The 254,917-nt window shown below is 43.6% G+C and overlaps 8 protein-coding genes, 2 long non-coding RNA genes, 2 other non-coding genes and 1 pseudogene across 24 annotated transcripts; 10 read left to right on the forward strand and 3 right to left on the reverse strand.

Moving 5' to 3' along the window:
• Window positions 1–1,997: 1,997 nt before the first annotated feature.
• si:dkeyp-13a3.10 (uncharacterized) lies at window positions 1,998–14,269 on the reverse strand. Of its 2 annotated transcripts, none has more exons than XM_014139621.2 (6): window positions 13,863–14,269; window positions 13,524–13,721; window positions 6,967–7,242; window positions 6,626–6,718; window positions 4,525–4,551; window positions 1,998–3,348 (listed from the first exon to the last, which is right to left on the reverse strand). In XM_014139621.2, the coding sequence occupies exons 1-6, from the start codon at window positions 13,918–13,920 to the stop codon at window positions 3,260–3,262; spliced, it is 741 nt and encodes a 246-aa protein (XP_013995096.1). In that variant the 5' UTR covers window positions 13,921–14,269; the 3' UTR covers window positions 1,998–3,259. The 2 variants fall into 2 exon arrangements, with proteins under 2 accessions (XP_013995096.1, XP_013995094.1); XM_014139619.2 differs by having other exon boundaries at window positions 6,626–6,721; window positions 13,863–14,264.
• Window positions 14,270–19,087: 4,818 nt separating this feature from the next.
• On the reverse strand, window positions 19,088–40,071 carry LOC106568868 (CMRF35-like molecule 1). Its single transcript, XR_006758755.1, has 6 exons — window positions 39,344–40,071; window positions 38,879–39,201; window positions 37,434–37,758; window positions 36,046–36,120; window positions 20,031–20,083; window positions 19,088–19,850 (listed from the first exon to the last, which is right to left on the reverse strand). It is a non-coding gene; the product is annotated as a CMRF35-like molecule 1 (long non-coding RNA).
• A 184-nt stretch (window positions 40,072–40,255) lies between these two features.
• Window positions 40,256–54,271, forward strand: ppp1r7 (protein phosphatase 1, regulatory (inhibitor) subunit 7). The gene is made up of 10 exons (XM_014139618.2): window positions 40,256–40,426; window positions 41,264–41,359; window positions 44,171–44,226; window positions 44,319–44,384; window positions 44,552–44,682; window positions 46,281–46,443; window positions 49,427–49,543; window positions 49,741–49,845; window positions 51,988–52,074; window positions 52,217–54,271. Exons 1-10 carry the CDS (start codon window positions 40,387–40,389, stop codon window positions 52,391–52,393), a joined length of 1,038 nt encoding a protein of 345 aa, XP_013995093.1. The 5' UTR covers window positions 40,256–40,386; the 3' UTR covers window positions 52,394–54,271.
• Window positions 54,272–54,544: 273 nt separating this feature from the next.
• LOC106568865 (UBX domain-containing protein 7) lies at window positions 54,545–63,974 on the forward strand. Its single transcript, XM_014139617.2, is given in 13 exon segments — window positions 54,545–54,687; window positions 55,704–55,860; window positions 56,054–56,121; window positions 56,251–56,316; window positions 56,448–56,560; window positions 56,764–56,910; window positions 58,428–58,518; window positions 58,618–58,751; window positions 58,929–59,078; window positions 59,080–59,125; window positions 59,127–59,468; window positions 59,778–59,857; window positions 61,828–63,974. Coding segments are annotated over 13 exon segments (1,626 nt in total). The 5' UTR covers window positions 54,545–54,617; the 3' UTR covers window positions 61,990–63,974.
• A 3,610-nt stretch (window positions 63,975–67,584) lies between these two features.
• On the forward strand, window positions 67,585–76,630 carry LOC106568995 (serotransferrin-1-like; annotated as a pseudogene).
• Window positions 76,631–80,369: 3,739 nt separating this feature from the next.
• On the forward strand, window positions 80,370–111,586 carry LOC106568864 (eukaryotic translation initiation factor 4 gamma 1-like). Of its 10 annotated transcripts, none has more exons than XM_014139611.2 (32): window positions 80,370–80,394; window positions 87,308–87,426; window positions 87,669–87,755; window positions 87,948–87,980; window positions 88,673–88,693; window positions 89,434–89,613; window positions 89,870–89,969; window positions 96,980–97,134; window positions 97,999–98,088; window positions 98,681–98,759; window positions 99,126–100,169; window positions 100,314–100,402; window positions 100,829–101,009; window positions 101,269–101,402; window positions 101,614–101,766; window positions 102,540–102,932; window positions 103,978–104,124; window positions 104,430–104,663; window positions 104,826–104,930; window positions 105,243–105,626; window positions 105,933–106,062; window positions 106,314–106,416; window positions 106,582–106,841; window positions 106,943–107,067; window positions 107,229–107,401; window positions 107,616–107,741; window positions 107,972–108,053; window positions 108,148–108,246; window positions 108,581–108,718; window positions 108,872–108,953; window positions 109,381–109,521; window positions 110,032–111,586. In XM_014139611.2, exons 2-32 carry the CDS (start codon window positions 87,352–87,354, stop codon window positions 110,211–110,213), a joined length of 5,325 nt encoding a protein of 1,774 aa, XP_013995086.2. In that variant the 5' UTR covers window positions 80,370–80,394; window positions 87,308–87,351; the 3' UTR covers window positions 110,214–111,586. The 10 variants fall into 10 exon arrangements, with proteins under 10 accessions (XP_013995086.2, XP_013995085.2, XP_013995084.2 ...); XM_014139610.2 differs by lacking the exon at window positions 80,370–80,394 and adding an exon at window positions 84,513–85,028; XM_014139609.2 differs by lacking the exon at window positions 80,370–80,394 and adding an exon at window positions 84,513–84,945.
• Window positions 109,016–109,153, forward strand: LOC123726936 (small nucleolar RNA SNORA57). The gene has a single exon (XR_006759044.1). It is a non-coding gene; the product is annotated as a small nucleolar RNA SNORA57 (small nucleolar RNA).
• LOC123726947 (small nucleolar RNA SNORA3/SNORA45 family) lies at window positions 109,585–109,715 on the forward strand. The gene has a single exon (XR_006759054.1). It is a non-coding gene; the product is annotated as a small nucleolar RNA SNORA3/SNORA45 family (small nucleolar RNA).
• A 10,944-nt stretch (window positions 111,587–122,530) lies between the features above and the next one.
• On the forward strand, window positions 122,531–132,738 carry fam131aa (family with sequence similarity 131 member Aa). 2 transcript variants are annotated; one of them, XM_014139605.2, is made up of 5 exons: window positions 122,531–122,775; window positions 129,862–129,970; window positions 130,292–130,477; window positions 131,237–131,368; window positions 131,765–132,738. In XM_014139605.2, the coding sequence occupies exons 2-5, from the start codon at window positions 129,883–129,885 to the stop codon at window positions 132,262–132,264; spliced, it is 906 nt and encodes a 301-aa protein (XP_013995080.1). In that variant the 5' UTR covers window positions 122,531–122,775; window positions 129,862–129,882; the 3' UTR covers window positions 132,265–132,738. The 2 variants fall into 2 exon arrangements, with proteins under 2 accessions (XP_013995080.1, XP_013995079.1); XM_014139604.2 differs by lacking the exon at window positions 122,531–122,775 and adding an exon at window positions 125,073–125,381.
• Window positions 132,739–132,892: 154 nt separating this feature from the next.
• Window positions 132,893–207,170, reverse strand: clcn2a (chloride channel, voltage-sensitive 2a). The gene is made up of 23 exons (XM_045694005.1): window positions 206,442–207,170; window positions 175,648–175,801; window positions 156,586–156,717; window positions 155,706–155,834; window positions 155,136–155,269; window positions 154,739–154,819; window positions 154,200–154,223; window positions 153,806–153,884; window positions 153,590–153,715; window positions 153,359–153,443; window positions 153,136–153,237; window positions 142,606–142,708; window positions 142,156–142,311; window positions 141,828–141,897; window positions 141,628–141,738; window positions 140,448–140,661; window positions 140,122–140,255; window positions 139,446–139,705; window positions 138,817–139,029; window positions 137,038–137,076; window positions 136,808–136,912; window positions 135,867–135,953; window positions 132,893–135,345 (listed from the first exon to the last, which is right to left on the reverse strand). Exons 1-23 carry the CDS (start codon window positions 206,565–206,567, stop codon window positions 134,797–134,799), a joined length of 3,213 nt encoding a protein of 1,070 aa, XP_045549961.1. The 5' UTR covers window positions 206,568–207,170; the 3' UTR covers window positions 132,893–134,796.
• On the forward strand, window positions 177,026–180,296 carry LOC106568862 (zona pellucida sperm-binding protein 4). The gene is made up of 8 exons (XM_014139603.2): window positions 177,026–177,450; window positions 177,595–177,782; window positions 178,048–178,145; window positions 178,407–178,564; window positions 178,747–178,939; window positions 179,126–179,273; window positions 179,769–179,844; window positions 180,099–180,296. The coding sequence occupies exons 1-8, from the start codon at window positions 177,072–177,074 to the stop codon at window positions 180,200–180,202; spliced, it is 1,344 nt and encodes a 447-aa protein (XP_013995078.1). The 5' UTR covers window positions 177,026–177,071; the 3' UTR covers window positions 180,203–180,296.
• Window positions 207,171–208,995: 1,825 nt separating the features above from the next.
• On the forward strand, window positions 208,996–220,147 carry thpo (thrombopoietin). Of its 2 annotated transcripts, none has more exons than XM_045694006.1 (5): window positions 208,996–209,270; window positions 214,954–215,078; window positions 215,400–215,486; window positions 215,680–215,844; window positions 218,920–220,147. In XM_045694006.1, the coding sequence occupies exons 1-5, from the start codon at window positions 209,204–209,206 to the stop codon at window positions 219,061–219,063; spliced, it is 588 nt and encodes a 195-aa protein (XP_045549962.1). In that variant the 5' UTR covers window positions 208,996–209,203; the 3' UTR covers window positions 219,064–220,147. The 2 variants fall into 2 exon arrangements, with proteins under 2 accessions (XP_045549962.1, XP_045549963.1); XM_045694007.1 differs by lacking the exon at window positions 208,996–209,270 and adding an exon at window positions 212,933–213,126.
• Window positions 220,148–231,870: 11,723 nt separating this feature from the next.
• On the forward strand, window positions 231,871–236,872 carry LOC123726660 (uncharacterized). Its single transcript, XR_006758756.1, has 3 exons — window positions 231,871–232,227; window positions 234,760–234,856; window positions 235,766–236,872. It is a non-coding gene; the product is annotated as an uncharacterized lncRNA (long non-coding RNA).
• Window positions 236,873–254,917: the final 18,045 nt, after the last annotated feature.

Genomic DNA, 254,917 nt, shown 5'->3' on the forward strand with positions numbered 1-254,917 from the left:
TTGTATGTGTCGAACTGCTTTGCTTTATCTTGGCCAGGTCGCAATTGTAAATGAGAACTTGTTCTCAACTTGCCTACCTGGTTAAATAAAGTTGAAAAATAAAAAACATAAAAAACATACTTAAATGCATATAATTTTGTCCCATAAACATTTAATTGAAACACTGTAGAATTCCATTCATTCCTATGGAACACTTCTTCTAGGGAGTGTGAATATGACTGAGTGGTTGCTTCAAAGCCTCTCATTGACCAATACATAACATTAGCAATCCAGGGTTTATATACATTATTGGATAGTGCTCTCTCTGAATATTAATAGCTTAGATATTCGACATACTTCTTCCGCACTCTACTCATTTTACACCGTTTAAGCTAGAAACGCCGTTCAAAGGTCAAAACGTGCAGAATGGTCTCGCTCGAGTATACAACTTTTTGATATCTGTTATACTTTTTACGTTATTAAACTTTTCGTCATTTGTTTTTGCCCAAATACGCTAACGTGTTATTTCTCATGATTCTAAGGCTCCCCATTGTATCATCATCAGTTCCAACTAACATTTCCTGAGGTATGAAATCTTCCTCTACTTCTCCGCTTGTCAAATCCGCAATCGGATTCGGAGTCGTGCGTGCCAATGTGAAACTAGAGCCGTTTTAGTAACCCATCGCCTGTCTCTTTCTAGTTGCTGTTAATCATGTCAGAAGCTAGCAGATGTATTATTTTCCAGACAACTACTGTTTTGACCACTAACCCAACAATTAGACAAAAATATTTTGGAATGAAATCTTCCTCTACTTCTCTGCTTGTCAAATCCTAAAAACGGTTTAGAAATCGTGTGTACCAATCTCTTTGCAGAGCAAATTTAGTAACTCATCGCCTGCTCTTTTCTAACAGCTCTCTGTGTTGTTATTGAGATTCCAAAACAGAACCGTTGCTAGGACACACTGACACTGAGGGCCAAAATTATGAGAGAGAAGTGACCACAACCTCACATCTAGTATCCACAACCATACAATTACATACCACACAACTGCTTACCATGTCTAGTGACCACAACCACATTCCACAACCACACAACTTCTGATCACACATTTAACTATTGACCATATCTGCACAACTTCTGACCACATCTAGGGATCGCAACCACACAACTCCTGACCTCAACCACATAACTTCTAACCGCAACCACACAACTGCTTACCACATCTAGTGACCACAACCACACAACTTCTGACAACCACAGAACTATTGACCACAAGCACTGACAACTACACAACTTTGGACCACAACCACACAACTTCTGACCATATCTAGGGACCACAACCACACAACTACTGACAACAACCACACTTCTGACATCTAGGGATCACAACCTTTGACCATATCCACACAACTATTGAACCACATAACTACTGATCACATAACTGACCACAACTTCTGACCACAACTTCTGACCAAATCTACTGACTGTCGATGGGAATTTAAAATCATTTCACAATTTGAATAATCAAAAAGTTAAACTTTTTAATTTTCTTTCATTACAACAACAAAAAACTTTTAAAGAGCTTTAGCGAGCCCCACAACTTTACTTGTAAAGTGACCATCTAGTTCACCCTTCCCTATCTCACCCATTAAAGTTGCACCATTTTCACAAAGCAAGCCAACCTACAAAGCTTGGTGCCATGACTGAGGAACAATGCAAACAATAAGGCCCTGGCTATCGCTTCCACTGTTTAAAAAAATAAATAAATGATGCTTTAAAATCCATTATATTTCAGAAAAGGTATTAATGGGATGCTATGTAGAATGCCTCTAGCCAAGTAATAATGATACTTCAGCATTTCAAGTAGGCTTACCCTACTACCTAGTCTCCTGAGCTTGTCGCAATTCTTGTTCTTTTGAGTTGATCGGGGTTTACTACCCATCTATTTGGCATCCAGGTCAATTTTGCATTTAAAGATACTGTAGCTTTAGCTGTGTACTCCAATACAAAAGTTGCAAACATTTAAATATCTTTAATAAAGTGACAAACATCTGTACATTAAGTTATACAAAGTAAAGTGATAAACATGAAAATAAACAAGTGATAAAAATCATTCATACATCTATGGTTCAATTTTAAGTTCTGTCCCCTCAATCATAATACAGTAGCTTTATATACACAAAAGGCACAAAGTGAACACATTTCCTGACTGTACACAACATTTTATTACCGTATTGCACCCAAAATGTGTAACTGGATCAAAACAACATTTATTCAAAACAGATGGACCAAATTTAAAACTTGTCATATCAGATTTTTTGGACAAGGAAAGGTATTGATAGCTGTTGACTAAATGCAACTGACAGCTCTACACAAATCTAGTTACAGTAGTTTTGAGCTATCGAGCGTGAACACAGAGTGTTACTCTGTCTGTATAGACATAAGCTCTAAAGCAAAGGCTGAAGAGCATAGGCACCGGTAGATAAGTGAGGAAATACAAAGGTGAGCAAAGGTGAGGAAACAATTATAAAGTGCATAAAACTGTCTTCATATCCTTTTCCTGTGGTTACCTATGAACTACTTCAAGAGTTCAAATCACACACAACAGAGTGAGTTATACAAATTGGAATGTCACAGTTCCTGTCATATTCTAAATATTTGGTAGGCTACAATCCTCCTGGGTCTATAGGAATGGGGCCTTGTTGGAAGAAGGACCAGGGAGCAATGGGGACTAGAGAGTTGGACGGACCAGGGTACATACACTACCGTTCAAAAGTTTGGGGTCACTTAAGAAATATCCTTGTTTTTGATAAATCTGCTTTTTCTTTTGTCCATTAAAATAACATCAAATTGATCAGAAAGGCAGTGTAGACATTGTTAATGTTGTAAATGACTATTGTAGCTGGAAATGGCTGATTTTGAATGGTATATCTACATAGACATACAGAGGCCCATTATCAGCAACCATCACTCCTGTGTTCCAATGACACGTTGTGTTAGCTAATCCAAGATTTTCATTTTAAAAGGCTAATTTATCATTAGAAAACCCTTTTGCAATTATGTTAGCACAGCCGAAAACTGTTGTGCTAATTAAAGAAGCAATATAACGGCATTCTTTAGACTAGTTGAGTATCTGGAGCATCAGCATTTTTGGGTTGGATTACAGGCTCAAAATGGCCAGAAACAAAGAACTCCCTTCCCAGAACAGCGCAAACTGTCTAACTAGAATAGAAAGGAACAGGGGTCATCAGAGGTGGATGAGGGGAGGAGGGTTGAGTTTTAGAGGACCTGGTAGTCTTTTCCTGATTGAGGGGCCTGAGGTGTTTCTGTGACATTCTGAGGGTAGTGGACAATGGAGCCAAGTACACCTGCAGGGAGGAAAAAGAAAACAATTTAGGAGGATGTAAAACACACCTGAGACACACACACAGCTAACTCCTGATGTTTACCTCAGCAGACACTACGCCAAACACCGTAAACACTTGAGAGATGAGACAACAGTAACACAAGAACAAACACCAGCATTGTGGTAGGAGACATGCCGATGAGTTTTAACCACACAGCAATACAGTAGAGTGGGGTTCAAGAGTCTTTCATTTTCTCCCTGGTGGTAGTGTCGATTATTCTGCATTACGGTTCTTCTAAAGCAGACTATTTGGCCATTCCCATGAGGTCACTGCTTTTGGCAACAATTGCAAGTCTGTTGTAGCCTGGCTGACGCCACTCATGTGGTACACATCGAGGGAGAGCTATGACCTACTGGTCTGGGCAGGAGTCCATTTTCTGGGGCAATTTTCACCCAGTAATTGATCGAGCTTTGATTGGCTCTCTCAAACATTTTTTTTCCCCCTGGGGGGATTAAGACCTCTCTGTGGCGGCCGGGGGTTGTACATGGGGGTATTTGAGTGAGAAAGACAGAGGCGAGCCAACCAGGTAAAAGCACAGCCCACTTCATTATCGGTGCATTGTCCCGAAAACATCAAACAGCCTTTCAAGTCAGGAGGACATCGAGTTTGGTGTCAACCAGACTAAGTCTGTTGTGCAATGTACATAGAGTACTTGCAAATATACATCACTCGTGTTAAAAGGCACAAGTGACAGACCTACAACTGGGACACAATCAGTATTTACCAAAACAGCTGTTCACAATGTTGCTCAACATGTTTGAACGGCAGCTTTCTAAATGTAGGAATGTCCAGGAAGCATGGAATCTACATAAATCACTGTCAACATAAGCATTGACACCAAACCCTGTGATCATGAATACTACCCTCGGCCCTAGGAGTCACACATTTGACAAAAAGTGAACTACCTGTGTTCGACAAACATACACACCAATGAGAGAAGCACACAGAAAGTCAGTAGCATCAGAAGATAAGGACAATGTTGCCCAGTCATGTTTACAAGGTGTGGTTTAGGAGACAGCAGTTCCCAGTCAACATACTAAACCATCTGTTAATATTGAAATTTCTATTAATTGTTCCATACTCCTGTTAACCAAGAAACCGATGGGTGTCAATGAGATGGATGTGAAAATATTTTACCTCCAGGGTGTCCTGAAACTCTGGGATCTGAAGAAAGAGAAACAAGACACATTTTCTATTGGCTCTGTTGTAGACTAGCTACATATCGTCATGGGAAACATAACTTTCAGAACTGTACAATAACGCTACGAATCGAGATGCAAAAGGAAAATATAGAATTGTATATAGAGCTTCTAAAAATGGCATTGCATGCAGTAAACTTTCTACATAGCTGACACACTGATCTAAATCTGTCATTTAAATAGAGATCATGAAAGCTATTCAGTAAATATCCCAGACTGGGCAGCAAGAGAACAACCAGTATGATATAAACTCAGCAAAAAAAGAAACGTCCCCTCACTGTCAACTGCGTTGATTTTCAGCAAACTTATGTTCATACAAAAATTTACTGAGGCGTAAACTGAACAAGTTCCACAGACATGTGACTAACATAAATGGAATAGTGTGTCCCTGAACAAAGGGGAGGGTCAAAATCAAAAGTGACAGTCAGTATCTGGTGTGGCCACCAGCTGCATTAAGTACTGCAGTGCATCTCCTCCTCATGGACGGCACCAGATTTGCCAGTTCTTGCTGTGAGATGTTACCCCACTCTTCCACCAAGGCACCTGCAAGTTCCCAGACATTTCTGGGGGGGAAATGGCCCTAGTGTAAATGTAGGTTCCGTCCCTCTCTTCGCCCCAACCTGGGCTCAAACCAGGGACCCTTGCACACATCAACAACTGACACCCCACGAAGCATCGTTACCCATCGCTCCACAAAAGCCGCGGCCCTTGCAACATAAGGGGAAACCCTACTTCAAGTCTCAGAGCAAGTGACGTCACCGATTGAAATGCTATTAGCGCGCACCACCGCTAACTAACCAGCCATTTCACATCGGTTACACTAGCCCTCACCCTCCAATCCAATAGGTCCCAGACGTGCTCAATGGGATTGAGATCCGGGCTCTTCGCTGGCCATGGCAGAACACTGACATTCCTTTCTTTGCAGGAAATCATGCACAGAACGAGCAGTATGGCTGGTAGCATCATCATGCTGGAGGGTCCTGACAGGGTGAGCCTGCATGAAGGGTACCACATGAGGGAGGAGGATGTCTTCCCTGTAACGCACAGCATTGAGATTGCCTGCAATGACAACAAACTCAGTCCGATGATGCTGTTACACACCGCTCCAGACCATGACGGACCCTCCACCTCAATCCCGCTTCAGAGTACAGGCCTCAGTGTAATGCTCATTCCTTCGACGATAAATGCGAATCCGACCATCCCCCCCTGCTGAGACAAAACAGCGACTCGTCAGTGAAGAGCACTTTTTGCTAGTCCTGTCTGGTCCAGCGACGGTGGGTTTGTGCTCATGGGCAACGTTGTTGCCGGTGATGTCTGGTGAGGACCTGCCTTACAACAGGCCTACAAGCCCTCAGTCCAGCCTCTCTCAGCCTACTGCAGACAGTCTGAGCACTGATGGAGGGATTGTGCGTTCCTGGTGTAACTCGGGCAGTTGTTGCTGCCATCCTGTACCTGTCCCGCAGGTGTGATGTTCGGATGTACCGATCCTGTGCAGATGTTGTTACACATGGTCTGCCACTGCAAGGATGATCAGCTGTCCGTGCTGTCTCCCAATAGCGCTGTCTTAGACGTCTCACAGTACGGACATTGCAATTTATTGCCCTGGTCACATCTGCAGTCCTCATGCCTCCTTGCAGCGTGCCTAAGGCACGTTCACGCAGATGAGCAGGGACCCTGGGTATCTTTCTTTTGGTGTTTTTCAGAGTCCGTAGAAAGGCCTCTTTAGTGTCCTAAGTTTTCATAACTGTGACCTTAATTGCCTACTGTCTGTAAGCTGTGTCTTAACGACCTTTCCACAGGTGCATGTTCATTAATTGTTTATGGTTCATTGAACAAGCATGGGAAACAGTGTTTAAACCCTTTACAATGAAGATCTGTGAAGTTATTTGGATTTTTACTAATTATCTTGGGTCCTGAAAAAGGGACGTTTCTTTTTTTGCTGAGTTTAGAATAGAATGAACTTTAATATCCCGGAGGGGGAAATTGTCTTCGACATACAGTACTGCTGCATACAAAATATGCTTTATAATGTCACTCACCTTGTCGATTAGCGATGAGGAAGCTTGCAATAACCACGGCAACAAAGGCCAGGCTTGCAAGCAGTGGAGCCAGGACAGTCAGCAGGGACATCCCTGCTGAAACATACAACAGGAATTCACCTGCATGACCTACTGTACTTCATAACTAGTTAAACAAGTGACTAAAGAAAGGGAACATTCTGTTGCTCGTGGCGTGTAGGCTGACGGTGTTGTTACACCTTTTATTAAACCTGACAAGCTTGACACACACACACGCTGTACATAAAACAGATGCACGCATGCATACACACTTGCCTTCTAATCTATACAATGCTCTTTCAGTGTACACTAAGCAGTGGTACCTCTATTGGTGGTGGGCTCGGAATGTGTGAGCTCCTTCATCAGTTCGGTACAGCTCTCATGGAGTTGCATCCTCTCCCTCCTCGTGCGCTCAGTGTCCCAGTCCCAAAGCTGTTTGAGTGCGAGGGCCTGTGGTACCTCAGCTGTCCAGGTGACTGTGGATTGGTCGAGAGTCAGGAAGTCACTCCCGTTGACAAGGAGCTGGTCGGTCAAATGCACCACTCGAAATCCATTCAGTTTGCATTCACGCACACGCAGGTACTGGTAAGTAGGATTTTCTGGACAGTGAAGGAAAAAGGGAAAGGAATGGTAAAGGATGAATGTATGCTTTATACAATATACACACATACATGCAAACATACATATATGATTGTATTCCTTGTCAGTCAAGGAGGTAGATTTGTCCTGCCCTATCTCAGGTAACTGCTATTGTGCCCTTGAGCAAGGCACCTGTACAGAGGGAAATGTAGTTTTATACTGGATATTCAGTGAATATTCAGTAACCTCGTCAATAGCTATTGAAGCAAGCAAGCCATGACTATGAAGATGGTATTTTGTTAATCAGGGGTGGATGGAGAACAATCCACACTTAAAAATAGATTTAGGATTTCAAAAAAAAAAAAAAAATTATATATAATATATATTAAAAAAAATTGCTCTTACATGACATAGAATTTTGTTATCAATGTTCATAAACTTCAATTAATCTACTCAGTCTGCAACCCAGAGTTTGTAAAGTTCTGGTTTAAATGAAACAGACAGAATTCCCAGCTTACAATAGTCAAATCAATGTTTATTCACGAGGGCACTCTGAAGTCCATTATACAAAGACATCCATTTTATAGTTCACTCCTTACTTACGCACATACATCCACACAAACACTAAGGAGAGTTATCTTCTTCCCCAGAACTCTCACCACTGTATATCACTACCCAGCCGACAGTTCCATTCCTCTGAGATTAGGGAAACCTTGAGGGGTACTCCCTCTCAAATCATAAACTCTCAGAGTTCTAGCTAGATCGGCTCAAACGCAGTTTAATGGTTCTCGGTGTTTTCTTAAACACACACACCTCTCTTTCCCAGTCCAACCTAGTTAGACTTAAGTTTAACATTTTAATTATTCATTATACATGCTACATAAACTATATCACTAATAGTTAGGTTTCAGGGTAGAATTATTTAATCATTATCTTTAAAACATAAATTATTTTATCACTATAACAATTATATATTCTGAGTCAGGGGAGGCGGACAAAAATCCACTGTTGATGTATTTATTTTTAATTTAGATATTTCTTCCTTTCAATAGCTCTTACACCCCCCCCCAAAAAAAAAAAATCTGGATTTTGTCCATCCTTCCCTGATTCAAAGTATATAATTGTTATAGTCATGGCACGCTCGTGTAAGAGCTATTGAAGACCGAAACCCCCTCCCCCCAAAAAACACTACATTTCGACAACAAAAAAGCTGTGCATTTGTCCATCCTCCCTCGATTCAGAATATATCATTTTCATAGTTATGGCACGCTTTGTGTATGAGCAAATGAAGATAGAAATCCGAAATCAAATATATTTTTTCCCCATCCACCACTGATTCAGAATATACCATGTTCATAGTCATGGCATGCTTTGGCTCAATATTGATGCGAGAATATCAGAATGTTTTGTAATTGATCAAACCACTTGAATTATATTTGACGATTTCCAATGAACAAGCTAGCTATCGAAAAGTTTCAGCGTGTGTAGTTGAGTTAGCTTGCTAACGTCTTCATAGCTAGCAGCATGGAATCAGGACAAAACCAAACTGTTGCTGAGATAATGGATGTTGAAACTTCCAAGGAGAAAAGAGGCATTGTTGAAACACACTCATATGCTTGCAGTGTAAAAAAAAAAAGGGAGGGGGGTGAATGTGATTCATACCCGAATACCCCAACCAAGGAGCAACTTCCAAAGAAGCTGAGAAGTGAACCATCAATGAGCCAGCTACAGGACAACATCGTCCGCATCCTCACGGCTAAAATCAAAGAGAGCGCAGATCACATCATGAATTTGGTGAAAATCAACACTATCAGTATCGTTAACCTGAAAAAAATCAATTGATTTCAATGCTGAGGAAGTAAAAACTCTGAAGCAGCAGAACGCAACATTGAACATTCAGGTTGCAAAGCAGGAGAAGAAACTCCCTGAAATGGAGTCAAAGGTAAACGAGAATGACCGGTATAGTCGGGAGATGGAATCTTAGAATTTATGGAATAGAATAATCTGACGAGAACATCAAAAGCAAGAATGAAGGACATTTGCAGGGCCAATAGTCCCAGAGGAGTGAAATGTTGTTGCAGGTTCTCTGGATGTAGTGCACCGCCTGGGTAGGCTGAGAGATGGGGAAAACAACCAGCCAACACGACTAGTGATCATAAGATTCATCTCCAGGACAGCGAGGGATATGACATGGAAAAGTGCAAAGGAAAATGACTATTTAATGTAGAACAACCTGCATATTTATCTAAAAGGCAACTTTAAGGGTCATATATTGAGTCATGAAGCAGACAATACAGGGATATGGATTATACTATTAGTAGATGTCAACCACCTTCAACTCAATGTTGTAAATACTTCTGCTTCCAATAACAAGTCAAGTAACTGTATTCTATTTAGTAAAATGATGTCTACATTTCCATTGGGATGGAGATTTTAATACAGTATTACATGATAATCTAGATAGATGGCCTCCTAAGGATATCAATTCTGTTTGTGAGATAAGGAATATATGCCTAAGGTTAGGTGTTCTAGATATTTGGAGACATAAGAAACCCAGATAAGATTATGTTTACATGAAGTACCGAAGATTTATCTATACAATCCTGTATTGATTTCTGCCTGATATCTGAAGATATGGCTGTAAAGGTTGATAAAAATCGATGGTTCAATAGAGACTAACAGACCACAAAGGGATCTCAATAAAGATAAATATGCATGGTTTGTCAACAACAAAAAAGTTAGCAAAGGTTACTGGAAAATGAACAAGACTTTACTTGAGAATTAAGTATTTAAGAAGGAAGTAGTAGGAACTATTGATAAATACTGGAATTGTGCCTGTGTTATGAATAAGTTTGGAAGTTACTGGGAGCTAATGAAATTTGATTTAAGGCTTTTGATTTAAGGCTTTTGGCTATTTCAATGGGGAAAGAAATTGCTTGTGCCTAGAGAGAAAATATTTTGACATCATAAAGGGAATAATGGATTATACTAAAAAAAAACTGAACTAACTAATCAGGAATTACTGGAGCTATCATCATTGCAAATGCAGTTAGACTCTATCTACGAGGAAAAGGCCCGGGGAGCGTTTGTAAGATAAAGACGAAAATGGATGGGAGAGAAATACAAAATATTTATTTAATTTAGAAAAAAGGGCAGGCGAAAAGATTTCCATATGTAAATTAATGATTAATAATACTCCCAATGAAAATCCAAAAGAAATCTCTCAGCATGTTGCCCAGTTTTATCAGAATCTGTATACATCAGCCCAGCCAACTTCCAATATAGATCTTTTCTTAGACAATGTAGCAAACATTGCTAAGAAGATAGATAATGATTTCAGGGATTTTTGTGATGAGTTATCTGAAATTGAGATAAGGCTTTTAATACAAATACAGTCTTAAGGACAATAGGTCCCCTGGAAATGATGGTTTAATAAGCGAGTTTTATAAAGCATTCAATGATAAATTGATTCCTTTCATTCTTGCTATGTTCCAAGAATCAATAGAAAAAGGGGAGATACCGGCTTCGTTAAAGCAAGGTGTAATTACTTTGATTCCCAGACCTAATAAGGATACTCTTTATATAGACAACTGGAGACCCATTAGCCTGTTGAATAATGGGAAATTATTTGCCCTTGTATTTGCTAAGAGGTTGAAACAAGGCTTGCATCATATAATTGATGAAGAACAATCTGGTTTTATGCACGGTCGACACATTAGTAATAACATCAGGTTGATCTTAGATATGATTGACTATAATGACCTCATCATTGATGATAGTTCTTATGTTTGTTGATTTTTATTAAGCTTTTGACACTGTAGAACATGAGTTTATGTTCAAAGCAATGTTTTTTGGGGGTTTGGTGACTTTTTTTTTTAAAGCAGTCCAAACTTTATATAGTGGTTGTACTAGCTCTGTAAAATTAGCTCGCGGGACATCCCAAATATTTGATATTGGCCGTGGCATTAGGCAGAGCTGCCCAATTAGTCCATTTTTATTGGTTACTCAAATGATGGCTCTTCATATCAAGAAAGGCCATTTTCGAGTTGTTTCAGCACTTGGTAATGAATTTAATCTATGTCATCTGGCTGATGATACCACCATATTTTTAAGAGACAGGAATGAGGTTTCTAAAGCAGTTTCCTGCATTGAAGACTTTTCCTTAGTTTCGTGTTTGAAAATGAATATCAATAAGTCAGTCTTATTTCCACTCAAGGATTGTGTTTTACAGGAAGTATATGGTATCTTATCTTGGAATTTTTATATGCAAAGATGAAAAACAAAGGAGTGAATTAATCTTTAACCGCATTATTGAGAAAAACAAAGAAGAAATTGAACCTCTGGTTGCTGAGAGATATTTCGTTATACCGTCGGGTTTTATTGTCCAAAGCTGAAGGGTTATCCAGATCGGTTTATGTCTTATCACTTGAATTATCCCCTAAAATTGTAAAGGACTTAGATAAGAATCTTTAGAATTTTATTTGAAGGAACAAGCCTCACTATCTACGGAAAGATACGCTCACTAATACCCAAGAGCAAGGAGGTCTTGATGTTTTAGATTTCAATACTCCAAATAATACTTTTAAAATACAATTGGATTCTGAAGTATATTAAGAACCAGAACAGTATTTGGAATGTCTTCCCTAAGTATTTATTTGACTCCGTTGGTGGTTTAGAATTTTTGCTTCGATGTAATTTTGATATTGGTAAAATCCCAGTAAAATTGGCCAAATTCCATAAGCGTCACATCCTGACCAGTATAGAGAATATTTTGTTATTGTAGTTTGGTCAGGACGTGGCAGAGGGTAGTTGATTTATGTATTACGGGGTTTTTTGGTCACTGGTCTATGTGTATATTCTAAGGTAGTTTTTCAATGTGTAGGTTGGGTGCTGGACTCTCAGTTGGAGGCAGGCGTTTCTAGTTGCCTCTGATTGGGAGTCCTATAAATAGGTGTGTGTTTTGTTTGTCACTTGTGGGTAGTTGTTTGAGAGCACTGCTTTTGTTGAGCCTGCTACTCTGTTCCTGTCGTTTGTTTATTGTTTTTCCGTGGTGTTCTCATTGTTATAATAAATATGTTGAGCACGCAACCCGCTGCGCCTTGGTCCCATTCTCTCTTCCACGACAGCTGTGACAATAAGCAGGCAATTGTAGCTTGGATGTTTGTGTATAAACACATTTTTACCCCGTCACAGATACTTTATATGGAACAACAAAGATATATGATATTAAAATAAGTCTATTTTTTTCCATAACTGATTTGAGAATAAAATGATTTTGGTTGGTCAGTTACTGAATGAGGATGGATATCTATTCTCATATGGGGAATTTGAGAAGTTTAAAATTTAAATAACCCCGAAAGAATATGCTATTGTTTTTGATGTGACTCCAAGGGGGGGGGGTTGTATCTCTTTTAAAATTGCTCTATGGTTGATGTAAGTAACATAGATTTACATGAAAATATATTCATTGGCAATATTAACATCAAAGATAAATGTAGTAATAAACAGAGTAGGAATATTGTTTGTGGTACTACAATTCCCTCAGCAAGATTCTTTTTGTCAAATATCTATGGTGATATACAATGGGGGAAAGCATGGAAAATTGCTAAAAAATATTGCATCAGTAACAAGGTAAAGGATGTTTAATTTAAAATGTTACATAGAATTTATCTTGTGAAACATGTTTTGGAAAGATTCAAGCTGAATATTGACTATAAATGTGATTTCTGTGGAATGGAGAAGGAGACCATTTTGCATTTGTTTTTTTACCTGTATTTATAGCAGAATGTTTTGGATTGACATACAGAATTTTGTTACAAAACAATAGGATCGTTTGTACTATTTAATGGTTTTGATATGATTTATTTCAGAAATTCTGACGTAGATAAAGATGTAGTATATTTAATATAACTGCTAATAATACTAGGTAAATTTCATATTCAAATGGTCTAATTCAAAACCAAAAATGTTTCACTTTATAAATGAATTTAACAATATGACACTACTTTAACTAACATTAAACACAAAAAGGCAATTAAAACTTGTTGTATTATTAATGAATATGATTTGTTTGTTTAGGATTCCTGCCAATGTAAATAGTTTGTATGTATGCTTGTTTGCATGTGACAATTCCTCTTTTGTTTGTTGATATTTGTTAATAAATTAAAATAAATAAAGAATATCCACCGAATATCCAATATACAACACATTTTACGGTGGCAACTGTGCTCTCGAAATGTTTGCTGTGTGTTTGTGTACTTATTAGTGTGTTGCAGTAGGTTCAGGCATGCATTAGGCCTACTTGTTATGGTGTTGGTGACATTTTCTTCCATCTCGAACGCCTGTTGAAAAGACTCGCTGTCGTTGCCCAGCAGTACAGCACGGAGAATGCCACTGACGTATTTCCCGCAGCTGGAGAGAGGTGCTCCGTTGACCAAGACCTGCTCGACGGTGTCCATCTCGCCGACCACTCCCGACCGCTGGAACAGAATGACCGTGTCTGCAACAAAACACATCAACAAATCTAAATTAGTTTGTTCTTAATAGCCTAATATTCATAACACAATGGTGTAGAATGTTGTGCGTAAAATGAACAAATTGTACATGGGAATGAAAAAAGTAAGCAATGTTTATCACTTACCAATTGGAAGACCCCAATTTAACTTGAAAAACAGAATGAATGTAAGTGGAAGTCGCATCTTTGCACTATGTGAGAACTGGCTTTGGAAATGATGTACTGTAGTCTAAAATAACCTCCAAGACGTAAACCAATTGTAATAGATTATATATCAATAGAAAGAACTCGTTCGTGTTCTCCTCTCCAATATCAAACAGGTAGAATGATAAATAGATGAAGGGCAGAGCGGTTATCAATCAAACGTCCATAGCTTAGTGCGTAGTCTCTAAATTTGTTGCTATAAGTAGTCCGTCCTTATGTTGTCTTTTAAATGCGTAGCTAGCCTACTAAGATTTTCAGTAGTGTTGATGTGATTGGCTGGTGGTAGGCGGTTCCGTTAGGGGAGGAGCTTGCAACTGCAACAACCTGTACTGCCCTGCCAAGCAAAAGAGCAGTAACTGTGCATCTGGTCAAAAAAAAATGTTATTTACTTTTTTTCATACATTAAATACATGCTTTATCATGTGGACAAACATCCCGCCTCCATTGTGTTGTGGTATGGAGAAAATGGGGGGGGGGGGGGGGGGTCATGTTTTTAGGAACTGCAAAAAGTTAAGGTGAAACCAAGGAAAAAGGCAGTAACTGTCATCACACATCAGTAACTGCCTTTTACCTTGGTTTCACTGAGCTTTGTGCTGCAGGGTCTACGGTTGACCTTGGTATTATTTATTGTTCTTCGCTGATACAAATATGAAACTATATGACACTGACAGCCGCATACAAAAACATATTAACACAAGTTTGTGTTAAAAACAATCGTCATGGAAACGTATTCCAGTGGGTGTACCAAGCAAGAAGGCAGTAACTGCCCGTCTAGGGACAAAGGTCATGTCAGAGGTCAGGGTCAATATGAATAAAAAATAACTTCATAGTAAGACAACAGATAACCATATCTCCAATGATCTGCCTACAATTCATTTGGCTGGACAATAAAAACACTTTGAAGTCATTTTTCTCAGTTTCACTTTATGAGCAGTTACTGCTCTTTTGCTTGGCAAGGCAGTGCTGGCTACATAACACAATCCTATTCAGATTAAAAGGACAGCTACCTCATAGGAGTGAGGCCTTAGGGACAATCAGATAGACAAACAGACATATACATATTCCAATTACAGTTATAAATGACCCTGAAATGTTTTCCTCTTGTAACTTGTTTTTAGTTAGTTTTGAGATAATCTAGATACTGTAGGTTATAGAAAGTACATTTTGACATCCAGTTGGTGTCTAAAAGTGGAACATTTTCTAACAAATGTCTCTAATTTGAATGATGAGAAATGTGCATATTTATTAAGTAACCATAGCTCCTCTTAGGCTACTAACAGTACAGAATAGTTTGTTTCTGGATGTTCTTGTCATTGTTACCAGATATTAGACATACGACAGCAAAGGACTATGAATGCTATGTCCATATATATATCTTTCTCTGTTACAGAGGTGGATGTTTTCAAACATCCGGACTCTATGAGTACAAACAACATTAGAGAAGAGAGGAGATGTGTAGAGTTCAGTCTATCTGTGTCTGACTCAGATGAACACAACAAGGAAGATAGTGTCTGTGACTTCCTCTATCAAACCACCACAGTGGCTACAGTTTGTTGTGTGTGTGTGTGTGTGTGTGTGTGTGTGTGTGTGTGTGTGTGTGTGTGTGTATGTTCTTGTGGTTGTTACCAGATATTAGTCAGATATTGTTACCAGATAGGCATTTGGCAGGACAGGAGTATGAATGCTAAGTCCATATACATTATGTATCTTTCTCTGTTCCAGAAGTGGATGTTTTCAAACAGCATGACTCTATGGATACAAACAGAACTAGAGCACAAGTGAGATGTGTAGAGTCCAGTCTGCCTGTGTCTGACTAATTGGGTCAACAAGAATGAAAAAGGAGGACACACATTTTTTATATACAGTGGGGGAAAAAAGTATTTGATCCCCTGCTGATTTTGTACCTTTGCCCACTTACAAAGAAATGATCAGTCTATAAATTTAATAGTAGGTTTATTTGAACAGTGAGAGACAGAATAACAACAAAAAAATCCAGAAAAACAGATGTAAAATTTTTTATAAAATGATTTGCATTTTAATGAGGGAAATAAGTAATTGACCCCTCTGCAAAACATGACTTAGTACTTGGTGGCAAAACCCTTGTTGGCAATCACAGAGGTCAGATGTTTCTTGTAGTTGGCCACCAGGTTTGCACACATCTCAGGAGGGATTTTGTCCCACTCCTCTTTGCAGATCTTCTCCAAGACATTAAGGTTTCGAGGCTGACATTTGGCAACTCAAACCTTCAGCTCCCTCCACAGATTTTCTATGGGATTAAGGTCTGGAGACTGGCTAGGCCACTCCAGGACCTTAATGTGCTTCTTCTTGAGCCACTCCTTTGTTGCCTTGGCTGTGTGTTTTGGGTCATTGTCATGCTGGAATACCCATCCACGGCCCATTTTCAATGCCCTAGCTGAGGGAAGGAGGTTCTCACCCAAGATTTGACGGTACATGGCCCCGTCCATCGTCCCTTTGATGCGGTGAAGTTGTCCTGTCCCCTTAGCAGAAAAACACCCCCAAGGCATAATGTTTCCACCTCCATGTTTGACGGTGGAGATGGTGTTCTTGGGGTCATAGGCAGCATTCCTCCTCCTCCAAACACGGCGAGTTGAGTTGATGTCAAAGAGTTACATTTTGGTCTCATCTGACCACAACACTTTCACCAGTTGTCCTCTGAGTCATTCAGATGTTCATTGGCAAACTTCAGACGGGCCTGTATATGTATTCTTGAGCAGGGGGACCTTGTGGGCGCTACAGGATTTCAGTCCTTCACGACGTAGTGTGTTACCAATTGTTTTCTTGGTGACAATGGTCCCATCTGCCTTGAGATAATTGACAAGATCCTCCCGTGTAGTTCTGGGCTGATTCCTCACCGTTCTCATGATCATTGCAACTCCACGAGGTGAGATCTTGCATGGAGCCCCAGGCCGAGGGATATTGACAGTTCTTTTATGTTTCTTCCATTTGCGTATAATTGCACCAAATGTTGTCACCTTCTCACCAAGCTGCTTGGCGATGGTCTTGTAGCCCATTCCAGCCTTGTGTAGGTCTACAATCTTGTCCCTGACATCCTTGGAGAGCTCTTTGGTCTTGGCCATGGTGGAGAGTTTGGAATCTGATTGATTGATTGTTTCTTTGGACAGGTGTCTTTTTTACAGGTAACAAGCTGCGGTTAGGAGCACTCCCTTTAACCTCTATGGGCTAGGTGGGATGTGACCGTCCCATTCTATTCAACAGCCAGTGGAACAGCGTGGCGCGAAATACAAAAACCTCAAAAATGCAATAATTTCAATTTTTCAAACATACGACTATTTTACACAATTTTAAAGATAAGACTCTCGTTAATCTAACCACATTGTCCGATTTCAAAACGGCTTTACAGCGAAAGCAAAACATTAGATTATGTTAGGAGAGTACATAGCCAAAAATAATCACACAGCCATTTTCCAAGCAAGCATATATGTCACAAAACCCCAAAACACAGCTAAATGAAGCACTAACCTTTGATGATCTTCATCAGATGACACTCCTAGGACATTATGTTATACAATACATGCATGTTTTGTTCAATCAAGTTCATATTTATATCAAAAAACAGCTTTTTACATTGGCGTGTGATGTTCAGAAAATGTTCAGAAAATGAAAACTTCCGGTGAATTTACTAAATTACTCATCATAAATGTTGACAAAATACATAACAATTATTTTAAGAATTATAGATACAGAACTCCTTTATGCAATCGCTATGTCAGATTTTAAAATAGCTTTTCGGCGAAAGCACATTTTGCAATATTCTGAGTACATAGCTCAGCCATCACGGTGAGCTATTCAGACACCCGCCAAGTTCGAGCAACACTAAACTCAGAATTAGTATTAGAAAAATTGTATTACCTTTGCTGATCTTCATCAGAATGCACTCCCAGGACTGCTACTTCCACAATACATTTTGTTTTTGTTCCAAATAATCCATAGTTATGTCCAAATACCTCCGTTTTGTTCGTGCGTTCAGGTTACTATCCAAAGGGTAACGCGCGAGCGCATTTCGAGACAAAAAAAATCAAAATGTTCCATTACCGTACTTAGAAGCATGTCAAACGCTGTTTAAAATCAATTTTTATGGTCTTTTTCTCGTAAAATAGAGATAATATTCCAACAGGACAATAGTGTATTCATTCAAAGAGGAAAAGAAAAAACAGCGTGGTCTCGTGAACGAGCATATCCAATCTCTTTGTCACCAGGCAGACCACTGAGAAATTGAGCTACTATACTCTGCCCAGAGACAGGAGACGCCTCAATCCGCTTTCTGAAGGCTTTAGAGAGCCAATGGAAGCCTTAGAAAGTGCTACGTAACCCCACAGATACTGTAGTTTCGATAGAGAATCAAAAGAAGAACTACAAATTCTCAGACAGGCCACTTCCTGCTTGGATTTTTCTCAGGTTTTTGCCTGCCATATGAGTTCTGTTATACTCACAGACAACATTCAAACAGTTTTAGAAACTTCAGAGTATTCTCTATCCAAATCTACTAATAATATGCATATTCTCATTTTTGGGCAAGAGTAGTAACCAGTTTAAATCGGGTACGTTTTTCATCCGGCCGTGAAAATACTGCCCCCTAGCCCAGACAGGTTAAGAGTGTGCTCCTAATCTCAGCTCGCTACCTGTATAAAAGACACCTTGGAGACAGAAATCTTTCTGATTGAGAGGGGGTCAAATACTTATTTTCCTCATTAAAATGCAAATCAATTTATAACATTTTTGACATGCGGTTTTCTGGATATTTTTGTTGTTATTCTGTCTCTCACTGTTCAAATAAACCTACCATTAAAATTATAGACTGATCCTTTCTTTGTCAGTGGGCAAACGTACAAAACCAGCAGGGGATCAAATACTTTTTCCCCCACTGTATATGTTTTAAATGTAACCTTTATTTAACTAGGCAAATCAGTTTAGAACAAATTCTTATTTACAATAACGGCCTACCCCGGCCAAACCCGGTTGACACTGGGCCAATTGCGCGCCGCCCTATGGGACTCCCAATCACAGCCGGAATTGATGCAGCCTGGATTCAAACCAGGTACTGCAGTGACGCCTCTTGCACTGAGATCTAGTGTCTTAGACCACTGCGCAACTCGGGAGCCAGATGAGACAGTTACTGAGTTTACTGATAAAAACTTAAAATGCAAATTAAGTGTCCCAAACATAAAGGGGTGAAAAGACATGGAAGAGAAGTCAGCAACACATCTGACTGTAAGGACATGAAGCAGATGATGCAGCTGTAGGGCTTCCCTACATGACTGCCTTTGCATAGTGCCCTAGTCTTTACCCCTCTGATGCACAGAATGTCTCATGTCCTGTCTCCAGTGAAGGAAAGCTACTTAGAGAAGTGTAAACGCACGTTGTAACCCTTGAGGGGATAGTGTCCTTTTCTACCTTTTCTACCACTCGATGTCTTTCAAATAAGAGGACATTTTGTAATTTTGTAATTATTTTGTAATTATTTACAAAATGTCCTCTTATTTGAAAGACATCGAGTGGCACAGAGTTTAAAACACGCCCCTTGTGATTGGTTGCCAGTGTGTGTAGGCCTATATCCGTTGTGATTGGTCGCCAGTGACTCATGTGTCTCAGGGTTTGTTGACTGTGAAGTACAGCCTCCGAAGCCCTGTTTGGATGATTGACCATAGATTAGGCGGGGCTTTGACCAAAGTTCACAGTGGCGTAGTCAGCAAAAGGAGTGTCCTCTTTAGCGATGGCGGCGGTGGCTTCGGTGGGGCAGACGGGGTTCTTCTGGAAGTTGACACTGGCGTAGTGAAGAGAGTCAGAGGCGTAGATGGTGGTCGCCGGAACTGAGTCTGGCTGAAGGGAGCGCTCTTTTATACCTTCAGAGTCACCAATACCATGACCACCCTGGAGAGGAGGAAGAGGAGGAGAGACTAGGATGAAGAGGAGGAGGGAGAAGAGAGGGAGGACGAAGACAGAGGGAGTGGGAGGAACAAATTGTTTGACACACACTTACGTAAACCACACACACACACACACACACACACACACACACACACACACACACACACACACACACACACTGACCTTTCCATTATTCCCTGCATCTGTGCTCAGCCTGTGTGTTGAGGAGGCAGCTCCTGTGGTACACAAAGCACACATCACACATAGGGAGAGTTACACTGGAAGCAGACCAGAGGAGCTGATTGGATGTGGTCTGCTCTGTGTGTGTCTTTGTGTGTGGAGTGAATGGAATGGTATCAAACATATCAAAACCATGTGTTTGATCAATTCTATTGAATATTCGGACTATTCTGGCCATTATTATGAGCCGTCCTCCCCTCAGCAGCTTCCACTGGAGTGTGTGTGTGTGTGTGTGTTTAAAAAAAAACAACCTTTCTGTTTGTTGCGTTTACAACTGTAGACAATGACCAGGAAGACAGCAAACACCAACAGATACAATGGTGACCACAGCGGTACCTTGAAGACACACACACCCACACATAAACACGCACACACAGAGAGAGTAGACCACAAGCAATTAGCTCTTCTTTTCTGCTTACATAGACCACAAGCAATTAGCTCTTCTTTTCTGCTTACATACAGTCCTTCCAGTGTAACTTAAGCCTCAATCAGACCGACAGCGTCATTGCTTTGCAGAGGAAATTGCAGTGCGTTTTGTGTGGTGCATACGTTGGATGTATCCTACATAATGGGAAAAGTTAGTGTAAAAAAGGCTGTCCTGCTCCTCTCCTCTCCTCTCCTCTCTACCTAACTTCCCCTCACAGTCCCTTCAGTTTCCCTTCAGTCCTGTTTGTTCGGCTGCTCAGCCTACCTAAGTTATGCCTCACCCATCAAAGCCCTGCCATGCCCAACCAATCAGAGTGCGCATCTGGCTACTGCACCCGCCCACTCAGGTCAGGTCAGAGTGTTATTGTTGTCAAAAGGGAGAAGACACATGTTTCTGAGGACTTTTTGTTGTCGACAGGAACACGAATGTCTGAGTGTTGTGCATGTATTGAAATAACCACAACAATAAGATTCCAACTCATTCGGATCACCAAAATCACAGTGGTGGAAAAAGTACCCAATTGTCATACTTAAGTAAAAGTAAAGAAACGTTAACAGGAAATTACTCAAGTAAAAGTGAAAGTCACCCAGTAAAATACTACTTGAGTAAAAGTCTAAAAGTATTTGGTTTTAAATATACTTAAGTATCAAAAGTAAATGTAATTGCTAAAATATAAAATGGAAAGTAAAAGCATTTCAAAGTGCTTATATTAAGCAAACCAGACCATTTTCTCGGTTAATTATTTTTTTACAGATAGCAAGGGGCACACTCCAACACTCCAACATAATTTACAAAAAAAGCATTTGTGTTTAGTAAGTCTGCCAGGTTAGAGGCAATAGTGATGACCAGGGATGTTCTCTTGATAAGTGCATGAATTTGACAAATGTCCTGTCCTGCTAGCCACTCAAAATGGAATGTGTACTTTTGGTTGTCAGGGAAAATGTATGGAGTAAAAAGTACATTATTTTCTTTAGGAATGAAGTGAAGAAAAGGTCAAAGTTGTCAAAAATATATATCGTAAAGTAAAGTACAGATACCCCAAAAAACTACTTAAGTAGTACTTTAAAGTATTTTTACTTAAGTACTTTACACCACTGCAAAATCATATAAACATCTTCAAAGGAAACAGCTGTGTGTGTGTGTGGTGGTGACTATCTAGAGTACCGTGATGGGACACAACATCATGTTATAACCGGACAGCACTATAGAGGACAGAACCAAACCAAACAGTTATACAGCGCATTCGGAAACTATTCAGACCCCTTGACCTTTTCCACATTTTGTTATGTCACAGCCTTATTCTAAAATTGATTAAATAGTTTTACCCCCTCATCAAACTACACAAAATACCCCATAATAGCAAAGCAAAAACAGGATTTTAGAATTTTTTGCAAATGTATTAAACATAAAAAACTGAAATATCACGTTGACATAAGTATTCAGACCCTTTACTCAATAATTTGTTGAAGCACCTTTGGCAGTGATTACTGCCTTGAGTCTTCTTGGGTATGACGCTACAAGCTTGGCACAACTGTATCTAGGGAGTTTCTCTAATTTTTCTCTACAGATCCTCAAGCTCTGTCAGGTTGGATAGGGAGCATTGCTGCACATCTATTTACAAGGACATTCAAGGACTGTGGGCTCTCCTTCTCCGTGGCCGACGTGAGTAAAACATTTAAACGTGTTAACCCTTGCAAGGCTGCCGGCCCAGACGGCATCCCTAGCCGCGTCCTCAGAGCATGCGCAGACCAGCTGGCTGGTGTGTTTACGGGCATATTCAAATTCTCTCCCTATTCCAGTCTGCTGTCCCCACATGCTTCAAGATGGCAATCATTGCCTTCTTGGGTACAGGAACAAAGGTAACTGAACTTAATGACCATCGCCCCGTAGCACTCACCTCTGTCATCATGAAGTGCTTTGAGAGACTACATTTACATTTACATTTAAGTCATTTAGCAGACGCTCTTATCCAGAGCGACTTACAAAATGGTGCATTCACCTTATGATATCCAGTGGAACAACCACTTTACAATAGTGCATCTAAATATTTTAAGGGGGGGGGTTAGAAGGATTACTTTATCCTATCCTAGGTATTCCTTAAAGAGGTGGGGTTTCAGGTGTCTCCGGAAGGTGGTGATTGACTCCGCTGTCCTGGCGTCGTAAGGGAGCTTGTTCCACCATTGGGGTGCCAGAGCAGCGAACAGTTTTGACTGGGCTGAGCGGGAACTGTGCTTCCTCAGAGGTAGGGGGGCCAGCAGGCCAGTGGTGGATGAACGCAGTGCCCTTGTTTGGGTGTAGGGCCTGATCAGAGCCTGAAGGTATGGAGGTGCCGTTCCCTTCACAGCTCCGTAGGCAATCACCATGGTCTTGTAGCGGATGCGAGCTTCAACTGGAAGCCAGTGGAGAGAGCGGAGGAGCGGGGTGACGTGAGAGAACTTGGGAAGGTTGAACACCAGACGGGCTGCGGCGTTCTGGATGAGTTGTAGGGGTTTAATGGCACAGGCAGGGAGCCCAGCCAACAGCGAGTTGCAGTAATCCAGACGGGAGATGACAAGTGCCTGGATTAGGACCTGCGCCGCTTCCTGTGTGAGGCAGGGTCGTACTCTGCAAATGTTGTAGAGCATGAACCTACAGGATCGGGTCACCGCCTTGATGTTAGTGGAGAACAACAGGGTGTTGTCCAGGATCACGCCAAGGTTCTTAGCACTCTGGGAGGAGGACACAAGGGAGTTGTCAACCGTGATGGCGAGATCATGGAACGGGCAGTCCTTCCCCGGGAGGAAGAGCAGCTCCGTCTTGCCGAGGTTCAGCTTGAGCTGGTGATCTGTCATCCACACTGATATGTCTGACAGACATGCAGAGATGCGATTCGCCGCCTGGTTATCAGAAGGGGGAAAGGAGAAGATTAATTGTGTGTCGTCTGCATAGCAATGATAGGAGAGACCATGTGAGGATATGACAGAGCCAAGTGACTTGGTGTATAGCGAGAATAGGAGAGGGCCTAGAACAGAGCCCTGGGGGACACCAGTGGTGAGAGCGCATGGTGCGGAGACAGATTCTCGCCACGCCACCTGGTAGGAGCGACCTGTCAGGTAGGACGCAATCCAAGCGTGGGCCGCGCCGGAGATGCCCAACTCGGAGAGGGTGGAGAGGAGGATCTGATGGTTCACAGTATCAAAGGAGGCAGATAGCTCTAGAAGTATGAGAGCAGAGGAGAGAGAGTTAGCTTTAGCAGTGCGGAGAGCCTCCGTGACACAGAGAAGAGCAGTCTCAGTTGAATGCCCAGTCTTGAAACCTGACTGATTAGGATCAAGAAGGTCATTCTGAGAGAGATAGCAGGAGAGCTGGCCAAGGACAGCACGTTCAAGAGTTTTGGAGAGAAAAGAAAGAAGGGATACTGGTCTGTAGTTGTTGACATCGGAGGGATCGAGTGTAGGTTTTTTCAGAAGGGGTGCAACACTCGCTCTCTTGAAGACGGAAGGGACGTAGCCAGCGGTCAAGGATGAGTTGATGAGCGAGGTGAGGAAGGGGAGAAGGTCTCCGGAAATGGTCTGGAGAAGAGAGGAGGGGATAGGGTCAAGTGGGCAGGTTGTTGGGCGGCCGGCCGTCACAAGACGCGAGATTTCATCTGGAGAGAGAGGGGAGAAAGAGGTCAAAGCACAGGGTAGGGCAGTGTGAGCAGGACCAGCGGTGTCGTTTGACTTAGCAAACGAGGATCGGATATCGTCAACCTTCTTTTCAAAATGGTTGACGAAGTCATCCGCAGAGAGGGAGGAGGGGGTGGGGAGGGGGAGGAGGATTCAGGAGGGAGGAGAAGGTAGCAAAGAGCTTCCTAGGGTTAGAGGCAGATGCTTGGAATTTAGAGTGGTAGAAAGTGGCTTTAGCAGCAGAGACAGAACAGGAGAATGTAGAGAGGAGTGAGTGAAAGGATGCCAGGTCCGCAGGGAGGCGAGTTTTCCTCCATTTCCGCTCGGCTGCCCGGAGCCCTGTTCTGTGAGCTCGTAGTGAGTCGTCGAGCCACGGAGCAGGAGGGGAGGACCGAGCCGGCCTGGAGGATAGGGGACAGAGAAAATCAAAGGATGCAGAAAGGGAGGAGAGGAGGGTTGAGGAGGCAGAATCAGGAGATAGGTTGGAGAAGGTTTGAGCAGAGGGAAGAGATGATAGGATGGAAGAGGAGAGAGTAGCGGGAGAGAGAGAGCGAAGGTTGGGACGGCGCAATACCATCCGAGTAGGGGCAGAGTGAGAAGTGTTGGATGAGAGCAAGAGGGAAAAGGATACAAGGTAGTGGTCGGAGATTTGGAGGGGAGTTGCAATGAGATTAGTGGAAGAACAGCATCTAGTAAAGATGAGGTCAAGCGTATTGCCTGCCTTGTGAGTAGGGGGGGAAGGTGAGAGGGTGAGGTCAAAAGAGGAGAGGAGTGGAAAGAAGGAGGCAGAGAGGAATGAGTCAAAGGTAGACGTGGGGAGGTTAAAGTCACCCAGAACTGTGAGAGGTGAGCCATCCTCAGGAAAGGAACTTATCAAGGCGTCAAGCTCATTGATGAACTCTCCAAGGGAACCTGGAGGGCGATAAATGATAAGGATGTTAAGCTTGAAAGGGCTGGTAACTGTGACAGCATGGAATTCAAATGAGGAGATAGACAGATGGGTCAGGGGAGAAAGAGAGAATGTCCACTTGGGAGAGATGAGGATTCCAGTGCCACCACCCCGCTGGCTCGATGCTCTAGGGGTATGCGAGAACACGTGGGCAGACGAAGAGAGAGCAGTAGGAGTAGCAGTGTTATCTGTGGTAATCCATGTTTCCGTCAGCGCCAGGAAGTCTAGGGACTGGAGGGTAGCATAGGCTGAGATGAACTCAGCCTTGTTGGCTGCAGACCGGCAGTTCCAGAGGCTGCCGGAGACCTGGAACTCCACGTGGGTCGTGCGCGCTGGGACCACCAGGTTGGAGTGGCAGCGGCCACGCGGTGTGAAGCGTTTGTATGGCCTGTGCAGAGAGGAGAGAACAGGGATAGACAGACACATAGTTGACAAGCTACAGAAGTGTTGTTTCTTGTATTATTGTCTCCTGTGTCTTTAGAGAACTGTTTCACTTTGATATCCTTTTTCTTCTGTCCTGATTTTCTCTTTCTTTTCTTCTGTTAACTAGATATTCTTTGTTAGACTAGTCAAGGGTCATATCACCTCTACCTTACCTGCCACCCTAGACCCACTTCAATTTGCTTACCGCCCCAATAGATCCACAAACGACGCAATCGCCATCACTCTGCACACTGCCCTATCCCATCTGGACAATAGGAATATTTATGTAACAATGCTGTTTATTGACTATAGCACAGCATTCAACACCATAGTACCCTCGAAGCTCATTATTAAGCATGAGGTCCTGGGTCTGAACCCTGCCCTGTACAACTGGGTCCTGGACTTCCTGACGGGCCGCCCCCAGGTGGTGAAGGTAGGAAAGATCCCCTCCACTCCGCTGATCCTCAACACTGGGGCCCCACAAGGGTAGGTGCTCAGCCCCCTCCTGTACACCCTGCTCACCCATGACTGCGTGGCCAAGCACGCCTCCAACTCAATCAAGTTTGCAGACGACAACAGTAGTAGGCTTGATTACCAACGATGACGAGACAGCCTACAGTGAGGAGGTGAGGGCTCTGGGATTGTGGTGCCTGGAAAACAACCTCTCACTCAACGTCAACAAAATAAAGGAGATGATTGTGGACTTCAGGAAACAGCAGAGGGTGCACCCCCTATCCACATCGACAGGACCGCAATGGCGAAGGTGGAAAGCTTCAAGTTACATGACGTACACATCACTGACAAACTGAAATGGACCACCCACACAGACTGTGGTGAAGAAGGTGTAACAGAGCCTCTTCAACCTCAGGACGCTAAAGAAATTTGGCTTGTCCCCTAACAAACTTTTACAGATGCACAATTGAAAGCATCCTGTTGGGCTGTATCACAGCCTGGTACGGCAACTGCACCGCCCGCAACCGCAAGGCTCTCCAGAAGGTGGTGCGGTCTGCCCAACGCATTATCTGGGGCAAACAACCCACCCTCCAGGACACCTACAGCACCCGATGTCACAGGAAGGCCAAAAAGATCATCAAGGACATCAACTATCTGAGCCACTGCCTGTTCACCCCGCTATCATCCAGAAGGCGAGGTCAGTACAGGTACATCAAAGCTGGGACCGAGAGACTGAAAAACAGCTTCTATCTCAAGGCCATCAGACTGTTAAACAACCATCACTAGCACATTAGAGGCATAGGCATAGGCATAGACTAGAAATCTCTGGCCACTTTAAGGAATGGAACACTAGTCACTTTAATAATGCTTACATATCTGGCATTACTCATCTCATATGTATATACTGTTTTCTATACTATTCTACTGTATCTTAGTCCGTTCCGCTCTGACATCGTTCGTCCATATGTATATAGTCTTAATTCATTCCTACTTAGATTTGTGTGTATATGTTGTGTAATTTGTTAGATATTACTGCACTGTCGGAGCTAGAAGCACAAGCATTTTGCGACACCCGCAATAACATATTGTAGCAGGCTCAAGGGTGTGGGGTTTCCATGTCACCAAGTTCAATAACAAAACAGGCACCAGTAGCACAATCAGAATGCAAATGGCAAGTTTATTAGGGATTTTGGTACATGGGGGAATTCACCAATAACCTCACAGTCCACAAGCCGTTCTCTTTGTCCGTTCCGTTTTCCAGGAGTAATCCTCACACTCGGGTCCTCAGCCAATCCAGTCCGGTACACAAGGGGGGTAGTCCGACAGTCCAGGTCACAACGGGTAATCACACAGATATTGTTCTCGCTTCTCTCACTCGCGCTCCCTGGCTTAACGAGCCACAGCCTTTCCTCGTTGGGGCAGTATGTCCATATAAGGCCCGGAGGTGGAGCCAACAGGCTGCCAGATATCTCCTCACAATGACCACTCCACTCACCTCTCCCTGCCATCTCCTACACACCGCCCCCCTCAGCTCCGACTGGGAGGGAGGGGAGATCCAGCTCCCTAGAGCATACCTCCTGGAGAGGGCATAAGCATTTCCATGGGCGGCACCTGATCTGTGGACGATAGAGAAAGCAAAGGGCTGTAGGGATAGGAACCAGTGGGTGACCCGGGCATTACTGTCCTTATTCCGTGACATCCAAACCAGTGATGCATGGTCCATTATGAGGGTGAAGCGCCATCCCAATAAGTAATACTTCAGCGTTTCTAGTGTCCACTTGATCACTAGACATTCTTTCTCCACCGTGGGATATCTTTGTTGCTGCGGCAACAGCTTCCGGCTAATGTACATGACTGGGTGTTCCTCACCTTCTTGGAGCTGTGATAGGACAACACCCACCCCTGTTTCGGACGCATCGATCTTAACCACCACTGGTTTGGAGAAGTCCGGTGTCACCAGCACGGGTGTAGAACACAGTGCTCCCTTTAGGTCCTGGAAGGCTTTCTTTGTCTCCTTGGTCCACTTCACCTGGGCGGACAGACGCTCCTGGTCAGATCTGTCAGGGGGCTGGCTAGGGAGGCAAAGTGGGGAATAAGTCTCCGGTAGTAACTAGTCAACCCCACAAATGTGCATACCTGCTTCTTGGTGAGGGGGCGGGGCCAGTTCCGAATCGCCTCCACTTTCTTCACTTGGGGTTTGACACATCCCCTCCCGATCGTGTACCTCAGGTACTCACCCAAGCCAACATTTCTTTGGGTTTGCTGTGAGCCCCGCCTTCCATAAGGCCTACACTACCACGCTCACCTGGTTTAGATGTGTCTCCAACTCACTTCCATGGATCACAATATCATTGATGTATGCCACTGCGTACTTCCGATGGGGTCGGAAAACCTAGTCCATCAACCTCTGAAAGGTGGCCCGGGGCCCCGTGCAGTCCAAAGTGCAGCTTCTTGTAATGGAACAGACCATCCGGGGTGGCAAAAGCAGTTTTCTCCCGTGCCTCAGGAGCTAAGGGCACCTGCCAATAACCCTTCGTCAGGTCGAGCGTGCTGATAAATCAGGCAGTCCCTAGCCATTCAATTAATTCATTAATTCGGGGCATGGGGTAGGCGTCGAACTTTGAGATTGAATTTACCTTCCTAAAATCATTACAGAATTGGATGGTGCCGTCTGGTTTCGGCACCAAAACTATGGGGCTGCACCCCTCACTAATCAACTCTTCGATTATATCAGCTTCCAACATCGTTTTTACCTTGGGCCTGACAGCCTCTCTCCTTGCTTCTGGTATGCTGTAGGGTCTCAACTTCACCTTTTTCCCGGGTTTGGTGATGACGCAGTGCTGTACCAGTACGGTGTGTCCTGGTTCACTGGAGAACACATCCTGGTTTCGGCCGACCAACTCCCTCAGCTACTGCTTCCGGGCTTGGCTCAGCTGCTCCCCCATTGGCACCTCCGCCGGCTCGGCCTCTATGGTAGCCTTCTTCGGGCAAATAGAGTAGAGTACATCACGTGCATTCCAGTTCTTTAGCAGATTCACATGGTAAATCTGGATCAGATGCCTACGTCCCGGCTGTCTGACCTTATAGTTAACTTCACCCACCTTCTCAATGACTCCGTATGGCCCGTTCCATCGGGCCAAAAAGTAACATTCTGAGGTGGGGACCAAAACCAACACTTTGTCTCCGGGCTGAAAGTCCCTTCGTTGTGCCCCTCTGTTGTACACCCTCACTTGGGCCTCCTGGGCCTCCAGCATGTGTTCACGTACCAGGGGCCACAGGGTTGCCATCCTATTTTTCATGTCTCCCACGTGTTCCACCAAGGTTCGGTGGGGCGACGGTTGCTGTTCCCAGGCTTCTTTCGCCACGTCCAGCAGTCCTCGGGGTCGTCTCCCGTACAGGAGTTCGGAGGGAGAGAATCCTGTTGAAGCTTGGGGCACTTCTCAGATCGAGAACATCAGGTAGGGTAGCAGCTGGTCCCAATTATTTCCGTCAGCCTCCATCACCTTCTTTAACATCTGCTTCAGGGTTTGATTACATCTTTCCACCAATTCATCGGTCTGAGATGCGCAACTGGGTTATTCTCATTAGCTTGCATAGATCCTTCATGATTCGTGACATGAACGGGGTGCCATGGTCGGTCAATATCTCATCGGGAATGCCTACTCAGGAGAACAGCATAACCAACTCACGTGCAATTCCCTTGGTGGCCATGGTGTGCAGGGGAATGGCTTCCGGGTACCTGGTGGCATAATCCAAAATCACCAGTATGTATTGGTGCCCTCGGTTGCTCTTGGGTAGAGGTCCCACCAGATCCATTGGGATCCTGCTGAAATGAACTGAAATAATGGGTAGGGGAATTAAGGGAGTGAATAAATGGGTTTTGGAGCTACCTGCTGGCAGTATTCTTCCACTGCTTTCTTCACCCCTGACCAGTAAAATCGTGCCTTTATTCTGTCTAAGATCTTTTCCACCCCTAGGTGAGCCCCAAGAAGGTGGGAGCACGCCAACAGAAGGTATAAAGGGACGGGGCACCAACAACAACTCCAGACATTCGTCATTCTTCTTCACGACCTGATACAGCAACTTCTTTTTCATAGAGAAATTAGGGTAGGTTATTCGACTTACCCCCTCCACGGGCTTTCCGTCCATTATGGTCACCTGCTGGAGAGGGCTGGCCAAGGTGGGATCCTCCAGTTGGGCCGTGCTGAACCGGCCCGCTAGAGAGGCGGGCTCTGGTGCCACCTCATGGTCCATTGGGAACATGTCTTTCATACTCGCCACCTCTCCCTCCAGTCTGGCTTCAGAGTCCCCCTCCGAGAGGGAATAGGTTGATGCCTGGGGGTCCACTTCCTGGAATCCACACAGCTGGGCATCCTTCCTTCTGGTGTCCCTCCGACCTTTCCGACTTCCTCCTCCCTTCTGGTTCCCTCGGTTCCCCACATCTTCGGACATACTGGTCCACAGTTGGTGGAACATCTGGAAATCCCATCCGATAAGGACTGGCACAGGCAGGTTTGGGACAACTCCCACTGGTCCCATGTGTTGTCCCTTTGTGGTCTGTAGGTGGAGGAGTGTGGTAGGTCCTTGGTCTCACCATGTATGCACGTGATGGCCACGGTGTCAGTCAGGTTCGGGGACTGGGCGAAGTCAGGTCGTCGGATCAGGGTCACCATACTCCCGGAGTCCAAAAGTGCTGTGGTGTCCTTTCCGTTGGCTCCTACCGGGGAGACAGGGGAAGAACCACTCTCCTCAGCCCAGCATGCCCTCAGTAAGCCGCAGGGATGCCCGGTGACTACCTCATTGACTGATGAAGGCATTGGGACAATGTGGGCTGGACAGTTCCAGGCGATGTGTCCCAGCTCACCACACCCATAGCACTTCCTGCTGTCCAGGTTCAGGAAGGGGCGTAATCTCGGGGAATTGGCTGTTGGTGTCCCCTCATCCTTGGTTGGGGTCCCAGTGTGGTCCTCCTTCCTTTTCCGCTTCTTCGGGCGAGTGGACGGTTCAGCCTTCCGTGGTTGTCCGCTGCACAGGACCTCCAAAGCCACCTGTTGTCCTTCAACCAGTTCCACCAGCTGATCTGCACTCTGCGGGTTAGCTTTGCTGGCTAACTTTTTAGCTGTGAATGGGAGAGAGCGTATATATGTATCTATGACCACTTTCTCGATGGTCATGAGCATCAGGGGTTCAGCAGTTGGCCAGCCTAATTAGATCATGCATTTGTGATCGGGGGATGCTGTAAGATCATACGCCCAATCATGGAATCTTTGTGCCCTGCTAGTCAAATCAAATTTATTTATATAGCCCTTCTTACATCAGCTGATATCACAAAGTGCTGTACAGAAACCCAGCCTAAAACCCAAAACAGCAAGCAATGCAGGTGTAGAAGCACGGATCAGGGTGTAACCATGCCGGTGCAGGATTTCCTTTTTCAGCACCTCGTAATGTGTCGCCTGGTCAACCGTCAGATCCTGATATGTCTTCTGTGCCGCGCCTGACAGGAAGGGTTACTAGCAGGCTCGCCCATTGCTCATGGGGCCATTTCTCCCTAGCCGCCGTCTTTTCGAAGGCTTGTAGGTTAGCCTCGACGTCGTCAGCCTCTGTCAGCTTCAATATAAACCTACTAGGTTTGGGATGAGAGATTGTTGTGCCTGCCATTATGCTGGCCTAGGTGGCTGTCAGCTGGCTGAGTTCAGCTCGCATACGAGCGGTCTGCTGACGCTGTTCCTCCAGCAACTCCTGATGCATAGCCTGCTGTGCTATGTTCGCCTCCAGCAGCTGCCTCACCAATGCTTCCATTGTGCTCTGTGTTTGTTTAGTTATTGAGCTTGGTTTTGTTTGCCCGCATTCTCCACCATATGTAGCAGGTTCAAGGTTGTGGGGTTTCCACATCACCAAGTTCAATAACAAATCAGGCACCAGTAACACAATCAGAATGCAAATGGGAAGTTTATTAGGGATTTTGGTACACGAGGAAAGAAGGGGGAATTTACCAATCACCTCACAGTCCACAAGCCATTCTCTTTGTCTGTTCCGTTTTCCAGGAGTAATCCTCACACTCGGGTCCTCAGCCAATCTAGTCCGGTACACAAGGGGGGTAGTCCGACAATCCAGGTCACAACGGCTAATCACACAGATATTGTTCTTGCTTCTCTCACTCTTCGTACCGCTCTTGGTTCTCTCCTACTCTGCCCCTTTGTGCAGGCTGCTTCCTCCTTTATCCTCAAGCACTCCCTGGCTTAACGAACGACAGCCTTTCCTCGTTGGGGCAGGAAGTCCATATAAGGCCCAGGAGTGGAGCCAACAGGCAGCCAGATATTCCCCCCCCCCCCCCCCAATTTGGAGTCCATGTCACATTTTAGGGAAGACCCAGATGCAGACAGTGTTGAAGAAACAAATGTTTATCACTAGAACAGGGGGGCAGGCAAAACGACAGGTCAAGGGCAGGCAGAGGTCAGTAATCCAGATCAGAGTCCAAAAGGTACAGAACAGTAGGCAGTCTCAGGGTCAGGGCAGGCAGAGGTCAGTAATCCAGTGTGCTGGGGGAAGGTACAGGACGGCAGGCAGGCTCAGGGTCAGGGCAGGCGGAATGGTCAAAACCAGGAAAACTAGAAAACAGGAACTATAGGAAAAGACAGGTGCAAGGGGAAAAAACGCTGGTAGGCTTGACGAACAAAACGAACTGGGCACAGACAAACAGAGAACACAGGTATACAGTTGAAGTCGGAAGTTTACATACACTTAGGTTGGAGTCATTAAAACTCGTTTTTCAACCAATCCCCAAATGTCTTGTTAACAAACTATAGATTTGGCAAGTCAGTTAGGACATCTACTTTGTGCATGACACAAGTAATTGTTCCAACAATTGTTTACAGACAGATTATGTCACGTCCTGACCAGTATAAGGGGTTATTTGTTATTGCAGTTTGGTCAGGACGTGGCAGGGGGTGTTTGTTTTATGTGGTTCGGGGTTTGTTGGGCTATGTTCCTATGTAAGAGGGGTGTTTGTTTAGAGTGTTTCGGGGTTTGTTGGGCTATGTTCTTGTTAGTTTATTTCTATGTTAGTTCTAGTCTTTCTATTTCTATGTTTAGTTAATGGGGTTGACCTTCAATTGGAAGCAGCTGCTCCTAGTTGCTTCTAATTGAAGGTATTATTTAAGAGGGGAGTTTTCTCTATGGGATTTATGGGTAGTTTTCTCCTGTTTTGTGTCTGTGCACCTGACAGGACTGTTTAGTGTCGTTCATTGTTTTGTATACGTGTATCTTTTTGTTTTTCCTTCTTTTCAATAAATAAAGAAGATGAGTATACACGTTCCCGCTGCACCTTGGTCCAATCCTTACGACACCGTAACAGATTATTTCACCTATAATTCACTGTATCACAACTCCAGTGGGTCAGAAGTTTACATACACTAAGTTTACTGTGCCTTTAAACAGCTTGTGAAATTCCAGAAAACGTCATGGCTATAGACACTTCTGATAGGCTAATTGACATCATTTGAGTCAATTGGAGGTGTACCTGTGGACGTATTTCAAAGCCTATCTTCAAACTCAGTGCCTCTTGCTTGACATCATGGGAAAATCAAAATAAATCAGCCAAGAACTGTAATTTGTAGACCTCCACAAGTCTGGTTCATCCTTGGGAGCAATTTCCAAATGCCTGAAGGTACCATGTTCATCTGTACAAACAATAGTTCGCAAGTATAAACACCATGGGACCTCGCAGCTGTCATACTGCTCAGGAAGGAGACGCTTTCTGTCTCCTAGAAATGAACATACTTTGGTGCGAAAAGTGCAAATCAATCCCAGAACAACAGCAAAGGACCTTGTGAAGATGCTGGAGGAAACCGGTACAAAGGTATCTATATCCACAGTAAAACAAGTCCTATATCGACATAACCCAAAAAGGTTAACCTGAAAAAGCCATACTACGGTTTGCAACTGCACATGGGGACAAAGACCGTACTTTTTGGTGAAATGTCCTCTGGTCTGATGCAACAAAAATATAACTGTTTGGCCATAATGCCCATCGTTATGTTTGGAGGAAAAAGGGGGAGGCTTGCAAGCCAAAGAACACCATCCCAACCGTGAAGCACGGGGGTGGCAGCAGCATGTTGTGGGGGTGCTTTGCTGCAGGAGGGACTGGTGCACTTCACAAAATAGATGGCATCATGAGGTAGGAAAATTATGTGGATATATTGAAGCAACATCTCCAGACATCAGTCAGGAAGTTAAAGCTTGGTCGCAAATGGGTCTTCCAAATAGACATTGACCCCAAGCATACTTCCAAAGTTGTGGCAAAATGGCTTAAGGACAACAAAGTCAAGCTATTGGAGTGGCCATCACAAAGCCCTGACCTCAATCCCATAGAAGATTTGAGGGCAGAACTGAAAAAGCATGTGCCAGCAAGGAGGCCTACAAACCTGACTCAGTTACACCAGCTCTGTCAGGAGGAATGAGCCAAAATTCACCCAACTTATTGTGGGAAGCCTGTGGAAGGCTACCCGAAACGTTTGACCCAAGTTAAACAATTTAAACGCAATGCTACCAAATACTAATTGAGTGCATGAACAATTCTGACCCACTGGGAATGTGATGAAAGAAATAAAAGCTGAAATAAATCATTCTCTCTACTATTATTCTGACATTTCACATTCTTAAAATTAAGTGGTGATCCTAACTGACCTAAGACAGGGAATTTCCACTATGATTAAAAATCAGGAATTGTGAAAAACTGAGTTTAAATGTATTTGGCTAAGGTGTATGTAAACTTCCGACTTCAACTGTAAGTATACAGGGGATAATGAGGGGAGATGGGAGACCTGGTGAGTGGTGGAGACAAGCACAAAGACAGGTGTAACAGATTAGGGTGTGACACTCCAGACCAAAGGACACATTTCCACTGGTCTAATGTCCATTGCTCTTGTGTCTTGGCCCAAGCAAGTCTCTTCTTCTTATTCGTGTCTTTAGTAGTGGTTTCTTTGCAGCAATTCGACCATGAAGATCTGATTCACACAGTCTCCTCTGAACAGTGGATGTTGAGATGTGTCTGTTGCTTGAACTCATTGAAGCATTTATTTGAGCTGCAATTTCTGAGGCTGGTAATGAACTTATCCTCTGCAGCAGAGGTAACTCTGAGTCTTCCATTCCTGTGGTGGTCTTCATGAGAGCCAGTTTCATCATAGCGCTTTATGGTTTTTGCGACTGCACTTGAAGAAACGTTCAAAGTTCTTGAAATTTTCTGTATTGACTGACCTTCATGTCTTAAAGTAATGATGGGCTGTTGTTTATCTTTGCTTATTTGAGCTGTTCTTGCCATAATATGGACTTGGTATTTTACCAAATAGGGCTATCTTCTGTATACCCCCCTATCTTGTCACAACACAACTGATTGACTCAAACGCATTAAGAAGGAAAGAAATTCCAAAAATGAACTTTTAAGAAGGCACACCTGTTAAATGAAATGCATTCCAGGTGACTAGATCATGAAGCTGGTTGAGAGAATGCTAAGAGTGTGCAAAGCTGTCATTAAGGCAAAGGGTGGCTATTTGAAGAATCTCAAATATAAAATATATTTAGATTTGTTTAACACTTTTTTGGTTACTGCATGATTCCATATGTGCTATTTCACTCTTTTGATGTCTTCACTATTATTCTACAGTGTAGAAAATAGTAAAATAAAGAAAAACTGAATGAGTAGGTGTTCTAAACCTTTTGAATGGTAGTGTATGTAAATGTGATATTTACTTTTAATACATTTGCAAAAATATTAAAAACCTGTTTTTGCTTTGTCATCATGGGGTGTAGATTGATAAATGAAAAAACGATTGAATCAATTTTAGAGTAAGGCTGTAATGTAACAAAATGTGGGAAAAGTCAAGGGGTCTGATTACTTTCCGAATGCACTGTACAAATATATATATGGGGGATTGGAAATTATGCAGACAATTACATCGATAGACACCACAATCTAGCTGCAATATTACATCTGATCTATCCCCTAAAAAAATATACAAAAAACAAACAAACAAAAAATGTACATATCAAGGTTTGATTTACTATTTAGTGGTGATGGTGGTGACCTGGATGAAGATGCAGGAGACATGGTTGTCACCGTGGTGGTCTTGGGTGGCGCTAATCGTTAGAGACACAAAAAGGGGAAATGATTTAACTGCTTGCCACAATTACAGCCTCACAAATATTTAGTTTATAAGGATCCCCATTCCTCTACTCTTCCTGGGGTCCACACAAAACATAGAAAAATAAATGACAGACTACAGAACAGTTATAGACAAGAACCACCTAAGATAATAGTACATTTAATTAAAAATAAGATAAGAGAGTCATATATTATCAAGAGACAACACCAAAAAACACAAATCCATTGTATACACTATTCATATAGACATATGCATATTCACATATACAGTCAAATTCACAATTAAATTAGATGTTGTTTTTTTAGCTAAACTTGCTGTTTGCCTGAGTAACCTAACAGTGGGCCCACATACAATAGAGGAATATTATAGGTGCAATACATAACATCTTCATATGCAAATAGTACTTCATTTCTTTTTCATATTTGTAGTGCGCACTAACTTGACAGTGAACATTATTTGTTCACAATGTCTCCTATGAGAACAAACTATACACAGTGGAGTAATAGGCCCACAGTTCCCTTCACTCTTAGAAAAAAATGTGCTATGTGGAACCAATAAAGGTTCTTCGGTTGTCCCCATAGGAGAACCCTTTGAAGAACTATTTTTGGTTCCAGGTAGAACCCTTCTGGGTTCCACATAGAACCGTTTCCATAGAGGGTTCTACATGGAACCCAAAAGAGTTCTACCAGCACCCAGAAAGGGTTCTACCTGGAACCAAAAAGAGTTCTTCAAAGGGTTCTCCTATGGGGACAACCGAAGAACCTTTATTGGTTCTACATAGCACATTTTTTTCTACCTAGAACCAAAAAAGGGTTATCCTATGGGGACAGCCAAAGAACCCTTTTGCAACCCTTTTTTCTAAGAGTGTACTATTGTAAGACAGTTCATTAGTTGAAATGACCAATAGGCTAAGTAGCTGGAAGAGTGTGCTTTGATAGTAAGTCGTTGGCATCATAGAGCAAAGATTACAAGCTAATTGTAAAGTGGACTGTCAAAATCCCCAAATCCTTCACAGACCACTATCTCATGACTAAGCATACCCAAGCATGCCCAGATTTCACAGCTAGCTCACCACATAGAAACACAACACAGGAAGTGACAAAAGGAAGTGCTCTTTCACAATTTGTCTTTCCTTGATTCCTTGCATTCTCTGTGAACAAGATACTAGTAGGCCTTGCTACATAAGCTGGATGGTTTTACTATTTCTCTTTTGTCTAAAAACAAAATAAATTGGGGGAAAAAACTGTGCTTGGAGTAGATGATATGAATAACAATGCTTACACTCACCGTTAACTGCGAGTTCTACTTCAGTGATCAGGGTGGTGTAGACATGAGTTTTCCCACCACACCAGTATACCCCTGTATCCTCCACAGTCAGGTTGGTGAAAGTCACAGTGAAGACTCTCCCTTCTGTTATCAGACACAAATAATCGACCATGTTTGTTTGATATTTTTTCAGATTCTAAAGTGATATTGTCTTTGCAGATGAAGCGATCGTCTTGTTTGCAGAAATACTTGGTGCGATTCTCATGGTCCTCTGGATACTTGCAGGTGATGGTAGCGTTTCTCCCCAGATAGGCTGTCTCTTTGACTGATTTCTTAAAGCAGTCATCTGTCAAGGGAAAAACAACCTCAGCCTTTATTACCTCAGTCTCTCCTTTCACCCTCACTTGATGACCACCATGACTAGCCAAATTTAACTGGATTAAAGGGCAATTCCACTACTTTCAACTTCATTTTCATTATCTCCAGCACAATACCAGTGTCTACATATGTGAAAAAGGAACTTTTTAAAAAGTTGACATCATCCCGATGACGTCATCAAAAGTTGTAACATTTTATAAACAGGTATTTTCTGTGAGATTAACAGTGACGTGGGGAGCAAGAAAATAGCCTCCCTCTGGCTAGAAACTCGTTGCAGGTCTTAAAAAGTCTGGGGCTGCAGATCCAACTTCTCTGTGACCTTTTTTTCCTGGACTAAAGGTCTCGAAGCTTCTGCAAATGTGCGGCTCAAGTTCTGTGCATGAGTCTTTTTACCTCTACTTTGCACGCGTTTAGATCTTCTTGAGTTATGCAGTGTTGTTTGAAGTACCCTACAGTGTTGTTTTGAATGATGTAGAGTGCGCATATTTTAGAGCAGATGGTGTTAACAAACTGTAGCATAGCCTACCTGTGTGTTTTGCGTGTTTTGCGCTGTTGAGTTTTGGCCATATGTAGGAGAAAAATGCTGTGGTGTTTTTGTCTTACAGTAACTATTATATGCAGTTCTGTTATGTAGAATGCTATCATTACGTAATCTTGCAGACACGGATTCAGCTTTGATCTGACTTTATTCTAACACCATTTGCCAGAGTAACCTGTTCTTTACGAGTAGAGCAGAGAATATAATATATAGATAGATGTTAAGTAGAGCATAAACATGCGGAGAACGTGATCTGCACACGCAGAAGCTTCGAAATCTTTAATTCAGGAAAAAAAGGCCTGGGAAAAGTTGGATCCACAGCCACTCCGTTTAAATAAAAGTTTTGATCCTACCCTGTGTTGTCACAGAGAAGCATTTTTTTAAAGACCTTTCTTCTTATCTTTCTAACCACAGATCATAGAAATGTGGCGTTTTCACATATGTAGACACTGGTATGGTGCTGAAGATAATGACTATGAGGTTGAAAAGTAGCGGAATTGCCCTTTAAGTTCTATTCATCTTTTGCTAAATTAAAATAAAAGTCTTTCACCTTCCTTTACTTTCAGCTCCACGATAGTAACATGGCCACTTGATGGATCTGATGTGGCCACTTCACATTTGTAGTTCCCTTCATCTTTTTTTTCTCCAGTTTTCTGATTATCACTGTAAAGAGTTCCCTATTAGTGTCACACAGAGAGAATCTATCCTTGTTCTCCCAGGTGTTCTTCATCCCACTTTTTATTTTCTCCTCACAACTTTGAGTTGATTCCTTGCAGAAATATTTATCGTTGTTTTGATAGTTGTCTGGGTATTTACAGGTGAAGATGACAGTTCCTCCTGAGCATCCTTCCACTTCAAGGCAGCTCACACAACCTGAGATGACATTAGAAAACAGTGGTGGCATCATCATATTATCCATACACACTGGTATTCCAGACTCTAGAGTAGAAGTATTTTAAAGAATACTTACTGGGTGTTATTACATTGCTATAGAGTGTTATAACAAGTGTATTACCTGTCATGAAGGACAGGATGATTAATATCAGTAGATTCCTCATCTTGTGGGTTCTGAGGCTCTCGGCTCTCAGCTCTCAGTCAGAGTGTTGGACTCAGTACCGTCTGGTTGGTCCAGCTGTCTCGAGATGTAGTTCCTGATATAATGCTTTATGTCGAAGTCTTGATCCTGTGCTCTCTCTACTACTCCAAACTGAATGTACTTTCCCCCTCTCTGGCCTCCCCTAATTCCCTCTCACTCTTTGCACTCGAACATTCAAGCAAACTATTTACTTCCCTTTTTCTCCATCTCCCTTTCTCCATTTCGCTGCATGTTGCGTTTATATTTGTGTTCAGTGTCGCAACCTTTCAACTACTTAGCATGTTAACTAACACTTCCCCTAACCCTAACCTTAATGCCTAACCCTATCTCCAAACACTAACTTCAAACTTAACCCTAACCTTAACCCCTACCCTAACTAACGTGAGCCACAGCCACCTTGCTAACGTTAGCCACAACAAATTGGAATTTGTAACATATACGATGCAATATATAGATAAATAACATTCATCAGATTAATGAAAGGAGTCATGACACCTACTAGGGAAGTAGATTAAGTACATCAATTCATTGTTTTGAAAATATACACCATCCACCTATAGTATTTTTCTGGTTATGGATGACCGTCCCTTGAACACTATTCTTATTATATTTATCTGCCCTTGTTGGTCTATGTATGTCCTCTTGTGCAGGTGTGATTGTGGCGTGCTGTTGTGCAGGAATATGTGTGATTGGCACCATCCTGTGGTCAAAAAGTGCAATTAAATTGCTCTTTGTGATAGTGTCGCAGTTCTTATATTTTCCATGTTAAACATTCATGTTTTGTCTTTCTTTATATTTTCGGAATACAAATGTGATCTTGAATATCGCTAACAAATGGATAAATGGTCTATTGTGGTCAGTGACGCACCCCTTTTGAAGGCAGAGCCCGCACCAAACATGCAGCCTCCTGATTGGCTGAGGAGATTGTCAATGAAAAAAGGGAGAGTTATCAGGAAACAAATATGGCTACCCTGTCTGTTGGAGAGCCTCAAGAGATGGAAGGTGAGTGACAATTTAAAATATTGCATCACAAATAGTTTTTCATGAGGGTGGTTAAATATATATTTACCTATTTATTATTGAACCCCCCCACAACTGCACGCTGCAGGGGATGTTATTTTGTGTTACTTTGCCCTTCCCTCCGTGGACATGCTATCTAGCTAATGTTGTTAGCTAGCTTGCTTGTTAGCTAGCTACTGCCACTGGTGGCTATGTCATTCAATAATAAGTTGTTTACGTTCGCTAGCATTTATCTAGCTACTAGTACTAGCTAACATGTTTTTTTCTGTACCTAGGTAAATGTCATCCTCCTATGTTTTTTGTAGTTAGCTAACATTAGCTATATAACATAATGACCGACTCATCCACTTAAAGCAAGTTAGCCTAGCAACTGAGTGTAGTTGAAGTGGGAACATCTCATGGTGATTGGTCTATCAAGCTACTCTAGCTAGCTGGTTGGTCGGCCCTTGCTGGCCAGTCAGCTAGCGTGGAAATGTTGCTTTCAATATTGTCGGATTCTTTCAACATCTAACATCAAACTGTCAGACAGACACATACGAAAATAACCTTACTAGGTACTGTATATAGCTAACTTAAAAACAAGGTTTAGCAAAGTATAAATATGTTTCTACTTATGACCATGCTACTGATCAGCTAGCAGTAGTTTGCAGACAGACAGCCATCCATAGAAAATTAAGAGGCGTCAAAGCACGTCAGATGATGTGAGCCTGCTACATGGGCTCTTTAGTTTTAATGACTCATCCATGGCTACAACTGTGATAATGTCCAAACTACATTGAAGTGACCCAGGCTGTTCCTTCCCATCTGTTCTGTGTGCAGTGGACCGGAAGGGAGAGTCGGAGGAGTCAGGAGATGATGAGACCAGGAGGAAGAGCATCAACGGGGAGGTAGACCCGAACCAGCCTCCTGCCACAGGTGGGGCCTACCTGTACATGTCAAGGAGGCAGCTTCAATTTCCTAATTTAAAACTGAAAACCTACCTATTCAAGCTAGCTATTAATGTTTGATCAATTTGCATAAAGTGTCTTTTGCATTAGTAGGTAATGTATAGATGTATTGTGACTTTTTTTTCTTCTACTTGTTTATGTATCAATGCTGTTTTATGTGAATTGAATGTGGGAAATGCACTCTGCAAATTAAATATTTTTATGTTATGCAAGTATACAGGGTAAGGTTATACACAAGTATAGTGTCAAGTCATGCTCAGTTGGCACAAACTGGAAAAAGTATTTTTATTTGAATCTGACTGAAAGCAGGAAGCACCAGTGACTAGATCAATAAAAAGTGGTCAGATGAAGCAGATGCTAAGCTACAGGACTGTTTTGCTAGCACAGACTGGAATATGTTCTGGGATTCCTCTGATGGCATTGAGGAGTACACCATTTCAGTCATTGGCTTCATCATTAAGTGCAACGACAACATCGTCCCCACAGTGACCATACGTACATACCCCAACCAGAAGCCATGGATTACAGGCAGCATCAGCACAGAGCTAAAGGCTAGAGCTGCTGCTTTCAAGGAGCGTGACTCTAACCCATTGTGTTATTGACTGTACGTTTGTTTATTCCATGTGTAACTCTGTTGTTTGTCGCTTTGCTTTATCTTGGTCAGGTCACAGTTGTAAATGAGAACCTGTTCTCAACTGGCCTACCTGGTGAAATAAAAAAATTACCCGGAAGTTAATAGGAAATCCCGCTATGCCCTCAGACAAATCATCAAACAGGCAAAGCGGCAATACAGGACTAAGATCGAATCGTACTACACCGGCTCTGACGCTTGTCGGATGTGGCAGGGCTTGCAAACCATTAGACTACAAAGGGAAGCACAGCCGAGAACTGCCCAGTGACACGAGCCTACCAGACGAGCTAAACAATTTTTTTATTTAACAAGGTAGGCCGGTTGAGAACAACTGCGACCTGCCCAAGATTAACTTCTATGCTCGCTTTGAGGTAAATAACACTGAAACATGCATAAGAGCACCATCTGTTCTGGGCGACTGTGCGATCACACTCTCCGCAGCCTATGTGACTAAGACCTTTAAACAGGTCAACATTCATAAAACCGCAGGGCCAGACGGATTACCAGGACGTGTACTCCGAGCATGCGCTGACCAACTGGCAAGTGTCTTCACTGACATTTTCAACTTCTCCCTGTCTGAGTCTGTAATACCAACATGTTTCAAGCAGACCACCATAGTGCCTGTGCCCAAGAACACTAAGGTAACCTGCCTAAATGACTACTGACCCGTAGCACACACATCTGTAGCCATGAAGTGCTTTGAAAGGCTGGTCATGGCTCACATCAACACCATTATCCCAGAAACCCTAGACCCACTCCAATTTGCATACCACCCCAACAGATGATGCAATCTCTATTGCACTCCACACTGCCCTTTCCCACCTGGACAAAAGGAGCACCTATGTGAGAATGCTATTCGTTGACTACAGCTCAGTGTTCAACATTATAGTGCCCTCAAAGCTCATCAATAAGCTAAGGATCCTGGGACTAAATACCTCCCTCTGCAACTGGATCCTGGACTTCCTGACGGGCGGCCCCCAGGTGGTAAGGGTAGGCAACAACCATATCCTGCCACGCTGATCCTCAACACAGGGGCCCCTCAGGTGTGTGTGTTTTGTCCCCTCCTGTACTCCCTGTTCACTCATGACTGCACGACTCCAACACCATTCAATTTGCCGATGACACAACATGGGAGGCCCGAACAACGACGAGACACCCTATAGGGAGGAGGACAGAGACCTGGCCATGTGGTGCTAGGACAACAACCTCTCCCTCAATATGATCAAGACAAAGGAGATGATTGTGTACTAAAGGAAAAGGAGCGACCGAGCATGACCCCATTCTCTCTCATCGAGGGGGCTGTAGTGGAGCAGGTTGAGAACTTCAAGTTCCTTGGTGTCTACATCACCAACAAACTAGAATGGTCCAAACACACCAAGACAGTCGTGAGGAGTGCACGACAACACCTCTTTCCCCTCAGGAGACTGAAAAGATTTGGCATGGGTCCCCAGATCCTCAAAATGTTCTACAGCTGCACCTTCGAAAGCATCCTGACTGATTGCATAACTGCCTGGTACGGCAACTGCTCAGCGTCCGACCGCAAGGCACTACAGAGGGTAGTGTGTACGGCCCAGTATGTCACTGGGGCCAAGCTTCCTGCCATCCAGGACCTCTATACCAGGCGGTGTCAGAGGAAGGCCCTGAAAATTGTCCAAGACTCCAGCCACCCTAGTCGTCATAGACTGTTCTCTCTGCTACCGCATGGCAAGCGGTACCGGAGCTCAAAGTCTAGGTCCAAGAGGCTTCTAAACAGCTTCTACCCCCAAGCCATAAGTCTGCTGAAAACCTAATCAAATGGCTACTCAGACTTTTTCATTGCCCCCCCCCCACTTCAATAACTCTACCTACATGTACATACTACCTCAACTAACCGGTGCCCCGCACATTGACTCTGTACTGGTACCGCCCTGTCTATTGTTTTACTGCTGCACTTTAATTACTTGTTACTTTCGTCTTTCAATCTTATCTGTGTATTTTTAAAAAAAACTACAATGTTGGTTGGGGGCACCTGTTGTATTAGCCGCATGTGACGAATACAAGTTGATTTGAGAACATTTTGTACTGTTGTAGCTAGTACATGCAACTCTAGTTAGGCCTAGATGCTGTGTTACAAATCACTTCTTGAAATGTCTTTCTCTTTGTACACAGTTAAAGAGGAGTCTCCTGTTGATATGGATACCATAACCTTGGACCCAGAGGAAGAGGTGATTGAGGGATGGGAATTAGTGTTGCCATAACAATTATGAATGTTGTTCCAATTTAGTTCTCTACCTAACACACCTACCTCTCTTCACAGGATGTTGATCTTGTCCACTGTAGGATTGGGAAGATTGAGGGATTGGAGGTGTTGAGGAAGGCAAAGGTCAGTAGGTTGACTACTGTCAGTCCTTCACCCATACAGTATGATAAAAAAATTATCATATAGCTATTTATAGAAAACATAGATGACAATCACCCTGGAGTAAAGGAGACTGTCTGCACAAACAGAATGACTAGATGAACTAATGCTAAATGTTTGCGTGTCTCCAGACGCTCTCTCTAAGGCAGAACCTGATCAAAAACATTGAGAACCTGGAGACGTTAGTGACTCTGAAGGAGCTGGATCTCTACGACAACCAAATCCGCAAACTTGAGAACCTGCAGACCCTCACAGAACTGGAGTGAGTCTGACCCATACAGTACCAGTCAAAAGTGTGGACACACCTACTCATTCCAGGGTTTTTCTTTATTTTTACTAATTTCTACGTTGTAGAATAATACTGAAGAAATCAAAATGGCCACCCTTTGCCTTGATGACAGCTTTGCACACTCTTGGCATTCTCTCAATCAGCGTAATGAGGTAGTCACCTGGAATACATTTTAATTAACAGTTGTGCCTTGTTAATTTGTGGAATTTCTTTCCTTAATGCGTTTGAGCCAATCAATTATGTTGTGACAAGGTAGGGGTGGTATACAGAAGATAGCTCTATTTGGTAAAATACCAAGTCCATATTATGCCAAGAACAGCTCAAATAAGCAAAGAAAAACGACGGTCGATCATTACTTTAAGACATGAAGGTCAGTCAATACGGAAAATTTCAAGAACTTTGAAAGTTTCTTTAAGTGCAGTCGCAAAAACCATCAAGCGCTATGATGAAGGACCGCCACAGGAAAGGAAGACCCAGAGTTACCTCTGCTGCAGAGGATAAGTTCCTCAGAAATTGCAGCCCAAATAAATGCTTCAGAGTTCAAGTAACAGACATCTCAACATCAACTGGTCAGAGAGGACTGTGTGAATCAGGCCTTCATAGTCCAATTGCTGCAAAGAAACCACTACTAATGGACACCAAGAAGAAGAGACTTGCTTGGGTCAAGAAACATGAGCAATGGACATTAGACCAGTGGAAATCTGTCCTTTAGTCTGAGTCCAAATTTGCGATTTTTGGTTCCAACCCCTGTGTGAACGGATGATCTCATGTGTAGTTCTCACTGTGAAACATCGAGGAGGTGTGATGGTGTGGGGTGCTTTTGTGGTGACACTGTCTGGGATTTATTTAGAATTCAAGGCACACTTAACCAGCATGGCTAATACAGCATTCTGCAGTGATACGCCATCCCATTTGGTTTGCGCTTAGTGAAACAGTGACCCAAAATACACCTCCAGGGTGTGTAAGGACTATTTGACCAAAAAGGAGAGTGATGGAGTGCTGCATCAGATGACCTGGCCTCCACAATCACCTGACCTTAACCCAATTGAGATGGTTTGGGATGAGTTGGACTGCAGAGTGAAGGAAAATCAGCCAACAAGTGCTCAGCATACGTGGGAACTCCTTCAAGACAGTTGGAAAAGCATTCCTCATGAAGCTGGTTGAGAGAATGCCAAGAGGGTTTTAAAGCTGTCATCAAGGCAAAGGGTGGCAACTTTGAAGAATCTGAAATATATTCTGGTTTGTTTAACTCTTGTTAGGTTACTACATGATTCAATGTGTTATTTCATAGTTTTGATGTCTTCACTATTATTCTACAATGTAGGTTTGTCCAAATTTTTTGACTGGTACTGTACATAAATGCATGCATACACACCAGTGTTTCCCTTCCTATCAGCTGACCTTGTGGTTGCCTCGATGACCAGCTTTTACTAACCATTAAGTGCATTCCTCTCCTCAGTTACACTGACAGAACTGAATGAACTTTGTTACTCCATGTGCTATTTTGCACAAAATGTTTCCCCTCAGTAAAGTTGAATTAAACCTGAATGTATTTTGACTCTGATCTCCAGCCAGCTGGACGTGTCCTTCAATCTGCTGAGGAAGGTGGAGGGTCTGGAGCGTCTGACGGGGCTGAAGAAGCTATTCCTGCTGCACAATAAGATCAGCCACATCGCCAACTTGGACCATCTCACCAGCCTGGAGATGCTGGAGCTGGGCTCTAACCGCATCCGGGTGAGACAGAGGCCAAGGGTCAGGGGTTACAGGGCATGTGCGACCAATTACATATGGTTAGAATTTGTATGCAGAGATACAAACTCATTGCTTTTTGGCGATATTCGCCATTTTGAAAATAAAATACTGTAGGTTTCTTTGTCATATCAAAATGATTGACTAAGCACAGAATGCATCTCTATGCGTTCTACAAATAGAATATCAAACACAGTGTGATATCATATCACAATGAGTGCCTCATCCAATAATCATGTGACAGCTGTGATCTTCCCACCGCATCCCCTACCAGCCATTACTCACCTGCTTCTTTCTGTCCGTTCTTTCTGCAAATCTCCATCAGCTTTTAAAATGTACAGTGCCTTCAGACCGTATTCACACCCCTTGACTTATTCCACGTGTTCTGTTACAAAGTGGTATTTAATTGTTGGTTTTTTTGGTCAACGATCTACACGATTGTAACAATTGTAAAGAAATTATGAAAAATCGAACACTAATATCTTGATTAGATAAGTTGTCAATACATGTTTTGAAACATCTTTGGCAAAACTGTAACTAGGCCACTCAGGAACATTCAGTGTGGTCTTGGTAAGCAACTATATATTTGGCCTTGTATTTTAGGTTGTCCTGCTGAAAGGTGAACTCATCTCCCAGTGTCTGTTGGAAAGCAGACTGAACCAGATTTTACTCTAGGAGTTTGCCTGTGCTTAGCTCTATTCCGTTTATTTTATCATGAACTCCCTAGTCCTTGCCAATGACAAGCATACCCGTAACATAATGCAGCCACCACCATGCTTCAAAATGTATTTATTTATTTAACCTTTTTTTATTTAACTAGGCAAGTCAGTTAAGAACAAATTCTTATTTACAATGACGGCCTACCGGGGAACAGTGGGTTAACTGCCTTGTTCAGGGGCAGAACGACAGATTTTTACCTTGTCAGCTCGGGGATTCGATCTAGCAAACTTTTGGTTACTGGTCCAACACTCTAACCACTAGGCTACCTGCCGCCCCAAAACAATTTACGGCGGTGGGATTGAATATGAAGCGTGGTACTCGGTGATGTGTTGTGGATTTGCCCCAAACATAAAGCTTTGTATTCAGGACATAAAGTTAATTTCTTTGCCACATTTTTTGCAGTTTTACTTTAGTGCCTTATTGCAGTAAGGCACTAAACTGCAAGAAATATGTCAAAGAAATTAACTTTATGTCCTGAATACAAAGCGTCATGTTTGGGGCAAATCCCTTAGCACCACTCTTCATATTTTCAATCGTGGTGGCTGCATCATGTTATGGGTATGCATGTCATCGGCAAGGACTGGGGAGTGTTTTATGATAAAAGCAATGGAATAGAGCTAAGCACTGGCAAACTCCTAGAGGAAAACCTTGGTTCAGTCTGCTTTCCAACAGACACTGGGCGATTTAATTGACCTTTTCAGCAGGACAATAGCCTAAAACACATGGCCAAATATACACTGTGGCCTGTTTTTATTCGGTACACCACCCCGTTCACGAAAATTGATTGCTCCTGTAGTCACATGGCCATGGCTTGCAATCGAACATTAGAATGGGCAAAACGAGTGACCTAAGCGACTCTGAACATGGTATGATCATCAGTGCCAGGCCCGCCGTATTCAGTATCTCAAACGGCCGCCCTCCTGGGCTTTTCATGCACGACAATGTCGAGGGTTTGCCGAGAATAGTGCAACAAACATCCAGTCAGCGGCGGTCGTGTGGGCAAACACAGCTCAACAGTGGTGTGTAGAACGGCATCTCGGCTTGCACAACTTGTTGAACGTTCTCACGGATGGGCCATTTCCACCACACCGGGATCAACTCCTATCAGCTAAAAACGAGAAGAAGCTGATGCGAGAGTCAAGATTTGGCATAAGCAGCATGAGACCCATCCTGCCTGTTGTCAACGGTACAGGCTTGTGGCTCTGGTGAATTGGTGTGTGGAATGTTTTCCTGGCACAAGTTAAGTCCTTTGATACCAATTGAGCAATGATTTGAACGCCATGGCCCGACGTATTCTGGGCTGATCTGGCGGCAAAGGGTCCGACACGGTACTAAATGGGTGTACCTAATAAATTGGAGTTGCTTCCCAAACCAACATTGAATGTTCCTGAGTGGCCTAGTTAAAATGTTGACTTAAACCGGCTTAAATCTATGGCAAGACTTCAACAACCAACTTGACAGACCTTAAAAAATTGTAAAAATAATAATGTGCAAATATTGTACAATCCAGATGTGCAAAGCTTTAAGACTTACCCAGAAAGACTCACAGCTGTAACCGCTGCCCGAGGTGATTCTATGTATTGACTCGGGGTTGAATTCTAATCTAATCAAAATATTCGTATTTTTCATTGCACTTTAAATTGACAGAGTATATTGTAGATCATTCAATCTCACTTAAGTTAAAATGTGGGAAAAAGTCTCCAGTGGTGTCACTTGTTAAATCCACTTCAATCAGTGTAGACGAAGGGGAGATGGGTTAAAGAAGGATTTTTAAGCTTTGTGACATGAATTGTTTGTGTACAATTCAGAGGGTGAATGAGCAAGACCACAAGAGTTAGGTGCCTTTGAATGCGGTATGGTAGTAGGTGCCCCGCGCACCAGTTTGTGTCAAGATCTGCAATGCTGTTGGGTTTTTCACGCTGAACAGTTTGTCGTGTGTATCAAGAATGGTCCACCACCCAAAGGACATTCAGCAAACTTGACACAATTGTGGGAAGCATTGGAGTCAACATGTGCCAGCATCCCTGTGGGATGCTTTCAACACCTTGTAGAGTCCATACCCAGATGAATTGAGGCTATTCTGAGGTGGTGTGCAGCTCAATATTAGGAAGGTGTTCTTAATGTTTTTTTTTACACTTGTGTAGATTTGGAGTAAGCAGATCATGTCTCAATTGGCTACCACTTGGAACAGAAAGAGTCATTGTCGCAAAGACTTGATTGGTGTGTGTGGCTCTTTGTGTGTTTCCAGGTAATTGAGAATTTGGACTCGCTGTCCTCCTTGACGAGTCTGTTTCTGGGCACCAACAAGATCACGCAGTTTCAGCATCTGGAGGGCCTACACAATCTGACAGTCCTTAGCATCCAGGTACACACACACTGTGGCTTAATAGTCTCTGACTTCCTCAGTCTTCAGTTTTGTGTTCAGTGGGACAACGAGTCATAGACTGCAGCATTTCTAACACGCAAATGCTTGTGTTTAGTGACCCTACTCAGTAGCAGTACATCTACTCATGGAGACAGTACAATATTTAAGTGGATGTTGTCTTGTCGTCTTTCCTCCAGAGTAACCGCATCACCAAGATGGAGGGTCTGCAGGGTCTGGTCAACCTGAAGGAGCTCTACCTGAGTCACAACGGCATCGAGGTCATCGAGGGCCTGGAGAACAACGTGAGTCAACTGCAACCTGCACAACTGTAGGGCCATGCACGTTGCCATGGCAACCAATACAATTAGAGCAGGGATGCAATATTTATGGATCCCTAATGAAGTATATGTGGTTTGAGTCTGCTAGATGACTTGATGTAAATGTTTTGCGGCTTCACTGCAGGTACAATGTGTTTTTCTTTTTTTTATCTAAAAAAGAATCCTGTGCGATTTACATGGGGGTGAGGGGTGTCTAAGGCACTGCATCTCAGTGCTAGAGGCCCCATTATAGACACCCTGGTTCGAATCCAGGCTGTATTGCAAACGGCCGTGATTGTGCGCCGCCCTATGGGACTCCCAATTGGCCCAGCGTCGTCTGTGTTTGGCCGTTGTAGGCGTCATTGTAAATAACAATTTGTTCTTTACTGACTTGCCTAGTTAAAGAGAAATAAATTAACATGTTGAAGTTTACATACACTTAGGTTGGAGTCATTAACTCGTTTTAACCACTCCACGCGTTTCTTGTTAACAAACTGTAGTTTTGGCAAGTCAGTTAGGACATCTACTTTGTGCATGCCACAAGTCATTTTTCCAACAATTGTCTACAGACAGATTATTTCACAATTCCAGTGGGTCAGAGGTTTATATACACTAAGTTGACTGTGTCTTTAAAGAGCTTGGAAAATTCCAGAAAAGGATGTCATGACTTTAGAAGCTTCTGATAGGCTAATTGACATCATTTGAGTCAATTGGAAGTGTACCTGTGGATGTATTTCAAGACCTACCTTCAGACTCAGTGCCTCTTTGCTTGACATCGTTGGAAAATCAAAAGAAATCAGCCAAGACCTCAGAAAAAGAATTGTAGACCTCCACAACTCTAGTTTATCCTTGGGAGCAATTTCCAAATGCCTGAAGGTACCACGTTCATCTGTACAAACAATAGTACGCAAGTATAAACACCATGGGACCATGCAGCCGTCATACCGCTCAGGAAGGAGACACATTCTGTCTCCTAGAGATGAACATACTTTGGTGCGAAAAGTGCAAATCAATCCCAGAAAAACAGCAAAGGACCATGTGAAGATGCTGGAGGAAACAGGTACAAAAGTATCTATATCCACAGTAAAACGAGTCCTATATCGACATAACCTGAAAGGCCGCTCAGCAAGGAAGAAGCTAGTGCTCCAAAACGCCATTAAAAAAAGCTAGACTACGGTTTGCAACTGCACATGGGAACAAAGATCATAGTTTTTAGAGAAATGTCCTCTGGTCTGATGAAACAAAAATAGAACTGTTGGCCATAATGACCATCGTTTGGAGGAAAAAGTGGGAGGCTTACAAGCCGAAGAGCACCATCCCAACCGTGAAGCACGATGGTGTCAGCATCATGTTGTGGGGGTGCTTTGCTGCAGGAGGGACTGGTGCACTTCACAAAATAGATGGCAACATGAGGGAGGAAAATTATGTGGATATATTGAAGCAACATCTCAAGGCATCAGTCAGGAAGGTAAAGCTTGGTCGCAAATGGGTCTTCCAAATGGACAATGACCCCAAGCATACTTTCAAAGTTGTGGCAAACTGGCTTAAGGACAACAAAGTCAAGGTATTGGAGTGGCCATCACAAAGCCCTGACCTCAATCCTATAGAAAAGTTGTGGGAAGAACTGAAAAAGCGTGTGCGAGCAAAGAGGCCTTCAATCCTGACTCAGTTACACCAGCTCTGTCAGGAGGAATGGGCCAAAATTCACCCAACTTATTGTGGGAAGCTTGTGGAAGGCTTCCTGAAACGTTTGACCCAAGTTAAACAATTTAAAGGCAATGCTACCAAATACTAATTGAGTGTATGTAAACTTCTGACCCACTGGGAATGCTATGAAAGAAATAGAAGCTGAAATAAATCATTCTCTATACTATTATTCTGACATTTCACATTCTTAAAATAAAGTGGTGATCCTAACTGTCCTAAGACAGGGAATTTCTACTTGGATTAAATGTCAGGAATTGTGAAAAGCTGAGTTTACATACACCTTAGCCCAATTTTAAACTTCTGACTTCAACTGTAGTTATTGTAAAATTATGACTTAACATGTCTGCACACTAGTTTAATTGCAAGTATTTGAAAATATTTAAAGTGGTGACTCAATTTATGCTGTTTGTCCACATATAGAAAAAGCTGACAACTCTGGACATCGCAGCCAACCGGGTGAAGAAAATTGAAAACATCAGCCATTTAACAGACCTACAGGAATTCTGGGTAAGAGGGGAGGAGGGATGTAGCATGGATGAGTCATTTTTAAAGTAGATCACTGTCAGTTGTTTGAGAAATAGATATGTCCAAGGCTGCAGATAAGGAAGTTCTGTCATATATGAAATCTTTACCCCCCCCCTCCCCCCAGATGAATGATAATCAGATAGAGAACTGGTCAGATCTGGATGAGCTGAAGAGTTCCAAGGCCCTGGAGACGGTGTACCTAGAGAGGAACCCCTTACAGAAGGACCCCCAATACCGCAGGAAGATCATGCTGGCGCTGCCCACCGTACGCCAGATCGATGCCACCTTCATCCGCTTTTAACCGGCCCGCGGTGCCACCACACATCTCGTACCCCCACCTCAGTGTTCCCCCACCTCCCACTCACCGTCCTTCCCCTGCAACTGCAAAATGGACCTCCGCTCACTGCACTAATTCACCACACACATACTGATGCACACAGACAAGGGTTCCCTTTGTATAACACGTATACTTACACACACATTCTGACCATCACTTTTCTCCTTAACCTCTCTCATACACGTGCACGCACGTACACACTCACTCACACTCACCACCTGACCTATGCTATTGTGTGAACGCTTATTAATTTATTCCCAGAATTGGACTGGAAATGGGCTGGGAGGAGTGGGGGCTGCAGGGATGTCAAAGACCCCATCTTTCCCCACTGTCCTCCCTCCCTCTTTTCTCCTTCTCTCCTCCCCTTTTCTTTTGCATGTGGAGTAGGGAAATATTGCCCTGCCTGATTGGCCTTTGTATGATAAAAAAAAAAAGAAGGCAGGCTGTTTTCTCTGTTTATTGAAATTGCAGTGCACCTGGCGGAGAAGGGGATGAGTGGGCATGGGAGTGTTTGTCATGTTTTTTTTTAGGAAGGTCTACTACACTCAACAGATATCAAAGTCTTATTTTTTTTTATATTAAAGATTTAAAATGATCAAATGTTTAAAAAAATAAATAATGATGTTGGCGTATGATACTTAGTGTTTGCCATAGGGATATTTAGAGCATCATAACACTGGACTGCTTGCATATTGCAGCTGCATTACGGACACTGTCTCGTGCACGTGGTATCTTGTTCAAAGTGAAGGATTGAACTTAATTCACGCCGTCACATCAAAGAAGCGCTCTTTGTGCTCGATCTGAAACTGGTCTGTCTCAGGCCAATAAGGCAAATGTTCTGAACACATTGTCACCCGAAGGAACAGACCAGGGTTTTTTTCATTGATTTCTATTAATTCTCTTATAAAACATTTGCTTTGAATGGTAATCCTTTGGTAAACATCCCCAGGAGATTGTCTGCTTTTGATTTGTAAATAATCAACATTTCTTCGACTGACTCAACATCCTAACTCATATGAATCTGCAGTCTGAGCTGTTAATCCTTATGTCAATCTTGCTGCTGTGAAATGCAACAAACATTCAGTGATGGTGGTATTCAGCACTTCTTTCTTTTCAGGCCATGACCCTCAAATGTTTTGAGATAATGTAAAGAAAAATATGACAATCTGTTATATTTCTAAGTCAATAGCCCATGCATATACATTTATGGAGTCACCTACAGTTGTACACTTACAGGGAAAGTTTAATTGAAGTGAACCGTGTTTGTGAACAGAAATGGGCTCCTATTGACCTGGATCAGTGGAGTGTGTCTGAGTGAAGGTCTCTGTGTGGTATGTGGAAGGGAAGGAGTGTGTTTGTGGTGTAAATCACTTATAATCACATTGCTCAGGACCTTACTATTGCCAATCAATGGACCAACAGGCTCAGAATTTGCCCCTAACCGCAGATCTAGGATCAGTTAACCATTCTGTACCCCCAATCAGATTTGAACTTTTAATAGTGTATCAGTGGTTAGGGGAAAATATATATTCCCACCTGCAGAGCGAAAGGTGACCCATACAACTGGGGCTTATTCAAGAGGGTGCAACATTTCGGAATGTTACAGATAAAAATGCAATGTATCGAATTTCAACTATTGACTCCTCCCTTTGCCAGACAAGTTGGCAGTTCTATACATGACTTTTGTATCTGCCCCACTAGTCCCAGTCCCTCAGATGGGTTCATAAAACAATGCCACACAACTCACTTGTATTTTTTTTGCCTTGTTTTTAGTGAAGCTTGGTAGACTGTTCTTGAACTGAATGTATTATAAAAGACTAAATAATAAAGTTACTTAAATTACATGTCTCCCCCCACAAGTGCTTACACCACTAAACTGACATTAGTAAATAGATTGAAAGCTACTATTGCATGCACTGTATAAATTAGATTACATGTATTGACTAAAACTACTGTACTATTGTGAATACTGTGAAGAGAAGAAAAGATACCCTTGTATGGGCCATTGAGCAATGGTAGGGGCGGCCTGCTACTCAGCCAACGTAGTCAAACCAGAGATAGGGCAATGAAATACATTACCCACAATCCAACACAAGTGTCTGTGTGACGCAGCCTTCCAGGCAAAGCTCGCGAGTACAGAACGGCAGTACGCACGCGCATGATTTGTGTTGTTGTTGGTGGCGGTAAGATGGCGGCGCTCGGGGACGCATCAACTCCGGGGGTGAATGGGTTAATACAACAGTTCACATCTATTACAGGTAAAATGTGTTACCTTTTATTGTTACAATGTACATTTTTCATGAGTTATCTTCCGAAAACAATCATGTCGCCACAGCATCACAGAAAGCTGCGCAGGAAAATCAGACCGGGCATCAGTGCTTACTTACTGCCCCCTCTTGTCACACAAGGGGAAAAATAACTGGAGATAGCTACGACCGTCAAGTGTGTGGTCACCAGAATGGAACATATAACTTTTAAACATAAAATTACCCCCAGGAAAGACTACTTAGAATTGTCTTGGGATGATGTCTGACACAAAATGGCTTTCTAGAGTTTCCCCAAAAGTCATTTTGAGTATCTAGAGGTGCAATAACTCGCCTTATTTTCTCTCATTTCTGTGGAATGGACGTTGGGTGCAACATTTTCCTCTTGTCGAGCTAACCTAGCCTAGGCTCCACCTTACAATGGCTGAAACATCTCCCGCCTGTCATGTTCAAGCGATCGGAACGGAAGCACCACACCAGCCTCCCTCTGCTAACGTTACTGTTACACAAAGTTTGCATTAAAATTGTAATTTAATGATGCTATGTTTAATGTTATATATATGTAGATGGCAATTTGGCCGATCATCCCATTTTTTGTGTGATCGTATCATGTTCTGTCGAGAAGACATGAAAAGTGAAACAGACATGCGCAGTAAACATGACAAACTCTAACCATCTATACATGCAGACATTTTTGCATGTACGTTTAGATTGCATGTAAATTGCACATGTCACACAGTTCTTGATTACCATGCATGGAGATATAACGTATACAAAGTGAAAGTGCCATTATCCTTCTGCCAGTGCGTTTAGCTCAAACAAGAACCGCGCATGCGCATTCGTTAAAAAAATATTTTTTTATCCTAGTTGGTGTACAGATCTCGTGAAACATTTAATAACATGGCTTATGTCAACCAATTAAGAAATGATTCAATGCAACAAAATATATTTCAGATGTAATATATCTGGTCGTGTGTGTGTCATCCATGCCATTTGTTATATTTCCCCAGGTGCCACAGAGAGTGTGGGGAAGCATATGCTAGAAGCATGCAACAACAATCTAGAAATGGCAGTGACCATGTTCCTGGACGGAGGGGGGATCGCAGAGGAGCCCAGCACCAGTTCCAGTTCAGCAGGGGCATCCAGCAGCAAAGCTCCCCCCGCAGAGTAAGTCAATGGCCTGTTCCACCACACCAACAACTGCAGGGTCATAAGAGATGGGGTCTGTGATGAAACAAACCCAAACTTCGAGAGATCGCCAATCCTGGTCTTGATGTTTTCCATTTAAAGCACATTCATGAGAAAAAGAAAGATCTGCACTCCTGGAATTGAAGTTGAATATTGTCTGTCTGTTTTGCAGTGACGAAGTGCGGGCACCCATCCCTCAGAAGCAGGACATACTGGTGGAACCAGAGCCTATGTTTGGAGGTACAGTACTGCAGAGCAACCCCATCATTTAGTCTACCTCACTACAACTTGAAGCTCCCTCTTTCTCCCCCTCTCTGTCTCAGTCCATCTAACAGTCTCTCACTCTCTCTCCATCTATCACTCTCGCAGCGCCAAAGCGACGAAGACCTGCCCGCTCCATATTTGACGGTTTTAGGGACTTCCAAACAGAAACCAGTAAGTAGCCTACATGTGTATGTGTTTGCATAGAAAATAGTGCCACCCAGCCTTCAGGCAAAGCTCTACTTGTGTTGTGATCATAGTCAGGTTGTGGTATATACGCTAAAGGCTTCTCTGCCCTCTTTAAGTCCGCCAGGAACAGGAGCTGAGGAACGGCAGTGCGGCGGACAAAAAACTCAGCACACTGGCGGATCTGTTCCGGCCCCCCGTCGAGCTCATGCACAAAGGCAGCTTTGAGACGGTGAGGATCCCCCTCCCCCCCTGGACACCCAAGCTCCCTTGACCCGGAGGACTGTCAGTCGACCCTCATCCAAACCACCCTTAGCCAAAAGGATTGAATAGGCCTCTAAGCAGTACGGTAACAATTCCACCTAGCCTGCCAGAGGGCAAGGTGGAGCTATCACCATATTGCTTAATACGTATCTGGCTCCTTTCTCTCTCTAGGCGAAGGACTGTGGTCAGCTGGAGAACAAGTGGCTGATGATCAACATCCAGAATGTGCAGGACTTTGCCTGCCAGTGTCTCAACAGAGACGTGTGGAGCAACGACGCGGTCCGGACCATCATCAGGGAGCACTTCATATTCTGGCAGGTACGAATGTGCACTCACGCATGAAATGTCACCTTCCCATTCAGAAATAAATACTTTGTGTTTCAGGAGCTAGGTTTCCATCCGCTTTGCAGCAGATATTCATGCAAATATTATCAAATCTGCATTTAAAAAAAAAATCCCACCAGAGATGTGTTTTATATCAGACTTTTTGCGGAAAAAAGGTTGTGCGTGATGATGTAGTTCACATAAAAAACACTTAAGCTGTTAAATTCCCATGTACCGAATAAAAACATTCAAGTTAAATGGGTTTCAGCTCATTTTCAACTCTACTGATGGTTTTGTCACAAAAACTGTTTGATAGTAAATGTGTCCATTCTGGTCTTGGTACATGCGCTCTAGCCAACAGCTCACAGATACTGTGTGGGTAGTCTACCTACATTATGAGATTATTATGGACGAGCAATATTATTTGTTGTTGTAAAATGGCAGCCAAGCATCGATCATCACCAGACTAAGACCCTCTATATTTCTTGGAAATGAGCGTCAAGCTTTTTACCGTCCACTTTCACCACCTTGAAGTTCATAACTTATTTCATCTGTAGCCTAACAAACTGCATGTTTATTAGGACCACACAACATATCTTAGCATGACTCCCAAGTTTACTTCGATATGAAGGCTATTATATAAATATCTGCGCATGAAGTAGTTTCCACCTCCATTTATCTCATAATTAGTTTTACAGACACAAAAAAGATTCCACCGTGTCGAACGAACATTTTGTCTGTCGGGCATTTGTAAAATTGTACTGGCGTTTCATGTTTCCATCAGCCCAGTTGTGACTTTGTTTTTCATGTGTCAGGTAATTCATCTGCATGAAATGGTCGGATGGAAACGTGGTTACTGTCACTAAGTTTTTCTCCTTCTTGTCATAAAATCAAAGTTTATTTGTCATGTGCGCCGAATACAACAGGTGTAGACCTTACAGTGAAATGCTTACTTACCGGCTCTAACCAATATTGCAAAAAAGGTATTAGGTGAACAATAGGTAAGTAAAGAAATAAAACAACAGTAAAAAGACAGCCTATATACAGTAGCGAGGCTATAAAAGTAGCGAGGCTACATATAGACACCGGTTAGTCAGGCTGATTGAGGTAGTATGTAGATATGGTTAAAGTGATTATGCATTTATGATGAACAGAGAGTAGCGGTAGCATAAAAGAGATTGGCGGGTGGTGGGTGGCGGGACACAATGCAGATAGCCCGGTTAGCCAATGTGCGGGAGCACTGGTTGGTCGGCCCAATTGAGGTAGTATGTACATGAATTTATGGTGGTCTGCTTGAAACATGTTGGTATTACAGACTCAATCAGGGACACGTTGAAAATGTCAGTGAAGACAGCTGCCAGTTGGTCTGTCATGCATACACAGTACATATGCTGTCACTTCCACACACGCCGTAGAGGCATGTTGGCGTGTTGAACTCCCCTCAACACGCGTAGAGGCGTGTTGAGGGGAGCTGACCTGCTGTGTGTGTGTGTGTGTGTCTGCGTTGACAGGTTTACCACGACAGTGAAGAGGGACAGAGGTATATCCAGTTCTACAAGCTCAACAAGTTTCCCTATATCTCCATTTTGGATCCCCGGACAGGTGAGGCCTGCTCTGGGTTTCTGAGTGCTTGATCAGTTACTAATACTAAAAAGGTTTTGAAAGTCTTACTGACGATGCTCGTGTTTGACCGTTCTGCAGGTCAGAAGATGGTGGAGTGGAACCAGTTGGACGTGGCTTCGTTTCTTGAACAGGTGACGGGCTTCCTGACGGAACATGGCCAGCTAGACGGCCCGGCATCCAGCCACCCGCCCCCCGCCAAACGCGCCCGCTCCGTGAGTCACCGCCTACTCTCTTTTTCAGCTTTCTCTGTGTTTTCTTAAACAAGGTCCATAATGCTAATTCCAGTCACATTGTAACTTTATTCTCTCAATCTGTTCTATTTCTCTCTTCATCACTTCTATCTCTCTTTCACACCTCTGTTTGATTTATTCTCCCCATCTCTCTCTCAGGAGAGTCTGATAGACGCCAGTGAGGACAGCCAGTTGGAGGCAGCCATCCGAGCTTCTCTCCAGGAGACCCACTATGAGTCGTCCTCTGCCCCCGACCTCCCTGACTCCCCCCACTCTGCAGATGCAGACTCGGACGGAGACTCCGAAAGCGGAGCCCTTCTCTGACAGCGAGGGCCTAATCTCTGTTGACGGCTCGGACAACGAGACAACAGAACCCCGGGAAGGCAGCTCCTACTCCATGGGCGGACACACCCCTCCAGGACCAGCCCCTCCCACTTCTGCAGCCGCAGCACCCCAGCCCCCGCCACGTCCAGACAGTCCCCCCGCCCGTCACAGGAAGTCCCCCCACAAAGAGAACAGCCACAGAAAAGAGGAGAGCAAAAAAGAACCACCTGGAGCCTCCGGCGGCCGCCCAGGCCCGCTCCCAAGCCGACCCAGACTCAGAGCATTGTTCTGGGGAGAACCATCGCACCTCAGCTGGCCAAAGCTCCAGATCTGTTAAGACGGAAACCTCCGACCTCGACTGCCTTGATGACAATGGTATTAAAACTACTCTGTTATTGCGCATCATGTTTAAGTGTGTGGCTATGACTGTTACTCTGAGATTGTAGCCTAGCAGGTAGCCTAGCAGTTAAGAGCATTGGGCCAGTAACCAAAAGGTCGCTGGTTCGACCAGGTGAAAAATCTGTCAATGTGCCCTTGAGCAAGGCACCTAACCCTAATTGCTCCTGTAAATTGCTCTGGATAAGAGCATTTGCTAAATGACCAAATGTAAATTGTGTGTGTATCTACGACTACGTCTTCATCCATCTCTACCCTGACTGCATTCTTCCTGTATTGTATCGTCAGGTCCCAAGGCGAGACTGATGCTGCGCTATCCAGATGGCCAGAGAGAGCAGATCGCCCTGTCGTTCAAGGCTAAGCTTATGGTGAGAATGGACTCTTGTGTTAGGTCTTCGGTTCAATTCATAAGCTGAATTAAGTCCACGTAGAAAGTCCTGGTCAGTTTTCAGTTCAAGAATTGATTTTCAATTAATCCTGAGTTGAAATGCAACTGACCCAAACTCCCTGGGACATTAACATATAGGACATTATAAAGGCTCTTCCATGCCTATAATTACAGTGGCAACAAAAAGTATGTGAACCCTTTAGAATTACCTGGATTTCTGCATAAATTGGTCATACAATTTGATCTGATCTTCATCTAAGTCACAACAGTAGACATACACAGTTTGCTTGAACTAATAACACAAATGTATTGTATTCAATATAGACCAAAAAAAATACATAATTTAAACATTCACAGTGTAGGTTGGAAAAAGTATGTGAACCCCTGGGCTAATGACTTCTCCAAAAGCTATTTGGAGTCAAGAGTTGGCTAACCTGGAGTACAATCAATAAGATGAGATTGGAGATGTTGGTTAGAGCTGCCCTGCCCTATAAAAAACACTCACAAAATTTGAGTATCCTATTCACAAGAAGCATTGCCTAATGTGAAACATGCCTCAAACAAAAGAGATCTCAGAAGACAAAGATTAATAATTGTTGTCTTGCATAAAGCTGGAAAGGGTTAAAAAAGTATCTCTAAAAGCCTTGATGTTCATCAGTACACGGTAAGACAAATTGTCTATAAATGGAGAACTTTCAGCACAGTTGCTACTCTCTCTAGGAGTGGCCGTCCTGCAAAGATGACTGCTTGAGCACAGCGCAGAACGCTCAATGAGGTTAAGCAGAATCCTAGAGTGTCAGCTAAAGACTTAAGAAATCTCTGGAACATGCTAACATCTCTGTTGACGAGTCTACGATACGTAAAACAATAAACAAGAATGGTGTTCATGGGAGGACAACACGGAAGAAGCCACTGCTGTCCCCAAATAATATTGCTACACGTTTGAAGTTCACAAAAGAGCAGCTGGATGTTCCACAGCGCTACTGGCAAAATATTCTGTGGACAGATTAAACTAAAGTTGAGTTGTTTGGAAGGGAACACACAACATTATGTGTGGAGAAAAAAAGGCACAGCACACCAACATCAAAACCTCATCCCAACTGTAAAGTATGGTGGAGGGAGCGTCATGGTTTGGAGCTGCCTCAGGGCCTGGACAGCTTGCTATCATGGACAGAAAAATTAATTCCCAAGTTTATCAAGACATTTTGCAGAAGAATGGAAGGCTTTCTGTCCGCAAATTGAAGCTCAACAGAAGTTGGGTGATGCAACAAGACAACGACCCAACAACCGAATGGCTTCAACAGATGAAAATACGCCTTCTGGAGTGGCCAAGTCAGAGTCCTGACCTCAACCCGATTGAGATGCTGTGGCATGACCTCAAGAGAGCGGTTCACACCAGACATCCCAAGAATATTGCTGAACTGAAACAGTTTTGTAAAGAGGAATGGTCCAAAATTCCTCCTGACCATTGTACAGGTCTGATCCGCAACTACAGAAAACGTTTGGTTGAGGTTATTGCTGCGAAAGGAGGGTCAACCTGTTATGAAATCCAAGGGTTCACATACTTTTCCACCCTGCACTGTGAATGTTTACACGGTGTGTTCAATAAAGACATGGAAACGTATAATTGTTTGTGTGTTATTAGTTTAAGCAGACTGTTTTTGTCTATTGTTGTGACTTCGATGAAGATCAGATCAAATTGTATGACCAATTTATGCAGAAATCCAGGTAATTCTAAAGGGTTCACATACTTTTTCTTGCCACTGTAGTTATCAAGCCGTTATTTAGTAAGCTGTGCTGGCCCCCCACGGGGGGCCAGCACAGGAAAATAAGTATATGAAATGTATGCATTCACTACTGTAAGTCGCTCTGGATAAGAGCGTCTGCTAAATGACTAAAATGTAAATGTTGTTACTTACCTTCTTCCTCTGTGTCCTCCACCCCATCCAGGCTCTGGTGAGACACGTCCAGTCGAAGGGTTACCCCAACGAACGCTTCGAGCTCGTCACAAACTTCCCCCGGCGGAAGCTGGCCCACTTGGACTATGACATCACACTGCAGGAGGCGGGGCTATGTCCACAGGAGACTGTATTTGTGCAGGAGAGGAACTAAGCCCCTGTCTTTTCTATCTCTTCAGGCCACACCCATATCACCAATTACCCAGGAGAACGTAACAGGCTGCAACCTTTTGTTCTTTTGGAACAGTGGATGGACTCCATTATCCATCATTCGACTGGGACGAAGTTGCTGCCCGTGTACTTTGTTAGAGGGCATTTTGTTCATCGTCAATTACCGAAGGCATTCTATTCTGATTTTAGTTTTATTCTGAGGTAATAAACCGATCGGAGTACAATACATTAGAGATACAGTGAGAAATAAGCTGAGGGCCCGAATAATGATCAGAGCTGGCATCAGAGTTAGCAGACAAAATACTTTTATCCCCTGAGTTGTTAATACTTATTTTTTTTGAGTCATGGACACCTACAGCCAGGTAAAGGAGGGGCTTGAACTCTGACCCTGAGCTCCGATGGGTCCCAAATTTGCTTTTCTCCGTGTTGATTGGGCGAGGAGCTTTTGCAGTAGTGACCGTGAGAAAGGGGGTGACTTTGAATATGGGAATCAATGGAGAGGGGGGGTTGAGGGATTTTTGGGGAGTGGGGTGAGGTGTCCTTAACTGTCAACCTGCACTGTACAGGAGTGGTGTAGCGATTGACATTTAGTCTAGTTTTTTTCTTATTTCATTCATTTTTTTATATGCTGCCCCATTTCCAAGAAAAGATGCTGATGCTTAAATATAATCATCAAAACAAAGGGAACTTCGGCTTGTTTGTTCTATTCAATTTCTACCATGTTGTGTATCTGCAATCTGTCTAAATTGTGACCACGAGCTCAGAAGTATAGTTTTGGTGATGATGCATTGAAAATGGCCACAAAGAAACCCAAATTGGCCCCTTGAATCTACAATATCACTCAGGTATTTCTTGGTACCCCCGCCCCAATGACCTGAAGGATCTCGGTCAGTGTAAACAATGGGTTGTGGTATTATCACTCTTTCTAGCCCAGGACGGTTAAATGTTGGTCCTGGAGGGCCAAAACACTTCTGCTTTTCATCCTCTCCTAACCAGGGACTAATTCAGACCTGGGACACCAGAGTGGTATACTTAAGCAATACGGCACCATGGGGGTTTGTGGTATATGGCAATATACCACGGCTAAGGGTTGTTCTCTGCCCGACACAACGCCGTGTGCCTGGACACAGCCCTTAGCCGTGTTATATTGGCCATATACCACAAATCCCGGAGGTGCCTTATTGGTATTATAAACTGGTTACCAACGTGATTAGAGCAGAAAAAATACATGTTTTGTCTTACCCCTTGTATATATCTGATATACCACTGCTGTCAGCCAGTCAGCATTCAGGGCTCGAACCACCCAGTTTATAGTACAAAGCAAGCTAGATCTACTCAGGCTTTTTAAAAGTTAACCAGCTTCAGTTCGCTTCACATTCAAGGTCAGGCTTTATCCGTACTACGAAGGTGGATATTTCTCATCAGCCTCCCACGTGGCCAGTCGAATGCTGAACTCTTCATTGAGACAATGTTGAAACATCAATCCATCGGCGAGTCAGTGCCACGTTTACATTTTGTGGCGAAATGAAAAAGTTATTTTGTAAATTCAGCAGGCTATGGTGTGTAATAGGCTTTTAGAAGTGACGTCTTTGGTGTGCTTATCAATGCACGAACACCTTTTCCCCACTCCAATCGCTCCTTCTATCTGTGGAACAGCTTGTTGCATTGTGGCCATAGACATATAATCCATAGAAGGGTTTTTGAACCTCTAACCCTGCCAGTTTGACTGTTAAACTCATGGGTACACTAGCAATGGCTGCCAGTCTTGACTTGAATGGGTACTGCCATACTATGGATTATATGTCTATGGTTAGTTGTGGCTTTGGCAAATTTTTAAATCCAATCGGGCAGAAAAACGCAGTTTGGAAAGCAAATGCTGTCATTACTAAATGTGTAATGTGATAGGTATTTTAATATTACAATTTTTTTTTAACACAAAACATTTGATTAATAAAATATTTAATCAGTTGTCTTTCTCAAATGAAAGGGATGATAACACAATATTTGTGCGAGGGAGGGTATCTAATTTCATTGGTACTCAAGTTATGGCTCAGACACTTGATTCAGGATCAATTGAGTTAGCCTGCCCCAGAACAGGTTGCCGTTGAAATTTACCTGGCTAAAAGGTGAGCCACTTTCCTGGTATCGGTTATCCTGAGTTGAACTTGGCCAGATAACTTTGGTCAATTCTAACTTCTCTAACCTGATTCATAGTATAGGACTCAGTTGCACTCACCTACCTACCAGGTAGTATGATCTAGCCAAGCGGATGGTTAGCGAGGGGGAACTGTTACAACATAACTAATATCTATTTAGTCTTGTCAGATATTAGAGGGAGAGGTAACAAGTAGTTTGGGATTGGGACCATGTACAATATCGCTAATCTAACTTTGACCCTAACTCATAGTTTGGATTTGTCTGTCACAGGGTTCATCAACTTTGCAGTAAGCTAAGAATCTTAACAGTGGGAGAGCCATCAATCTGTTGAGTTCTGATCTGAGTCAGTAGTTCAACATGGGGTCTTGTTGCATACAACTGTCTTGAATAAATGTTGGCGTATTTGTATGGTGATTTCTAGATTTCCAGAACCAATGAATCCATTTAATTTCATCCAAATCGTCTGGAGCTTCATGAAAGGGGTTTCCATGGCAGAGCAGCCGCCGACAAACATAAGATCACTATGCATATTGCCAAGCGTCGGCTGGAGTGGTGTAAAGCTTGCCGCCGTTGGACTCGAGCAGCGAAAACGCATTCTCTGGAGTGATGCACCACACTTCACCATCTGGCAGTCTGACAGACTAATCTGGGTTTGGCGGATGCTAGGAGAACGCTACCTGCCCCAATGCATAGTGACAACTGTAAAGTTTGGTGGAGGAGGAATAATGGACTGGGGCTGTTTATCATGGCTCGAGCTAGGCCCCTTAGTTCCAGTGAAGGGAAATCTCGACAGCATACAATGACATTCTAGATGATTCTGTGCTTCCAACTTTGTGACAACAGTTTGGGGAAGGCCCTTTCCTGTTTCAGCATGACAATGTCCCCGTGCACAAAGCGTGGTCCAAACAGAAATGGTTTGTCGAGATCGGCGTGGAAGAACTTGACTGGCCTTCACAGAGCTCCGACCTCGACCCCATCCAACACCTTTGGGATGAATTGGAACGCTGACTGCAAGCCAGGCCTAATCGCCTAACATCAGTGCTTGACCTCACTAATGCTCTTGTGGCTGAATGGAAGCAAGTCCCCACAGCAATGTTCCAACATCTAGTGGAAAACCTTCCCAGAAGAGTGGAGGCTGTTATAGCAGCAAAGGGGGGGACCAACTCCATATTAATGCCCATGATGTTCGAGGAGCAAGTGTCTACATACTTTTGGTCATGTAGTGTATATATATACAGTGGGCTCTAAAGTTACTGGCACCCCTGACTGGCAATGCACAAACAATACTTAAAAAAAATATAAACAATATAATTATAGAGAAACTCAGAATACCAACGTGAGAAATACTGTACTTTTGTTTCAATGGAACCCACCAAAATAATGAATTGATTTAATTAAAAATCAGTGTCCTCCAAATCAAGGTTTCACAATTAATGGCACCCTTAAAGATTGTAAATAACACATACCAAAATTAAACCAGGAATTAAATTCCACTTATTTAAGTTTATCTAAGTCTTAAGGAACTATATTGAGCCATTACATCACTTCCTGTTTCACTAGGGTATAAAATTGAGGTAACACACATGCAATATCCCTTTGTCATCCAACACCATGAAGAAAACAAAAGAACTGGCAGTTCAAAAGAGACAGATGGTCGTAGACCTTCATAAATCTGGTAATGGCTACAAGAAGATCCACAAACGATTGAATATACCACTGAGCACTGTCAGGGCAATTATTAAAAAATTCTAAAGATATGGAACAGCTGAAAACTTCACGGGCAGAGAAAGCAAATGCATTTTGCACCCCAGGATAGGGAGGAGGATGGTGAGAGAAGCAACCACATCCCCAAGAATCACTGTGAAGGAATTGCAGGCCAACACCACAGGCTCTTTGGAAGGGTTGCCAGAAGAAAGCCCTTTCAGATCCCAAGACACAGACGCAAGCGCTTGGAGTTTGCCAAATGTCATTTCAATTATGACTGGTAGAAGGTCCTCTAGTCAGATGAGACACAAATTGAACGTTTTGGTCAGATACAGCATCAAAACAGAGATGCATACAAGGAGAGGCAGAGATGGTTGCACTAAGTACTAAATGAGGAGTGCCAATAATTATGAAACCTTGATTTTGGTGAAATGTATTTTGTATTAAATCATTTTATGATTTTGGTTGGTTCCATCCTAACCTTAACCGTTAGGGGGATGAAAGTAGTCCGTATTTGCGGCAAGGGGGCAATTTAGTTATACGTTCAGTGTAGGGCAATCAGAGTGATTTGCATGAAGTAGGTAGAGGTTGCAATCTCTGGTTTCAGTGTTGACAACCCATGCACTACACTCAAGCAAAAGGCTAGCTTTTGGCTCGCACCTTCGGGAATCTCGTCTTTTGCTCCAGTTCTTTGCTGGTGGGACATGCAGGTGTCTCTCCACTTTCATCTGCAAACAGTCCCACATTTTTCTGAGAGAGAAATGGATAGGTGAACACTGTTAGGGTAAAAGGTCAATTAAGTGCATCACATGTAGCATGCTTTCCACAAACTCGTGGCTGTATGGTGTCTATGTTATTGATATCTATTTGCCAAGAATAGCAGAAGGATATACTACAAAGCAGCATCAAGGAGACTAGCTAACTTGCCTAAATATTCTCATATAACTTTTTTTTAAATTGAAAAACAAGCTGGAAATGGCCACGGCCTATTTGATTAAACAAACATGAACTCATATTTAATTTGAGCTTTAACCAGAACATCCGTAGTTATTTCTGGTTGCTTATCAAAGTTAGCTGGCTAACTCATGATCTTGCTCTGTAGTAGACCCCTCTGGTGCCAGCAGGTAGGCCTTGCTGAATACACAGTATGGCTTACATTTGCCATATCATAATATGCATACAGCACTCCCGACTTCGATCATAATATATCCTTGCTGATAAGAATATATGGTTCTGCACAGTCAGAAAGGCCTAGTTGACCACTACTGTTAGACCCTCCTCTCCCACTCTGCCTTATAGTTAACCAGTGGGATGATGCAGAAATTACCCTTCATTATTTGCACATGGACATGAGCCAAAAGTTGGTGTAGATGAAGAATAAGAAGGAAATCTGAATCCTTCAGTGAAACTCGAGTTCTATATATGGTAAGGCTGTTCTCCATGTTGACCCAGAGCACCAATTAATGCTGTGAACTTCTGCAACTTGGCCCAGTAACTAACATAAGTCTTTATTGCTGGATGTGTACCAGGAGCTGTCACTGCACTCTGACACTGCTGACTCATGGGTCACAGGGTCAGCGTTCACATGATACTGTGTGTGTGTGTTCAAATCAATGGTCATGTCCTTGTCAGAATGTTTATAGTTTCAGAGTGTTTCTTTCTCAGAGCGCTCAGAGTGCACTGCAGACAATGTCATCCCAACCCCTGAGACACACCCATGGAGAGGTCGGAGCACAAGGTCAGTCGCAGTGCAGCGCGTATAGTGCAGTTTTCCACAATGGCCCTATGCATTTAGGATTTAAATTGACAAACCTCAGATTGCTGGCTCTAAATTTTAGGCTAACTACCTTGGACTAAAGAGCCCTGGATGTCTCTAATGTCATGGTATACATAGGGCATGGGTAAATAAATACAGTATCTGGCCACTTTTGATTATTGAGAAGCCAGAATGGAAAGCCCTGTCCCATTTCAGGGCCCATAGGTTGCTGATCTAGGATCAGGTCCCCCCCTCTGTCCATGTAATCCTAAAATGCTAAACTGATCTTATATCAGCACTCCTACTCGGAGACTATGAGTACAGGGCCATAAGGTGTTTTGGTGTGGTTGAGGGGGTTGTTTGTTTTGTTGGATTTTTAGGCAGCAGACTTGGAGATTCCAAAATGTCACCACTTGCTGCTCATCCATCCCCTCCCAATACACTCCCATACTTTCTTATGATAAAGATCTAGGAAATAACGGCACTTCCAGTCAGGGGAGGCTACAATAAAACTGAGCCGTTGTGAAATAATGCTTGATTTTAATAAGTAATAAGTGATTTGACGGGTGCAGGCCGTCAAATCAAAGGCACTCCTTCCATATAGTCATTTTTTGATGAAAATGAAAACGTGTCAGTTTGTTACTTTCATGAGGTTGGAGTAATAACATGTTCAACTACTTAAGACATTGGCTCGAATCCAGGTTGTGCCTTTAGGTTTCGAGAAAATTAACAGCAAAGGAAGAATTTTTCACTTCTCTCATTGACTTCTCAAACCCGACCTGGTCTGTTTCGCAAGCTCTTCCGGAAGTCACACAATGATGCGCCTCTGGGTTTAGAAACTCAATGGTAAGAGTCGGGGTTGTTAGGGTATGTAGGGCCCATGTATTCCGGATAGGCTGACCATTTCTTCTGTCCTCAGCTACAGCGTAGGCTGCCCTAGCTGAAGGAAAGTTGAAATGGTGTTGAAAATTCGGACCAAGAGCTGAAGACATGCAATGACTTTTGCAATAGCGTGCGTGTTTCATTCATGCATTTCATAGTTGACATTCTTTTGAGGGATAGTTTCTTGGAGTTCAGCAAAAGGTTCCAATTAGCCACAGGAAGAATTATTTTCCAGCACCAGTTGAGATGCTTGCTTAAAGTAAACGACAATGTGAGGCGCACATCTAGCGTTCTTTCTCATTCACCAACGTCTCTCTCTTTGTCTCTGACAGGCAGGTGAGGCTGATGCCATCACTCGGGATGGAGGAGACGTCTACACAGTGACAGCCGGCCTCAACACTTACTACCTGCAATCATTGCAGAGGACTACTGCGAGGGTATGTATCTCAAGTCCAAGTTCAAGAATGGAAGAGACTGGGTATACAATGGCCCTTAGCACTTCAGTTGCACAGATAGGCCAACAGAAAGTTGATGATTCTGTACTTTGAATCGGATCAAATGGATTCTGGCAAAATCTGGTTTCTGACTGTTGCATTGATGTCTCCTCTCCTGCCCATCAGACTCTGACATCTGCTATGATGCTTTGGCCGAGGCCAAGAACGACACTGGCTTCGGGTTCAACAACCTCCGGGGCAAGAATCAAATCAAATTTATATAGCCCTTCTTACATCAGCTGATATCTCAAAGTGCTGTACAGAAACCCAGCCTAAAACCCCAAACAGCAAGCAATGCAGGTGTAGAAGCACGGTGGCTAGGAAAAACTCCCTAGAAAGGCCAAAACCTACGAAGAAACCTAGAGAGGAACCAGGCTATGAGGGGTGGCCAGTCCTCTTCTGGCTGTGCCGGGTGGAGATTATATCAGAACATGGCCAAGATGTTCAAATATTCATAAATGACCAGCATGGTCAAATAATAATAATCACATTTGTCGAGGGTGCAACAAGTCAGCACCTCAAGAGTAAATGTCAGTTGGCTTTTCATAGCCGATCATTGAGAGTATCTCTACCGCTCCTGCTGTCTCTAGAGAGTTGAAAACAACAGGTCTGGGACAGGTAGCACGTCTGGTGAACAGGTCAGGGTTCCATAGCCGCAGGCAGAACAGTTGAAATTGGAGCAGCAGCACGGCCAGGTGGACTGGGGACAGCAAGGAGTCATCATGTCAGGTAGTCCTGAGGCATGGTCCTAGGGCTCAGGTCCTCCGAGAGAGAGAGAGAAAGAAAGAAAGAAAGAAAGAAAGAAAGAAAGAAAGAAAGAAAGAAAGAAAGAAAGAAAGAAAGAAAGAAAGAAAGAAAGAAAGAAAGAAAGAAAGAAAGAAAGAAAGAAAGAAAGAAAGAGAGAATTAGAGAGAGCATACTTAAATTCACACAGGACACCGGATAAGACAGGAGAAATACTCCAGATATAATAGACTGACCCTAGCCCCCCAACACATAAACTACGGCAGGACCAAATCGGAAAGATAGGTAGGAGCAAGCCCATGTAATGCTTTGTAGGTTAGCAGTAAAACCTTGAAATCAGCCCTTGCCTTAACAGGAAGCCAATGTAGGGAGGCTAGCACTGGAGTAATATGATCAAATTTTGGGGTTCTAGTCAGGATTCTAGCAGCCGTATTTAGCACTAACTGAAGTTTATTTAGTGCTTTATCCGGGTAGCCGGAAAGTAGAGCATTGCAGTAGTCCAACCTAGAATTAACAAAAGCATGGATACATTTTTCTGGATCATTTGTGGACAGAAAGTTTCTGATTTTTGCAATGTTACGTAGATGGAAAAAAGCTGCCCTTGAAACAGTCTTGATATGTTCTTCAAAAGAGAGATCAGGGTCCAGAGTAACGCCGAGGTCCTTCACAGTTTTATTTGAGACGACTGTGCAACCATCAAGATTAATTGTCAGATTTAACAGAAGATCTCTTTGTTTCTTGGGACCTAGAACAAGCATCTCTGTTTTGTCCAAGTTTAAAAGTATAAAGTTTGCAGCCATCCACTTCCTTGTGTCTGAAACACAGGCTTCTAGCGAGGGCAATTTTGGGGCTTCACCATGTTTCATTGAAATGTACAGCTGTGTGTCATCCACATAGCAGTGAAATTTAACATTATGTTTTCGAATGACATCCCCAAGAGGTAAAATATATAGTGAAAACAATAGTGGTCCTAAAACAGAACCTTGAACACTGAAATTTACAGTTGATTTGTCAGAGGACAAACCATTCACAGAGACAAACGGATATCTTTCCGACAGATAAGATCTAAACCAGGCCAGAACTTGTCCGTGTAGACCAATTTGGGTTTCAAATCTCTCCAAAAGAATGTGGTGATCGATGGTATCAAAAGCAGCACTAAGATCTAGGAGCACGAGGACAGATACAGAGCCTCGGTCTGACATCATTGAAAGGTCATTTACCACCTTCACAAGTGCAGTCTCAGTGCTATGATGGGGTCTAAAACCAGACTGAAGCGTTTCGTATACATTGTTTGTCTTCAGGAAGGCAGTAAGTTGCTGCGCAACAGCTTTTTCCAAAAAATTTGAGAGGAATGGAAGATTCGATATAGGCCGATAGCTTTTTATATTTTCTGGGTCAAGGTTTGGCTTTTTCAAGAGAGGCTTTCTTACTGCCACTTTTAGTGAGTTTGGTACACATCGGGTGGATAGAGAGCCGTTTATTATGTTCAACAAAGAAGGGCCAAGCACAGGAAGCAGCTCTTTCAGTAGTTTAGTTGGAATAGGGTCCAGTATGCAGCTTGAAGGTTTAGAGGCCATTATTATTTTCATCATTGTGTCAAGAGATATAGTACTAAAACACTTTAGTGTCTCCCTTGATCCTAGGTCCTGGCAGAGTTGTGCAGACTCAGGACAACGGAGGTTTGGAGGAATACGCAGATTTAAAGAGGAGTCCGTAATTTGCTTTCTAACGATCATGATCTTTTCCTCAAAGAAGTTCATGAATTTATTACTGCTGAAGTGAAAGCTTTTTAGTTAGCTTTGCGACAGTATCAAAAATAAATTTCGGATTGTTCTTATTTTCCTCAATTAAGTTGGAAAAATAGGATGATCGAGCAGCAGTGAGGGCTCTTCGATACTGCACGGTACTGTCTTTCCAAGCTAGTCGGAAGACTTCCAGTTTGGTGTGGCGACATTTCCGTTCCAATTTTCTGGAAGCTTGCTTCAGAGCTCGTGTATTTTCTGTATACCAGGGAGCTAGTTTCTTATGACAAATGTTTTTAGTTTTTAGGGGTGCAACTGCATCTAGGGTATTGCGCAAAGTTAAATTGAGTTCCTCAGTTAGGTGGTTAACTGATTTTTGTCCTCTGATGTCCTTGGGTAGGCAGAGGGAGTCTGGAAGGGCATCAAGGAATCTTTGGGTTGTCTGAGAATTTATAGCACGACTTTTGATGCTCCTTGGTTGGGGTCTGAGCAGATTATTTGTTGCGATTGCAAACGTAATAAAATGGTGGTCCGATAGTCCAGGATTATGAGGAAAAACATTAAGATCCACAACATTTATTCCATGGGACAAAACTAGGTCCAGAGTATGACTGTGGCAGTGAATAGGTCCAGAGACATGTTGGACAAAACCCACTGAGTCGATGATGGCTCCGAAAGCCTTTTGGAGTGGGTCTGTGGACTTTTCCATGTGAATATTAAAGTCACCAAAAATTTGAATATTACCTGCTGTGACTACAATGTCCGATAGGAATTCAGGAAACTCAGTGAGGAACACTGTATATGGCCCAGGAGGCCTGTAAACAGTAGCTATAAAAAGTGATTGAGTAGGCTGCATAGATTTCATGACTAGAAGCTCAAAAGACGAAAACGTCGTTGTTTTTTTTGTAAATTGAAAGTTGCTATCGTAAATGTTAGCAACACCTCCGCCTTTGCGGGATGCACGGGGGATATGGTCACTAGTGTAACCAGGAGGTGAGGCCTCATTTAACACAGTAAATTCATCAGGCTTAAGCCATGTTTCAGTCAGGCCAATCACATCAAGATTATGATCAGTGATTAGTTCATTGACTATAACTGCCTTTGAAGTGAGGGATCTAACATTAAGTAGCCCTATTTTGAGATGTGAGGTATCACAATCTCTTTCAATAATGGCAGGAATGGAGGAGGTCTTTATTCTAGTGAGATTGCTAAGGCGAACACCGCCATGTTTAGTTTTGCCCAACCTAGGTCGAGGCACAGACACGGTCTCAATGGGGATAGCTGAGCTGACTACATTGACTGTGCTAGTGGCAGACTCCACTAAGCTGGCAGGCTGGCTAACAGCCTGCTGCCTGGCCTGCACCCTATTTCATTGTGGAGCTAGAGGAGTTAGAGCCCTGTCTATGTTCGTAGATAAGATGAGAGCACCCCTCCAGCTAGGATGGAGTCCGTCACTCCTCAACAGGCCAGGCTTGGTCCTGTTTGTGGGTGAGTCCCAGAAAGAGGGCCAATTATCTACAAATTCTATATTTTGGGAGGGGCAGAAAACAGTTTTCAACCAGCGATTGAGTTGTGAGACTCTGCTGTAGAGCTCATCACTCCCCCTAACTGGGAGGGGGCCAGAGACAATTACTCGATGCCGACACATCTTTCTAGCTGATTTACACGCTGAAGCTATGTTGCGCTTGGTGACCTCTGACTGTTTCATCCTAACATCGTTGGTGCCGACGTGGATAACAATATCTCTATACTCTCTACACTCGCCAGTTTTAGCTTTAGCCAGCACCATCTTCAGATTAGCCTTAATGTCGGTAGCCCTGCCCCCTGGTAAACAGTGTATGATCGCTGGATGATTCGTTTTAAGTCTAATACTGTGGGTAATGGAGTCGCCAAGGACTAGGGTTTTCAATCTGTCAGAGCTAATGGTGGGAGGCTTCGGCGTCTCAGACCCCATAACGGGAGGAGTAGAGACCAGAGAAGGCTCGGCCTCCGACTCCGACTCGCTGCTTAATGGGGAGAACCGGTTGAAAGTTTCTGTCGGCTGAATGAGCGACACTGGTTGAGCATTCCTACAGCATTTCCCTCCAGAAGCCATGAGAAAGTTGTCCGGCTGCGGGGACCGTGCGAGGGGATTTATACTAACGTTACTATCTGTACTTACTGGTGGCACAGACGCTGTTTCATCCTTTCCTACACTGAAATTACCCTTGCCTAACGATTGCGTCTGAAGCTGGGGTTGCAGCACAGCTATCCTCGCCGTAAGGCGATCGTTCTCCTGTATATTATGAGTACAGCGACTGCAATTAGAAGGCATCATGTTAATGTTACTTAGCTTCGGCTGTTGGAGGTCCTGATGAACCATGTCCAGATAAAACATCCGGAGTGAAAAAGTTGAATGAAAAAAAGTTGAGTGAGGGAAAAACTAAAAATATAAACGGTAATTAAAAAGTAAAAACCGTAAAGTAGTCAGGTAGCAAAGTAAGGTTGGCAACAAAATCGCACAGCAGCACGTAAACAAGTCTGCAAGTTGTGACCGGAAATGACGTAGTCAAGGTGCTGCCTAGTAAAGAAGTCCTGCCAAATGGAGCTCTGCAAATCTGCAGGCTGGAACATTCCCATGGGCACCCTTGTGACCATGGGCCAGATCAAATGGGCCAGCATTGAGGACAAACCTGTGGAGGAAGGTGAGTTTGAATGAGTGAAACTTGGTTGTGTTTCATGGTCTGTAGTTGACTCCCTAAGAGTGAGGAATGTGTGTCAGATGTACTTAATACTGTATCTCTATCATTGCATGGTGTGTTTTTTCCCTCTCTGTGTGTGTGGGTCAGATTATTTGTATACATATTGGGCTTTATATATTGTCTCTATTTATATACATTATGTTTGTTCGGTTGCTGTAGTTTTCATGGCCTGCCAGATATGGATAAATCTGATTTTTGTATGCAGCAAATTAATTGATATGCTTAGTCAGTCAGTTTCTCATGTGTTTATTTGTTTTGCAGCGGTGAGCGACTGCTTCATGGCCAGCTTCGCTCCATGAGCCACTAAGGGTTCTAAGTGTTCATGTTTCAGCTTTGCAGGGGCATAGCCAGGCTCACCCATGCCTACACCGTTGCAGCTGTGGAAGGGAGACTGCTCCAGGTCTCACAAGGAACCCTACTATGACTATGCCGGGGCCTTCCAGTGAGTAGCATTCTGAAAATCTAGAACCTCCAAGCCCTACTGAACTCAGCAAAAAAAGAAACGTCCTTTCAACTGCGTTTATTTTCAGCAAACTTAACATGTGTAAATATTTGTATGAACATAACAAGATTCAACAACTGAGACATAAACTGAACAAGTTCCAAAGACATGTGACTAACAGAAATGGAATAATGTGTCCCTGAACAAAGGGAGGGGGGTCAAAATCAAAAGTAACAGTCAGTATCTGCTGTGGCCACCAGCTGCATTAAGTACTGCAGTGCATCTCCTCATGGACGGCACCAGATTTGCCAGTTCTTGCTGTGAGATGTTACCCCACTCTTCCACCAAGGCACCTGCAAGTTCCCGGACATTTCTGTGGGGAATGGCCCTAGCCCTCACCCTCTGATCCAACAGGTCCCAGGCGTGCTCAATGGGATTGAGATCCGGGCTCTTTGCTGGCCATGGCAGAACACTGACATTCCTGTCTTGCAGGAAATCACGCACAGAACAAGCAGTATGGCTGGTGGCATTGTCATGCTGGAGGGTCATGTCAGGATGAGCCTGCAGGAAGGGTACCACATGAGGGAGGAGGATGTCTTCCCTGTAACGCACAGCATTGAGATTGCCTACAATGACAACAAACTCAGTCCGATGATGCTGTGACACACCACCCCAGACCATGACAGACCCTGCACCTTCAAATCGATCCCGCTCCAGAGTACAGGCCTCGGTGCAACGCTCATTCCTTCGACAATAAACGAGAATCTGACCATCACCCCCGGTGAGACAAAACCGCGACTCGTCCGTGAAGAGCACTTTTTGCTAGTCCTGTCTGGTCCAGCGACGGTGGGTTTGTGCCCATATGCGACGTTGTTGCCGGTGATGTCTGGTGCGGACCTGCCTTACAACAGGCCTACAAGCCCTCAGTCCAGCCTCTCTCAGCCTATTGCAGACAGTCTGAGCACTGATGGAGGGATTGTGCGTTCCTGGTGTAACTCGGAAAGTTGTTGCTGCCATCCTGTACCTGTCCCGCAGGTGTGATGTTCGGATGTACCGATCCTGTGCAGGTGTTGTTACACGTGGTCTGCCACTGCGAGGACGATCAGCTGTCCGTCCTGTCTCCCTGTAGTGCTGTCTTAGGCATCTCACAGTATGGACATTGCAATTTATTGCCCTGGCCACATCTGCAGTCCTCATGCCTCCTTGCAGCATGCCTAAGGCACGTTCACACAGATGAGCAGGGATCTTTTTGGGCATCTTTCTCTTGGTGTTTTTCAGAGTCAGTAGAAAGGCCTCTTTAGTGTCCTAAGTTTTCATAACTGTGACCTTAATTGCCTACCGTCTGTAAGCTGTTAGTGTCTTAACGACCGTTCCACAGGTGCATGTTCATTAATTGTTCATTGAACAAGCATGGGAAACAGTGTTTAAACCCTTTACAATGAAGATCTGTAAAGTTATTTGGATTTTTACAAATTATCTTTGAAAGAGAGGTTCCTGAAAAAGGGACGTTTCTTTTTTTGCTGAGTTTATGTACAACCATAACCCATCAATCCCTTCCTACCCCGTAGGTCTCACATACAGTACATGTCCATTTTTAACCTCCAACTTTTTCAGTTTATTCTTGTTTTGCTCAGTCCTTCCTCATTCTCAGTACTCTCTGCCTTTCTCTACTCACCCCCGATCAGTCACTGATGAGGTACCTTTGCGTGGTCATTGATGACTTAACTGTGTCGCTCTTCCCACACCAAGCACCTGACATTGACAAAATCATACAAAAATGTTTGAAATCAGCATGTGACCTGGATAGAGTGCTCACTCATTTTGTCCCCAACAGGGCTTCAACCTGTCTCATCAGATGGCTACGCAGCCAAGAACCTGATGTTCAAAGACTCCACTCAGAAACTGGTGCAGCTGCCCATGAACACCGACTCCGACTCCTTCCTCTGGGAGCTGAGTACTTGAGCGCCATCCGGTTCCATTTTAATGCGCATGCGTGCTTACACACACACAAATTCTCTCTTGACCGTTAGCTCATTGCTACCTCCCCAACCGTTGCTTCTCAGAGCAGACAACAGGCGCCACCTCCAGGGCCATCAAGTGGTGTGCCGTGGGCCATGCCGAGACAGCTAAGTGTGGCACCTGGAGCATCAACAGCATAGGAGAGAGAGGAGCCGTGATTGAGTGTCAGAGGGCACCCACATTAGAGGAATGCATCAAGAAGATCATGTGTATTTGTATATGTTATGGATCCCCCTTAGCTGTTGCCAAGGCAGCAGCTACTCTTCCTGGGGTCCCGCAAAATTAAGGCAGTTTATAAAATGTTTAAAATATTACAATACATTCACAGATTGTACAACACATTGTGCCCTCAGGCCCCTACTCCACCATATATCTACAGTTCAAAATCCATGTTTATGTATGTGTATAGTGCGTATGTTATCGCGTGTGTGTGTATGCATGTGTCTATGTTTGTGTTGCTTCACAGTCCCCGCTGTTCCATAAGGTGTTTTTTAAAAACTTTTTGAAAATCTAATTTTACTGCTTGCATCAGTTACTTGATGTGGAATAGAGTTCCATGTAGTCATGGCTCTATGTGGTACTGTGCGCTTCCCATAGTCTCTTCTGGACTTGGACTGTGAAGAGACCTCTTGTGACATGTCTTGTGGGGTATGCATGGGTGTCTGAGCTGTGTGCCAGTAGTTTAGACAGACAGCTTGGTGCATTCAACTTGTCAATACCTCTCATTAATAAAAGTAGTGATGAAGTCAATCTCTCCTCCACTTTCAGCCAGGAGCGATTGACATGCATATTATTAATATTAGCTCTCTGTCTACATCCAAGGGTCAGTCGTGCTGCCCTGTTCTGAGCCATGGTAAGCCTCTATGGGAGAATAGAGGGTGGGACAGGAGAAAGAGGTGTAAAAATCAGGCATGTGTACTTTATAGTTTACTTTCGATAATTTCCTTACTCTCATTTTGTGTGACCCATCCAAAGGAGTAGGAGTCAATGGGAGGCGGGAGCACCCCTTATTACCGGTGCAGATGAAGGGACGGGGGCTAGTACGCATGGGGGGGAGAAAGAGAACAATGAAGACAACAATGGGAGGAACGAATGGACAAAGAAATGGACTAATATAGAACGAAAAAAACAGAAGAGGACATTGAGAGACACACAAGAACGGAGTAAAAGATGAAGAACGTGCGTGAGTGACTCCCGAAGCTGCGAGCCAAAACCCAGCTTAGCCACAAAAGAGACTATTCAATTTGTTGACTGTCGAAAGGATATTTGGTTTGTAAGTGAAATGCTCTGAACCTAGTTAGGATTTTGTTTCCCCTTTCTTGAACCGGCCAAGTGCCATTCTTTGAACATTAAATGTTTAATTTTTGCAACTTAAAAAGCCAACTCTTACTCTTCCACCCCATGCTACCACATAGATGTGAACCCCTCTGAACCGATCACATATGTTTGTTTGTTTCTTCCCTTCCTTCCTTCCTTCCTTCGTCTATTTATATGTTGTTTCAGTCCTCCCCACAACGTAAGAGGCAGCTGCGATGGATAGTGGGGAGATGTTCACTGCTGGAAAATGTGGTCTGGTCCCTGCCAAGGTGGAACAGTATGACGCAGGTATCACACACACAAACAATACTTTCCTAGATTTTCTTCCCTTTCTATCCCTCTGCTCTGCCTCCACTGTTTACATGCAGCATTCCTCTTTGTCTCCTCACAGGTCTGTGCAGCTTCCCTGGTGTTAAGTATACTTGTTTAAATCTACTCCCGCACAAAACATCCACCATGCTACATTATTGCTAAGGTAACATAGTATAAAGTATTAATATACAATTTTAGTACTGCTGTCTTAAACCTCTTCCCTTTGTGTCTGTGTCCCCCCTCAGAGGCATCATTTCAAATCAGCTTAACATGTCCTTTCCACACTCACATTCCCATTCACTTAGTACTATTCCCAAACGCACTCAGTAATCTCCCTTATTACTATCTCTGTGCATCTTCAACGATTCTCGTCGTTACTTGCTATACATATAAAATAACATCACGTGCTCAATAACACCTTGTGTTATTTGTAGTGGCTGCAGACACTTCAATAAAGGCCTACAGACAGCTGTAAGCGGGGCTTTCCATGGTACCGTTACTCACCCTCGCTCAAGTCTTCTCACAATAAGACTAGTGGATTGCCTTCTCATAAGACTATGGGTACCTTTTCATTGTTCAGTTTAGTTGGTTTTATGATATACAGTACCAGTCAAAAGTTTGGACACCTACTCCTTCAAGGGTTTTTCTTTATCTTTACTATTTTCTACATTGTAGCACAATAGCATAATAATATTTGAGATTAGATTCTTCAAAGCAGCCACAATATTCAAAATAAATAAAAACCCTGGAGTAAGTGTCAACTTTTGACTGGTACTGTATATTTATCAAGTAATAGATTTTATTTGTTGGTCAGATACAGTACCCAGCTATGGTTTCTCAATATTGTTCATCTAGTCTATTGCCATGATTCATTTAATTTTATACACGTGTGACCAAATAAACTCATAACAAAATGCACATTTAAAAATACCCTAACTAGGGATGCTTCTACATTAATATCGTAATAATGTTTTACCTTGGTTTCATCTGGCTGTGAACATATTGGACAATATTGCATAGAGTCATTGTGCCTTGGATGTTTTTCCAACTACTGCCAAACTCACTTGGATTTACTCTTTTGGAATCTCCCGCGACCCATTGTAACACTTGTCACCCACCCAACTTTCCACTGGCCTGTACTGGAAACTACATCCCCTCCAAGGTGCTTCTCTCCTGCCTATCATACTGGTTATACAGCCTCCGCTGCGTTGCTGTTTTGATGGGCCCCTGCACATTTCATCACATTAAGTCACCGCCCTCTCCTTGCTGTTGTTATGCTGGTGAGTTTTGTGCCTTGGTTGAGTTTATTGTATGTCCTAGTGCTGGCTGGATTCTAGTCTGTGGTTTTGTTCTGCCTTGTTGCCTTTAACTGTGGTGAGCCTACAAACTGTGATTCAATCTAACTATCACACTTTGTGGCTTGATTGACTTTTGTCTGATTCCTCGCCAACTTTTTTTATTTGCGTGGATTTTAACAGAAAAAGAAAACGCCGTCTACCAATTTCCACCATAATGTCACGTTGTATAATGATCGAGACAGGCGCAGGAATGCCATTTTTTTATTTTATTACTCCACCCAAAAATACAACATGTCATGGAAAAGGCATGGGGATGAAGCCCAAAACACATATATAATACACAGGAATGTAACCCAAAAAAAGAGCGAGGTTTAAACCTCTAATAATTACACTGGACAAGACCCGTAATAACGAGTTCACAATACACGCAGCACGAAAGCCGAAACAAAGCACAGGTACTCACAAGACCAACGGACGTGGGAGCAATATCCGACAATGGGGAACAGAGGGTACATATATAACATACTAATCAGGGGGGAATGGGAATCAGGTGTGCGTAATGAGACAAGACAGCCCGGGGGTGGTGGTATTGAATCCAGCTCAGTGACGCCTAGAAAGCCGGTGAAGTAGATCTCCGGAGTACGGGGGATCCGTGACACACAAGGGTAAACTGTCTTTTTCCAGATTGGCAGCAACCACCTTGATGATGTTGGTCCTCAAGGAGGCTCAGAAAAGGCCCGACGTCCACAGCAACTCACCTTCCAACAGCCATCACCATTGGTAGGTCTATGGTGAGGCACATCTTGGTCCCTGGAGCAAATACCTGTGCAACCCGGGGGGCTACGGTTAAGTATATCACAGTGCTTTTAGTTCAAGTTTCAAGTTTTAATGTCATATGCACAAGTACAGTGAAATGCCTTTCTTGCAAGCTCAAAACCCAACAATTCCATAATCAATAACAATGTAATACTTGGAATACTTGATGCACTGGTACCGCTTACCGTGCAGAAGCAGAGAGAATAGTCTATGGCTTGGGTGGTTGGAGTCGTTAACGATTTTTTTCGGGCCTTCCTACCACACCGCCTGATATAAATGTCCTGGATGGCAGGGAGCTCGGCCCCAGTGATGTACGTGGCCTGTCCACACCACCATCTGTAGCGCCATGCGATCGAGAGCGGTGCTTTTGCCATACCAGGCAGTGATGCAGCCAATCAAAATGCTCTCAGTGGTATAGCTGTAGAACCTTTTGAGGATTTGAGGGCCAATGTCAAACATTTTCAACCTTCTGAGGGGGAAGAGGCACTGTTGTGCCTTCTTCACGACTGTGCGCCTGTGTTTGGACCAATTTTTAAGTCTTTTTTTGATTTGGACACCGAGGAACTTGAAGCTTTGATCTGTCGATGTGGATGGGTGCGTGCTCTCCCCCTGTGTCCTGTAGTCCACGATCAGCTCCTTGCTCTTGCTAATGTTGAGAGAGAGGTTGTGAATTCCAAAAACCCCTCGGTTTTCAAATCACGTAGATGGATTGGGCTGTTGCACGATAGCAACCAAAGCCCATGCAAGTAAATGTATAGCATTCCATCATTGGTTACTCTGAGAGTTCCTCATATTGACATTGGCTGCGGCCTCAGGCCCTATGGTGCTAACCTTGGAAAAGTCATTCAATTTTCTTCTCCTTCCTTTATTACTAATAGAGATAGACCAAATGGTGCAGTTCTATGCAATCTTATAGTCATACCAACTATATCAATATCAACCATCAGACAGGGCCTGCAACCGCCTATTGAAACGAACGTAACCCGTTTTGAGTTGGAGTTTCCATGTGACTTTAAAAATCCTAAAGATCTTGGGTTGATGCATCTGCACGTTAGGAGCTTACTTCCTAAACTGGATTACATCAAGATCTGGGCTATGCAGATGAATCCGGATATTCTGGTGACTGAAACTTGGATCACTGGGGACGTTCTGGACTCTGATATTAATATTGAGGGCTATCATGTGTTCTGAGCTGACAGACAGGGTAGAGGTGGTGGAGTGACTATTTTAATTTAAAATAATTTCTCCTCTCTGCCACAACAAATTCATTCAGACACTGGCCTCATTACGGGGAAAAAAATGGCATCATTGATGCATTTAATCACCATTTTATTTCTGCAGGCTATCTCTTTGAAATAACTTCTAAGCCTATTCACAATGATATTGGGCTGGATGCTGATACGGGAAACTTGATGAATGATCAGAGAAATTATAGTCAAAGCTTTTCTTTAAGGCTATTTACAGAAAACTAAGTCCTGGATGCTTGGCTAGCAATAGACAACAAGGGGCCAACAAATTGGATCCTGGTCTGCTTAAGTGTTCCGTGCCCATCATCGATGCCTCAATAACCCACTTTTTTTTATTTAACATTGTTATCAGGAAATATTCCAAAAGTATGGAAATCAGACCTTGTGCTGCTACTCCTTAAGGACGGGGATAGTAGAGATCTTAATAACTATAGTCCCATTTCAAGGCTTCATTGTTTAGCTAGGATTCTCGAATCCTTGGTAAATGTACAAATTTGCTCTTATTTTTTTGTTGATGAATCAATCAGGGTTTAGGCCTGGGCATACCACTATTTCATCAACCACTTTAGTTGTTAATGATCTTGTCAGTGCTTTAGACATTAAAATGAAATGTGCTGCTCTGTTTGTGGACCTGTCAAAAGCTTTTGATACTGTTGATGATGCTATTTTATTGAATAAGTTGTGCTCGATAGACCTGAGCTCTGACGCCTGTTCATGGTTTCATGATTATCTTAGTGACAGAACTCAGGCCATCATGATGGATGGGGTTAAGTCTGAATTTCTTGAAGTACATGAAGGTGTACCACAGGGGTCGATTTTGGGAACTGCTCTCTTCACTATTTATATAAACACCATTGGTCAATCTGTTAAATAAAAAATAAAATGTAATCTATATTTGGATGATACTATTATGTATGCTATTGCCCCGACTGTTGATCTGGCTGTGTCAAAACTACAGTCAGATTTTAGAGCTATGCAGGAATCCCTTTCTGATTTAAAACTTGTGCTTAATACAGGCTAAACGAAAGACGTTGTTTTTAAACTCTTGTAAGAATGTTTCCGATGAATTACATGTTCACTCATTAGATGGTTCTCCAATCTAACATGTTCCCGCATATCAATACTTCAGCATTTGGATTGATATGGATTTGACGTTTAAAAAATATATTGATGAGCTGGTTAAGAAGCTAAGATTTAAAGTTGGCTTTTTCTACAGAAACAGATTGTGCCTTTTTCTAAGCAGTAGGAAGTAGATTATTCAGTCAACCTTTTTATCTGTTCTTGATTATGGTGATATTATTCATCAAAGTGCAGCTGCTACTACTCTTAAACCTTTGGTTGCCCTCTACCATAGTGCCCTTGGTTTTGTTACAGGTTACAGTTTTGATAGTCATCACTGTATCCTGTATCAACAGCTAAGCTGGACTACACTAAAGACCCATAGATCTCTACATTACTCCCTTTTTTTTCACGGCCCTACTTCATAACCTTCCGTCTTATCTAACTTTGCTGTGGAAGTGTAGACATCGGACATTCCTAACCCGTTCACAGGATTGGTTAACTCTTGAGGTTCCTAGGGTCTCCACTGAGCTAGGTAACTCTGCTTTTAGTTTTAATGCATGGTACTGCTGGAACACAATTCTAAATACATTTCTTCTTGGTGTTCTGGTGCCGTTTGGGCAATTTAAAGTATTGATTGGGGATTTATTTGTGGATGAATGTAACTGTTTTTCTGGGTAATTTGTGATGTTTTATTTGTGCTTACCATGACTGTGTTTTTGTATTCTAATGTGTATATATTTGTAATTATTTATTGTATTTAATGTGTATTTTATATTGTATTATACAGGACGCATTTGGAAAAGAGACCTAGATCTCAATATGTCTTCCCTGTTAAAATAAATAATACCAATCTGACTCATAATCTCTAAACGTTGAACAAGTTCCTCTGAAGATGATGAAAGTGTTTGTGACTGAAGAACCAAACCTGTATGGGTGTCTCAAGAACTGTTGTGTGTGCTTTGGGGCCATATGTATCAAGCCTGTCAACGAAGGAATGCCTTTTAGATTCATCCACAATTAATAAGATTACATGGACAGGGGACACCTGATCCTAGATCAATGCTCCTATTCTGAGACACTTTGATACATACAGCTTCTGGTGTTTCTCATGTGTTTGACGCACCATGCTCCAATCCACTGAGCCATTCGAGTGCACAGTTGGAGCACAGTATGAGAGGAAATAATTTTAGAATCTTCAGGTCCAAAGCAACTAGGCAAGTGCCACTTATTTTGTTCTCCAGAGGCTAAGTGCGTACAGTCAAGTTAAATTACCTTTATTATATCAATACTGCAGTTGGAAATCCATTTGGCTTCACAGTTGAAGTTTGAAGAGGGGAATGAATCCACAATCATGTGGGGTTTGTGTGACCCCTGAGAAAGATTGAAGGATATACATCAACCACCACTGATTGACTCATTCTTATCACTATTTACTTCTGCATTGTGCCACCTCTTCATTGAAAAACTACTGTATTATATCAATTAATAACTTATTGACTAAATTACATATTTCTTATATGTGTAGGCCTACCACAGACATGTCAAGTTATTGGCCTTGTCTTCTCTTAAGAATGTCATTTCCTTGTTTACTCACAATAATCTAGGGGGTGTAAGTGACAAATGAATACAAAATTATGCAGTAAAAGCTCTTAAAAATAATGTATACAACACGCATATGAAGTTTGGGTACAGAAGTGCAAAACGCTAATGTTCGTGTCCACTGTCACATGACGGAGGATGCGTCATCAAAAAAAATGATTTTCCCGGAAGTACCCATGCGACTTACCAGGCGCACCGTCCGGCCGGCTCCAGCGGAGGAGAATGCATCGCGACATGGCCTCGCTGTAAACTGAACGAAACCACAGTAGATTGTGTATTTTACCGGCAATCCGTCACCATCGGCGCCTTGATCATGGACCTCCGGTCCAGAGGCTTTTTCCGGAGGCATTGGAGTTGTCAATAATAATCGTCAAGTGCTATATTAATACATTTTATGCCCTACTCACTTTTGCACGCTCCATGGATTTTAAAGAACAAGTGACAGCAATAGCACTCACCCCAATAAGGGCACCACTTTCCATTTGAAGGAGAGGACAAGAAACTACACTACAATTTTAAAGTAACGGACGATCGGGTGTAATATATATATTTTCCACTGTTGATAACAGTCTTCGTTCATATCCCTCACAGACACAATTCATAACCGGTAAGAATCCAGTGTTCGCTACCTGCTATCGATCTTTGAAAGACAATTGGATGAAGGCCCTGCTCTGTCAGTCCATTTACAAGGTTAGCTAACCTAGCTAGCTAGTTTAGAAGAGTAGCTCATGTTAGCTAACTACATGTAAAACCGCTACCTAGCAAAAATGTAATATTGGCTTTCGCTGTCTGTGCTCGTCAAAACGAGTTTGATAGCTAACCTTCTGAGTTTAAACTAATGCCAGTTCATGTCGGTGTTTGAAGTGGGTGAACGTATTGGTAAATTAGTTAGCGAGCTAACGTTAGCATTAACATTCCAGGCTCTCTTTCTAGCTTTCTAATCTTCCATCTTTTGAACGTTCAATATGACAGTTCCTATCGAAACAAATTGACTAACTATCTTCACCATTTCGTTAGCCTGTGTTTTACTTCAATGCCGGTCTGGCAATTTACTCATGAGTTAATTAAATCACAGTGTTTTAAAATATGTAACGTTTGTTAATCCGACCTGTCAACATGGCTAAATCTAGGTAAGGCAATTGTCATGCTGGTTTTCTATGTGTGCGGCTTGGTTGGGCCTACAATGAATTCATTCTGATCGCAAGACTAGCATACCAATTAACATATTAAAGTGTATCAACTATTTCAATTGGATACCAAGAAAGTAATATCTTTAATATTGCGATGCACAAATGATGTGTCGACATGTCACTGCAGAATTTATCAGTCACTCGACATTACTATGAGAGACACGTAAACTACCACACAGGCTAGCTAGCTAGCGCGCGTTAGCTAGTGGTGTGTGTGTCTTTGACATCCACCATCATTGGACCCCGGCGGTATTGGCATGCTAGAAGGCCTTCCTTGCAATTTGACCCATCAGTAATGTTAGTTGTACCGAATCAAACCACAAACCGATCGTGTTGTCATAGGGTTATTTAATGGTCTTTATTTTTATTTAGTGCCTAAAATGTGTTTTACCAAAGAATGGGCTAGCCACAGATGGGATAACATGGCTAACACCAGCTACTTGCTAGCTAGTAGTTAGCTAGCCATATGACACGTCTTCCTAATGTGGGATCGCCTCTTTAGACCATGTGATAACAGTTTGACACTACTTCTTTTCATGCTTGAATTAATGGCAACACTGTAGCAATAAGTAATGGGAACTTACGAAACCTCTTAAATGTCTCAGTAGTCCCATGCTTGTCTACAACCCACACCACTCAAATGTGGAATATATTGCTTAACAGTAAAAGTATACAGAAAATATAGACAATCTCAAAAATTGTAACCACATATATTAAAAAATGGGAAAAATCTGTTACAATCAAATAGAAGCTACTGGCAAGTGAACGTTGACCTGAAACAATACATTCTCTGATACTAACTAACCAGTTAGTTCAATTGAGCATGAGTGAATGTCCCAGCTCAGGCCAGCGTGAGCCTAATCCCCAAGAACAGATGCAGAGAAGTGAATATATATTTTTGATTTTTATTTAACCTTTATTTAACAAGGCAAGTTAAGAGCAAATTCATATTTCACAATGACGGCCTACCCCGGCTAAACCCTCCCCGAACGACACTGGGCTAATTGTGTACCGCCCAATGGGACTCCCGATCACATCCTCTAGCACTGAGATGCAGTGCCTTAGACTGCTGCGCCACTCGGACCCCATGACTCCAGTAACTGGTTTTTCGCCATTTCTAATCCGCATCCATGTGTCATGTCAAATTCATCTCCCCCATCAATATGTGAGTTGACGATAGTCATGGTGCGACGTGCTTTTTTTTATTGCTATCATCTGCCAGGAGGATCAATAGATGGTTCAACTGCCCCTATAGTGGAGATGTGGTAATTACCCGTAACCAAATTCAACCTCAGGAGGGATGTGGTCTCTCTTGTTTCAGGCCTAAATAGAAGTTAAGAGGCAAGTTTCCCCAGCTGATATAGGCTAAACCTAGAAGACTAAGTGGAAAGTGAAGGAGGGATATAGGGAGGTGAAAATAAGTGTGTATTGGCACAAGGGTACAGGGAGGAGGCATTACTGTTATCAGGGCAGGGTCAGTAAACACCACCCTTGCTGCTTGGCGGGACAACCTTTCTATAGCACAGACAAACCCATTTCCAATTTTGGAACTCGGCTCAACAACAATGCTGTCACAACTTCTGACAACCCTGTTAGTGGAAGCCCGTTAACTTGAGGCTCATCGCTCACTGGGCATGGTGTCCAGGTTCTTATTGTATATCTAGTCTACTCACCTAAGCCTAGTCCGACCTACATTTTGAAACTGGGTAGATTGTAGTCTTCTGTGTTTTTTTTGTTGATTTGGAATTTTTTGTTGTTTTGGTAACTCTTCCTCCTCAGATTGGCTGGCAAGTCAGCGCCACCCTAATGCAGAACCAAGTGAAATGAACAAACCACCGCAGCCTATAACGGGACCCACCTCTGTCCCACACCCCTCCCCCTCCCCTGGACTGACACAGGTGAGAGCCAATGACAAGACCCAGCGTGTGCTGACTGGTCAGGGTAGTGTTCATTAGGAAAGAACACGTGAGAACGTTTTGAAACTGGGACATGCTACCTGAACTTGTCCAATAAGGATGCACATTTTTGTTTTCCATTTTGAAATGTTTTTCTACATTGTACCCTATTGAACAAAACCCATCTTTGGCAGGAAGTTATCTAACTAACGTAGTTGTTTTTCTGTCCCTCCCTGCTCTCCCAGGCTGCCTATGCCCCAGGACAGCCCCCTTCTCTCGTCTTCGCCACCCCACCACCTCAACAAATGAACTCTTCACCGCAACCGCGACAGGTATTGCCCTCTCCATCTCTCTCATTGTATTTCCTGCTCTTTTGCTCACGCTCTCTAAATGTCCAAGCTTCTGTTACGCTGTTAACTCCAGCTCTTGCTCAACTGTAACGCTTTAGTCCAACCTGTTTGTGTTTAAGTGTCTCTGGCTACCAACCTTGATCTCTTGCTCTCTTTTGCTGTCCTCCCTCCCAGTTCGCCGCAGGGCCTCGTGCTTTACACCAACAGGTACTAACTCCCCTCACCTTCCCCAAAATGTCTGTCATCTCCACCTGAAAGTAGACCGCTGTGCGTGAATGCAATTCAACTTCAGAGAAAGATGAGGCTAAACAGCCAATTTAGTTCTGATCAGACCCAGCTGTAACTAGATGCAAAAGCACCTTGAAATATTTCAAAAAGTATCAATTCAGGCCATGAGTAGAGCGCCGGGCTATAATCCTCAGCCCTTTTGTGGCTCTCCAGGACCATAGATTCCAGTAGCGATGTGTTCAGGCTGCTAATTACATAGGTTGCCCTTGGTTACACCTGATTCCACCCACTGTAGGACGATACAGTAAAGTTCCTAGGCACCAGGGTCCATTGGTTTTTACATTTCACCTGTCCATGTATAAATTAGTTTCCCTAATCAGGCAAAGTGCCAGCCAACCCATCAGCCAGGCCTACGATCAAGAGGCTTGAATGAAACTGGGACACGCATACGGTAGTTCCTTGTCGATTTAACTCTCTAGCGTTATTTTTACTTGATGGCTTCATATTTTCTGGTAGTCGGCAGCGAACTGTTAGTGGCTGAGTGATATACTGCTTCTTCTCATTCTCTCGTTCCTTCTGCTCTCTTTTCTCTTGTCCTCCTCCTCTCACTCCCCCTCTCTCTCTCTCTCTCTCTCTCTCTCGCTCTCTGCCCGTGTGTTGTGCGGCTGAAGGGCGGATACAGGGCACTGCAGGTAACGGCTTCTTTTCCTTCTCACCCTCCTCTCGGTCCATCTGACCTAGCCGTAGTTTAGTCTGAGTCTATAGAACTAACATCCAAAAGTTTATTCTCGAACCTTGCTCAAGGGCCGACAATAATCAGTGATCATTGGCAAAATACTTTTGTTGGGTAGATGCTAGCTATGATCATTGCTGAAACTTGTAGCTGATTCTGCTTCAGTTTAATCCTGCTCCGTCCTATTATAGCCTAGTTCCCAGTCTCCTTTGAAATACTAACCAGAGCCTGAATCCAAAAAGTGTCTTTTGACTAGGAGTCCTGATCTAGGATTTGTCCATATAATCATATTCAATATTATCGAAAAAGGCCAAACGGATCCTAGATCAGCACTCCTACTCTGAGACGCTTTGTAAATACTGGGCCAGGATGGATATAGCCACTCCCTGTGAGTCATGGGGGATTCTCATACTCGCTACTCTATGAACAGGCACCCATGATGTGTCCAGTTGTTCACAACACAGGCTTGTAAATCCCAAACTAAAACCCCCTGGCAGTCATCGTGTGTGTGCAGTGTGTTCAGCTCTCTGGAGTCTGGACCAACCTCAACCATCTGACAGTTTCAACATGTGACATTTTAACACCGCAGTACACACACACACACACACACACACACACACACACACACACAGCTCACCATTTCGCTCATACACACACTCAAATATACTGACAGTTTCTCTCTCCCCTCCATCTCTCTAGCCCTACTATGCCAACAGGGCCACCATGCCCACCAGTGCCCCCCGGGTCCAGACCAGCAGCGGGCCTCGTCCGGTGGGTCCCACCCACGTCTACCAGCCCGGCTCCCAGATGATGATGATCCCTGGGCAGCAGCTGTCCTTTGCTGGCTCCCCTCAGGGCTACTTCATCCCCCCTGGACAGGTGCCACAACCGGTCATGATGACTTTATGTTAATGGTCAACTTCACTTGACTATAGGGTTGCAAGATTCTGTCAAATTCACAGCTTTCCGGAATTTGGTGGAAGTTTTGGGAATTTTGCACTCCTAATTGTATAATACCTCACAAGAAGCTTGACCCCTTTAGGACAGGTAACTCAGTGTCCTAATCCTTTAAACAGTTCTAAGTGTCCTCTCGCTCTCTCTCTCTCTCTCTCTCTCTCTCTCTCGCTCTCTGTAGTACCGGGCTCCCTACATGCCACCCAGTCCACAATACCCGGTGACCAGCGGCACGGCAGGCTTCTACCCAGGAACCAGCCCGGCTGAATACTCCACCTATGGTAAGGGGCTCCACTCTGGGCTGTGGCCCAACAGCCAAGCACAACCATGACCACAATCTGGATTAGAACCACAGGTACGATTAGAACAGCAGCTGGAACTCGAACCAAAACCTAGTGTCGAACTGCTAGAACCACAACCATGGCTAGTTAGCTAGCTGTGTTTATCTTACAGTTGGTCAGTCAGTTACTCTTAGTCAGGCCATAAATGTAACTTTTTGGTCCACCAGCCACTGTGGCAGGCATGATATAAACAATACATTTTATCAGCCAAAATATTTTTGGCCTGCTAAAATTACACCAACAAAACACCAAAAAACGAATAAGCATGCTTTGTAATGTTTCTAGAACAATATATGTATTACTAGTAGGGATCCATTGGACAGTGGGCCCACAGTTTCGGTATCTTTATATTTAAGAAACAAAACACAGCACCCTTTAAACAATGAACTCTTTATTTTGCCTATAGACAAATAGAACATTCCATTCAGAAAAATGGCAGCATGACTGACTAGGCCTGGTTTCTGTCTCTACTGTATGAAATCAAGGGGAGAAAAACATTCAAATTAAAAGTGCTTCTTAGCTTTGACAACCAGTAGGTTCTATGCCTTCTCTATTTTAAATAAACAGGGTATATACTTGTATAGGCAATATTTAAAATAACAAAGTGCAACATCAAGTTGGTACCCTATATGAGATATCTATTCCTTTATGTTGAGGTTCTTTTTAGGTTCTTCTGTGAAAAGATAAGCATGTCAACATTCTCTGACGCAAGACGAGAACGGCTTGCACTGACAATGTCCCCTGCTGTGGAGAAAACTCTCACTTGTAACAGAGGTTCCCGGGACACTGAGGCACTGTTGTGCAAGTTTTGTAACATGGGGGAACTTTGACTGGTTTGTTTTCCACCACACAAAACGATCAGCATCCACATGAAGGCAATCTGCTGCCTTGTATGAGGGGACCTCCTCAATAGTTTTGGAAAAGACTTTGGAAAAGAGTTTGAAAAGCTCCCCAAATAACTCTGCCATGGCGATCTTCTTTTGAGGAGGGGATAATGATGGATTTCCTTCCTCTGTGGATGGCTCTGCTTGCACTGCTCGAAACTGCAAGAAAAATGGCTAATAATAATAAATAATAATACAATTATTAAGTGACACATATCTCATCGCATTTTAACGCACACGATAAAAGCAATATCATGAAAAATAATTTAAAAATAGATCAAATACCTGATGTTCATGCTCCACAATTTCTTGGAGGTCCTTGTAGACTCTGTCGCAGCAGGCTGGCAGGGATTTAAACCTTGGATCAAGGGCTGTAGCTCTGTGAAGGTCGTCTAGAAGATCCCGGTCTGTGTATCTTCTCTCCCAAGTCCTGAGTGATGGCTGCCTTGGCCTCCCTGATGGTTGCACTGTCCTCGGGACCTGGTGCCATGGATTTCAGAATCCATTGTCTTTAGAGGGATCATTGAGGTTTCACTGCTCATGGGAGTTGTTATTGTTTTCAGGGGGTTGAGTAGCCAAAATGAGTTCTTCTGCCAGCTTCAGTTCACTGTCAGTCAGCATGGCCATGTCTTTGACCGACTTCTTCACCGCCTTGTCCAATACAGCAGAGTAGATGGCCGGTTGCTGTTCCACATAACGTTCCAACATGTCCTGTATGGTATTCCAATGGGTTGTGATGGATTGGATGTCATGGATTCAGTTGTGCTTTGGTATATCTAGCATCTCTTGCTTGACTGTCAACTTGGTGATCGGTGGTGTTTTTGTGGGGGGGGGAAGTCAACACTTTTCTGACCTTCCCCAGGAGGCGGGACACTGCCTTGAGAGAGAGAGACTGCCCTCGTGGCTGCAAGGTTCAAGATGTGTGCAAAACATCCAATGTGGGGGCCCAAACCCATCAGCTTCATGGGTGGCATTCACTATGTTTTGTGCGTTATCTGTAGTGGCTGGGATTGTGCTATTTGGTCTCTCTTGCTTCCACTCCGTCACAGCGTTCATTAGTTCAAGGGCTACCCCTTCATCAACCCAATCCAGTACATAGTGAACCGTCACAGTGAGGTAGCCTTGAGTTGCTCTGGAGGTCCAACTATCAGTGGAGAGAGCTAGATAGGGTGTCTTTCAATTCGTATCCAATTTCTCTCTGTGATGTTTCATGGAGTTTGGGAATTACTTTGCTGCTGAAAAATGTCTGGGAGGGGACATTGTAATGCGGTTAAACATTTTTCATCAGGTGATGAAATCCCAAGTCAGTAACCACCGAATAGGGCTGCAAATCTTTGGCTATGAGTACTTCCACTGCTGTCGTTATTTCTTTGTTTTTCAGAATTTGTCGCGAATGGACCTTCCCTGCTCCAGCTCCACCTGCAAGGGATACGGTCGAGTGATGGCGACTTAAATTACACATGTTAGAAGTGTTTCCACTCGAGTAGCCGACAGCGGACTGTACTTTGTTTGTTTACGGTCTTCTTACCCTCATCGTATTGAACGCCAAAATCTTCCCACGCAGCGGATTCGAAAGACAGCTGTGCCTCTTCAAATTTGCTTCTCTCTGTCTCGCTAGCTCTCGCCATTGTCACGTTGGAGCTGAGAGAATATTTGTTTTTAGTTTCCCCTCTCTACATGGGCCCCCTTTAGGGAGGTTTCCTACTGAGATGTCATTTCAAATCGTCCATTGGTTGTTTTAAGGGGGAGGGGGTTGCGGTCACTACGGTTGCCACATATTGAGGTATTGCTGTGAGGTAAAGTTTGTCATCCCTCAGGAGCCCCTTAACGGCCTGGGGCCCCAAGCAGTTGCCTGCCAAGCCTGTTCTCAAGTTGTGCGTCTGGTTCTGTGGATCTGAATGTACAACGTGCATGTAGTCTGTAGCGCAATAATTACGTTTTGGAAATTATAGGAAAATGACAGGCATATCGTAATTCCGTGGTTCACGTGTGCGTATTGAACCGTAGGTGGCGTACTGAACGGTCTGCATCCCTAAATACTAGTAAGAAGTAACTAATGTGGTATATTAAATAATATTTTTTTGTCACCTGAGCCTTCATTTTTCCCCCGGAACATGACCCGTCAAACTGCACTTATTAACACCCGCTCTCATAACTCGGAAGCCTGCTGCACCAATGTGTCGGAGGGAACACCTTTCAACTGGTGACCGAAGTCAGCTTGCAGGCGCCCGGCCTGCCACAAGGAGTCGCTAGAGCGCTATGAGCCAAGTAAAGCGCCCCCCCGGCCAAACACTCCCCTAACCCGGACGATTGTGCGCTGCCCTATGGGACTTCAGGTCACAGCTGGTAATGACACAGCCTGGGATCAAACCCCAGGCTGTAGTGATGCCGCAACACTGCAATGCGGTGCCTTAGACCGCTGTGCCACTCGGGAGCCTGTGACCTGAGTCTTTTAACCAAAATACTGTATCACAGATGAGACAAAAACGCTCACCTGCCTCTTTAAGGGCGGGACGTTACCGTGGTAGTGCAACTCGTAATTTTTGTGCCTGTGAGATTGAGTCTGACTAGTAGAAGCGTTCTCTTCCCTAGCAGTTGAAACTGAAAGATATAAAAACAACCTAGCTTGTGAGGAAAAACAACCTAGCTTGTGAACTTAACAATGTAAATAGTGAAGAAACACAAGGACAGTCTCACTTCGGTGGACTTTAGTTTCAAGTAAATTAGACAAACTTTTATGCCTGTGGGTAGACTTCTAAAAATGAATCTTTGACTCGGATCTTCACATGCGCAGAGGCCACAGCAAGGCTGTGTTGCAGCGCAAGTGGAATGAGCTACAGTTGAAGTCGGAAGTTTACGTACACCTTAGCCAAATACATTTAAACTCAGTTTTTTACAATTCCTGACATTTAATTCTTGTAAAAATTCCCTGTCTTAGGTCAGTTAGGATCACCACTTTATTTTAAGAATGTGAAATGTCAGAATAATAGTAGAGAGAATTATTTATTTCAGCTTTTATTTCTTTCATCACATTCCCAGTGGGTCAGAAGTTTACATTCACTCAATTAGTATTTGGTAGCATTGCCTTTAAATTGTTTAACTTGGGTCAAACATTTCAGGTAGCCTTCCACAAGCTTCCCACAATAAGTTGGGTGAGTTTTGGCCCATTCCTCCTGACAGAGCTGGTGTAACTGAGTCAGGTTTGTAGGCCTCCTTGCTCGAACACGATTTTTCAGTTCTGCCCACAAATTTTCTATAGGATTGAGGTCAGGGCTTTGAGATGGCCACTCCAATACCTTGACTTTGTTGTCCTTAGGTCATTTTGCCACAACTTTGGAAGTATGTTTGGGGTCATTGTCCATTTGGAAGACCCATTTGCGACCAAGCTTTAACTTCCTTACTGATGTCTTGAGATGTTGCTTCAATATATCCACATCATTTTCCTGCCTCATGATGCCATCTATTTTGTGAAGTGCACCAGTCCCTCCTGCAGCAAAGCACCCCCACAACATGCTGCTGCTACCCCCGTGCTTCACGGTTGGGATGGTGTTCTTTGGCTTGCAAGCCTCCCCCTTTTTCCTCCAAACATAATGATGGTCATTATGGCCAAACAGTTCTATTTTTGTTTCATCAGACCAGAGAACATTTCTCCAAAAAGTACCATCTTTGTCCCCATGTGCAGTTGCAAACCGTAGTCTGGCTTTTTTTATGGTGGTTTTGGAGCAGTGGCTTCTTCCTTGCTGAGTGGCCTTTCAGGTTATATCGACATAGGACTCGTTTTACTGTGGATATATACTTTTGTACCGGTTTCCTCCAGCATCTTCACAAGGTCATTTGCTGTTGTTCTTGGATTGATTTGCACTTTTCGCACCAAAATACGTTCATCTCTAGAGACAGAACGCGTCTCCTTCCTGAGCGGGATGACGGCTGCATGGTCCCATAGTATGCAAGTATAAACACCATCGTTTGTACAGATGAACGTGGTACCTTCAGGCATTTGGAAATTGCTCCCAAGGATGAACCAGACTTGTGGAGGTCTACAATTTTCTTTCTGAGATCTGGCTGATCTGTCAAGCAGAGGCACTGAGTTTGAAGGTAGGCCTTGAAATACATTCACAGGTACACCTCCAATTGACTCAAATGAGGTCAATTAGCCTGTCAGAAGCTTTTAAAGCCGTGACATCATTTTCTGGAATTTTCCAAGCTGTTTAATGGCAGTCAACTTAGTTTATGTAAACTTCTGACCCACTGGAATTGTGATACAGTCTGTGAACAATGACTTGTCATGCACAAAGTAGATGTCCTAACCGACTTGCCAAAACTGTAGTTTGTTAACAAGAAATTTGTGGAGTGTTTGAAAAACGAGTTTTAATGACTCCAACCGAAGTGCGTGTAAACTTCAACTCTATATAGGCTTCGTAGTTCTTTGACTTTGTGCGATTTTCATTTTCCAGCTATGAAACAATGGCTGAAATACTTTGAAAACAGCTACAGCAGAATACATTTTACAATAAAAGTTTTCACACTTGATTATATTTATTCACAAATGTGAGTGAAATGCTTGCGCTGTGGGGCCCTGACCACCCGCCAACATGGCTGGTGAAGTCTTACCTGCCAATGGCGAAATCTACCCGCATTTGGCAGGTGGTGGGTGTTAATTTTAGGGCCTGATCTTTGTTGATCTTACAGTTGGTCAGTCAGTTGATCTTAGGTTCGTTACCGTATGGCTTTGCTGGTTGCTTGTGGTGGTTTTGCCTGGCAGGTGTTTGTGTGTATGGCGGTCTTTGTTTCTCTAAGGATCCAAGGCTGTGTGAGTGTGTGTGTTTGTGTTTTCTGGCTTTGGTTTGGCTCTATCAGTGTGTTCTGTCTTCTCACCTGCTGCCTCTTACTGCCTTAACACCCTGCTTACCTCTGGTTCCCTTCCCATCCACTCTGCATCTGTCTCTTCCTGTCCTCCCCTATCTCTTTCTCTCTTCCCTTCCCTCGCTTCCTTCCTCTCCTCCCCCTGTCGTGTTCAGAGCCCTCTCTGGCTGCGAGGGAAAGGCGGGGGGGTGGGGGGAGAGGGGGCGGGCGAGAGAACGGGCGTCTCTCTCTCCACGGCGCTCCTCTCACCTCCCAGCGCTACCCCGGTGAGTAAGTGTGTGTGTTTGTGCGTTGCACGGTGTGTGTGGGGCTGCATCTTTATCTGCCTGTTTGATTTGTAGCTCTGTTTCTGTGTATACATAGTTTTATTTTGCTCCGGGTGCATGTGGGTCAGGGCTTGAAACAAACCTTTTGGTCCCCCAGCCACTTAAACCCCCCCCCCCCCCCAAAAAAAAAAACCCCGGAGGAGCATGCTTTGTAATGTAATAAGTGATGTGGTAATATTGCTCAATGTTATGTCATTATTTGTGACATCGGCTACATCTTAAAATATCTCAGGTCTTCGCTAGCAGTTGAAGCAGACACGTTGGAAACAACCCAGCTTGTGAACAAGACATTGTAATAGCCAAAAAACACAGTCTCACTGTAGTAGACTTCAGAGTGAATTAGACCAACATTTATGCCTGTGCTCAGCGCTTCTAAAATCAGTCTGTCTTCAGCACTTCAATCCCAGTGTGCACAGCTCCCCAGCCAGGCAGTGTGCGTGCTGGCGGATTATAGCGTTGGTAGTTGTTTGTGTGATTAGCTACCAGCTATTTATTTTGCTGTAAATGTGCTCGTTCTTCACTTCTAACTCTATTCTTATTCGCAAATGCGAGTGAAATGCTTGCACTGCCAACGTGGCTGGTAAAATAGCCGTATTACCCGCCAATGCCAATCTACCCGCATTTGGCGGGTGTTTTTATTTTAGGCCCCGTTGTGGTTATTTTAACATGTTCCTATTTCAGTGTGTGGTTATTTTAACATGTTCCTATTTCAGTGTGTGGTTATTTTAACATGTTCCTATTTCAGTGTGTGGTTATTTCAATGCTTGTTTAGTCTTTATGGTATGTTTGTGGTCATTTTAGTGTGTGATTGTGTGTTGCTTTCCGTGCTGTGTTTGACTTGCCTCTCTCCTCCCCCCCCCCTCCCTCTCCCCTACAGCAGGTGCCTACTACCCGGCCCAGCCCCAGTACAGCCACACACCCACTGTCCAAACGGCGCCTGTCATGATAAGCCCCGCCCAGCCCCAGCAGCAGGCCCTGCCCCCTCAGCCGCCGCCAAGCCAACCACCGGCACCCAAGAGGGAGCGCATAGCGGTACTGTACCACAAACTAATCTTGCTTTTTCCACTGTAAGACTATACCCTGGTGTTTGGCCTGAAGACGCAGACTTTTCTGGGTGCGTGAACATGACAAAGGTTAACTGTTAGCAAATCAATTGGGCCTTTTCCTTATAAAAAAGCAACTGTTCAGGGGATTTAGAAGTTGTCGATGCTGCTTTTAACAAGTCGTTAGTGTCAGCCTACACTGTTGAGAACACTATTTCCCTAGTATCATACCAGGGTATATATTAGGAGTGAGAAAAGCCCTATAAAGGTCAGAGGGCAGCTGGTATACTATGACCTCGCTGCTGAGGTCAATGCAGTGCAGGAGTAGTACATCTTGCCCCTTACCGCTTATACGGGGTCAGACACGGATATGTTCTCCACCCCTCCCCCCTTAGGGTTAAAGATAGAACCTGGGGATGGTAATCTGTTCCTATATCAGAATTGGCCTCCGAGTAATGTGATCCTAGATATGTGATTTAATGGCAACTAACCTCGTGACACAGATGGAGGCGATTGAACAGCGGGAAAGAAGTATAGATTAGTTTAGATGGTAGGAGGGATGACGGGAGAATAGAAAAGGGGACTATCATTTATTTAGGCCTATTTAACCAGGGTTGTATTCATCAGTATATACCGTAGCAAAATGTTTTGCAATGGGAAACGGAAACAGATAGCCAGTCCCTTCCGGTTTCTGTGCGTTTTTCATCTGTTGCCGTCTAGTGAATACTGCCCAGGCTAGTCGTTTTTAAAAAGAATAAGTTGTTATTTACATTGACGGCCTGCCCAGTGATGGTTAATATGCTAATGTGAAGTGGTCTGACTGTTGGCTGTTCAACTTCGTCCTTCTCTTCAGATCAGAATACGAGACCCCAACCAGGGGGGCCGCGATATCACAGAGGAGATCATGTCCGGGGGAAGGGCCACCTCCACCCCCCCATCACAGGTATGCCTCGCAACCCACTAGGGCCTGCCTGTTCAGGACAATGTAACCTCACAGACCATTCAGAAACATTGTTGTCCAATGATTAAAACTCGATTGCTGTTCACATCCTGAAACTTTGTGATTGGTATTTATCATATGAGGACATCAAATAAACTATGGGGGGGGGGGGAAGCAGAAATGTATCATGTAGAACAGATACGAATGTCTCAGAGCTCTATACATTGTAGTTCTATACATTCAACGCTAAGTGTTTCACATCCCTCAATACATCCCCTGATTTCGCCACCTCCTTGGGATGGTTCCCAGTGATGAGCTCACAACGCAAGTTTGGAATCTTGTGTCTTTGAGATGATTCCACAGAGATGATGTCATAAAGGAGACCAGGAAGTTTGGAATGGAAGCCAACTGTCCCAGAACGGTTCCATTCAGTTAGTGTTTACTTTTAGGTTGTTGTGTCTTGTCTCCAACTCGACTGGTTTTGATCAAGGCAATAGGATAGCGTTAGAAAACACTGTACAACATATTTGTGTTTATTATTTTTAAAATCTAGTATACGCTAGTTCTGACGGTGCACCTCGTTTTCTGCCACTAGTCCTCCACTACAGAGGGAGAAGGTCCTTCCCAGACCAACGGAGAAGTTACAAAGCCCGTCACCATGATGACGAGAACAGGTGAGCGTCCTCCCAGGTCTTTACATGCTGAGATTTGCCACATTATTTATTTTAATTTTTTAAAAATCTTTATTTAACTAGGCAAGTCAGTTAAGAACAAATTCTTATTTTCAATGACGGCCTAGGAACAGTGGGTTAACGGCCTTGTTCAGGGGCAGAACGACAGATCTGTACCTTGTCAGGTCAGGGATTCGAACTTGCAACCCTTCGGCTACTAGCCCAACGCTCTAACCACTAGGCTACCCTGCCGCCCCAGGCTACATTACATAGAGAGTAGAACAGCGTAACATAAACGATGAACTTGATCTTCAATGATTGATTGATATTACGTAATAGTTCTGAACTGATTATTATGTATTTTCTCAGATGACATCATGGAACCTGCGGTTTCCAAAGCGATGGCCGCCGTGACCCCGCCTCCTGCGTTGGTGACCCCAGAGCCTGCCACCGCCACCGTCCCAGCTGAGGCCAAACAGGAAACAGATAGCCAGGCAGCCCCACCTACCGAGCAGGTCGTCAGCCAATCGGCTGTCCTCACGGCTGAGGGGAAGGCCGAGGAGGCCATTCCACCAGAGGAAGACCAGGCCCCTCCCACCTCCCCCTCCCCCCCAGCAGCTCCTACCTCCCCTCCCCCTGCAGAGGTGCAGACACCACCCCCCATCACCACCATCGCTCAGGTCAGCGACACGGTGGATGCCGGTGTGACCCTGGCGGGAAAGGCAGTGACTCCTGAAGCTCCTCCCATTGAGGAAGAGCCTTCGGCCGCCCCAGCAGCCGTCGAGAAACCTCCCGCCCTGGTAGCGGAGAAAGAGGAGGCAGAGAATAAAAAGGAAGAAGTGGTGGTGGAGGAGGAGAAGGTAGAGAAGGTAAAGGAGGAGCCTGTGCTTACCACCAAGCCAGAGGTAGTGGCGCCTGTTACGGTGGCGGTCGCTGAAGAACACACTAAACCCGCTCCACGACCTTTGACCCCCGTCGCAAAGGCAACGATCAAACACTCCGCCCCGGCCGTGAAGCCGGTGGTGTCTATGGAAGCTCCCACTAAAACTGAGAGCGTGGTTGAGCCGACAGCGACGAAACAGGAAACTGCTGCTGCGGTGCCCGCGTCTGCCCCCGTTCCTGCCGTCACTCCCTCTGTCCCGGAGGCGGAGCCCGCCATGGCCCAGAAGAGCGAGGCGCAGACGCCCCTGTCCAACGGCCTCCCCCAGGAATACCCCGACGAGGTAGACGCCCCCGTGCCCGCACAAGAGCGGACTGCAATGCCCAACACAGAGCCTGCCGCTCCCACACCTCAGGAAACTGCTACCCCTGCAGCTGCTGCCGTGGCAGAGGAGGGGGAGAAGGAGGAGAAAGAGGAGGATGCAGCCACAGTGCCCTTGGCCAGTAGCCCTTCAGAGGACACGTCTATGCAAGGTGAGAGGGGAGGGTTTTTACTGGTCGGGGTCACTTGGTCCGGAAGTTCTGTGTGCACCAAGAGTTTGGCTGGCGCAGACGGGTCCTGGATGGTGTGGCTTCAGGTTTTGACGTAACAACTTTTTTGATGTAACCCTCTCCTAGCTGCTGTGTCTGTGCCAAAGAAGAAGAGGAACATGAAGGAGCTGAACAAGAAGGAAGCCATTGGAGACATGTTGGATGCCTTCAAAGAGGTGCGTTTGTATCTAGTCGTGTGTCTGCTTGCGTAGAACAGAGCGGCTTTCTAAAGTCCTGAGCTGTTCTGAACAGTTGTCCATGACCAATTAAAAACGTGTAAGATTGTTGCTCACAGCACTGCAGTCCAGCTGCTACTCCGGTTGGACTGTTCATTAGTCAGTGCAAGAGCAACTTGACATATGGCACCGTCGGTCTCCTCTTTGTGCCTGGAGTCCTGGTATATCTGTCGAGACAAACATTTCACCTCCCAGCACGTTTTCGTCAAACTACCGATATGCAAATGTGAAACTTTTTTTTTGTTTTTAATGAAAGAAAGATTGTCACCCCAAATCCTGACAGCATGTAGGGTTCTCAACTTCATTCTACTCCGTCTTACCCCTCCAATTGTCCTGTCCCTTCTCCCAACTCTCTCATCCATACAGGAGAAGGAGGCGGCGGCTGCCCCCGAGCCCTTGTCCACTCCGGCGGAGCCCAGCCCTGTGGCCCCTCCCCCTTTGGCGACCGCAGACGCGCCAGACGAGACGTGGGAGGAGAAGGAGGACAAGCAGAACGCCGACACGCCCCCGCTCAAACCAGGCGACCTCAAGTACCAGTACAAAGGAGGTGGGTGGCCCCCTAGAAATAAATGTATCCGTCGGTGACCCAATTCATTTATCTTCGTTGACGCCGACTATTTCCTGTTATGTGAAATGTCTCATCGTGAATGCATGTGTGTGGCTTGCGTTGTCCCTCCCAAAAATGCATGTCTCTTCAAGAGTAGTCTGATAGATTTGATTGGATGTGTTCCAACAATGGTTAAGCAGTATAAAGAGTCTGTCGCCCATTCACACTCTCCCACTCCTCCACCCTTTCTTCCCAACAGAGCAGTGGAAGCCTATCGACCCGGAGGACAAGAAGAGGTACGACAGGGAGTTCCTGCTGGGCTTCCGGTACATTGGTGCCAGCATGAACAAGCCCGAGGGCCTGCCTCTTATCTGCGATGTGGTGTTGGATAAGGTAAACTATACCGTTTTGAAGGAAAGAAATAACAATTTAATATGGTTATTTGTTTTAAAAACATTTTTTATAGGCATCCAGTTAGAAGTGTATTATTCACAACTCAGTAAAGCGATTATGCTCCCATAGCTCATTCATGTGCTTTTCTAGCATGTCCCGATACTCATTTCAATGTCAAACTCCTAGGTTTTTAATTCTCTCCTCTCTGTAGGCCAATAAGACCCCCATGCGCCCAGCGGAGCCGGGTCGCAACATGATGAACGCCGGGCCAGACTTCACCCCCGCCTTCATGGGTAACCTGGGCAGACAGTCCTCCGGAGGTGGGGGAGGGGGACCACGGGGCCCTGGAAGGGACCATATGGGAGTGAGTATCGCAGTTTGGGTCCGTGTATGGAGTTATATAGTGGACACTTAAAATGTTTTTTTAGGGGGTAGATCATATTTAATATTGCAGATGGATTGAGGCTTAATTGGAAATTGGTCTCCATTTCCAATCCCCCATTTATTTTTTTTTGTGTAAATATAGATTATTTTTAATACACTATATATACACAAAAGTATGTGGATTCGGCTATTTCAGCCACACCCATTGCTGACGGGTGTATAAAATCGAGCACACATCTTTGCTAAATGGGTTATATCCATCCAGATGCCTCTGTTGTCAGTGCGTAGAGATCCTATAATTCAAGACCAAGATCGGCCATTTTGTTTTGGGTCACGTGTGGGCTGTTGTCTCTGTCTCTTGGAAAGCATTAGTCATAGTTCAAAGTATGTCATTACCTCACTCTCCAAATGATCGAAATCAATCATTTGTCACACGTTGCTTGAAAACAAATGGTTTAAATTGGTCGTCAACCAGTGCTTTTATTGTGAGCATTTAAAGATGACCGTTGAATAGTGTTCTAAGACTGCCGTTGAGTGGAACTGGTGCTGCTCTCTACCTTGTTTATGTCTGAAGCCGGGCTCAACTTGTGAATGATTGACAGCCCAGTGTGTTTGAAGTTAATAGACGTCATTTCTCTCTTATCTCCTCTACATGATGTTCTTTCTCTCTGTTTTATCCCTCTACCCCTCACCCATCTTGCTTTCTCCCTCCTGTCTTTCCCCCCTTCGCTCTCTCTCTCTCTCTCCCCCCAGCCCCCAGGACCCCGGCGCTCCCAGCAGGGCCAACGCAAGGAGCCCCGCAAGATCATCATCTCCTCATCGCTAGGCGGTGACGTGGAGCTCAACAAGGCAGAGAAAGCCTGGAAGCCCGCGGTGAAGATGGCGGGGAGCCGCGGGACCGGCCCCGACGAGGAGGAGAGCGACGACCCCGAGCAGGCCAAGACCCAGGAGCTGTTCAAGAGGGTCCGCTCCATCCTCAACAAGCTGACCCCTCAGATGTTCCAGCAGCTGATGAAGCAGGTCACAGAGCTGACCATCGACACGGAGGAGAGGCTGAAGGGAGTGATCGACCTGATCTTTGAGAAGGCCATCTCTGAACCTAACTTCTCCGTGGCCTACGCCAACATGTGCCGCTGCCTTATGGGGGTGAGTGACTGACGTTGTTTGTGTATTTTGTGTTGGACTTTTTTTTTTCATTCTCTGCCTCTACTTTGAGTCGTGTGTTTGGACCAGTGCCGTAGGGATGTAATGCGTCACCGGTACGCATTGGTACCTGATTCAAATGTTAAAGATACAAGTGCATCAGTCAGAAAATTGATTGAACCGTTACGAATCGCCGGTTAAAAAAAAACAAAAAAATGTTGCTGGTTACATTCTGCCTTCTGAAAATACCTCAACCGAGTTGTGCTGTTCATCGGCTATGTCATAGCTCGTTTTGTAAACGATCACTGTTGATACATTACTAGCTCAAATGGTTAATGTGCAATAAAAACACGACAAGTTCTTATAGTGGGGTGGTAGATGCTTTGTCTCCCTTATGGCTCAGATCAGGTGCCTACGTACATCATTTTAACACACACACACACACACACTTACAGAAGTCAGCTCAGACAGGTCCAGTTGAGAGAGGCCCAGCTCATGAGCTCCATCGGCGACAGACTTTTACGTCCTCCGGAACATGACCCGCCTAACCCCTCTTATTAACACCCGGTCACGGGACTCCCGGTCACGACCGTTTGCGTGGCAGCCTGGGATCAAAGCCGGGTCTGTAGTGACGCCTCAAGCACTACGATGCAGTACCTTACCCCGCTGCGCCACTCGGGAGGCCCTAGCAGATTTGAATTTAGAATGGAAAATAAATGTTTCTATGCAACCAATGTTAGTGTGTCAAACTGAATCGTTTCAAACTAAAAATCTATCATTTCGGAGCCCATGTATCTAGAGGCGTATGGAATCGTCTTGAAAGGAAACGACGCTCATCCGTACACTGCAGTTTAGGGATGGAATTGAAGAACTCGAGGAGCTGAGGAAGCCCTCTTTCGTTCCTTTTCTCCCTCTCTGTTTTAATTCTGTCTTCATCCATTTGTTTGAGTTGTACTTTTCTAAGCCAGTCCCCTACTGAACGTAAACCAAACTGACCTTGGAACTAAACGTGACTTGTTCCTTGTTTCCTTTCCTTGTGTCCTCCCAGTTGAAAGTGCCCACCACAGACAAGCCGGGAGTGACTGTGAACTTCCGGAAGCTGCTGCTGAACCGCTGTCAGAAGGAGTTTGAGAAGGACCAGGACGACGACGTGATCTTTGAGGCCAAACAGAAGGAGATGGAGGCCGCCAAAGAGGTACGGCATCACATCCTGTCTACACAACCTCATAATGGATGCATTCTGTTATATTCATATCCAACCCTTGTTCATATTGCCAATATCACAAGATTGGTCTGTATCCTCATAAATTCTAAATCCATTTACTTGACTATTCATTTGACATGCTGTTTTTCACTTTTGCCCAGGTCTGTGGCTGAACTAGCAAAGATAGAATCACATTCTGTTCCGTCCCTAACCCTCAAAGAGCAGGTCCATTTTGGGCAATACAGCTTTCTTTACTTTCAAATGACCTTTTTGACCTTTCACCTCTCGTCTCCCAGGAGGAGAAAGCCGGTCTGAAGGCGGAGCTGGAGGAGGCGAAGGACAAGGCGCGCCGGCGGTCGCTGGGCAACATCAAGTTCATCGGCGAGCTGTTCAAGCTGAAGATGCTGACTGAGGCCATCATGCACGACTGCATCGTCAAGCTGCTGAAGAACCACGACGAGGAGTCGCTGGAGTGCCTCTGTAGACTGCTGTCCACCATCGGCAAGGACCTGGACTTTGAGAAGGCCAAGGTATGCGGAGAGAGACAAACCCAGACACACAAAGGCATGTGCGCATGCTAATGCACAGGGACACACACACACACACACTTACTGATACCTGACATATTTCCTCTGCAGAAATGTGAATGGCCGCACACAGCAGTCTGAGTGTCCCTCTGTTTGTCCCTACAGCCCCGTATGGACCAGTACTTTGCCCAGATGGACAAGATCATCAAGGAGAAGAAGACCTCGTCTAGGATCCGCTTCATGCTGCAGGACGTCATCGACCTCAGACGGGTACAACTACACCTCCTTCCATCCCTCTCTGTACAATGTTCTCTCTTTTCTCATTTTCTCTCGCTCCTCTTTCCCTCCATCTTTCTGTATCTTTCGCTCTCTCTTTCTCTCCTTCACTCCATCCCCTCCTCCCTCTCTCCTCTTCAGCGCTCTCTTTCACTTCTTCTTTCCTCCCCATTTGTCTTCTCTGCAATAGTATCGTTACAATCATGGCGTCACAGTAATAACCATACTCTAATTCATTATATGGCTCTAAAGCCTTCGCTATTTCTTAGACTTTAAAAGAGTACTCCCCCTCTCTCCCTCCACCAGAGTGGCTGGGTGCCCCGGCGAGGGGAGCAAGGCCCTAAGACCATAGACCAGATCCACAAGGACGCTGAGCGAGAGGAGCAAATGCAGCTGGTCAAGGTCCAGCAGCAGCTTATGTCAAGGAATGACAGTGGTGGTGGTGGAGGAGGAGGAGGTGGTGGAGGAGGTGGTGGTGGTGGAAGAGGAGGAGGATGGGGTGGTGGAGGAGGAAGAGACGGGAGGGGGGGAGACCGAGACAGAGGAGGAAGGGATCAGGGGGGCCGTGGGGGCCAGCACGGCGGCCAGGGGGCCAGGGGCAGCCAGCCCCAGGACGAAGGCTGGAACACAGTGCCCATCTCCACCAAGAACAGACCCATCGATACCAGCCGGCTCAGCAAGATCACCAAGGTGAGCGGCGGTTTTAAAGTTCGCAACTAATAAAGGAACGTGTTTTTATTACTAAACCAACACGAATGGGGTTCCCAATTATGAGGGGGAAGGAAAGCAATAGTGTATTTATTGTATTTCAGTAGCTCATAAGGATGCTTTTTGCGATCACATGACCAGGTTTAGAGTTTGTGTTCTCAGGGATTTTACTTGCGTCACTTCAGTAGCCATTTTTCCTCATTTGTTTTACCAAGTCGAGTCCCCATTGAGATGGATCTACTTATGTCATCACCTCTGCTCTTAACCTTTTGCCCTCTCCCCCACTAGCCTGGTGCTCTGGACTTCAACAACCAGCTCCTTGCGCCCCAGCTCGGGGGTAAGGGCATGTGGGGCAGCTGGGGCAAGGGCAGCAGTGGAGGCACCACAGGGGCCAAGCCTGCCGCCGGAGCTGAACCAGGTAGGGCCACATATGGGCGCACACGTGCCAAACACAGGGCAACCTAAACAAGGAGTCAGGTAGAAGCATACTTCATACAAACCTCAAACACACACCGGCCTCCCTCACACAAGTGCAAAAAACTCAAAGAAATGTGTCACACTGTACTACACACACTTAAAACGCACGCATGCACACCTACATATACACACTTGGCATTTGTGTAATATGCGCGTATTGATCTCGTTCATTCCTTCCTTTTTGTTCTCTAGCAGCGGAGACTGGCCGTCCGGCCACAGGCAACCGATTCTCTGCCCTGCAGCAGTCTGCTCCACCAGCGTCATCCTCAGACGCTGACCGCAGGGTACCCCAGAGGTCACTACTTCTCTTGCTGTTTTGCTTTCCATTTCCCCTCATTCTTCCTGATCTTTCTCTCTGCCCCCTGACTCTCGCTTACACATCTTGATTTTCTACCCCTCCCTCTCCCCCCCCCCACTCTCCCATCTCTCCTCTCTCCAATATCTCTCTCCTTCTCCGTAGGTCCAGCTCTAGTCGTGACCGCGGCGGGGACCGGGACAGGTTCGACCGCTTCGAGCGGCGTGACAGCAGCCGTGATGCCCGCCCGCCTGTCACCAAGCGCAGCTTCAGCCGCGAGACGGAGGAGCGTAGGAGCGATAGTCGCACCCCTACAGAACCCCCCGTCCGGCGCGTAGCCAGCATGTCTGACGACCGGAACAGAGGCAGCCGAGACCGAGGAGGCAGCGGTAGCCGGGACAGGGCTCCAAGCAAGGAGGCTGTTGGTAAGAGAATACACACACACTTCTACTGCCTACACAAACATCATTTGTGCACACACCTTAGTGTACAATAGTGTGTGTAACTGTGTGTTGTATCTGTACAGTGAAGCGTGAGACAAACCCCACCCCTCCCCCCGCCGCTCCGGCCAAACCGGCCATGACGGAGGAGGAGCTGGACAAGAAGTCCAGCGCCATCATCGAGGAGTACCTCCACCTCAATGACATGAAGGTACGCACGCACGCACAGGCCACATCAACAACATGAAGATGCACACCAACACACACACACCATCAGTTTTGTGTCCATGACAAAGGTACACACAGAGAGGCGATTGCAAAGCTAACTGCTGTAATACTAAACCCCCCGTCCTTCCCCTTCCGGCCCTGTAGGAGGCGCTGCAGTGTGTAGCGGAGCTGAACAGCGCCCCGCTGCTCTTTGTGTTTGTGCGGAACGGCCTGGAGGACACTCTGGAGCGCAGCGCCATCGCCAGGGAACGGATGGGCCTGCTGCTGCATCAGCTCCTCAAGGCTGGCACCCTGCCCACAACACAGTACTACAAGGGGTGAGGGAGGCAGAGAGGGAGGCAGGCAGAGAAGTAGTGCCCTAAACACCAGGTTGTGTGCATTTCTCAAATGGTGAAAGAAAGTGTGTGTTTTGAGGAAGCACGCAATCCTGTCCACAACATAGTTCTCCAAATGATTCGTTTGCCTTGTTTTGTGGGTGTGGGTGAAGAGAGCACAGAATAAGGTCTTTACCTGGTTATGTTGTAATCACAGGCTCCAGGAGATCCTGGAGGTGGCTGAGGATATGGCCATAGACATCCCCCACATCTGGCAATACCTGGCTGAGCTCATCACCCCCATGCTCCATGACGGAGGCATCCCCATGGGACAGCTCTTCAGGTGAGGCCCAGGCTCTACATAGGTTGTGTAGGCCCCAACTCCGGCGGTCACTTGCATGTAACGGCGTCGATTCCAGAAAGGCTTTGACCGACGCTTCGCTTTGTGGATGAATAGTGAAGAAGCGCTAGGCAAAAAATAAATCTACTGTTTGAGACTGATGTAATGAATTTAGAAGTTTAAAGGAGCGCTCAATAACCTTTCGCTACTGTATGTGTGTGTTTTTCTTACAGGGAGATCTCCAAGCCCCTGGTTCCCCTGGGTAAGGCTGGTCTACTGCTGGTGCAGATTCTCAACTTACTCTGCAAAGGAATGGTAAGTGTCTCTGTGCAAGCAGCTCTGTGTGGTGGGGGGGGTAAATGAATTGTGCATTTAATTATTTGTTTTTTTTAAAAATCATGATTTTCAGACCCATAAGAAGGTGGGTGGTCTGTGGACAGAAGCAGGACTCAACTGGAGAGACTTCCTGCCAGAGGATGAGGATGTCAATAAGTTTGTGACTGAACAGGTCAGTGTGGGAGAAGGGGTTCAACTTTTTTAATTTTTTTTAGTGCCACTCGATCTGAATGCCATGTAAGATTTAAGATCGGTGGACTGAACATGCGACTGCCCTAAACAAATGAGAGGATTTTAGTTGTTTTTGGTTAAGGGAAGATGATATGGGTTTGCGTTCTCGTTCTGTAGGTGTGTTTTAGCAAGGAAACCGATGCGTGTTGGCTTAGAATCAAAGTTATCATTGACAACATGGGAACTATATTTTGTCTCCAAATGTTTATTGAAAACATACAAAAAGATTGCACAATAAGCATTGTGTAATTCTATGGCGTGTTCACTCTTTCCAGAAAATGGAGTTTACCCTGGGGGAGGAGTCGGATGAGACCAATCAGAAGAAGCCCATGAGCGGGGAGGAGCTTAGCAAACATCTGGACAGACTGATCCAGGACAAGGCTAACAACCAGCGCATCAGAGACTGGGTCGAGGTGTGTGTGTGTGTGGGTGTGTCTGTGGTGTGATGTGCGTGCATATGCAACTTTGTGTATCAGCAGGTCAACTGAAAGTTTAAACACGCGATCTACCTCTAACTTTTGGGAAAGCAGGCTCTGTGTGGTAACTATTTACCCTCTCACTTCCAGGCCAACCTGGACCAACAGCAGGCGGCTGCCAACCAGTTTGTGCGCGCTCTGATGACCTCTATTTGCCAGTCAGCTGTTATATGTGAGTACCGCAAAGCCCGTATATCTGGCCCTTCTGTTTGCATACCTTAAAGATGCTTCCAACCTCCTTTCTTGGCATGCATGCTGTTGCCCTGTATATCGTGTGTGTGTGTGTGATGGAGAGAAACCAAGGACAGTGCTATGTATTCGGTGCCAGAATGTCCCCGACTTCTGGTTCTATGCTCAATCGCTGGTACATTCTGATATCTGTCTGATTGGCGACGGGGGCATCAAGTTGGGTGTAGAATGAGTGTTGGTTGTTTGGTGCTACTCTGGGTTTATGGGTCTGGGTTAATTTTCCTATGAATCGGGTTGACTGGTTGGAGACTACGTTGTAAGAAGAAAGGGGAGGTGGAACATGTACCCATCCTTTCTCCCTCTCTGCCTTCCCTCACTCAAACGCGCTCTCCCTCCTCCTCTCCATCCAGGTGAGAACCCGTACAAGGTGGACGTGGAGCAGATTACCCAGAGGGCCAAGCTGCTGCAGCGGTACCTGAGTGACGAGCATAGGGAGCTGCAGGCCCTTTACGCCCTCCAGGCCCTCATGGTGCACATGGAGCAACCGGCCAGTGAGTACAGTACTGTAGTGTGTGTTTCGCCTCAGTTCTGTGAAGGTGTGTGTGATTGTGGATCGCGAGGCTAGAGTCACGCCTTTACAACCTCATTGTCCTGGTGTGCTAGAGTGCTCGCAGAGTAAACCTCTTTGCCTATTCAATGGCTGTAGTCTCTTGTGGCCCAGCCAATCACCAGCTCAGATACAGAACCTCCATTTTGATGGTTCTTTTTGTCCTGAACATCCACAGCACTGCAGTTGCTTCCCATTCCGTGTAGAATTTGTGATTGTCGTTCACATTCTGCCCCACTGGCTTTATCTCCTGTCTCGCAAAAAAAATTAAAATAGCATTGTGTAAGATGAGCTTTGATTGTTTGTGTGAATTCAAATGTTTGCTGAGGGAGTGTGTATTTATCCACATTTCTCTATCAGATGGTGTTGTGGCTAGATTCATAGTTCAGGAATCATGATTATGGCTGTGCATCTTAACTACCCTCTTCTGACTGTGGCATCCTCCCTTCGCCAGATCTGCTGCGGATGTTCTTTGACGCGCTGTACGACGAGGACGTGATCAAAGAGGAGGCCTTCTACAGGTGGGAGTCCAGCAAAGACCCCGCAGAGCAGACCGGCAAGGGCGTGGCCCTTAAGTCGGTCACCGCCTTCTTCACCTGGCTCCGCGAGGCCGAAGAGGAGTCCGACAAGGACTAAATGGCCTCTCTAAAACTTCCACCGCCCTCTATGGCTAGGGAGGTGTATTGCAAGGGGAGCCCGAGGAGAGAATTGGACTCTATGGCCCTTGTTTTTTTGTTTTTAATGTGGCGGACTGATATCGCTCCTCAACAAGGCTTTTTAGAGAGGGACCTGACATGCAATCAATTTCTCTCTTCTCTCTCTCTCGCTCACTTCCTCATTCTCTTTTCCCTATTTTGTGATGGCGTGTGTCCACCGAAAAATGAAATAAATGATTGAGACGGATTTTGCTTGTGTAAACGCGTGGAATAACTACTACGGTCACTGCGTATAAAACCCTTTTGACTTGTTGTTCTTGAGAAAACAATAACAAACCAACACGCTGCTCTTTGTGGTTGTAGACAAAATGATATTATGCAACATACTATATGACACGCAAACGCATAGAGACAATGGTAGAGGTGTCATGTAGCATGTTTTTCCCTAGGAGTGGGGGTATGCCATGCGTGTGTGTGACGTCCGATCGAACACAGAGCTCTGTCTTCTCTTTGTGTGTGTGCAGCATGGTTGACGTGTGTTTCTTTTAATGACGTAGACGAGGTATGTTTGCTGATCAGCTGACATCAAGCGTATGTTGCCAACTATAGAGACGCTGAATGGCTTTCTGAGCGACGGTTCTTTTTCCTTTTTTCCACTTCCTGTTTACCGCCAGTACTGGGACTTTGACAGAGAAACAAGATGGGGGATGGATTGTGACCTTTTGACCATTAGCCTCTGACCTTGGCTACTGGAGGACGGTGGGGGTCTTCTATATGCTTCCTTAAAGCCTACCTTTCACTTCCTCCCCCAGTAGTCAATCCTGACTGAGATTCTGCGTCTTTTACCTCTCCTGTAGTTACATGATGAACTGTTGGGTGCGTTCTCTCTCTCGACCCCGGTCGAATGAGGAAAATAAACCCCATTAACTAGAGGACTCTTAATGACAAAATCACCGTTAAAACTTGAAACCTACAGAAATCAACTTGATGAAATAAGAAAAACAGAAATGATCCGAAAGCCTTTTCTACTCTAAGTGGAATCACATTTCAGGAGCGTTCTGTGCATATATATGAGAGGTTTTTTTTTCTTGTCAGTTTTATTTTTCAGAAATAATACAGAAATTACTGATGTAATGTAGACTATAAAATGCTGTATCTTTTTCCAACAGAAGTGGCAGTTTGTCCAGATGCAGAGAGGGATGCTTTAGGTCATCCATCCATTAGTTTTTTTGGACTTTTGTAAATATTTTGTTGCTTTCTTTATTATTTAAGGAATTACTGCTTCTTTTTGCATCATAAACTGGAAAAGATGAGGAAACCTGAAAATTGCAAATAAAAGACTTATCAAGTTTCTGAGGGGAGTTTGTACATGCATTTCCCAGGTCTTGCGTTAAGGGTACTGTCGTGCAGGGGTTTTCAAACTTTTCTTGCCCGGGTGAAGTCGGCAACCCAGAGACCCCCACCATATGATGGCAACAAAAAGAATGACTTGTCTTATCAGGGGAATGAGAATGGCAGGTAGAAGTAATCCATTTCAAAATGAATAGCTTTGATAGACTTTTCATTATTTTCACCTTACCACAGTTCATTGGAAGAGGACGTGTTAACTCTAACAGCCTGTTAGCTAGAAGGGTATATTGGTGGTGAAGAGAATTTTGCTGTTCTAAATCAAATTTTCAGCAATAAAAGATTGTTGAGCTGAGAGAAGTTTGCACTTTTAAAGCAAGTTTTCTGCAATTCTATGCATATTGTCATGGCCTTTATTCGAGTGCTAGTGCTCAAAGATGGTATCGTTTTAAAATATGTAGTTCAATATTGTTTCTGCATGCTTTTCTTCTGGTTTTGGTCATTTCAGTTCACACAAACTGTTTATCTATACTGAACATTACCACTGCCTTATACAGAAGAAAACATGTAATTAGCTCAAATTACTAATTTCTGCCATATTAATATCTAACATATTGGTGCCTGGATACATAGGCTTTATTACACCTACAACCCTTATGACATCCTTATGTCATGTGAACATTTATGAATTTAAACAGGTGTCCATGTGCAATTCAGGCACTGTGTTTGGATGAGGATTTCTACTTTAATGAGTCGGACATACTGCTCATCCCAGACCAGGCACAAATCCTTGACACACGAAAAGGGAAGAGGCGGCGTTAGAGGCCCGGCATGTAGAATACCGGACGAGACTACGTCGGTGAGTGGATAAACCGCCTCTACCCTCCGTTCTATTGGCGGACGTACAATCACTGGAGAATAAACTGGACAATCTCCATTCAAGACTATCCTAACAATGTGATCATGGAAATGTAAATCTAGCTCTGTTTTTCTATACATCGGCAGGACAGAACGGTAGCGTCGGGTAAACGCAAGGAGGGGTGGTGTGTTTCTTTGCGCACCAGCTATTAACACTCTCTAATATTAAGGAAGTCTTGAGGTTCTGCTTGCCTGAGTTAGAATACCTCATGATAAGCTGTAGACCGTACTATTTACCAAGAGGGTTTTCATCTATAATTTTTGTAGCTGTCTATAGAACCCCATAGTGGAGGTGTAATACCCATAAAACTTAGCGGTCAAACAGGGAAATGATTCCAATCATTTTTCCACCATACATTTTTTCCCTTGGAATTTTAGATACACTTAAATAAGGGTTATGTTTTGTGCAAGCTTACCCTGGAGTGATGTTTTGGTAACCATGTAAATCTCTCAGACAAGGACTTTTAGTTAATTGACTACAGCTCAGTGAGCAACTCCATAGTGCCCTCCAAGCTCATCACAAAGCTAAGGAGCCTGGGACTGAACACCTCCCTCTGCAACTGGATCCTGAACTTCCTGACGGGCCTCCCCAGGTGGTGCGGTTAGGCAACAACACATATGCCACGCTGACACAAAACACGGGGGCCCCTCAGGGGTGCGTACTTAGTCCCCTTCTGTACTCCCTGTTCACCCATGATTGCGTTGCCACACATGACTCCAACACCATCATTAAGTTTGCCAACGACACAACGGTGGTAGGCCTGATCACTGATGGCGATGAGACAGCCTATAGGGAGGAGGTCAGAGAACTGGCAGCAACGTCAGCGAGACAAAATAACGTATCGTGGACAACAGGAAACGGAGGGCTGAGCACGCCCCCGTTCACATCGACCGGGCTGAAGTGGAGCGTGTTGAGAGCTTCAAGTTCGTCGGTGTCCACTTCACTAAGGACCTATCATGGTCCAAATACACCAACGCAGCCATGAAGAGGGCACAACACCTCTTCCCCCTCAGCAGGCTGAAAATATTTGGCATGGGCCCTCAGATTTTACAAGTTTTACAGCTGCACCATTGACAGCATATTGACTGGCTGCATTACTGCTTGGTATGGCAAATGCTTGGCATCCGACTGCTTGGCGCAACAGAGGATAGTGCAGACGGCCCAGTACATCACTGGGGCCGAGCTCCTTGCCATTCAGGACCTCTATACCAGGCGGTGTCAGAGGAAGACCCTAAACATTTTAAGACTCCAGCCACCCAAGTCATAGACCAGGGGTACTCATCTCTTACCTTACGAGGTCTGGAGCCTGCTGGTTTTCTCTTCTACCTGATAAATAATTTCACTCACCTGGTGTCCCAGGTCTAAATCAGTCCCTGATTAGAGGGGAACAACGAACAAATGCAGTGGAACTGGCTTCGAGTTCCAGAGCTGAGTTTGATGGTCATAGACTGTTCTCTCTGCTACCGCATGGCAAGCAGTACCAGAGTGCCAAGCCTGGGAGCAAAAGGCTCCTGAACAGCTTCTACCTACCAGCCATAAGACTGTTGAACAGTTAATCAAGTGGCTACCTGGACTATTTACAGTGACCCCTTTTTTTTTGCACTGACTCTCTTGCACTGGCTCTATTCACACTCACTGGACTCTACCCAGAAACTCACACATACTACACTGACACTCCAACACTCGCACATAGACACACTTTCCCACTCTTCGCATACGCTGCTGCTACTCTGTTTATTGTACATCCTGAGCGAACCAAGCCTATGGGTTCGTAGCTTCAACCCCGCAGCGCACACACACACACACTTACGCACACCAACAGATTAATGGAATGTATAGCTTTGTTTGCTGTTTTCTATATTATGTCCATCTCTGATAAGATACCCAGGAAAGGGCTGAAAATAGCCCATATTAATATACAGTATGTAGCCTTGTAAATAAGGTTCATGAAATCAATAACTTGCTAACATCAGATAACATTCATACAGTATATTAGCTATTTCTGAGACTCACTTTGATAATTCATTTGATGATACATCATTAGCAATACAAGGATATAACATCTCTAGAAGAGACAGAATGCTTATGGGGGAGGTGTTGCTGTATATATTTAGAGCCATATCCCTGTAATGCTTAGAGAAGATCTTATGTCAAGTGTTATTGAAGTGTTGTGGTTGCAGGTTCACTTGGCACATCTAAAGCCTTTTCTTTTGGGGTGTTGCTATAGGCCACCAAGTGCTAACAGTCAGTATCTAAATAATATGTGTGAAATGCTTGATAGTGTATGTGATGGGGACCTGAATATTGAATGGTTTTCATCAAGCTGTCCGCTCAAGAGGAAGCTTCTCACTGTAACCAGTGCCTGTAATGTGGTTCAGGTTATTAATCAACCTAACAGGGTGTTTACAAACACTACAGGAACAAGATCATCCACATGTATTGATCACATTTTTACTAGTAATGAAGAACTTTATTCTAAAGCTGTATCGGTACCCATTGGATGCAGTGATCACAATATAGTGGCTATATCCAGGAAAGCCAAAATTCCATAAACTGGGCCTAAAATTGTGTATAAGAGATCATACAAAATATGCTGCTGTGACTCTTATGTGGATGATGTTAAAAATATTTGTTGGTCTGATGTGATTAATAAGGAGCATCCAGACACTGCACTTGATGAATTTAAGTCTAGCTGCACATCTGACTGGCTGAATTACTGTAAATTGAGAAATGATGTGACTGAACTCAACAAAAAGAAGAAACTGTAATATGAAGCCAAGATCAATGATTTAAAGAATGATGGAAAAAAAACTTTGGAGTACTTTAAATTAAATTATGGGCAGAAACACATTCATCTCCATCTTTCATTGAATCCGATGGCTTATTCAATTCAAAACCATCTGTTGTTGGCAATTATTGGCTAACTTACGCAGGAAATGCCAACAATGAACAGTGAGCCATTGCACGCATGCATTAAAAAACAAATAATGAAAGAAAAGCGCTGCAAGTTTGAATTTTGTAAAGTTAGTGTGGGAGAGGTCGAAAAATTATTATTGATCTACACTGCTCAATAAAATAAAGGGAACACTTAAACAACACAATGTAACTCCAAGTCAATCACACTTCTGTGAAATCAAACTGTCCACTTAGGAAGCAACACTGATTGACAATAAATGTCACATGCTGTTGTGCAAATGGAATAGACAACAGGTGGAAATTATAGGCAATTAGCAAGACACCCCCAATAAAGGAGTGGTTCTGCAGGCGGGGACCACAGACCACTTCTCAGTTCCTATGCTTCCTGGCTGATGTTTTGGTCACTTTTGAATGCTGGCGGTGCTTTCACTCTAGTGGTAGCATGAGACGGAGTCTACAACCCACACAAGTGGCTCAGGTAGTGCAGCTCATCCAGGATGGCACATCAATGCGAGCTATGGCAAGAAGGTTTGCTGTGTCTGTCAGCGTAGTGTCCAGAGCATGGAGGCGCTACCAGGAGACAGGCCAGTACATCAGGAGACGTGGAGGAGGCCGTAGGAGGGCAACAACCCAGCAGCAGGACCGCTACCTCCGCCTTTGTGCAAGGAGGAGCAGGAGAAGCACTGCCAGAGCCCTGCAAAATGACCTCCAGCAGGCCACAAATGTGCATGTGTCTGCTCAAACGGTCAGAAACAGACTCCATGAGGGTGGTATGAGGGCCCGACGTCCACAGGTGGGGGTTGTGCTTACAGCTCAACACCGTGCAGGACGTTTGGCATTTGCCAGTGAACACCAAGATTGGCAAATTCGCCACTGGCGCCCTGTGCCCTTCACAGATGAAAGCAGGTTCACACTGAGCATGTGACAGACGTGACAGAGTCTGGAGACGCCGTGGAGAACGTTCTGCTGCCTGCAACATCCTCCAGCATGACCGGTTTGGCGGTGAGGCAGTCATGGTGTGGGGTGGCATTTCTTTGGGGGGCCGCACAGCCCTCCATGTGCTCGCCAGAGGTAGCCTGACTGCCATTAGGTACCGAGATGAGATCCTCAGACCCCTTGTGAGACCATATGCTGGTGCGGTTGGCCCTGGGTTCCTCCTAATGCAAGACAATGCTAGACCTCATGTGGCTGGAGTGTGTCAGCAGATCCTGCAAGAGCAAGGCATTGATGCTATGGACTGGCCTGCCCGTTCCCCAGACCTGAATCCAATTGAGCACATCTGGGACATCATGTCTCGCTCCATCCACCAACGCCACGTTGCACCACAGACTGTCCAGGAGTTGGCGGATGCTTTAGTCCAGGTCTGGGAGGAGATCCCTCAGGAGACCATCCGCCACCTCATCAGGAGCATGCCCAGGCGTTGTAGGGAGGTCATACAGGCACGTGGAGGCCACACACACTCCTGAGCCTCATTTTGACTTGTTTTAAGGACATTACATCAAAGTTGGATCAGCCCGTAGTGTGGTTTTCCACTTTAATTTTGAGTGTGACTCCAAATCCAGACCTCCATGGGTTGATAAATTGGATTTCCATTGATTATTTTTGTGTGATTTTGTTGTCAGCACATTCAACTATGTAAAGAAAAAAGGATTTAATAAGATTATTTCTTTCATTCAGATCTAGGATGTGTTGTTTAAGTGTTCCCTTTATTTTTTTGAGCAGTATATAATGACAACCCTCCTGGCATTGACAACTTAGATGGAAAGCTACTGAGGATGGTAGCTGACTCTATAGCCACTCCTATCTGTCATATCTTTAATCTGAATTTAGAGGAAAGTCTTTGTCCTCATGCCTGGAGGGAAGCCAAAGTCATTCCGCTACCCAAGAGTGGTAAAGCGGCCTTTACTGTTTCTAACAGCAGACCTATCAGCTTGCTGCCAGCTCTAAGCAAACTGTTGGGAAAAATTGGGTTTGACCAAATACAATTTCTCTGTAAACAAATCAACAACAGACTTTCAGCATGCTTATAGAGAAGAGCACTCAACATGTACTGCACTGACACAATTGACTGATGATTGTTGCAGCCTTGATATGTTTGACCATTTATTTATTTTGATTTAACTAGGCAAGTCATTTAAGAACAAATTCTTATTTACAATGACGGCCTATCCCAGCCAAACCCGGACGACACTGGGCCAATAGTGCACCGCCATATGGTACTCCCAATCACAGCCAGATGTGATGCAGCCTGGATTCAAACCAGGGACTGCAGTGGCACCTCTTGTACTGAGATGCAGTTCCTTAGACCGCTGTGCCACTCGGGAGCCCAACAACCTGTTGTTGAGAAAATGTATGTGTTATGGCTTTTCAACCTCTGTCTATCTAATAGATCTTTGAGGGTTTTCTTTAATGGAAGCTTCTCTAATATCAAACATGTAAATTGTGGTGTACCGCAAGGCAGCTCTCTAGGCCCTCTACCCCTTTCTATTTTTACCAATGACCTGCCACTGGAATTAAACAAAACATGTGTGTCCATGTAAACTGATGATTCAACCATATACACATCAGCAACCAGTGCTAATGAAGTCACTAAAACCCTTATCAAAGAGTTGCAGTCTGTTTTCAAATGTGTGGCCAGTAAGAAACTGGTCCTGAACATTTCTAATACTAAAAGCATTGTATTTGGTATCAATCATTCGGTAAGTTCTAGACCTCAGCTGAATCTGGTAATGAATGGTGTGGCTGTTGAACAAGTTGAGGAGACTAAATGACTTGGTCTTACCTTAGAGTGTAAACTGTCATGATCAACACATAGATTCAAAGGTTGTAAAGATGGGGTGAGGTCTGTCTGTAATAAAGATATGCTCTGCTTTGTTGACACCACGCTCCACAAAGCAAGTCCTGCAGGCTCTAGTTTTATCTTATATTGATTATTGTCCGGTCATGTGGTCAAGTGCTGCAAAGAAAGTTCTAGTGAAGTTGCAGCTCCCCAGAACAGAGCGGCACGTCTTGCTCTTCATTGTAATCAGAAGGCTAAAATTAATACTATGCATGCCAGTCTCTCTTGGCTAAGAGTTGAGGAAATACTTTCTATAAGAAACAATGTGTTGGGAATTCCAAATTGTTTGCATAGTCAACTTATGCACAGCCCTGACACACACACACACACTTACCCCACCAGACATGGTACCAGGGGTCTTTTCACAGTCCCCAGGTCCAGAACAAATTCAAAGAAATGTACAGTATTATACAGAGCCATGAGAACATAGAACTCCCTTCCATCTTACATAGTGCAAGTGAACAGCAAATCTAGTTTCAAAGAATAAATAAAGCAACACCTCACGGCACAACGCCTCTCCCCCATGCCACCTACTTGTTGTGTGTACAGTTAAAGTCGGAAGTTTACATACACTTAGGTTGGAGTCATTAAAACTCGTTTTTCAACCACTCCACAAATTTCTTGTTAACAAACTATAGTTTTGGCAAGTTGGTTAGGACATCTACTTTGTGCATGACACAAGTAATTGTTCCAACAATTGTTTACAGACAGATTATTTCATTTATAATTCACTGTATCACAATTCCAGTGGGTCAGAAGTTTACATGCACTAAGTCGACTGTGGCTTTTAACAGCTTGGAAAATTCCAGAAAATGATGTTATGGCTTTAGAAGCTTCTGATAGTCTAATTGACATAATTTGAATCAATTGGAGGTGTACCTGTGCATGTATTTTAAGGCCTACCTTCAAACTCAGTGCCTCTTTGCTTGACATCATGGGAAAATCAAAAGAAATCAGCCAAGACATCAGAAAAAAATTGTAGACCTACACAAGTCTGGTTCATACTTGGGAGCAATTTCCAAACGCCTGAAGGTACCACGTTCATCTGTACAAACAATAGTACGCAAGCATAAACACCATGGGACCATGCAGCCGTCATACCACTCAGGAAGGAGACGCGTTCTGTCTCCTAGAGATGAACGTACTTTGGTGCGAAAAGTGCAAATCAATCCCAGAACAACAGCAATGGACCTTGTGAAGATGCTGGAGGAAACAGGTACAAAAGTATCTATATCCACAGTAAAACGAGTCCTATGTCGACATAACCTGAAAGGCCGCTCAGCAAGGAAGAAGCCACTGGTCCAAAAAAGCCAGACTACGGTTGGCAACTGCACATGGGGACGAAGATCGTACTTTTTGGAGAAATGTCCTCTGGTCTGATGAAACAAAAATAGAACTGTTTGGCCATAATGACCATTGTTATGTTTGGAGGAAAAAGGGGGAAGCTTGCAAGCCGAAGAACACCATCCCAACCGTGAAGCACGGGGATGGCAGCAGCATGTTGTGGGGGTGCTTTGCTGCAGGAGGGACTGGTGCACTTCACAAAATAGATGGCATCATGAGGCAGGAAAATGATGTGGATATATTGAAGCAACATCTCAAGACATCAGTCAGGAAGGAAAAGCTTGGTTGCAAATGGGTCTTCCAAATGGACAATGACCCCAAGCATACTTCCAAAGTTGTCCTTAAGCCAGTTTGCCACAACAGGGTCAAGGTATTGGCGTGGCCATCACAAAGCCCTGACCTCAATCCCATAGAAAATTTGTGGGCAGAACTGAAAAAGTGTGTGCGAGCATGGAGGCCTACAAACCTGACTCAGTTACACCAGCTCTGTCAGGAGGAATGGGCCAAAATTCACCCAACTTATTGTGGGAAGCTTGTGGAAGGCTACCCTGAATGTTTGACCCAAGTTAAACAGTTTAAAGGCAATGCTACCAAATACTAATTGAGTGTATGTAAACTTCTGACCCACTGGGAATGTGATGAAAGAAATAAAATATGAAATGAATAATTCTCTCTACTATTATTCTGACATTTCACATTCTTAAAATAAAGTGGTGATCCTAACTGACCTAAGACAGGGAATTTTTACTAGGATTAAATGTCAGGAATTGTGAAAAAACTGAGTTTAAGTGTATTTGGCTAAGGTGTATGTAAACTTCCAACTTCAACTGTATGTACTGCCATGTATGTGTAACTGATAGATGCACACACACACTACATGTTAATATTTTTAAATGTATGTCAATTGTAATGTCTTTTTCGTTATTTGTTGGACCACAGTAAGACTAGCTGTCGCCATTATCATCGGCTAATGGGGATCCTAATAAATCTAAAAATCTAAAACACATACATACACAAAACACAGCCACACATGCATATTGACTCTACACACACTCACAATCACATATAGACACACGTTCACACTCTTCTGATACGCTGCTGTTACTCTGTTTATTATCTATTCTGATTTCCTAGTCACCATTACCCCTACCTACATGTGCAAATTACCTCAATTACCTCAACTTCCTCATTTTGCTGTGAGGAGGCATAGTCATTAGATCATTTATTTTGGTACTGTCCATATGTAGCTCGTTTTTGGTTACAGGTCCAGGAATGGCTGAAGAATTGCAACATTTGCCTAGAACTAACGCTGCAGATAGCAATACTGGGTGATTTGAAAAGCCATAGTCAATCAATCAATAATATAATAATTATTTTATCAAAAAATGTTATCTATAATTTACAATCTGTAGAAGCTATGAGAATAGAAAGGTTCAGTACTTTTGTGCAGCATCACAGCACAGTTGAGAAATATATGGCAAATAGAAATCCAAAATGGATGGTGTTGAGAGATAGATGGGAGGGGTTGAATGGAGCTGAAGGGTGGGACTAATAACAAGATAACCAATGGAAACATACGGAGTCTGTAAAATGCATACAGGTTTAGAAAAGTTGTGAAATAGCACAGTTACCAATCAAACTGGATGGACATCAGAAATACAGGAAGGACTAAAAACAAACAAAATATAACTATTTATTGTGTCTGTAAAATGTATACAGGTTTAGAAATGTTGTGAAATAGCACAGTTACCAATCAAACTGGATGGACATCAGAAATACAGGAAGGACTAAAAACAAACAAAATATAACTATTTATTGTGTCTGTAAAATGTATACAGGTTTAGAAATGTTGTGAAATAGCACAGTTACCAATCAAACTGGATGGACATCAGAAATAGAGGAAGGACTAAAAACAAACAAAATATAACTATTTATTGTGTCTGTAAAATGTGTATAAGATGTATAAACTGAAGGTAGATGCCTAAGTGTTATTGTTTATTAGTTCACTCCAATTGGGGGAAGGGTGGAAGTGTTTGTGGGAAATAATAAAGGTATATTCTAAAAAAAAAGTGTGTGTATGTATATATGTGTATATGTATGAATGTTTATGTATGGTTATGTACGTGTATGTATATGTATATGTATATGGATATATATATTTACCAAAAAAAGATATGGGGGATTGGAAATGATGCAGACAATTACATTGATGGAAGCAGGTATTTAGGAATTGGGAAAAATGTAGTTTAAATGTATTTGGTTAAGGTGTATGTAAACTTCCAACTTCAACTGTATGTACTGCCATGTATGTGTAACTGATAGATGCACACACACTACATGTTAATATTTTTAAATGTATGTCAATTGTAATGTCTTTTTCGTTATTTGTTGGACCACAGTAAGACTAGCTGTCGCCATTGGCCTCGGCTAATGGGGATCCTAATAAATCTAAAAATCTAAAACACATACATACACAAAACACAGCCACACATGCATATTGACTCTACACACACTCACAATCACATATAGACACACGTTCACACTCTTCTGATACGCTGCTGTTACTCTGTTTATTATCTATTCTGATTTCCTAGTCACCATTACCCCTACCTACATGTGCATATTACCTCAATTACCCTCAACTTCCTCGTACCCCTGCACATTGACTCGGTACCTTTTGTTACCCCTCTGTGATCGTCGGGGTCCCGGTGAAGGGATTTTTTCCATCAGATGTGGTCCATTGGTTATAAAAGCGATAGCCTAAAATTAGTGCTAATTTTTGTATCCAATTAGATGATGTCAACTACGTAGTCTACATTAACAGACAACAGACCAGTAATAGTTTCCCAAAAATATTTCGCAACATGTTTTCAAAGGAGGGAAGATAATTGGATGGAGGGGGACAGATTTGGTTACGACACCGCCTTTCGCCGATGACGTGTGCCAACAATTTGGACAGCGCGCATATAGGTAGACTATAGCAGCCCATATCGCGGGGCAACAACCTGAGGCTTGAAGTGTGAAAGCCGGGCGTTTTGTGCTAGGCTACAAGAGAAGTCATTTAAAAACCGTGGGAAATAACAACACCACCGTAGCATCTGTTAATGGGATTTGAGACAAGCTCATTGTGATCATGTGCGACGCTCGACGGTGCCGCAACCTCTATTCGGTTTACAGGTAGGTGCCAATGTGGGTGACCGACATTTATTTGCATGCCTTTATTACCTAAATAAAGTCCTGTATTTTGTTTACCGATCGACATGCTTGCTATCCCTTTTAATTGGCTTTTTTTTATGACAATGCGGCAGTCTCTGTAACGTTAACCGGAGCCCGTTACTAAGCCCTCTCCCGAGTCAGGGTCATTGATATGCAGATGTTGTTTCCTGTTGCTTGGAGACATGCCGCATCCTCTGCTCGAGCCACACCGTATACACCGCTACCGGCACCGGCGTTATTTATTTATCCTGGCAATTACCGTGCCATCAATCACAGTATGATGTCCGCTGTCGGTCTCGTTCTTTGTTAACGGCCATGTCACGTCACCGGTGAACAGGCAGGTATCTGGCAGGGGCCCTCACGGTAAATCAATTCTACTCAGAGACAGCATGCTCATTTATCCCTTTCTATGGTAGGTCTACGGTAGATAAAACACACCTCGAGGTGTCAAAGAGAAAAGTAGTCCAAGGGTCCTATATAGCCTATCTATCCCCTATTCCATACTATGGAATAATTGTAATAGCACTATAACGACCGTGTTTGCTAGTATGATTTCCAAACACAATAGAATACATGACATATTACCTATTGAGCTATAGAAATGTGGGTTCTAGGGCTACCCTACAATAGGTCCTTATTGTAAAAGAGAATGTCTTCTCAATGATTTATCTGCATGGTTAAATAAAGCAATACAGTCTTTAGCACGATCGAACCCAAGGAAACAATAGCAAGGATGGAATTAGCCTACATTGAGCTGTCCCGGTGCTGAAAAGATGCGTGGGAGGTCGCATATAACCATCTTTCCCTGCTGCTTACTCTATGCCAAGTCGACCATATGGCTAGGCTCATGTTTATCCAAGAATACATGTAATCCCCTTTAAAATAGTGGTGCTGTTGCCTATCAACAAGGACAGTCATGCATGTTTTTCTATTAGGTTATTTGTTTGAATGCTCCATTTCATCATTTTGCCTTTAAGTTCTATATTTAGGCCCTATACACGCACACACATACACACTTACAATTTGTATTTTTTAATTTTATCTTTATTTAACTAGGCAAGTCAGTTAAGAACACATTCTTATTTTCAATGACGGCCTAGGAACAGGGGGTTAACTGCCTTGTTCAGGGGCAGAACGACAGATACTATACTTGTAAGGACTCTTTGAGGACCAATAATGTATTACTTTTCCAAATCCTATTTTCCTTAACCTTAACCCCTAACCCTAAACATAACTCAAAACCTAAACCCTAACCCAAATTGTAACCCTAAATCAACACTAACTAAAATAGCCTTTTTACAAGTGATAACAAGCAAAATGTCCTCACAATTTTAGTTGGTTTACTATTCTTGTGAAGACTTATGGTACTCACAAGTATAGTAAAACGTGTACACATATACACACACACACTTTTGTTTTACTATCCTTGTGGGGACCAACACATGTATTCCCAATCAAAATCCTATTTTCTCTAACTCCTAACCTTAACCCCAAATCCCTAACTTTAACCCTAACACTAAACCTAACTCCTAACCATAATCTTAATTCTAACCCTTAAGCCTAAAATAGCCCTTTTCCTTGTGAGGACCTGCGAAATGTCCCCACTTGTCGGAATTGTCCTTGTTTTACCATTCTTGTGTAAAACCAAACCAAACACACAGAGAGAGAGAGAGAGAGAGAGAGAGAGAGAGAGAGAGAGAGAGAGAGAGAGAGAGAGAGAGAGAGAGAGAGAGAGAGAGAGAGAGAGAGAGAGATTCAAAAACATAAACATGGTAGTCTTGGTCCACTTTGTATTTGACCCACATATTGTCAGCATGAATGTCATTATACAGTGCATCTGTGCGTGCCATGGTCTCAAAAGTGGCAGCTTTCCTGTTAGCTGTTTAAGCGCAAATCTGCTTAGGAATGTCTGGTATTAGCGTGGTCATGTCAACCACGTGTAGCCTACTTTAGGGCCGACTGATTTCCAGCCAATTCCTAAAGTCTTCTTTGTCCCCCAGGGTCATTAAAGCTCGTCATCATTGTCGGTGACCTTGTCTCATGTTCAACCTGTTGCACCTAGAGCTGGAGGGCCAAAGAATGATCAACTTGTGTAGCACAGAGCCCTCTGTTTTGTATTGGACTGTGCACCAAATAACAACTTTGTTATTGAAGTATAAATAAAGGAGGCTAAAATCGCTGACCCCCTGACTCCAGACGCACACGTGCATCTCTATTTTAATGGGGATCGTGGCCTTTCACAGCAGGTTGAGCAGATAGGGGGTTGCGAGCTGCTTACACAGCAGTAGCCCATTGAGCTTGCCTCAGCCCATATGTTTGTCCGGTCTCTTGGGCTCCCTCAAGTTTAACCGTTTGAGACAAATGGTTTCACCGGCTTACCGTTTCTTTGGCATCTGTCGCGGCAGTATATTCATTAGCAGCGTTAAAACTCGCAGAGCCAAGCTGTGGGGTTGATTCATGCGTTGTCTTGTTCGGTGGTGATACGCCGTCTCTTCATGTCCAATATGTGGTTGACTTTTCGTGGAGGAGAAAGAGGGGGGCGAAGAGGGGGACGACAACGAGAGGAGGTAGGGTGGAGTCATCCTTTGCAGACTTCGTACCAACGATTCCATGGTTCCTTCATGGAGAAAGGCAGTGCTTTTTCATAGGTGTTACTGTTAGTTGACCACAAATTATGATGGACCCTACTTTCTTACAACATGCAACAATGTGCATAGCCTACTGCTTGCTTGTAAAATACACTATCATTGAGGCAATATGTAAATATATTTGAACTGTTTTAAATGGTTAATGCAAAGTCATGGAACTCCTGCGCCATCATACGCTTTGAGGAGCGGTTGCTGTCCACTTGCTGAAACGCACACAGGATTGTCTGGTCTTTTCGCCATTCTCACGCACGTGATGCGCCATTGTCCGCTGCTTCATAAAATACATGACATAATTGTATAATCGATTTCATGATATCATACTGGGCTCTGAGCAACATTTGAGTCCATTAGCCTGCAACAGGGATGGGCAACTGGCGGCCCGCGTCCAACCTTTTGTAGGCCCATGGATACATTTCCAAAGACAAAATATATACAAATTAAGTCAAATCAAGCTTTATTTGTCACATGCGCCGAATACAGCAAGTGTAGACCTTACCATGAAATGCTTACTTCCAACAGTGCAGTTCAAGAAGAGTTAAGAAAATATATACCAAATAAACTAAAGCAAAAAATAATAAAAGGTAACATAATAACATAACAATAATGAGCCTATATACAGGGGGTACCGGTACAGAGTCAGTGTGCGGGGGTACAGGTTAGAGGTCATTTGTACATGTAGGTAGGGGTGAAGTGACTGCATAGATAATAAACAGCGAGTAGCAGCAATGTACAAAACAAATGGGGGGTGGGGGGTCAATGTAATCGTCTGGTGGCCAGTTGATTAATTGTTCAGCAGTCTTATGGCTTGGTGGTAAAAGCTGTTAAGGAGCCTTTTGGTCCTAGACTGGATGCTCCAGTACTGCTTGCCGTCTGACAATTTTATGGGCTTTCCTCTGACACTGCCTATTATATAGGTCCTGGATTGCAGGAAGCTTGGCCCCAGTGATGTACTGGGCCATTCGCACTACCCTCTGTAGTGCCGAGCAGTTGCCATTCCAGGCGGTGATGCAACCGGTCAGGATGCTCTTGATGGTGCAGCTGTATAACTTTTTGAAGATCTAGGGACCCATGCCAAATCTTTTCAGTCTCCTGAGGGGGAAAAGGTTTTGTCGTGCCCTCTTCACGACTGTCTTGGAATGTTTGATAGATTGTGATAGATCGTTGGTGATGTGGACACCAAGGAACTTGGAACTCTCAACCCGCTCCACTACAGCCCCGTTGATGTTAAATGGGGGCCTGTTTGGCTCGCCTTTTCCTGTGCTCCACAATCAGCTCCTTTGTCTTGCTCACATTGGGGAAGAGGATGTTGTCCTGGCACCACACTGCCAGTTCTCTGACCTCCTCCCTATAGGCTGTCTCATCGTTGTCAGTGATCAGGCCTACCACTGTTGTGTCGTCAGCAAACTTAATGATGGTGTTGGAGTCGTGTTTGGCCACGCAGTCGTGGGTGAACAGGGAGTACAGGAGGGGACTAAGTACACACCCCTGAGGGGCCCCAGTGTTGAGGATCAGCGTGGCAGACGTGTTGTTGCCTACCCTTACCACCTTGGGGAGGCCCTTCAGGAAGTCCAGTATCCAGTTGCAGAGGGAGGTGTTTAGTCCCAGGGTCCTTAGCTTAGTGGGTGCTATGGTGTTGAACGCTGAGCTGTAGTCATTGAACAGCATTCTCACATAGGTGTTCCTTTTGTCCAGGTGGGAAAGGGCAGTGTGGAGTGTGATTGAAATTGTGTGATCTGTTGGGGCGGTATGCGAATTGGAGTGGGTCTAGGGTATCCGTGAGGATGCTGTTGATGTGAGCCATGAGCAGCCTTTCAAAGCACTTCATGTCTACAGACGTGAGTGCTACAGGGTGGTAATCATGTAGGCGGGTTACCTTAGCTTCCTTTGGCACAGGGACTATGGTGGTCTGCTTGAAACATGTAGGTATTACAGACTCAGTCAGGGAGAGGTTGAAAATGTCAGTGAAGACACTTGCCAGTTGGTCAGCGCATGCTTTGAGTACACGTCCTGGTAATCCATCTGGCCCCGCTTTGTGAATGTTGATCTGTTGAAAGGTCTTGCTCACATCGGCTACCGAGAGTAGTCATCCAGAACAGCTGGTGCTCTCGTGCATGCTTCAGTGTTGCTTGCCTCAAAGTGAACATAAAAGGCATTTAGCTCATCTGGTAGGCTAGCGTCACTGGGCAGCTCACGTCTGGGTTTCCCTTTGTAGTCTGTAATCGTTTTGAAGCTCTGCCACATCTGACGAGCGTCAGAGTAGTAGGATTCAATCTTAATCTTGTATTGACGCTTTGCTTGTTTGATGGTTCGTCTGAGGGCATAGCGGGATTTCTTATATGCATCCGGATTAGTGTCCCACTCCTTGAAAGCGGCAGCTCTAGCCTTTAGCTTGATGTGGATGTTTCCTGTAATCCATGGCTTCTGGTTGGGAAATGTACGTACGGTCACTGTGGGGATGACGTCGTTGATGCACTCACTTATTGATGAAGCCGATGACTGAGATGGTATACTCCTCAATGCCATTGGATGAATCCCAGAACATATTCCAGTCTGTGCTAGCAAAACAGTCCTGTAGCATAGCATCCGCGTCATCTAACCACTTCTGTATTGAGCGAGTCACTGGTACTTCCTGCTTTAGTTTTTGCTTGCAAGCAGGAATCAGGAGGATAGAATTATGGTCAGATTTGCCAAATGGAGGGCGGGGGAGAGCTTTGTATGCGTCTCTGTGTGTGGAGTAAAGGTGGTCTAGAGTTTTTTCCCCTCTGGTTGCACATGTGACATGCTGGTAAAAATGAGGTAAAACTGATTTAAGTTTGCCTGCATTAAAGTCCTCGGCCACTAGGAGCGCCGCTTCTGGGTGAGCATTTTCTTGTTTGCTTATGGCCTTATAGAGTTGGTTGAGAGCAGTCTTATTGCCAGCATTGGTCTGTGATGGGAAATAGACTGCTATTAATAATATAGATGAGAACTCTCTTTGTAGATAGTGTGGTCTACAGCTTATCATAAGGTACTCTACCTCAGGCGAGCGATACCTCGAGACTTCTTTAATATTAGACATCGCATACCAGCTGTTATTGACAAAAAGACACACCCCCACCCCTCGTCTTACCAGACGTAGCTTCTCTGTTCTGCCGGTGCATTGAAATTCCTCCAGCTCAATATTATCTGTGTTGTCGTTCAGCCACGACTCGGTGAAACATAAGATATTAGTTCTTAATGTCCTGTTGGTAGGATAATTGTAGATGTAGGTCATCAATTTTATTTTCCAATGATTGCATGTTAAAAAGTAGAATTGATGGCAGTGGGAGTTTACTTGCTCGCCTACGGATTCTCAGAAGGCAGCCTGATCTGCGTCCTCTTTTCCTCCGTCTTTTCTTCACGCAAATGACGGGGATCTGGGCCTGTCCCCGGGAGAGCAGTGTCTTTCTTGTCGGACTCGTTAAAGGAAAAAGCTTCTTCCAGTTCATGGTGATGTCCAGAAGTTATTTTCGGTCATAAGAGACGGTAGCAGCAACATTATGTACAAAATAAGTTACAAACGCATTTTTTTTTTACAAAATAGCACAATTGGTTTACGGCATGTAAAACGTCAGCCATCCTCTTCGGCGCCATCTTAACATCATTGCGTATATATATTTTTTAGGAACTCAGTCAAGATCACAACTTACTGTTGAAAGTTAGAATAGTGGAATGTACAAGGTGCAATTTCAAAATGTGGTTGTGCATCAGCAGTTTTTCTCTTGTTACGTCAGTCACTGACATTCACTTAATTAGCCCATGTCAGCTAACATTTGGTAAATTAGTCTAGCTGCCAGCTATCTAAACTTGTAGTATTCATGGTCGAATTACCAACCTGGCCCCGGTTGATTTTGTTTGTCACTCTCACTCTGATATCCTATTAAAAACTGCTAACATTTCTCTCCAACCCATGGCAAAATGTGTAGAATTGTATGAAATTAGTTATAACATTTCAAAATCTTCCAAAGACAAAAGGCAAAATGCGTAGATTTGCAGGAAATAAGCTGTAAAACTGAAAATATTCTCTCCGCCCCATGGTAAAATAAGTACAATTGCATGAAATTAGTTAGAATATTTCACAATTTTCCAAAGACAAATGTCAAAATGTGTAGATTTGCAGGAAATTAACTCTAAAACGTCTATTTTTTTCTCTTCACTGTCAAGAGAGAAGCCGCTAAAATGTTTTGCTCACATGGTGGGGGCATGGATGTGGGTGGGTACGCAGGATCACGAGCCCCTGCCGCCCGCCATGATGAGTTCAGATGTTTTGTGGACCCCACCCCCATCAAAGTTGTCCATCCCTGGCCTGCAACATTAATATAGAAAACACTTAAGTGCTGTGGTGTAAGTGACATACTGAGCATGACTGCTTTTTTTCCAGGTAAAATTTGAGGACGCTGAAATGATCCCCAAGTCAAGAAAATCTTCAGACACAAGAAAGGCAGTCAGCATCCAGGAGATTGCTGCTCTGGCCAGATCCTCCTTAAATGGTAAGGGACACACACACACACACACACACACACACACACACACACAAAAAAAATCCTGCTCAAACTTAGGGCTCGATTCAATCCATAGCGCTGAAGACCTGCGCTGGAGCGCGATATAAATTTAAAGGCAATGTTCCCGCGTTCACGGAGACTGCATTCACGGTAAAGGCTGCATATGTCGGCACAATCGGAAATTACCTTTACATTTCAATGGCACTATAGTGCTGATCTTCAGCACTACAGATTGAAGGACCCAGGACCCATCATTTTTAGAGGTCACACACTCTCTTTAACCCAGCCCTCCTACTTCTCTCTCTCCAGGCATATCCCAGGCGATGAAGGACCATGTGACCAAGCCCACGTCCCTGCAGGGTGGCAGGGTCGCCCACCTCATAGAGTGGAAGGGTTGGCCCAAACCCACAGACTCCCCCACGGACCCCCTCCACACACACTTCAACTCCTACTGCCACCTCACTGAGGGAGAACAGGAGGCGCGCTTCGCCGCAGGTGCGTGTCCCTCCACCAACTTAGCCAGTAAAGTAGAGCCGCTGATACACACCAATTTATAGCAATTGAATGTTGTCCTTTTTTAATATATTTGAATGTATCTTATCTCAGCTTATCTCTTTTAGTTTATTTTTCAAGAGGATGTATACACCTTCTGTTTCTATTATCCAACTCATTCTGCAGTCAATGGTGTTTAATAACCAATGGTTCAGATAGGATCGTATCAGGAATATGTCCTCTGTACAGTACTTTACTCTGTGGATTTCAGTCATTAGCATATGACGTCCATGCTGATGATTTGTGGGTCAATTGGATCAAAAGTAAAGTGGACCACCACCATGTGTTTGTGTGCGTGCGTGCGTACGTACTTGTGTGTGGTCTTGACCCCCCCCATCTCATCCCTACACCTGTTCCACAGCTCCTCTCTAACCCCTGCATATGTCACAGCTCAGATCTGTGCCCCTCCTGCGTCACCTAAGCGATGACGGCCTGTCCTATGAGAGCCCGGCAGATGGTAGCCAATTAGAGACTCCTCCAACTGTCACTTCACTGTCCCCATGGTGATACAGCCTCTCCCCTGTTCACTTTCTAATGATTTCTGAGACAACTCTGTCTGTCTGTCTGTCTGTGTCCCACTTTCTCCCGTGCTTGATGTGTGCTGTAAGGTTTTTTTTGGGGTGAAAATAAACAGTCCTGTTTTTAGCCTGTGTGTGTGTGTGTGTTTATATTTGTCCTATTTGTTTGTGTGTCCATTTCCAGGAGTGGCAGAGCAGTTTGCTATCGCTGAGGCAAAGCTGAAAGCCTGGGCTTCTGTGGATGATGATGAGGAAGAAGCTGACAAAGAGTTCCTCCAGAACAACAGAAACACACTCACACTCTCTACCCGCTCAGGTAAACACATACACCCACTTTGCACAGAAATACACCCAATATCTATGTCATGCATCTCATCATGTGTGTTTCGATCAACATTTCCGCATCGTGGAAATTCAGCGTTACAGCGTGATTGAAATTTAAAGGCAATGTTCCTGCTTTAGTGGAGACTGCGTACATGGTAAACACTGTATATGCCGGCTTAATCGGAAATTACCTTTACATTTCTATTGCAGAATCTGTAACGCATCAGTTTTACAGATTGAACAGAGCCCCTAGACTCGGTGCTATGCCCCAATATCCCTCACTCTCTTCTTTCTTTCCTTCCCTGTCCATCACTCGTCCTCTTCTCATCCCTCCATCTCTCTCTTCTCATTCATCTCCAGGTGTTCTGACTCTTTGCTCCTCCCTCAGACACTGCGACGTCCAGTCACGAGCCCCGAGTGTCATTCCAGGCTGAGATTGGCAGCGTTAAAGTTCCACCTTCTATCAGCTCAACCATTCCCGTTGGCTCTAGCAGCAACAGCCTGCACTGTGATAGGCCCACATCTCAGAATGACCCGTCTCCACAGCAAAACGACCGCCCTATTCTAGAGAGTGACCGGGCTAGCCCATTCCCCAGAGAGGGGGAACTATTGGATGGTGAGGATCGGCCTGTACCACAGCTAGAGACCGCTGGGGGTGTCTGTATCGTCCACAAGCCTGACTGGAGGCCGAGAATCAGAAGCAGTAGGTTTGACTCCTGCTATTCAACCTCTCACTCTGAGTCTCTTGGAGAGGAGGAAGCGGAAGAGGAGGACGAAGAAGGGAGTGTGTTTCAGGAAGGTGGAGAGTGGCACTCCTGCCAGAGCCAGAGAAGCTTCTTCTCCGACAGACGCTCGTCGGGAGTGGCATCATTCGATGAGGAAGAGTAGGAGGTGGAGAAGAAAAGAGGGAGCATTGGATGTTGTGGTTTTTTTCATCTTGTAGGTGTTCCCCTTGGATAGCCTGTCCACTCTTAGATATGTAACTTAGTGATGGCTAGCCTTTACCCATCTTCCATCCTTCTTTCCTTCCTTCCTCCTGTTTCTCTTTCTTTCCTCCAATTCTTCCTTCCTTTCTTCCTTTCTTTTCTCGGCTTGTCTCTCCCTGCTTCCTCTAACCTGCACCCTGTTTTTTTCTTCTCTTTCTCTTCTTTTTCACCTCCTTGCCATTTCTTTGCTGATGTTACGCTGTATTTGAGGGTTGAAACTCGATTCTCGAGTACTGTGTTGTTCAAACGGAGAGGTTTTATGTTGTTATTTCACTGGTTTTCTATGGATTGTTATCGTAGTGTTTTCCCAGGGCCATGATGTGAAGTCAAGTAATGGAGTTTGTCCTGGATGAATAAAACATGATTTTTTAAAATAGATTTTTCACCGTTTGATCATTTCACCCATCTCTGATATGAGACAAGAAGGAAAAGACACCCCCCCCCCCACACACACACACACACACAGAATAAACAAGTTTTGAAAAACAGATTTACATCTCAAAGTTTTGTTGAAATTTAATGTACAAAAAACAATTAGTATGTTTTCTGAAAAATAACAATGGCTGTTGATCTCAAATGCATATTCTCCTATGTACAATGCGTAGATTTCCGTCATAATGTATTTTCATATGTACAAACCATATACAGGCCGGGGCCATATAAAGGGAGAAACTACAGACTTATTGCTTAACTAGATGCGCTGTTAATTACCTTAAAACACTCTCTACATTAGACTCATTTTACATTATATCTTGTATGGCGAGCACTACTTCACATTCTATGTGCATACAAAAGTAAGACAACAATAAATGGTTGCACAACTGACTTTTTTTTACAGAAGAAAATGAACCGTTAAATTGTGGTTGTTATGGCCTGGTTTTACATAGAATTGAAATATGTAATGGCTCAAATCTGTCAATGGAGCTAAGAGAAATGATTGACAATGACATAACATCCGTTTGATGAACTCATTTTATAATGAGACCGGTCACACACTTTCTCTACGACAGTTGTTTCAGTTCTCTCTAGAGGCTTCTATTGCTCATCGGTGTACTTGGAGAGTTCTAACTGTGCTTTTAAGTTGGTAGTACGTATTTCTAAACTGGTTTTAAGGCCAGGCAGGCTGTATAAATCATTTTCAATGTAGGTATGTGTGAGTGTGTGTAGTGTGTATTTTCTAGGATATCATTTTCCATGTTTAGATTTATGAATGTGTATGGTGTTCATTTACTTAGTGCTCGATTCAATCTGTATTACAGAAGATCCACAGTACAGCACAATTGAAATGGTAAATGTCATTTCCCGATCGAGATGACATCTACAGCAATTACCGTGAATGCAGTCTCCGCTAATGCGGGAACATTTGCCTGTAAAATGTCAATCGCACTACAACGCGGCTCTTCAGCGCCACGGATTGAATCGAGCCCTTGCGCGTGTACTATTGGCCTATGTGCATATGTGTGCTCACAACAACTGATGTCGTCTCTCTCCACATAACCAACATTTCCTGTGCAATGTAACGTGTCATTAACACTCATATCATTCCAGAAACATGCGGAACACGGTACAGTAGATAGGATACGATATTCACATAACATCCTCTCTCAAGAAATGTAAGATACAAAATGACACTGTGACCAAAACACCCTGTTACAAGACAAGAAACTCTCTAACGTCCGTCCGTCCCCCTACCTTAATGCCAGACAAGGCTACATGTACTTTGAGTTAAATGCATGTTAATTACAATGTGCTTCACAAATGCTCTTAACCCTGTGGGATGCCATTTTATGACTGAGCGATGTTAAATTGTTGGCCTTTTCTCAGCTGCCTTTGGGTAGTAACTTATTGTTTTTCTCTTAATATCCCATTTCAGATATGACTGTACATGCACTTATACTGTAATTACAGAATGTCCTTTAGAATGTAGCTATGTAAATACATAGATTTTATAGGCCACTTAATCTAAAGTGAGACCCTCCCTTCTCTTTCCTCGCTCTCCTTTGCTTTATCCCTCTGATCTGCTCTCTCTCGCTCCATCTCTCTCTCTGTGTTATTTGTAGCTATATTTAGGGGGGAAAATGTAGTTTGGTTCTGATAATCAAACTGAGAATAGAAGTGTCAGCACCAGATGGGTGCATGGGCAAGGTTCCGCCAAGTCTCTCACACACACACACACACACACACACACACACACACACACACACACACACACACACACACACACACTTTGTTAAACACAGAACTATGTTGTCACATTCACTCAGTTACTCTATCACTCACACAGGAATACATGCTCATTTACACCAACACACACGCACACAATACATTGTGGACACAGACGACCAGCTTAAAGATTCAGGTGAACATGACCTCTAAGGTTGTAGAAACCTCAATGAACCACGAAGCAACTCCTAACTGTCCCTCGCCCCTTCTGTCATTCCGATTGGTCCTCAGGGCGGTTGGGACTTTGCTTACACTGCAGTTCTGATTGGTTCATTTGCTCTATGTTCTGGAGTGTGGTCCCATGGGGTGGGGTTCCATGTTCCTTCGCCGGCTCCAATTGGTCAGTCTCAGGGAGGTGGGACGGGTCAAAATCACAGGCCAGCTCTGATTCGTCAGTGTGGGAAGGGCTGCACTCTAAGATAAACTCCTCTGTTTGGTCCTCTGTTATTGAGAGGCTTTCCTGAAGAACCAATTCCGATGGCGGGTCCATATTGTCAGTGGGGATGGTTTCAAACTCCATATCTGATTGGTCCTGTATGAAGTGGACAGGGGTCTCCTCATCCATAACGTCCAATTGGTCCTCCATGTCGGGCGGGGTGGGTTCCCGTGGTAACGAGAGGCCTCTGTGGCGGTTCCAAAGCTTGTGCAGCTCTGTCACCTCGGAAACGCTGGTAGTGTTGCCGCTGTCACGGAAACTGGCCAGAGGGGGGCGAACCTTCACCCCTGTCACCGTCACTGAACCCTCTATGGCCTTACGCAGCTAGAGGTTAGACCGAGAGAGGAGAGGTAGAGATTGGAGGGAGAGGGAAAGGAATCAAATAGGGAGCAAGGATGAAAAGAGACGGAGGAGAGGATGGAAAGAAGATTGGAGAGAGAGAGAGAGAGACAGAGATATAGAATTGAACATTATGATGTGATTTTGGAGTACACGGAGTAGTGATTCATATTACGCTTTTGATTCCATCTCCAAGTCTCTGGGTTGTTAATCTGCATCAACTTTAGTAACGAGCAGATTGATTAGCCTTGATTGCTTCTGATTCATGAAGCACAACATTGTCCTTAGGACTGATCTGAGGTGATAACAATATTCAAACAACCACAGCCAAAAAGTAAAGAGAACGTGTTCCTGTGATGTCATATCATGTGTTTGCAGTGATTTTGGAGGTGAAGGGCACTCAAATCAGTCATAGTATGATGACATCCGTGTTGAAAATACAAATAACTACACACTAACTACATGACCGTGACATAAAGGTTCTTCTAATGCACGGGAACACCCACCTCCCTGAGGGAGACCACGCCCACCAGCCGTCCTGTACTGGTCACATAGGCATGGTCCAGTCCCAGCAGGGAGAAGATGGTGTGAGTCTAGAGAGAGAGAGAGAGAGAGAGAGAGAGAGAGAGAGAGAGAGAGAGAGAGAGAGAGAGAGAGAGAGAGAGAGGGGATGGAGAGAGAGAGAGAGGATGGAGAGAGAGAGAGAGAGAGGGGATGAGAGAGAGAGAGGGGATGGAGAGAGAGAGAGGGGATGGAGAGAGAGAGGGGGGATGGAGAGAGAGAGAGAGAGAGAGAGGGGGATGGGAGAGAGAGAGAGGGAATGGAGAGAGAGAGAGAGAGAGAGGGGAGAGAGAGAGAGAGGAGGGAATGGAGAGAGAGGAGAGAGAGAGAGGGGGAGGAGAGAGAGAGAGAGAGGAGAGAGGGGGATGGAGAGAGAGAGAGAGAGGGGAGATGAGAGAGAGAGAGGGAATGGAGAGAGAGAGAGAGAGAGGGGGATGGAGAGAGAGAGAGAGAGAGGGGGATGGAGAGAGAGAGAGAGAGAGAGAGAGAGGGGGATGGAGAGAGAGAGAGAGAGAGAGGGTAAAACATAATTGAGAACAAATTGTCTATTAGAAAAATGCCATGGTTTATTTGTAATAAAAGGCTCCTGACTAGTGGAGCTGTGTGTTATCATATCTCTGTCACCAACCCCATCAATCAAAGGTAGAGGGAAGAGACCCATTTTTTTAGGGATGGAACTCAGCCATTGTCGGACACCTGTAGCCTGGTTACATTGCTAGATTTGAGTCATTTAGCAGATGCTCTGCTCATGTCTGCCTTGGCAGTGAATCAACGACAACAAGTATCACAAGAAAAATGTTTACAACTAAGACGTATCCGTTGGGCTACTGTGTAGATCGGTAAGAGATCGGTAGATTGAGTGACGGGTGAACTGATGACGACACACCTTATGCAGAGATGTCCGCTCCACAAGCTGAAAAGGGGCGGGGTCTATCTTGCAATTGTTGAAATCCACTGGCTCGTCCAGCTGTTGCTCTTCCCACTCTGCTATCTGTGGGAGTGGATTCAAAACTCAGCCAATAAGAGAACATCTATAAAGCTCTCACATCAGTCACTGCATTTTTGTTTTGCTCTTGACTGACACGCCAGTTTACCAATGAGCGAGTTCAGTCTTACTTCGTTCGTGGTCATGTCATCCTCTACTTCAGGGGACTCCTGAAAACAAAGAGAGACAGTGGTTACACCCACATACACACAAACACAAATATACAATGAATCCATACCACCACTGCAAAAGACTAACAACACATACCAAACAATGAGACAAACACATACCAAACAATGAGACTAACAACCCATACCAAACAATGAGACAAACAACCCATACCAAACAATGAGACTAACAACACATACCAAACAATGAGACTAACAACACATAACAAACAATGAGACTAACAACACATACCAAACAATGAGACTAACAACACATACCAAACAATGAGACTAACAACACATACCAAACAATGAGACTAACAACACATACCAAACAATGAGACTAACAACACATACCAAACAATGAGACAAACAACACATACCAAACAATGAGACAAACAACACATACCAAACAATGAGACTAACAACACATACCAAACAATGAGACTAACAACACATAACAAACAATGAGACTAACAACACATAACAAACAATGAGACAAACAACACATACCAAACAATGAGACTAACAACCCATACCAAACAATGAGACTAACAACACATAACAAACAATGAGACTAACAACACATAACAAACAATGAGACTAACAACACATACCAAACAATGAGACTAACAACCCATACCAAACAATGAGACTAACAGCACATACCAAACAATGAGACTAACAACCCATACCAAACAATGAGACTAACAACACATACCAAACAATGAGACTAACAACCCATACCAAACAATGAGACTAACAACACATACCAAACAATGAGACTAACAACCCATACCAAACAATGAGACTAACAACACATACCAAACAATGAGACTAACAACACATACCAAACAATGAGACTAACAACACATACCAAACAATGAGACTAACAACCCATACCAAACAATGAGACTAACAACCCATACCAAACAATGAGACAAACAACACATACCAAACAATGAGACTAACAACACATACCACAATCAAAAGTGCATGTTTCTGCCCCTGCAGCTACGCTGTTACTCAGCCGGCTTTGTGAGTCACTGTTGATTTAGCTTTTGTTGGCTAAATAATCACCTGAATCACTAAAATGACTTGGTCAATTGTGCTTTCCTCTCTCCTTCTCATTTCTCTCTCTCTACAAAGTGTTACAAAGCGGCAGTATATTCTGGGTTGGTAAAAGTACCCAAAGCGATTTTGGTCGGTCACTTGCTCTATGCTAGGTCGCTAGGCAACGGTTACTTAGCAACGGGCTCTAATGCGGGCGGCAGTCTTACCGCCGCCATGGAGATCCTGACTCGTTTGGGCCCCCTGCTCTCAGGAGCCTCTGGCTCTGCCGGGCTCTTAAAGCCAGGGAGGGAAGGGAGTAACATAGCACAACGTTAGCACAACGTTAACAACCTAAAAACAACGTTACAGCAACGTTATACTCTATAATGGTCTTACCAGCTGATAAGGAGAGAGGAGACGGATAGTGGGTGATATAAAAATGAATACAATGTTACTGCAACGCAGAACACTTGTTATGCTTCTCTTACTAAGGAGAGGGAGGAGAGGTGCAATGGCGTAACATCAGCGCAATCTTATGTTACAGCAAAGCTGGGGCTTAAAGTTACTAAAGATTCTGTGAGGACAGAGTGGACGTAAAGGAAGGAGGCATATGAGGATACAAGCATACACACAAAAACATAATCACATGCACGTACACACACTTACAGGCACACTTACACGCACACTCACCTCGAGTAGCTCTCTCTCAGGGTCACCACAGGAAAGGGTCTGCTGAGAGCCTGACAGAGGAGAGGGAGTCAGGGTGTCTCTATTAATTGAGAGAGTATGTATACTGTTGGGTGCCTCTGTGTTGTGAATAGTAGGGACCGTTTTCATTGCAGATTTGAGTGGCAGCTGAGAGTTGGACACAGCTGCACTGAAGGAGGACTCCTCTGTTGAGATCTAGATAGAAACACACAATATACACACACACAATATACACACACACACACACACACACACACACACACACAGGTTAGAGGTACTGTAGACACTAGATGTCATACTGAAGTACTGAAGATGCCCCACATACTGTAAGGCAAACTTCACAGACGTCCTCTACCAAACACACCAAACCAGCCCCACACACCTACTGTACATACACACACCTATCCTAACACACACCTTTCCAAACACACACCCTGACTCAAATGTTTTCTGTAACCAATATCTGTCCATCCAAATACACATCCCCACATTATGTGTAATAACCTTCAGCCAAACTACCCCCCACTCTCGATGGTAACGGTGACTTTAAGTCGCACGCAGGGCTAACTCCTCACGTGAGCGGGAGTCCGACTCACCTCCGCTACACTCACCAGGAAGCGAACCCCATGGCGTGCGCTGGTATTGGAGGTGTTAGAGGTGTAGGAGTGTGTGTGTGTGCAGGGTGGGCTGGGGGGACTGTCCATGGTGTCCAGGCTGTTCAGGTGTGCATGTGCGCCCAGTGTGTGTGTGTGTGTGCCATTGTCCTGGGCATGCCTCCGGAGGTGGTCGAGCCTGCGCGTTGGACCCAGCTGGAGGGACAGGAGTGACTGGAGCTGGGAGCGCTCTATAGAACCCAACAGGATCATAGAGTCTGAGGGAGGGAGGGAGGGAGGGAGGGAGGGAGGGAGGGAGGGAAAGAGGGAGGGAAAGAGGGAGGGAGGGAGGGAGGGAAAGAGGGAGGGAGGGAGGGAAAGAGTGGGATAGGAAGAAAGTGACAAAATAGGGGAGAAAAGAGTAAAGAAGAATAAGGGAGAGGAGACAGAGGAAGAGAAAAGGGGTGCAGGGAACAGGGGAGAAAGGAGAGGAGAGAAAGAGGGAACAGTAAGGGAGAGTAATAAGCAGAGTACGGAATAGATGGAATAGGACACAAAAACAAAAAGCTGGAAGAAGTGAAAGACACGGGAGAGAAGAAGGAAAGCGGTAGAGAGGGAGAAATGTGTCATGGAGGAAGGATGCATCTTGGATTTATAGCTGACTATAGATGTGCAGTTGCACACGTACCCTTACCTGTGGACTCAACCAGGGCCAGTGTTTTCAGCTGTCCAGTCATCAGGACCTCCTGTACCTCTCGGTAGGAGGAGGAGAGAGTGATGTAACGCACGTCTCTAACCATGATGTCCTCCACACGGATGTTATACTTCCTGAAGGAGGAGAGGAGGAGAAGAGAGCAGAAGAAGGGGTAAGACGAAAAGAGGACAAGAAATAATGTTAAGAAGAGAGAATCAGTCAAGAAGACAGTTGAAAACATAAGAGAATAAAGAAAAGGGAGTAAGAGAAAGCAAGGGAGATAGAGACATAAACAAAGCAAAGGAAAGATGGACAGACAGACTTACTCGTGGTGCCCCATGCCCAGTTCAGGGAGATAGGGTAGTTTCTTGATCCTGATGATAGAGTCGTATAGCGAGGGCTGGAGGGACTGGGCTACGGCGTTGGCCAGGATCACCGCTATCATCACCGGCAGGATGTGGCTGATCTGACCCGTCAGCTCAAACACGATGACTGCTGTCGACACCGTGTGAGTCACTGCCCCCGACAACGCCGCTGCACCTGGGGAGGAGGGATACACAGTGTGGATGATGATGAATATGACTTGGTCCAAAGTGGTGGAATGTTTTGTTTTTTTACACAACTACAGAGAGTACAGTTAAGCTGGTAGCACAGGGTCAGCCAAAGCGCGGTGCTTCTGGAGTAGTGGGTGAGTCCACATTTCATTCATTACATCTCTCCACAAAAAAAACTGTTTCATAAGCAATAGATGGTGAACAGGTTTTCAATGCTACTGTACGTTTATTTGTTAGCTTTACTGTTTTAGACAACAAAACAAATGAAAGCTCAAGCTAGCGATGTGATTGTACTAGTTACATTTATCCAACAAGTCGTTTCTGTCCAAAAAGTTTAATTAATTGTTCCCTCTGATGTTCTACTAATCTATCAGATCAATGAGGAGCAGAAAATGATTTAACTTTTTATTTCAATCCATAACCTGCTTATCTGCTTTATCTTAGCAGAATACATTTTCATCAGTCACATTCAATAATCTAGCACAATTGACGAAAATAGCTTCGGCATCACACCCGCCTGCATTTTTCAATCATGTTAGAGAACAGAAAGATCCAAGATGGTGCCCATAAGTAGATACAAAATAGCCGTAATGAGGCCTTGAAGATGAAAAAACGGCTTGGTTTTAGTGCAACTGGTGGAGTACCGCCTGCAGTTTCAATCACATCAGAGAACAGAAACAGCCAAGATAGACCCTATGGTGAAGTGTCAGATTTTGTTTTATGTATAAGTGGACATGTAAGAGCCGTAAAAAAAAACGGGTTTGTTTTCGTGCAACTAGTCGTGCACCGTCTGCAGATTCAATCACATCAGAGAGAGCCAAAATGGAGGGGCCTATGGTTAAATTCAGTAGTCTCAGGTTTGGATTCAGCCATAAGTGAACACGTTAGAGCTGTAATGGGGCCTTGAAAGCAAAAAACAGGATAGTTTTAATGCAACTGGTGATGTACTCACCCACTACAGCATAGCCGCCAGGCACTATAGGATAGACACTGCCATCAGCATGGATGCCATCAGGGAACATGACTGCCATGGTCTCTCCTACCAAACGTCCAAATGCCGCACCTGCACATCCCATACATAAAGCGTACACACAGGTGTTTTTAGTGTGTATGGCTAAATACACCAATTCCCACACACAGCAAGTGACTTACCAATGAGGAAAACTGGCATGAAGGCCCCACATGGCACAGGCATGGTGGTAGCTACTGCAGACATCCAGAACTGAGGAGAGATAAAGATAGAGACGTGTGTGAGAGAAGGGTAATAGAGGAAACTGAAAACAGACACACTGGGGCATCAACACAATCACAGATTCACACCGAGACAGGCCATCATTGTAAGTAAGAATGTGTTCTTAATTGACTCACCTGGATAAATAAAGGTTAAATAAAAATGATTAAAAATAAACAATATCAGCCTCACCTATCCTAAACCCACACAGAAACCCACTCTCTCGATCTCAAATAAATGAGCACGTACCTTCATGACGATGAAGAGGATGAGAGTGATGAAGACGTTAACCTGGGGGTGTTTCCAGGCGTGGGAGTGGCTGATGTAGTCAAACTCCTCGGCAACGCCCTGCCGACACCATGTTCGGTTGTCCAACAACGCCACCAGGGACTCATGCTGCGTCAGCTGAGGAGACAAGGAGAGACACAACTGTTAGGCATGGGATATACTGTATCAATCGTAATAGTCTAAAATGGTTTCCTTTCCTCATCTCCTTCCATTATCTGATCTAACAGAATAGGATATGTGAAGACAACACAGAACTGATCCTTCATATCAGAGACTATGAAGGGGACAAGGAAGGAAGCTGTTTTAGACAAATGACATGCATCCCTGGTCTAATATTTTGAAAAATGTATCATACACATTGTGGTTGATAGATACACAGACACAGATATATAAAAAAGTGTAACTTCTGACCTGTCCAGCCATGAACTGTCCAAACCCAGGGGGGAAGGTGAGGGTTGAGATGATCAAGGTGACCATAGCAGGATACACCAGACGTCTGACATGGAGAGAGGAGCTGTGGGTTCATTAGTGTGAGTGAGTGAGTCCTGCTATGATAAATTAATAATACGTTTGCAATATTATGTTTATGTGAACTCAAGTTTGCATTTCAAGTTGACAGTTCTTGTTCAATGCCATATATATATATATACACACACACATACAGTGGGGGAAAAAAGTATTTGATCCCCTGCTGATTTTGTACGTTTGCCCACTGATAAAGAAATGATCAGTCTATAATTTAATGGTAGGTTTATTTGAACAGTGAGAAACAGAATAACAACAAAAAAATCCTGAAAAACGCATGTCAAAAATGTTATAAAATGATTTGCATTTTAATGAGGGAAATAAGTATTTGACCCCTCTGCAAAACATGACTTAGTACTTGGTGGCAAAACCCTTGATGGCAATCACAGAGGTCAGACGTTTCTTGTAGTTGGCCACCAGGTTTGCACACATCTCAGGAGGGATTTTGTCCCACTCCTCTTTGCAGATCTTCTCCAAGTCATTAAGGTTTCGAGGCTGATGTTTGGCAACTCGAACCTTCAGCTCCCTCCACAGATTTTCTATGGGATTAAGGTCTGGAGACTGGCTAGGCCACTCCAGGACCTTAATGTGCTTCTTCTTGAGCCACTCCTTTGTTGCCTTGGCCATGTGTTTTGGGTCATTGTCATGCTGGAATACCCAATCACGACCCATTTTCAATGCCCTGGCTGAGGGAAGGATGTTCTCACCCAAGATTAGACGGTACATGGCCCCGTCCATCGTCCCTTTGATGCGGTGAAGTTGTCCTGTCCCCTTAGCAGAAAAACACCCCCAAAGCATAATGTTTCCACCTCCATGTTTGACGGTGGAGATGGTGTTCTTGGGGTCATAGGCAGCATTCCTCCTCCTCCAAACACGGCGAGTTGAGTTGATGCCAAAGAGCTCCATTTTTGTCTCATCTGACCACAACACTTTCACCAGTTGTCCTCTGAATCATTCAGATGTTCATTGGCAAACTTCAGACGGACATGTATATGTATTCTTGAGCAGGGGGACCTTGCGGGCGCTGCAGGATTTCAGTCCTTCACGGCGTAGTGTGTTACCAATTGTTTTCTTGGTGACTATGGTCCCAGCTGCCTTGAGATCATTGACAAGATCCTCCCGTGTAGTTCTGGGCTGATTCCTCACCGTTCTCATGATCATTGCAACCCCACGAGGTGAGATCTTGCATGGAGCCCCAGGCCGAGGGATATTGACAGTTCTTTTGTGTTTCTTCCATTTGCAAATAATCGCACCAAATGTTGTCACCTTCTCACCAAGCTGCTTGGCAATGGTCTTGTAGCCCATTCCAGCCTTGTGTAGGTCTACAATCTTGTCCCTGACATCCTTGGAGAGCTCTTTGGTCTTGGCCATGGTGGAGAGTTTGGAATCTGATTGATTGATTGCTTCTGTGGACAGGTGTTTTTTTTACAGGTAACAAGCTGTGGTTAGGAGCACTCCCTTTAAGAGTGTGCTCCTAATCTCAGCTCGTTACCTGTATAAAAGACACCTGGGAGCCAGAAATCTTTCCGATTGAGAGGGGGTCAAATACTTATTTCCCTCATTAAAATGCAAATCATTTCATAACATTTTTGACATGCATTTTTCTGGATATTTTTGTTATTATTCTGTCTCTCACTGTTCAAATAAACCTACTATTAAAATTACAGACTGATCCTTTCTTTATCAGTGGGCAAACGTACAAAATCAGCAGGGGATCAAATGCTCCCCCCCCACTGTATGTATGTATGTATGTATGTATGTATGTATGTATGTATGTATGTATGTATGTATGTATGTATGTATGTATGTATGTATGTATATATATAACCATATATAACCAGTCAAAAGTTTGGACACACCTACTCATTACAGGGTTTTTCTTTATTTTTACTATTTTCTACATTGTATAATAATAGTAAAGACATCAAAACTATGAAATAACACATATGGAATCATGTAGTAACCTAAAAAGTGTTAAACAAATCAAAATATATTTTATATTTGAGATTCTTCAAAGTAGCCACCCTTTGCCTTGATGGAAGCTTTGAGCACTCTTGGCATCTCTCAACCAGCTTCATGAGGTAGTCACCTGGAATGCATTTCAATTAACAGGTGTGCCTATTTGGTAAAAGACCAATTCCATATTATGGCAAGAACAGCTCAAATAAGCAAAGAGAAACGACAGTCCATCATTACTTTAAAACCTCTTAAGGATCTAACCCTTTTTTTCATTTTTCGCATAAAATTACATACCCAAATCTAACTGCCTGTAGATCAGGACCTGAAGCAAGGATATGCATATTCTTGATACCATTTGAAAGGAAACACTTTGAAGTTTGTGGAAATGTGTACGAGAATATAACACATTAGATCTGTTAAAAGATAATACTTGAAATGCATGAGAAAGGCCGTAATATAATATTGCAGTTTAGGCTCAATTTAGATTGATCCAGTAAAGCATTGCAATACTGCACAGTATTTTGTATCAAGTCTACCCAAATGTGCCAAATTGGTCAATTGATACATTTTCAAGTACATAACTATAGAGAACATACAAAAATTATACGGTAATACTAAATTTAAGTTTACACACTCCCAGGAATGTCATACATGGATCATTAACGTATACACTAACTTTCACACATCTAGATGGCCGGGCGGAGTGGGTTTGGAACCAGAGACAGCAAGGGTTCAAACTGTAGAACCCAGTTCCTACATTTGAATATAAAAATGGATTTTATCAAACAAACTATGCTAGATTTTATCTCTGGGACCTTCAGGATGACAAATCAGAGCAAGATTACTGAATGTAAGTACATTATTTACCTTCAGAGGTGAATGCATCAAACCAGTTGTCGTGAAAAAAGTTTTTGGTTGTTGTGCACTCTCCTCAAACAATAGCATGGATTTTTTTTATATGGGTAGAATATGTCCTGGAATGTTTGTTGTTACTTACAATGTCATTCTAGTCACATTAGCACATGTTAGCGCACGTTAGCATCAACCGTCCCGGTATAAGGACACCGATCCCGTAGAGACATGAAGGTCAGTCAATCCGGAAAATGTCAAGAACTTTCCTTTCCTGTGGAAGTCCAGTCGCAAAAACCATCAAGCACTATGATGAAACTGGCTCTCATGAGGACTTCCACAGGAAAGGAAGACCCAAAGATGTTTTAATTCCAACCGCCGTGCCTTTGTGAGACGCATAGTGGGTGAACGGATGATCTCTGCATGTGTGGTTCCCACCGTGAAGCATGGAGGAGGAGGTGTGATGGTGTGGGTGTGCTTTGCTGGTGACACTGTCAGTGATTTATTCTCGAATTCAAGGTACACCTAACCAGCATGGCTACAGCATTCTGCAGCGATACGCCATCCCATCTGGTTTGTGCTTAGTGGGACAATGCTCAACAGGACAATGACCAAAAACACATCTCCAGGCTGTGTAAGGGCTATTTAACCAAGAAGGAGAGTGATGGAGTGCTGCATCAGATGACCTGGCCTCCACAATCACCCGACCTCAATCCAATTGAGATATGTTTGGGATGAGTTGGACCACAGAGTGAAGGAAAAGCAGCCAACAAGTGCTCAGCATATGTGAGAACTCCTTCAAGACTGTTGGAAAAGCATTCCAGGTGAAGCTGGGTCATACTTGAACAGTTTGGGCTAGAGCAGTGGTCTCCAACCATTTATTTCATAAAGGCTACTTCATACAAAAAAAATGTTGCAAGCTACTCATATACAGCCTGCATATTTTGTTATTGTGTAGTTCTAATTCAATCAATAGAAACAAAGAACAGCACTACATACATAATGTATTTGCATTTTGGTTCTTAAAACCACACAATTTGTACAGAAACCATTCTACAGTAGTCTACCTTGAGAATGTTGCCTTTAAGAGAAAAAAGGGTTTTACATTTGAACCAATCTGTAGCCTGCAGTTACAGGACTACATATTTGACAACAAATCGTGAAGAAAATCATGAAAAGTATGAGGAATAGCAAAATTGTATTCCCAGCAAGCACATTCATATTTTTTAGGGGCGCTGAAGCAATGTCACCATGAAAATGTTTAAAATTAACTTGTTTTAGCAGCGTACATATTAGAAATGGCTTATTTTGTCGATATTACTTAGGGACAGATCAACATGTACGGTGGGGGAGGTGTGGTCCAAAATAGGGGAGGGTTGTCAAACTTTTTTGTTGTTGCTTTGGGGTGGGGGGTTCCTGGTTTACATTCTCTTCTTCTGAAGGCAGTGCTCCCCAGGCGCTCCAACTGACTCCGACAGTTGAACTTGAAGTGAGGAAGACTGTTTCAGGCCTATAATATAACAATATAAATATTTGGATCTGAAACGTACGAATTACCCTCCTTCTGTACGTCTATATCTGTAGGGCAGACTCAGTAGCCATCTGACATGAAGAAATGCATGTCGGTGTCGTAGCATGCTCTCTATCTCTCTGGGGTTAGGCCTAAGCTTCTCAGCCGTTATATATTTATACTCTACCGTTCAAAAGTTTGGGGTCACTTCGAAATGTCCTTGTTTTTGAAAGAAAAGCAAATTTCCTCAGCTGGCAGCTTCGTTAAATTGTACCCGCAAAACACCAGTCTCAACGTCAACAGTGAAGATGTATATAGCCTATTAAACTATGGTCATACAGTGGACACCTAAGCATTTGCATGCAATTCCCTAATACATTTAGTGCTCAAATATCTGACAGCTGAGCCGTGAGGTGGACAATTATTGTTTTAGAAAAGTACCTAAAGAAAAAAAAAAATGGATATATAGTTGCATATGCTACACATCGACACACAAGGAATAGTGTTTTAGTAATTTGTTATCGGCTGTTTTTAAGGACACTTAAATGTGGCCAACAGCCCTCGTTTATTGATGGGGCTGTCTGCGCCAGGTTGGATCTGAATGTGTAGGATGTCCAAGAAATGTCTCAAATGTCCGGTAAATTAACATGTTCCCTGTCATGTTGTCCAGCGCTGAAATGGCATATTGTTTTTGTGAAGATTTTTGAATATTCACATGAAATCTGTCGCCAATTGGATGGAAACCTAGCTATATACACCCTAAAGACTATGGCAAGTGCACTAGTCCAGTGTCACTATGATTATCCCTGCACATCATGGTTCACCAGCAGCTCCAAACATCAAAAAAATGATCTATCAGCCAAACAAGCTTTTAAGAATTGTATTTTAAACTCCCCCCTCATACTCATCTGGAGGTTGAGCATGTTTTAGTCTCTCCATCTTTGTAATGTGTCTGTATCTATGTCATTGTATATGTATTTATGTAAAACACAGGGGCCACAATAGAAATACGTCCCCGACTTTACTGTGCAATCCCTGTCACTTGAAAAAACCTTTGTGTATAAATCTTTGTGTACAAACAAAATCAATCAATCCAAGCTGTGCAGCGGCCAATTGATGAATGGAAAGAGACATCTGTTACAAAACATCAAAAAGTTGAATGACATTGGGAGATTGTCAAGCCAAGCCTTTTATACTGGGTAAGCCTACAAGGTAGGGAGGGATGTGTTTTCTGTTTGTCAAGATTGAAATAGTCTATTTATTGTGTTGTTGAAAATGCAAGCTATGATATTGAAGTGCCTAAGTCGGTATGCTTTGTTTATTGGTTGTGTGGTGCATTGGCACAGAAACCTATTGGTGGAGAATTTGTTGCATATATTTTATATAATTATAAAAATGGCATCCAAATGTAAAAAATCTGATTTCCCCCTAGCTGATCATTGTCTGCAGCCGGTTGATCATAGTGTAATAAAACATGCTGGGAGAGTGAGCTCGTAGCCCTGCGACTGTGCCATAAAAATATCCATATTTATAAACACAGGGTCGCTACAGTTATTGTTATTTGTGGTCGTAAACATTATTTTGAGTTCATTCTATGAGGGAGGAGAGTGTTACATTTATTTATATGTGGAAATATTTTACTTTGGGAAGGGGGTGCATCATTTTTTATGACATCTTGAGTTAGACCAGCCCCTCCCCCCACTGAATTTCGATCTGTTCCTTACCAAGCCAAGCAGAGCGGTTTGTTTTATCGACAAAACAAATTATTCTGTGCTTTTCCATTTAGCGCATACATATTGGCTACATTGTAACCTCAAAGTGGCCACGGTGGGCTCGCATCAGGGGCTCACCCAGGACTGTTACTTTTGTAACTGAATGAAAATATTTTAACAATGTCATTTAACCGATTGATGTTGGGAAATGGATGGCAAAGTGCAGAATTGTGTTAAATGCCTGTACACAGCTTGGGGGGGATTTTTTTCTCTCAGAGATTTAATCATGTAATATTAGGTCTACTGATTATTTCTCAATTGCGAGGTCCCTACCGGACATGGAGTTGTCTGCGAAGGTGCAACCTTTACTAGGCTGATGGAAGGCAGAGTCAGAGGCTGCAATACAGCGATGCCAAGACATGACCGAGCCATGTTCATCATGGTTCTTACAGGAAAAGTGAAATTACAAATTGAATTTGTTCATGGTGCGCGCTTCTCAAATGATATGTAACAACACCATGTGACCAACACCGTCGGACATGAAACAACATACAAATGTAACGGCACAACAAAATAGATTCAAAAAATATATTTTGCAGGTGGCTTTTCATTTTATACACCAGTGGTGCACCTACAGTTGTGCTTTTTAACGGCACTGAACTAAAACAGTGGCGTGCGGAATGAAGTAAAACATTTCAGTGATCAAAACCATTCATCTTGAGGTGACCGGGACACGAAATGCAATCTGTTCATTATTATATCATATATAACATGGACACGTCTACTAGCTCAAAACATTACTAATCATTAAAAATAACAAATTACCCAAAGGATCATGATAGTTTTCTGGTAAAAAAAGTGGGTGTTGCTCAGGTGCTCCCTTTCTGTTTTACAGTGTTTATCTTCTCTATAATACACTGCTGTTCATTTAGGGAAGAACTCGGGGCTTTAGCCTTTTGTGGGCCCAAAGCGAGAAATGGTTGGGGGCCCCACACCTCATAACCCTTGGGCCCAAAACATGACTTGAGAGAACGTTAGTTTATTTGTAGTTGTGCTGCATTTTGCAGTGCCTAGCTCCACTCCTATTCCCCAGGCGCTCTCTTTTGATGACTTCTGTAATCGTAAAAGCCTTGGTTTCATGCATGTTAACATTAGAAGCCTCCTCTCTAAGTTCGTTTTATTCACTGCTTTAGCACACTCTGCCAACCCGGATGTTTTAGCCATGTCTGAATCCTGGCTTAGGAGGACCACCAATAACTCTGAAATCTCCATCCCTAACAACAACATTTTCAGACAAGATAGAACTGCCAAAGGGGGCGGTGTTGCAATCTACTGCAGAGATAGCCTGCAGAGTTCTGTCCTACTATCAAGGTCTGCACCCAAACAATTTGAATTTCTACTTTTAAAAATCCACCTCTCTAAAAACAAGTCTCTCACCGTTGCCGCCTGCTATAGACCACCCTCTGCCCCCAGCTGTGCCCTGGACACTATATGTGAATTGATTGCCCCCCATCTATCTTCAGAGCTCGTGCTGCTAGGTGACATAAACTGTGACATACTTAACACCCCGGCCATCCTACAATCTAAGCTTGATGCCCTCAATCTCACACATTATCAATGAACCTACCAGGTACAACCCCAATGCCGTAAACATGGGCACCCTCATAGATATCATCCTAAACAACTTGCCCTCTAAATACACCTCTGCTGTTTTCAGCCAAGATCTCAGTGATCACTGCCTCATTGCCTGCATCCGTAATGGGTCAGCGGTCAAACGACCTCCACTCATCACTGTCAAACGCTCCCTGAAACACTTCAGCGAGCAGGCCTTTCTAATCGACCTGGCCCGGGTATCCTGGAAGGATATCGACCTCATCCCATCAGTAGAGGATGCCTGGTTATTTTTTTTTAAATGCCTTCCTCACCATCTTAAACAAGCATGCCCCATTCAAGAAATGTAGAACCAGGAACAGATATAGCCCTTGGTTCTCTCCAGACCTGACTGCCCTTAACCAACACAAAAACATCCTGTGGCGTTCTGCATTAGCATCGAACAGCCCCCGCGAAATGCAACTTTTTAGGGAAGTTAGAAACCAATATACACAGGCAGTTAGAAAAGCCAAGGCTAGCTTTTTCAAGCAGAAATTTGCTTCCTGCAACACAAACTCAAAAAAGTTCTGGGACATTGTAAAATCCATGGAGAATAAGAGCACCTCCTCCCAGCTGCCCACTGCACTGAGGATAGGAAACTCTGTCACCACCGATAAATCCACTATAATTGAGAATTTCAATAAGCATTTCTCTACGGCTGGCCATGCTTTCCACCTGGCCACCCCTACCCTGGTCAACAGCACTGCACCCCCCACAGCAACTCGCCCAAGCCTTCCCCATTTATCCTTCTCCCAAATCCAGTCAGCTGATGTTCTGAAAGAGCTGCAAAATCTGGACCCCCACAAATCAGCCGGGCTAGACAATCTGGACCCTTTCTTTCTAAAATTATCTGCCGAAATTGTTGCAACCCCTATTACTAGCCTGTTCAACCTCTCTTTCGTGTCGTCTGAGATTCCCAACGATTGGAAAGCAGCTGCGGTCATCCCCCTCTTCAAAGGGGGGGGGGGAATACTCTTGACCCAAACTGCTACAGAACTATATCTATCCTACCCTGCCTTTCTAAGGTCTTCGAAAGCCAAGTTAACAAACAGATCACCGACCATTTCGAATTCCACCGTACCTTCTCCGCTATGCAATCTGGTTTCAGAGCTGGTCATGGGTGCACCTCAGCCACGCTCAAGGTCCTAAACGATATCTTAACCGCCATCGATAAGAAACAGTACTGTGCAGCCGTATTCATTGACCTGGCCAAGGCTTTCGACTCTGTCAATCACCACATCCTCATCGGCAGACTCAACAGCCTTGGTTTCTCAAATGATTGCCTCGATTGGTTCACCAACTACTTCTCCGACAGAGTTCAGTGTGTCAAATCTGAGGGCCTGTTGTCCGGGCCTCTGGCAGTCTCCATGGGGGTGCCACAGGGTTCAATTCTTGGGTCGACTCTCTTCTCTGTATATATCAATGATGTCGCTCTTGCTGCTGGTGAGTCTCTGTTCCACCTCTACGCAGACGACACCATTCTGTATACTTCTGGCCCATCTTTGGTCACTGTGTTAACAACCCTCCAGACGAGCTTCAATGCCATACAACTCTCCTTCCGTGGCCTACAACTGCTCTTAAATACAAGTAAAACTAAATGCATGCTCTTCAACCGATCGCTGCCTGCACCTGCCCGCCCGTCCAGCATCACTACTCTGGACGGTTCTGATTTAGAATATGTGGACAACAACAAATACCTAGGTGTCTGGCTAGACTGTAAACTCTCCTTCCAGACATAAAACATCTCCAATCCAAAGTTAAATCTAGAATTGGCTTCCTATTTCCCAACAAAGCATCCTTCACTCATGCTGCCAAACACACCCTCGTAAAACTGACCATCTTTCCGATCCTCGACTTTGGTGATGTCATTTACAAAATAGCTTCCAACACCCTACTCAACAAATTGGATGCAGTCTATCACAGTGCCATCTCTTTTGTCACCAAAGCCCCATATACTACCCACCACAGCAACCTGTACGCTCTCGTTGGCTGGCCCTCGCTTCATACTCGTCGCCAAACCCACTGGCTCCAGGTCATCTACAAGACCCTGCTAGGTAAAGTCCCGCCTTATCTCTGCTCGCTGGTCACCATAGCTGCACCCACCCGTAGCACGCATGGAAACACTTATCTCCCTCACTAGCTTTAAGCACCAGCTGTCAGAGCAGCTCACAGATCACTGCACCTGTACATAGCCCATCTATAAATAGCCCAAACAACTACCTCTTCCCCTACTGTATTTATTTATTCATTTATTTTGCTCCTTTGCACCCCAGTATTTCTACTTTGCGCACTCATCTACTGTCAAATCTACCATTCCAGTGTTTTAATTGCTATATTGTATTTACTTTGCCACCATGGCCTATTTATTGCCTTTACCTCCCTTATCTCACCTCATTTGCTCACATTGCATACTGTATTATTGACTGTATGTTTGTTTTACTCCATGTGTAACTCTGTGTTGTTATATGTGTCGAACTGCTTTGCTTTATCTTAGCCAGGTTGCAGTTGTAAATGAGAACTTGTTCTCAACTTGCCTACCTGGTTAAATAAAGGTGAAATAGTTTTTTTTTTATTATTTTTTTTCTTTCAAACTCCCTTTTTTGGTCTGGGCCTCCGACGCGCAGTGTGTGGTCCACGTAAAGGGCGAGCCGGCGCTGTGTGTGTGTGTAGCAGTGTACGAAGTGTGTGTGTGTGTGTGTGTGTGTGTGTGTGTGTGTGTGTGTATGTGTGACTCACTTCCTGAGCAGGAACTTGTTGATGGTCTTCTGTTTCCTCATACACTCTACTATCAGTCTGTTCAGGTAGACAAAGAGAGCCCCGCCAAAACCACACGCAATCCTGAGGAGGAGAGGGGACAGCATCACACACCATTCTAGTTCAATAGCCATTGAAGTGATCAGAATAAGGAGGAGTCAGACCTGGGCGTGTTGGACACAAAAGACACACAAGAAACTCATACCCCAGGATGGCGAAGGCTGGCAGCTCCTGGAGGTCAAAGGGGAAGTCCAGGCGGAAACGTGTCTTAAAGAGGGCTGTGATGGTCTCTGAGAGAAAGACATAGAGAAAGAGAGAAGAGAGAGAAAGAGAAATAGGAGAGGAATAACATGAGTCACCTCCGACTAACTATTGACTCAGTGACCTAGACCCAAAGCCCTTCCCCTTACACACACTCACACACACACCTCCTCACCTTCGTCCTGGTTCCACACAGCCAGTACTCTGAAGATGAAGGCGCTGAAGGTGGCAGCGAAGAAGCCTCTCCAGTAGTTCCTCACCGCAAAGAACGTAGACGTTACCTCAATGCTGAAGAGCACACCTGCGACACACACACACACACAAAATCCCTTTTGCAGTAACACCATTCTTTCCTTTATTGTATTTCTCACCCTAAGTATATTCTAATTACCTCCAATGGGGGCAGCGAAGCAGCAGCCTACCCCCACTGCACATGCTGCTGATAGCATCTCAGTGTTCCTCAGCTCATTCTGTAGGAATAGGAACACACACGTATGTGCAAGCACACATAGTACATAAATACATACATACATGTAAACACACATACAAATATACACATTTCTGGTAAAGAGGGAAGGCCAAGGGCATTGGAATACAATGGAATCAGAGAGGAATGCTAGAATGAACGGAATAACATGAAGGGTGATGTCATGTGCCATTCACATAGAATATCATAGAAACTCTCGATTAGAAATGGAATGATGCTCACATGACGCTCCAACATGTGTACATGAAACGTGGAAACTCTGATACGTGCACATACTCAGACACACGTGCACTCGTACCTTGTTTCCCTCAAAGGGCTCTTCCTTAAGCAGTAAGTGGGAAAAGACAGAAATCCGAGTGAGTACCTAAGAGTTAAAATGAAGAAAAGCAGAGACCAAAATCTTCTGGGATATTCTCTTTAATGTGTCATTGCTTAGTTTTTTTTGGACAGAAAGTAAATGCAATCTCTTATAATGACTTGGTTCAAATGGATTGAGCGCTGACACGGATCAATATGGAAGCTCTATAAAGTAGACAGTCTTATTTGACTCTTGCTGACTTGACACTTTCTTCCTTCATCTCCCTTTCCCCCCCCTCCTTGTTCTCCTCCTCCTCCTTTTCCTCCTCCAAGTCTTGGGTGGTGTATGGCAGAGAAAGTAACCTCAGACTGGAGCCCAGGGTTGGACTCAGATGAGTGGAGGTGAGAGTGGGTCCTGGAGGGGTGGCAGGCTGATCAGACAGGTATCACACAGATACTAAACCAAATTGAGTGGGAGTAAGCATGTGTGAAGGGTTAAAGGTTAGGGTGTGTGTGTGTGTGTGGGGGGGGGTCTCTCACCTTGTAGATTCCACCAAACAAGGCAGCCAAGAACTTGCTCAGGAGGGCTGCACAGAGACTGGCTACATGAACGAACGGGCCCTGAGAGAGAGATCGGAGGAGAGAGAGAGAGAGAGAGATGGAGGGGTAGGGGTTATAGGATGAGGGAGGGGGAAAGGGAGAGAAAAAAGCAGAACTAAACCAATTTCAGATCGGGGCCCGTATTCATAAAGCCTCTCAGAGTAGGACTTCTGAAATAGGATCAGGTCGCCCCCTGTCCATAACCTTATTCATTATGATCTAAAGGCAAAACTGCTCCTAGATCAGCACTTATACTCTGAGATGCTTGATAAATACGGGCCCAGGAATTTCAAACATTTCCCTTTCATTCCGTAACAGTCCACTAGGGGTTTCCCACCTCCTTTCCCAGGGGCATGCCACTGCCCAGAGCACAGGTCAACCCGATAACTTTGGCCACAAAGGTTTTAAAGGTGAGATATTCCTTCAGCACTACACCTCTCAGAATGGTCTTCATCTCTGGGATACCCGAACCTGAGAAAGAGGAGGAGAGAAAGGAGGAATAGCAGAGGTGGGAGAGGAGAGGGCCGGAGGAGGGGGAGAGAAGGAAGGGGAGTAAAATGTATATTCATGCGTCAACTTCAAGATTATGTATGTATTCAAGGCTGTCAGTACTAGCGGTTTCAAGGATATAGTCAAGGATGTCCTGAAGTTGTATAACCTTTGCCAACTACTCTTATGAACTGAGTCCACCCCATACATCTGTGACCTTTAAACAATCATGCACAGTGTTTCATTCTGTATGCATGAGGTATTTACATATATGAGTGTGCATGATTAGCAATGAATTTAGGTGTGAGGTGAAATTGAATGAGAGAGTACATGTGTGTGTGTCTGCGTGCCCATTCATGCACTTGCGTGTGTGTGTATGTGTGTGTGTGTCACACTTGAGCGTGGGTGTGTCTCTTACCCACAGCCTGCGGAGACAGTATCTGTGTGAACCCTGCTGAGAAAGTGATGAGCACCACTGGGTAGGTGACCCATGCCAGGTACTGCAGGAGCATGTTACTGTCCAGTCCCCCGTACATCCACTTCTGAGCTGCACAGACACACAGAGACACATAAAACCAATTAAATAAACTTTTTTTACACTAGGGGGGCTTGGAATATCTCTCTCGCTCTCACGCCAGCTACCTTTCTCTCTTTCTCCCTCCCTCTGTCCCGTTCTCTCTTTCTCCCTCCCTCCGTCCCGTTCTCTCTTTCTCCCTCCCTCTGTCCCGTTCTCTTTCTCCCTCCCTCTGTCCCGTTCTCTCTTTCTCCCTCCCTCCGTCCCGTTCTCTCTTTCTCCCTCCCTCCGTCCCGTTCTCTCTTTCTCCCTCCCTCTGTCCCGTTCTCTCTTTCTCCCTCCCTCCGTCCCGTTCTCTCTTTCTCCCTCCCTCTGTCCCGTTCTCTCTTTCTCCCTCCCTCTGTCCCGTTCTCTCTTTCTCCCTCCCTCTGTCCCGTTCTCTCTTTCTCCCTCCCTCTGTCCCGTTCTCTCTTTCTCCCTCCCTCTGTCCCGTTCTCTCTTTCTCTCTCTCCTTCCATTCCCTTAGAGCCTAGGCTATGGCCTAGTACATCACTTAGCTGACCACTGTGACCAGGGCCATGACTTCACCCAAGAATATATCCCTCTCTCTCTCTCTCCCGCCCACCCGCCCTACCTACCCCTCTCTCTCTCTCTCACTCTCCCTCTTGCTCATCATGCTGACAGAAGGCGATAGCATAGTCCATCACCCAGCTGACCAGGGTCATGAGTAGACCCAGGAATATCTCCCTCCCTCCCTCTCCTTCCCACTTCATCCCTCTCTCACCTTGCTGACAAAAAGCGATAGCATAGTCCATCACCCAGCTGACCAGGGCCATGACCAGACCCAGTAGGATGAGAAAGATCCAGTCCTCGCCCACACGCGAGATCAGGAACTTCTGACAGCGAGACGTACACACTGGAGAGAGGGAGAGAGGAGAGAGGGAGGAAAGGGAGAGATGGGTGGGAGAGAAAGGAGAAAGGGAAAACCATAGGAAAATAAAGCATAAGATAAGCGAGAAATAGTCGCAGTAACAGGCAGAGAGAGAGAGAGACAGAGAGAGAGAGAGAGAGAGAGAGAGAGAGAGAGAGAGAGAGAGATAAAAAGCGAGAGAGAGCACAAAAAAATATAAGAAAAGAGAAATGTGGACAGAAGAAACACTGTGAAAAGCCAGTGGAAAGGATGGACAGATGCATTCCAACATGTTGAGCTGAATGAATGAGGAATGGAATGAGTGGACTTAGTGATGGGTGGAAAGCGAGAGAGACTTGATTTGCCCTCACGAAAAAGGGATTAACCCCTACAAAAATGTAGATGAATCAAAATCCACATAATTATTCACATTTCCTGTGGCTGCTGGATTATTTTCCTGCTGTGAGGAGGTTCAAATTAAAGGAAAGAGTCACCCATTTGGAATGTTATATCGTATTTGTGCATCTCGGAGCAATGTTCTATCGATTCCTGGGGTCATTTAATGTTTTCATGTGTATCTGAACTCTTGCCGTTCACACAGGCAGAAATACAGCCGGCATGACATAGCATTGCAGCCTGGTCTCATAGACTGGATGTAACATAGTAAACGTGAATCCGAAACACTCAAATTAGTATGATATGTTACGTTTGGTATGGTTACATAAGACAGATGGTTACTTCAGTCAAAAAAATCGAGTGGGTGGCTGGTTGGCGTATAACGTGAACGTCTAGCAACCCAAAGGTTGCGGATTCAAATTTTGCAACTGACAAATTTAGCATTTTAGCACCTTTTCAACTACTTACTACTTTTTCGCTACTTTGCATGTTACCTTTCCCCTAAGCCTAACCCTTTCCAGCACCTGCAGATCGATGTCTGAAGTTCGTAACAGCACTAAGCTAAACACCACGGACTGAATCAGAAAAATAGGAGAAATATGGTGAACCTCTGTTAAATGACAAATTTCTAGATGTCGGGATTATCACAAAAATATAATCAATGGCTCATTCGAGCGAGAAGATAACATCCCGCGTTATGACATCGGCCAGTACTGAAATCTGACGCGCGAAATACATTTTCACCATCTAAAAGTCATCTTTCTATTAATTATTATCACAATGCTCAATCTGGTCTCAAAGCATTCGTATTTATATTAGTCTGTACGTAAATCTGAGATACTCCATTTAGTATGTTACGTATGGTATGTATTAATTTGTTAGCTAACATGCTAAGTAGTTGAACAGTTGGTAATTAGCTAAAATGCTAAAGTTGTCAGTGATAAGATTCAAACTCGCAACTTTTGGGTTGCTAGACATTCGCGTTATAATACGACCAACCACCCTACTTTTTTTGTTGTTGCCTTAAATAACCATCTATCTTGTGTAACCATACCAAACGTAACATATCGTACCAATTTGAGTTTCTCAGATTTACATTTACTATGTTGTTGTTTTGTCGCACTGCTTTGCTTTATCTTGGCCAGGTCGCAGTTGTAAATGACAACTTGTTCTCAACTGGCCTACCTGGTTAACTAAAGGTGAAATAAAAAAATACAAAATAAATGTTACGTCTAGTCTATAAGACCAGGTTTGCAGGTTGAATATGGTGAGATTGTAAACTCCTAAATTGATAGTGCAGTTTGTTAAGGAGATTTTACAGCTAACTGCTATAGCTACTTCACATGCTGATATTGACTTTGGTATTATTGTGTGCTAGCTATTGCATTGTGGGTTTTGCAGTCGACTTAAGACTCCAGCCACCCAAGCCATAGAATGTTCTCTCTGCTTCCGCATGGCAAGCGGTACCGTACCAACAAGTCTGACACCAACAGGCTCCTGAACAGCTTCTATCCCCAAGCCATGACACTGCTACATAGCTAACAAAATGGCTACACAGACTATGTGCATTGAACCTTCTGTTTTATTTAAATTTTTGCTCTGACTCTATGCACACTCTACATACTCACTCGAACACACAATTTGTTCACATTAACATAACACCCACACACATTCATGCTGACTCTAAACACACACACACATGCTGCTGCTTCTCTGTTTATCATATATTCTGATGTCTAGTCACATTACCCCTATACAGTCAGGTCCATAAGTACTTGAACAGTGACACAATTTGCATCATTTTGCCTCTGTACGCCACCACAATGGACTTGAAACGGAACAACCAAGATGTGCTTTAAGTGTAGACCATCTTTAACTGAAGGGTTTTATCAAAATGATTGTGTGAACCGTGTAGGAATTACAACCATTTTTAAACATAGCCCCCCAGTTTTAATGGCTCAAAAGTAATTGGACGTACCAAGGTAATCATAAATTAAATTGTGAGTTTTAATACTTGGTTGCAAATCCTTTGCAGTCAATGACTGCCTGAAGTCTGGAACCCATAGACATCACCAGATGCTGGGTTTCTTCCCTGGTGATGCTCTGCCAGGCCTTTACTGCAGCTGTCTTCACTTCCTGTTTGTTTTTGGGGCGTTTTGCCTTCAGTTTTGTCTTCAGCAAGTGAAATGCATGCTCAATTGGTTTCAGGTAAGGTGATTTACTTGGCCATTGCAGAACATTCCACTTCTTTGCCTTAAAAAACTATTGGGTTGTTTTCTCAGTACGCGTCGGGTCATTGTCCATCTGCACTGTGAAGCGCTGTCCAATGGGTTTTGATGCATTTGGCTGAATCTGAGCAGATAATACAGCCCTAAACACTTCAGAATTCACTGTATATGCTTTTTTTGATTTTTTTGGGGCAAACTCTAATCTGGTCTTCCTGTTTTTGAGTCTTACTAGTGGTTTATATCTTGTGGTAAACCCTCTGTATTTACTCTGGTGAAGTCTTCTCTTGATTGTTGACTTTGACAAAGATACACCTACCTCCTGGAGGATGTCCTTGATCTGGCCAACTGTTGTGAAGGGGTTTTTCTTCACCAGGGAAAGAATTATTCTGTCATCCAGTTGTTTTCTGTGGTCTTCCGGGCCTTTTGGTGTTCCTGAGCTCAACAGTGCGCTCTTTCTTTTTAAGAATGTACCAAATAGTTGATTTGGCCACACCTAATGTTTTAGCTGTCTCTGATGGGTTTGTTTGGATTTGTCAGCCTAATGATGGCTTGCTTCACTGGCAGTGACAGCTCTTCGGACTTCATATTGAGGGTTAACAGCAACAGATTCCAAATGCAAATGCCACACTTGAAATCAACTCTAGACCTTTTATCTGCTTACTTGTAAATGAACTAATCAGGGAATAACACACCTGGCCATGGAACAGCTGAGCAGCCAATTGTCCAATTACTTTTGGTCCCTTAAAAATGGGGGACCACATAGAAAAAGTGCTGTAATTTCTACACCGTTCACCCAATTTGGATGTAAATACCCTCAAACTAAAGCTGAAAGTGTGCACATTCAGCTCATATTCATTGTTTAATTTCAACTCTAATATGCTGTGGTAAACAGCTAAAATAATAATAACTTGGTCAATGTCCAAATATTTATGGACCTGACTGTACAAACTGTATCTAACCCTACCACTCCAGTATCCCTGCACATAGTAAATATGGTATTGTCAAATGGTATTGGCACTGATCCTGGAACTGACCCTGTATATAGCTTACATACTTTCGCCTGTTCTTCTTATTAACATTTCTTGTGTGTTTTTGTTCTACTTCACTTTTTTTAAATAACAACACTGTAATAACAACACAATAATAACACTGTAAATTATAGGAATTAGTGATTTTGGGTGTATTTTTCCTTTAAAGGCATGCTCCGGAACTTTGGTGATTATTAAGTATTTTATAAACATCCCGCAATGGGCTGGCTGTATCAATGTGTAATTCATACATGAATAATGTATTAGTAGAATTACTGTCTTACCTCGATCAGCCATGAAATCCCTAGTTTGAAAGCTGTGCTGCGCCATTTTCCCTACATTTTCCTCCACGTGGGCCAGCCCCCTAGCAATTCAAGTTCTAGCCAATGATAACTCAGTAATACCAAAGTCAATATCAGCATGTGAAATAGCTACAGTTGTTAACTGTAAAATCGCCTTAAACTGCACTATCAAACTGCACTATACAAACTGCACTATAGTATATGTTTTTTTAAGGTAAAGTAATATGTATTATGTGGATGTATTTCAAGTCCTACCTTCAAACGCTGTGCCCCTATGCTTGACATCATGGTAAAATCAAAAGAAATCAGCCAAGACCTCCAAAAAAGAATTGTAGACCTCTACAAGCCTGGTTCATCCTTGGGAGCAATTTCCAAACGCCTGAAGGTACCACGTTCTTCTGTACAAACAATAGTACGCAAGTATAAACACCATGGGACCATGCAGCCATCATACCGCTCAAGAAGGAGACACGTTTTATCTCCTAGAGATGAACATACGTTGGTGCGAAAAGTACAAATCAATCCAAGAACAACAGCAAAGGACCTTGTGAAGATGCTGGAGGAAACAGGTACAAAAGTATCTATATCCACAGTAAAACGAGTCCTATATGGACATAATCTGAAAGGCCGCTCAGCAAGGAAGAAGCCACTGCTCCAAAACCGCCATAAAAAAAGCCAGACTACGGTTTGCAACTGCACATGGGGATGAAGATCATACTTTTGGAGAAATGTCCTCTGGTCTGATGAAACAAAAATAGAACTGTTTTGCCATAATGACCATCGTTATGTTTGGAGGAAAAAAGGGGGAGGCTTGCAAGCCGAAGAACACCATCCCAACTGTGAAGCACGGGGGTGGCAGCAGCATGTTGTGGGGGTGCTTTGCTGCAGGAGGGACTGGTGCACTTCACAAAATAGATTGCATCATGAGGTAGGAAAATTATGTGGATAGATTGAAGCAACATCTCAAGGAAGTTAAAGCTTGGTCACAAATGGGTCTTCCAAATGGACAATGACCCCAAGCATACTTCCAAAGTTGTGGCAAAATGGCTTAAGGACAACATAGTCAAGGTATTGGTGGCCATCACAAAGCCCTGACCTCAATCCTATAGAAAATTTGTGGGCAGAACTGAAAAAGTGTGTGCGAGCAAGGAGGCCTACAAACCTGACTCAGTTACACCAGCTCTGTCAGGAGGAATGGGCCAAAATTCACCCAACTTATTGTGGGAATGTTGTGGAAGGCTACCCGAAACATTTGACCCAAGTGAAACAATTTAAAGGCAATGCTACCAAATACTAATTGAGTGTATGCAAACTTCTGACCCACTGGGAATGTGATGAAACAAATAAAAGCTGAAATAAATCACTCTCTGTCAGAAGGTGAGTGTAGCTGGTGCATGAAGTCAGGCGCAAGAGAGCAAAATGAGTGAGCAATGTACTTTACTCAAAAAAACGCCGCCCGAACAAGGAGAGGGACTGACCTCGGCGGAAGTCGTGACACTCTCTCTACTATTATTCTGACATTCCACATTCTTAAAATGAAGTGGTGATCCTAACTGACCTAAGACAGGGAATTTTTACTAGGATGAAATGTCAGGAATTGTGAAAAACGGAGTTTAAATGTATTTGGCTAAGGTGTATGTAAACTTCCGACTTCAACTGTATATGTCTGTCTTTGTCTTACTCCACAGACATATCTGCCCATAGCCTCTCAAAGGTCACGTCCCAAATGGCACCCTGTTCCCTATATAGCGCACTACTTTTGACCAGAGCCCTATGGGCCCCAAAAGTAGTGCACTAGGGAATAGGGTCCCATTTGGGACAGTACCTTTGAGAGGCTATGGGCAGACATGCAAAATATATATATAGATAAAGTTAGGTCAGTGAAAAAAGGCTCCATTGGACTCAATTTATTCTCCCTTTTCTATGAACTGGCAAAGTCTGGAATTGTACTGGTTCAGTATCTAGAGCGTTCGTAGACTGTGTCCCTCAAGACACTCAGCGTGCTCTACTGACACAGATGCTGTACATCTTCTGTATTTAGCCAATGGCCCTTCACTGCCACAAGGATATAAATACGACTTTATCCTTAAATAAACGTATACTACTGATTTGAAATCCAAAGATGTCTTGTCTTTGTGAGAGATGGCTAGAGAAATATTGATGTAGGGAGGGAGAGATGGACAAGTGAGAGAGAAAGATGGAGGAAGAGGGGGAAAAAGGAAAGAGATAAGAGGGAGAGGAATGATAAATCAAGAGAGAGAGAGAACGGCAGTTGACAGTAGGTGGAGAGAGATTTGTTATTGTTTATTTCCCTTTTGTTTATTATCTATTTCACTTGCTTTGGCAATGAAAACATATGTTTCCCATGCCAATAAAGCCCTTAAATTGAATTGAGAGAGAGGGAGAGGGAGAACAGCTGACAGACAGAGAGTGATGGGGCAGGTCCCAGGGGGACATTGAGGTCCCCAAGGGAACAGTGGGGAAGCAGGGGCACAACTGTGTTCATGGCAACGTGATAGGCCCAGTTGACGACCGCCAGCCAGGGCACCTGCTGATTGGCACCTCACCTGCACATGCGCATGGGCGTGCAGACACTCTTAGGCGAGCATGCACGCACACGTATGCACACGAACACATTGAGTTGGAATACGCACACACAGACACACATTCATGTAATGTTCTAGGTCCGACAGTGCAGTAACATTGATTACACTGTTTATGACGACACTAGTGTAATACGACACCTCATGGTAGAGCCATAGTACTACAATTTATGGTTGTCAGTCAACCACTGAACATGTGTGTGTCAACCATGCAACGCTTCTAGATAAACGACCATCAACTGAACTGTGTCTGGACATTACTTTATTATTCATGCATATGGAATATTACAATAGCAACGAGGATTAAACATGAGATGGATTACAGCAAGAAAACAAACATTGAACTGAATTTTACTTCCGAGCAAGTAAAGGATTTTCACTCGTGATCAGCAAGCTATGCTAGCACGCTAACGCTTGCAAGCTAACAAGCTGGTAGCTAGCTAAAAGGACATTGAAATGGCGCTAGCAATCGCACTGTTTAAAACTGAAAGTGACCCTAGTTCCGTTGGGCCCCGTTGGAATAAATAGGTGCAGATATTCTAACATTACACCATAGCCATGAAAATGACCAGCGATGCTAGGCTGAAAGCACTGTTGTTGCACTTAAAAGGAGAACGAGCACATGACATTTGCGACACATTCGCGGTAGAGGCAGATAAGTATGCAGACACAAAACTGAAAAAGAACGTTCAGTACCAATATATTAAGTGAAGCCACTCAGCAGCAGGGCAAGAAGTCCAATAATGGACTAAAGGAACCTAATGTTAATCCTTATAGTCCAAGGATCTTACATGTTCTGTTTGGCTCTCGAAGCAGCCAAAAAAACAGCCAAATACTCCATATAAAAGTGAATCGATTCTCAATTGCGGTATGGTTCGGGAAACATAAATCTTCCTACTTTCACATTGACATTTTAGTAGACACTCTTATCCAGAGCGACTTACAATAGTGAGTGCATACATTTTCGTACGCTTTCGTATTGGTCCGTGGGAATTGAACCCCCAACCTTGGGGTTGGAAGTACCATACTCTACCAACTGAGCAACATGATGGGAACAATCACATCAAAATAATTTCACAAGTGCATAATAGACTTCATGTTAACTGGCCAGGTCGCAGTTGTAAATGAGAACTTGTTCTCAATTGGCCTACCAGGTGAAATAAAGGTGAAATAAAAATAAGTAAAATAAAAACTGGTTTTAACACAGTTGCAGCCAACAGTATTTTTCAGTAACAGCACGTTTGAGGCATCCGTCTTCCGTTTACACACAGGTGTTAGGAGACACAGATAGCTAATTAGCATAGGTAGTCGATTCTGTCTTCCGTCTGTTTTCCGTAAACACGAGCTGTAACATGGCGATATTGTCGTGTGCATCAATTTAACCTTTTGTTTTTTGAAAATCATTTCTCGCTGGTATGAAAGATCAGGTTCTTCCAAAACTATACTCCAAGGAATGCTTGTTAATGTTCAGACCGAGCGTCGGGGCTCTTAACAAACCTCCCCCTTACATAAGACGTCTTCGTTCTATTACTCTAATGTGTATTGTAATGGAACGGTGAGTCATGATCAAGAAGTAGGCGAGAGCCTAGATACTTACCACAACAGACTTTGCATGTTAGCAAATAACTTTGAGTTTGCAGACATTGACATGGAGATGAAAGAACAATTGATTCAGAGCTGTACCTCGTCCAGGCTGCGCTGTCGTGGTTCCTCCTGGCACCAGAGGGCGGCAGAGACCACCCTAGAGACTTTTATTGGACTCAGGTGTGTCTTGATATTTCATGATTGTGTCCCTTTTAAAAGAGGTCTGTTTTCTGTGGTCCTTTGCAGAAGCTTGAATTGTTTACTGGGTGCGTTTGTTTCCTGAGTGAGTTTGAGACATAGTGTTTGTTGTTTTTCAAGTGTACGGTGATCCTGCGACTACCGTTTCTCAGTAAAGTATTATGTTTATCCTTAACCACAGATTCCTTGTCTGGTCTCTTCTCTGCACCTGGGTCCAACCTCACCACGTCACATGCACAGAAGAGCACTGAGAGAGCCTGACATGACTAACAGCCCCTCTCGATCACAGGAGATCGCTGGAACTATCTGAAATCCAGGCAACAGGCATAGAACAGTGCTCGGCTGCTGTAGTCAATACAGTGCATCAGAAGCACACAACAAGTGCACAGAAAGGGTTAGATCAAACAACCAATAGAGGCAAATACACACATACTGGGGACTGTCCGGCAAGAGGAAAAGAGTGCAAAGCTTGTGGGAAACAAAATCACTTTTCAAAGCAGTGTCGATCAAAACCAAAACAGGAGCAGCACACAGACACCAGAGACAATGCTAAACAACACAGATCACGGCAGAAAGTTAACCACGTAAGTGCAACACACCGTGAAAATGCGAGGCGAGATTCATCAAGCAGTGAGCAGTGACAAGTGTTAGACAACCACGGACACACATTCAGCTAAATGGTGTCAGAGTAGTAGTTCTGATGGGGCTGCAGTGAACATGATCACAGGTAGTTTTCAATACACTTAAGCCACGGCCGCAGCTCAGCCCAGCCAAAATCAAGTTATTTTGATACGGCTCCACAAACCCACTGCCCATTGCTGGTGCACTCACATGCAATGTAGAGGCAAGAGACAAGAACACTCCGAGCACATTCTATGTCATTCAAGGCGATGGCTACTCCCGGCTAAGCTACCACACAACTACGGAGCTAAGCCTGAGCAAGATAATTGACTCCGTCTTCATTTACATTACATTTACATTTTAGTCATTTAGCAGACACTCTTATCCAGAGCGACTTACAGTAGTGAATGCATACATTTCATAAATTTTTTTCTCCGTACTGGTCCCCCATGGGAATCGAACCCACAACCCTGGCGTTGCAAACACCATGCTCTACCAACTGAGCCACACATAACCATGATGGAATGTTAATTGCTTAAAAGGTCCAATGCAGCCACTTTTACCTCAATATCAAACCATTTCTGGGTAGCAATGAATAAGTACCTTACTGTGATAGAAACAATCAAAATGGTCAAAAAGAAACAAAATAGCTTCTTAGCAAGAGCAATTTCTTAAGCAAGAATTTTGCTAGGGCTGTCTGGGAGTGGTCTGAGTGGTGAGAGGAACATTGAAAACTCGCTGTTATTGCCAGACGTTTGTCCTATTACCGTAATTTCCGGACTATTAAGCGCACCTGAATATAAGCCGCACCCACTGAATTAAAAAAATAATATTATTTTGAACATAAATAAGCCGCACATGTCTATAAGCCGCAGGTGCCTACCGGTACATTGAAACAAATGAACTTTACACAGGCTTTAACGAAACACGGCTTGTAACAAAAATAAATAGGCTTTAACGAAAGTAACGAAGTCTTCCTCACCAGTCCAGCGCACAGCGGCAGATGAACTTGTGGACAACCACCCAGAATGTTCAATGGAATTGGAGCGGTGAAAGATTCCCAGGTGAAACTACACACAGACACCGAAGTCCAGCCCACGTGCCAACCACACAGGGGCGTGCCCTTCCACATCCGAAAAAAAAAGTTGAAGACAAGCTATAAGCACTGGAGACTGATGACATTGTTGAGATGGTCCCACTGGGCAAAGACATCAGTTCAACGTCTAGTCTTGATTTACATTTGACTGAGTCGTCAACTAATGTGAATTCAACGTAAAAAAATCAACAAAACATTTCACCATGTCATTGGATTTAGGTTAAAAGTTGGGTGAAAAAAAATAAGAAATTCGCTTACGTTGATGACTATTTTCCAATCCAATCAGTGTTCCATGTTTATTTAAAGTATCACATTAAATTTGGTTGAAATGACGTGGAAACAACGTTGATTCAATCGGTTTTTGCCCAGTGGGGTGGCAGGGCCTAAACCCTGGGTCTCCCCCCATCGTGAGACCCTCAAAGCCCAAGGACCCAGAGTCTGGGCAGACAAGCACAAAGCCAATACAGCCATTCTACGTGAATGTCACATCACACCATGGACAACATCATCCACAAACTCAACAGAACCACAGTGTTTTCCAAGCTCGATCTAAAAGCTGGATATCACCAACTTGAACTACACCAGCAGATATTCCCCACGTTCACCACTCATCTCGGCCTGAGGAGGTATAAACCATTGAAATTTGGTATCTCTCCAGCTGCAGAGGTGTTCCAGAATGCTGTCAGACACGCCAAGGCACTGCAGGTGTGAAAAACCTCGGCGACAACATCATTGTGTATGTAGCAACACAAGCTGACCACAATAACAGCCTGAGAGTAGTGTTCCAAAGTTCTCTGTTTTCATCTTCTCTGCTGGCGGTATCTCAGCTGACCCGAAAAAAAAGTCACTGCCATTTACCAGGCCTGCAATCCCCAAAATGCAAGTCAAATAATGAGTCTTCTCCGTCATGGCCAACTACTGCTCAGATTTCATCCAGGATTATGCCATCCTCACTGTGCCACTACGGTAGCTTACAAAGAAGGATGTTCCATGGCAGTGGGGTGAGAAACAGGAAACAGCTCTGAAAAAACTAAGACAGCACAACCAGTGACACCACCATGTCATACCTTGATTCATAAAAGGAAACAGAGCTCATTGTAGAGGACAGTGGAGGCTGTTGAGGGGAGGACGGCTCATAATAAATGTCTGGAACGGAGCAAATGGAATGGCATCAAACGCATGGCAACACTACAGCATACAATGACATTCTAGATGATTCTGTGCTTCCAACTTTGTGGCAACAGTTTGGGGAAGGCCCTTTCCTGTTTCAGCATGACAATTCCCCCGTGCACAAAGCGAGGTCCATACAGAAATGGTTTGTCGAGATCGGTGTGGAAAAGTTTACTGGCTTGCATAGAACCCTGAACTCAACCCTATTGAACACCTCTGGGATGAATTGGAACACCGACTGCGAGCCAGGCCTAATCGCCCAACATCAGTGCCCGAATGCTCTTGTGGCTGAATGGAAGCAAGTCCCCGTAGCAATGTTCCAACATCTAGAGGAAAGCCTTCCCAGAAGAGTGGAGACTATTATACCAGCAAAGGGGGGACCAACTCCATATTAATACCCATGATTTTCGAATGAGATGTTCGACGAGCAGGTGTCCACATACTTTTGGCCATGTAGTGTACCTCGTCTGACTTTTCTTATGGACTAAAAACAGACTGTTCAGAATCAAAACAGAGACAGTTGTGTCTTAAATGCTTTATATTTGCATTTGTGAATTGTTCCATTATAATCATTACATGCAGAAAGCAACAGTCAAGTTGAAATGTGTTTGTTTGAATACACAGAAATGTTTTTATTGACTCAATGGAAGTCAGGACTCCCTGGAAAACAGCGGTAAATTGTTAGAGTGTACTATCCTAGCTACAAATATCATACCCCCAAAAATGCTAACCCTGTTATTGTAATGGTGAGAGGTTAGCATGTCTTCGGGGTATGATATTTGTGCGTCTAACTTTCTCACTGATCATTATTCACGATTCATTCAGGACTATCCGTAATCATGGTAGTGTTTAGAAACATTTTCTATTCTTATTTACAATAAAAGTGACTCCAAAATTACACAAAACATTATTTATCATTATAAACTGGGTGGTTCAATCCCTGAATGCTGATTGCCTGACAGCCATGGTATGTATATCAGACCGTATACCACGGGTATGACAAAACATTTATTTCTACTGCTCTAATTACGTTGGTAACCAGTTTATAATAGCAATAAGGCACCTCAAGGGTTTGTGGTATATGGCCAATATACCATGGCTAAGGGCTGTGTCCAGGCACTCCACGATGCGTTGTGCGTAAGAATAGCCCTTAGCCATGGTATATTGGCCATATACTACACCCCCTCATGCCTTATTACTTAATTAGAGAACAGGTGGGTCTGATCCTGAATGCTGATTGGTTAAAACCACACTCCAGCCGGTGTCTATTCCACAAGTTAGCACCGGCTAAATCTATGACATGCCTATTTACTCCGTTCCATCTGACTGTGCAACACACTGTCCCATCAACCCAGCCCAGCAATTGATGAACTTGATCTCCACTATAAAAAGCATCTAGACGTTATCTCACATTTCTTTTAGACTAACATTTAGTTTTCAACAGCAGAGATTTGTATAAACCTTACTGTCTATCTCTCCGACATTTGCAACATTGTTTCAATATTCAAATTCGATCTCCAGCTGTCCCATAGTAATGAACGAGTCGGGACGAGACCGACAGGCAGGCAACGTTTCTCATCCAGTCGGAATCATGGATCAGCTGGTATCATTTTTATGGATAAATACAAAGAAATGTCAATTGAAAAAGGTAAAACAAAATTAAATGCAGTTAGTTTGCAATCTTTCCAGCTTCAGTTTGAAGTGATTGTGTTATCTGTGTTGTTGGCTAGCTCCCCTGAACAACAGTTTCCTAACGAGAGAGCACATTTTCTATGCCAGGTGAAATCGCACCTTATTAGCTCATTGTTATGGATGTGTCCAAATAAATGTCACTAGAAAACAGCTTAAACAAATGCAGCTACTTTGCTGTTATTCTGGCTTTTTGATGTGACTGGAAGTTAGCCGTAGTTGGCTTGCTAGCAAGCAAGGGATAAGAACGTTGCCAGCCAGTTTGGCAATGGAACATTTAGAACGATCGACTGGATCGCTCCATAGATACAGAACAAAAAGACTGAACGACTGGGTCGCGTCTCTGGCAACCGAACCAATAGAACGAACAACCAGCCGGCTTGGGTAGCAACCCTAGATTTGTGTCGGGACTATATCTTGTGGAAGGATGAATTAGAACGAAGAAATTCATCAAAATTATATTTTTTTATGAAAATATGTCAATCATGATTTGCATATGTTGGTAACTCGTTATATAAAAGTGATAATGCCCTCGAAAGAGATGGTTGGAGGATATATTGGCACGGTTTGCTGGCCCTCAATGAATATATCCTCCAAACACTGACTTCTCATGCATTATCACTTAATTCAGTTATCCCCATTGAGACTGTGTCTGTGCCTCGATCTAGTTTGAGAAAAACTAAACATTCATATCATTATTGAAAGAGATTGTGATATCTCACATCTCAAAATAGGGCTACTTAATGTTAGATCCCTCACTTCCAAGTCAATCACTGATCATAATCTTGATGTGATTGGCCTGACTGAAACATGGCTCAAGCCTGATACATTTACTGTGTTAAAGGAGGCATCTCCTCCTGGTTACACTAGTGACCATATCTCCTCTGCAAAGGCAGAGGTGTTGCTAGCATTTCCGACAGTGTTTTCATATTTTGAGCTTCTAGTCATGAAATCTATGCAGCCTACTCAATCACTTTTTAAAGCTACTGTTTTACAGTCCTCCTGGGCCGTATACAGCATTCATCACTGAGTTCCTTGAATTCCTATCGGACATTGTAGTCATGGGAGACAATATTCACATTTTTGGTGACTTCAATATTCACATGGAAAAGTCCACAGACCCACTCCAAAAGACTTATGGAGGCATCATCGATTCAGTTGGTTTTGTCTAACATGTCTCCGGACCTAGTCATTGCAACAGTCATACTCTGGATCTAGTTTTGTTCCGTGGAATAAATATTGTGGATCTAAATGTTTTTCCTCATAATCCTGGACTATCGGACCACCTTCTTATTATGTTTGCAATCGCAAAAAATAATCTGCTCAGACCACAACCAAGGATCATCAAAAGCCGTGCTATAAATTCTCGGATGACTCAAAAATTCCTAGATGCCCTTCCAGACTCCCTCCACCAACCCAAGGATGTTGGAGTACAAAAATCGGTTAACCACCTAACTGAGGATCTAAATTTAACCTTGCGTAATACTCTAGACGCAGTCACACCCCTAAAAACTAAAATAATTTGTCACAAGAAATTAGCTCCCTGGTATACAGAAAATACCCGAGCCCTGAAGCAAGCTTCCAGAAAATTGGAACGAAAATGGCATGCCACCAAAATGGAAGTATTCTGACTAGCTTGGAAAGACAGTACCGTGCAATACCGAAGAGCCTTCACTGCTGCTTGATCATCCTATTTTTCCAACCTAATTGAGGAGAATGAGAACAATCCAAAATGTATTTTTGATACTGTTGCAAAACTAACTAAAAAGCAGCATTCCCCAAGAGAGGATGGCTCTCACTTCAGCAGTGATGAATTCATAAACTTCTTTGACGAAAAGATCATGATCATTAGAAAGCAAATTACGGACTCCTTTTTGAATCTGCGTACTTCTCCAAAGCTCAGTTGTCCTGAGTCTGCACAGAACTGCCAGGACCTAAGATCAATGGAGACACTCAAGAACTGGTGTCCTGTGTTCATTTAAGTAGGGTCACTCTAATTCTCTCTCTCTCCTCCCGGAGGACCTGAGCCCTAGGACCATGCCTCAGGACTACCTGGCCTGAAGACTCCTGGCTGTCCCCAGTCCACCCGGTCATGCTGCTGCTCCAGTTTCAACTGTTCTGCCTGTGGCTATGGAATCCTGACCCGTTCACCGGACGTGCTACCTTGTCCCGGACCTGCTGTTTCGACTCTCTCTCTCTCACCTGCTGTCTCGACCTCTGAATGCTCGGCTATGAAAAGGCAACTGACATTTACTCCTGAAGTACTGACCTGTTGCACCCTATATAACCACTGTGATTATTATTTGACCCTGCAGGTCATCTATGAACATTTGAACATCTTGAAGAACAATCTGGTCATGTACTCTTATAATCTCCACCCAATACAGCCAGAAGAGGACTAGCCACCCCTCAGAGCCTGGTTCCTCTCTCGGTTTCTTCCTAGATTCCTGCCTTTCTAGGGAGTTTTTTTCTAACTATCGTGCTTCTACATCTGCATTGGTTGCTGTTTGTGGTTTTAGGCTTGTTTTCTGTATAGCACTTTGTGACATCTGCTAATGTAAAAAGGGATTTATAAATACATTTGATTGATTGATTTCTATTGGGCACAAAATAATCTGAAACACAACCCAAACAAACAGCAAATGTATCCAACAAGTTTGTAGAGTCACAAGCTTGATGTAATCAATATGGGACCAAATACTCAAATTAAAACTGACAGTCTGCAGTTTAACCTCGTCGTCACTGTATAATTTCAAATTCAAAGTGCTGGAGTACAGAGCCAAAAAAAACAACATTTGTCACTGTCCCAATACTTTTGGAGCTCACTGTGTATTCTCATTGTTATCTTGATAGGCGAGTCCCCTACAAGACAGAATTTTGAATGAAATTCCATTTCAACTTACTCGGTTGGTTCGTTGGGGGAATTTGTCTTTGTGCAGGTTGAATTTTCAGACAAAATGTTCGCAGTGTGCAGGTCCGGGATCAAGGGGTAACATTCCCCTCTCTCGACACACATGTGCCCCCGATGGAGACCGGGGTCTAATTCCTGCGTTGAACCCTCCCACCTCCCATTTTCTCTCCCCTAATCATGTATATGGCCTTGTAATTTCACATTTTTCTGAAAACAGCATAAAAATATATGGGATCCAAAAGGTTCACTGGAAATTATTGTTGTACAGATTTTTCCACAATAGAGGTCGGTCGACATTTTTGACAAAATGTTCACAGGAAAGTATTGTCGTACTGTTCCACGATATCCCACGGCAATAAGTCAGACTAGCGGTCCCACCATCGACTAGTGGCACCACTGCTAGTGGTACCTATGTCATCTCAGGAGGACGTTCTGGCTAACAGATACACACGAACACACACTAGTTTGGCACGTGGTGGGTGGCCCTCTGCCCGGTGCTTGCATGGTCGACTTGGCCCGTCCTTATATCCACAGCAGCGTGACAGACGTCTTCTTCTCAATCCAAAACACACACGGTCTGCCAGATGCATATTTCTATCACTATGTATTGAATTGCTTATTCTGTTCGTAATATGAATCGTACAAAAATAAATGATATAATGACATGTGGGTCAAAGCAATCAAAACAAATGTGAGTGTAAATTCCCTCAGCGCAAGCATAGGCTACAACAATCACGAGCAACCAGTGCACGAAATGGGAAAAGCCCATTTCATGAGAGGCACTGGCACATCTCAAATGAATTCTCGAGGAACACCTCAAACAGATAAATAAATACCGGAAACACTTTGGAAACCACAACCTGTTATCTGGGCTCAAGTCTTTCCCACACAACTCCAGGTTGTAAAAAATATTGATTTCAACACGCGGTCTATGGAAGTTGATGCACGCGGATCATCACAATAAAATGCAGGAGATCTACATGTACAACATAGAATACAGTAGACGGCCAATGGTGGTGAGTGAGAGGAGTCAGTCACGCTGGATTAAGTGTTAGCGTAGCATGTTAGCGCTTTCTCCATCTTAGCTAACCAGCTTTCGCTCTCTAAAGCTAACCGTCACGATGAGCAGCTCAGCTTTTTGACGGAGTATGTAGGCAAGGCTCTCAAACCGTGACTCTCTAGAACAGAGGGACACACACACACACACACACACACACACACACACACACACACACACACACACACACACACACACACACACACACACACACACACACACACACACACACACACACACACACACACACACACAGAGAGAATAGAACAGAGGCAAACACTCATCCTCCTACTCCTCTGGTGGGAGGATGGCTGGGCTCTGCTCTCCTCAAGTTATGCAACATGTACCAGAACGTTGCAAGATCTCGCTGGTACTCAAGAGTCTTATTGAAGAGAGGCCGAGTTGTGTCCTTCTATTTTAAATTTCCCCCTTTGTTATGTTTTTGCATCTCGGCCTCATTGGGTTATTCCTTTTCAAGGTTTGAGTGCCAGTACCCTTTTAACTCTATAGAAATGTTTTATCCTAAGCGCCGGCCACCATTCATTCTAGCCTGAACGGAAACCAGGCTTCCTAGTACAAATATAAACACACATATACTGTCACTGAATATTCTCTCTCTCTCTCGTACATAGACTGAGAATAAATCAATTGGTCACTGAACACAACAATAGGTACCACACTTGATCAGTAACTACTTCTGATAGCTAGCTTATTAACAGAGGAAAAAGTCCCTAAACCAACCAACTCTGGCTACATATCTTTTCAGTACGCTCTTTTCCAGTCAGCTAGACAGAGTATTTACGATAATGCTTTCACCTATCCAATCGTAATCGGCTCAGTAGCCACAAGGGCACGGTGTGTAGGAGACACGGAGAGAAAGCAGTTGGAACACAGCCATAAACTTCAGCCTACACAGTCACATGCATTCTAAATCACACCTACAGAGATAGAGATGCTACTTTATTTTCCTTTCCTCCTCTCTCTCCATTTCTTTCTCTTTCTCCCTCTCCCTCTGTTTCTTTCTACCTCTCCCTCTCTGTTTCTTTCTCTTTCTACCTCTCCCTCTCTCTCTGTTTCTCTTTCTACCTCTCCCTCTCTCTCTCAGTCACACACGCACTCACACGCACATCCTGTCCTTGTTCCTGTCCCTCATCATGTTGTACTACTCTGGAGAGAAAAGCCAGGAGGTTGAAAGGCGTGACGCAGTAAGATGAAGATGAAGGTGAGGAGCTATTGACATGCACAACAGCAGCCCTCGTCATCACAGACACACTAAGTGACCATTCATTACCAGCAGAGGGGGCTGTTTTTACATTGACAGAAGAGCAGTGTCGTCACCCACGAGGCCACGGCACAGGATTGCTCATCAGTCATCATGCTGTGTCATAAGCGTCAACTTTACCCACCTCTCTCATTTAGAGGCTGATAGGAGGCACCAATAATATCAGAACCTCTCTTCAAATGTGTTCTGTGTTCAATAGGGCAGAGCGGTCAGGTCAGGTTATGGTCTGGGTTATCTCTCGTGGAAAGACGAGGTGAACATGCATGGTACAGCAGACCTGTCATGATATAACGAGATGCGTGAGATCCCGAGCAACATTAGTTTCGGTGCTTGGGTTTTTTCGTCACTGGTTATTTGGGCAAATCACGAGTTCGCAGGTGTTATCATTTTTCGAATTTAAGAAGGGGAAGGGACATTTGGCCCATAGACATGCCCGTAACTTGCAAAGAGAGAGGGTGGAGCTCTTTGTTCTGGTTCCGATCCCCGTTCTCCCTCTTCTCTTAGTTAAAAGCATCTGACCAATTACGCAATACTTTAGTTCTGGGTTAACCGAGATTATGGTCAGTGAGGTGGTTAGTGCAGCATAGGATGATGCTGTCAATTCAGTGGTTGTGGTGCAGTCATAGGAGCAGCACAGTACTCGCTCACTCGGATACTTGGCACTGTAGTCTTTCTGTGGTCATTACACAGGTCAGTAAATATGAGTGGTCATGTTGAGGTCATTAGACATCTCAGTAAATATGAGTGGTCATGTTACCGTCCGTCTCTCACCATGACACTTAGCGCAGGGGTCTTTCTCATACTCCAGCAGCTCTGCCGACCGACTGCGAACACTGGTGACCCTCCGCAGCCCCCCGCCATCACGCAGGCGGGCCGCCTCCTCCTTGGCGTACACACCGAGCTCCTGTGTGTAACGCCCATACATCTAAATGAGAGGGGGGAGGAAGGGAAGAGAAAGCGAATATTAGATCATTTTGAAGTATTCGTTATGACCCTCAGCATACACAACCAGCTTCTGAGTTCTGCTTAATATAATACATTAATCACACATGGGAGAGAGAGAAGGACAGAGGGATGAGAAGGGGGAGGGCAAGAGAGAATTAGAGAGGGATAGATAGAAGGAGAAATAGAGGCTGCATTTCAATAGTCTTAGGGGATAGCTAAAAGGTGTCCCTCATATAGATTTTTGGTGAAAATGAAGGAGAGGGGACAAGAAGAGGAAGCATCTTCAGACTATTGAGAAGGACCCAATGAGGTAGCACAGACCATTAATCAAGTATCCAAATTATCCCTTTGATAGGCACAAGCTCATGGTGTTGACCAATCCCTAGAGACTGATGAGCAGTATAGAAAATGAGATTATTTGATCATTTTTCAGTGCCTAAGTCCTTTTGAAACTATACATTAAACACAGTGGAGGCTGCTGAGCGTGGCTCATAATAATGGCTGGAACGGAATTAATGGAATGGCATCAAACACATGGAAAACATTTGTCTGATGTATTTGATACCATTCCACTTATGCCACTCCAGCTATTACCACGAGCCTGTTCTCCCCAATTAAGGTGCCACCAACCTCCTGTGATGAAACATGGGAGAGAGAGAGAGAGAGAGAGAGAGAGAGGATGGAGAGAAGGGGCGACAAGAAAAAGGTGAGAGAGAGATAGAGAGAAAGTGAAGGAGACTAATAGAGGATGTATCTCAATAGTCCAATATGGTTTCCTCCTTTCTCCGTTTGTGCTGAGAAGACTGGTGAAAGGAAATGTTTGAATATTGGTTATTTTGTAGCCTATATTCTCAGATCAGTGAAAATGACAGGAGACAAGCGGAAGCAACTTTCGACTACTGAGACGGATCCAGTGATACAGACAATTTATCAATTTCACAGCATTTAAATTGGCCAATTTGATAGACACAATCCCTAGGTAATGATCGCTCTCTAGAGCCAAATGAGCCGTCAATGAGCTGCACCTGCCAGGCCCTGACTGATTAACTACCCAGGGCTGGCGACGGCTTGACTCTTAACGAGGGGCTCCCGCCAAACCAACACACTCAATCAGGGGTATATTCAATACGCCGATTCCTTTGCAGACCTTTTCTTAAACGGAAGCAAACGGAACAAAACGGGGCAGACCTACCTGAATTTGTCAAATAGAAACTCTTGTTTTGCTCTGTTTGTGGCCGTTTGGTTCTTAAATGGTAAACGGTTTCCGTAATGAATACATCTCAGGTATAAAAGCCTCAGCAAGCTACAGAAGTACAGTGGAGTCAGTCCAATATTGTACAACAATGGCAGGGTGGGTTGAAGTGGCGGTTGTTATTGCGGCTGTTTGCTGCGCCAATGTACTTGGCGCACTGAAGTGGGGAATGCGTTCACAGCATCTGACTGGACCTGTAACTTATGCCGCGCAGCCTCAGCAGGTCATCCAGAGGCCAGTGGCTTCCACTCCTATAGAGAAATGCCAAGTGAAGGAGGAGGAGATGATTACTTGTGGAACCCCTGTGATTACTATTGCTCAATGTGAAGCGATCAACTGCTGCTTTGATGGGTGGCGGTGCTACTATGGGAAAGCAGGTGAGTAAACTACTGTCGTTTTGGTTTTTCCTAATGTATTTTACAATATCACGTTACTTATACTTCTCCTTGCCAAGCTTAACTTATAAGACTCATTTATGGAGTGTTAGTGCCTTCTCCTCTCTTTGCCGTCTCCTTCCCCAGTGACTGTTCAGTGTAGCAGAGACGGTCAGTTTGTGGTGGTGGTGGCCAGGGATTCCACTCGGCCCAACCTAGACCTTGATTCCATTAGTCTGCTTGGTGGGCAGGATGCCCCCTGTAAGCCTGTTGGCACCACTACAGTCTTTGCCGTATACCAGTTCCCTGTCACTGCATGTGGCACCACTCTGATGGTGGGTAGCTGTCTTTAATGTGCCATGCACTGTAAGTCTGATCTATGAATCCAATCCATTGTGGCTTCCATGGGGGGGGGGGTCATATCTTGGTCTGAAACACTGCTGGGGTTCTACTCTCCTGGTAGTTAACTGGCTAATTATGTAATTACCCAGTGTGCCTCATCTAATGTGAGGATAAAAATGAACACCTGCTCTGAATTTAAAGCCTGGATGTTATATACCAGTTGGTGTACACCAACTAAATGTGTTCTGTAATTTTCAGGAGGACAGTGGCTATGTGGTCTACGAGAACAGCATGACTTCTTCCTATGAAGTGGGGATTGGACCTCGTGGCTCAATCACCAGAGACAGCCATTTTGAGTGGGTCTTCTCTCCGGTGGCTTAACGTACAACCAATTCCACTCGGCTCAATTAAATGCTCCAACTTTTTTTCTTTTGATATCTCTAAGATATTTCAAGGGGACTAATTAACTGAAGAAGCTGACACTAACTGGTATCCAATTTGACGCTCGAGTTGCTGTACCCAGCAAATGCTAGCTAGCCCACACAATCCATGTTGAGAAACCCGATACTGGTGGTCCTAATGTACGTTCCATAACAGGACAAATGTTTCTCTCCTAGGCTGCTGTTCCAGTGTAGGTACTCTGGAACTGCAGTGGAGGCACTGATTGTTGAGGTGAACACTGTTGCGCCACCTGCTCCGGTTGCTGTTCCTGGACCCATCAGCGTGGCGCTCCGACTGGCCAGCGGAGAATGTTACATCAAGGGATGTGTGGAAGGTAAGTTGTTGGAATAATAAAATCTTTCATTAATGGCTTGTAGTTGTGTCGGGGGGGGGGGGGGAATTGACTTGTGGCATAACATGCCTGGTTCCTTAACTTATCTTCTATAAAGACTTTCAAATGTGTTGCTTCCTGGGTTTACACTTCAAGTGTTTGAATTCTAACCTTTGTCTCCACAGATGTGGAAGCCTACACCTCCTACTACAGTGAGACAGACTACCCAGTTGTCAAGGTCCTGAAGGAGCCGGTGTATGTTGAGGTTTACATCCAGAGGAGGACTGACTCTAACCTGGTCCTGACTTTGGAGCACTGCTGGGCCACCTCCACCCCCAGTCCTCTAAGCCTGCCCAAGTGGGACCTCCTGGTTGATGGGTAACTGGAGAACCAAGATGGTTGCCTTGCTGCTCCCCCCCTCCCCATGTATTGCTCCTTTCCAACTTTCATTTTAAATCTGTGCTTACATGTAAACTAACTGGGGCTCTTCCAACCAGGATGTTAACCTAGGAACTTTAGGAAGATCCTAGAGTTGTACAAACAATGACTTTCTCCCCCCTCCAGGTGTCCGTCTCAGGATGACCGCTACATGACCTCTGTGATCCCTGTGGCTGGCTCATCTGGCGTCGTGTTCCCCACCCACTACAAACGCTTTGTGGTCAAGATGTTCACTTTTGTGGATGCGCACACCTTAGCCCCTCTAAAGGACAGGGTACTGCATCTTTACTTTACTACAGCAGGGCTGTTTCATTGAAGGCCTCATGGTCTGCTGGGATTTTCTCCCTGATGGTTGACTGATTGGCCAGGAAGTCCACTCCACTCCCGTCCAAGTCACTAGTTGAAAGCCAGCAGTGACGGCTTTTAAATGGCTTGCATAATTGTCGCTATTTGATGCTGCCTATCAGTTAAGGGTGTTGGGCCAGTAACTGAAAGGTTGCTGGTTCGAATTGTTGAGTAGGTGAGATCTGTGCCCTTAAGCAAGCTGCTAAACCTTAATTGCTCATGTAAGTCACTCTGGATAAGAGCATCTGCTAAAGGGTTGCTTTCTACCTACAGGTTGCCATTCATTATCAGTCTTTCCCTGGAGGCAGAACTGAGCATTTTGCACTAGATGGGATGGCTGTTAAGTCAAATTGGCCATTATAAAAATTCTGCTGCCTCTAGTACATGACTCATCCCAATAAATGCCAACATTCCTTCCATCCAGGTGTTCATTCACTGTAGTACAGAGGTGTGCTCCGCTACTGGGAACCACTCCTGTCAACAGAGCTGCAACAGGCAAAGTAATTGGCTTTTTTTGTAATCTTCCACCTTGGGATGGATTTAAATTTGATCACCTAGCTTTAATTATTTTTAAGTGATGGCCATCAATCCTGGTCCTAGAGCACTATGGGGTTTACATTTGCACAAACATCAATACATCCTAACCTTAATTTGACCAGGGATTGAAAGTAGCTGGAAATACTAAACTGTTTTGTGCATAAGTTGGATTTAGTGCTTGAGGCATTATGACTTAATACATCTTCTGTTCCTCCAGGGAGAGATGTGAAGTCTTTGGATGGAGAGACTACCGTGGTGTCCAGTGGGGAGCTGATTTTGACCCAACCAGAACCACCTGCCAGGCCTGAGAAATACTTGTGATCCACCTCTGCTTGGGATGAGGGCATGACTACGACCTAGTAGCAGATACACATTGACTTGTGATCCACTAGCTTGCTAAATAAAATGCTTGTTTTTTAATATGCATGTTGATGGGTTTTTGTTTGACCTTACTAGAGAACTGATCTTGCTTTCAACACTTTGGGCACAGGGTGCTTCTGATTTCTGCCAATCACCTTGGATCATTGTTTTGTTGTAGAGATGTGTTAAGCCATGCAAGCTTACTATCGCAATGCATTGGCTGCAAATTTCTGAAGGGTTGTCCCTTGTGTTTTAAAAAAAATAAAATGTATGCTTGGACACTGACAGGTGGTGCCTTTTCAAGGTAAGTGTAATTGGTCATGTGCCTTGACTACTTGAGGAATTCATTCCAAGCTAATGCGTCAAATGGAAATCAGGTGTTCTGTAAACAGGCCCCCAGAAGGTAACTTCACACAAGCTCTATAGATTGTCATATGACTGAGCCAGTACAAGCAGAGGTAATAAGCTGCTGGAACAGTGTTTGCATTGGGGAAATGCCTATGCGGCCATGTAGAGGAATGACTGGTTGTCTAGCAGATGTGAAAGTGACTGCTTGCAGGCAGTGTGTCTAATGAAAGTTAACTGGCATGTGTGCCAGGACAAGGGCGTGTCATCCTACAGTGTATAGCATTAGGGTAATGTCTAGAGGGCAGCCTGTCTGCCAGCTGAGGACTATTCCCCATATACCAACCTCTGTCTGGATTTTACACAGGCCTGCACCCACCACTGAATACACATCTAGCGGGCACACAGGTGACCCTTTCAATTTCCTGGTTAAAATATCCTTGGTAATCAAACGTTTAGAAGACATGCTCCCTGCAATTTTGTTTATAGGGTCAGTGCAGTCCCTTTCATCTCTGCTCACCCTACACTCTGTTCCCTTTTCTGTCTGTAAATACAGTGCTATGATCTGAGCAGTGCGACGCCAGAGGTGCATTGAGATGAGCATCACGCCTCCAGACATTCTCTGCTCTCTACTTTCCCGCTCTCTTCAGCTACCATCACTTACCTTTTTCCCTCTCAATTTCCCCTCTCTCCCATTCATTGAGATGGGCATCACGATTCCTCCAGATTTGCTCTTTCTGCATGCTTGAGCAGGTGAGGCACAGAAGGAAAGCTGCACAGCTGTGGCTTCTGTCTTGACGGGGAGATGTCCAATATCACTTTACTACCCATCAGCCTCCTCTCCATGTTCGACCCATTTAACCAGGGCAACTCCACATATGACACACTGCAACACCTCATGGAACCACTCTACGCCCCAGCTCAACACTGCCGTGTAGGCAGCCAGCTACATCCTGACAAAACACACACACTGGCAGTAGACTGGCTGATGTTTGTGGAAACACATACCTGATATGTACAGTACCAGTCAAAAGTTTGGACACCTACTCATTCAAGGGTTTTTCTTAATGTTTTACTATTTGCTACATTGTAGAATAAAAGTGAAGACAAAACTATGAAATAACACACACGGAATCATGTAGTAACCAAAAAAGTGTTAAATCAAAATATATTTTATATTTGAGATGCTTCAAAGTAGCCACCCTTTGCGTTGACTGCTTTGCACAGTCTGTGTAGAAAATAGTAAAAATAAAAACTCTGGAATGAGTAGCTGTGTCCAAACCTTTGACTGGTACTGTATTTGAAATGTGTAGGCTAAATGATAATGAACACAATCACGTGCAGAAGACCACACGCACAGTGGTATTAATGCTGCCTGTTAGTGGCCCCGTCCTGGGCTTGTGAGAAACCAATCAGAGACCATCTGGAGCGCGGCCCCCTGGTGTAGCAGCAGGTGGACTGAAGGACTATGTGTTCAATCAGCTGTGGTCACCACTACGGTTACCAAAGATATTACCTGCAACATTGTCATCAGATGAAAAAGCAACAATGATATAGCAACCTAAACAAGATTACTGACAACACCACAGGAGTGTTTCCCCTACTGCTACTTACAGTAGGCCAGTGTTTTTCAAACTGGGGTCCGTGGACCACCCCATAGGGGTACTACCGGTGGTCCGAATATTTTTTTTATTTTTTATGTTTTGCATTTTTGGTTCCAAAAATAATTACAATTGGGAGTATTAATGGTACTATAAGCAATGTTACATTACTTTTCACAATGCTAATTGTTTGTGCTAATAGGCCTTTCATTTGTTCCCTGCTCAAAGTAACTACATTTGACCGCCAAGATAAACTGTATGCTATTTTTGGGGTAATTCTGTGACTCCGCAAATGATGGATCTCGAGACTTTCATGGTGATTTGCTGGTCCCAGGAACGGAAAAGGTTGTGAACCGCTTACTTGTGCACACCTGGTTCAACTCCTCAACTACTCATCCGGCTGCTTTGATCAGATTACAGTGCTTATCTACCTCTTGCTCAGTTGAATCAGGAGTGTCAGAACTGGGCTTGAACAAAACCCTGCACACAATGTGAGTGCCCATATTGCGTCAAAGAACAGAAACGACACTAAAATCTCATTCCACAATCTGCTCTAGTATTATGGTCAAAACACACATCTGCATATTACAAAGTACTGAAACTCAGAGAAGATTATCCAAAATCCTCAGGGCTCATGGGACAGGCTTGGGAAATTGAATTAGCTGGGAAAGTGAGATTTCATCTGTCTGAAGATCTGCATTAATATACAGTAGGTCAGTCATGGAGGCTGGTGTTGGTGGAGTAGTTACCTATGCACACCATCATATCAAGAAGACACGTTCACAAGCGACCCCAAAAAACATAACACAGCCTATTAGAATTACCTAAGGCATTTGACCTCTAACCTGTATGGTGTGCCAGAAATGGCCATTCCAGTCATTTCAGGAATCAATGCCCTGTATCAAATTTAACTGACACTCAGTCAAACTGAAACATATCATTTAAACATGCTGATTTAGCAATACACTATCCTACATGTCCAAAGATATTGTACCGTTCTTTGTCCCTCCTTCACACCTGCAGTATTTCATCATCAGAGAGAGAGAGAGAGAGAGTAGCTTTATTTTGTCAGAAGCTAAAGTGGAACTGAGCCCACCTCTGTGTGTGTGCAGAGACAGGAATGCTGACTATGAAAAGCTACATCCCTGTGAAGAGAAAAATAGTCTCTGTGTGTGTGTGTGTGTGTTGTGTGTGTGTGTTGTGTTGTGTGTGACATGGATTTAGAGGTGTTTCTCTCAAGGGCGCATCTTCTGCTAATGCTCTAATCACACTCACACACACACGTGCTCTTTCTCATACACCTGTTAATGTACACACACACACACCTTGCACACACACACACACAAACTCACACACACACACGTACACATGCACACACAGTGTGAGGATGGATCATATTTGGTTGCATCTGCAGTTGTCCACGGCTGCCTTTCCTGTTCAGGTTGATCATGACTTTGATCTGTGCAGCAGCCAAATCCTCCTGAACCCCCGCTGGCCATAAGGACATGAGCCTGCTGTGTCTAACATCTGTTCTGACAGAGGCTTACCACACAGATATGCAAACCCCCCCCCCACACACACACACACACACACACACAGTCATGCACATACACACACACTTTGAAGGAGAAGACATCAGATGGAATGTTATAATACTTAAAGACACCCAAACACCTTCTGTCTAACCATCCCTCTATGCATTCATCCCATGAGTCATACCGGAGGCATACGGTGGCAGTGGCAGCCAGCTGTCCCATCATGAATTGCACCAGACAAGAGTTCCAGAACTCGCTGACCCGGACACCTGTCTGGAAACAGACCTTAACCCTACCATGTGGTGATGGCCAATAGGTGGATTTACATAGCACTGTCATCAGCAGGTGCTCAATGGGAACTCACCTCATCTCAACTCACCTCATCTCAACTCACCTCATCTCAACTCACCTCATCCACTACCAATATGTGGCATCAACCAATGCAACATTTAAATATTATATTTGTTCGGGTGTATTGCGTTGGTTTATCATGAACACTGATGTCTTGCCAAGACTCTCGAAAAACTGATTCAAAGGTCGAGACTTCCTTCCTGGTAAAGGTTAATTGAAAATAACTAAAAATAGAAATCTGTTTAAGCCAATGCGTTTTATTTCTCCACAGCCACAGTCGATCAGTCTTTATGGCTCTTTATGTTAAAGGCCCAGGGCAGTCCAAAATGGTTTTTCCCTGTGTTTTACAGTGGTAATAAAAAGTATGTGAACTCTTTGGAATTACCTGGACTTCTGCATAAATTGGTAATAAAATTTGATCTGATCATCTTAGTCACAATAGACAAACACAGTCTGCTTAAACTAATAACACAAACAATTATACGTTTTCATGTCTTTATTGAACACACCGAGTAAACATTCACAGTGCAGGGTGGAAAAAGTATGTGAACTCTTGGATTTCATAACAGGTTGACCCTCCTTTGGCAGCAATAACCTCAACCAAACGTTTTCTGTAGTTGCGGATCAGACCTGCACAACGATCAGGAGGAATTTTGGACCATTCCTCTTTACAAAACTGTTTTACTTCAGCAATATTCTTGGGATGTCTGGTGTGAACTGCTCTCTTGAGGTCATGCCACTGCGTCTCAATCGGGTTGAGGTCAGGACTCTGACTGGGCTACTCCAGAAGGCATATTTTCATCTGTTGAAGCCATTCTGTTGTTGATTTACTTCTGTGTTTTGGGTCGTTGTCCTGTTGCATCACCCAACTTCTGTTGAGCTTCAATTTGTCTTGATAATCTTGGGAATTCATTTTTCCATCAATGATAGCAAGCTGTCCAGGCCCTGAGGCAGCAAAGCAGCTCCAAACCACGATGCTCCCTCCACCATACTTTACAGTTGGGATGAGGTTTTTATGTTGGTGTGCTGTGCCTTTTTTATTCCACACATAGTGTTGTGTGTTCCTTCCAAACAAGAAAACTGTCTTTAGCTGACACTTAACCTCATTGAGCATTCTGCGCTGTGCTCTTGCAGTCATCTTTGCAGGACGGCCACTCCTAGGGGGAGTAGCAACAGTGCTGAACTTTCTCCACTTATCAACAGTTTGTCTTACTGTGGACTGATGCACATTAAGGCTTTTAGAGATACTTTAGTAACCCTTTTCAGCTTTATGCAAGTCAACACTTCTTAATCTTGGGTCTTCTGAGATCTCTTTTGTTCGAGGCATGGTTCACATCAGACAATGCTTCTTGTGAATAGCAAACTCAAATTTTGTGAGTGTTTTTTATAGGGCAGGGCAGCTCTAACCAACATCTCCAGTAGCGTCTCAATGATTGTACTCCAGGTTAGCTGACTCCTGACTCCAATAACCTTTAGTAGAAGTCATTAGCCTAGGTGTTCACATACCTACACTGTGAATGTTAAAATGATGTATTCAATATAGACAAGAAAAATACAATAATTTTGGTGTTATTTGTTTAAGCAGACTGTGTTTGTCTGTTGTTGTGACTTAGATGAAGATCAGATGTAATTGTATGACCAATTTATCTAGAAATCCAGATAATTCCAAAGGGTTCACATACTTTTCTTGCCACTGTATATATATTTCCACACTATGTGTTGGGAATAATACTGTGAAGTTGTAAAATTCATGATAATGACCTTTTAGTGTAAGAACTGTTTGAAAAGACCACCTGACATTTTGGTGGGATGGAGTTTTGGCCTGCCTAAATGAATTAATAGACCAATAAGAAAGAGAGTTCTAAACCTCTCTGCCAATAACACATTTTCCATTTTTTCACTCACAGACAGTCCTAGCAAAATTCATGATTGAGAAATTGCTTTTCGCCAAGAAGCTATTTTAGCTTATTTTTGACCATTTTAATTGAAAACAATCACAGTTAGGTACTTAATTGTTAACCCGAAATGATTTGATATTGAGATAAAAACGGCTGAGTTGGACCTTTAAAACATATAAATGGAGAAATAACTTATGAGTACAATAGCTGAAGATGACAACACAACCTCAACCTTGAGGTCGAAGAAACTGTCCGTAGAGCTCTGAGACAGCATTGTGTCGAGGCACAGATCTGGGGAAGGGTACCAAAAAATGTCCGCAGCATTGAAGGTCCCCAAGAACACAGTGGCCTCCATCATTCTTAAATGGAAGAAGTTTGGAATCACCAAGACTCTTCCTGAGCAATCAGGGGAGAAGGGCCTTGGTCAGGGAGGTGATCAAGAACCCAATGGTCACTCTGACAGAGTTCCAGAGTTCCTCTGTGGAGATAGGAGAACCTTCCAGAAGGACAACCATCTCTGCAGCACTCCACCAATCAGGCCTTTACGGTAGAGCGGCCAGACGGAAGCCACTCCTCAGTAAAAGGCACACGACAGCCCACTTGGAGTTTGCCAAAAGGCACATATAGACTCTCAGACCACAAGAAACAAGTTTCTCTGGTCTGATGAAACCAAGATGGAACTCTTTGGCCTGAATGCCAAGTGTCACGTCTGTAGGTAACCTGGCACCATCCATAAGGTGAAGAGTGGTGGTGGCAGCATCATGCTGTGGGGATGTTTTTCAGCGGCAGGGACTGGGAGACTAGTCAGGATCGAGGGAAAGTATAGAGAGATCCTTGATAAAAACCTACTCCAGAGCACTCAGGTCCTCAGACTGGGGCGAAGGTCCACCTTCCATCAGGACAACGACCGTAAGCACACAGCCAAGACAACGCAGGAGTGGCTTCGGGACAAGTCTCTGAATGTCCTTGACTGGCTCAGCCAGAGCCAGGACTTGAACCCGATCGAACATCTCTGGAGATACCTGAAAATAGCTGTGCAGCAAGCTCCCCATCCAACCTAAGAGAGCTTGAGAGGATCTGCAGAGCAGAATGGGAGAAACTCCTGTAATCACTGCCAAAGGTGCTTCAACAAAGTACTAAGTATAGGGTCTGAATACTTATGTAAATGTGTTATTTCCATTTCTATTTTTTATAAATTAGCAAAAAATTCTACAAACCAGTTTTTGCTTTATCATTATGGGGTATTGCGTGTAGATTAATTGATTGAAAAACTATTTATTCAATTTTAGAATAAGGCTGTAATGTAATTTTGGGGGGGAAAAGTCAAGGGGTCTGAAGGTACTGCATTAACGGTGTATACCAGTACGGGAATAAGTACAAAAATGTATCCACTCACTACTGTAAGTTGCTCTGGATAAGAGCGACTGCTAAATATGTCAGACGTAAACATTTATTTCACTACATCACTGCTTGACACCAGCCCAGACTGGGTAAATTAGCCAACCCCTGATTTAATAAAACAAGGGCTATTTTCCGTTTCAGACCCATTTGTAGCTCCGAGTCCTTGGCTATGTCTAAACACCAATACATAGCAGAGTCATATTACATTTCTAACTGGGAGAGCAAAAGGTACAGGGCCCGCTGGCCCCACAATACATGTCAACTAGCTCTCACATGTTTGGTTAATATCTGGAGTATGAGCCATCTGTCAATCAATTCTCCTTGAGGAGAAAAAAGGCCTACCTCCATTTCAGATGATGAAGGGAATTTAATGTATCACATACCATCACACACATACATGCAGGCACACAGACACTCACACACACAAACATACACACGCACACACATGCAATTGTATAGGCCATTTATTTATTTGTAATGAACTGGAGGTACAGAGCCAGAGGGGAATTCACGCCCGAGATATGCATGCATAAATGGAACTTAATCATTTTTTTCATACACTTTTCTCTCTGCATGCATTCTGACCATGAACTTAAGTATGGGGAAACGCATGTGCCAGCCAGCTATGTGCTTGGGGTGGAGATCACAGAAATGGAGGTGTGGCAAAGCTGTGTCCACAGACATGTGTATACTGACCTTGACTTAATTCCACCATCTTTCCGTGCGAGGAAACCATGAATAAGGTCGAGCAAACCTGTCTGTTCCATGTGTAAAAACATCTACTTTCTTTTTCCCCGCAGGAAATAACAGCATTCTCCACGCGCTATAATTTATAAATTGAATAAAGGTACTGAGAAGAGCTAGGTTTGTAGATTACAATTATTTTAGATATACACTGCTCAAAAAAATAAAGGGAACACTTAAACAACACAATGTAACTCCAAGTCAATCACACTTCTGTGAAATCAAACTGTCCACTTAGGAAGCAACACTGATTGACAATAAATTTCACATGCTGTTGTGCAAATGGAATAGACAACAGGTGGAAATTATAGGTAATTAGCAAGACACCCCCAATAAAGGAGTGGTTCTGCAGGTGGGGACCACAGACCACTTCTCAGTTCCTATGCTTCCTGGCTGATGTTTTGGTCACTTTTGAATGCTGGCGGTGCTTTCACTCTAGTGGTAGCATGAGACGGAGTCTACAACCCACACAAGTGGCTCAGGTAGTGCAGCTCATCCAGGATGGCACATCAATGCGAGCTGTGGCAAGAAGGTTTGCTGTGTCTGTCAGCGTAGTGTCCAGAGCATGGAGGCGCTACCAGGAGACAGGCCAGTACATCAGGAGACGTGGAGGAGGTCGTAGGAGGGAAACAACCCAGCAGCAGGACCGCTACCTCCGCCTTTGTGCAAGGAGGAGCAGGAGGAGCACTGCCAGAGCCCTGCAAAATGACCTCCAGCAGGCCACAAATGTGCATGTGTCTGCTCAAACGGTCAGAAACAGACTCCATGAGGGTGGTATGAGGGCCCGACGTCCACAGGTTGGGGTTGTGCTTACAGCCCAACACCGTGCAGGACGTTTGGCTTTTGCCAGAGAACACCAAGATTGGTAAATTCGCCACTGGCGCCCTGTGCTCTTCACCGATGAAAGCAGGTTCACACTGAGCACGTGACAGACGTGACAGAGTCTGGAGACGCCGTGGAGAACGTTCTGCTGCCTGCAACATCCTCCAGCATGACCGGTTTGGCGGTGGATCAGTCATGGTGTGGGGTGGCATTTCTTTGGGGGGCCGCACAGCCCTCCATGTGCTCGCCAGAGGTTGCCTGACTGCCATTAGGTACCGAGATGAGATCCTCAGACCCCTTGTGAGACCATATGCTGGTGCGGTTGGCCCTGGGTTCCTCCTAATGCAAGACAATGCTAGACGTTATGTGGCTGGAGTGTGTCAGCAGTTCCTGCAAGAGGAAGGCATTGATGCTATGGACTGGCCCGCCCGTTCCCCAGACCTGAATCCAATTGAGCACATCTGGGACATCATGTCTCGCTCCATCCACCAACGCCACGTTGCACCACAGACTGTCCAGGAGTTGGCGGATGCTTTAGTCCAGGTCTGGGAGGAGATCCCTCAGGAGACCATCCGCCACCTCATAAGGAGCATGCCCAGGTGTTGTAGGGAGGTCATACAGGCACGTGGAGGCCACACACACTACTGAGCCTCATTTTGACTTTTTTTAAGGACATTACATCAAAGTTGGATCAGCCTGTAGTGTGGTTTTCCACTTTAATTTTGAGTGTGACTCCAAATCCAGACCTCCATGGGTTGATAAATTGGGTTTCCATTGATTATTTTTGTGTGATTTTGTTGTCAGCACATTCAACTATGTAAAGAAAAAAGTATTTAATAAGATTATTTATTTCATTCAGATCTAGGATGTGTTGTTTAAGTGTTCCCTTTATTTTTTTGAGCAGTATATTTTACCTCATTATCACTGGAGACAAATGTGAAACCAGTCACCCGGGCGGCAGGTAGCCTAGCAGTGTCACGTCTGTCGTAGGAAGGAGACCAAAGCACAGCGTGGGTATCGTTCCACATCTTTAATTTAATGTGAAACTTTGCAAAACAAACAATAAACTACAAGCAAAACACAAACCGTGACAAAAGAGTTGCAACATGCACTAACTCAAAATAATCTCCCACAAACACAGGTGGGAAAAACAACTACTTAAATATGATCCTCAATTAGAGACAACGATGACCAGCTGCCTCTAATTGGGGATCATACAAAAATCCCAACATAGAAAAAAGAAACTAGAACCAAAACAACATAGAACTAAATAAACTAGATAAACCCCCCCAGTCACGCCCTGACCTACTCTACTATAGAAAATAAGAGCTCTCTATGGTCAGGACGTGACAGTACCTACCCCCAAAGGTGCGGACTCCGGCCGCAAAACCTTAAACCAAAAGGGAGGGTTGGGGGGGTGTCTAGTGTTGGTGGCGGCTCTGGTGCAGGACGAAGAACCTTCTCATTCTGCGGATCCTCCCATATCGGATGCGGTTCTGGTGCAGGACGAAGAACCCTCTCATCCTGCGAACCCGCCAGCATCGGTGGAGGCGCTAGACTGCCGACCGTCGCTGGAGGCTCCGGACTGCTGATCATCGCTGGAGACTCCGGACCGTCGCTGGAGACTCCGGACTGCGGACCGTCGCTGGAGGCTCCGGACTGGGGACCGTCGCTGGAGGCTCCGGACTGGGGACCGTCGCTGGAGGCTCCGGACTGGGGACCGTCTCTGGAGGCTCCGGACTGGGGACCGTCTCAGGAGGCTCCGGACTGGGGACCGTCGTTGGAGGTTCCGGACTGTGAAATGTCGTTGGAGGTTCCGGACTGTGAAACGTCACCGGAAGCTCTGGACTGGGAACTGTCACCGGAAGCTCTGGACTGGGAACTGTCTCCGGAAGCTCTGGACTGGGAACTGTCTCCGGAAGCTCTGGACTGGGAACTGTCGCCGGAAGCTCTGGACTGGGAACTGTCGCCGAAGCTCTGGACTGGGAACTGTCGCCGGAAGCTCTGGACTGGGAACTGTCGCCGGAAGCTCTGGACTGGGAAGGCGCACTGGAGGCCTGATGCGTGGGGCCGGCACAGGTGGCGCCAGACTGGTAACACGCACCTCAGGGCGAGTGCGAAGAGCAGGCACAGGATGCACCGGACTGGGCAGGCGCACTGGAGGCCTAGTGCGTGGAGCCTGGACAGGTGGCACCAGACTGCTGACACGCACTTCAGGGCGAGTGCGAGGAGCGGGCACAGGACGTACTGGGCTCTGGAGGCGCACTGGAGACCTGGTGCGTAGAACCGGTGCAGGATATACTGGACCGTGGAGGCGCACTGGAGGTCTGGAGTGTAGAGCTGGCACAACCCGTCCTGGCTGAACGCTCACTTTAGCCCGGCAAGTGCGGGGCACTGGCACAGGACGAACTGGGCTGTGAATGTGCACTGGCGACACAGTGTGTAGAGCTGGCGCAGGATATCCTGGACCGAGGAGGCGTACTGGAGACCAGGAGCGCTGAGCCGGCACAACCCGTCCTGGCTGAATGCTCACTTTAGCCCGGCAAATGCGGGGCGCAGGCACAGTGCGCACCGGGCTATGAATGCGCACTGGAGATACAGTGCGCATCACTGCATAACACGGTGCCTGACTGGTCACACGCTCCCCACGGTAAGCACGGGGAGTTGGCTCAGGTCTAAACCCTGACTCCACCTATCTCCCCGTGTGCCCCCCCCCCCCAAAAAAAAACATTTTTGGAGCTGCCTCTCGGGTTTCCGTCGTTGCCGTGCTAATTCCTCGTATCGTCTCTGTTCCTCTATTGCTGCCTCTATCTCCTCCCTTGGACGGCGATATTCCCCAATCTGCGTCCAGGGCCCCTTGCCGTCCAGGACCTCCTCCCATGTCCACTCCTGGCCATGCTGCTTGGTCCTCTGGTGGTGGGAGATTCTGTCATGTCTGTTGTAGGAAGGAGACCAAAGCACAGCGTGGGTATTGTTCCACATCTTTAATTTAATGTGAAACTTTGCAAAACAAACAATAAACTACAAACAAAACACAAACCGTGACGAAAAAGGTGCAACATGCACTAACTCAAAATAATCTCCCACAAACACAGGTGGGAAAAACAACTACTTAAATATGATCCCCAATTAGAGACAACGATGAACCAGCTGCCTCTAATTGGGGATCATAGAAAAAAGAAACTAGAACCAAAACAACATAGAACTAAATAAACTAGATAAACCCCCCCAGTCACGCCCTGACCTACTCTACCATAGAAAATAAGAGCTCTCTATGGTCAGGACGTGACAAGCAGTTAACAGCTTTGGGATAGTAATCGTAAGGTCGCTAGATCAAATCCCTTAGGTCAAAAATATGTTGATGTGCCCTTGAGCAAAGGATTTAACTATAATTGCTCCTTTAAGTCGCTCTGAATAAAAGCACCTGCTAAATGACTTAAATCTAAAATATGGCAGGAAACTGAAAAGCATATCAAAGGGTATTTCTGCCCCTTTTCCACAGTGAAGTATGAAAGGCTGTGCCATTTAAAGCCTGGCTGATGAATCGGATTCACTGATATGATCTGAGAAATATTTGTATCTGTCTTTATTCCACAGATAAAGCACTGAAATGATATGCATAGAATGAACAAATACGTCTGCTCATTTGCTGTAATATTTTTTTAAAATGCAATGGTTGCCTGAAGAGGGCAATCTACGAGCTGCTCATTGAACATCATTCACCACTAAGTCACGACGTGAGAGTAGGCATGGTGGTTTGACGGTGAGTAGCTTGCCGCAGTCAGCGACAGCCTATTTGAATAAGTAAATCATCAAAAGTACACTTCACCAAGCAAACAGCCCTATCCTCATCACATTCTCACTTAGTTAACGTTAGCTGGCTAGCTAGCCAGCAATTTAGTTAGTCTCTATCTAGCCAGCAAGGTAGTTAGCCTAGCTAGCAATCTGTGCTACTTATGTTTGCAACACTGAACTGGTGCCAAAGTGAACACTTATCCTTGATACAAAAATAACACCGTTACTGTCTGGGTCTATTATGTTAACGAGTTTATTTAGTTTAATATGCAAGCTAAATTAGAGCGTGTGCGACTAAAACCAGTGCGGCAAGGATTTTCCTGCACGAACATTTTCAGTCAAATCATCAGCGCATGCTATTTGCAGTTGAAATATACATCCAATACATTTTGTATAGATTTTGAATTGAATAACAGTGTAATTTACATGATGGTTTCAGTAAGAAAACATTGTCCTAATGAACAGCAAGTGTGTGCTTGTAATAAGTTCTCGGGAGAGGGGCGCAAATTGATGAGGGGCGCAATATCAGACCGTGACAGATAAAGCAAATTTATTGTGGTGATTTTCACTGAAAATGTACAACTACGGCATTAAAGTCACCGATAAAAATGGAATGATTCTGAACACTCTCCCTAATCCCAACTTCGGCAGACAAGTTTCAAATTCATGCTAAAGTTTCTAACCACAAGCCTAAACTAGCTAGCTGGGAAGGGCTCATCAGGACGACTGACTGAACTGACTGAACCAAATCTGTTAGTTTCCACTCGACTTTTGCTGTGCGACATATGTCATAAATTTGGGCACCAGACGATGACAAAAAGTGTTTCTTTACATGACATTTGAATGTTATAAAGCACTGCAGTGAATCTACTCAATACAAATGCTGACATCTAGTGTAGACATTAAGAACTGCATGGTACTGCATTTCACTGCATAGGTTGTGAACAGTGCAGTTTCAGATTTACTTTGAGACAAAGTTTAATAAATTCATCCCTTCTCGTTTATTAGTGTGCTTGTGGTGCTTCAGCACAAACACTTCTGCATTCTTAACCACTGCCATAGATAGACAACTCTTTATGTTGAATCTAAGAAGGTAAACTGAACAAGTGTTTGTGTTTAATTTCGTATTTATAGAGGATATAGTTAGATATAGGATACAGCTTTTTGGTGTTTGATGTTCTTAATAAATGTTCATTTTTATATTTAGTTAAGAAATAAGAATTTAGAGCAGAAAATGAGGGAAAAAAATATCTGTTTTTCATTCCACCTGTAAAAAAAACAATATATCGGTAGATATATCAGTAATCGGTGACTTTTGCCTCCCTAAAATCGGTATCGTACTGGACCCAAAAATCCCATATCAAATCAAATCAAATTGTATTAGTCACATGCGCCGAATACAACAGGTGTAGACCTTACAGTGAAATGGTTACTTACGAGCCCCAAACCAACAACGCAGTTTAAAAAATAAAAAATACGGATAACAATAAGAAATAAAAGTAACAAGTAATTAAAGAGCAGCAGCAAAATAACAATGGCTAGACTATATACAGGAGGGTACTGGTACAGATTAGTTGAGGTAATATGTACATATAGGTAGAGTTATTAAAGTGACAGAGTAGCAACGGTGTAAAAGAGGAGGGGGGGTGCAAATAGTCTGGGTAGCTATTTGACTAGATGTTCAGGAGTCTTATGGCTTGGGGGTAGAAGCTGTTAAGAAGCCTCTTGGACCTAGACTTAGCGCTCCGTTACCGCTTGCCGTGCGGTAGCAGAGAGAACAGTCTATGACTAGGGTGGCTGGAGTCTTCGACAATTTTTAGGGCCTTCCTCTGACACCGCCTGGTATAGAGGTCCTGGATGGCAGGAAGCTTGGCCCCAGTGATGTACTGGGCCGTTCGCATTATCCTCTGTAGATCCTTGCGGTTGGAGGCCGAGCAGTTGCCATACCAGGCAGTGATGCAACCAGTCAGGATGCTCTCGATGGTGCAGCTGTAGAACCTTTTGAGGATCTGAGGACCCATGCCAAATCTTTTCATTCTTCTGAGGCGGAATATGTTCTGTCGTGCCCTCTTCACGACTGTCTTGGCGTGTTTGGACCATGTTAGTTTGTTGGTGATGTGGACACCAAGGAACTTGAAGCTCTCAACCTGCTCCACTGCAGCCCCGTCGATGAGAATGGGGGCGTGCTCGGTCGGGTTCTAGTGTGGGTGTACAGAATTGTAATTGTATGGCCTTATAACTTGCAAGGATTACATTTGGAGATGCAAGCCAAATTGGATGTCAAGGCAAAGAGTCACACCAAATGTAAAGGTTTGTGCTCTGTAGAACGTTTTAATCATATACCCGACTTTTCCTGTTTCCTTCAATTTGTAGGCTATTTGTTAAATATACCCACTGGGCACACACTGGTTGAATCAACGATGTAGCCACATCATTTCAATGAAATATTGTTGAGCCAACGTGGAATAGACGTTAAATTGACATCTGTGCCCAGTGGGTAGCCTCTATCGGTAGCGACCGTGATGGTGGATGTTGCTGAGGGTCATGTAATAGTGGATGTTGCTGAGGGTCATGTAATAGTGGATTTTGCTGAGGGTCATGTAATAGTGGATGTTGCTGAGGGTCATGTAATAGTGGATGTTGCTGAGGGTCATGTAATAGCGGATGTTGCTGAGAGTCATGTAATAGTGGATGTTGCTGAGGATCATGTAATAGCGGATGTTGCTGAGGGTCATGTAATAGTGGATGTTGCTGAGGGTCATGTAATAGTGGATGTTGCTGAGGGTCATGTAATAGTGGTTGTTGCTGAGGGTCATGTAATAGTGGATGTTGCTGAGGGTTATGTAATAGTGGATGTTGCTGAGGGTCATGTAATAGTGGTTGTTGCTGAGGGTCATGTAATAGTGGATGTTGCTGAGGGTCATGTAATAGTGGTTGTTGCTGAGGGTCATGTAATAGTGGATGTTGCTGAGGGTCATGTAATAGTGGATGTTGCTGAGGGTCATGTAATAGTGGATGTTGCTGAGGGTCATGTAATAGTGGATGTTGCTGAGGGTCATGTAATAGTGGATGTTGCTGAGGGTCATGTAATAGTGGATGTTGCTGAGGGTCATGTAATAGTGGATGTTGCTGAGGGTCATGTAATAGTGGTTGTTGCTGAGGGTCATGTAATATTGGATGTTGCTGAGGGTCATGTAATAGTGGTTGTTGCTGAGGGTCATGTAATAGTGGTTGTTGCTGAGGGTCATGTAATAGTGGATGTTGCTGAGGGTCATGTAATAGTGGATGTTGCTGAGGGTCATGTAATAGTGGTTGTTGCTGAGGGTCATGTAATAGTGGATGTTGCTGAGGGTCATGTAATAGTGGATGTTGCTGAGGGTCATGTAATAGTGGATGTTGCTGAGGGTCATGTAATAGTGGTTGTTGCTGAGGGTCATGTAATAGTGGATGTTGCTGAGGGTCATGTAATAGTGGATGTTGCTGAGGGTCATGTAATAGTGGATGTTGCTGAGGGTCATGTAATAGTGGATGTTGCTGAGGGTCATGTAATAGTGGATGTTGCTGAGGGTCATGTAATAGTGGATGTTGCTGAGGGTCATGTAATAGTGGCTGTTGCTGAGGGTCATGTAATAGTGGTTGTTGCTGTGGGTCATGTAATAGTGGATGCTATTTAATGAAGGCAAAATACAAATTGTAGTTCAAATAAAATCGGGACATTTAGGCTCATGGATGCTATTTAATGAAGGCAAAATACAAATTGTAGTTCAAATAAATTGGAACATTTAGGCTCATTATGGAGCGCAAAAAGTTAGTTTGACGCACACACACACACACACACATATGCACACGCACACGAGTGAATGCACACACTCTTGAACATTGATGTGCACCAAAAAAAAATTGACACAGAAAACACAAAAAGATGCACAAAAATACACACAGTTTCTCTCACATGTCCACCAGACACTCCCACATATACACCACTAGCATATTGTCCGGGTGTGCTGTTGCCACGTGACGCCTTCCTGAAGAGCATAAATAGCACAAAATCTCCTAAAAATGCCTGAGAGCCCCCTTCTCCCTCTCTTTTCACTAATGCATGCTTATAGGAGCCACAGAGACAGACAACTACTGCAGTCTGATATTGACAAGGAACGCAGTCTGATAAAGCAGATAGAGGAACAGATTGCAGTCATCCCCCCCCCATATCCCTCTTGATCTCTCTCGCGCCCTCTTGATCACTCTCTCTCTCAGTCAAAGAAACACACAGCTATGGAGGAACACATTTATCTCAGTACATCTCTCTTCTTCCTGGTATGATCACTCACTCTCTCTATCACTCTCTCAAGTAGTCCATCGCTCTGCGTCCTGTTCTGATCACACTCTCTCCCTCCTTTTCTCCCTCCCTCCATCTCTCTCTCTCTCTCTGTGTCCCTCCATCTGTCCCCATCTATAGATATCCCTATAAAGTGCTCCAGGCTACATCTGTCAATCACACAGTGACATGACTGGGAAAAACTGGTGCATGAAGCAATTATTATTCAGATCGGATCCACTTTTAGTTCATGTGTAGATGGACAGATTTAGCAGGGAAAGAGGGAGGAGGGAGGGAGGGAAAGGGGGAAGGAGAGGGAAAGGGGCAGTGGAGATATTGGTTGCTTTGAGTATAGACAGGTGGAGGAATAGAGGGGCAGTGTGAGCAAGGAAGGAGTGAGGGGAAAAGAGGGATGAAGTGGAAAAGAGAGAATGGAGGTGCAGTGGAGATATTGGTTGAGACAGGTGGAGGAGAAGAGAAAATGTGGTAGATGGGGAGAGGAAAGTGGAGGAAATAGGTTGGAGAGAGTGAGAAGGTGGTAAAATGAGAGGAGAGAGACAGTGGAAGAGAATGATGGGAGAAGGAGAGTAGGCCTCTGCAGTGATATAGCTGTGCCTACATTTGGGAATTCTACTTTTTTTTTAACGTCAACCAGTCCATAATTGTATAAATCTGTGAAACAGGTGCATAGTTTTGACGCAGTGTCATAAGGAAGACACCTGGGGATATTTGAAGACGGGGTGACGTAATCTACAGTAGAGACCTGACCTGGCACACACCTTTCACGCTCCGCTCCAGAGCCCGCAGGCCTCAGAATAGCGCCCTAAACGGTGGACGGTCACGACCGAGTGCGTTATCGATAAACGGACGGCAACCTTTAAATCCAGGCAGCCACTATAACTGTGCCTTGACAACAGTTCACACTGGAATACAAACCACGAATCACTGTCACATGCGCACGCACGCACACGCACACACACACACACACACACACACACACACACACACACACACACACACAATGCCGGTGCCCAGCTTTTGAAATGGATGTTTGTCTTGAATCGATTTTCTCGCTGCCACATATTTTCGCAAGCAGCGCAGCAGCCCAGTCACAGCAATAATGCGGAGAAAAAAGCAACCAGAGATTCTGGTGTTATCTAATGTTCTGTGAATGACATTTAAAAAATCTGACAGTCATTTAAAAATCTAACAAGCCTACAAAAAAAGGCACTGCTCAGTGACTGACTCGGGACTCAGTGACTCTCGGGATTTCAAATGAATGGCGCACGTCCCCAAGTGATTTGCACTCATAACTTTTACATGAGCATGACCGGTTAGGCATTATCCCACTAAAAACTCACCAAAGTTTGCTGATACTGGAGCGACCGATTCTCGGCCTTGTCCTTTGCCGGCATCGTCTTAATATCCTCATCCATATGATTTATCCACGTTCCGCATTAACTTGTCACTCAATTTCCTTGCCTTTATACAGCTATAGCCTTCTACACATGTGTAGTGTAGCAAGTTATTATCATAGCCTAAACCGCCGCTGCTACTGAAGAACTAGTGCTATCTATTCCAGATGAGTAGCCGCATATGCGGGTTGTTTCAACGCCGCCTCCCTCCTCCACACGTTGGTACAGTCGTTCCCAGCGGAGTTCGAAGGGAGCGGAGTTGATGTTTTGTGTTTTGCGGGGGTGGTGCAGGGTCCAAGCACAATGAGCTTACAATTATGTTTTGTATTCGTTCCAATAGCTCTTATCTGTTTCTTCTTGAATCTATCCGTCGGCGCACCGGTGTTCTTTTGTCTGCAGGTGAGAACTAACGAGTCATCATTTGGTAATAATAGTCTACCCACACCTGTTTAAAGTCAAATAAACTAAAGCAGCCTAGGCTACAGTTTATAAGGGCCAGTTTCACGTAACTCATGAGTGCAAAATTCCCTATGGCACAGATCCAGGATAATCTTAACCAAATACTATAACCATACATCATGTGCTGAAGAAAAACACTAAACTGATCTTAAATCATAGTCAAAAAGCAATATCGTCCTACCTCAGGTCAAGAGTGCCTAATTTTGGCTCAGTTAATTAAGATGTAATTGATTTCATGATCAACTAACCATGTATTAGGGACTCCTGAATATATGTAACTGTGACTTCCTGGATAAAGATTAGTCCAATATTTTACAGCATTAGACATGTCCATTAAAAGCAAATTATTATTAGCCATGATAGAGCAAATTAATCCAGAATAGACTTAATCATGCACGGACAATCAAACTGGCTGAAGGAACTACTAACTACAGTATCTGGGAAAAGCAACAAAGACATCTAAACTGGCCTACGGGAATTCATTTGTGTGCCTTTCACTATTAGAAAAATAGGTTCTGGATAGAACCAAACAGGGTTCTATTGCTTGCTTCATATATGGCACTCCTAAAGGTTTTTGTAGGGTTATTTGATCAGAACCCCAGGGGTTCTTGTTCACTGAACCAAAATTGTTTCCATATAAGGTTCTATATGGAACCAATGTCAGTTCTATACAGAACCTTAAGGGACGCCATACATGAAGCAAGCATAGAACCCTTTTTGGTTCTGTCCTGAACAAATGTTTCTAAGAATGTAATACAGCACAGACATTCAGCACCATGGACAGCACCATGGTCTAAGCGTTCCAAACAGAAGACAGTTGATTGCTGATTTCAGCACCACAGCCACTGAACAGCGCCCAGCACAAAGCTCACAGCTCATGATGAAGATGCAAGACAACTGAGGCTAGTTTTGTGAGGCTGTGTACAGTAGACATGTCATTGTTCCTATGCCCCTTTCCCTTGAACTTAGATAGGCAATATAATGTAAGACTGTTGCAATACTGCTCTCAATACTACAACACCCACAAACAGTACAGCACCCCTGGAGCAGATTAAAGTCGAGTGCCTTGCTCAAGGGCACAATGGAAGAAGATAACACCGAGGATGCCCACCACATTTTCCCCGTTGCTATCCCGCCTCTCTAACCTCTAGGCTACCTTCAGTGCTGCCCTGTATGGAAGAGCTCTCACAGAAAACATGAACCACTTATCTCTCTGGAGAATGGCAGAAAGAATGGAACATGCTCTCTCTTCTGGACAGTTGTCCTTGCTGAGAACATACAATGCATTCGGAAAGTATTCACACCCCTTGACTTTTCCACATTTTGTTACATTACAGCCTTATTCAATAAAAAAAATATATATATATTCCTCATCAATCTACACACAATACCCCATAATGACAAAGCAAAAACTGTTTAGACATTTATGCAAATTTATTTAAAGTAAAAAACTGAAATATCACATTGACATAAGTATTCAGACCCTTTACTCAGTACTTTGTTGAAACACCTTTGGCAGTGATTACAGCCTTGAGTCTTCTTGGGTATGACTGAAAAGATTTGGCATGGGTCCTCAGATCCTCAAAAGGTTCTACAGCTGCACCATCGAGAGCATCCTGACTGGTTGCATCACTGGCTGGTATGGCAACTGCTCAGCATCCGCCCGCAAGGCAATACTAAGGGTAGTGCGAACGGCCCAGTACATCACTGGGGCCAAGCTTCCTGCCATCCAGGACCTCTATACCAGGCGGTGTGAGAGGAAGGCCCTAAAAATTGTCAAAGACTCCAGCCACCCTAGTCATAGACTGTTCTCCCTACTACCACACGGCAAGCGGTAACAGAGCGCTAAGTCTAGGCCCAAGAGGCATCTAAACAGCTTCTACACCCAAGCCATAAGACTCCTGAACATCTAGTCAAATAGCTACCCAGACTATTCGCATTGCCCTCCCCCCTCCCCTCTCCACACCACTGCCACTCTCTGTTGTCATCTATGCATAGTCTCTTTAATTAACTGTACCTACATGTACATACTACCTCAACTAACCGGTACCACCGCACATTGACTCTGTACCGGCACCCCCCTGTACATATTGTTATTTTTTACTGCGGCTCTTTAATTACTTGTTACTTTTATCTCTTATTTTTATCCGTATTTTTTTAAACTGCACTGTCGGTTAGGGGCTTGTAAGTATGCATTTCACTGTAAGGTCTACACCTGTTGTATTCGGCGCATGTGACTAATACCTAATAGCCTTCCCTGTAGCTCAGTTGGTAGAGCATGGTGTTTGCAACACCAGGGTTGTGGGTTCGTTTCCCACGGGGGGCCAGCACAGAAAAAAAATGTATGAAATGTATGCATTCACTACTGTAAGTCGCTCTGGATAAGAGCGTCTGCTAAATGACTAAAATGTAAATGTAATACAATTTGATTTGATGATGCTACAAGCTTGGCACACCTGTATTTGGGGAGTTTGTCCCATTCTTCTCTGCAGATCCTCTCAAGCACTATCAGGTTGGATGGGGAGCGTCGCTGCACAGCTATTTTCAGGTCTCTCCAGAGATGTACGATCAGGTTTCCAGTCCGGGCTCTGGCTGGGCCACTCAAGGACATTCAGAGACTTGTCCCGAAGCCACTCCTGTGTTGTCTTGGCTGTGTGCTTAGGGTCGTTGTCCTGTTGGAGTGAGAACCTTCTCCCTAGTCTGAGATCCTGAGCGCTCTGGAGCAGGTTTTCATCAAGGATCTCTCTGTACTTTTCTCCATTCATCTTTCCCTTGATCCTGACTAGTCTCCCAGTCCCTGCCACTGAAAACCTCCCCACAGCATGATGCTGCCACCACCAGGATTCACCGTAGGGATGGTGCCAGGTTTCCTCCAGACGTGACGCTTGGCATTCAGGCCAAAGAGTTCAATCTTGGTTTCATCAGACCAGAGAATCTTGTTTTTCCTGGTCTGAGAGTCCTTTAGGTGCCTTTTGGCAAACTCCAAGCGGGCTGTCATGTGCCGTTTACTGAGGAGTTGCTTCCGTCCATTTAAGAATTATGTCATTATGGGGTATTGTGTGTAGATTGATGGGAAGATAATCATTTAATCAATTTTAGAATAAGGCTGTAAAGTAACACAATGTGGAGAAAGGGAAGGGATCTGAATACTTTGCGAATGCAATGTGTACTCATTACTCATTGTAAGCCTATGCTATACACTGGAGGCTGTATAGCCACATTCAAGTGACATGCACAGCCCATGGCTTCCCCTGATACTTAAAGCTACACTTTAGCCGGTACACACTGCATGTGTGGTATAGATTTTATCTCACCTCAGATGACCAATGTTCGGGTCTCAAAGGACTGACTAACCATGGCCTATGAACAAAAGCATCACTCAGATACATAGCAGCCATACAGATCACACAGCTATGCTTTTGAGTGATCAGGGAAAAGAAGACAGTACAATCCCAATAACAGCATATGGAAGCAGTGTCTTTACACAGTGGATTACTGGGGAATAAGGATAGATAAATTGCCTGGCTACCCACACTCCTTGCTCCGCCCAAAAGCTACGCCACGCCCACGGACGTTAGTTTCTTCTCCGCATTGAGTCTGGATCTGAGTGCCTCCCCGACCCTTCAACGAATGTGAACACATTCAGGGCCGTCTGATTGGTCCAGAAACTGATTGGTTGGGCCGGAGCCTGGACACATGTGGGTAAAGCCACGGTTTTAAAACTCGTAAATGGCTTTTATACTCTGATTGGTTAGAGACGATACAATTGCTGATGACTTTGTTTAGTACAACACCCCTCTTGCCCTCGTCACCACAAACGACTTCAATGATGGCAGTCTCAGACTAAAGTAAGTAGTGAATGACAGAGCAGCGGATGAATTTAGTGTGAGTCGTCAGGCTAATAGAGAGCTGCTTGGGGGACCATGGGTGGAACAAGAGTCCTCAGCTCTGTTACACCTAATAAAAGCACTGTAATTAAAATGGATTGTAGATTAGAGCTGCAAATGCTGGTTGCTATGCAGGGACATAAAGTACTAGCCCATTGAGTCCATCCACTGTTTTGAATCACAGAGTAAAGCTACAGCATCGCTTTACAGTACTGCTTTGCATAAGTTATCCTCCATCATCACACAGTCAGTGAATCAATCAGAGGGAAAAGAGACTGCAAGACAGATCATGGAACGGAGCTCCATGACATGAGGACATTGTGAAGTTTCAAGACATTCAACAACGCTCATATAAGCTTTCCTTGTTTACTCTTCTTCTGAGGCCAGCTCTGCCCCAAGGGCAGAAATGTAATGTGATTAGTTAAGTTTAAGCAAGACATGCGATTGGTTAAAGTTAGGGTTAGGGGTTGGGTTATGTTTAGGGAAGAAATGTGAGGGGGAAGGGGTACTAATCTAACATATGGAATTGTTTCAGGATGATCATACCATGGATCCTTTAGCTATTTGATTTAGAATTGTAGGACCCCCTTCAGGTATAAAAAATATATGTATAAAAAATATTTGATCAAATATTGAATTTTGCCTTTACTACCAAAGCCCATAGAAATGCATTGAATAACACATTTATAAACGGCAAAAAAGGGCAATCAAATGATAAATCATAAGAAATAAGGTTTTGAAGTGTCTGTCCTATATCTACGAGATATAAGAAAGCTCAAGAAAGTGTTTTTTTGGACACATTTAACCCCTTATTTTTGTTGGCACAAAACTACCTCCATACTTCCATTCGTTTGAATGAGTTACCTTCAGACGGGTCCCGTGACTTTTGTGGGGGTCGTAGAACAAAACGGAGAACACTGTTCAGACTCTACAGACGTTTTCGTGAGAAGGCAGATTTTTGGGCGTCTGATGTTCTGACACAGGTGTAGATTGACGCACGGGTGCTCTTAAGGATTTCAGACTTGGGTTCAAATACATGTGTATTTGAATATCTGATACACAGCCCAAAACAAATACTTTTATTTGAGTTTTTGAATGGTTAAATAGTCTACCTAATTGTATTTGAGAGTTTTCTAGTACTTATTTCAAATACTATTTTCAAATGCCTGGGTAAAATGCATGGCAGTGTATTTGAGCCAGTGTATTTGAGTATTTCCAAATATTCAACTACTACTAACTAATAAAATATATCTGAACGCTTGCTTTGACTGTACTGTATGTGAAAGTATTAGTCACGGCTGTCGAAAGGATCGGACCAAAGCGCAGCGTGGTTGTAGTTCCACATTTTATTAAATCCGTGAAACTTTGCAAAACATAAATAACTGTATTTACAAAACAACAAACCGTGATGCAGAGAGAAACAAACACTACTCAAAAGATAATCACCCACAAAACCCAGGAAGAAAAACCCCTACTTAAATATGATCTCCAATCAGAGGTAATGAGGACCAGCTGCCTCCAATTGGAGATCAACCCCCAAAAAACATAAAAATAGAAAAACTAGAACTTAAACATAGAAATAGAAAACATAGAAAAACACTAAACACCCCCTGTCACGCCCTGACCTACTCTACCATAGAAAATCACATCTTACTATGGTCAGGACGTGACAGTATTTGAGATATTTCAAATAGTATTTGAACCCAGGTCTGTACTAAAGTTCAGCCATGAAATGTGATTGGTTAAATGTAGGCAAGTAATTCCAAATGATTCAGTTTAGGGTTAGGGTAAGAGTTGGGGTTGTGCCCTGCAACCACCACCAACCTTCCACCTATGAGCTCTGCTCACTGACTGTTGAGCTTTCAACCAATCACATTCGTTATGCCCTGGAGGCAGAACTGCCCTTAGAACAAGATAGAATACAGAAAACTACAATCTGCTTCACGCATACCCCATAATCAAAACCGACTTTGGAAACTTTTGAAGACACTCAACAATGACCTTTCCCTCACCCACTCTGTAGCCTACAAAACTGGGCAATTGATCACTGAATTTGTTTCCCTATGAATATTACATGTTGTGGTTTATGTGTTGTGCTGTGCTAATTTGCCATTTCGCTCCAGGCCTTTAGGGCCTTGGAGTATCAGTGGCTGTCATCGTACACAGGATGAAAAGACTGAATTCTCCTGAGAGAAAGAGCCTCTGATTGGCTGACAGAAGAATTCCTCTGCAGTGATGAGGCTGTTGATAGGCTGTTGGCATGGTAATGGAACTGGCTCATGGTAATGGAACAACAAAATCGTAAGCCAACACACACACACACACACACACACACACGCACTTCACAAATATGCAGAAACGTGCACACATAATCCAAGCCATATTTATTTTGACATAGGCTCAAACTGTGGCAACACAAACATATCATTTTCTTATCAGTGTGAAAGAAGAGTTAATACGTGTGTTTTGTCTCTCTCTGCAATATCTATTGTTGTAGGTGTGCTTCTGCTTTGAATACCATGCAGCTACTACTGTAGCTGTGTCTTCGAGCATCTGTATAGTCATTCCTACAGTAGTGAAACTAGGTGCTCTGCAGTCCCAAGCACCAACACACTGACCCAGTTCAACCTTCAGTCTCAACAGGAACAATCTGGAATAAATACACACCTGTGGAGTTTATTTTGGCACCCCACTATGGGAACAAATTATTCATAAATGGTATGACCTACAGAGATGAATCTGAGAGTAGAGTGTGTGTGTGTGTGTGTGTGTGTGTGTGTGTGTGTGTGTGTGTGTGTGTGTGTGTGTGTGTGTGTGTGTGTGTGTGTGTGTGTGTGTGTGTGTGTGTGTGTGTGTGTGTGTGTAAACACATGTACGTGCACGTGGAGGAGGAGGGTGGACAAGTACCAGTCAGGGAACTGAAGAGAGTCATTTTAGAATTTCCAAGTGGGTCAAACCATTTAAAGAAACGTAAATAAAATCTGCAGACTGGATCATACTCTCTAGATGACGTCATCCCAATTTTTCTCATAGACTGCATGTCAATGAGTGGATTCAATGTCAAAATATGACATACAGGTCTTAGAAGTAGAAACACTTTATTATTGATAAACGTTACAGAAACGACATAAAGGAAAGTCCTCTGAGCGAATAAAATAGCCGTTCGCCGTGCGCGTAAATTTCAAGATGAACCGCAGCAATGAGGGACCTTATAAGGACCTTGAGCCATGACGACGACTTGATGCGGAAAGTGGAATAGGATACATAACCACCTGTACCTCTTCTCCTAACAAGTTACGGTGTCTAGATAAAGGATGCCAATAGATATATAGCCCAATGTCACTACATTGAAAATGATTTCATTTTTGCAATAAAAACATGTTATAGTCTACAGGCTACAGACAATTCAATGTGACTCTGATTCAATAACAGATTTATTTGCCCTCGAGCATGAACACATTACCGAAGTTCAATTGATACTCTATTGATAGGCTACCTGATGAAAACAAGAGGGGAATAATGACAAAATAATTTGACCCATTGTTGTCGTCGTCACCGGGGAAAGACTGGATACCGGCGGCGGTATGGGTGCGTGATAGACTTGAGGTTGCCGAGGACTCATTCATACTCACATTTCGCTCGTCCGGCAGTTCGGTTCCTTCGGTGTGTTTACGATCCCTAACCGTCAGCTGCGCCGCTCCATCCTTCGTGTAACAGAGTGAATAAAAATGAGTAATATCTCTGCGCGTTCCGTGCATAAACTCCAACTTCCAAGCTTACTTTCCCCCTTGATCAGTGGTCCATCCACAAGCAGAGGCGCTCCACTCCAATCTCCTGTCTCATTCACTCTTCTGCACCTCGGGTAAACGTGATAACTGGTGGCCTGTTGCTGTTGCTGTTGCCTTGATTGGTTGTGCGCACATAGCACCTCAAACTTCTGAACACTGCTGCGTTCATCCGCGTCGATGCGCATGCATTCAGACAGCAGCTGGCCCCGGAGCGACAGTAGAGCTACCCGGTCAAATGTGAGTGTGTGACTGTGACCGTCATTTTTTGCCCAAATATTTATTATATAAATAAAGCTGCAATAGGCTTTCCCGCGCGGCTCGAGCTGTGTCGGCAGCGGGGTAGGCTACCGGGTGTTCGTGATGCAATGCGGGTTCTGTCAGTGCCACGTTTCCCCCTTATCTCCTTGTGAAGAAAGTCCAGACGTGGTTGCCATTACCGTGAGCTGGTGGCGCATTCGTCTTAATTAACGAGCGCCGTTCGAGGTGTCTGCAGATAGATAAAGGCATGGAGGGAGTATCACTGTCTGGCCGTGTGCAACCTGTGACGGGTGTGCACTCAACACTCTCTCAACACTTCACACAAAGCCGGCCATACAGCCTATGCACAAACAGTGCACACTCATTTTCTCTCTCTCTCTCTCTCTCTCTCTCTCACACACACACACACACACACACACACACACACACACATTTTTTTTTCTTCAGTTAATATGGGGTGCAATACGTCTCGAAGTATTATTCTACTGGCTGGCTTGATTGTCCACAAATACAGGGATCAATCAACGTCCACCCTGAGATTTTGCTATTCCCTCCTATCGAATTGTATCGTCACTGCCTCTCACAGCTGCGACCCGTGGGCATTCGAGTAGCACCCGGTGGAAGATTGAATGCGAGGTGATGACTAACACTTGTTGTTCTCTTCTGTTCCTGAAATATAAATACACAGAGTAGGCCTAATGGTTGGCTACTGAGCTATAAAAGCACCAGCAGGACCGCCACCAGTGTGTGTTGCATTGTGCCATCCAAATTCAAGTATGGATAATTCATGAAATCTTGAATTCACCTTGGCATGAAGAACACTGGAACAGTCAAGTATTCTCGAGGAAAGACTTAACATTATTCTAATGATAATCCAGATAATTAGCCCTACACCCTTTTCAAACACACATAGCCTAGTGGGATTAATATTCATCACATTTTTATTAGTTGCCTATTATTTATGATAGCCCTTGCAGGTAAAAATGTTCACCGTTGGCCTATCAATGTCATCCTGTAAGTCCCATTCAGTGGCGACCCGTCATTCAGGGCAGGTGGGGCAGAGCCTGTTTGAGCCCCATATATTTAGCAAAAAATGGGGCTTGCCTGTTTTGCATGTTATTTTGGCATTAATTCCTGTCACATATCAGATTGCAAACGATGTAAAAATAATAATAATAATAATAATAATATATATATATATATATATATATATAAATTAAAATAAATTGAGTTGATAAAACATGGTCTCTTAATTTGTTTTCTTGAGTAAGGCAGCTCCAAAATGCAGGTGTTTCAGCCTAGCTCAGTGCTTTCTGTGGTGCTGGGGCAAGCCAGCAGAAATACGGAGCGCTGGGCCGTGATTGGCTCAGTGTTCTGTTACTCATGGGCACACTATGTCACCGCCAAGTCTAAGGGTATACCTCGAAAATTCAAGGCCCTTGGGTGCTGCGATAGTTACATTAGAAGTGCCCATCCAAAAAGGCTCATGATCATTGGCCACAGATAAAATGATGTCAAATCACATTATATCTACAGTAGCTTTGATTGGACTGAAAAACCTTAGCTAGCAGTCATCATCATGAATCAATTCGACAATCTACTGGCAAATCCTTTTTAATCCTTGTCATATGAAGATAAATAATGAAGAGAAATTATAGATAAAAAGTATCGGTGCTCATCAGATATAAACATCGCACAACATGTTGGAAGTCACAAATTCTTATTTTACCTTTTTTTTAAACTAGGCAAGTCAGTTAAAAACAAATTCTTATTTTCAATGACAGCCTAGGAACAGTGGGTTAACTGCCTTGTTCAGGGGCAGAACAACAGATTTTTACCTTGTCAGCTCAGGGATTCGATCTCGCAACCTTTCGGTTATTAGTCCAACGCTCTAACCACTAGGCTACCTACCACCCCAATGAGTGGTTAGGAACGAGAATCAGTGGCTAACTGCAAGCATTACGAAGGAATCATTATCCTGATATTCAGTGGAGTGGCTGTGTGGTACAAAGTCTAAGATTAAGGGTCTCTTTTCCTAGTTTAAAATTAACATTCAACATTGGCCATGCTGTTGATGAAGCATGATTGGTGCCGCGCTCAAAACAACTGTTAACTCGGAACTGCAAAATCTGACTTTAGTGATTTTAAGATAACTGGGAACTCGGGAAAATACGTTTTGAACTTTCATCCAACTCGGAATTGTAAATCCGGAACTCAGGCCTCTTTCTAGAGCTATGACCTGAAGATCAATGACGTCATCATGAGTTTACCTTTGTGTTTTTTGAGTTCCAAATTGTCTTGAAAGCACCATAAATCCAGAGAATGGCAGACTTTGATGACAAAGTTTGATGACAAAATTTGCCCACGAAGGACCGTCGCGCCACCTTCCTGTTCAAGTGAGCACAGCACAACAAGGTGAGTCCAAACATGTCTTGTATGCTGCTGCATAAATTATGTAATATGCCAGGGAGATATGTATACTGTAGCTAAGAAAGTAATACTAAGTGTATGTTGTGTAGTAAGTTTTTAGTAGCCCATGTGCCTCACCCTAATAATTTAGCCTATTTTCACCTCTTAATTTCACCTACTGTTCTGACTTGGTGGTGCACATGTAGCCTATAACCTGTTTTAGAGAAATGTAATCATCGAATATTGTAAGAGCTTTCATTGTCTGCTTATATGCCCCCTTTATTTATCCTCCGGTTCTGACTTGATATACAGGGAGAACACTGTAAGAACGGCCCATGTTCTGAATTCTGTCGCTGTACATTTCAAAAGTGCTGAACAAATAGTTATATTGACTACGTCCGTCCTAGCTCGCTCATTAATGTCTTAATCGAAATTACGGATTGCCTCTTATCCACTTGTCATCCCCTTATGCCATAGTTTGTGGATCTCAATTGTCATTAGAAACTACATTTATTTAAGCAAGTCATCCATATCAGCTATGTTTTTTTTAAAAGCAGTAAATGAGGCTGAATGAACTGTTTCGCTGCCAGACAAGGCTCCGCTGATAGCCAGGTGTAGCAGTGGTAAGATGTTGGGACTCTGCTGTTGGGACAGCTTTATGTAGTCCCTAACATTTTGTGGGCACCGTTTGTCAACATTATAGTGCAATTAATGTATTGTTTAGTGTTGTGTAGTGACTTTGCTGGCATGCATCCCACATTTTTTGTTTTTTTGCCCCACCAAGTTTTACATGCTAAAATTGCCACGGGTCCCATTGGTGACCCGCCTGATGGCACGCTTTCTAAACAGCCCCCACTGTGTGATACCTCTGCAGTCAACTCAGCTCAGGACTATGACTGAAATATATTTTTAACGAGGCTACTCAAAGCAATTTCCTCTCCTGGCGAATTGCACAGTAGCCGGGCCTTGGTGTCTATTCAGTTTGGCTAGGGCTGCAGTGATTATGATGACGGTGTAACCCAGAGGCTAACACTGGGAATCAATCTCCCGAGTGGTGCAGCGGTCTAAGGCACTGCATCTCAGTGCAAGAGGTGTCACTACAGTCCCTGGTTCAAATCCAGGCTGTATCACATCTGGCCGTGATTGGAAGTCACATAGGCCTGCGCACAATTGGCCCAGCGTCGTCCGGGTTTGGCCAGGGTAGGCCGTCATTGTAAATAAGAATTTGTTCTTAACTGACTTGCCTAGTCCCTTCTGGGACTGGAAGAGTTTGGGCTGATTGACTAACAGGCTGGTAAATTAACTTGACCACCTGAGGAGTATACTACAAAGCAAGATCTAACTTGACAAAATATTCTGTAATAACTTTTTATTTTTTAGAAAGATAAGCTTGAAGTGGGATGGTTTAATTGACTCAACAATCAAAACACGAAGCCTATTTAAGTTCAGATTTCTTAATGAACCCCAAAAAATCTATGGTTATTTGTGGTTGTTTATCAAAGTTAGCTTGCTAACTCAATGATTCTGCTTTGTAGTATACAGTGCATTCGGAAATGTAACATTTTGTTACATTACAGCCTTATTCTTAAATGGATTAAAGAAAAACATTTCCTCATCAATCTACACACATTACCCCATAATGACAAAAAAATCCAGGTGTTTAGAAATTGTTGCAAATTTATAAAAAAAAAAAACTGATATCAAATTTACATAAGTATTCAGACCCTTGACTCAGTACTTTGTTGAAGCACTTTTGGCAGCAATTACAGCCTTGAGTCTTCTTGGGTATGACGCTATAAGCTTGGCACACCTGTATTTGGGGAGTTTCTCCCATTCTTCTCTGCAGATGCTCTCAAGCTCTGTCAGGTTGGATGGGGAGCGTCGCTGCACAGCTATTTTCACGTCTCTCCAGAGATGTTCGATCGGGTTCAATTCTGGGCTCTGGCTGAGCCACTCAAGGACATTCAGAGGCTTGTCCCGAAGCCACTCCTGCGTTGTCTTGGCTGTGTGCTCTGTACTTTTCTCCGTTCATCTTTCCTTCGATCCTGACTAGTCTCCCAGTCCCTGCCGCTGACAAAAATTCCCACAGTATGATGCTGCCACCACCATGCTACACTGTAGGGATGGTGCTAGGTTTCCTCCAGATGTGACGCTTGGCATTCAGGCCAAAGATTTAAATTTTGGTTCCATCAGACCAGAGAATCTTGTTTCTCATGGTCTGAGAGTCCTTTAGGTGCCTTTTGCCAAACTCTAAGCGGGCTGTCATGTGCCTTTTACCGAGGAGTGGCTTCCGTCTGGCCACTCTACTATAAAGGCCTGATTGGTGGAGTGCTGCAGAGATGGTTGTCCTTCTGGAAGGTTCTCCCATCTCCACAGAGGAACTCTAGAGCTCTGTCAGAGTGACCATTGGGTTCTTGGTCACCTCCCTGACCAAGGCCCTTTCCCCCCAATTGCTCAGTTTGGCCAGGTGGCCAGCTCTAGGAAGAGGCTTGGTGATTCCAAACTTCTTCCATTTAAGAATGATGGAGGCCATTTTGTTTTTGGGGACCTTCAATGCTGCAGAAATGTTTTGGTACCCTTCCCCAGATCTGTGCCTCGACACAGTCCTGTCTTGGAACTCTAAGGACAATTCCTTCGACCTCATGGCTTGGATTTTGCTCTGACATGCACTGTCAACTGTGGGACCTTATATAGACAAGTGTGTGCCTTTCCAAATAAAGTCCTTTCACTTGATTTTACCACAGGACGACTCCAATCAAGTTGTAGAAACATCTCAAGGATAATCAATGGAAACAGGATGCACCTGAGCTCAATTTCGAGTCTCATAGTAAAGGGTCTGAATACTTATGTAAATAAGGTATTTCTGTTTTTTATTTTTAATACATTTTAAACAATTGGGGTATTGGGGTATTGTGTGTAGATTGAGCAGGACATTTTTTATTGAATCCATTTTAGAATAAGGCTGTAAGTCAATGGGTCTGAATACTTCCCGAATGTACTGTACCTCTCTGGATGGTCGCACACGGGATGTCTCCTGAACATGTAGCTAAAACAACAACAAAACACCGGTCCTAGACAGTGAGTGAGTGAGTGAGTGAGTAAGAGAGACAGAGAGAGATAGAGAGGGGGGGGGGGAGTGTGTGTGTCTGTGTGTGTGAGAGTGAGAGTGAGAGAGATTTTTGGGAGAGAAATTCTTTGAAAGTGTAAGTGCTTTACATGGTTTGAATGACTATGTATATTGTAGATTAGAAGATTATGTTGTCAGTGATAAAAATGACTATAGTTGGTACAATAGAATCCTAAGCTTCAGGCCTACCATTTCCTCTATACTCCATGCCTAATGCCGATACGCGCTAACAGCTATGGAAGAATTCCAATCGCTGGATTGATCAGCTGTGCACACCAAAGAATTAGATTGAATAATTTCACAATGATAAACCCTTAACTCTGGTGGAAGTAGGCTAGGTAGCCCATCAACATATTCTCCTCTGAACGTTGGATGATATTTCTGTTGATGAGCCATTGTCATTGAGAGAGTAAGAGAAAGTTACTTAATGACAGTGGACAGCCGGAAGAACAGGAGATCCTTGATATTCGTTCTCGTGACCCTTTGGCATATGGAAATGACGTGCAACAGGAAAGTTGAGCGCGCTCTGGGACTTGATAGTGCGCGCCCTTCCGGCCATGAAAACGTAGGAAGGGCGCAAGGACGATAGAGGGGACACAACGTACTTCAGACATGCTGAAGGTAATTCGGAGTGGCAAGGATATATTGCCAACTGAAGACAGTAAACCAGATTTGTTTTAAATGGACCACATGAAAGGACGTCAGACGCAACCAAGAGGGGTATGGCGTTAAGCAGTGAGTATTCAGAGAGTGACCATTCACAGGGGTTTCAAAATTAACTGAACTAATGGGTAAAATCAAACTATCATGAGCGAAGCCTATGTCTTTGGGGACAAATACAAGTTGACTGAATTGAATTGCCCAGCCAGGGCCACTGACCAATAGCAAAGATTTTCTTAAATGGGTTTAATATGTTATGTACAGTTGAAGTCGGAAGTTTACATGCACCTTAGCCAAATACATTTAAACTCAGTTTTTGACAATTCCTGACATTTAATTCTAGTAAACATTCCCTGTCTTAGGTCAGTTAAGATCACCACTTTATTTTAAGAATGTGAAATGTCAGAATAATAGTAGAGAGAATGATTTATTTCAGCTTTTATTTCTTTCATCACATTCCCAGTGGGTCAGAAGTTTACATACACTCAATTAGTATTTCGTAGCATTGCCTTAAACAATTTAAACTTGGGTCAAATGTTTCGGGTAGCCTTCCACAAGCTTCCCACAATAAGTTGGGTGAATTTTGGCCCATTCCTCCTGACAGAGCTGGTGTATCTGAGTCAGGTTTGTAGGCCTCCTTGCTCGCACACGCTTTTTCAGTTCTGCCCACACATTTTCTATAGGATTGAGGTAAGGGCTTTGTGATGGCCACTCCAATACCTTGACCTTGTTGTCCTTAAGCCGTTTTGCCACAACTTTGGAAGTATGCTTGGGGTCATTGTCCATTTGGAAGACCCATTTGTGACCAAGCTTTAACTTCCTGACTGATGTCTTGAGATGTTGCTTCAATATATCCACATAATTTTCCTCCCTCATGATGCAATCTATTTTGTGAAGTGCACCAGTCTCTCCTGCAGCAAAGCACCCCCACAACATGCTGCTGCCACCCCCGTGCTTCATGGTTGGGATGGTGTTCTTCGGCTTGCAAGCCTCCCCCTTTTTCCGCCAAACATAACGATTGTCATTATGGCCAAACAGTTCTATTTTTGTTTCATCAGACCAAAGGACATTTGTCCAAAAAGTACGATCTTTGTCCCCATGTGCAGTTGCAAACCGTAGTCTGGCTTTTCTATGGCAGTTTTGGAGCAGTGGCTTCTTCCTTGCTGAGCGGTCTTTCAGGTTATGTCGATATAGAACTCGTTTTACTGTGGACATAGATACTTTTGTACCTGTTTCCTCCAGCATCTTCACAAGGTCCTTTGCTGTTGTTCTGGGATTGATTTGCACTTTTCGCACCACAGTACGTTCATCTCTAGGAGACAGAACGCGTCTACTTCCTGAGCGGTATGACGGCTGCGTGGTCCCATGGTGTTTATATCTGCGTACTATTGTTTGTACAGATGAACGTGGTACCTTCAGGCGTTTGGAAATTGCTCCCAAGGATGAACCAGACTTGTGGAGGTCAAACATTTTTTTCTGAGGTCTTGGCTGATTTCTTTTGATTTTCCCAAGTAAAGAGGCACTGAGTTTGAAGGTAGGCCTTGAAATACATCCACAGGTACACCTCCAATTGACTCATATTATGTTAATTAGCCTGTCAGAAGCTTCTAAAGCCATTACATTATTTTCTGGAATTTTCCAAGCTATTTAAAGGCACAGTCAACTTAGTGTATGTACACTTCTGACCCACTGGAATTGTGATACCGTGAATTATAAGTGAAATAATCTGTCTGTAAACAATCGTTGGAAAAATGACTTGTGTCATGCACGAAATAGATGTCCTAACCGACTTTCCAAAACTATAGTTTGTTAACAAGAAATTTGTGGAGTGGTTGAAAAACGAGTTTTAATGTCTCCAACCTAAGTATATGTAAACTTTCGACTTCAACTGTATGTGTCCAGGACTTCTGCTGCTGTGCATGGTAGCCTCTGAGGTGTGGGATGCTGAGACCAGGCCCATAGACTTTGTGTGTGACAGAGAGTCCCGGAGGGACCTAAACACTGTGGCAGACATGGAAGCTGCATTGGTGAGGCTAAACCTGTATGTTTTAAACAATCTGCCATATAAATTACCTTAAACACAGAGAGTAGCTCTGTCTGTCTGTCTGTCTGTCTGTCTGTCTGTCTGTCTGTCTGTCTGTCTGTCTGTCTGTCTGTCTGTCTGTCTGTCTGTCTGTCTGTCTGTCTGTCTGTCTGTCTGTCTGTCTGTCTGTCTGTCTGTCTGTCTGTCTGTCTGTCTGTCTGTGTCCGTCTGTCCGTCTGTCCGTCTTACCTCTCTCCTTTAATGTCTGTATGCTTCTCTCCTCTCTTCAGGCTTAAATGTCTGTATGTTTCTCTCCTCTCTTCAGGCTGATTGTGATGTCTTGAAGACCCTGCCGTCCCCCATTCAGCTCCCCTGCATCAAGGTTCACAAGGCTTCCTGGGAGAGGAAATCGGTACGCTATCAAACTCTTCAACTTCTGCTTCTCAAGGCAGATGATTTGTTTTCCTCGGTTCAGTAGCATCCAATTGTGGCAATCATTTGATGTTTGTATCTCTCTCTCTGTATGTGTGTGTGTGTGTGTGTGTGTGTGTGTGTGTGTGTGTGTGTGTGTGTGTGTTACCTATGTGTGTGTGTTTTTATGACAGGCTCAGGAGAAGAGGAGGGACATAGCTGTGTCTCTGGGTGCTCTGACTGGGAGTGTGAGGGTGGTTAGGACACTGAGTCAGCCTGGCTGTGCCTCAACTCTACTGGAGAGGCTGGAGCATACTGTCAACAATTACCTACACATAGTCACACACCTGGACATCACGGTAAGAGATAATAATAAATACATACACAGACAATATATATATATATATATATATATATATATATATATATATACAGTACATTCGGAAAGTATTCAGACCCCTTCACTTTTTTCACATTTTGTTACATTACAGCCTTATTCTAAAATTAATTAAATATTTTGTTTTCTCATCAATCTACACACAATACCCCATAATGACAAAGCAAAACAGGTGACATTTTTTTTGTATTAAAAATAAAAAACAGAAATACCTTATTTACGTAAGTATTCAGACCCTTTTCTATGAGACTCTAAATTGAGCTCAGGTGCATCCTGTTTCCATCGATCATCATTGAGATTTTTCTACAACATGATTGGAGTCCACCTGTGGTAAATTCAATTGATTTGACATGATTTGGAAAGGCAAACACCTGTCTATATAAAGGTCCCACAGTTGACAGTGCATGTCAGAGCAAAAACTAAGCCATGAGGTCGAAGGAATTGTCCGTAGAGCTCAGAGACAGGATTGTGTCAAGGCACAGATCTGGGGAAGGGTACCAAAACATTTCTGCAGCAATGAAGGTCCCCAAGAACACAATGGCCTCCATCATTCTTAAACGGAAGAAGACTCTTCCTCGAGCTGGCCACCGGCCAAACTGAGCAATTGGGGGAGAAAGGCCTTGGTCAGGTCAGGGAGGTGATCAAGAACCTGATGGTCACTCTGACAGCACTCCAGAGTTCCTCTGTGGAGATGGGAGAACATTCCAGAAGGACAACCATCTCTGCAGCACTTCACTAATAAGGTCTTTATGGTAGGGTGGCCAGACGGAAGCCACTCCTCAGTAAAAGGCACTTGACAGCCCACTTAGTTTGCCAAAAGGCACCTAAAAACTCTCAGACCATGAGAAACAAGATTCTCCATTCTGATGAAACCAAGACTGAACTCTTTGGCCTGAATGCTAAGCACCATGTCTGGAGGAAACCTGGCACCATCCCTACAGTGAAGCATGGTGGTGGCAGCATCATACTGTGGGGATGTTTTCAGCGGCAGGGACTGGGAGACTAATCAGGATCGAGGGAAAGATGAACGGAGCAAAGTACAGAGAGATCCTTGAAGAAAACCTGCTCCAGAGCACTTGGGACCTCAGACTGGGGTGAAGGTTCACCTTCCAACAGGACAACGACCCTAAGCACACAGTCAAGACAACGCAGGAGTGGCTTCGAGAAAAGCCTGTGAATGCCCTTGAGTGGCCCAGCCAGAGCCGGATTGAACCCGATCGAACATGTCAGGAGAGACCTGAAAATAGCTGTGCAGCGAAGCTCCCCATCCAACCTGACAGAGCTTGAGAGGATCTGCAGAGAAGAATAGGACAATTTCCCCAAATATATGTGTGCCAAGCTTGTAGCGTCATACCCAAGAAGACTCAAGGCTGTAATCGCTGGCAAAGGTGCTTCTACAAAGTACTGAGTAAAGGGTCTGAATATTTACGTCAATGTGATATTTCCATTTTTCTTTTTATACATTACAACAACAAAAAAAGTTAAATGTTTTTGCTTTGTCATTATGGGGTATTGTGTATAGGTTGATGAGGGAAAAAATGATTTAATACATTTTAGAATAAGGCTGTAACGTAACAGAATGTAGAAAAAGTCTAGCGGTCTGAATACTTTCAGAATGCACATGCAATTTTATTCATTTTGTAAACAAACACGTCCATTTCACCGCCCACACGTAGTTAGCTTATCAGTGTTGCTAAGTCACTATCGTTTCCATATGAAAAAGGCAGTATCCTGTCTTTTTCCAGGAATCTCTCATTGACTCCCTCTCATTTCATATGTAGCTGTGACCCCGACAACCCCTGCTCTTCCTTCCCCAGGAAGAAAAGCAGATAGCAGGGCATACCTTCCCTATGACAGAGGCACAGCCACGTAGGCCAAGCCTGGAGAGCTTATGCAAGGGACAGGCCATTCACCAGCAACATTTGTCATAAGACTCGCTAGAAATGAGCAAAACAGAACAGTTGTTTCTTTCCAATTGGCATTCACAATGCGTGTCTTGAGTGTGTCTCACTCTCATCTCACAATGTCAACAAAATGTGTATTATCAAATTACCAATGCAGACTCCAGCTCTAAATCAACAAATGCTTAGGCAAAGTTAATAGCGTTATAACTGTTGGGAATGTACAGGTGCCATATTGGGACATGTGGGTGATTCCTCAAAATGTAAATCCATAGAAGGGTCCTTTGGAGGAAGGATTGTTGAGGCTATATGCGACATTTGTATCTTAAAGCATAATTGAGAAATAATATACACTGAACAAAAATATAAAAGAAGCATGTAAAGTGTTGGTCCCATGTTTCTTGAGCTGAAATAAAAGATCCCACATGTTTTTTTATACGCACTAAAAGCTTATTTCTCTCAAATGTTGTGCACATATTTGTTTACATCGCTGTTAGTGAGCATTTTTGTCCATTGCCAAGATACGCCACACCTGTCAGGTGGATGGATTATCAAGGAGCTGATTCAACAGCATGATCCTTACACAGGTGCACCTTGTGCTGGGGACAATAAAAGGCCACTCTAAACTGTGCAGTTTTATCACACAACACAATTCCACAGATGTCTCAAGTGTTGAGGAAGCCATAAGCCGCCTCCTACATTGTTTTAGGGAATTTGTCAGTACGTCCAACTGGTCTCACAACCAAAGACCATGTGTAATCACACCACCCCAGGACTTCCACTTCTGTCTTTTTCACCTGCGGGATGGTCTGAGACCAGTCACCCAGACAGCTGATGAAACTGTGGGTTTGCACAACCGAAGAATTTCTGCACAAACTTCACAACTTTCAACTGTACTGGGCAGATGCAATCGTTCCTCTAAAGAAGTGAAAGGACCCTTCTATGGATTACATTTAGTGAAAATCAAAAAAAATCATGGACTTTTTAGTTCTAGTTTAGTGAGGAATCACCCATGTGTGTTATATTTTTGTTATACTGACTATCTCTCTTCCTCCATTCTCCCTTTTTTTCTCCCTCCCTTTTCTCCCGCTCTTTCCATCCTACCTATACCCCACCTTGTCCCCCTTGTCCTTCAGGGGTCTGTGGAGAGCCCAGTGTTGTCCTGTAGCCCTCAGAGTACCCACAGCCTGAGCACTGTTCTGTGGACTTTCAGTAGACTGCTCACTGGCAAGCTGGAGTGGCTTATGGCTGATCTGACCCACAGGTGCCCCAGAAGATGATGGAGAGGAAACAAGGAGAGGAAGCTGCTTAAGGGTATTGAGATGCAGCCACATAGAGAGAGCTGCTTTAGAGTATTGAGACGGGCCCAGAGAGGAGAGGAGACAAGGAGAGGGGAGCTGCTCAGAGAGGAGAGGAGAAATGAAACAACCCCCTGCCACACAGCAGGCAGCCTTTTGTCTGGCTGATAAAGAAAACATGTTCAAATGGAACATGGAGATACGTTACCCTCTGCTGGTCATTATTTGGAACTAGAGTTCACTGTTTCAGGCTTCAGCGTGGACTGCAGGATGTTTCTGCAGTACTACTACTACTACAAGGACAAAAGGAATAAGAAGAATGTACGCGTTGACACAATGACATCCTGATTGATGAAATGAAGGACTATTTGATGGCTTGCAGTGTATGGCACCTACCAACAGAGCATTTGGAACAAGTGTGAAGCAATTGGAGTCATTATTTGGATGCGATCATATACTAGTCCGCTTTTAGTATTTTAATATATTGTTCACTGTACATTACATTGGTTTTAAAACTGTATTTTCATTAACTAATTAATCAGGCTATATAAATATTTCCTTATACTTGTGTGAAATCATTCAAATTACACCCACAAAGGAAATTGTAGCCTGCCTACACTCAAAAAAGCCTGTCTCATAAAATGTCAAATTTTACGCATCATGTTTTAATTAAACTTCTGTGAAAGTAATACAAATACTCGCTGAAACCAACCAGCTGTTGTACAATTTTGGGGTCATGAGGTCAAGGAGGGACCATCACTAATTGGATAAACAACAAAATGTTACAAATGGGCGTGGTCATTAAAAGACTGACAGATAGGAATAGCTTTTGCAGGGATGGCGGCGAGTAGTGTGGATGAAATGGAGAGAAGGTTGGAGAGAAGGTTGGAGAAGCAACAGCTGTGCTGGAGTGCGATCACTATGGGTGATTGTTCTGATGATACGGAGTGGAATGATGATGTTCAAGAATCTGAATGTTCTGTAATGGAAAGACATAGGAAGAAGAGAGATCATGATACTGAAAGGTAGGAAGCCAAATAAAATAAAATACAAACTTCTCACATGAGTAGCCTCGTTTCACTGCCAAAAAAGATCTGAAGGATCTGAATGTAGGATTACAGGGACTCTCAACTATATTCAATGTGGCGGACAAATTTGAGGCTATGATTAAGAAGTTGGAGCTCTTCTCTGTCTGCGTTAACAAGGACAACACACAGGTCTTTCCATTGTTGTATGATTGTTTTTGTGTGCAAATGAACTCAAGCTTATGGACAATGTCAAATGTGATATAGCGAAGCACCTGAGTGAGTTGGGTGCGCAATTACGCAGGTACTTTCCCGAAACGGATGACACAAACAACTGGATTCGTTATCACTTTCATGCCCTGCCTCCAGTCCACTTACTGATATCTGAAAAGAGAGCCTCATCGAAATTGCAACAAGCGGTTCTGTGAAAATGTTATTTAATCAGAAGCCACTGCCAGATTTCTGGATTGGGCTGCGCTCAGAGTATCCTGCCTTTTAAGACCCTGATGCCCTTTGCAACCATGTACCTATGTGAGAGTGGATTCTCGGCCCTCACTAGCATGAAAACTAAATGCAGGCACAGACTGTGTGTGCAAAAAGACTGAGACTCTCTCCAATACAACCCAACATTGCAGAGTTGCTGTATGTGCGTCCTTTCAAGCACACCCTTCTCATTAACCTGTCGTGAGTGATTCACCATTTTTGATGAACAAATAAGGTTTTATATGAAAGATGGCTAAATAAAGAGCAAAATGATTGATTATTATTATATTATTATTTGTGCGCTGGTCCTATAAGAGCTCTTTGTCACTTCCCACAAGCCGGGTTGTGACAAAAACTCACACTCATTCTTATGTTTAATAAATGTATCGTATAGTGTGTGTGTGTGTGTGTGTGTGTGTGTGTGTGTGTGTGTGTGTGTGTGTGTGTGTGTGTGTGTGTGTGTGTGTGTGTGTGTGTGTGTGTGTGTGTGTGTGTGTGTGTGTGAAAAAACAACATTTGATAGTGCGCTGACCTTGTTGCTAGAGGGGGTACGCAGCTGGAGGTTGAATGTTTGAAAGGGTACGGGACTATAAAAAGTCTGGAAACCACTGCTCTAGGTTAAGGGGAGTCATCACTGGAGTCTCAATATCTATGTCCACAGATTATATTAAAGAAAATGTGAAGGGAGGCAGAGTGATTGAGGCCAAAAGGTTGATCAGTAGGAAAGAGGGTCAAAGAAGTAAAAGCTTATCAGTGATGCTGAGGTTTGAGAAAGTCTTGCTGGGAAATGTACAGATAGGATTCCTTAGTTTCAAGGTTAGAGAATTTTTTTTCCCATATGCACTGCAGTGTTTTAAATGCCAAAAAATGGGACATGAAGCTGTTCAGTGTAACGGAATGTGTGGCGTCAAAGGACATTTTGATAATGAATAAAGTTGACTTCATAGCTTTTATTGGTAAGGTTATCAATACGACTCGGGTTGTGGAAAGCAGAAATGTCAGGTTGAAGGTTATTGTGGAGATAGCAAAAGAGAAATTGGGGGTAACAGATGTGTTACCGTTGAAATGGCTGTTGACATGCTGTTGACAGCTGGTTGTTTCAGCATGATATAGATAAAGTTTAATGGGGTTGGGGAGGGGGTTTGGTGGAGGAGGGAGGGTGTGGTAGAAGTTAGGGATTTATTATTATATATATATTTTTTTCATGGTAGTACAGAATTTGGAAGATCATGATTGATCATACAATCCAGCACAGTAGGTGGCAGCATGCACTTTAAACGTTTGTTTGCGGACCGCCATGATATCATAGAAGAAGAAGAGCTTTTGCAGCAGTGCTTAAAGTTGACAATCTAGGTGATGAATGTAAGGAAGAAAATATAAGAATGCATGAAGATGTATAGCGTAAGAAGTGGGATTCTGGAGAATGACTGGATGCTGGATTAACCATGTTTGAAATAATGAGGACTTTGGAGGGGTGTGGTTTTACTGCTCCAGGTGAGGATCCATTATGCTACATTATGTTTAAACATCTGCCTACAGAAGGTTTGGGAACGATTTGAGTTTATGTAACAAAATATGGAGGACAGGAGAGCTACCATCGGGATGGAAACATGCTGTGGTTTTGCCTTTTGTGAAGCCTGGTAAAGATCCATCCAGTCCTGCTAGTTATAGACCTATTGCACTTACATCAAATCTCTGTAAGTTAATGGAACAGTTTATTGTAGGCAGATTGGTGTATTATCTTGAACATAGGGGTCTAATAAGTCCATACCATAGTGGATTCAGAAATGAAGGACTACCCTTGATGCATTAGTTAAAGTTAGTACTGAGGTGACCAAAGCTTTGGTAATGAAGGAAGTGATTTAAATAGTATATTTTGATATTGAAAAAGCATATGATACAATGTGGCGGGAAGGGCTACAGATTAAATTGAATGGAATGGGTATTAGTGGGAGAATGTATAACTGGATTATGGATTTCTTGTTTGACCGAACCTTCCAGGTCAGGTTGGGATTGGAGTTATGAAGAGAATATGAGGTGGAAAATGGAACTCCACAGGGTAGTGCTGTTAGTCCTATCTTATTCACATTGATGATTAATAATTTTGGGGAGGATATTGGACAGGGTATAGGGGTGGCGTTATATGCAAATGATGCTGCCATTTGGAAAAGGGGAAGGAATATTCCTTATGTAATGGAGAAAATGCAAGGTGTTGTTGTAGCAGTAGGTCCTTAACTTCAAAACCCATGATATCTTTATCAAAATCTTGCCACACGTTGTTCGCTAACAAAAAGATTAAGGAAGATGTCAGTCTTCAATTATATGGAGAACGAATGGAAAGGGTAACAGAATTTAAATATTTGGGGCTATGATTTGACGAAAAGCTGGAGACATATTACATGTATTGAGACTAAATGTAAGAAAGTATTAAATCTTATGAGGTCAATAGTTGGGCATGATTGGCGGGCAGATAGGCAATCGTTACTGAATATTTATCGGACTTTGATAAGATTGTCCATATATTTTATGGGTGCTTTTTATTTTTAAAAAATTATTTTTTTATTTAACCTTTATTTGTATATGGTTCTGCGGGTTTTACATCACTGTTGTGCCATGATAGGATGCAAGCTAGGGCACTCAGGATGTGTGATGGTGCATTTAAAACTACATCGGTTCAGGCTTTACAAGTAGGCTTTACAGTACATCACTGGGGCTAAGTTGCCTGCCATCAAAGACCTCTACACCAGGCGGTGTCAGAGGAAGGCCCTAAAAATTGTCAAAGACCCCAGCAGTTTTTACCCCCAAGCCATAAGACTCCTGAACAGGTAATCAAATGGCTACCCGGACTATTTGTGTGCCCCCCTTTAACCATATCTACATTTACATACTACCTCAATCAGCCTGACTAACCGGTGTCTGTATGTAGCCTCGCTACTTTTATAGCCTCGCTACTGTATATAGCCTGTCTTTTTACTATTGTTTTATTTCTTTACCTACAGTGAGGGAAAAAAGTATTTCAACCCCTGCTGATTTTGTACGTTTGCCCACTGACAAAGAAATGATCAGTCTATAACTTTAATGGTAGGTTTATTTGAACAGTGAGAGACAGAATAACAACAAAAAATCCAGAAAAACACATGTCAAAAATGTTATAAATTGATTTGCATTTTAATGAGGGAAATAAGTATTTGACCCCCTCTGAATCAGAAAGATTTATGGCTCCCAGATGTCTTTTATACAGGTAACGAGCTGAGATTAGGAGCACACTCTTAAAGGGAGTGCTCCTAATCTCAGTTTGTTACCCGTATAAAAGACACCTGTCCACAGAAGCAATCAATCAATAAGATTCCAAACTCTCCACCATGGCCAAGACCAAAGAGCTCTCCAAGGATGTCAGGGACAAGATTGTAGACCTACACAAAGCTGGAATGGGCTACAAGACCATCGCCAAGCAGCTTGGTGAGAAGGTGACAACAGTTGGTGCGATTATTCGCAAATGGAAGAAACACAAAAGAACTGTCAATCTCCCTCGGCCTGGGGCTCCATGTAAGATCTCACATCGTGGAGTTGCAATGATCATGAGAACGGTGAGGAATCAGCCCAGAACTACACAAGAGGATCTTGTCAATGATCTCAAGGCAGCTGGGACCATAGTCACCAAGAAAACAATTGTTAACACACTACGCCGTGAAGGACTGAAATCCTGCAGCACCCGCAAGGTCCCCCTGCTCAAGAAAGCACATATACATGCCAGTCTGAAGTTTGCCAATGAACATCTGAATGATTCAGAGGACAACTGGGTGAAAGTGTTGTTGTCAGATGAGACCAAAATGGAGCTCTTTGCCATCAACTCAACTCGCTGTGTTTGGAGGAGGAGGAATGCTGCCTATGACCCCAAGAGCACCATCCCCACCATCAAACATGGAGGTGGAAATATTATGCTTTGGGGGTGTTTTTCTGCTAAGGGGACAGGACAACTTCACCACATCAAAGGGACGATGGACGGAGCCATGTACCGTCAAATCTTGGGTGAGAACCTCCTTCCCTCAGCCAGGGCATTGAAAATGGGTCGTGGATGGGTATTCCAGCATGACAATGACCCAAAATACATGGCCAAGGCAACAAAGGAGTAGCTCAAGAAGAAGCACATTAAGGTCCTGGAGTGGCCTAGCCAGTCTCCAGACCTTAACCTGTTAGGGCTAGGGGGCAGTATTGACACGGCCGGATAAAAAACGTACCCGATTTAATCTGGTTACTACTCCTGCCCAGTAACTAGAATATGCATATAAATATTGCCTTTGGATAGAAAACACCCTAAAGTTTCTAAAACGGTTTGAATGGTGTCTGTGAGTTTAACAGAACTCATATGGCAGGCCAAAACCTGAGAAGATTCCGTGCAGGAAGTGGACTGTCTGACAAGTTGTGTTTCATCTTGGCTCTTTTTATTGAAGACTGAGGATCTTTGCTATAACGTGACACTTCCTACGGCTCCCATAGGCTCTCAGAGCCCGGGAAAAAGCTGAACGATATCGAGGCAGCCTCTGGCTGAAACACTTTATCGCGTTTGGCAAGTGGCCGATCAGAGTACTATGGGCTTAGGCGCGTGCCCGAGTCGACCCCATGCTTTATTTTCTTTCGTCTGTTTACCTAAACGTAGATTCCCGGTCGGAATATTATCGCTTTTTTATGAGAAAAATTGCATAAAAATTGATTTTAAACAGCGGTTGACATGCTTCGAAGTACGGTAATGGAATATTTACAAATTTTTGGTCACGAATTGCGCCATGCTCGTCACCCTTATTTACCCTTTCGGATAGTGTCTTGAACGCACGAACAAAACGCCGCTATTTGGATATAACTATAGATTATTTTGAACCAAACCAACATTTGTTATTGAAGTAGAAGTCCTGGGAGTGCATTCTGACAAAGACAGCAAAGGTAATAACATTTTTCTTATAGTAAATCTGACTTTGGTGAGTGCTAAACTTGCTGGGTGTCTAAATAGCTAGCCCTGTGATGCCGGGCTATCTACTGAGAATATTGCAAAATGTGCTTTCACCGAAAAGCTATTTTAAAATCGGACATATCGAGTGCATAGAGGAGTTCTGTATCTATAATTCTTAAAATAATTGTTATGCTTTTTGTGAACGTTTATCGTGAGTAATTTAGTAAATTCACCGGCAGTGTTCGGTGGGAATGCTAGTCACATGCTAGTCACATGCTAATGTAAAAAGCTGGTTTTTGATATAAATATGAACTTGATTGAACAAAACATGCATGTATTGTATAACATAATGTCCTAGGGTTGTCATCTGATGAAGATCATCAAAGGTTAGTGCTACATTTAGCTGTGGTTTGGGTTTATGTGACATTATATGCTAGCTTGAAAAATGGGTGTCTGATTATTTCTGGCTGGGTACTCTGCTGACATAATCTAATGTTTTGCTTTCGTTGTAAAGCCTTTTTGAAATCGGACAGTGTGGTTAGATTAACGAGAGTCTTGTCTTTAAAATGGTGTAAAATAGTCATATGTTTGAAAAATTGAAGTTTTTGCATTTTTGAGGAATTTGAATAACGCGCCACGGGATTACACTGGCTGTTGAGTACCTAGCCCATAGAGGTTAATCCCATAGAAAATCTGTGGAGGAAGCTGAAGGTTCGAGTTGCCAAACGTCAGCCTCGAAACCTTAATGACTTGGAAAAGATCTGCAAAGAGGAGTGGGACAAAATCCCTCCTGAAATGTGTGCAAACCTGGTGGCCAACTACAAGAAACGTTTGACCTCTGTGATTGCCAACAAGGGTTTTGCCACCAAGTACTAAGTCATGTTTTGCAGAGGGGTCAAATACTTATTTCCCTCAATAAAATGCAAATAATTTTATAACATTTTTGACATGCGTTTTTCTGGATTTTTTTGTTGTTATTCTGTCTCTCGATGTTCAAATAAACCTACCATTAAAATTATAGACTGATAATTTCTTTGTCAGTGGGCAAATGTACAAAATCAGCAGGGGATCAAATACTTTTTTCCCTCACTGTACTTATTGTTCACCTAATACCTTTTTTGCACTATTGGTTAGAGCCTGTAAGTAAGCATTTCACTGAATACAACACCTGTTGTATTCGGCGCACGTGACAAATAAACTTTGATTTGATTTGAGATACTGGGGAAATGCCACTATCCCTTTGAAGAGTTAAGGTAACCCTGGCGTACTGGGCAAGACTGAAGGGTAGTACGGTAGGTCATTCTACACTAACAGTATTGGAAGACTGCTGGAAATATGCACGATATCAAAAGAGGGGTTTTGGCCCAGAGATTGGAAAAGGTATTGATGAATATGGACTCAGAGATATTGTAATAAGGCCATCTGTGTCAATAGGAAATGTGCCATTGTGGTTTTATTCAAGACCACGTGTTGATCTTAGCCTAACAGAAGAAAAGAAACAGAGGTGTGAAGAAGACAGGAGCAGGTGTATTTATGCAGGTGTATTTCCTGAGCTCGATGTTAATCTATGCAACCGACTGACAAATGTATCTGTATACTTAACAGAAATGGTTGCGATTGTTGTTGGATTGCAATGGATAGAGCGGGTGCAACCAAGAAGACTAGTAATGTTTCAGACTCTGCATCAGTTTTGTGTAGTTTAACATCTGGAAAGTTAGAACGTAAGGATGTATGCTTACAAATAGTGATGCTGTTGTTGTGGTTACAAAGAAATGGTATTGAAATTCAGTTCTGTTGGATTCCGGGGTGGTAATTCCAACATTACTGTCAATGTTTGGCGTTGTTGACTATATCCAAATAGGTGAATATGGGGGACTTTACACGCAGGCATACACACACACACACACACACAGACCTACAGTATTTGACTATTTTCTCCGGTCTGTTTGTGTAGCGTTCATGGTGGGCCAGTGTGGGATGTACCAGTCCATAGCCATGTTCATAGTGGCATACCTCATCAGTATGACTGTTCTGTCTGTCAGTGCCATCCCCAGCGGGGCTCTGGATGCTGGCTGCACCTACTGTGTCCTTAGCACCACTGATCTTGGACCAGGTGTTGCCTGCTGAATACTGGTGGTCTCTGCTCTATGGCACGGCCATTCTTCTCTGCCTCTTCTGTCGGGTAAGATACTTTTCTCTCTCCCCTCTGCTTCCTTAGAGGCATGCTGGAAACTCCCTAGCCCGTACACACTGGGAGAAAGGAAAGAGAAATATGACGCAGTGTGTCTCTTCCTAGGGATGCATTATACCCTATTTCCTATATAATGTACTACATTTTGTTTGCAAACTATACATGATGACATCTACATATACTGTCATTTCACATCTATGCCAAGGACATCTTCCTAATTTTCAATAATCGTCATGTCGGTCCTGGCCACCTTCATCCTCAGTTTCTTTGCTGTGGGCCCGCGGGACATTACGCTGCCCTACGCTCCTGGTGCCAACGCTACCACAGGCCTGGGCACTGCCAACTTCACTGATCATTGCCTGGCAACCCTGAGGGACAACCTGTGGGGGGAGTATAGGATGTTTTGTTGGGGTGTGGTGGCATGTCAGGGGTTGGGCTATGTAGAGGTCTGGTGAACATCTTTTGAGCATATCCATCAAAAGTACCTAAACGCCATTTTCACTAGGGCTGCATCCCAAATCCACCCAAGATCAGGACAACGTTCAGTTGCCAAACATTCTTGAACATTGCAGATAGAAATGCCATGAATAGAGCTGACGTGATTCCTTATTCTAAATATGAGGCATGTTTGATCTACATAGCCTATTTCTATCTGAACGTTCCAAATTGTTCAATTCTACAGAACGCACCCCAGAATTGGGCTGCCTGTGTAAACGCAGCCATAATAGTTCAGAAATCCAAATCAGCGACATCTTGGCTTTGGAGATTGTCTTGTTAGAGGTTAATGTATTCTGTGATCTCTTCTCCTCTCCCAGCTGACTACACAGTAGACTACACCACAGGCACCATGATGACCTTTCCACTGTGTTTGCTGTCATGTTCAACGGCTGTACAGGCATCATAACTAGCTCTAACATGTCAGGTGAGAGGGCAGACATTGGCGGAAGTTCAGCGTACATGATGTGTGTGTTTGTGAGTGTTTTAGCAGACCTGAGTTCAAATGCTATTTAGAGTTTTTCAATTACTTTCAAGGACATTTGGAAGTTGGTATTTAGATATGTTTTTTATTTGAGAAGACAAGTAGTTGAGTATATGAATGTATTTGGAAATGCACTTGGAAAGTATTTTAAAATACTCCAATACACTAACTCAAATACTCCCTTGCATTTAACCAGGTACTTGAAAATAGTATTTAAAATAAGTATTTGAAAATACTATAAAATAGTAAGCTATTTATAGGAAATTATTTGAAAATACTTCCAATAGAAGTAGTTGATTTGGCCAGCCTGGGGCCACATTATTTGAAAGTACTTAAATACACCGAATATAAGTATTTAAATAACAAATGCTCAAATACATTTTTTTTTTTAAACCAGGTCTGATGTTTAGACATAACATTTTGTCACTGAAGCCATTTCTATTACACACTGAGTGTACAAAACATTGGGATCACCTGCTCTTTCCATGACATAGGCTGACCAGGTGAATCCAGGAGAAAGCTATGGTCCCTTATTGATGTCACTTGTTAAATCCACTTCACTTAGTGTAGATGAAGGGAAGGAGACAGGTTAAATACGGATTTTCAAGCATTGAGACATGGATTGTGTATGTGTGCCATTCAGAGGGTGAATGGGCAAGACAAAAGATTCAGTGGCTTTGAACGGCATATAGTAGTAGGTGCCAGGGGCAATGGTTTGTGGCAAGAGTTTTCCGTGTGTATCAAGAATGGTTCACCACCCAAAGGACATCCAGCCAACTTGACACAACTGTGGGCCAGCATCCCTGTGGAACGCTTTCGAATCCTTGTAGAGTCCACGCCCCGATGAATTGAGGCTGTTCTGAGGGCAAAAGGGGTGCAACTCAGTATTAGAAAGGTGTTCCTAATGTTTTGTACACTCAATGTGTCTGTGTTTTTATCTCTCGCACTCTCATTCAGCAGATGCTTTTTTCCAAAATGACTTATTCATGCGTGGACTCTCTCCTCTCTCTCTTACTCCAGGGGACCTGAAGAGCCCAAGCTACTCTATCCTCAGGGGAACCCTGACAGCAGTCATCTTAACCTTCATCTCCTACAGTATTCCTGCTCAGCCTGCTGGTGGCCTACTCCTGTGACCGGTCAGCACACACGCGCACACACAGGCTTACACACAAGCACATACAGTGGCAAGATAAAGTATGTAAACCCTTTGGAAATACCTGGATTTCCTCTTAAATTGGTCATAAAATTTGATCTGAGCTTCATCTAGGACACAACAATAGACAAACAGTCTGCTTAAACTAATAACACACACAATTATACATTTTCATGTCTTTATTGAACACACCGTGTAAACATTCACCGTACAGGGTGGAAAAGTATGTGAACTCTTGGATTTTATAACTGGTTGACCCTCCTTTGGCAGCAATAACCTCAACCAAATGTTTTCTGTAGTTGCGGATCAGACTTGTGCAACGGTCAGGAGGAATTTTGGTCCATTCCTCTTTACAAAACTGTTTCAGTTAAGCAATATTCTTGGGATGTCTGGTGTGAGCTGCTCTCTTGAGGTCATGCCACTGCGTCTCAATCGGGTTGAGGTCAGGACTCTGACTGGGCCACTCCAGAAGGCGTATTTTCTTCTGTTGAAGCCATTCTGTTGATTTACTTCAGTGTTTTGGGTCATTGTCCTATTGCATCACCCAACTTCTGTTGAGCTTCAATTAGCAGACAGAAAGCCTTACATTCTCCTGCAAAATGTCTTGATAAACTTGGGAATTTATCTTTCCGTCAATGATAGCAAGCTGGCCAGGCCCTGAGACAGAAAAGCAGCCCCAAACCATGATTCGGTCCTGTGTGGCTCAGTTGGTAGAGCATGGTGTTTGCAACGCCAGGGGTGTGGGTTTGATTCCCACGGGGGACCAGTACGGAGGAAAAAATTATGAAATGTATGCATTCACTACTGTAAGTCGCTCTGGATAAGAGTGTCTGCTAAATGACAAAAACAAAAAAAAATGTAATTCTCTCTCCACCATACTTTACAGTTGGGATGCGGTTGGTGTGCTGTGCCTTTTCTTCTTCACACATAGTGTAGTGTGTTCCTTCCAAACAGCTCAACTGTAGTTTCATCTGTCGACAGAATATTTTGCCAGTAGTGCTGTGGAACATCCAGGTGCACTTTTGGCTTCTTCTGTGTTGTCCTCCCATGAACACCATTCTTGTTTAGTGTTTTACGCATCGTAGACTCGTCAACAGAGATGTTAGCATGTTCCAGAGATTTCTGTAAGTCCTTAGCTGACACTCTAGGATTCTTCTTAACCTCATTAGGCATTCTGCGCTGTGCTCTTGCAGTCATCTTTGCAGGACGGCCACTCCTAGGGAGAGTAGCAAGAGTGCAGAACTTTCTCCATTTATAGACAATTTGTCTTACCGTGGACCGATGAACATCAAGGCTTTTAGAGATACTTTTGTAACCCTTTACAGCTTTATGCAAGTCAACAATTCTTAATCTTAGGTCTTCTGAGATCTTTTGTTCGAGGCATGGTTCACATCAGGCGACGCGTCTTGTGAATAGCAAACTCAAATTTTGTGACTATTTTTTATAGGTCAAGGCAGCTCTAACCAACATCTCCAATCTCGTCTCATTGACTGGACTCCAACTTAGCTGACTCCTGACTTCAATTAGCTTTTGGAGAAGTCTTTAGACTAGGGGTTCACATACTTTTCCAACCTACACTGTGAATGTTTAAAGGACGTATTCAAAATAGAGAAAAATACAATAATGTGTTTGTTATTAGTTTAAGCCCACTATTTGTCTATTGTGACCTAGATGAAGATCAGATCAAATTTGATGACCAATTTATGCAAAAAATCCTGATAATTCTAAAGGGTTCACATACTTTTTCTTGCCACTGTACGTATGTACATATATGCAGACACCTGTTCACACACAACTGCATACAAGCATGCACACACACGCCAGCATGTTTGTTTACTTGGCAGTGGTAATTACATGATCAGGTAACACGATTATGGCAAGCCACACAGACTTGAGATGGTTAACCATGGGTAAAGAAACCAAAGGCATCCTTCCAAAGGTTTATACTGTGCATTCGGAAAGTATTCAGACCCCTTGACTTTTTCCACATTTTGTTGCGTTGTGGCAAATGAAGCAAAAAAGGCTACGTCAGAGACACCGCCCCAAGAGGAGGAGTCTGCCAGTGCGGAAGAGATGTGGCTGGCAGTACTAAGGGACCTGCAGCTGGAGTAACAACCCGGAAACAAGAAACCGTAGCCCCATAGCTAAAAGATAATATAACCAAGTGCTTAGCGTTTTTAAAGGTTAACTATGGCTTAGAATGTACAGAGACTGGGACCCGCTACTACAGAGGAAAGTACAAAAGAGAGCCCAACCCAAAGGGGGGCACTTCTTCTGGATCAACTGAGACTTAGACAGACTCAGAGAACGGGGATCCTCGAAATTGTATTTACACTGGGTAGTTACTACGGACCGAGACAGTGGACCAAGGTAACTAAAACTTCTACTATACTCTAGAGCATTTGGATTCACGAGGAACTTTAGTCTGAGACCTGTGGGTGAAAAGATTTGTCGTACATCTCGTGACCCCTGATCGCCCTCATGGGCGAGATAGGACCTTGAGTCGACACTTCATAATAGAACCTATAAGGTCAGGCCAAAGCATTCCAGAGTGATAAGACCCTCATACTGTAGTAGGCAGTAAAAGGTATAGATAACATCTGAACTAGTTACAGAGTTGAAAAGGAATAACATAGTAAGTTAACATCCCATAAGGATAACAACTGATTTGTACTTCTCCTCGAGCGGGTCACCATCTCTATAAGGTAATTGATGATTTACTATTGCATTTTAGTCAACTGGTATTAATATAGGAAAAGTGTGGGCCATTAGGCCATGGTGTAATAATTTATGTTTTTGAAACTGTGATAACCTGTAACCCATATTGCAAACCTTAAATAAATACATCAGAAACTAGGCCCTGAACCCTAACAGGGAGAGAACGCCTTTGACACTCCCTGCGCAGGCTAAGGCCTAGTTTCTTTTATAAAGCTTTATATTGAGATGACTAGACATTGGTTCATTATAAAGTTTAAGACTAAGCATTGAGAGTTCCTCATCCCTTATCGGGGGATGATCGACGGATCCATATTGTAAATCGGAGAAATAACTCTGTGAATAAGGTGGAACATACTCATACAGTAAAACAAGGTACAACACAGTAACAGTACAAAGAACTAGAAAGTAATACGACCAGGAGCAGTAAGTACGTTAAAACTATATACTCTAAGGCACCCAAACAGAAGGAATCGGACGAGCGAAGGTAACAGCACCGGATAAAGGGAGTACGATAATAACCAAACCAGGCAGGTCCGGCGTGTCTGTGAGTCTCTAGTTACCAGAAGACGTAAGAAGGAGGGATAAAACCCTCCATCCGCCACTAAGCCCTTCGGGTAAAGTGGATACCACGACAACGTTATAGCCTTATTCTAAAATTGATTGAATAAATTGTTTTCCTCATCAATCTACACACAATAGACCATAATGACGAAGCAAAAACAGGTTTCTAGACATTTTTGCAATAAAAAAAAAACAGATACCTTATTTACATAAGTATTCAGACCCTTGGCTATGAGACTCGAAATTAAGCTCAGGTGCATCCTGTTTCCATTGATCATCCTTAAGATGTTTCTACAACTTGATTGGAGTCCACCTGTGGTAAATTCAATTGATTGGACATGATGTGGAAAGGCAAACACCCTTCTATATAAGGTCCCACAGTTGACAGTGCATGTTAGAGCAAAAACTAAGCCATGAGGTCGAATGAATTGTCCGTAGAGCTCCGAGACAGGATTGTGTCGAGGCACAGATCAGGGGAAGGGTACCAAAACATTTCCGTACCATTGACGGTCCCCAAGAACACAGTGGCCTCCATCACCAAGAGTCATCCTAGAGCTGGCCGCCCGGCCAAACTGAGCAATCGGGAGAAGGGCATTCGTCAGGGAGGTGACCAAGAACCTGATGGTCACTCTGACAGAGCTCCAGAGTTCCTCTGTGGAGATGTGAGAACCTTCCAGAAGGAAAACCATCTCTGCAGCACTACACCAATCAGGAACTTATGGTAGAGTAGCCAGACGGAAGACATTCCTCAGTAAAAGACACTTGACAGCCCGCTTGGAGTTTGCCAAAGTGCTCCTACAGGACTGTCAGACCATGAGAAACAAGATTCTCTGGTCTGATGAAACCAAGATATAACTCTTTGGCCTGAATGCCAGGCATCACGTCTGGAGGAAACCTGGCATCATCTCTACAGTGAAGCTTGGTGGTGGCAGCATCATGCTGTGGGGATGTTTTTCAGCGTCAGGGACTGGGAGACCAGCCAGGATCGTGGGAAAGATGAACCAAGTAAAGTACAGAGAGATCCTTGATGAAAACCTGCTCCAGAGCGCTCGGGAACTCAGACTCGGGCAAGGTTCTGACACACGGGTGTATCTTGGTGGTTGCAAGGATAAACCCAAGAAACCCACATCAAACCACACCCCCAAGTCACCTCATATTTGGCTTTGGGACAAGTCTCTTAATGTCCTTGAGTGGCCCAGCCAGAGCCCGGACTTGAACCCGATCGAACACCTCTGGAGAGACCTCAAAATAGCTGTGCAGTAACACTCCCCATCCAACCTGACAGAGCTTGAGAGCATCTGCAGAGAAGAATGTGAGAAACTCCCCAAATACAGGTGTGCCAAGCTTGTAGCGTCATACCCAAGAAGACTCGAGGATGTAATTGCTGCCAAAAGTGCTTCAAAAGTAAACGGTCTGAATACTTATGTAAATGTGATATTTCAGTTTTTTTGTGTTTGTTTTATCATTATGGGGTGGTGTGTGCAGATAGATGAGGGGGGAAAAAAACGATTGAATCAATTTTTGAATAAGGCTGTAACGTACCAAAAAGTCAAGTTGTCTGAAAACTTCTCGAATGCACTGTATCTATCTGTGGTGTAGTGATAATGTACCCCTCTCTCCCAGTCATCTTCTCCAGAGGGACTACAGTCTCCTGGGGGACATCAACGTGAGGGGCCCCCTGGTTACAGTGGGGGTGTACTCCTCTACCCTGTCTGCTGCCGTAAGTAACCTTATAGGGGCCTCCCACATCCTCTGAGCACTCCCTAGGGACAACCTGGCGAGTAGTAAGGCTGAAATAACCTCAAGTCTGCACGTCTTGATTGACACCATCTCCCTCAAAGGTTCTTATATCATTCTATTCTGGTATTCTGTCTCAGCTGTTTGGAGCTTTGCATGTCCACATAGGTGAAAAACCATTCCTAAATCTCAGTTTTGGAAGTTACTAACTTTATGACCAAAGTTATCCTATTTACACTTTTGAGTCCATTTTGGCACTAGCATTTATGTTTAAGACTACTATCGATCAGCCAGGCTCTCATCTTCCACCAGGTACTACACACACATACAGGAGCACGCCAAAAATGCACACACAGGTGTACACATTGACACTCTTGCACATTGTGAAGGAGTGGCCTTTCCTGATTTGACCTCGGTTTTCATCGATGCTCAGTTAAATAAAGGTTAAATTAAAAATGTAAATGTAGTATTGCAAGCGGCCATGACCGAAGGCAAACGAGTTGTCTTTGGAGTGTGGTTTCATGTGGGTGTTTTTTGGGGTATGTCTTTGCCATTCAATCACACCAAATGAGGGCTAATTCAGTTCTATGTGTGGGTTAAAGTAGAGGGAAGGATTCTACAACACCTTGTTACCCATGAGCATTATCAAGTAATGTAGCTAGCAAGCTAGTGTAACCAAATCACTGTCACATACAACACCAGGCACAGTCTCAAGTTTGACGGTTGACAGCATGCAGAACTTGCAGCTAGCGTTGGATTTAATCTATATCTTGGCCATCTGAACTTTAAGGAAGCCCATTTTCACTAGAGTAGCTATTTCCCAATCAATGTGTGCATTGCATATCAAGCTGATACACTGTGTTGTCTGGGGAATTCATTTTGCATGGACCAGTGCGCTGGGTGGAGGGAGTTTGCTCATTATCAACCATTCCATCGGTCCTCCTAAGGAGAGGTCTCCACTCGCCTGCGGCACCAGGCCATGCAAAGCGAACTCGCCCAGTCTTTTCCCAGAAAACACGGCACCACCACCAAGAAAGATCTGGGAGAGAAATATCTCTGGATGAGATGACAGAAACAGTATAAGTCAAGAGAAACTTTGACCAACTCCAGCGCAGCTCCAAGATCCATTTGCAGCCCTTGAGCAGAGCTGCCAACCATCAAACACTTCAAGCCGTCACGGCTGGGGGAAAGTCAGTGGCCATAAGAACAGAACTGTGGACAAAGTGGAATAAGAAGGCCAAATCTCTATGGGCACATAAAACAAGAAGGCCAGTAACCTAGTGTCCTTTTCACACACTCGGCCCACTAAAGGAATCAGGGAGGTAATAAGAGCGGTGCCCTGACATTTTAAAACAGACACTTCACTGACCGGGAGTCCATTTCAAAGGCCATTTGGCTTTGCAAAAAAAGGAATGGTTTGTTGACTGAAGTTACAGAGGTTTTCTAGAGAAGCTATTTGGGAAATGTGTGTTTAATTGATCTACGGACTGGCTTTGTTCCATTCTGCTTTATTGGTATCTTTATCAATTTTGACGGACCGATATGCTCGGGGTATTATGCAGCCCCAATGTCATCCATTTGTTCCTTTAAGTACTTGATTGGTTCACTGCTCTTATTTTTACATGTTTCATATAGCAGGCACTCTTATTCAGAGCAACTTACAGGAGCAATTAAGGTGAAGTGCCTTGCTCAAGGGCACCACATCACCAGGAATTAAAACCAGTAACCTTTTGTTTACCAGCCCAACGCTCTTAACCACTAGGCTATTACTGCACAGTACAATACAATCTGGAAAACTGTGCCCGCTCATTTGGCCTTTTTTGGGGGGCTTCTCAAGAAATGCTGGCGGCCATGACAGAAGCCAAACATGAGTTGGCTTGGGGGTGTGGTTTGATATGTGTTTATTGGCTGGTGCGGCTGGCTTCCGGGTTAAGCGGGCATTGTGTCAAGAAGCAGCATGGCTTGGCTGGGTTGTGTTTCGGAGGACGCACGGCTCTCGACCTTCACCTCTTCTGAGTCTGTACGGGAGTTGCAGCGATGGGAAGAAGGAAAGAAAATGACTTGTTGCAGATAAAAATCAGTGCGTGATTTCCCCTCATCAATCTACACACATTACCCCATAATGACAAAGCAAAAACAGGTTTTTAGATATTTTGGCAAATTTATTTTACAATTTAAAAAAAATATTATGTCACATTTACATAAGTATTCAGATTCTTGACTCAGTACTTTGTTGAAGCACTTTTGGCAGCAATTACAGCCTCAAGTCTTCTTGGGTATGATGCTACAGGCTTGGGACACCTGTATTTGGGGAGCATCACTGCACAGCTATTTTCAGGTCTCTGCAGAGATGTTCAATCTGGGTTCAAGTTCGGGCTCTGGCTGGGCCACTCAAGGACATTTAGAGACTTGTCCTGAAGCCACTCCTGCATTGTCTTGGCTGTGTGGTTAGGGTCGTTGCACTATTGGAAGGTGAACTTGCACCCCAGTCTGAAATCCCGAGCGCTCTGGAGCAGATTTTCATCAAGGATCTCTCTGTACTTTCTTCAGATTATTTTTCCCTCGATCCTGGCTGGTCTCCCAGTTCCTGCCGCTGAAAAACACCCCCACAGCATGATGCTTCACTGTAGGGATCGTGCCAGGTTTCCTCCAGACGTGACGCTTGGCATTCAGGCTAAAGTGTTCAATCTTGGTTCCCATCAGACCAGAGAATCTTGTTTCTCATGGTCTGAGAGTCTTTAGGTGCCTTTTGGCAAACTCCAAGCGGGCTGTCATGTGCCTTTTACTGAGGATTGGCTTCCGTCTAGCCACTCTACCATAAAGGCCTGATTGGTGGAGTGCTGCAGAGATGGTTGTCCTTCTGAAAGGTTCTTCTATCTCCACAGAGGAACTCTAGAGCTCTGTCAGAGTGACCATCAGGTTCTTGGTCACCTCCCTGACCAAGGCCCTTCTCCCTCGATTGCTCAGTTTGGCCAGGTGGCCAGCTCTAGGAATAGCCATTTAAGAATGATGGAGGCCACTGTTCTTGGGGACGTTCAATGCTGCAGAATTGTTTTGGTACCCTTCCCCAGATCTGTGCCTCGAAACAATGCTGTCTTGGAGCTCTATGGACAATTCCTTTGGCCTCATAGCTTGGTTTTTGCGCCTAGCAAAGGGTCTGAATACTTACATGAATATGTTATTTCTGGTACACACATACACACAGTACAAGTCAAACGTGTGGACACACTTATTCATTCAAGGATTTTTCTTTATTTTTACTATTTTCTACATTGTATAATAATAGTAAAGACATCAAAACTATGTAATAACACATATGGAATCATGTAGTAACCAGAAAGTGTTAAACAAATCAAAATATATTTTATATTCTTCAAAGTAGGCACCCTTTGCCTTGATGACATCTTTGCACACGCTTGGTATTCTCTCAACCAGCTTCATGAGGTAGTCACATGGAATGCATTTCAATTAACAGGTGTGCCTTGTTAAAAGTTAATTTGTGGAATTTATTTCCATCTTTATGCATTTGAGCCAATCAGTTGTGCTGTGGCAAGGTAGGGGTGGAATACAGAAGATAGCCCTATTTGGTAAAAGACCAAGTCCATATTATGGCAAGAACAGCTCAAATAAGCAAAGCAGAACAACAGTCCATTACTTTAAGATATGAAGGTCAGCTAATCCGGAAAATTTCAAGAACTTTAAAAGCCATCAAGCACTATGATGAAACAGGCTCTCATGAGGGCGGCCACAGGAAACGGAGACCAAGAGTTACCTCTGCTGCAGAGGATAAGTTCATTAGAGTTAACTGCACCTCAGATTGCAGCCCAAATAAATTCTTCACAGAGTTCAAGTAACCGAAACATCTCAACATCAACTGTTCAGAGGAGACTGCGTGAATCAGGCCTTCATGTTCGAATTGTTACAAAGAAACCACTACTAAAGGACACCAATAAGAAGAAGAGACTTGCTTGGGCCAAGAAACACGAGCAATGGACATTAGACCGGTGGAAATCTGTCCTTTGGTCTGATGAGTCCAAATTTGAGATTTTTGGTTCCAACTGCTATGTCTTTGTGAAACGCAGAGTATGTGAATGGATGATCTCTGCATGTGTGGTTTCCACCGTGAAGCATGGAAGAGGAGGTGTGATGGTGCTTTGCTGGTGACACTGTCTGTGATTTATTTCGAATTCAAGTCACACTTAACCAGCATGGCTACCACAGTATTCTGCAACGATGCACCATCCCATCTTGCGCTTAGTTGGATTATCATTTGTTTTTCAACAGGACAATGACCCTAAACACACCTCCAGGCTGTGTAAGGGCCATTTGACCAAGGAGAGACTAAGGAGTGCTGCATCAGATGACCTGGCCTCCACAATCACCCGACCTCAACCCAATTGAAATGGCTTGGGATGAGTTGGTTTGGGATGAGAGTGATGGAAAAGCAGCCAACAAGTGCTCAGCATATGTGGGTACTCTTTCAAGACTGTTGGAAAAGCATTCCTCATGAAGCTGGTTAAGAGAATGCCAAAAGTGTGCAAAGCTGTCATCAAGGCAAAGGGTGGTTACTTATGATTTGTTTAACAGTTTTTTGGTTACTACATGATTCCATATGTGTTATTTCACAGTTTTGATGTCTTCACTACTATTCTACAACTTAACATTAGTAAAAAATAAAGAAAAACCCTTGAATGAGTAGGTGTGTCCAAACTTTTGACGAATGCCAGAAGTTCATAAGTTCCCCAGTAAATCCGCTCAGCTGACGGACGACTACCTCTGTGCTGTGAACAATCTGATTCGCCAGCACGGAGACCCACCCCCTGCTGTGCGTTTCCTGTATTTGCCCCGCCCACCGGCAGACATGCAGTGATACTCCTACCTGCATCAGCTGGACCTGCTCAGTAGAGAGCTTGGCCCCACCCTGCTCATCCATGGGGTAATGCCAGTTGTCACCACTGACCTCTAACCCCTGAGCCTTCACTTGTATCCCCGCTCACCTTATCCCTCACCTGGCTCTGACCCCTTCACCAGCTGGACCTGCCCCGTAGAGACCTGGGCCTGACCCCACCCAGCCATGGGGGCACACCTGTTACAGAGAGGAAGAGGCGAAGCCAGAGGATTTACTCCACCCAAAATCTGTCTGCGTGAGAATGTTGCATTATTATGTGAGGTTATTTGATCTAATAGAAGTTTGGTAATGTTTAGGCTGTTACAAATGTACTCCTATAAGTGGTTGCACGTGGCATTCCGGCAACTTTGACAAAAACAACTTAGTTGTGCCTGTTGGTTACATGCGTATCTGCTCTCTCATTGGCTAGAATGGTCCCACCTGATCTCCTCCTCCTTCCTGCTGTCCATAGTTGAGGACATGTATCCCCATTGTTAGAGCAGTCCGGCAAATATCTTGTCAATGTAATAGATCATGCCAGGTGGTTACTTGCTGGTGTGAACTATTTCCAGACCAGAAGGGGGCGATATTTGCTTAGAAATGTCACCAGAGCTACATTAAGACAACTCCACTGTAGTGATTGAAGGGGAACAGCAGAGGCAGGGCTTGAACGAGTGACTTGACAGTTATAGGGCATGTGCACTACATCATGCGCCGTCTATGTCCTGACATTTTGACACAGGCTGACAAAGCCACACTGAAGAAGGCTGTAAAGCCAAAACATCTGTGCACGCTATCCGTGATGCTCTAAAAAAAAAAATTGTAATGAAGTAAGCTTTATGCAACATATTTTTTTTGTGCCAACCCATTACACCTCTTTGTTTGTCTGAATTCGCGGGTTTTACGCACCAGCCAAGCTTTTTGGGGAGCCCGATGGTTTTCTTTTGATTAGCCACAAATGTCACAATATATTTTATGTTCTCACCAAAGACTCCCCCCAATAATTATTCATCTATTGGGATCATTTTTGACCATAAAACAGCTTTGTCTCCAGTCGAGTGATTAACGGGGAAGTCTCTAGTCTACAAACTAATAATCCAGTGTTTTATGCCATACGGTGGTCACTGTAAACCAGTTGATATTCCCCAGACTGACTCAACCAGCACTGCTATGAAGTTAACCATAAGGGATATTCACTATCACGTCCCATCTGACGTTTCCACTGGTTTACAACCCACAGTCATTGTACACAACATGATGGCGAGGATCAGAAATATCCAGTCGATCCACGTCACTGGTTAACACATGGTGGGTGACTTGGCAGCGGGCATCGACGCCTCCAGCAGGCAGTAATGGGACCAGGCCTGGTTGCCAGTGCCAGTGAGACGTGCCACCCAACTGAGTCACGTTTGCTACAGAAAATCTCCATGAATTCACATATGTGGGTGTGCTGATAACAATGGGGTATGTGGGCGTAGACATAACCAAGCCAATACAGGAAAAGGATTCAATATCTATGGCTTCCGCTTTACAGGACTTGAATAGCACGAAGTGCAGTTGGTTTTAATTATTTATTTTATTTCACCTTTATTTAACCAGGTAGGCCAGTTGAGAAAAAGTTCTCATTTACAACTGCGACCTGGCCAAGATAAAGCAAAGCAGTGTGACAAAAACAGCAACACAGAGTTACACATGGAATAAAATGGGATAAAATGGCGAGGATGATGATGTAAAAATAATGAACTTGATAAATGTTTCCATTGTTATGATCTGTGTAGCCCTCGGATCGGAGATACATTAAATTGTTCTATTTTAGTTCTATGCCTGGGATGACCTTTTTGAGAATGAAATGGACAGACTCCCATTGTATCAAATTATTACATTCTCTCTGGTTATATCAGCCAGGGTTATGAAAATTAAATATGAATATGAATGCATATACACTACCGTTCAAAAGTTTGGGGTCAATTTTTCGTCCATTAAAATAACATCAAATTGATCAGAAACACAGTGTTGTAAATGACTATTGTAGCTGGAAATGGCTGATTTATGGAATATCTACATAGGCGTACAGAGGTCCATTATCAGCAACCGTCACTCCTGTGTTCCAATGGCACGTTGTGTTAGCTAATCCAAGTTTATAATTTTAAAAGGCTAATTGATCATTAGAAAACCCTTTTGCAATTATGTTAGCACAGCTGAAAACTGTTGTTCTGATTAAAGAAGCAATAAAACGGGCCTTCTTTAGACTAGTTGAGTATCTGGAGCATCAGCATTTGTGGGTTCGACTACAGACTCAAAATGGCTGGAAACAAATAACTTTCTTCTGAAACTCGTCAGTCTATTCTTGTTCTGAGAAATGAAGGTGATTCCATGCGAGAAATTGCCAAGAAACTGAAGATCTCGTACAATGCTATGTATTACTCCCTTCACAGAACAGCGCAAACTGGCTCTAACCAGAAAAGAAAGTGAAGTGGGAGGCCCCGGTGCACAACTGAGCAAGAGGACAAGTACATTAGAGTGTCTAGTTTGAGAAACAGACGCCTCACAGGTCCTCAACTGGCAGCTTCATTAAATAGTACCCGCAAAACACCAGTCTCAACGTCAACAGTGAAGAGGTGACTCCGGGATGCTGGCCTTCTAGGCAGAGTTGCAAAGAAATGGCCATATCTCAGACTGGCCAATAAAAATAAAAGATTAAGATGGGCAAATTAACACAGACACTGGACAGCGGAACTCTGCTTAGAAGGCCAGCATCTCGGAGTCGCCTCTTCACTGTTGATGTTGAGACTGGTGTTGGAACACAGGAGTGAAGGTTGCTGATAATGGGCCTCTGTATGCCTATGTAGATATTCCATAAAAAATCTGCCATTTCCAGCTACAATAGTCATTTACAACATTAACAATGTCTACACTGTATTTCTGATCAATTTGATGTTATTTTAATTGACCAAAAAAAATGCTTTTCTTCCAAAAACAAGGACATTTATAAGTGACCCCAAACTTTTGAACGGTAGTGTATATTTAATGCAAATGGTATTTCAAAGCATATTGCATTTTCCTTTCATCACCTAGTCTTAGGGCCTCACGCTAACCTTATATAGCCATGGAAGTCATTGGCAGAGGGAGAGGGAGTGCACTTAAACTTGCCCTGATGAGTGTACCCACCTAAAACGACGAGAAGATTCGCTGATGTTTCAGTGTGATCCCTCCATCCCTCCATTGCGGAGGAGGAGACAACTGTGAGTCACTTCCGACAATAGCCATTGCATCGTAGGAGGGTGTGGAAGCATTAGTGTGGAAATGTACAGTAAAACAATCTGCACCGATTTCACGGAAAACTTTCTTTCTCTTCAATCTCTCTTTATTTCAGGTTAGGGGCACTCAGACAGTGGTACGCTGGGGAGTTCTATTCCATAATGGAAGAGAAGGTCAGTAGGTCTACTCTTAGACCATGTCTGAAAAGGAAGAAAACAACTCGTTTTTTAGTAGTGCAGACCACCTTTTTCAGATCCATGTACCACCACTTAGCATTTCTACAAGGACACAGGTTTTTTCCGTTACGTCATTACTATAAAGCAGTCTTTAGAGGTATTTTTTGTTGAACAGCTTCAGTCATTCATAGAAAATCTTGGCAGTATTTTTGTACTCTGTACTGTATAATACATTATAATATATTTTCACATGATGTTGAAGTAGTGAAGTACCATAGGGAATAATAGTTATTCTATGCTGTTATTTAATTCAATCTTAGTTAGCAAACCATCAATCCTCTATACAACCACCCTGAACCAGTTAGAGGGAGACACTTCAAATAAAATAAGACGGGAAAGTATGTTTGTAGGCCAGCTCTCTTTGTACTACATATTATACCTTTATAATAAGGATACATTATTACATGGTTATGAAATTAGAGGAAATTCTTACATAAAGAGATGAAGTTCGACTGTGAAAAATAGAGTTATTCTATTCTGTGCTGTGCTGCTACTTAATTCGTTATCAGACCATCTATTCTTGTCCCTGTGCTCTGTTATCTAAGACCTAGCACCGTGACATCACACAAGGTCAAGAGACATGGCAGCAAAACACTAGGGAGTCTAGTAGGGCAGCAGTGATAATGAGTCCATTTATAGCCAGAAAGAAGGTGGAGGGATCGCAGGGTAGCACAGCAGGGTGGATGGAGAGTGGGCCCTACATCCAGCTGTGTATTTTGATATACATGTAACTGACAAAATAAAGGAAACACCAACATAAAGCGTCTTAATAAGGCGTTGGGCCACCACAAGCCTGAACAGCTTCAAAGCATCTTGGCATAGATTCTATAAGTGACTGGAACTCTATTAGGTGTTTTGTTTATGACGGTGGAAAACACTGTCTCAGGCGCCACTACAGAATATCGAATAAGTGGTCAAATGGGTTGAGATTTGCGTGTTGCAGTCTGTACGGGACTGTATGGGGAGCCAGGTGAGTGAGGCAAGAATTGGGATAATGTGTTAAGACTTTATGGTTCCTGTTAGGACTCTAGCAGCAGCATGTTGTACAGTTTGTAGATTTTTCAGATTGGAGGCGGTACAGCCTGATAAAACAGCGTTACAGTAATCTAGACTGGATGTAATGAAGCCATGGATACTTTCTTTTCTGCATCAGTAAATTAAAGTGGATTTCTGATTTTAGCTATGTTCGCACTCTGAAGTTCCATTGGCAAGAATTTGTTTAATCTACTCTATCTTTCCACAGTTATCAAACCAGCCATACTTCTTCCAGCAATCAACCAATCAGTTGATCAATGGATTGATTTTGATTTATCAATCTGTGGAGAGGGCAGCAGACATCCACAGGACCAGGTCATGTTCATGCCTCATCACCTTTGACCCCAAGCCCAGCACAGAGACAAGGGGTGAAGTTGATCAAATATTTTCATAGCCTACCGCAGATAGATTAGAGTCTTCTCTTTTCATCAGGAGCCATTTGGTTTCCAACCTGTGCTTTCCCGCGATTGTATTTCAAAATTCAAAAGGCACTCGCACATCTGAGAAAACCTTTTGCAGGTGCATGGCAACAGTTAAATAAGATGAAGAAAACTGCACACTGCTCTTGATAGTATCACTGATATTTAATAAGCTTACGTATCGGTCTCACAGCATTCGTCAGAGCTTTTGTGAATTTCTTTTAATTAGCACCCTTATGTAGACCTAGCCACACCCACATCCGTTCCACGCATGGAAAGGGGTTGGAGGCAAAGGATAAACAAATAAGTGCTACCAAATATAACAATATGCATTTCATAAATATTCAAATAAAGTGTGTAAATAAGACGTATTAAACACGTCTGTAAAACCACAATGAGGACATAGCAAGTTTTAATTAATCATTGGGTACTTCGTACGAAAACATCAGAGTAATCTTAAATAGGGACATAATTCATGTTCATATTCACAACATAACATACATAGGCATTTCATCATTAAGTCAGCTTATTTGTTTATCCTTTGCCTCCAACCCCTTTCCATGCGTGGAACGGATGTGGGTGTGGCTAGGTCTACATAAGGGTGCTAATTTAAAAAAATTCACAAAAGCTCTGACGAAGGCCGTGAGACCGATACGTAAGTTTATTAAAGATCAGTGATACTATCAAGAGCAGTGTGCGGTTTCCTTTTTCATTCACCGCGATTGTATTTGAAATATTACGAAAGGCCTGTATTGTCTTTATCCTCCAGACACTTATGAGTACAATAAATGAATGAAAGAAACCGCAGCAATCAGTGGAGTGAAGATGCAATGGCTGTCTGTCTGTCTAGTTAATGTCCACTACCACACCCATACTGAATACTAATGAGAAACCAGTTAGATCCCTGGCCTCTGACTTCCTTATTCCACCCACAACTACCTGGAACACATGAGGGGAGATGTAGACTGATTCCAGATCTATGTGCTTTAGTCAACGCCTAAGTCAGACATGTTCAGTGACTAAATCAAATCAAAGTTTATTTGTCACGACACGTACACAGTACAAGCAGGTATAAACGCTGCAGCGAAATGCTTACTTACAAGCTCCCTCAACAGTGCAGTTCAAATATCAATAACAATCAAAAATCAATAAAAAAATAACAAGTAGAAGAAAGTAGTATGTACTTAATAAAACTGATATGTACGCAATAGGATATACAGTATACATTATGAATGTGCAATGTCAAGTACAGTATGACTGTATTTACAAATATAAAGTGGATAGTGTCTTGGTTGCACAGTTGAGTAAATAGTATATATAACAGCAGTGTGTGTGTGTGTGTGTGTGTGTGTGTGTGTGTGTGTGTGTGTGTGTGTGTGTGTGTGTGTGTGTGTGTGTGTGTGTGTGTGTGTGTTTGTATGTAAGAGTTGGATGTGTGCAGAGAGTCAATGCAAATAATCTCTAAGGTGCAGGTCTGAGCAGGTAGACAGCTAGATTACCTCCTTGGTCAGAGGAGTTGGCTAAAGCACAAATAAATATTTTACCAGGATATAATGGATGTGATTGGGAGAAGTGACATGGACATAGTCAGAATGTTGCTCTTCAATCAACACCCTTAGTTGGGTTTCTACAATGTAATACTCTCCGGATGCCATGAGAATTCCCTTTTAGATTAATGTAATCAATGTTGACGTTGGGGAACCAAAAGAAGCTCAATTTCAGCATATGATGGTTGAAACATGATGGTAAAACAGAGCATCTGTTTATGTCAGTCACCTTTCACCCCTTTTTTCACACACTTCCTTTCCATACGCACACACACAAAACACAGGCTAGACGTACACTTCCAACAATTCCCATGAATCACAGATGCGTTTCTAGATACTTCTTAACTTCCATCCATCCTTCTACACCTCTCTTCTTATACGGATAGGGATTCAGTGGAGCCCGTCCCTGACTTGCAGTGCTCTAGAAGGCCCATAGAGGGCAACATACTCCAGGCAGCTCTCAATTTACAGTAACACTCGACAACAAACAGGGTTTCCCAACCTGGGTCTGTGATCGGTTGACGGTAGGTGAGGGCGGGAGGTCCTGTATAAACACAAACTCACTTCATCTACCACTTCACTATCAGATTAGGGGGGCAATGTAGGCACACTTTCTCCTAACACTTTTCTTCTGAAATCACCATCACCCACTTGTAATTTTTCAAAATTAAAAGTGTTTAAACTAGTAATGTACCAGTATTTATTATTTAAAAAATGTGCCATGCCAATGAATACATAGCACAATTTAGAATTTCATCCGTCTCAAAATGGAATGCTTTTGACCGTTTACAATTTTTTATGGAGTGAGCTTCTCCTTCCATTTCGACAATACAGTGCTGATTCGCTAGCAAAAGTGATTGCTGTCCACATTATGAAATTGTAAACTTTACCCTGTATATCTAAAAAATGACCATATATGTATATATAGTTGAAGTCGGAAGTTTACATGCACTTAGGTTGGAGTCATTAAAACTCATTTTTCAACCAGTCCACAAATTTCTTGTCAACAAACTGTAGTTTTGGCAAATCGGTTAGGACATCTACTTTGTGCATGACACAAGTAATTTTTCCAACAATTGTTTACAGACAGATTATTTCACTTATAATTCACTGTATCACAATTCCAGTGGGTCAGAAGTTCACATACACGTAGTTGACTGTGCCTTTAAACAGCTTGGAAAATTCCAGAAAATTATGTCATGGCTTTAGAAGCTTCTGATAGGCTAATTGACATCATTTGAGGCAATTGGAGGTGTACCTGTGGATGTATTTCAAGGCCTACCTTCAATTTCTGTGCCTCTTTGCTTGATATCATGGGAAAATCAAAAGAAATCAGCCAAGACCTCAGAAAAAAATGGTAGGCCTCCACAAGTCTGGTTCATCCCTGGGAGCAATATACAAACACTTGAAGGTACCACGTTGATCTGTACAAACAATAGTACACAAGTATAAACACCATGAGACCACGCAGCCATCATACCGCTCAGGAAGGAGACGCGTTCTGTCTCGTAGAGATGAACGTACTTTGGTGCGAAAAGTGCAAATCAATCCCAGAACAACAGCAAAGGACCTTGTGAAGATGTTGGAGGAAACGGGTACAAAAGTAGCTATATCCACAGTAAAACGAGTCCTATATCGACATAACCTGAAAGGCCGCTCAGCAAGGAAGAAGCCACTGCTTCAAAACCGCCATAGAAAAACCAGACTACGGTTTGCAACTGCACATGGGGACAAAGATCGTACTTTTTGGAGAAATGTCCTCTGGTCTGATGAAACAAAAATAGAACTGTTTGGCCATAATGACTATCGTTATGTTTGGAGGAAAAAGGGGGAGGCTTGCAAGCCGAAGAATACCATCCCAACCGTGAAGCACGGCAGCATCATGTTGTGGGGGTGCTTTGCTGCAGGAGGAACTGGTGCACTTCACAAAATAGATGGCATCATGAGGAGGGAACAACATCTCAAGACATCAGTCAGGAAGTTAAAGCTTGGTCGCAAATGGGTCTTCCAAATGGACAATGACCCCAAGCATACTTCCAAAGTTGTGGCAAAATGGCTTAAGAACAACAAAGTCAAGGTATTGGAGTGGCCATCACAAAGCCCTGACCTCAATCCTATAGAAAATGTGTGGGCAGAACTGAAAAAGTGTGTGCGAGCAAGGAGGCTTATAAACCTGAATCAGTTACACCAGCTCTGTCAGGAGGAATGGGCCAAAATTCACCGAACTTATCGTGAGAAGCTTATGGAAGGCTACCCAAAACGTTTGACCCAAGTTAAACAATTTAAAGGCAATGCTACCAAATACTAATTGAGTGTATGTAAACTTCTGACCCACTGGGAATGTGATGAAAGAAAGAAAAGCTGAAATAAATAATTGTCTCTACTATTATTCTGACATTTCACATTCTTAAAATAAAGTGGTGATCCTAACTAACCTAAGACAGGGGATTTTTACTAGGATTACATATCAGGAATTGTAAAAAACTGGGTTTAAATGTATTTGGCTAAGGTGTATGTAAACATTAAAGGAGAGGACACATCAGTTGTCACAAAAGATGAGAGGTATTTTATGAAGGTATTTTCGGTTCACTATCTTAAACATTTAAATCGGGGACCTATGCCTGTCGGTGAATCGCTACATCCCTACTGAAATATAAATGATGAAACCTATACATTTTCTCTGGCATATTTTGTATGAAGAAAACAACATTTAAATCGTATCATTCTGTTAATAATTGCGTTAATTCACAATGAGTTGACAATGATTTATCGTAATGACCAAACTGTATCAACAGCATTAGTGTTGTAGTTGACTTACTAACATGTTCTATTTCAAAATCAAGTACTTGTTTCTATTTGTCAACAAATTTAGATTTATAAATGTTTATTATACTATATTCATTGGGTTCATAGTAGGCCTAAATTAGGGCCCCTAATGACTATAGTAGTTACTAAGTTATTACACATTTGTATTTAAAAATATAAATATATGCCTAACCTTTATTTAACTAGGCATGTCAGTAAAGAACAAATTCTTATTTACAATGACTGCCTACCAAAAGGCATAAGGCCTCCTGCAGGGACTGGGGCTGGGATTAAAACAAATATATATAGGACAAAACACACATCACAACAAGAGAGACAACACAACACTACATAAAGAGAGACCTTAGACAACAACATAGCATGGCAGCAACACATGACAACACAGCATGATAGCAACACAACATGACAACAACATGGTAGCAACACAGCATGGCAGCAGCACAACATGGTAGGAGCACAAAACATGGTACAAACATTATTGGGCACAGACAGCAGCACAAAGGGCAAGAAGGAAGAGACAACAATACATCACGCAAAGCAGCCACAACTGTCAGTAAGAGTGTCCATGATTGAGTCTTTGAATGAAGAGATTGAGTTAAAACTGTCCAGTTTGAGTGTTTTTTGCAGCTCGTTCCAGTCGCTAGCTGCAGCGAACTGAAAACACGAGCAACCCAGGTATGTGTGTGCTTTGGGGACCTTTAACAGAATGTGACTGGCAGAACGGGTGTTGTATGTGGAGGATGAGGGCTGCCGTAAATATCTCAGATAGGGGGAAGTGAGGCCAAAGAGGGTTTTATAAATAAGCATCAACCAGTGGGTCTTGCGACGGGTATACAGAGATGACCAGTTTACAGATGAGTATAGAGTGCAGTGATGTGATGTGTCCTATAGCCTGCAGCTTTGATATGTGCTGAGAGAAGGACAGTGTACCGTCTAGCCATACTCCCAAGTATTTGTATGAGGTGACTACCTCAAGCTCTAAACCCTCAGAGGTAGTAATCACACCTGTGGGGAGAGGGGCATTCTTCCTACAAAACCACATGACCTTTGCTTTGGAGGTGTTCAGAACAAGGTTAAGGGCAGAGAAAGTTTGTTGGACACCAAGAAAGCTTTGTTGTAGAGCGTTTAACACAATATCCGGGGAGGTGCCAGCTGAGTATAAGACTGTATCATCTGCATATGAATGGATGAGAGAGCTTCCTACTGCCTGAGCTATGTTGTTGGTGTAAATTGAGAAGAGTTTGGGGCCTAGGATCGAGCCTTATGGCACTCCCTTGGTGACAGGCAGTGGCTGAGACAGCAGATGTTCTGACTTTATACACTGCACTCTTTGAGAGAGGTAGTTAGCAAACCAGGCCAAAGACCCCTCAGAGACACCAATAGTCCTCCACAAGAATGGAATAGTCTACCATATCAAAAGCTTTGGCCAAGTCAATAAAAATAGCAGCACAACATTGTTTAGATTCAAGGGTAATGGTGACATCATTGAGGACCTTTAAGGTTGCAGTGACACATCCATAACCTGAGCGGAAACCAGATTGCATACCAGAGAGAATACTATAGACATCAAGAAAGCCAGTCAGTTGGTTATTGACAAGTTTTTCCAACACTTTTGATAAACAGGGCAAAATAGAAATAGGCCTATAACATTTAGGATCAGCTTGATCTCCCTCTTTAAATAAAGGACACACGGAGAGCACCCCTCTATCCACACTGAAGGGACAGCATTGGAGAAAGTGGAAAGTTTTAAGTTCCTCGGCGTAGACAAACTGAAATGGTCCACCCACACAGACAGTGTGGTGAAGAAGGCGCAAAAGCGCCTCTTCAACCTCAGGAGGCTGAAGAAATTTGGCTTGTCACCAAAAACCCTGACACAGGGTCGAGGGCATCCTGTCGGGCTGTATCACAGCCTGGTACGACAACTGCACTGCCCTCAACCACAAGGGTCTCCAGAGGGTGGTGCGGTCTGCACAACGCATCACCGCGGGCAAACTACCTGCCCTCCATGACACATACAGCACCTGATGTCACAGGAAGGCCAAAAAGATCATCAAGGACAACAACCACCCGAGCCACTACCTGTTCACACCGCTACCATCCAGAAAGCGAGGTCAGTACAGGTGCATCAAAGCTGGGACCGAGAGACTGAAAAACAGCTTCTATCTCAAGGCCATCAGACTGCTAAACAGAAATCACTAACTCAGAGAGGCTGTTGCCTACATTGAGACTCAATCCCTGGACACATTAATAAATGGATCACTAGTTATTTTAAACAATGCCACTTTAAATAATGCCACTTTAATAATGTTTACATATCTTACACTACTCATATCATATGTATATACTGTATTTTATACCATCTATTGCACCTTGCCTATGCCGCTCGGTCATCGCTCATCCATATATTTATATATATCTCATTCACCCCTTTAGATTTGTGTGTATTAGGTAGTTGTTTGGAAATTGTTAGATTACTTGTTAGATATTACTGCACTGTTGGAACTAGAAGCACAAGCATTTCGCTACACTCGCATTAAAAGTTCTTAGGGATGGGGGCAGTATTTTCACGTCCGGATGAAAAGCGTGCCCAAAGTAAACGGCCTGTTACTCAGGCCCGGAATCTAGGATATGCATATAATTAGTAGATTTGGATAGAAAACACACTGAAGTTTCTAAAACTGTTAGAATACCGTCTGTGAGTATAACAGAACTGATTTGGCAGGCAAAACCCCGAGCACAATCCAACCAGGGAAATTGTTTTTTGAGGTCATTGTGTTTTCCTATGCTTTTCTATGGGAAAACTGATTTATTAGGGCCCAGATTGCAGTTCCTATGGCTTCCACTCGATGTCAACAGTCTTTAGAAATTGTTCAATGTTTTTCTTTTGAGAAATTAAGAAGTAGTGCTATTCTTTCTACGTGTCACTCAGAAGGTCTCTAGTATTTTGTTGCGCGAGAACAGGAGCATGCTCCGTGTTATTTTTTCTTCGGTATTGGAAACTGTTTATCCCGTCTTAAATTTTATCGATTATTTACATTTTAGGATACCTGAGGTTGGATTAGGAACGTTGTTTGAAATGTTTGGACCAAGTTTACAGGTAACTTATTAGATACTTTGTAGTCATGTTGGAACCGGTGTATTTCTGAATCAAACGCACCAAATAAATGGATATTTTGGGGATATAAAGAAGGAATTTATCGAACAAAACGACCATTCATTGTGTCACTGAGACATTTGAGATTGGAAAAAAGATGAAGAATTTGTTAAAATCATGATAATGTCCTTTTAGTGTAAGAGCTATTTGAAAAAATGGCCTGAAAATTCAGCCTGTGTCGGTGGGATGGAGTTTTGGTCTGCCTGGTGACATCACCAGTCGGTACGTTAGTTAATAGACCAATAAGAAAGAGTTCCAAAACTCTCTGCCAATAACAGCTAGTTTTCAGTTTTCCCCTCCCCACTCAGACCACTCCCAGACAGTCCTAGCAGAATTCTTGTTTGAGAAATTGCTCTTTGCTAAGAAGCATTTTTTTTCCTTTGACTATTTTTATTGAAAACAATCACAGTAAGGTACTTAATTGTTACCCCGTGTTACGGATACAGGTATCCTGTGTGTGTATCCTGTATGTTTGTTTCTTTTCTCTCCTTCTCCCCTCACAGGTGACAATCATCATTCCCCCAATCAGTCATCAATCAGTCGCTAATCAGAAGACACCTGCACCTTTTCATTTACCCTATCACAGCCCCTTTCCCTTGGTTTAAAAACCCAGTCAGTTGTTTTCTCCCCAGATCGATCTTTGTGTCCATTCTCTCTCTGTGTCCCCAGCTCTCTCGTTCTGTATTGATCTCGCTTTTCTATTGCTCCTACATGTCACATTTGTCCGGTTATCCTGTGAGTGTTGTTTGACTGTTTGGTGGGAACAGGGGGTACCAAGACAAGTCGCCCATGGGCATACATTACCCGTAGGAATACTTTGTCTAAGTACCCTAGTTAGAACTGGGCGGACTACCCACTGTATTTTTGGTTAGTTAGCTAGCTGTTATTGAAGTAGGCTAGCCTAACTTAGGGGTGTTTTTGGATTATTGTTTCTTTACTTGGGTCCAGCTCAGCCCCTTTTCTCACACCCCATTACTGTGTTATTATAAATAAACCATTAGAGTTTGACGGTAGATTCTAAGTTGTCTGTGGTTATTTGTTCTCACTGTTACTTTTTCACTATTATAATTTGCATGATTTATGTTACGGGTCTCGTTGCCATCCCCCCCTAGACTGCAGGGCCAAAGAGTATTCGTAACACCCCGAAATCATTTGATATTGAGATAAAAACGGCTGCATTGGACCTTTTAAAAAAGCTTGATGATTTCTGATTCCCATGTCTCTTCTAAAGCAGATGGAGAGACAACCTGTGATTGTGGCTCTGCATGTTTTAACACTGGTCAATCTGTAGTGACCTGCTAGAATATTGGTGAGAAGTATGGAGAGAGACGAGACGCTGAGAGCCATTTTAATTTGAGCCCCGATGAGTGGGAGGAAGGGTAGATAGAGGATAGTAAGTGTTGAGGGGAGATGAGAGAGGGAAATGCACTTGATACATGTTCTAATAGCAAGTCTTTTTCCAATTCACGTGAGCATTGTGGAATATTTCATTGCAATCCTTTAGTTTATCTTGACTTTCCTCTGGGTCAAACTGATGACTGAGTAACCAACCAGGAGCTGCCAAGTGCCGACTCATTCTCTCCCCTTTCTTTCTTGCATCCTTTCAGTGCAGGGAGATTGAGTTACTGATCTACCGTAGTAGAGGGAGGAATGAACGCAGGAAATGTGACGTCTTTCGTGATCTATATTCCATAGAATACGCCATATTCCATGAGCTTATCTTCACATTGCTAAACAAATTATGCAATGGAAATGGTCACGCTATCCTGATGGCTAGACTTGTAGAACCACAGTGTGTAAACAGCTCATTGTGATCCATGCCTCCCTCCTCATCCTGGCATCTGCTGGCTCAGGGTTGCACTGCAGAAACAGCAACTAGCCTCCCTGGATGGCAGGCTTTTACATAAGGATGAGATTGAAACACACTGAATTATGTACACCACACCTGCTCCTTTTAATCAATGCCATGTCTACTATGTTTTCTCATAAGCTTGTGCTGACAAATGCCCACAGGAAAACATTAATTTATAATGGCGAACACGGTACTTTTACTGACAAAGAGCAGGATTGTCTCCAGTTTATGCAACAGTAGTAGGCCCATATTCCAGAGACAATTTATCATCGCATGATAAATGGACCAACAACTTTCTAGGAACGTTATGCTTGCTCTGCGTCTGATTTATAAATGTTCACTGTTTCAAGTGTAATGCATTCTCAGGGAGAGAAAGATGTAGATTCACGCTAAGAGAGCGGCAGGTGGGTTTTTTTCGCCATCACAGAAGGCAGGATTCATGGTAGCAGGCAATGGTCATACACAGGTAGGCAAACAGGCAGGTGAATCAAAACTATAGGCTATAACTGGTTCTCACAAACGAGCAAGGAAAAGGCTTAGTATAGTCAAAACTAACAATACCTCACAAAGGCACAAACAGAATGAACTGAAGTAAATAAGGAGCTGATGAGACCAGGTGAGTAACTAACAGGTGAAATCAATGAACAAAAATGAAAGACAGGGCTACGTTCAAGAACACAACGAAACAGAACACAAGGTTGACTACGAAAATACAGAACCTTACATCAACAGCCTAAAAAAGACGAAGAAGATTTATTTGAAATTCCAACATGCTTTCGTATAATGTTTGTGTCTTGTTTTTTACCCTATGCTGAAATAGGATAAAATA

This window comes from Salmo salar, chromosome ssa14, assembly GCF_905237065.1.
Source record: "Salmo salar chromosome ssa14, Ssal_v3.1, whole genome shotgun sequence".
Classification (NCBI taxonomy): domain Eukaryota; kingdom Metazoa; phylum Chordata; class Actinopteri; order Salmoniformes; family Salmonidae; genus Salmo; species Salmo salar.

Bases quoted from the DNA above. Each gene is read 5' to 3' on its own strand.
- LOC106568862 (XM_014139603.2), top strand. From the start codon at position 177,072: ATGGTAAACGGTTTCCGTAATGAATACATCTCAGGTATAAAAGCCTCA. The intron at 179,274-179,768 runs GTACTGCATCTT...CCTTCCATCCAG, and splicing joins TAGCCCCTCTAAAGGACAGG to GTGTTCATTCACTGTAGTAC. The intron at 179,845-180,098 runs GTAATTGGCTTT...CTGTTCCTCCAG, and splicing joins ACAGAGCTGCAACAGGCAAA to GGAGAGATGTGAAGTCTTTG.
- thpo (XM_045694006.1), top strand. From the start codon at position 209,204: ATGACAAAATTTGCCCACGAAGGACCGTCGCGCCACCTTCCTGTTCAA. The intron at 215,487-215,679 runs GTACGCTATCAA...TTTTTATGACAG, and splicing joins CTTCCTGGGAGAGGAAATCG to GCTCAGGAGAAGAGGAGGGA. The intron at 215,845-218,919 runs GTAAGAGATAAT...CTTGTCCTTCAG, and splicing joins TCACACACCTGGACATCACG to GGGTCTGTGGAGAGCCCAGT.
- si:dkeyp-13a3.10 (XM_014139619.2), bottom strand. From the start codon at position 13,920: ATGCGACTTCCACTTACATTCATTCTGTTTTTCAAGTTAAATTGGGGT. The intron at 7,243-13,523 runs GTAGGCCTAATG...TTCACTGTCCAG, and splicing joins TGTCACCAACACCATAACAA to AAAATCCTACTTACCAGTAC. The intron at 4,552-6,625 runs GTGAGTGACATT...CTCTTTCTTCAG, and splicing joins CCTCATCGCTAATCGACAAG to ATCCCAGAGTTTCAGGACAC.
- fam131aa (XM_014139604.2), top strand. From the start codon at position 125,310: ATGTCCAATATGTGGTTGACTTTTCGTGGAGGAGAAAGAGGGGGGCGA. The intron at 125,382-129,861 runs GTAGGGTGGAGT...CTTTTTTTCCAG, and splicing joins GGGGACGACAACGAGAGGAG to GTAAAATTTGAGGACGCTGA. The intron at 129,971-130,291 runs GTAAGGGACACA...CTCTCTCTCCAG, and splicing joins GGCCAGATCCTCCTTAAATG to GCATATCCCAGGCGATGAAG.
- clcn2a (XM_045694005.1), bottom strand. From the start codon at position 206,567: ATGCACGGAACGCGCAGAGATATTACTCATTTTTATTCACTCTGTTAC. The intron at 140,662-141,627 runs GTGAGTACATCA...CCTCCTCCCCAG, and splicing joins TGGCGGCTATGCTGTAGTGG to GTGCAGCGGCGTTGTCGGGG. The intron at 135,954-136,807 runs GTGTGTCGTCAT...CTCTCTCTCTAG, and splicing joins AGCGGACATCTCTGCATAAG to ACTCACACCATCTTCTCCCT.
- ppp1r7 (XM_014139618.2), top strand. From the start codon at position 40,387: ATGGCTACCCTGTCTGTTGGAGAGCCTCAAGAGATGGAAG. The intron at 44,227-44,318 runs GTGATTGAGGGA...CTCTCTTCACAG, and splicing joins CCTTGGACCCAGAGGAAGAG to GATGTTGATCTTGTCCACTG. The intron at 46,444-49,426 runs GTGAGACAGAGG...GTGTGTTTCCAG, and splicing joins TGGGCTCTAACCGCATCCGG to GTAATTGAGAATTTGGACTC.
- LOC106568864 (XM_014139611.2), top strand. From the start codon at position 87,352: ATGAACAAACCACCGCAGCCTATAACGGGACCCACCTCTGTCCCACAC. The intron at 101,403-101,613 runs GTAAACTATACC...TCCTCTCTGTAG, and splicing joins GCGATGTGGTGTTGGATAAG to GCCAATAAGACCCCCATGCG. The intron at 106,063-106,313 runs GTAGGGCCACAT...TTTGTTCTCTAG, and splicing joins TGCCGCCGGAGCTGAACCAG to CAGCGGAGACTGGCCGTCCG.